General features: G+C 39.6%; 9 protein-coding genes across 23 annotated transcripts in view; 6 read left to right on the forward strand and 3 right to left on the reverse strand.

The window, feature by feature from the left end:
- xkrx (XK related X-linked) overlaps nt 1-4,546 on the forward strand; it is a 10,785-nt gene extending 6,239 nt beyond the window's left edge. For all 5 annotated transcript variants that reach the window (NM_001006125.1, XM_012968204.3, XM_031890344.1 and 2 more), the window contains exons 3-4: nt 705-967; nt 2,242-4,546. In NM_001006125.1, the coding sequence (NP_001006125.1) occupies nt 705-967; nt 2,242-2,960 (982 nt within the window). In that variant the 3' untranslated portion in view covers nt 2,961-4,546. The remainder of the gene's footprint in view (nt 1-704; nt 968-2,241) is intronic.
- A 4,427-nt stretch (nt 4,547-8,973) lies between these two features.
- On the forward strand, nt 8,974-24,504 carry nox1 (NADPH oxidase 1). Its single transcript, XM_002939203.5, has 13 exons — nt 8,974-9,288; nt 11,949-12,044; nt 12,800-12,910; nt 13,305-13,389; nt 14,885-15,024; nt 15,423-15,604; nt 18,503-18,668; nt 19,917-20,009; nt 21,274-21,509; nt 21,594-21,756; nt 22,036-22,182; nt 22,756-22,880; nt 23,217-24,504. Exons 1-13 carry the CDS (start codon nt 9,244-9,246, stop codon nt 23,341-23,343), a joined length of 1,716 nt encoding a protein of 571 aa, XP_002939249.2. The 5' UTR covers nt 8,974-9,243; the 3' UTR covers nt 23,344-24,504.
- A 7,667-nt stretch (nt 24,505-32,171) lies between these two features.
- cstf2 (cleavage stimulation factor, 3' pre-RNA, subunit 2) lies at nt 32,172-51,647 on the reverse strand. 4 transcript variants are annotated; one of them, XM_012968080.2, is made up of 16 exons: nt 51,514-51,647; nt 50,130-50,208; nt 49,583-49,752; nt 49,228-49,364; nt 47,989-48,108; nt 47,749-47,868; nt 46,579-46,687; nt 42,240-42,302; nt 41,568-41,627; nt 40,620-40,761; nt 39,941-40,113; nt 39,666-39,787; nt 35,356-35,367; nt 34,631-34,711; nt 33,887-34,012; nt 32,172-32,330 (listed from the first exon to the last, which is right to left on the reverse strand). In XM_012968080.2, exons 1-15 carry the CDS (start codon nt 51,569-51,571, stop codon nt 33,890-33,892), a joined length of 1,569 nt encoding a protein of 522 aa, XP_012823534.1. In that variant the 5' UTR covers nt 51,572-51,647; the 3' UTR covers nt 32,172-32,330; nt 33,887-33,889.
- On the forward strand, nt 51,620-61,099 carry trmt12 (tRNA methyltransferase 12 homolog). 6 transcript variants are annotated; one of them, XM_004916763.4, is made up of 8 exons: nt 51,620-51,701; nt 52,581-52,709; nt 54,114-54,282; nt 54,674-54,872; nt 54,966-55,116; nt 55,196-55,305; nt 58,434-58,591; nt 60,290-60,744. In XM_004916763.4, the coding sequence occupies exons 2-8, from the start codon at nt 52,636-52,638 to the stop codon at nt 60,653-60,655; spliced, it is 1,227 nt and encodes a 408-aa protein (XP_004916820.1). In that variant the 5' UTR covers nt 51,620-51,701; nt 52,581-52,635; the 3' UTR covers nt 60,656-60,744. The 6 variants fall into 6 exon arrangements, with proteins under 6 accessions (XP_004916820.1, XP_004916821.1, XP_004916819.1 ...); XM_004916764.4 differs by having other exon boundaries at nt 51,653-51,737; XM_004916762.4 differs by lacking the exon at nt 51,620-51,701 and adding an exon at nt 51,708-51,813 and having other exon boundaries at nt 60,290-61,099.
- Nucleotides 61,100-71,286: 10,187 nt separating this feature from the next.
- On the forward strand, nt 71,287-75,589 carry prrg3 (proline rich Gla (G-carboxyglutamic acid) 3 (transmembrane)). Its single transcript, XM_031892364.1, has 4 exons — nt 71,287-71,504; nt 71,888-71,926; nt 73,113-73,273; nt 74,559-75,589. The coding sequence occupies exons 2-4, from the start codon at nt 71,920-71,922 to the stop codon at nt 75,033-75,035; spliced, it is 645 nt and encodes a 214-aa protein (XP_031748224.1). The 5' UTR covers nt 71,287-71,504; nt 71,888-71,919; the 3' UTR covers nt 75,036-75,589.
- A 3,579-nt stretch (nt 75,590-79,168) lies between these two features.
- cnga2 (cyclic nucleotide gated channel alpha 2) lies at nt 79,169-92,571 on the forward strand. 2 transcript variants are annotated; one of them, XM_004916767.4, is made up of 9 exons: nt 79,169-79,528; nt 80,520-80,677; nt 81,897-82,034; nt 82,138-82,248; nt 87,398-87,577; nt 88,885-88,995; nt 89,674-89,780; nt 90,019-90,782; nt 91,007-92,571. In XM_004916767.4, the coding sequence occupies exons 3-9, from the start codon at nt 81,916-81,918 to the stop codon at nt 91,640-91,642; spliced, it is 2,028 nt and encodes a 675-aa protein (XP_004916824.1). In that variant the 5' UTR covers nt 79,169-79,528; nt 80,520-80,677; nt 81,897-81,915; the 3' UTR covers nt 91,643-92,571. The 2 variants fall into 2 exon arrangements, with proteins under 2 accessions (XP_004916824.1, XP_004916827.1); XM_004916770.4 differs by having other exon boundaries at nt 88,888-88,995.
- A 2,293-nt stretch (nt 92,572-94,864) lies between these two features.
- pih1d3 (PIH1 domain containing 3) lies at nt 94,865-102,436 on the reverse strand. The gene is made up of 7 exons (XM_018096801.2): nt 102,335-102,436; nt 101,874-101,979; nt 100,328-100,388; nt 99,431-99,530; nt 99,011-99,107; nt 96,854-96,939; nt 94,865-96,263 (listed from the first exon to the last, which is right to left on the reverse strand). Exons 2-7 carry the CDS (start codon nt 101,970-101,972, stop codon nt 96,134-96,136), a joined length of 573 nt encoding a protein of 190 aa, XP_017952290.1. The 5' UTR covers nt 101,973-101,979; nt 102,335-102,436; the 3' UTR covers nt 94,865-96,133.
- On the forward strand, nt 102,428-121,054 carry nup62 (nucleoporin 62kDa). 2 transcript variants are annotated; one of them, XM_012968168.1, is made up of 13 exons: nt 102,428-102,579; nt 103,960-104,263; nt 104,515-104,813; nt 104,982-105,128; nt 106,236-106,388; nt 106,874-106,957; nt 107,628-107,712; nt 107,825-107,969; nt 108,086-108,135; nt 109,242-109,376; nt 110,641-110,752; nt 111,196-111,262; nt 120,847-121,054. In XM_012968168.1, the coding sequence occupies exons 2-13, from the start codon at nt 103,971-103,973 to the stop codon at nt 120,936-120,938; spliced, it is 1,662 nt and encodes a 553-aa protein (XP_012823622.1). In that variant the 5' UTR covers nt 102,428-102,579; nt 103,960-103,970; the 3' UTR covers nt 120,939-121,054.
- A 19,005-nt stretch (nt 121,055-140,059) lies between these two features.
- On the reverse strand, nt 140,060-210,713 carry LOC100496398 (gamma-aminobutyric acid type A receptor subunit theta). Its single transcript, XM_002939210.4, has 9 exons — nt 209,968-210,713; nt 170,990-171,078; nt 163,396-163,463; nt 153,241-153,461; nt 149,852-149,934; nt 148,131-148,271; nt 146,614-146,766; nt 145,737-145,993; nt 140,060-143,100 (listed from the first exon to the last, which is right to left on the reverse strand). The coding sequence occupies exons 1-9, from the start codon at nt 210,063-210,065 to the stop codon at nt 142,732-142,734; spliced, it is 1,479 nt and encodes a 492-aa protein (XP_002939256.1). The 5' UTR covers nt 210,066-210,713; the 3' UTR covers nt 140,060-142,731.
- Nucleotides 210,714-233,745: the final 23,032 nt, after the last annotated feature.

The raw sequence follows: 233,745 nt of genomic DNA on the forward strand, positions 1-233,745 counted from the left end.
CATTCAATCTGTTCTTCTTTCCATTCCATCCCTAGTTGCCAGAGCATGTCAATCTGAGTACTAGCTATAGGAAAAATGAGGGCCTCCTTGTGCCCAATATACATATATATTGGTTTGCATGGCTGTAGTGCAGGGATCCCCAACCTTTATTAATCATGAGCCACAGTCAAATGTAAAAAGACTTGGAGAGCAACACAAGCATCATAAAAGTTCACAGAGGAGCCAAATAAGGGCTAAGATTGGCTATTAGGCAGCCTCTATGCACACTATCAGCTTACAGGGGGCTTTATTTGGTAGCAAATCTTGTTTTTATTCAACCAAAACTTGCCCCCAAGTCAGGAATTCAAAAATAACTACCTGGTTTGGGGGCACTGAGAGCAACACCCAAGGGGTTGGTGAGCAACCTGTTGCCCCCGAGCCACTGGTTGGGGATCACTGCTGTAGTGGAATTCATTAAATAGAAAAAACTTTACTTTGGCTGGTATAGGTTACAACATGAATCAAAAATTAGCTCTGTTTGGTAAACTGCATTGAAAACAAATATATGATTAGTGGCAATGGGTTACTTCTGTGAAATAAAAACTAGTCCAGTATAGTGATTTTACGCCCTGTATACTTTTTTCCTCCTGTATACTTTTTTCCTCCGTAGCTAATGCTGCTGCTTCTGTAATGGAAAATATTAACCAGTATTCATTGTTTGACAGATGTGTGGAAGCTCTCACAGTTTACTGTACGATGGGTCGTGAGGAGGAACCATATGTTAGTATCTCTCGGAAGAAGAAGTTACAGGGATGGGGGGAAGCAGAAGAAGAAGAACGTGAGGTGGGGCATTCCCTGAGAAGACTGGCCACTCATCGTAATGCCTTCAAACGTACGGCTGTTGTGCAGGCTTTCCTGGGCTCTACCCCACAGCTCACCCTTCAACTGTATGTCAGTGTCTTGGAGAGAAATGTTCCCCCGGCACGAGGTAAGCCAATCTGGGACTTGGGAGTGAGATCTCCAATGTCATTCAAAGAAATCAGCAGAGCCCCAGTATAAGTAGGGGAAAAACTTTTAAAGCCCAGACCCAGACCCAGAGTCAGCCAGTTGTACTTGAGTATTTTAACTTGAGTATGGAAGCCTATTTAAAATAGGAATGCATTAATTAAAGTTTAAAAATGAAAATCTGACCTTGGCTAACACAAGACATGGCATTTTACCATTTAGAGAAAATGAATGTAAAGAAGGCATCAAGTCCTGACAGAATGCACTAATAAAGCTTAGTAATAATGAGGTTGATATTTTATTGTTATACCTTATATAGGGGTGACATATTGCTCAGGCTAAACAGAGATTGTTCATCATTCACATCAGCTCCTGCCCAATTGGAGCTTACAATCTAAGGTTATTAGCACATTCACAGACATTTGGATTTGTTTCATCAGGAGAATGATGTTTTTGGAGTGTTAAAAGGAAACTGGAGTATTTAAAGGAAACCCTCATTTATCAAGTGTTGTTCGAGCACACAGTTTAACAGGCCTGATGCATCAATCTACAGAGGCAAACCGAAAGCCTGGTACCACAAACTTTCAACAGATGAGGAGAGCACCAAATGCAGTGAAGCTTTGAAGCAGTTTCACTGCATTTGGTGCTCTCTTCATCTGTTGAAAGTTTAGGAAAACCTAATTTGTTGTCTTCCCAGACTGACACGTCAGGTTTGTAGTAATTGAGGCTCTCAAAGAAAGGGTAACTGACACAGCCTGTGTTGTATGAAATGAGTCCTCTGACTCAGAGTGTCCCTGAAAGTGTGGGTCCTATGGAACCTTTCCAAGGTACCTAGGTAAACTGTGCTCTGTTATCCCCCCACCTTCCTGACAAAATAGCAGTTTTTACCCTGACATGTTTGATCCACCTACAAAGCAACGTCACTTTCAGTCACACAGTGATTTCACTTTTAGTTTTGCTGTTACTGGGCCAGAAGGTAAATTAAACTACCTATTGCAGGTAGGAAGGTACCTGTGCCAGTACCCTAACAGCTATGATACCTCCTATTGCCCAAAATCTTACTATTATCCAAAGAAGACTAGTGCCCAGTTCCAGTGTCCTATTCCAGTGTAATGTTATATGTAAATATGGCAAATGTATACAATAAGTTTTATTACTGATTATAAAAGAAAATGTATGAAACATTTAAGGCTGTAATAGGGATAACCAAATCGCATTTACTTGTCATGAATTTTATGTTTGTTTTTCATCCCTCAGCTGTCCTCATGGCTATGTGTCTTGCCTCAACTACATATGGTGCCTTAATCCTAAATGTCCTGGCCATACAAATTAAGTATGATGACTATAAAGTTCGTCTAAGTGTGCCAGCGTTCCTGTGCATCGTGATGTGGAGATGTCTGGAGATTGCTACCCGTGTTACAGTTCTGGTTCTTTTTTGTTCAGCTCTTAAAGCCTGGGTGGCTGCAGTGGCCTTAGCAAACTTACTGGCGCTCTTCCTTTTGCCTTGGGTTAAATTCTGGAGCAGTGGGGACAGCCTGCCCCAAAACATAGAAAAGAACTTTAGCTGGTTTGGTACTGTGACAGTCCTTGGGTCAGTAACCTTGCTTTATTCAGCCATCAATATGTTTTGCTGGTCTGCTGTTCAGCTAAACCTATCAGATCGGGACTTAATTGACCAGTCACAAAACTGGGGGAGGTTAAGTCTTCATTATACCATTCGGTTGCTCGAGAATGCAGCCCTCATTCTGCTCTGGTACTTCTACAAGGAGGATGTGTTTGAGTATTTCTGTTCCCCACTGCTGGTGGTTCAACTCTTAGTAGGATATGCCACCGCCATCTTCTTCATGCTGCTTTTTTACCAGTACCTTCACCCTTGCCGCTTCCTTTTCAGCCACAACGTTGAAGACTGTTTGGCTTGTGTTTGCTGTAGGTTGTGTATAAAACAGAGAGATAAGGGAAGGGAGACTGCGGTGTGATAGAAAATATTGACTTCAAGTTTTTTACCTCCGTGACACACTGCATGCCCACCAACAAATGGGAAGTGCAGCTGTCCTTTTTTTACACTGTCACACTGGATTCATCCACAGTCAGGTAATGTGTGAGCACCAGTGCAGAGACTTTTGTCACATATTGCCTTATGCTTGAGTTGAATAGAAGTAATATCCTACCCCCAAAATATTCTGAAGAACTGAGAGAGAGGAGCTATTTTATAACTTGAAACACCAATAGTCTTCTATAAAAACAACATAATAAGGAGAGGGCACACACCACCAAAACAAAAGATGCCTAAGGTAGCCACCATGTAGTCAAAGATTGATTTTGTTAGTGGCAGCTGTCAAATTGTTTGATTTACAGAAAAAGAGTATTATCAGTTCATAACCGCTAGCAGGTGATGTTATTATTCAAGGAGCCATACTGTAGGTCCATAATACAAACATGCAGATAAAGCATATCCTATATTTAGAAAAAAAAATGGATGCTAAACACTACTTGGAAATCGTGTTTATTTTCCCTTTTAAAAACAAGCATTCATCTTCTGACAGTTTTATGTGTTTATTTTATACTCTTTCCTTTTACAAACGAACAATTTGCTTTTACAGTTCTTCATTCTTCTCTTTAGTGTCATTGATCATTCCATTGTTCTCGCATTTTATATTTTGTCCCCATCTCTCTCCCCCCTTCCGTAACACAATAGGCTTCTGTTACCTATCTTCTTTAAAACCTGGATCCAGGCCAGCCCTACACTCATGACCTATACAAAAGGCTCAAAGTTGCCATCCCCTCTGATTCAAAATATAAAGTAGGTTTGTAGTGATTTGTTTTGTAAAATTATATACAGAAGGAAGGTGGATACTTTAGGCCCCATATGCAGGGCACTATAGGAAGTTGCATGGGCCAACTTAATAGCCAGCCATTTTCTGCTAGTCACAAATCCATGGCACATGCATGGCTCTGGCACACACAGTTTTCATTGCTGCCGCTGGTGGTGATTAAAAGGCCTCTGTCTGCTGCAGGTTACTGTATCCACTTGAATGGGAAGCAGCGTGAGTGTACATGCATTTTCAGGCAATAAGTAAGGGCCTTGGGCAACCTGCAACGCTTCTCATTTATGTGAATAGGATTTGACCAACAGAGGACAGTTAACCTTTGATAATCTCTACAAACACTCCCAGCCTCTCTTAACTGACAGAAGGAGAAGCACATTCTTCCCAATGTACACGTCCATGATTCAAGCAATCCGAGAATGCAAATTTCACATCTATTTTTATTCCTCCTACCAACCCAAGAATTTCCCAGAACTCACTGTGATTAAGAACCTAAAATAGAATGGGAATTTGGAAACTAAATAAATAAATAAATGAAGTGTTTCCTATTCCTTTATTGCCAAACATTGGTTCCTGTATGTCTCTTCTGTGAAGAATGAACAAGGTTCTCAAAGGAATGGGAAATGTTCCAAACCCTCTTCTCCCAAAGTGTGTACTTGTTACTATTTTATTGTGTTAGCCATTGTACGGTGCTGCACACTTTGCTTCCTCTATATAAATAAAAGCATTTTTATTAAGCGTGTGGATGTATATTCTAACAGGTTGCTCATAAATAAAACATTTATGATAATAGGTTTATTATTGCCAGGAAGATGTCTTCTACCTGTTGTCTCCCATATTAGTTGTCACATAAACTGTTATAAATGGGTGATTCACACAGGGACAGTGGAGATTTGCCACAGGACTGCACCTTGTTCCTGGCTTCTTCAGGTAATTTACCAGTAGGCAAAGTCAAAACCAGCAGGTTTATATATGACGTATGATAGGTATATGATTAACTAGGTGTTAAGGTAATGCCAGGTCTTATAAACCTTTTGTAGGAAATGAATTTTACAATAATACCAATAGTTTTGTAACTGGGGTGTTGTTAAAGTAGAATGTTTAAATAACAAGACAGTGTTACAGTACACATAATATTCCTGTTAGTCACTGGGGTCTAGGTTCAACTCCTGTATTAGTTCCTTTGAAACTTCTAATTTTCCTGTACTTATGATACTGGCATTTATCAGTTAATTAACAGTATAATTAAATTTAAATGGTTTGCTCCAGGTCTAGTAAGGGCTGTGACACATGGGAGATTAGTCAAGGCAGCTTCTGCGACTTCAGCAAATCGCGGTGCCGCGTATGACATCCCGCTGGCGATTTATATTCTAGCCGGTGGGATGCCATTTTGGGGAGATTAGTCGCCCGCGACAAGGGTGATTTGTCACGCAGCGACTAATCTCCCCGTGTGTCACAGCCCTAACCCATAGCAAATAATTGCTGTTTGCTTTTAAACAAGTTACCAGTAAATGGTACTTGCTAGTTCCTATGGCTACTCCATCTACTGCAAACTTTGCAGCTTTTAATACATTAACATTACCCCATTAGTGTTTGTGGTGTAAAGAAATTTTGATCAACCGATACAGAGATGCATTATACAGCCAGCAGAACGGCATGCAAATAATGCAGAAGACAGAAAAGCTGCAGAACCTGCCATCAGTGCTTTCAGGCAGGCAGCTGGAAAGCAAATTAGACCCTTAAGAAGCAAGAAAAAAATAATTCCCATTGACAGAATAAAACTATGGAGATGGCTTATGGCACGTGCAGTTTTCTCCGCTGGTGAATACCGGAAGCCTTTTCTGTCTGTCCTTAATGTTTGTTCTGACTATTAAACCATCATAACAGGCAGATTTCAGTTCTGTCAATGTCCTGCCCAGTGTTCTGGCAATTGAAATGTCCTTATAACATTGCCAATTTACTAAAATAAAAATGAGAAGTTTTTGGCAGGTTTAAAGGGATTCAGTCTAAATTACTTTACAAATAATACATTCTACCATTTAAAATGTTATTCTTTAATCAATAAATTTATTTTTAGCTGTAATATCGGTATGTAGGCACCATCTCAATGCATTGTGCCTGATTTTGAGCTTTAGAAGGATCCAGCACTACACAGTGCAACAGCTTTCAGATAAGCAATTATTCTATTTAGTGTAACTGGAAGAATCATGACTTGGGTGAGCCAGACTTGGATTTTCGAGTGTTATTCTTAAATCTACCACTAGGTGCGGCATGGATGCATTTTTAGCAATGCAGGTGTAAGGGAACTGTTATCTTGTTATCTGCTCTCTGTTCTGCTGATCAGCTGCTGGGAGGGGCTGATATCACTCAAACGTGCAGCTCAGCAGTAAGGGGTTACTGAAGATAATAAAAGCACATGGCTTAGGGAACCTGGAACATTAAAAATATGTCTAGCCCAACAACAAATTTCAACAATAAAAAAAAAAAAAAAAATCTGTTCTTTTGAAAAAAGGATTTCAATGCAGGATTCTGTTTGAGGAGAGCTATTAACTGATGCATATTGTAAAAAACATGTTTTCCTTTGACAGAATCCCTTTAACTTTGCAAAAAGCAAAATAATAGGCTGTTATAGCAGCAAAATAAGCACTGACATCATAGTAATACCCTGGACAGGCAAGTATCCATATCATTTTGGCCATATAGCATATTTAGAAATACCTTTTCCTGGTGACTGGTCCAGTTGACTTCTTGGGAGTCAGGAAGGAAGTTTTTGGGGGTTCCCTCTGGATGAGCTAGCAGGTAGGCAGGTTTCATTTAGACTGAAAGGTTTAACTTAATGGAAGTGTGCCTTGTGCTGTGTTTCTATATTATATGACTATGGCATCAGTGTTCGAGGGGCAGGTGCCACCCAATTCTGGCATCCCAGATAAGTTCAAGGAAATGAAACAAGGTATATTTTTTTATGAGTTGTGCAAGCTAACCTTTGTAATTAATATTACTGTGTTGAAACGTATTAGGAAATAGCTAGGTATATGTGGATGAAACAGTGGAGATTCATACAGTGCTGCCAGATAGTAATAATGGGAATTTATCTGCATTTTAAAATGACACACATTGAGCAGAAGCTGATGTAGTCCTACGTGTGCAACCAGTTCCCCAGCTTTCCTGTGCATCTTTCTCTTTAGATAATATTAAATAATAAGCAGTTAGGGAATATTGCTTACTGCATGATCCATTTCTCTATAGTACATGCCAGCACAGCATATCCAGCATATGATTATAAATATATTCAAGAAAGGAAATCTAGTATATTTACCATACAAAAGCAAAATACCCAAATCACCTTGATTAGCTTATATTTCAAAGAGCGGATCAGCAGAGGCAGAAATAAACAACCAGGCCCTCCTGTGCTATATCTCATTTACACAACAGCCACCATTCTCTTGGCTCCACTGCTGCTACTGCAAAAGTGCAATTGTATGTGTGTGTAGTGTAGCCCTCAAGTCGTGCAGCTATGAGAATCACCATTGGGACTAGCAGAAAAGACATAAAAGATTTCTTTAATAAGGGCAAAACCAATCAGTATTTGGGAATCTGATCAGCAAACTCCCATGGCTGTGCTTAAAGAACCCAGTGAGTGAGCTTTTTGTCTCTAGTCATGTAAACAGACATTTTAGTGATCCTGGTGTTCCTTCCCAGAATTCCTACTGCATCACTTTGTTTTGGTCACAGAAGAACAAACAGGGAAATTAGGGTTGTAATTTGAATGTTGAATGTGGTGGGCCAGTGGCATTAAAGGAACACTAACACCAAAAAATGAAAGAGCTTTAAAGTAATTAAAATAAAATGCACTGTTGCCCTGCACTGGTAAAACTGGTGTGTTTGCTACAGTAACACTACTATAATTTATATAATACCCTGCTGTGTAGCCCCGGGGTTACATAGCAGATAACAGATAAGTTCTGTAGAATACAATAGTGTTTTATCTGTTATCTGCTATGTGTCTGTGCCTTTTCTCCTTTGAATGGCTGCCTCCATGGCTACATAGCAGCTTATTTATATCAATTATAGTACAGTTTCTGAAGTAAACACACAACTTTTACCAGTGCAGGGCAGCAGCACATTATACTTTAGTTACTTTTATACACTTTCATTTTTTGGTGTTACTGTTCCTTTAAATTCCTCCTCTACTACACAGCCCCCCCACCCCCCGATAAAACATTTTTGGGCCCACCTGTGTCCTCCACTGGCAGGGGTATCAGGTACGTGATTATAATCTCCGGGGGGGAAATTCTTACCATTTGACATTCCCCCAGTAATTTAAAGCAATACTGTCATGGGAAAACAGTTCTCCAGCAGAATCCTGCATTGAAATCCATTTTTTAAAAGTGCAAACAGATTTTTTTTTATATTTCATTTTGAAATTTTACATGGGGTTACCTATATTCTTCATTTCCCAGGGTTCCACAGCCATGTGACTTGTTCTCTGATAATTTTCAGTCACACTTACTGCTACACTGCAAGTTGGAGTAATATCACCCTCCTCCCTTTCCCCCTAGCAGCCTGTCAGCAGAACAATGGGAAGGTAGCAAGATAGCAGCTCCCAGTAGATATCAGATTAGCACTTAATAGTAAGAAATCCAAGTCTGGCTTCGGACTCCTCCAGAAGTAGGAGAAACAAAACCAAAGATTACCTGAAAGCAGTTCTAATGTGTAGCGCTGGCTCCTTCTGAAAGCTCAGACTCAGGCACAATGCACTGAGATGGCGCCTACACACCAATATTACAGCTAGAAAAAAAACATTTGTTGGTTTAACAATAAATGATTAAATGGTAGAGTGAATTGTTTGCTATGTAAACAGTGTAATTTAGAAATAAAAGTACACCAAAAAAATCATGAATCCCTTTTACGTTTTCTTCTCCCTTAATGATTGTTTATTAAAAGTGCCATAATACCACACAAAGATTGCTCATGTATTATAAGAACTTTGTGAAATTGGTTATAATAATAAAGGTTAATAAACAAGCCCTAACGGAAATTCCAAAAGCCAGCAGTGTAAAGCTGAAGCTCAGTTACAAGGTGCTGCTACAGTACTGTTACATACCTCTCCCATGTTGCACACATTCTAGAGGTGTCCTTAAGTAATATCACTGCTGTCGGATCCCATGTCTCAGAACCTGTTTTCCAGCTGTGGAACCTGTCTTTTGGAACTGAAGGGTTGGGCCGATGGAAGGAAGAATCAACCTGATGCAATGAATCATGAGGAAAAAGAGAGAGCTAAAAGTCTGATTATTTCCTGTAAGAAAAAAATGCAGGGAATTCACCTGTGAAAGGGGAGGGAGCAGTTAATACAGAGAGGTGTATAGAGGGAACCACTGACAGAACACACACAGTCAGAACACAGCTATAGAAGGGGAACGAGAAGAAGAGCAACATGGGAAACTGGATTGCAAATAATTGGTTTTCTGTTGTGGTCCTGGTAAGATTTTTTAATATTCTCTAATTGAGTCCTAAAAACACAGGGAGGACAACTTTTAATTACAATGGCTCCAAAGAGAGGACAGTAACTTTCACTGGGTCACTAAAATGAACTGAACATCTGCTAAAGCGAGAAACTCCTGAACCACGGGAACCAGTTCCTGTGCAGCTTAGTCCACTGGACACAGGTGGCACTTTCTTGGCTTAAAGCTCCCAGCTGTCTGGGTTTGTGGGAAGCAAACCAATAAAATGCCATCATGGCAAGGAGCTAATTAAATGTCACTGGAAGAGTAATCTGAAAAAATATGGGAACAGAGTACATGTAAAAGAGAGAATATCAGCTGGAACTAAGGCAAATGTGGGTACAACCAAAAGTACCTATACATGCATAGATCTGATCATTCTTGGCAACGGTTTTTATTGGGATTAAACACTATTTTTTTACTGTGTGTTTACAATCACAGAAAAAAAGCAAGAAAGATCCATGCAGATTAGTTAAGATTAATTTTAGTGTTGTAATAAAATTGCTGAATCTGTAGATACAGAAACAGTTGGTAAATGTGGGCACAACCAAACTACCTATACATGTATAGATCTGATCATTCTGGGCAAAGGTTTTTATTGGGATTAAGCACAATTTTTTACTGTGTGTTTACAATGACAGAAAAAAGCAAGAAAGATCCATGCAGATCAGTTAAGATGCGTTTCCTCTATCTCAGAGAATTTTAGTGTAGTAATAAAATTGCTGAATCTGTAGATACAGAAACAATTGCCACCACTTTGCCTATTTAATGTGCTTTACAGAATGAGCAGGTTCATTGGAAAGCAGTAGAAGCTATTATAGTGCTTATTTTTAATCAATTTCAAAGCAAATCGGCAAATCTTATTTTAAACCTTAGATAGGATCTCCGTGTGTAAAGCTAGCTTAGCCGACCTGTTGAAATAAGAGAGACAGATAATGTGTCTGCTATTGTGAAAGTATATGTTTATAGGTGTTTGGGGAATGCTATTTAAAGACATTTTCTACAGACAACATTTTTCTGTATGATATATATGGCAGAATAATTGTATATTGCATCTAAAATATCTCTGTCCTGGAAATTCATTGCTGTTTAGGGGGGCTTAGCTCCCCAAGCTTTCATTAAAGTCCTACTATATCTAGAGGTACATATACAGTACATATGTATTCCTTGACTATGATATTTGTGGATACATTTCTGGGTTTGAAAATCATAGTCTCCAAGCATTCAGTGAAAGTCGGATATGAAGATGAAGTCAGATTCAGAGAAGGGAATGTGAAGACCGTAGGTGCCAGTAGGTTGTAGGTTACTAGCGTTACACATTGTTTCTGAATTCTTTATGAATATTTTCCTCACTAGCCAGAGATTCCGCTAATTATAAGGCATGCCTGTTTAAGGGAGTCTCTAATTTTTTCCCTTTACGCTGCTTATAGGAGGACACCAATACAAATAAATTGTGGAGCAGAATATTTTCTTTGCACATATATAGTTCAGTAATTGATCCAATTTCAGATGCTGCTTTTCCTCAGAAACAATAATTCACATATGGTGGACATGCCCATAAGTCAATCAGTTTTGGATCATTAGCTCCTCGTTACTTAACTGTATGTAGGCCGATGAAGAACGAATTTGAAGAAGACCATCTCTATGATGATTGGGCAGAAGTAGGCTGTTGCAGCTTTCTGCTTACAGGAGAAATGGCTCAGGGTATCGGATAAGTTATTATAATTGTGGAGGGAGGGGGCTTAACAATTTCCTTTCCTTTTCCTTTAATGGTATCTGATTTAATGTGCTAGAATACTATGCAGAGATTTTCCTCTCAAGGCAACTTCCGCGATTTCGGGAATGTGCGTCGCCGCATATGCCATCCCTACATTCAAGCCGGTGGGATAGCATATCGGGGAGATTAGTTGCCCGCAACAAGAGAGATTTGTCGCGGGTGACTAACCGCCCCATCTACCACGGCCCTTAGGGTGAAGACACACAGAGCTAGTAGTAGCAGCTACTTGTTGTGGCTACTAAAATAAACAATGCTGATCATTTACTGATAATTGTCTCTACATGTGTTTTAGCAGAGGCAATTCTCAGTATTGTCTATGGCAGGGTATTTTCTGGGGTCTAGTAGCCATGAAAAAGTAGCTGCTACTAGTAGCTCAGTATGTCTTCACCCTTATATAAGAACACTGATAATTGTAAAGATAAAAAAACTCAATAAATATGTATTGAAACAAAAAAAGTGCACTTGCATATTAATGAAGAAATTGTGCTGACAAAGCTTTCAAGAAATGAAACTTCTAGCTAGTTGCATCAGTCTTTTGACTTAGTAGAGAGCCTTGCCTAGCTAAATCAATCAGGCTTTGCTTTTAATGCCTATGTTCATGGAACACATTTCACATTTCCATTCTTCATTGGTGCCCTATATAATCACCCATTCACTGAATAGTATGGCATTACCTAAATATATTATTGTGCTATATCAATAGCAAAGGTCGCATATTTCAGCTTTGCTAAGGCCAGGCATTCTCGGAACTTTCTTTATGCCTTTGCTCTTTTAGCCATCATATTTGCCATGTGTAGTCTAATGTTATTCTGCAATCTCTGTAACTAAAGCTGTACATACACATCTTTTTTTTCTTTACAGGCTACCTGGCTGGGGCTCAATATCTTCATATTTATAAATTTTTTCATGATTTTTGAAAAAGGAGATTCATATTCATATACCAGAGAGCTACTGGGGGTAAGTTTTGTAGTTTAGGGCTTTATTGAACCACTATGAGAGATAATAGGGGACAAAGAAGAATATGTTTGAGATTGCTTAGTGACATAGGCATGGAAATCCACAGTGCTATTCTGTTGGAGGTTACAGTAATTTAACCACAGGGACAAGGGTGTGTGTGTGTGGCACAAATCAGAGATGGGTAATCCAGCTGCTGGAGTTTAGTAGCTGTGAAAAAGTAGCTGCTACTAGTAGCTCTGCGTGTCTTCACCCTAAGAAAGGGCCTGATCCATCACAGTTTGTAAAAGTATTTAAGGTGCAATTTTTGACAACAAATCAGCATATTTGTTACCCACAACGCAGAATTATTTCCAAGAATTCCAGTGTCATTGCTGATGCCCGCTAGGTTGTGGTCTGTGACACTTGCCACACTTGGCACTGATTCAGATGCATCTTAGCAAATCAGAAGCAAACGACTGTTCAAGCAGTGTGGATTGTGTCATTGATATCATGAATAGTTAATAATACCATTGGCATCATATTCACTAAACAAAATCAGTTGCAACCATGAATGCACCAACAAGTGAAAACCTGCACTAATGCAGCACAGACTAGAAGGGTGAAACAGCGCTTCCCTCAAGTATCTGCATGTATGGGTGCAAGTACTTTGAAAATGGCATCAATGTCATTTTGTGTCCATTTTAGTGTTTGCATTTGTATTTGTGCTCATCAGGTCTAGGCCAGGTAATAAAAAAAATCTTTTTTATTTTTTTTAGTCTGCCTTAGCCTGGGCTCGTGGTTCCGCAGCATGCCTTAACTTTAACTGCTTGCTCATTCTACTTCCTGTTTGTCGGAACCTCCTGTCATTCCTGCGGGGCACCTGCACAGTAAGTGCACCTTTCTTTTGTATGCTTAAATAATTGTAATAGAAAATATATATACATCAATTCATTATACAAGATACCAAATTCTCCTCTTTAATGCTGGACTTAAGGTGGCTGTACATGTTGTGATGCGCTTATTTGGCGAGGTCGCCCATACATAGGCACATAAACTGCTGAATTAGTCCGAACGACCCAAATAAGCAGCAAAAATCTGCCTGTGTATGGCCACCTTTAGGGAAAAAATACCTGCCTTTTTTGCAACCCTGGATTATAAACAGGTGATCAGTCCCCGATAACTGAGCTGATGATAAGTAGGCTGGATGAGCTCTCACATCATGTCCACCACTATCCAGCCTCTAATATATACACACGTGAGTAACGACAGTTTTTTTCCTAGTGTGTTCAACGTTCAATGAGGAAACAACTTGATAATAATCTGGCTTTCCATAAACTCGTTGGATATACAATTGCTTTGATGACAGGTAACTAAAACTCACTCTGCAGGTTTTACTATTGAATATGGAGGTTATTATTCCCAATGCTACTATAGGCACCATCTCTCCCTACTATACCTGCTATGCCACAGCCACAGTCCCTTCCCAGAGGCTATTATCCCCACTGCTACTATAGGTACCATCTCTCCCTACTATACCTGCTATCCCACAGCCACAGTCCCTTCCCAGAGGCTATTATCCCCCCACTGCTACTATAGGCACCATCTCTCCCTACTATACCTGCTATCCCACAGCCACAGTCCCTTCCCAGAGGCTATTATCCCACTGCTACTATAGGCACCATCTCTCCCTACTATACCTGCTATGCCACAGCCACAGTTCCTTCCCAGAGGCTATTATCCCCACTGCTACTATAGGTACCATCTCTCCCTACTATAGCTGCTATGCCACAGCCACAGTCCCTTCCCAGAGGCTGTTATCCCCACTGCTACTATAGGTACCATCTCTCCCTACTATACCTGCTATCCCACAGCCACAGTCCCTTCCCAGAGGCTATTATCCCACTGCTACTATAGGCACCATCTCTCCCTACTATACCTGCTATCCCACAGTCATAGTCCCTTCCCAGAGGTTATTATCCCCCACTGCTACTATAGGCACCATCTCTCCCTACTATACCTGCTATTCCACGAGCCACAGTCCCTTCCCAGAGGCTATTATCCCCCCACTGCTACTTTAGGCACCATCTCTCCCTACTATACCTGCTATCCCACAGCCACAGTCCCTTCCCAGAGGCTATTATCCCACTGCTACTATAGGCACCATCTCTCCCTACTATACCTGCTATCCCACAGCCACAGTCCCTTCCCAGAGGTTATTATCCCCCACTGCTACTATAGGCACCATCTCTCCCTACTATACCTGCTATCCCACAGCCACAGTCCCTTCCCAGAGGCTATTATCCCCCCAGTGCTACTATAGGCACCATCTCTCCCTACTATACCTGCTATCCCACAGCCACAGTCCCTTCCCAGAGGCTATTGTCCCCCCACTGCTACTTTAGGCACCATCTCTCCCTACTATACCTGCTATCCCACAGCCACAGTCCCTTCCCAGAGGCTATTATCCCACTGCTACTATAGGCACCATCTCTCCCTACTATACCTGCTATCCCACAGCCACAGTCCCTTCCCAGAGGCTATTATCCCCCCACTGCTACTATAGGCACCATCTCTCCCTACTATACCTGCTATCCCACAGCCCCAGTCCCTTCCCAGAGGCTATTATCCCCACTGCTACTATAGGCACCATCTCTCCCTACTATACCTGCTATCCCACAGCCACAGTCCCTTCCCAGAGGCTATTATCCCACTGCTACTATAGGCACCATCTCTCCCTACTATACCTGCTATCCCACAGCCACAGTCCCTTCCCAGAGGTAAGTTTGTAGCTGGGGCAGACATTCTTAATTACATTCCCTCTCAATTAGTTTAATTATCTGTTTGTGTTTCTCTGTTTTAAGCTATTCACACTATTGCCCACCTATTCAACGTTGAACGATACTGCGACGCAGCACAAAAAAAAACAGATACTCTTCCAGGAGAGCTGTCAAGCATTGGAGAGGATGGAACTTGGCTGAATCCAGTGCGATCACCGACAGTGGTAAAATATCTCAGAAGTGCACAAGCTTTAATATGTGTTACAGTTATAGTGGTTACTGCAAACAGAAGCTGCTGCTGAAATACATCTATCATCCCCAGGAAGCCATATATTTAATAATGCCACAACTTGAGTGCCAAATATTTTGTACTTTTAATATGAAAAATTAATAGCAAATGTCACTCTTTAGCATAAGGAAATATATTCTGGAAACCTACGTCTAAAACAAACTCACCTTTATGATTTCAAATTATTATTTTTTATGTTTTTTAGGGTCTCTATTAGACATATATATGTTCTTCAAAGGGCGCTGCCCATTGATAGTGTCTGAGGGGATATATGTTAGCAAGGTGTTACATGTGGATTTGATGCTGAAACACAATTCTGTTCTTCCTTCTCAGACACCACCCTATTTTGCATTCACAACTATTGCTGGCTTAACAGGAGTAGTGATCACTCTGGCATTGATCCTCATGATCACCTCTTCCACTGAGTTTATTCGCAGATGTTACTTTGAGGTTTTCTGGTATACCCACCACCTCTTCGTCATCTTCTTCATAGGCCTTGTGTTTCATGGAGCGGGGTAAGGACTATCTCAGTGACTTAGGGTAAAATAAGATTAATCTCCTCTACCACCGGCAGCTAATCTGCAAATGCTTTCCCACCAACTAACATTGCAATCGCTGGCAGGCCCGGATTTGTGGAGAGGCCACAAAGGCCGGGCCTAGGGCGGCAGAAGTTTAGGGGCGGCATGCCGCCCCGCCGCAAAAATTTTTTTAAATTTGGCTCCCATACGGAGCAGTCGGGACCTCTCCCCAAAAAATGGGAGTTTAAAGGAGCGCATGCGCACTGGTGGGGTCGCGTTCGCGCATGCACATGGGGGGGGTGCTTTCGGCATTGCGCACTGGGGGGGCGCTTTCGCGCATGCGCACGGGTGGGGAGGGGGCGACAGACAGGGGCGGCCTCGGGGTGCCCAAAACAGAAATCCGTCCCTGATCGCTGGTGGGGAAATATACATGTCACTGCGGCTTTCCAAAGTAACTCTTAATTAGGGGAAGACCATCTCCCAAAGACTTTGACATTTTTGAAAATTATTTCTTTTTACTCTGTAATAATGAAACAGTACATTTTACTTGATGGGAACTAAGTTGCATGAATCCATATTGGCAGCAAAACAATCCTATTGGGTTTATTCAATGTGTAGGGGCAGATTTATCAAATACGATTTTTTTGTATCGTGCTTTTTAATTTACGAAAAAAACGTATCTTAGCACATAATGGCCGAAAAGTAAGATTTTTTAATATGTAAACGATCGTAAAATGCGGGAAAACCTTTCTGACTTTGAACCTTCTGTGCATGATTTTGGAAGCCTCCCAGAGGGCTCAATGGCACTCTGCAGCTCCAACCCGGCCCAAGGAAAGTCTCCCATAGGGCTCAATGGCACTCTGCAGCTCCAACCTGGCCCAAGGAAAGTCTCCCATAGGGCTCAATGGCACTCTGCAGCTCCAACCTGGCCCAAGGAAAGTCTCCCATAGGGCTCAATGGCACTCTGCAGCTCCAACCCTGCCCAAGGAAAGTCTCCCATAGGGCTCAATGGCACTCTGCAGCTCCAACCTGGCCCAAGGAAAGCCTCCCATAGGGCTCAATGGCACTCTGCAGCTCCAACCCGGCCCAAGGAAAGTCTCCCATAGGGCTCAATGGCACTCTGCACTCCAACCCGGCCCAAGGAAAGTCTCCCATAGGGCTCAATGGCACTCTGCAGCTCCAACCTGGCCCAAGGAAAGTCTCCCATAGGGCTCAATGGCACTCTGCAGCTCCAACCCGGCCCAAGGAAAGTCTCCCATAGGGCTCAATGGCACTCTGCAGCTCCAACCTGGCCCAAGGAAAGCCTCCCATAGGGCTCAATGGCACTCTGCAGCTCCAACCCGGCCCAAGGAAAGTCTCCCATAGGGCTCAATGGCACTCTGCAGCTCCAACCCGGCCCAAGGAAAGTCTCCCATAGGGCCCAATGGCACTCTGCAGCTCCAACCCGGCCCAAGGAAAGTCTCCCATAGGGCCCAATGGCACTCTGCAGCTCCAACCCGGCCCAAGGAAAGTCTCCCATAGGGCTCAATGGCACCCTGCAGCTCCAACCCGGCCCAAGGAAAGTCTCCCATAGGGCTCAATGGCACTCTGCAGCTCCAACCTGGCCCAAGGAAAGCCTCCCATAGGACTCAATGGCACTCTGCAGCTCCAACCTGACCCAAGGAAAGTCTCCCATAGGGCTCAATGGCACTCTGCAGCTCCAACCTGGCCCAAGGAAAGTCTCCCATAGGGCTCAATGGCACTCTGCAGCTCCAACCCGGCCCAAGGAAAGTCTCCCATAGGGCTCAATGGCACTCTGCAGCTCCAACCCGGCCCAAGGAAAGTCTCCCATAGGGCTCAATGGCACTCTGCAGCTCCAACCCGGCCCAAGGAAAGTCTCCCATAGGGCTCAATGGCACTCTGCAGCTCCAACCCGGCCCAAGGAAAGTCTCCCATAGGGCTCAATGGCACTCTGCAGCTCCAACCCGGCCCAAGGAAAGTCTCCCATAGGGCTCAATGGCACTCTGCAGCTCCAACCTGGCCAAAGGAAATTCTCGATACCAAAGCTTGAATGAATCCGAAACTTTTGTACTTGGCGCGACAATACGATTTTGTCTCGCTTTTTTGTCGCAAAGTATGAAAAAGTCGTGCTAATGTACGAAAAAGTTGCAGAAAATAAGCAAAAGTTGAAACCTTTTAAAAACAATATGAATTTTTTTGTATTCGGACCTGTCGTACTTTGATGAATGTGTCCCTAAGTGTGGCCATTAATACTTATCCTGGGCCCCTCAGAGGGAGCCCCGACAGAAGCAGTCCCTTCTCCCCTGCCCCCCCAGCCCTCTTGCACCACAGCTTCTGGCCCTGACTGCACCACTATTTTAAAGGTAGGAGAGGGGCTGGGGAGGGAGGACTACAGTACAGCAGACCCTGAAATGTGGGCCCTTCTGTTGCCTGGACCCCACTGGGGGGTGCGCTGTATAGATAGTTATGCCCTGATACTGAAATAAAGTTAAATATCCTCTTACATACAGCTGAAGTGGGTCCTAAACAATACTTCTGAGCTTAGCATCTTTCACCTCCCCAGTTCCCTCTCAACTTGCCATTCAATTAATGTAAAAGTTATTGCATCATCCCAGGGCCAATGACCAGATCGTTCTGACCCAGCATGTAGGCAAATTGGGCCCAGATCTGACAGCGTAGTGCCAGCTTTAGAATGTGGAGTAAAATTAAACATTTTTTTTAATCTTATGTATAGAGACATTTTCTGTTTTTGTCATTCTATGTGAAGCTATATAAATATAGAAAATATACATGAGCCATGTATAACCTGTAAACTATACACTGATGTCACTTGTGTTACATCTTCTATTATAAGTAAATAATATTTTAATAATATTAGAAATGTTTCTCTTACAGCCGTATCGTACGAGGTCAGACATCAGACAGTATGGAAACCAACAATTATGAAAAATGCCACAACTCCTTTACTCAGTGGCAGAATAGCAAAAGCAGTAATCGGGATGACGACGACCACCACAATGATAAATGTACAGTGCCTGCTTTCCAGGGCAATGAACCTGGGGTGAGATATAAACTAAAAATGTACTTTTGAGACTAGACAAAAGAGAAAAACGCATGCCATCAAACCGAATCACACAACTATGGGGTATATATGGAATGCATGAAATTCATAAATTTAAAATCAGATGAACCAAAAATCTTATCTGAGCCTTTACTTGCATATTCAAATTTGAGAAAAACTGTGGGCAAACAATGTTTTCTAATATATAAAAGTAACTACAGAAATGAGGGCTTTTATTTGAACCCTAGATGTATTATTTAGAGCAGTGATCCCCAACCAGTGGCTCGTGAGCAACATGTTGCTCCCCATCCCCTTGGATGTTGCTCCCAGTGGCCTCAAAGCAGGTGCTTATTTTTGAATTTCTAGTTAGGAGGCAAATTTTGGTTGAACAAAAACCAAAGTATAATGCCAAACAGAGCCTTCTGTAGGCTGCCAGTCCCCATAGGGGCCATTAAGTATCCAATTATAGCTGGTATTGGCACCCCAAGGAACCTTTTTCATGCTTGTGTTGCTCCCCAACACTTTTTCAATTTAATTGTGGCTCACGGGTATAAAAGGTTGGGGATCCCTGATTTAGAGTATTTAGGAGCCCTAAATATAGTTATTCTTCAGTTTAGCATATTACCCCTTGAATAAAAAATGAAACATAAGATTCATGGGGGTTTGAAATGTTTTAGAAAACAGGAGCCATTTGCAAAGAGGATAAAAGAGCAATAATTGTCCATTTATTTGCACATTGCACATTACCTTCCTCTCTCCCAGAACTAAAGCAATTCTGAGACGGAGCGCAGGTACCTGCAAGGACTGGCAATTTGTGGGTTCTTTGAGGGGCTGCTGTAAGATGCCATGGACACTCACTATTTAGAGAGCTTGTAGGGGCCTTAGCCTACTTAAAATACAAGAGCCTATTTTAAATCCCAGTCCGGACCTGCATTCTGAAGGGATTCATGCCCCATGCTGTATTTCTATGCCCTTGACGCTTGTTTAGAAGACAATAGAATAAAGGGTTGCATTTGGAACTGACAAACCTGCACGTAGGTCATCCAGAGCCACTATCTGGACTGTCACATAAAATTGAAATTAATATGATATTAAGAAATACCCATGTTTGTTTTAATCTCTCAAAATTGGTCTAAAATATGTAATATTACTGGGAACTTCATTCAATATTTTTTTTACTCTGTAATAAGCTTAAACAGGTTTCTTGTTGGACTACAATTAACTCGTTTTATTCTTATTTTTTTGTAGACATGGAAGTGGGTCTTGGCACCAATGATCTTGTATATATTTGAAAGGACACTGAGATTTTACCGATCCCGGCAAACAGTTGTTATAACAAAGGTAAGTTACATAGTATTTATTTATGACCTCATTTTTTTTAAATGTCTCCTCTATGTTGATCAATAGGACATTGCTCTCTTTACACTGAAAAAGGGTTATTAGGTTTAACAAACCATTACAGCACTTTATAGAAAATGTTTAATCAACTGCCTCAGTTTCTGCCCTGGTAGAGCTCACAATATCATTACAGTCTGCATATCACTTGGATAAGTTTTATCACAAGGCAATTTATCCAGCAGTTTATTATTGTAATGTAGGAGGAAAATGGAGCAGTCGTACAAATCTGACTGAAAAGTATTTCAGCTACACACAATGCACTTGCTAAATATACACACAGGGCCCCCTATCTCTACAAGGCATTATGCCACCATGCAGCTCTCCATTGTCATTCTGTTTGACTTAAATGTAGTTACTCATCCCCTAGAAATGATAACTCCTCCAAACTCTGATTCTTTAGCACTCTAAGGGCTCTGGCACACGGGGAGATTAGTCGCCCGCGATAAATCTCCCTGTTTGCGGGCAACTAATCTCCCGTGTTGCCATCAGTTGCCATCCCACCGGCGAACATGTAAGTTGCCGGTGGGCAACTTCGGCGATTTGCCGAAATCGCCTGCGCAGCGTGTACCATCCCACCGGCGACTTACATGTTCGCTGGTGGGATGGAAGTTCGGGGAGATAAGTCGCCCGTGACAAGGGAGATTTGTCGCGGGCGACTAATCTCCCCGTGTGCCAGAGCCCTAAAGCCATCGCTTTTATTCTAAAATGAAAATTGTTTATCTAATTACTTCAAACTAATCTTTATGCTTCTTAAAAGATGACTTGAATTTGTGGTGAAGACACACGGAGCTACTAGTAGCAGCTACTTGTTGTGGCTACTAAAATAGACAATGCTGATAATTTACCGCCAATTGTCTCTATGTGTGTTTTAGCAGAGGCAATTCTCAGTATTGTCTATGGCAGGGTATTTTCTGGCGTTTAGTAGCCATGAAAAAGTAGCTGCTACTAGTAGTTTCATGTGTCTTCACCCTTATGTGGGATGGATTATCTAGGTAGGTTGTCACACTATGTTAGAAGTGTGGTGGTCAGGTGGTGTGTAAGATTATTTCACAGGATAGGTAACTCATAGGTTGAATGAGTGAACAATGGTGTCCACTCATTTGCAGCGTTGATTAAGGCACTGTGTGATCTTTCAGCCATCAGGCAGTAAATATTATTTTAACAAAGTCCAGCCTACCGTAATTGAATATTATCCTGCTTCTACTAGGCTGTCAGCCATCCTTCTAAGGTCTTAGAGATTCAGATGCAAAAACGAGGGTTCAAAATGGAGGTTGGACAATACATCTTCATCAACTGCCCCTCTGTGTCAGCCTTGGAGTGGCATCCCTTCACACTAACATCTGCTCCAGAAGAGGACTGCTTTTCTGTACACATCCGGTCTGCTGGGGACTGGACTGACAATCTTATTAAGGTCTTTCAGGAACAAGCAGAAAACCCACCAAGGTATTCTATTTTCTTCTCTTTTTATATGGCATCCTGGCAATATAAGACAAAAACTGACTGATAAATATATTTAATCTTTATTAGACTTGAGGTGGATGGTCCCTTTGGAACAGCCAGTGAAGATGTCTTCCAGTATGAAGTTAGCATGTTGGTCGGAGCTGGCATTGGGGTCACTCCTTTTGCATCCATCTTGAAATCCATTTGGTACAAATTTCAGAGAGATGACCAAAGGCTCAAGACTAAAAAGGTATTTAAACAGATAAATAGCAAGAGGGGACAAGCTTATGATTTTTACAACTGAGGAAACAAAACTTAGGAAGAATAAGAAAAGGATTACTGGAAATGGTGGGGTTCTGCAGGATACAATTTTAGGAAAATATCATATCATTTATTGGTAGTTTATTTGTTGGCGTTTATTCAGGAAAAAAATGTAAAAATACTAAATATTAATGTTTTCAATCTCACATAGTATCTAGTCTTAAACCCTGAATAGAAATGCTCTATCTTTCTCCAATTTTCTTTTTAGATTTATTTCTACTGGATTTGCCGGGAGACAGGGTCCTTTGCCTGGTTTGCCGACCTTCTGCGTTCCCTGGAACAGGAAATGATTTGCTCGGGGAAAGATGGATTCCTTAACTACCGTCTCTTCCTCACCAGCTGGGACAGCAAAATTGTAGGTGACCTCTACTTATGTACTCTAGTAATAATATTGAAAATGTGATCATTTTGTCCTTATATGTCAAACATGCCTATTACACAAATGAGTATAATCTTCTTTTCTCCTAATGTAAAGTGTAGGTTACATATCATACATAAGTAGCATATTCAGTTTGCATGTGTGTGTTGAATAGTGTCCAGCTAATGCCTACAGGGTCGGACTGGGCCGCCGGTATACTGGGAAAAACCCGGTGGGCCCAGGCAGCCCAGACATGATCCCTGTTACTTCTCCCCCAGCCACTGGTGTCCTCCCCTGACGCGTTTCACTTGTGTGTTCAGGGGAGGATGTCCGGCAGGTGGTGGGGGCCCCTGCGGGGGGTGCGGAGGACATGGCCGGCAGAGGCACCTTGGGGGCTGAATGCCTATACTGGCTGCCTCTTCTTAATCCTGGTTATACTGATTCTACAGTTTTTATTTCTTACTCTGCTTATTACAATTTATCTGTGTCTGTTTTGTTTTAATATTCTTTTTGCAAATCCTCCAGAGCCAGTTCTTAATCGTGTATACTAATAATCTTTCTGCTTCCCAGGCTGGACATGTTGTCATTGACTTTGATCATGCCACGGATACAGTGACTGGACTGAGGCAGAAAACTAGCTATGGACGTCCGATTTGGGAGAATGAATTTTCAAAGGTGGCAGAATGGCACCCTAAGTAAGTTTTTGAGTTTAACCCTCTCAGAAACCTATGATTAAGTGTCTGTGAACACAAAACGCGTAAGGCAGTAGTCCAATAAAGTTACTTTTTAATTTAGAATTCTGCCTGAAGATTTGCTCTTCAAAAAATATGACATGCTATATTTTACAAACAAATAAGGAAAAAGTGACACTTACTCATATGGCAGAGATAATTGTTGTTTCATTGATTAGAGGATTCAGTTACAGGAATTAGCTGCAGCTGAGTATAATCCCTTTTCTGTTAATATGTATGTCTAAAATGACACAAAAATACACATATACAATGTTCTGACCAATAACTGTGTGCTTTCAGATCAACAGTTGGTGTGTTCTTGTGTGGCCCTCAAGCTCTTGGCAAAACCCTAAAGCAGTGTTGCCATCAGTACTCCAGCCTTGACCCAAGGAAAGTTCAGTTCTATTTCAACAAGGAAAACTTCTGAGCAGACCTGGGGCACTTTTAAGGAATGACTCTGTGCAGGACCGAATGCAGTGGATATACTCATATTAAGATGAGCCACCAACAAGCCAACCAACAAGGTATCAAGAACAGAGAGAGGATGGCAATGTCTGTACAAGATACTTTGAACTATATATAAAAGGTTGAACTTGATGGACATGTTTCTTTTTTCAACCTAACTTACTATGTTACTATGTAAACTCGGCCTGCCAAGCACATGTACATAAATACATAAATATTCTAGAACATTCCTACGGAGATGATTTCACCCTGTTGCAAAGTCTCTCAGTACTTTGCCCGTATAAGTGAAGTTCTGGAGATATGGATAAGAAGGCCCCATTCATCGGGCATTTTCAATGGCCATGATGAGGATCACATGATGCTCTTAAAGAGTGCAACTGCCCATAGAAAAAATCTTTTTGGTCAGTCACCCAACTCATCTCTGAACACTTTTATGGTCAATGAGAATTAAGTTAAGTTTGGATCAGCTAGCCAAGTTAGCCACCCACATTGGCAGCTGGTATAAACAGCAACCCATGAATGGAACACTCAGTATGGGAATTATTGGGTTTGTATTTACTTCACCTGCCACCTAAAAGGAATACCCTTAACTAGGTGGCTTGTACCAGAGGTATGGGTAAAGGAAAACCCTTAGTAGCATACCCGGAGCGCTCAGCCCCATGTACCAGGGGCTAACAATCTGCAGTTATGAAATCCTGAAATACCAACCCATTCGTACCATCTAAAGTTGCCTTGGTGCACCCTGATTTCTGCTGATTGCACAAATGCCATAGGATGAATTAAGTGAATGAGCCAGATTTATTTGTGTAAATATTGCCATTTCACGTGTCTGCTCTATCTTTTTTTCTCTGTGCATTTTTTTATATCCTCTGGGAGGAATAAGATGCCAAAATTAAACCCCAGCTTGTTCAGTCATCTGCTGGCTGACAATTGGAGTCTCTCTTGTGAATGTTCATAGGTTTGTGTGTCCCCCTATGTCTAGGTTCCATTATGGTGTGAGGTGCTGGTTTTATAATATTAAAATAATAATAATAATAATAACTGTCAGTGTGATGTCTTTGAGAAGGTTAAAACATGTTACACATTTTGTTTGTGAATAATAAATATTTTTGTAACCATTTCATTACCTTGGCGTCATTTGGCAATGTGTATATTCTGTAGGAGCAAAGTTCAATATCACCAAACCTACATGCGGGTTCTGTTAAATCAGATGCAACAGGAGGGCACAAAGAAGAGTATGTTGCTACCGTAGTAGGGACATCAGTGAAACAGTGTTATTGTGCTACTACTAGGAAGATTAGTGCTAATATTAGTGGATTAGTGTGAGTATGTTGCTAGTAAGGAGAGGAGGTAGTAGCAGAATAATGCAAATATTAGTGTAGAATTAGAAAGAAATATTATGTAGACTGCAGTGTAAGCAGAGAAGAAAGAAGAGAGGTGACTTCATGCCTTAAAGAGAGGAAATGTTCAGTGAAAAAATACGTAAACCTGGAGTTCTGTCCATTTGCATACCACACCTACTCTTTGTGCCAGAAATACCCTCGTCAGAGCCTGGGTCACCAAATGAATGTTACTCTGTACCTTAGACATTTATGGCATTGTGACTCACTAAGAAGGACTTGAGGCATTTCCTGGTTTTACACAATAAGAAAAGGTAAATAAGAAATAAGGGAAAATCCAAAACTTAATTGCGTTCCAGTCCATTAAGGATCAAGTTTGTTCTGGCCTGTTCTGTCACGTGTTTTTTAATGAGACGAGGCAATCTGTAGATTCTAGTAAATGCCAGAGGGGCTACTGTTATTATATTATATGATATTATATTATATACAGTCACCATTTATTGGGCCTTTTTGGACCTTTGCTTATGTGAAATGCCAGGGTTACTATCAGAGTTGGACTGGGCCGCCGGGACACTGGGAAAAATCCCATGGGCCCTGGCCCTAGTGGGCCCCACTGGCCCAGACCCGACCCTTGCCGGCCCTCCCTCTGCCTGACCGTTCTTCCCCTGACACGTTAAATTTATGCGCTCAGGGGAGGACGTCAGGTGGGAGACCCTGCGGGGGTTGGGGGCTAGGGGACGCGGCCAGCGGGGGCACTTGCAGGGCCCCTGGGGCGGGAGCCCCGGTGGGCCCTGCACCTCCAGTCCGACCCTGGCTACTATCATTTTATGAACACCTGTGCCTGCACTTGTTGTCTTCATGTTCTTTTGTGCCAATTTCTGGAATGCACCCCTGTCACGTATGTATGGTGGGTGGTACAGTAGAACAGATGGTTTATTTGTGAACAAAGTGCACCGCTTGTGGGCAAATTACCAGTGTACCAATGATCAGGGCCGGATTTGTTTTCTGGGCGCCCCTAGGCCACCCCCGTTGATCGGCCCGGCCCCCCCGCCCCGCCCCAACCCCCCCCCCCAATGCGCATGCGCGAACGAGCGAACAAGCGCGCAAGCGCATACATTTAAAGCCCCATATGGAGCAGTGGGGAGAAGTTCCCACTGCTCCGTATTGAAAAAAACGTTAAAAATTACATTGCGGCGGGGCGGCATGCCACCCCTACATTTCTGCCGCCCTAGGCCCGGGCATTTGTGTCCACAAATCCGGGCCTGCCAATGATATGCACCCACGTTGATGTGTATGTGAGGTTGGTAAATAAAATATGTGCTTTTAAGGCATTCAGCTTTTATCAGGTACAAGGAAGCAAATAAAACATGCAAAAAAACTACCACACAGGCTCAAATAGAGGTGAAGTGTATTGTCTCGAAGAGTATAATGAATTCAAAATTATTTTTTAAATATGTAAAAACTAGTAAAAAAAAAATGAAGCAAGAAGAGTGGGACCCTTATTATCACAGGGGGGTCAGTTGGTTGCTGAGAGCAGGGATTCTGAATTATTGTTTTTTGCTAATGATACAGGTATGGGACCCGTTATCCAGAATGCTCGGGACCTGGGGTTTTCTGCATAAGGGATCTTTCCATAATTCAGATTTTCTACCTTCTACCTGCTAAAAAAATGATTTAAACAGTAATTAAACCCAATAGGATTGTTTTGCTTCCAATAAGGATTAATTATATCTTAGTTGGGATCAAGTACAAGGTTCTGTTTTATTATTACAGAGAAAAAGGGAAATCAGTTTTAAAAATGTGAATTATTTGATGAAAATGGAGTCTATGGGAGATGGCCTTTCCGTAATTCGGAACTTTCTGGATAATGGGTTTCTAGATAAGGGGTCCGATACCTGTAATACAAACAGTAGGCAGTCTCACACATGGGACATTTATTTGGTGCACAAAACAATCATAGATTTTTCAAAATTTCAAAAAAAAAAAAATTCCAATGAAGCAAAATGCATTAGGAGCAACTTTTGTCCACTCCCCATTTTCCAGAACTGGGAACAGCTGTGTTCAGATCACAGATTTGGTATTGGATTAAGGTTTGGGCTCTGGCTGGGCCATTCCAGAACACTGATTCTCCTTTGGTGAAGCCATTGCTTTGTGGATTTACATGTATGCTTTGGGCCGCTGTCATGCTGAAAGGTGCAGTTCCTCTTCATCTTCTTACCAGATGCTTGAAGGTTTGAACACAACAGACTGATACTTGCAGCTATTCATGATACCATAAACCTTGACTAAAGCACCAGATCCAGCTGATGAAAAGCAGCCCCAAAGCGTGATGCTGCCCCCACCATGCCTCACTGTGGGTATGATGTTCTTGTGATGATGTGCTGTGTAATTTTGCAGCAAACATACCTTTTGGAATTTCTAGTATAAATAAATTTAAAGCAACTGGACTTGTTAAGTAATCATTGAAAACCTTTTACTACTCATCCGAGCAGCTTCTTCAGTTCAACTGACCCCCCTCTCGGATGGATATCCAAGTTTTTGGACTGTTTTATATCCATCCAAGCGGGAGTTGACTTGAAAACAGAAGTATACAGGAAACCCACTCATATGGATCACGATCTGTTGTTCGATTCCCACCATCCACTGGAACACAAACTGGGTGTCATTAGAACTCTTCCACTAATCCAATCACAATGGCACTTTGTAACTCTTCAGAGAGGTGACACCTGAAGCTCACAGAGGTGTGAATGCTGTGGAGTTACTTTGAAAGCATTACCAAAGTATCATACAACTTATCGAGACAGGTGTTACTTGTTAGAGTTGCATGAAGAGTTCTGAAACTGCCGGGGTACAGATGTTAGAACAGCATTGTACGTAGCAGACAGATGGTGCCGAAGGCCCCCGCCTCTGTTTCCACTTTAACATGAATAGCCTCTTTTACACCTCTTTCAAACCTTCTTTGTCCAAAATGTGAACGTTGCTATTCTCAAAGGAGTGTCTCTTGTCTTTTAGGTGTAGAAATACAGCAGAGTCTTGGCCTGTAGAGTTCACCCTCCTATGCTGAGCCATTCGCTTGGAGAGCAGTCGTTGAGTCTCCCAAATGTAAAGGTCTGTGCACTTCTCGCTACACTGGACTGCGTATACAACATTGCTTTGTTTTTCCTTTGGTGTTTGATCCTTTTTGTGTACAAGTTATTGTCTCAGTGTGTTGCTAGGTTTGAAAAACACAGGGATGTCTCTGACACTCCTGCAACATATGGCTATAGATGACTATATTGCGCCTACTTTGTGTCTCAGGATGGTTATTCCTTTTGGTGCTCTTGTTAGGCTTAGTTGCTGTTGTTTTGCCAAAGGCCCAGTCTGGGTAGCCACAAGCTTTCAGTGCTCCTCTGAGATGTTTGCGTTCCTTGTCCTTGGACTCTGTATCGGTTGTCACACTTTTCGCCCTGTGGTGTTCTAATGACACCCAGTTTGTGTTCCAGTGGATGGTGGGAATCGAACAACAGATATTGATCCATATGAGCGGGTTTCCTGTATACTTCTGTTTTCAAGTTACCCCTCTCTTGGATGCATATCAAACAGTCCAAAAACATGTCCATCCAAGAGCGGGGCCCGTTGAACTGAAGAAGCTGCTCAGATGATTAGTGAAACATCTTCAATGATTACTTAACAAGTCCAGTTGCTTTAGATTTATTTATACTATATATACCATGACCTGGATGAATAAAAATCTTCATAGTCACCTTTTGGAAATATGGTTAAATAGTTCAACCGTGGCCTTATCAGACCATAATACATTTTTCCACGTGGTTCTGGGAGACTGGGACCTTTATGCATAGTTTAGCCAGGCTTGGATGTTTTCTTTGCAAGTAAAGGCTTTCGTCTTGCTACCCTACCTCATAACCCAGACATATGAAGAAGAAGACTGATTATTGTCACATGTGGGGAACAACCAACACTTGCCAAGAAATCCTGCAGCTCCTTCAATGTTGCTAGAGATATCTTGGTGGCTTCCCTGACCAGTTTTATCCATGTCTCCTTATCAGACTTGGAGGGACATCCAGTACAGCATGATTTCTGGTTAGGCCCTCAACAACCTTTCAAATAACTGGGGTGGGGGGGTCAATAACATGCAGCATTTATTGATCACCCAATACAACTCATATTCAGAGCTTTCCACTCACTGTGATGCCTGAAGTCTTTTCTTATGTGGGTATTCAGTATCAACCAGTCTTCATACACACTTGGGGTCCCTGTTTGGGTGGATCGAGTTCCCTCAGCCCCATTACACCTTGGGTTGGGGGCGTTAACTAAGTTGATCCAAAGGGACCACTAATAAACATACTCTGTGCAGAATAAGAGGTTATAACAACTTTTGAAGGGGTAAATCCTAGGCCCTCATGTCTCATAATAGGCAGGGTGGGGAGGCAAGCGGTATTTAGGAGGCTTTTGTTTACTTTCTAACAAGGAAGTTTTTAAATAACAGTTTCGATTATTTTCAATGCTATTCTGGTGTAGAGAGAATTCTACTTCCTGCTGCTCCCAATGTGAGCCCATTGTGCCATACCCCTGTTCCTCTGCACGTACAACTCTTCAAAATCATTTCTTCTTTAGTATTCCTATTATAATGTTGCAGGCCAGTTGTTTGTGTTGCCATGTTTTTCTGTAGAGAATGTTAAAGATTGCATGACCCTGTATGAAGACGCCTGTAATACAATATTTTTTTGGTAGATGTTTCCACTGGGTGGGGTTTAATGAAAACGAGCACTTGAGAGCCAGAGATGCAGAAAGTGCAAATATTATGTTTGCCTTCAGTTCTATTTTACTGAATGTTTTTAACTATGGGCAGCAGTGGGGAGGTGGGGTCCTAGACACATACCTCTGCTCCCTTGAGCTTTGACCCTGCTCTTAGTTACTGATCTGGCAGCATAGGGGGGCAGCAGTGGTGGTTGGGGGGAAATAGAGCTTGCATGCTTTGATGCGGCTGACATGGGGCTTGCTCAGCCACCCTTACTCATTGGCCCAACTCTGGTTTCTTACTCAGTGTACTAAACTACCACCTTACTTCCCTCTAGCCCCTATGGTACTTACCTGCATCAGCCAGGTATAACTCTTCAGCCATGTTCTAGGTGGGTTGGGTCAAAAAGGCTGGAGCAGCCACACACACTGTTTTGTTAATGTAGGGACCCATAAGGTTACTGGTTGGGGAGTTCCATTACAATTCTGGAAATCCCCCTTTAGCTAAGGAAGTCCTGGTCCAGTAGCATAGGTGACATAGCTTTACCTATAGCCCAAGGAGGGCAGTGACCATTTTCTGTTAATGTTTAACATAGTAGATGGGTGTACATGGCTCTTCCTCATGGGCCTCCACTTGCTGAAATGGTTGGATGCTGCTGGGGAGTCTGGATTACAAGACCCCAGTAAGAAGAATGCCTTAAAGGATGTTGGGGAGCAGGGACCCTGTGCCTAATAGTAAGGCATTTACATGGTTTTACTCAGTTCCTTAGCCAGCAGGTCCTGGTGCAGTTAGGCTTATGGTTCAAGTAGTGCTTTCCAAAGGGAAAATATATAGATATGTCTTTGCAGCCTGCCATTGACTCTGATGGATTTGGTGCTCAAACCCAGTTGTGTGGATGTACTTCAATAACAGCTGAAACCAAGACTCAAATATCTGTCACCTAGCAATCTCCAGCTGGATGAACTTAGGCCACCTTGAGCTGAACTGATTCTCCTTCTGCTTAAGCCTGGTCCTACTCCAACCTTTCCTATCTGTATTGATGGCACGTTGTCTGGGGTGATTGCCTCCTCTCTCTCCTTCTCTGACCATATTAAAGCCACACCATATTGCCAAAATCTGTCCATTTCTTTCACCTGCAACTAAGATGATCATGCATGCTGTCATCGTATCCTGACTAGACTACTGTAACTTGCTAATAACTGGCCTTCCTCCCTAATCTCCATCTATCCCCCTACAGTCTGTATTAAATACTGTTGCTAGAATTCTCCTCCTCTCATCCAAAAGCATACAGGCCCCTCCCTTCTGAAGTCCTTAATGTGGCTTCCCATAAAGCTATAGCTTAGAAACTTCTTCTCATAACATCAAAGCCCTTCATACCTCTGCGCCTCACTAGATCTTTTCTCGTGTCCCCAAATTCACACATATAATCCTCACTCAGTCTTTTCAGAACTAAACTTAAAGACTTAGATTGCACTGTCACCCACTGTAACCTACAGCACTTAATACTCTACAATCTAATGTACCCTCCCATTTAGACTGTAAGCTCTACAGAGCAGGGACCTCCACCCTATTGTCCCTTTGACACTTTGCTCTGTGGAATCTTTAATGCAACTGTACTTTGTATTTATTATACTTTGTAATTATGTTATTGTAAAGACGCCCTGTCCTGCTGTACAGCGCTGTGTAGATTAGTGCTATATAAATATATACATAGTTAGATTATATTTAAAATATATATTTAGCCCATGCACTGCTTGACTGTGCTTGTGAGGCTGAGATCCCGTTATTGTTATCCCGCTAAACCAGCGATGTGGCTAAGGCCTACAGCACACCTTAGTTGTTTTGTACAGGTGATTCAAAGCCCCACGGGCTGATGGCAGTACCACTGGAATTGTGCGTTTCTTACCTGGGCAGGTGCATTTTTCTTTAAAGGAACACAGGGATGTTGGTGGGGGGAGAAAGCTTAATGATTGAATGTACTTGGTTATGCCTAACAAAGTGCCACCTGCACGGTGAACCTACATTTCCTTGTTCCTTGTCTATTGAAATAGTCCTATTAATGTCAAATAACATACAATAAAGTCTGACGGAGAACTAATCAGTGCAATAAAATGTCTGCTTTTATCAGAGACGTAGAGAGTCAACACCTCACTGCACTGACAAGCTTTCTAATATACTTTACTTTAACACTGCAGGAGGCTCAGACAATAGTATTCTTGCCAAAATGCAAAATAAGTATTTCAGAAATTACAAACACAGGTGAGTGAATGCTAAATGATGGTGCACAAAGATTGGCTGCACTCTATCTGCAAGAGCTGGAGGCAAAGCAAGTGGTCCATTACCCAGCGAAGTGATGCACATATGTGCGGCAAGTATAGTCTTACTAACTCAAGCCATGTATATAGCATTTACATTTATTCTGTACCTGTGCTTCACTTTATGCTGACAGTTCTTGCAGTTAGTGACATTTTTACTACTGAAAAGAATTTTGGCAGATAAACATTTTAGTGAACCGTATTGCTGGCCAAATTGTACTTTGTACTGGTTAATGTGGGGTCATGCATCCTGGCACAGATTAAGCACCTTCTGGTAGCACATATCTGTGATTGCAAGTTTTTCATACAATTCTGAAAGTCACAGCCAAGGAGACCTGCAGGGAATGGCTGTTGGTTTACCCCCCCCCCCCCCAAGCCAAAAAGGATGAGCCTGACAGAGAAAAAAAAGACACATTTATTTCTAGCATACAGTACATTTAAAGAAAACACAAATAATACAGGTTTGGAAGAGGAGCTCCTCGTGTGTCTGTGTAGCCCTTTCAAAACAAACATATATCCAAGCATTCCGGGTGTTACGGCAGCGCTGTGCAAATTCCTGTTCAGAAACGAGAAAGAGGGATGCAAGCCATTTAGTTTTATATTATACTCCTCCTATTTAGGACAGTTACTCGAACAACGTAAGTCCCACCCCTCAGCCAAACTTCAAAGCCACTCTGAAGTATCACTTTAACTATAAAGTAACACATTTATAGAAAAAATCCCAGATAAGTGAGCAGAACAGAAGCAATAAATGTGAGCTTTCATGTTAAGCCGGCCATGCACGGGCAGATTTCAGCATTGGGATAAAATAGTCTAATTATTGTTACATTGATGGGGTGCAAACACTTGTAAAATTTAGGATTGTTCTGAACACGAACAGCTGGACAGGTTTAAATAATTTTCATTGTGGTGACAAAATCTGTCCATACATAGCCTGGATCTGGACTGAATACCCCAAAGGGCATGCAGAGAACTTAGTTTAGTTCTAAATGGCCGCTTTGTATGGCTTTCCCAGACTAGCTTTAACCCAACCTGTGAATTGGAGGACATCTGATGTAATTCCAATATTAAAAGAGGGATTATGATCTCAGCCTGGCAATTATAGGCCAGTAAGTTTGATATCTGTGGTGGGCAAGGTATTTGCAGGCTTGTTATGGGAACACATTCAAAATGTTAGGCCCCCCCAGTGAAACCTCTGGCCGGTGCTCCTGTTAGGAGAAAACGGCACAGGTCTGGTGCAGGTAAGTGATCCTTTTCTTTCCTTCTGACAAGATCCTGGGGCCAGCCCATTCAAAGTTGAGCAAAAAGCCGGCTTTTTTTTTTTTTTTTTTTGTTAAAGTTCAACTTTTCACTCTACTGCACAAAGACTGAAAAAGGAAAAGGATCACTTCATCCCATATACCCTGCCCAGTAAAATTTTTACAGGAGCACTGGCACCCTCCCAGTGATAGTAACTTTACTTCTCCTTTAAAGGGGTATTATATTGATGGGAGGAGGGGGGGGGGGGTCTTCCTTCTTCTTTAAAAGCCCCATCTAGAATACACAAAGCAATTTTGGTCTCCAGTCCTCAACTGGGGCATTACTCAAGGAAAAGTGATAAAGGGTATGTTAAGTCTTAGTTTAGAGAAAAGGTTGGCCAAGTACCGTAGGTAAAAAGGTTAAACTTGATGTCTTTTATATCCACCTCATCAATGATGTCACACTATGACTATGTATTTCTATTGTGTACATTTCAAAATGTTGTTTTCTTTGAAGCAGACTTTTTTTTATTGCACTATATTTGCTAACAGGTCTGCTGTGTTCAGCCATACGTGCTGTCTAATACATGTCCCACACAGACTATTGTGCTCAGAGGAGTCTTTGATAATAATTCATACCTGCTCCCAAAAGCCCTGCAAAAACAAAACATGGTTATACTGAAATAAAAATAAACAGCTTTCTAGAAAGTATGCAAAATATGTTATTCTAAAGTTTTGGTATCCCTGGAGGGTGAATTGGCGAGACGTGACTCATTACTTGGGTTCAAAAATGGACTTTGGTGCCTATGTAACAGGAAAAAAATGACAGCGGTGTCCTAATTGCCAACTGTGAGGTCAGGAGGGGGCCTCTTACCTTTCAGGGAGCACCTGTGGATTTCTGGATTTGCTCTTTCAGGATAAGGATGCTCTGTCTTTGTTCAGGGGGGAGCATAGCGATTTGGTCCGGTGTCAACTGCAGAACCTGCATGATGAGGGCAGCCTAGGGCAAGAGAAAAGGGATATCGTTTTGAGATAACCTCTCATACCGAATCAATTACAATTCATTAATCATTATGCTCCTGTAAAAGAAAGAACTTTAGGTTTCACTAGTAATGAGGCAGTATGGGTCTTGGGGGGGGGGGAAGCACGACTTTAAACAGATCAATAGATAATCTTGCTGACTGTATAAAGGCACCCTTGTGCATTTATAGAGTTAGCAAGATCATCTATTGATCTGTTTAAAATCACGTTTTTTGTTTTAAAAAAAAAAAAAAAAAAAAAAAATAAATTATATGTGTGTGTATATATATATATATATATATATATATATATATATATATATATATATATATTATATATATATATATATATATATTATATATATATATATAGCATTTATAATATAATAATGATATCCATGAGTGACGTAGTTTGTATTGCTGAATATTAGTGCATGACTCCTATTTTGAGAGATTAGTTTGGGCATTCATAACCTCTAATTCCCCCACACAAAGACCAATGGTTATTCAAGGCCAGTGAAAACATTTAAGCAGAGGCTTGCATGCATGGTATCAGACCTCAGATACGTCATGTTGCTGCCTGACCACAGTACACTTACCTTTTCATGGTCCTGTGGCGTTACCTGGCTTTGTCCTGGGCTGAAACCTCCCTGTGTTGATGCTCCCTGGATACCAGGAACCTAAACACACAATGAGTCATTATCAGAAAAGAGCTGCTGAATACACTTCCTAAATGATAGGCAAGAGCCACAAAACCAGAGCCAACCAAGATGGGAAGCCACAACAATGTTAAAAGCTCATTAAAGGTTATTTTTTTCAACTTTTGCTCAAAATACTACAATTTAGATTTAAGTGATTTTATTATCTGTTACAGGAACCTATTCATATCAGCAAGAAAAAAAGAGCAATCCTTGTATTGTAATCCATGCATATGAATTTGTTTTGTCAAAATGAAAAGAATTATAAAAAACTATATTACGTTGGACGTGCCTAAAGGTGCACTCTGCAGGGCACAAAGGGAAATAATCTGCTCCTCCTGCCCTCTCTCATTGAGTCTGCAAACTTACTGGGAAAGAAAGATCTGAAGACAGGAGGCTGAAATGCCATAGTTGTACCTCTAGCCAGAAACTACTTGGCCTTCATTTTTATAGTTTTTGATTTATTTAACATCTGGTTCTGCAGCTCTCCAGTTGCGAATTTGCAAGCTTACCTGGTTGCTAGGGCCCCATTCAACCTAGCAACCAGACAGTGGTTTAAATAACAGACTGGAAGATAAATAGCAAAGGATGCAACAAAAAAGCATAATAAAAAATAAAATTCTAACCTCAGAATGAAGCTGTTTTCAGAGAGGCAGAACATAGAGGCATATAGTTAAAAATAGACAAGAAAAACCATCAACTGCAAATTGTGTCAAAATACCACAGTCTTCATTAGACTAAAACACAGTGCTAATCACATTAACAGGATAGGTGCAGGTAAGTACAGGTATGGGGTCTGTTATCCAGAAAGCTCTGATTTATGGGAAGGCCATCTTCCATAGACTCCATTTTATCAAATAATTTATAAACATTTTAATGATAAATTCCTTTTTTCTGTAATAAAATAGTACCTTGTACTTGATTACAACTAAGGTATCATGAATCCTAATTGGAGGAAAAACAAGACAAAGTATGTGATATCGAAATTCAGAAAACCCCTAGAGCCAAGCATTCTGGATAACAGATCCCATACCTGTACAAATAGGAGGTACATACACTTAATAGATGCACGTGTTTAACCTATATTTCTTTTTAATTGTGCTTTTTATTAGTTTTTAAACTAAACATTTTATAACATGACCAAAATATATCTAAAGACATAAGTATCAATCATCAAGTTTAACATTTAGCGTTTAGAATATTTAAATAAATGTTGGTACAGGTATGGAACCTGTTATCCAGAATGCTCGGGACCTGGGGTTTTTCCGTATAAGGGGTGTTTCTGTAATTTGGATCTCCATAACTTAAGTCTGCTAAAAATCATTGAAATATTGAATAAACCCAATAGGATTGTTTTGCCTCCAATAAGGATTTATTATATCTTAGTTGGGATCAAGTACAAGGTACTGTTTTATTATTACAGAGAAAAGGGAATCATTTTTAATAATTAGAATTATTTGCTTATAATGGAGTCTATAGGAGATTGCCTTTCCGTAATTCGGAACTTTCTGGATAACGGGTTTCCCATACCTGTACAAGTGGATGAGAATATTGACAACACAAAATATTTACTAAATTATGCTCTGTTTAAAATAGTAACCAATAAACCATCTAAATATGCAGCCACCCTTACTCTTATGATATTTGGCTTATTTACTTTCCTCTTGTGTAATACCCACTTATGTATAAAATATACTGACTCCCTAGTCATTAATTACATCTAGGTATAATGATCAATTTCTAATGAAATTACTACAGGTATGGGATCCCTTATCCAGAAAGTTCAAATTAAGGAAAGGCCATCTTCCATAGACTCCATTATAAGAAAATAATTGTAATTTTTAAATATGATTTCCTTTTTCTCTGTAATAATAAAACAGTATCTTGTACTTGATCCCATGTAATGAATCCTTATTAGAGCCAAAACAATTCTATTGGGTTTAATTACTGTTTAAATAATTTTTTTAGCAGACTAAATTACGGAAAGACCCCTTATCCGGAAAACCCCAGGTCCTGAGCATTCTGGATAACAGGTCCCATACCTGTATTATAAATTACTATTATAAACTGTCTAATATTCTGATTACCAGGCTGTTATTACCTCCTGTAAGCCTATGTTATTTAAATAAGCACAAATAGTATCTAAACAAGGCACTCCTTCCTTTATCCAATATAAATATACTGATTTATGGGCTACTGTCATCACTAAACAGAAATAATTCTCAAGTTTAGTATTAAGTCTATTTTTTACAAAACTTATCTTTATGTTCAAATAGCTGAAATGGCAAAATGACAATTTAAAACAATGTTTAGCTTTGTTTCCTCATTTAAAAAAATATTCTGTTTTTCCCCTATCAGAAATCTCTTTTGGGCAGGACCAAAGATAATGGAAAATGTAAATATTGTGCCTATTATATCTGGGACATGTGGCTTAGTGTTCAACCCATTTATTTAGTCCTTTAATGGGGAAAAAGAAAACCCTTCCCCTCAGTGAAACAAGTAGGTTTTTGGTCTCTGGGAATGCTGAAGAAGTGCAACATGGAAAAACACATAACATTTTGTAATTAATTAACAAAGCATACCACATCTGATCTGCCTGGAAGAGCAGGAGTCCATTCATTTTCCCAACAATCATTCTTTCTGTTTGCTTATTTTGCACATGAATGTTAAACACTTATTTGCAAAATCATTCATTTTAATTAAAATAAGGCACAAAAACAGATATTTAATCCAGCCGCAAACACCAATACATGGGAACCTTAAAGGGGACCTGTCACCTTAAGAAATAATTTCAAATTGTTTTCTATTGTGTTTGGCAAGCAAAATAAACTTTACTTACACTATATAAATTATTTTAATCTTATTTTCTTCAGCCTTGGAATTCACAATTGCAGCAAGCAGGCAGGGGCCATTTTGTGGACACTGTTATCAAAGCAGGCATTGCATTATGCCAAAATCTTGTTTCTGTGCCAGTATGGGGGGACCCGAGGCCCATGTCCATGCACTGGTTACACAATTAGATGGTGAGGAGGGAGGGGGAATGTGAGCAGTGCAGCAACATCTAAGAAGTTCTGAATTGAAAGTGAAAGTAACTATCTGCCCCACCTCTATGCCTATGGCATAGAGGCGGGGCAGGCAATATATGATTGACAGCTGGGATTTTAAAATGCTTTTATAATGGGTATGGATATGGTAATAAAAAAAATATTTTGGGTTTCATGTTTAATTTCATAAGGACTTTTATTATACAGCTTTTTATGTCTGGGTGACAGGTCCACTTTAAAAGACAAATCAATTCTTTGCCTACATTACCCCCAACCCCAGTCACTTGAAATGGTATATTTATATTGCTGAACCCTTCATTGCCTTTGAAACAGATGCCAGCCATCTTGGAGGAGAATGTGATTTCTGGTGACTGACCCTCCAGTCTCAGTGGGCCTTTAAGGTTCAGTAATAAGGGGGTTAGCTGTGCATAATCATGGAAGCTGAAAAAGGAAAGGAAATCTGAGCAGTGGGGGTAGAGTAGTGTGCATGCTCCATGCCCAGGGCAGGGGTGAGAGAATTACAGGCATGGGATCCGTTATCCGGAAACCCATTACCCAGAAAGCTCCGAATTACGGAAAGCCTGTGTCCCGTAGACTCCATTTTAATCAAATAATTTAGATTTTTTAAATGTATTTCCTTTTTCTCTGTAATAATAAAACAGTAGCTTGTACTTGATCCCAACTAAGATAAAATCCTTATTGGATGCAAAATAATCCTATTGAGTTTAATTAATGTTTTATTGATTTTTCAGTAGAGTTAAGGTATGGAGATCCAAATTACAGAAAGACCCTTTATCCGGAATACCCTTGGTTCCAAGCATTCTGGATAACGGGTCCTATACCTGTATAACCAGAAGTGTGCCGATAACCCTGCATGATAAAAATGAGAAAAAAAAACTCCACTGCAATTTCTGTGCCATTCTACTAAATTGCTAAGGGCTCCATAAGTTTTTTTTTATCTCTCTCTTGATAAATGGACTTGTCAAATATACATTTTGTTTGTCGTACAGACAGATCAGGAAGTGCAGCCAGTAAAACGCAGAAGTTTCCTAATAACCCTATTTCCAAAAAAGCTAGGGCACCGTGTAGACTTAATACTAATTTTACTCAAATGTAAATAAAAACAGAATGCAGAGAAGTCGGGGAAGGGATACACCACTCATCTCTCTCATCTGATTCCTACTTACCATAAAATAATCTCATCTTATTCTGATGGATACAGAACAACCTCGATTAAAGGAACAGTAACACCAAAAAATTAAAGTGTTTTAAAGTAATTAAAATATAATGTACAATTGCCCTGCGCTGGTAAAACTGGTAAGTTTGCAACAGAAACGCTACTAAAGTTTATATAAATGAGCTGCTATGTCAGCACAAGGGCAGCCATTGAAGCTGGGAAAAAGGAGAAAAGGCACAGGCACATAGCAGATAACAGATAAGCTTTGTAGAATATAATGTGGTTTTATCTGTTATCTGTCAAGTAACCTGTGCCTTTTCTCCTGTAAATGGCTGCCCCCATGGCTACACAGAAGCTTTATTATATAAACTATAGTAGTCTTTCTAAGGAAAACACACCAGTTGTACCAGTACAGGGCAGCATTACATTATATAGTAATTACTTTTATACACTTTCATTTTTTGGTGTTACTGTCCCTTTAAGTAATTTTTCCTCCTAATTATTTAATAAATATGCTTTTTGAATGTGAATTGTTACTGACTGTTGTCCTAGTTGAGCAGGTAGGAGGAGCCAGCTTCTATTTTTTATGACATTGCTGAACAGAACCTCGCCCTATATACCCATCCCTGTATCCTCATTTGATCTGAGAGAATAGGTTTTATACAAACATCACATGTTTCTTAGAGGAAGGATATTATATACAAAGTCTACATACCTGTCTGGGAGGCTGGGGTCCCATGGGACCTGGACCCTGCATTCCAGCAACTGGTACTCTGGGAGCAGAGCCAGGAACAGGTCCAGGGCCTCTGGGCTCCAATGCTCTAGGATCCCTACCACCTTAAAAAAAAATAAATACATGTAATTTGTACACAATTAACATATGTAGTTTGCATTCATATATTTCTCTCATATGAGGTGTGTGTCTGAAAGGTTCTGCAACTTAGAATATCATTTTTCTTTGAAAGGAGATACATTTAAACTTGCTCTCACCTCGTGCATCCATTGGGGGTCCTCGTGGATCCATTATAGGTGCACCCCTTGCATCTGCCAGCATGGCTCGGGGTGCATCACCCATTGGTACCCCTCTAATATCGTGAGGTGCAGGACCCCTCTCATGGTGCATTGGGGGAACACCCTGCATGGGTGCAGCCATGTATCCACGGCTAAAATGTGCAAACAATAATAGAAAAGAGAAAAGGTTTTTATTATCTCAAGCAACACAAATCACATGTATTTAACCAAAAGTCTTAGTCATGGAACATAATCTAATCTGTACAGGAAATTCTCCCACATTTAAACCATTTCTGCTATTAGATAAGATAAGCCTTTTTGTGTACAGTGCAGCATTAAGTATTCCCGTTTTTTACTTGTGACTTCACCTGATTGTTATTCTAGACATAGTTTGGGTAGCCTGAAAACAATGATAAACTGGATTATAGCTTGGATCCAAACACACGCTTTTCTTTCAGTGTACACTACTTGGTAACACTTACTGTGCCCCACAAAGCCATATTTATTTATGACTGAAAGAGTTCACAGTGGGCAAATATATGGTTTAAGCATAACACATTTTTAACTAAAGCTTTTGCCTATAACTTATTGCCCATGACTATCAAATTAAAAGTTCATTTTTAAACCCAATTACTAAAGACTACATAAATTGCAATACCTGGGGGGCTGCTCATCACTTGTCACTGTCAGCAAAGTACCTCCACGTGGGTCATTGGGGCCATCTCCCAGAAGTCCACGAGGAGGGACATTGGCGGCTGTGGGACCACGTTGTACAGGGGCTCGGGCATCATTGATAGGAACTGAAAAGTCACAATGATATAGCTGATTAGTAGCAGAGAATGTACAATTTGGAGGGTTTAATAACACACCAGTACTACATGTTTGTAACATATACAAATTCTCTCTTGAAATCAGTTTTACAGGAAGATACATTAGCTTCAAGAAGGGGTTGGGTGACTTTTTAGCAAATGATGAACTACAGGGCTACTAAAAATAGCTTTCAGTACAAGTTGATCCAGGGACTGATTTGATTGTCATCTTGTACTAAGGAAGGATTTTTTCCCTCTCTGAGGCAAACTGGAGATGCTTCAGTTGGGCTTTTTGTCTTCCTCTAAATCAGGGGTGGGCCCCTGAGCCAAAAAGTTTGCCCACCCCTGCTCTAAATCTACTAGCAGGTTTCACTTATACGTAAAAGATTGAACTCGATAGACAAGTGCCTTTATTTCAACCTATGTTACAATATAAGCAGCAAATTGCCCTTTACTTTAACAGTTCCTTTTAACATTATTAGATACATATTTAAATGTCCCTGTGTGCACATACCAATAACTTGAGAACTGTGTATGCCTGTATAAGCAGGGGACCTCTCACAATCTATATAAATCTCAAATCATGTATCGAATGTTCACACACTGTGCTACTATGTTGCAGTAAACCATGAGAGAGCATTAGCTTTTAAGGTATTCTATGAAATGACACAAAACATGATTTCTTTCCCAGATCTTTGTTTTGCATCAGACAAAACAGAAACCATTACATACATCTAATGTAAGAGGTATATAAAGTCTGTTGAAATGCTAAGCACATCCTCATGCATAGTGGGTACCTGGTACTCTCTCTATAGTAGCTGGCCCTGCGGGGGCCACAGGTGAGTGCTGTAGGCTCCCTTCAAAAAGCAGCATGAAAAGAAAGAGAATGCTGATTAGTCAGAAGAGATTAGGATGAATCAATGTATTTTTCTAGCTGAGGGGTGGAATAAATCCCTTTTTATCCTAATTCTGGGAAAAATGGCATCAAACCAGTGATGTGTAGTAAGTGGCCTAACCTAGGTGCTAGAAGCCACAATCTGGGGAATTACAGATAGCCCAGCATTGTGCTGAGCAAATTTAGCTACAAGCACCATTATGTCATTATTAAACATAGGTGAATATTGTATGTAATCTGTTTGTATACAAGTCAGAAACACCACCAGACAGTAGCTGGAACATTTTAGCAAATAAACACAAAACCTGATCTTCTGCACCTGCCCATGCCATTTATAATCATTCAGTCAGACTAGATTCCTGAAGGTTTCCCTTCAGTTCAGGGACCTTATGTCAGAAGTGTCTACAACTTACACTGTAAGTTCCACTAGGGCCGAGAATGAAGTAAATTACATATAATTTCTGCAAGGGGTTGGGGAAATGTGTTGGCACTAAATAAATATCACTGAATTAAATCAGTAACTGGTGGATAACTTTGGCCACTAGTAACTTGTTATTTTCTCCTTGGATCTTACCTTGGCCTCTTTCCATTGGCATGGCTGCGCCAGGTGGTATTCCAACCTGGGGTGGTAAAGCTCCTGTTAATGAAATAAACATTTACTTTCATGTTACCAACATATAGTCTTCATATAAGATAAAAAAATTAACATAAGTCTCCATGTGATTACCTTTGGTTTAATGGGGATTTTTGTATGAAAACTAGATTGCAAAGCACAATGTACCACAAGAGTGTACATGAACTATGGGGAAAACCAAGTATTCATTTTTCTGTGACTCATAGTCACTATAATGGGATGGTTACTTTCCCCCTCTACCTCGAACATCCTTTTGATTTCCTGACACTGATGTAAATTACAATAGAAATACATGAGTAGAAAAGCAAAGATTGCGAGCAAAACTATGCAAACAAAAGATTGTACAGGACAGGTGGGAAACTAATATTTGTTGAACTGCACACAAGTTTGGTTTTAGAAAGACAGTATGTATTCCCTTGCTCCATGTTTTTAGTCATTTATACTGTGCATCCATCTTTAAAAACAGAGGGTTTCAGTTTATGACCATAAAGGTGCCAAGCCAGCACACCCCTGTATAGTGGCTCTAACTATTTACCTTTGGTCTTATTTTTTACGCAGGCACCTCCCTTCGTGTTTGAATTGACCTAGGGAAAGTGTCTCCTGGTCTTAAAGGGTCCTTGCTGTAGGACAATTCCAAGACCAACATCCATTTATAAAGGCATAATCATGCCACCCTGTCTGTTCATTATTCAATAGGGTTTTCCCATCAGTCTATGCCTCAGTATTGAATGTAAGTCAACTGCAGCCATGTTAGGGAAAGGGGCATTTTGCATTTCTCACTGTTACATTTTTTTCTTAGCATGTCTGTGAGACACAGGGACCATGGGGTATAGCATCCACCACCAGGAGGCAGGACTCTGAAGAAAAACATGGCTCCTCTTTCCTGCTGCTACACCACATAATACTTGAACTCTTCAGACTTGTATAACAGAGAGGTAAATTACAGCAACATAATGGACAGAACTATTTATTTATAGCAAAATAACCATAACACGAATAAAACAATCCAAAGTAGACTACTGGGAGGGTGGTCCTGTGTCCCACGGCGTACTAAGAGAAAAAGATTTAACAATAAACAGCATAAAAAACCCTTTCTCTTACAGGTGTCAATGGGATACAGGGACCATGAGGACATAGCTGTCTCCTAAATATTGGAGGAAGGAAGTGAGGCATACCAATTAAACAATTATCAGTCTGTACTAATCTCAACCCTAACAATCTCAACCACCCAAGTCAATTCTATCCACAGGAATAATTGGCAATTTCATACACCAGACAATTTATTAGTGTAATTTAAAAGATTTATTGGTGTATCCCAATCTATATTTACATAAAAAACTGGCTGAGCAGTCTACCGTAGTTCATAAAGCCACATTTATTAAATTGCAATGACATTTCCACTGTGAAACGCAAATTGATTTAGGAAGGAAGTGCCATATTGAGGAGGAGGGAGGCTAAGAAGCAATACCAGTAAAATGCACCGTGTTGCTCTGCTCTAAATGTATATGGGTATAGTGGAATAAATACGCTTCCCTTTATTTTAAATAAGACTCTGCTATATATTATATATATATATATAATATACACACATGACAAATCTATTCATGCTCAGTATACACACACACACGACAAATCTGTTCATGCTCACTACCAATAAGATTCTACCTCCTTTTATAAACTGTTAAGGAAACTCTTCTGTGAATACAATTTTAAAAATGGTGGTATATTGTTTTATAGTGGTATATTGCCTGACATTTTGGAACCCCCCAGTGAAATAGACTTCACGTGCTCATTAAAGTAAATAAAGACTGCAATAAATCTTAACACTCCTAAATTATCTGGTGCATACCATCTGCATATGCTAAGTTCAAAAGGGCCAAGGAAGTGCTGATGCCCAGAGTAGAGTGAGCTGTAACAAGGATAGATATAAGCACTGGAAGCAGCAAATAGGTACCTTAAATGTAAAAAATAGGTATAACTTAGCTACTGTGCTGTGCAGCTTCTGACTTTCTAAGACATAAGGGTCAGAGGACCTCTGCATGGATTGCTCCATAACAGACTTAAAAGTTACATAGTTACATAGGGTTGAAAAAAGACCAGTGTCCATCAAGTTCAACCCATCCAAGTAAACCCAGCACACTTAACCCACACCTACCAATCTATACACTCACATACATACACTATATATACAACCACTAGTACTAACTGTAGATATTAGTATCACAATAGCCTTGGATATTCTGATTGATCAAGAACTCATCCAGGCCCCTCTTAAAGGCATTAACAGAATCTGCCATTACCACATCACTAGGAAGGGCATTCCATAACCTCACTGCCCTCACCGTGAAAAACCACCTACGCTGCTTCAAATGGAAGCTCCTTTCCTCTAATCTAAAGGGGTGACCTCTGGTGCGCTGATTGTTTTTATGGGAAAAAAGAACATCACCCAACTGCCTATAATCCCCTCTAATGTACTTGTACAGAGTAATCATGTCCCCTCGCAAGCGCCTCTTTTCCAGAGAAAACAACCCCAACCTTGACAGTCTCACCTCATAGTTTAAATCTTCCATCCCCTTTACCAGTTTAGTTGCACGTCTCTGCACTTTCTCCAGCTCATTAATATCCTTCTTAAGGACTGGAGCCCAAAACTGCACTGCATACTCAAGGTGAGGCCTTACCAGGGACCTATAAAGGGGCAAAATTATGTTCTCATCCCTTGAGTCAATGCCCTTTTTTATACAAGACAGCACTTTATTTGCTTTAGTAGCCACAGAATGACACTGCCTGGCATTAGACAACTTGTTATCAACAAAAACCCCTAGATCCTTCTCCATTAAGGAAACCCCCAACACACTCCCATTCAGTAGATAGTTTGCGTTTATATTATTTCTACCAAAGTGCATAACTTTGCACTTATCAACATTGAACCTCATTTTCCAGTTTGCTGCCCAGTTATCTAATTTTGTCAAATCGCTCTGCAAAGCGGCAGCATCCTGCATGGAACTTATAGTTTTGCACAATTTAGTGTCATCAGCAAAAATAGAAACAGTACTGTCTATGCCCACCTCCAGGTCATTAATAAACAAGTTAAAAAGCAAAGGCCCAAGGACTGACCCCTGCGGTACTCCACTAACCACACTGGTCCAATTAGAAAATGTTCCATTTACAACCACTCTTTGTACTCTATCCTTCAGCCAGTTCTCTATCCAATTACAAATATTATGTTCTAGGCCAATATTCCTTAATTTGATCATTAACCTTCTGTGAGGTACTGTATCAAACGCTTTAGCAAAGTCCAAGTAGATGACATCAACTGCCATTCCAGCATCAAGGTTCCTGCTCACCTCCTCATAAAAGGCAACTAAATTAGTCTGGCAAGATCTGTTACGCATAAAACCATGCTGGCACAAACTAATAGTATTGTGAACTGCAATGTATTCAAGTACCCTATCCCTTATTACCCCTTCCAAAAGTTTTCCTACTACTGATGTCAGACTAACAGGCCTATCACTAGCAATTCCAAGAAGGAAGTCACTATACAGAGACTCCTATAGGGAGTTCTGTAGGCAAGCCCCTGGTGCTGGCTAAAGAAAAACTAAGTGAGTGTGTTTGTCCTATCTCCTCAAGGACAATAAAAAAAACTGAAAGGTTCAGGAAGCGTGAGTGAATGGTATAGCAACAGAGGAGAGTTTTTGTCGTCTTCTTCTTTCAGAGTCCTGCCTTCTGGTGGAGGATGCTATACCCCATGTTTCCTGTGTTGCACATATACCGGTTAAAGGAACAGTAACACTAAAAAATGAAAGAGCTTTAAAGTAATAAAAATATAATGCACTGTTGCCCTGCACTGGTAAAACTGGTGTGTTTGCTACAGTAACACTACTATAATTTATATAATAAGCTGCTGTGTAGCCATGGGGGCAGCCATTCAAGCTGGAAAAATGGAGAAAAGGCACAGGTTACATAGCAGATAACAGATAAGCTCTGTAGAATACAATAGTGTTTTATCTGTTATCTGCTATGTGCCTATGCCTTTTCTCCTTCGAATGGCTGCCTCCATGGCTACATAGCACCTTATTTATATAAATTATAGTAGACTTTCTGAAGTAAACACACAACTTTTACCAGTGCAGGGCAGCAGCACATTAAATTTTAGTTACTTTTATACACTTTCATTTTTTGGTGTTACTGTTCCTTTAAGAGAAAATGCTTTTTGAACAGTTAGTTACAACTTTAAGCCATCAAATGAAATTAATGATAAATTATCATTCTTTATACTTACCTCCCTGTAAAACAGGTCCTGGGGCAGGATTTCCCATTGGTGCTGGGACTCCACCCTGCATAGGTAGTGTCTGCATCATAGGAGGAGCTCCATTCACATGCATTGCACCCTAAAACAGAGAAAAGAAGAACTCATAAAAAAAAGATGTTCCATACAGTGGGTTTTAGTTTTACAATAATAATTATGTAAGTAAAGGACCAAGTTTTACCCTTTTCTCCAACAATAACAATAAACAATAGTCAGTAATATAAAAACCTGAATTTAACTGTGGCAGGCTGTAATAAATGCAGTTAAGGCTGCATCCTGGGCCCAGATCTGCGACTGACTTACCCAACTGCTGGCTTTAAGGCTTGGGCCTTTTTCCTTTCTACCCCAAAACTTTTCCCATAACCAGTTATACTAGGTACCAAGGTCAGCTGAAACCACTTTCCCTACCAGGAAATGGTTTGAATGTGATAGTAAATGTTGAGAAAAAGATAAGTAACTATTATAATAAGGCTACATTCTGACAACAGAATATATTAAGATAGTGACATCTAGTGGCTATTGTTAGTTATAACAGTTTCAAGGCCCATTTTTAAAGGATATGTAAAACTTTAAAAAATGAAATAATAGCAGTCAGGGTGCTTTTCGAAGCACTTTTGCAATTTACAATAAATAGTGTCCCAGTTTCAAATCTATTATAAAACGGTTGTTAAAATAATGAAATGTAATGAAATAATAATTTTGTAATTTTGTATTCCAACTGTACAGTCAGGTAGAACATATTAAAAGAATAACATAACTGATTTGCTCTGTTTAGGAAAGACAAGAAAGGTCATTTGAGGTTTCTGATCTCAGAACATCTCTCGGCCATATTCTCCTTGACTGTATAGTTGGAAAACTGATCAGCAGGTGGCTGTATTGTTACAAAATGGGAAAACAAATGTAATGTAAACTGCAAAGGTGCTTAGAAGATTGTTCTGAGCAATGTTTCCTTTAATAATAGATATCAATATTCTATTCCCTTTAGAGGCTTATGATAGTTTATTTACTTTACTTGTAAATTACTTTTATGAAAGAAATTTTTTGAAAAAGTAAAAACACATTGCACACTGATAAAGGATACAATGACAAAATTAAATGCATTTCTGATCTGTGTGATCACAGGGTGGTGAGTATGGTACTTACCATAGGTTGTGGTTGACCTACAGGTACATTTGGCTGGTTAAGGGGCATGTTAGGTCCTTGACCTGGCTGCTGATTATTGGACATCATAGGAGGAACAACTGCTGGGCGATGAAGGATTTTCTGTGGTACAAAATAGATCATTACAGTTCAGATTAAATTAGCCTTTTTGTTTTCATTTTAATAAAGAATAGTTCAGACAAAAGTGACCTAACAGGAAATAGTTCAAATCAGGAATCTTACTAAAGCAATTTCAGGATCCACAATCCTCATTACAACTTGTGCTTGTAGCAGGGCATACGCCAGTTGAGGATTCTGCAGCAACATATTCCGCGCCTCCTGGGGACTGTTTTGTACACATAACTGTGAGAGAAGGAAATACATTATAAATAAATGGCAGGGGAGAAGGCATATTATGGGGGATGTTCACCTTTGCACAAATGCAAGATGCAAAAAGCAAAATATGAGGCAGTAGCATCACTGTTTGGATAAAACTCTGCTACAGCTTCTTTAATGGTAAAACTTGTCTAAAGGAGAAGGAAAGGCTAAGTCACTTGGGGGTGCCAAAATATTAAGCGAGTGACTTAAATCGCTTACCTTTTACCCCGGGCTGGTGCCCCTGTTAAGAGAGAACAGCACCAACCTGGGGTAGCAGAGATCGCTTCCTTCTTCCACGTTGGCGCACTGCGCATGCTCATTAGAGTGAACTTTAACAAGAAAGTCGGCTTTTCACTCTACTGCGCATGCGCCGGCGCAGGGATTTCGCCGGCAAAAGGAAGAAGGAAGCGCTCGCTGCAAGTACCCCGGGCTGGTGCGGTTTTCTTCTAACAGGGGCACCAGAATGGGGTACATTAAAGTCACTTAAGGGTGCCTAACATTTTAGCACCCCCAAGTGACTTAGCCTTTCCTTCTCCTTTAAAGGAGAACTACATTTAAACCACTGGGGATGCTGAAATGTTAGGCACCCCCAGTACAAAAAAATCACATACCCAATACCCTGGGCTGGTGCTCCTGTTTTCTAACAACTGCACCAGCCCAGGGTATTTCTGTAGAAGATCCTCATTGCTATGCAATCCAGATTCTCCCATCTTCTTTTGGTCCAAGTCCGAGCAGGTGCATGTACAGTAGAGTAAAAGCTTAACTTAAAAAAGAAAAGCTGTCGTTTTCACTCTAGTGTGCATGCTCGTGTCTGGCAAAAAGAAGAGAGAAGATCGAGCCGAAGAACTTCAGCAGAAATACCCCGGATTGATACAGTTTTCTGTACTACTGGCCTGGGGTATCTGGTAAGCTATTACAATAAGGGGAATGGGGCTAACATTTGGCACCGCCAGTTACTGAGACTTTAGTTTTCCTTTAATGCCTTTTTCTTGTCCTTTAAATATTATTACATTTCCTCATTAGAACATGGGTTCCTTAGTTACTATAAAGCCTACTTTATTTAAGCACTGGGTAGTTTGTATATAATAATTCAGCAGCGCTTACCTTCATCTGCTTCATGAGCTCAAACATTTGTTCGGGGGGCAGACTGGCAACAGCTCGACTGATGGATTCTGGGGCATCCTCAGGAGAAACTGGATCACCATATGGGGACTCTATAATAGGGGCTCCTGTTCCCAAACCTGCAAAATGAGCAGCATACACTTTCAGAGAGGGAAGTGCTTATTTGAGTTTTAGTTTGTTACTCATCTAAAAGACAAACAAGATTTGGTGCATATTGTTAATGAACTTTTTTTCAAACAACTGTATATCTAAGGATGGCATTTAAAGCTAAGGAATTAACACAGCATTCAACAGAAAGAAAACAGAACATAAACGTTATTATTGGGGAAATACAAACTTTTGAGTTCTTCTTTATTCTTCTCGCTGGCTGCATTGTCAACCCTCAGGGCTCGTCCACTAAACTCCCTTCCGTTTAGGTTTCTCATGGCACTAAGGGCCGTCTCCTGATCTTGATATTCACAAAAGCCATAACCCTTTGGTTTCCCAGTTTCTCTGTCATAGACTAACCTGGTAAAATAAAAAGACAGTTACACACATATTGTCTCTGCTCTAGAAGTTTCCAGCTTCACTTCTTATACAGCTATATAACTATATGGGACAGTTTTTTTCATATGTCTCATCTGAGAGAAATGTCACCACTACCCTGGGCACTGACACACAGACAGGGAGACAATCTTTGCTGCTACAGCTTTGCTACCTATTACATATTCCTTAAACTGTATCGTTTGTATTGCTTATCTGGCTGCATCAAAACCCACACTACTAGGATGTATCCGATTCCTCTGTACAGACAGACACACACATGTGCAAACCTACTACAGAATGAGTAAATCTGCATTATTGGTGCCTTCTAACATCACTTTTGAAGAGAAACAAGCACTTACCTAAAACTGACGACCGGCCCCACCTCGGAGAAGATATCCTTTAGCTGTTCCTCTGTAGCCTCATAAGGAATGTTCCCAACTGCAATGTGACAAGAGGCACAGGATGAGCATGGGTACACCAAAGAGGAAACCATGTTCTGCTCAAACGCGGAGGTTCATTATCCAATAAGGTTAGTAACTAAGATTACCCCATATGGAGTCCTCAAGAAAGACACTGCCTGTTAAAGGAGAACTAAACCCTAAAAATTAATATGAATAGGAATGCCATATTTTATATACTAAACTGACTGCACTAGCCAAAATATTCAGCATCTCTATAGTAGTAATCATATAGGTCTTTACAGTTGTCACAGGAGCTTCCCGTCTTGGATTTTGTTAGAACTGTCCAGGACAGTGCATACGCTCAGTGGGCCCTGAGCAGCTGTTGAGAAGCTGAGCTTAGGGGTTGTAGCAAATTATCAAAATTGTCATATAAACTGATGCTACAGGTCTGATTATTACATTCTGATACTAATTGCATTGGTTTCAGAGCTGCCGTGTTATGTGAATCCAAATGAATCACTAATCAGCCTTATACTGTTACATTTATATTCTATATACAGTATACTGTAAGGGTGTCCCTAAGCTCAGTCACCGACAGCAGCACAGAGCAAGTGCAGGGAATCAGCAGAAAAGATGGGGAGCTACTGGGGCATATTTGGGGGCACAGATCTTCCCTGCTAAAGGGCTGTTGGTGCCTTGGGTTGGTACAGAAGCCAAAAATATCATGTACAACATTTCTAACCTATTTCTTTAGTTAGGCTTTAGTTCTCCTTTAACTGTGGTTGATCTACAACATGTGAAAATTCAGTGACTGGAAGAGCACAATGTGGGCGCCATTATCCCAGTCACCATTGGCTGTTTGGGAAGCATGGAGATGCTGATGATCTTGCTGGCTAGCTCAAGGCACTGAATGGGTGACTGACAGAGTAAGACACAATACCTGTCAATGCAGACTATCACAGTAGTCTTCCCATGTTTTCCCAAAATATAACCAGCAACATCATCATGGTTCCACTGTCAACATGACCTGATGTCAGGTGTCCAACATAACCGAGCCCTTTAGTGGAGTTAGTTACATTTAATAGGGGCCATCAGATGACATAAGTGGCCTAGCTGAAAGGGAATTGTCATTTGAATAAAAAGTTTGTGTTTCTGCCAATAAAGTGTTTGTGTAATATATATATTTCCGGAAATGTCAGTGATGCAAAGGTTATATTTTCTATTAACAGCATGAGGTGGAAGTCCGGAGCATATATCTATCATTATTCCTATAATGCCATACTAACACAGACTTGTAGCCACACAGTTCCCTCACGATAGAAACAGCCGAGTTGCTACTTACCGAACACAGACCGTAGGGACCGATCTACCGCTGGATCTCTCACGTTCAACCCCGCCATCCCGATACAGTGGAACCGCTGAAGTCCGTCACAAAATCAATTCCCCGCAGAAACAAAGGCAACTTCCTGCTCTCAGCCCGTCTTTTCCGGCCTGTTCCGGTCCGTTCGCTGAAGCACTAGGTGCACCAGAGTAAGCCTTCCCTCCGCAGCGTCTTCTGCCTTTAATGTATGACTTTTTGGGACAGCAGCCCAAGTTGTTCGCCAGTTCGCCCCTCTGATATTTTTTTTCCCCTCTGGTTCATGTGAGGCAATTGATTTGTGTATTAGGGAATACGGGTGTGTTTTAACTAGTTAGGATTAAAAGGACTGGGTTAGTATAAATGTTAGCATTTCATAATCATCATTAATTGATGTATAATCAAATTCTTTTTTTTGTTTGTCAGTTTAAATTGGAAGTTCAGCTTTATATTAATTAATTCATTCATTCATTGTTCTCCATTTTTGTCATAATTTTGCCTTTACTTTCTGTATGTTTTCCTAACTGTAGCTAAATGCTGTAGCTCCCTGATTCCTGCAACCAAAAAGGCTATGGTCTGTGTGTTTACATTTGTATTGTTATTGTTACTTCTTAATGCTTTACTTTTTATATAAGCCTCTCTTATTCTAACTCAGATTTCAAAACCATTGCCTGGTTGCTAGGGTGAGCGGGACCCTAGCAACCAGATAGATATTGAAATTCCAAACTGGAATGCTTAAGAAATAAAAGTAAAATTGAAAAACAAAAAAAGATCAATTGCTGATTGGAATTCCGTTTTCTGCAGCATACATACCCCTATAAAAATGTTTAGGGTCAGAGTCATAATTAGAAGACTTTGCTGAAAATTTAGGCAAGTATGAATTACCTATAGAAACAGTAGCTCCTTAGGTGTATGCCTAGGGGCTCATTTCCTAAAATAGCCTCTAAATTGCCAGTGTAGTTGCCAATAACAGCCAATCAGCATGTTGATTAAATAATGAAATTAAGATGCTAGTTTTGTAAACATGTTACCCCCCCCTTGTCACTTGGCAGAAACACACCTGACAGGCCAAAGTGCAGTGATTTGAAGACTTGCCATCTGCTGGGCATGGAGCTTAGCGAAGACAGAAACATTGACGTCCCAGCCGTCCTTACAGAGTCCTGCTTCTCGCAAAGATATAGGTAACTGCTGAAACATTTTTTTTACGAAATATACATGGGACTTGCTACCCTTAGGGCAAAATTATCCAAAAAGCTAAACATGTTATTATATTCAGGTAAACAATAGAAACCCTTTTTCATATCTGATGTTCTCAGTTTAGCTACCGACTGAAACACTGTAAAATTCTTTTAAGCAAGGACTACATCAGGCTGTAAATGCATTGGTTATATACTGATTGCATGGTCATTATGGACCCCATATGATCTGATTGTTTGCTCAAGGATCAGTAAAATAAGCCAGACAAGTAAATCTTCCAGTGTATTGTCAGATTAAAACAAAACTAAACCCAACCACAAAGTGGTCCCACTGCGCCCCCTAATTCCCTATAGAAGCTGACAAAAAACTTGGAAATTTATACATGGAAAACAATTCACCAAGAACTTAATTATAGCTGCAGGTTAATTCACAAATGAGAATGCTGCTTCACCAGTGATGTTGCCCATGGCAACCAACCAGCAGTTAGATTTGATCAGTCACCTACAAGTTAGAACATAAAAGCAAAAATCTGATTTGTTGCTATGAGCAACTTCACCTGTAATGATGGCTTACACACTATAATAAATATGCCCAACAGTGTTGATATAGAATCAACAAAAAACACAGAGCCAGATTAATGCAGATCAGCTGGGATTCCCATTGGAGGATTATGTTTCATTTTAATACAGCCACTTGCCACGTCTGATGTTGCTGGACTACAGCTCCCAACATGCCTTATCCATGATAATATGCATGTTGCAAGTATGCTGGGAAAATGTGTTGTTGAGCAGTGTTTTGTGTCTGCTGCTGTTTGCACATTTAAACAATCCAGATGTATGAATTATTTTCATGTAGAGTTCCTTTTAAATCCAGTTCAGTTCTCTCACTTTTGTTGCCTGACAGTCTCAGCCCAATATAAATGTTCTAAGGCTCTGGCTAGGCACACGTTAGTCTTTTCATATTCATATCAAAGCTGCTTATGCATAGAAAAAAATGACATAAAACCTTCAGATTTCTGCAAAATATAACTACTAAATTACATTTGGTTACTGCAATAGAAAGGCCAACCCCCTACTTGAAATGTCTTGGAGTGTTGGTTCCTTTTTTAACACATAACATTTGCTCTTTGATTAAAAGCTTTTTTTAATAGACACAATGTCCATTATCCCTTGCAGTTTCACAGCCTGTTGTACTAGTAGAACACATTAACAGTCAATAATAAATGATTTATAAATCCCTTTAGTTGAGGGGCTATGTTAGGACAGTGTGTGTTGAAAAGAATAGATTCTGTGGTTTGGTCCGGGAACAATGAGCTAGCAGAACTAGGACTGTCACTTACTCCACCATGACTCCATGCAGATTCCTTCTCACCTTCCATGTTTCCTAAGAGAGCACCTGGAGAAGGTTGGCATTTTGGATGGACGATATAGAGCACAGAAACTACCTGGGGGCACCGTGGCTCTTCCAGTGTTGGAAAACAAACTAAGCGTATCACTTGTGGTAGATCTTATGGAAATTGTTGCTCCAGGAAGCTCCTGCCGGGAAATGCTGATTAGGGTGAGTAATTTTTAGGTGTCTGCTTGAAAGGTTCTTACATTGTGCTATACATACAGGTACTCTAAAAAGGTTATTTTCATTTTAGCAAGGTTGTGGAAAAGTTAGATTTCATACAGATATCTTGTAAATAAATAGTACTAGATATTTTAACAGACCCCTTAAGGGTGAAGACACACGGTGCTACTTAGTAGCAGCTTCTTGTCACGGTTACTAAACGCCAGAAAATACCCTGCCACAGGCAATACTGATGCCTCTGCTAAAACACACATAGAGATAATTATTAGTAAATGATCAGCATTGTCTGTTTTTGAAGCTGTGACAATTAGCTGCTACTAGTAGCTCCATGTGTCTTCAACCTAAGTTTTTTTTTTTTTTTTATTTTATTTCTTAGAACCCTGTTCTCTCTAAGCGTGCTGCGGTCAAGTCTCCTGCTCAGACGTTACGGAACAATGTCTATAAGCTGTTGGAAAGTCATGGCCTTACATGGGGAAGGGATTTAGAGTGTGACCTTCCTCGCTCTTGGCAGCGGCATGGAGACCTGGTTGTTTTGAGTGAGGATTGCTTCAGGGATCCAGTATGGGGGCAGTTAGGTGTGTCAGTTTAGCACTCATAAACATGAAGAAATACAAATAGAAATATATAGACTTCCTTATACCATTTATTTTTTTCCTAATCTCTCTTAGGCAATGAGTTGTGGGTGAGTGTGGCCTCTTCCCTTGGTGCAGGACGCTTAGCTAAGCAAGGCAGAGTGATGGATGATGGGGTGAGATCTCCCAATGTAACTCTTCTGCTTGGTGAAAATGGATGGGTAGAGCATGTTGACAATGGCATCAGGTATGATATATACTATCACTTTACTTACTACATTTATGCCATTGTACCTTTAAATAATGCCCATTGTCACTTTTTATAGGTATACCTTTGACATCACCAAATGCATGTTTTCAGCAGGAAACATAACAGAGAAGCAGAGAGTGGCTTCACTATCCTGCCATGGAGAGGTGGTGGTAGACCTCTATTCGGGTAACATAAATCTTTATTCTGATTTTGTTTTGCATATGTATTCTACCCCCCAGACCACGGACTCAGGGGCCCATTCATTAACCACAATTATTTTATTTTTTTTGAGAAAAATTTGTTTATTTTTTAACTAATAGAACTTTTTGTAATGTCCACGATAATTTAGTTAAAATTTTGCAACTTTTTTGTGGTTTTCTTTAACTTCCACAAAAAAGTCATATTTTTCGCAAAGAAAATTCGAAAAAGTAGCAGTTGTGCAACATACTTTATGAAAGGAATTGACATTGGAAAAAGTTGTGCATCAAAGTGAAATTTCATTGTATCTGAGTTTAGTTCCCTGTGAGACCATTCTCATAGTACAACAGCATGAAGAATTGTTATAGTACAATGCACCAGTTGCTCGGAAATATCATGTTTATCTTTCTATTTTTTCTGCCTCTCCAGACATCCCTGTTTCAGGTTGCTAAAGGAAACACAATGGGGCACATTTATCAAAGTACGATTATTTCTAAATACAAAAAATTCATATTTTTTCCAAGTTTTCGTACTGTGCGTATTTTTTGCAACTTTTTGCTACAATTTGTGCAACAAAATACTATTTGTCGCAATGAGTAAGAAAGTTTCGGATTCATTCAAGCTTTGCTATCGTGACTTTCCCTGGGCCAGGTTGGAGCTGCAGAGTGCCATTGAGTCCTATGGGAGACTTTCCTTGGGCCGGGTTGGAGCTGCAGAGTGCCATTGAGCCCTATGGGAGACTTTCCTTGGGCCGGGTTGGAGCTGCAGAGTGCCATTGAGCCCTATGGGAGGCTTTCCTTGGGCCGGGTTGGAGCTGCAGAGTGCCATTGAGCCCTATGGGAGACTTTCCTTGGGCCGGGTTGGAGCTGCAGAGTGCCATTGAGCCCTATGGGAGACTTTCCTTGGGCCGGGTTGGAGCTGCAGAGTGCCATTGAGCCCTATGGGAGACTTTCCTTGGGCCAGGTTGGAGCTGCAGAGTGCCATTGAGCCCTATGGGAGACTTTCCTTGGGCCAGGTTGGAGCTGCAGGGTGCCATTGAGCCCTATGGGAGACTTTCCTTGGGCCAGGTTGGAGCTGCAGAGTGCCATTGAGCCCTATGGGAGACTTTCCTTGGGCCAGGTTGGAGCTAAAGAGTGCCATTGAGCCCTATGGGAGACTTTCCTTGGGCCGGGTTGGAGCTGCAGAGTGCCATTGAGCCCTATGGGAGACTTTCCTTGGGCCAGGTTGGAGCTAAAGAGTGCCATTGAGCCCTATGGGAGACTTTCCTTGGGCCGGGTTGGAGCTGCAGAGTGCCATTGAGCCCTATGGGAGACTTTCCTTGGGCTGGGTTGGAGCTGCAGAGTGCAATTGAGCCCTATGGGAGACTTTCCTTGGGCTGGGTTGGAGCTGCAGAGTGCAATTGAGCCCTATGGGAGACTTTCCTTGGGCTGGGTTGGAGCTGCAGAGTGCCATTGAGCCCTATGGGAGACTTTCCTTGGGCCAGGTTGGAGCTGCAGAGTGCCATTGAGCCCTATGGGAGACTTTCCTTGGGCCGGGTTGGAGCTGCAGAGTGCAATTGAGCCCTATGGGAGACTTTCCTTGGGCCAGGTTGGAGCTGCAGAGTGCCATTGAGCCCTATGGGAGACTTTCCTTGGGCTGGGTTGGAGCTGCAGAGTGCCATTGAGCCCTATGGGAGACTTTCCTTGGGCCAGGTTGGAGCTGCAGAGTGCCATTGAGCCCTATGGGAGACTTTCCTTGGGCCAGGTTGGAGCTGCAGAGTGCCATTGAGCCCTATGGGAGACTTTCCTTGGGCCAGGTTGGAGCTGCAGAGTGCCATTGAGCCCTATGGGAGACTTTCCTTGGGCCGGGTTGGAGCTGCAGAGTGCCATTGAGCCCTATGGGAGACTTTCCTTGGGCCAGGTTGGAGCTGCAGAGTGCCATTGAGCCCTATGGGAGACTTTCCTTGGGCCAGGTTGGAGCTGCAGAGTGCCATTGAGCCCTATGGGAGACTTTCCTTGGGCCAGGTTGGAGCTGCAGAGTGCCATTGAGTCCTATGGACTCAAAAACATGCACAGAAGGATCAAAGTCAGAAACGGTTTCCTGCCGTTTACAATAGTTCAGATACAAAAATGTTGTGACTTTCAGATCGCCATTACGATATTATTGTGACTATTAGGATTTTTTCGCAAGCATTTTCGTGACATTTCTGACCATCAGAAATTATCGTATCTAATCCGAATTTTACTCATTTCAGGATTCGAACTTGTACTTTGATGAATCTTCCCCTAAATCTTTCATTTAGAAAAATGTCAATGTGTCAGAGATTTTTAGACTTTTAAAGGTAAAGTCACCACTGCTACTTATGGTCTTTAGAGTCACTGCACAAAAAAGGCATTCTATAACACCAGTGCTAATTTTTATGTTCATTTTTTAACTGTGGGATGGTGACATTTTGAATCCTTTTACGCTTAATGGGGTAAAATCTGTGTTGACATTCTTGTTCCGTTAGTAAGGTGATATTTCCAGTAATATATGTTTGTTATTCAGGGAAAGCCTTAGGCCTATGGCACATGTATTGTTTTTTCAATAACCTGTTTCAGTTGGCAGAAAATACCTCTCAATCCCTTCTGACAGTAATATGAATGGATGTTTTTTGGACATAAAAATTACATTTAGGTGATTTCAGGCTGTCAACAGTTTCCACTCATGTAAATGAGTAAATGTAAATATATATATATATTATTCCGAAAAGTCCGCACTCCCTTTTGCAGTTCACACCCACTAAATCAACGGCTGCCGCATATGGTGGTTTCTTGTATATATTTCCAAAAATTATGCGCACTCCTGTCTCCGTTAATTCACTTTATTGTAAATAACTACATGAATAGCACATCAACGCTTCGGTCCTGGTCTAGGACATCGTAAACAAGGTCCTAGACCAGGACCGAAACGTTGATGTGCTAATCATGTACTGTAGTTATATACAATAAAGTGAATTAACGGAGACAGGAGTGCGCATCATTTTTGGAAATATATATATATATATATTTATAAAATATGCTTCAGGGGACATGCCACATGTTCCATAAGCCTAAGCTACTAGAGATCCATAGTAACATACATTTTGTTTGTTTTAGGGATTGGCTACTTTACTCTGCCGTACTTGGTTCATGCAGGCGCCTCCTTTGTTCATGCTTGTGAGTGGAACCCCCATGCCGTGAGTGCTCTCAAGAAAAATCTGGTTATTAACAGGGTTTCTGACAAATGCCATATCCATGAGGGAGATAACAGGCAGGTAAAATATCAATGCGATTTGTGCTTGTGTATTCAGTGCAAAGATGCAGAACTGTTGTGTCATCAGTTATGTTAGCAGTTACCTTTAAGCTCATTAGTAGTAGTTGTCCAAACCACATTGCTTTAATCAGGGGTACTGAAATAATAAATCATATTCTTTGCTTTGTACATTGAATACATGCATTTCCAGCTAACAGCAATAAAAGATTATAAAACAGTTACAAATATTAACTTTTTAAATGATGAATTTAAGTTGCATTCAGTTTTCAACTATTCAGTTTACTAATGAAAAAGTTTAAGCTACTGAAAAACACACACAGTTTAGCACTGCCAAAGCATATGAAGGTTTTGGTGTGTTTAGAACAGTAGAAAATAGGGGTCATTTATGTTGCCTATTGTGTACACAGCGTCCTGCATTGTAAATGACCCCTATATAAGGCAAGCAACATTGCACTTTAGTATACACAATGTACAGTCAGTATACAGGGCAATGACCAGCTCCTTCTTGTAGATCCCCATTTTTTTAAATTTTCAATCAGTATAGAGAAGTAGTGGTCAGTTTTTTCCTGTAGCGCCGCTTATTTTCAGCTCTGGGCAAAATAGAAAAACTTTGACCATCTTTTGTTTCCCCTGCATTTCTATTTTCTATCAGCATAATGGAGTAGGGGGGGGGCTTATTCTTGTAGCCCCACCCTTTCCAGTTTTCATCTGTATACAGGAATGGCCGTCTTATTGTTGTATCCCCCCCTCCTCCCACGTAACATCAAATAGGAAAAGGTTTTTGCATACCCTTTCTGAACATATATGGCATTTATATTTACCAGTTATAAGACTTTTCGAGACATGTCTCCTCCATGAACACCCCATCATACCATTACTCTGCCACAACACTGTTAGAATGTTGAAAGCATTAGTAATGAACCCTACACCACAGTGGAAGACATAAAAATGAGCAAATGCTAATTTTTTTCAGTATCAATTGATAGAAAAGAAGTTACATGTTGTGTCTAAATCAAGTCTTTGTAAATAAAATTGTTAATTTTTTAAATAAAATGAAGCACATAACCTGGAAAGTGTACAAGACAAATATTTATATAACTAATGTATTATTAATTGGGTTATTATCTTGTAGCATTAAGCCACATTGGACCAATACCTCAGGAGCTATAAATCACTATTACAAAAATTATTAATCAAATGTTTTTTAATTGTAAATATAAATAATATTGAATCAGTTGCGCCCCAGACTGGCAATGATTGGTGCATAATAAACTATATGCTGTAACATTTCTACATCTATTATAAGTGCTGAGAGAAGCAGCCCACCCTGTGTACATATACTTGTGGATGTGGATACAAGCTCAATGTCATAAAGAAATTTAGCCCAATGCTTCCACCAGAAAAACAGGTTAAGCAGTAATTACCCCACACCATAGCTATTATCCAGTCTCCGTGACTATACATTTGATTGATCGCTGTAGCTAGTTTCATATAATGCCATATAATCATAGTAATCATGGTAATCAAACCCACATTTTGTTGATCACTGCATACAAATAGCAATGTGCTATTTCAACTGCTGTGATGCCTTGTTTGCTGCAAACTCCAGTTATTGCCATTACAGATTAACACTTTGCATATGATCAGCATTATATATGATAGTTTTAATATCATATGCAATATTTTTGTCTCTTCCCAGCTGACTCTGAGTGATGTGGCCGACAGAGTGAACCTGGGTCTCATTCCCACATCTGAGCCAGGTTATCCAGTGGCATGTAGAGTTTTGAAGAAGGATACAGGTGGAGTCCTGCACATACACCACAATGTGGACTGCTACGGCAAAAGTCAAGGAGAAACTGATAAAGACGTTTCTCAGACATGGCGGAAAATAGCATGGAGGAATTGGGCAGAGCTGGTAGAGAAGGAGATCAGTGCTATGTTGGAGCAGGTTGATGGGAAAAAATGGCAGACTAGGACATTGCGATTGGAAAAGATTAAGTCCTATGCACCACATGTGGATCATGTTGTATTGGACCTGGACTGCCGCCCACTACCTAGTATTTAAAGAACATTTTTTTTATTTTTTTAACTTACTTTTTAGGTAAAAATGTCCTGCACTTTTAAATAAAATCATATACCTGCAAGTTTTAAAAATGGCTTTAGTATGTAATGGACAGTGTAAGTGTAACTTTATCATTTTACCCTTGAGCCCCCAAATTGAAACCACTCTTTGAAAACAAATACAAATAACCATAGGCTGAGGGTGATTTTTTTTTATTTGGGGAGGCTAAAGATGGGCCATACATAGACTGACCTAAGCTAATGTGAGACTTAGTGGATTTGCTGCTGGCGTAATCAGGAACCCCCCCCAAATACCTCTTGCGGTTCCCACTGACTTCCAGTTATCTGTGCCCCTTCTCTGACTAACAGTAAACCAAGCAGCATAGTCTGCATAGATATTTGTCAGATACATGGTGATGGTTTTATTTTGTGGTCCCCTTATATATTTATACATAGTTATCATATCCCCCCTTAAGTGCCTCTTCTCCAGTGTAAACAACCCCAATTTGGCCAGTCTTTCTTCATAACTGCGACTTTCCTTACCCTGTACCAGCTTAGTTGCCCTTCTCTGGACCTTCTCTAATATTATCCCGTTTGAGCGCTGGAGACTAAAACTGCTCAGCATATTCTAGATGGGGCCTTACAATATTTTTGTAAAGGGACGAGTTACCCTTTCTTCCCACATGTCTATGCTTAAATATAAACAATTAAACTAGCATTGCTGTACATCTATTTTGCTTTGCTTAAAAACTTGAATATTATCAAAGCACCAGATATTTACACTGGATACTTACACAGTTTCAGTGTTCACTCATTTTAGTTCTGGTGTTTGGCATGCAACTGACATCTGTGCTGGATTGATACATGGTGCTGAGTAAACTCCAGGGTTCGCACAGTGCTGTGTGTCAATAGACGCAGCAGCACTTAATTTGGAACAGAAGGCAGGATTGCCACTAAGCATAACTATATGAGTGCATGTTAATGCAAGTACCTTTAATGAAAGATATTTTTTAAAAGGAACAATAGGTTCCCTGAAAGCAGTTCTAATGTGTAGCGCTGGCTCCTTCTGAAAGCTCAGACTCAGGCGCAATGCACTGAGATGGCGCCTACACACCAATATTACAGCTAAAAAATACATTTGTTCAAGAATAACATTTTAAATAGTGGAAAGAATTGATTGCAATGTGAACTGTGTAATATAGTAATAAAAACTACATCATAACAATCATGACAGCATCCCTTTAAGGTATTTTATTTGAAGGAATAAGACAATATTAGAATATTAAATTAGAATCTGACAATATTTTATGCATTTAATAGTTATATCTGTCTACTGAGCATATGTAAGTAGATGAGCTCTTGGAAGCAAAAGTCCCACCAAAAAGTAAATGTGTGCAAGGAGAAATGGATTCCCTCTGTTTATCAGCATTTACTAAACTATTTAAACTAAAAACATCTGTGTCTTAAACAGTTTTTACACTACACACAGAGATTACATTGCATTATCTTTAAATATATTTATATACTGTGTTATGTTCACATGCAATTGGGAAATGAGGGACAGCATCAGTACTGGTGTTATTTTGTCCCATTTGCCATTGGGGAAAACTAGATATTGGTGTTTTAGATTTTTGCTATAAACACATATTTTAGTAATTATTAAAGAACAAAGATTTAGAGCAGGACAGGATGATTTTAGACATCAAGACCAGAGGCCGTTCTATTTGCTTGGGTCTTAGAATGTTTATACAGAATAATGAATGTATCAGATGTCTCCGGGCACAGGTATTCCTAGTGACTTCATGGGTATAGGCCATTCTATTTGCTTGGGTCTTAGAATGTTTATACAGAATAAGGAATGTATCAGATGTCTCCGGGCACAGGTATTCCTAGTGACTTCATGGGGATAGGCCATTCTATTCAGAATCACCAACTACACAAATACCATTCAGGTCATTGTGCTGAGACAGTGAGACACTTAAAGAAGGACCACTAGCCAACAAATTTACTCAACCAGGTCAGAGAAGGCAAACAAACATAGCCAACGTGGTCAATGCCTTCAGTGGCCTAGGGGTTAAGGTTATTGCCTTGGTAGCAGAAAACTCAAATCTCACCCCTGACTCAGTGAGGTGGGACCAGGCTGCTCTTGCAGGGGTCTCTTGTTGCACTGGTAAGAATTGAACCCAGGACTTTGTGCTATGTGGGTGGTTGCATTACCCACTACGCTATTTGGCAGGGCCATTTTTATTGAAAAGAATTGTGCCCTTTCTGCCTTATTTGCCCAATGACTGTACGGCTTGAGTGGTGTAGTGGGAAGAGCAGCTGTGTTATAAGATGAAGGTTGGAAGTTCAATACCTTCTTCATGTCTTGTTATTATATGCTTTTGGTACATTGACTTTGATTCATCATCATCATCATCATGATCATGAAGAACCACCAGCCAACAATTATTTAAGGTTTGCTGCGTGTCTCCAATAGCCTTGGGTTTTAGGCGGCTGTCTTAAGGTGGTTTCTATTTTTTTTCCTCTTTTGGGATCCTTTTTTTTAGGGTGAATTGACTTTATCTTCATGAAGGACCACTAGCTAACAAATATACCCAACCTGGTCAAAGAAGGAACACTAGCCAACAAACATACCCAACCTGGTTAAAGAAGGACCACTAGCAAACAAATTTACTCAACCAGGTCAGAGAAGGCAAACAAACATAGCCAACCTGGTCAATGCCTTCAGTGGCCTAGGGGTTAAGGTTGTTGCTTTGGTAGCAGAAAACTCAAATCTCACCTTTGACTCAGTGATGTGGGACCAGGCTGCTCTTGCAGGGGTCTCTTGTTGCACTGGTAGGAATTGAACCCAGGACTTTCTGCTATGTGGGTGGTTGTTTTACCCACTATGCTATTTGGCAGGGCCGTTTTTATTGAAAAGAATTGTGCCCTTTCTGCCTAATTTGCCCAAAGACTGTTTGGCTTGAGTGGTGTAGTGGGAAGAGCAGCTGTGTTATAAGATGAAGGTTGGAAGTTCAATACCTTCTTCATGTCTTGTTATTATATGCTTTTGGTACATTGACTTTGATTCATCATCATGATCAAGAAGAACCACCAGCCAACAATTATTTAAGGTTTGCTGCGTGTCTCCAATGGCCTTGGGTTTTAGGCGGCTGTCTTAAGGTGGTTTCCGTTTTTTTTCCTCTTTTGGGATCCTTTTTTTTTAGGGTGAATTGACTTTATCTTCATGAAGGACCACTAGCTAACAAATATACCCAACCTGGTCAAAGAAGGAACACTAGCCAACAAACATACCCAACCTGGTTAAAGAAGGACCACTAGCCAACATATTTACTCAACCAGGTCAGAGAAGGCAAACAAACATAGCCAACCTGGTCAATGCCTTCAGTGGCCTAGGGGTTAAGGTTGTTGCCTTGGTAGCAGAAAACTCAAATTTCATCCATGACTCAGTGAGGTGGGACGAGGCTGCTCTTGCAGGGGTCTCTTGTTGCCCTGGTAGGAATTGAACCCAGGACTTTGTGCTATGTGGGTGGTTGTTTTATCCACTATGCTATTTGGCAGTGCCATTTTTTTTTAAAAGAATTGTGCCCTTTCTGCCTAATTTGCCCAAAGACTGTTTGGCTTGAGTGGTGTAGTGGGAAGAGCAGCTGTGTTTTAAGATGAAGGTTGGAAGTTCAATACCTTCTTCATCTCTTGTTATTATATGCTTTTGGTACATTGACTTTGATTCATCATCATCATCATCATCATGATCATGAAGAACCACCAGCCAACAATTATTTAAGGTTTGCTGCGTGTCTCCAATGGCCTTGGGTTTAGGGCGGCTGTCTTAAGGTGGTTTCTGTTTTTTTTCCTCTTTTGGGATCCTTTTTTTTAGGGTGAATTGACTTTATCTTCATGAAGGACCACTAGCTAACAAATATACCCAACCTGGTCAAAGAAGGAACACTAGCCAACAAACATACCCAACCTGGTTAAAGAAGGACCACTAGCCAACAAATTTACTCAACCAGGTCAGAGAAGGCAAACAAACATAGCCAACCTGGTCAATGCCTTCAGTGGCCTAGGGGTTAAGGTTGTTGCTTTGGTAGCAGAAAACTCAAATCTCACCTTTGACTCAGTGATGTGGGACCAGGCTGCTCTTGCAGGGGTCTCTTGTTGCACTGGTAGGAATTGAACCCAGGACTTTCTGCTATGTGGGTGGTTGTTTTATCCACTACGCTATTTGGCAGTGCCATTTTTATTGAAAAGAATTGTGCCCTTTCTGCCTAATTTGCCCAATGACTGTATGGCTTGAGTGGTGTAGTGGGAAGAGCAGCTGTGTTATAAGATGAAGGTTGGAAGTTCAATACCTTCTTCATGTCTTGTTATTATATGCTTTTGGTACATTGACTTTGATTCATCATCATGATCAAGAAGAACCACCAGCCAACAATTATTTAAGGTTTGCTGCGTGTCTCCAATGGCCTTGGGTTTTAGGCGGCTGTCTTAAGGTGGTTTCCGTTTTTTTTCCTCTTTTGGGATCCTTTTTTTTTAGGGTGAATTGACTTTATCTTCATGAAGGACCACTAGCTAACAAATATACCCAACCTGGTCAAAGAAGGAACACTAGCCAACAAACATACCCAACCTGGTTAAAGAAGGACCACTAGCCAACAAATTTACTCAACCAGGTCAGAGAAGGCAAACAAACATAGCCAACCTGGTCAATGCCTTCAGTGGCCTAGGGGTTAAGGTTGTTGCCTTGGTAGCAGAAAACTCAAATCTCACCCCTGACTCAGTGAGGTGGGACCAGGCTGTTCTTGCAGGGGTTTCTTGTTGCCCTGGGAGGAATTGAACCCAGGACTTTGTGCGTGGCTGCCTTACCCACTACGCTATTTGGCAGGGCCATTTTTAGTGAAAGGAATTGTGCCCTTTCTGCCTAATTTGCCCAATGACTGTATGGCTTTAGTGGTGTATTGGGAAGAGCAGCTGTGTTATAAGATGAAGGTTGGAAGTTCAATACCTTCTTCATGTCTTGTTATTATATGCTTTTGGTACATTGACTTTGCTTCATCATCATCATCATCATCATCATGATCATGAAGAACCACCAGCCAACAATTATTTAAGGTTTGCTGCATGTCACCAGTGGCCTTGGGTTTTAGGCGGCTGTCTTAAGGTGGTTTCTGTTTTTTTTCCTCTTTTGGGATCCTTTTTTTTAGGGTGAATTGACTTTATCTTCATGAAGGACCACTAGCTAACAAATTTACTCAACCAGGTCAGAGAAGGCAAACAAACATAGCCAACCTGGTCAATGCCTTCAGTGGCCTAGGGGGTTAAGGTTGTTGCCTTGGTAGCAGAAAACTCAAATATCACCCCTGACTCATTAAGGTGGGAGCAGGCTGTTCTTGCAGGGGTCTCTTGTTGCACTGGTAGGAATTGAACCCAGGACTTTGTGCTATGTGGGTGGTTGCCTTTCACACTACACTATTTGGCAGGGCCATTTTTATTGAAAAGAATTGTGCCCTTTCTGCCTAATTTGCCCAATGACTGTATGGCTTGAGTGGTGTAGTGGGAAGAGCAGCTGTGTTATAAGATGAAGGTTGGAAGATCAATACCTTCTTCATCTCTTGTTATTATATGCTTTTGGTACTTTGACTTTGCTGCTTTATCATCATCATCATGATCATGAAGAACCACCAGCCAACAATTATTTAAGGTTTGCTGCGTGTCTCCAATGGCCTTGGGTTTTAGGCGGCTGTCTTAAGGTGGTTTCTGTTTTTTTTTCCTCTTTTGGGATCCTTTTTTTTAGGGTGAAATGACTTTATCTTCATGAAGGACCACTAGCTAACAAATATACCCAACCTGGTAAAAGAAGGAACACTAGCCAACAAACATACCCACCCTGGTTAAAGAAGGACCACTAGCCAACAAATTTACTCAACCAGGTCAGAGAAGGCAAACAAACATAGCCAACCTGGTCAATGCCTTCAGTGGCCTAGGGGTTAAAGTTGTTGCCTTGGTAGCAGAAAATTCAAATCTCACCCCTGACTCAGTGAGGTGGGACCAGGCTGCTCTTGCCCAGGGGGAACTTTGGGGCCAGGCTCGATTCGAGTAAGTATTTATTTAAATCCAAAGGTGAGTTACACACTGTGACCAAGAATCATATATCATTAGTGGAGAATCATATGGGAAGACGAGTACATATGAACCCAGTATTCCGAGCAATGAATACCGACAAAAACATCCTCTCATTTGGCAACCATGTCAAATGAGTGGACCTTTAAATATGTAGCCAACTTTGGTCATGCAACATTATGTACTGTTTCTGGGGGGAGGGGGGTTCAGTCAGTTCTTTATTCCACCTTTCAACTTCTCCACCTGCTGTTGATTTGGATCAGGCCAAACTACTGGATCAGTGCACTTTATCAACATGTGTGCAGGGGCGCTGATGCCATGAGGGAAGTTGAGAAAGTCACTTCGGGTGGCAGCACCTTGCAAGCCCTGCAATAGCGATACAGCCCCTCTAGACCCCCTACAGTGTTGTAAAGGTAATCAGAAAGGGAGGGGGGCAGCATCGGTAAAGCTGCCTCAGGCAGCATTTGGCCTAGAATTTCTGCTGCATGTGTGTGGCCAAATATCTGACATTAAAATCTGGCCAATTTACTCCAGGGTTAGCCCCAGAAATCGACTGACAGCAGTATCTCAGCATGAATGTATTTTGAATTTGTTTTTCATTTGGCGTGAAAATAATATCTAAGGCATGTATATGTCATTTCAGATATGAGTAGTAATATAAAAATCTGTGTAATGTATCATCATTGATTTATATAACACATGCAAGTTACCGTATATACTCGAGTATAAGCCGATCCGAATATAAGCCGAGGTACCTAATTTTACCTAAGAAAACTGGAAAAACCTATTGACTCGAGTATAAGCCTAGGGTGGGAAATGCAGCAGCTACTGCCAAGTTTCAATAATCAAATAAATAACAGATAAATAAATTATAGATAACTAAATACTTCAGTTCCTGTTTGATACCTTGTTTGGGTCACCTTGGGTCATCTTGAAAAGCTGGGGAAATTGTGTCATAGTTTGCTGGTGCCATTATATCACATAATGCTGGGGTCAATGTGACGTGTTTCTGGGCCACTGAGTAAAGGAGAGTTATATTGCTGGTCTGTGCAGTGAGTGACAGTGCTTTCCAATGTGGGGCATGCTTAACTAAAAGTTAACTAAAAGGTGGCCTTTCTCTTTAATTCCCAGTCCAATCCTGTGCACTGTGGTTAAAGGAGAACTAAATGCAGCAGGGATGTTCAAGAAATGCTCAAAAGCACAAGCTTTAAGGGTGTATGAGCCTATGTCAAACTGCTTATTCTTTGATACTCACTTTAATTATTGTTGTTTGATAAATTACTTCTGTGGTTAAGAACAACTGATGCCTAAACAAGTAATATATTACATCATTTGGGTTACAAAATCTTTGCACTTTGCAAAGGCCTGACTTAGGAAGGGGTGTTGAAATGTAATGACCCCCCCTATAAAGTTACAGTACTGTACTGCCTTGAACAAGTTGTAATTTCATGGTTCCCTTTGTATGTGGTGCAACTAGGCACTTCTTTCACCCATTAAATAGCCTGCATACACCAATATTGGAGCTGCATACTCTGGTTCCAATATTAATGCCACCACAACTAGCATCAGGTTTAGCATATGGGCATATGCATGGCTTTCTGCTTGCCTTGCTTATGAGTAAGTTTGCGGGATACATTCACAGGATACTGCTTATTTATATGAACTAATTATCTTATCCTCGTGGCACAGTCCCATAAATAGATTGTTTGTCTGATGTATAACCTACATGCACAAACTAATTAATATTACTTCCAGTTTAGTTAGTAAACTGATATATTTTGTTCTCTCCCTGACACTGTCATTGAGCAAAGTTATCAGAGTATTTATCTGAGTATTTTCTCTACACAAATATATGAAATAACAATGGCAGCTCAAATGTTTAATTTGTACTCACTCTGAAAGCCTGAGGTAAGGCACACTAGTACTGGAACACCCGCGCACACGCGTATGCACGCGCACAAACGTGGCCGCGCACGCACGCGACCGTGACCACGCGCGCACAGTTACACACAGGCACGGGAGCAGCGTCTGGGGACAAATGCACACTAAGTACCAGGTGCCGTATATATTCGAAAAGCGTGCGCACAGTTACACACGGTGTCCGTCGGGGGGGGGCTTGCGAGCGAGGAGCAGCGACTTTGGACAAAAGCACATATATATACTCGAGTATAAGCCGAGGGTTACTTTTTGAGCCCATTTTTAGTGCTGAAAAACTCGGCTTATACTCGAGTATATACGGTACATGGTGCTTTACACAAATGGGTCTTTCAATCAAGTAACAAACAGGGTTATTAGTATATATATAATATATATATATATATATTTAAACAAAAGAAGCCGGCACTCACGTGTAAAACAAAATATCTTGCCTGGGTGCAGTCCTGAAGTCCCCTTAAGTCCTGTGTGAGCGGTACCTAACCTCTGGATTATATATATATATATATACATACAAAAACAGAAAGGAGCACACCCTTCAAACAAAAAACAAATGCCCTCGGTGCTGGTCAAACAATTCAATAGACAAGCAGAGTACCGCACACATAGGGACTTTATGAAAACAAAAAAGGTTTATTGAAAAAAATCCGACGTTTCGAGCACCAAACTGTGCTCTTCCTCAGGGACAAACCATATATATATAGCAAGACAATGAGCCGCACACACAGGGACTTTGTTAGAAAACAAAAATTTTTTTTAATGAAAACGATCCAACGTTTCGAGCACCAACTGTGCTCTTCCTCAGGGACAAACCCTGGTTGCACCTGGGGCATTTGATTACTATTAGGGTGTGCTCTGTTCTTTTCTGTGTGTATATATATATATATATATATACTATACACATTACCCCAGCACTCCATTAAAAAGCTTCAAGAGAAAAGTAAAAACCAATTTTGCACACACTGAAGGAAAAATGTCTGCATTTTAGTAAAAAGAGACACGTTTAGTTATACGGTTTGTACAAAGTATGCATAAGCTGACGCGCCCCGTCAAGGCATGTCCTTGCGTCAGTCCTCCTACTGGCCAGGAGTAGGAGGGCCCACATACACCTGGGCTCGCAGGAGTTTTCCTGGTATCCTTCGGCCAGTCTGACACTGCATCAATCCAACTTGCTATGTCGATTAGTGGAGACTCTTTGTAGCAGTATTTCACTTTGATCAAGCTGGATCCCCAAATAAATAATAATTATACTTTACATAGCATCGACTTATTGCAGAGCTTTCACACATCCTACAAATGAGCTGATTGAGTTTTTTGGATCTTGTGTCTTAAAGGGGTAGTTCACCTTTAAGTTAACTTTTAGTATGGCCTATTCCTAGCAATTTTACAATTGGTTTTCATTCTGAATTATTTGCTTTTCTCTTCTGCCTCTTTCCAGCTTTCAAATGGGGGCCACTGACTCCAGCAGCCAAAACCGATTGCTCTGTGAGGCTAAAGTTTTTATCATTATTGTTACTTCTTATTACTTATCTTTCAATGCAGGCCCTCTCCTATACATATTCACATTTCTCGTTTTAAACCACTGCCTGGTTGCTAGAGTAAATAATACCCTAGCAACCAGATAACGGCTAAATTACCAAATGGAGAGCTGCTGAAGAAAAAGCTAAATTACTGAAAAATCATAAAAAAATGTTAAAAAAAAGACCAATTGCAAAATTTCTCAGAATATCAATGTCTACATCCTATTAAAAGTTAATTCAAAGGTGAACTACCCCTTTAACAAACTCGCATGGGAGAATGTATGTGGGCAGGGTGTTAATTTGAAGCATGGTATATCCTGAATGCCTGCTGCTGATGCACAAAGACAACTGTTATGTAAGAAAAACACTTAGTTTGCCCAGGAGCAGTAACCCATAGCAACCAAGATGTTTGCATTTAAACAGCTGACCTGTAAATTCTACCTGCTGAATGGCTGCTATGGGTTACTGCTCCTGGGCAAACTTGGTGCCTTTGGCATCTGTGTTCACCATGTTTGTGACTTACGTGTGATATGCATTTCGGAGCTCTAGATTGCAATGGGTAAACACCCTTATTCTCTAATCGCATTTAATACTAACTTTAAGTACATTTTTTTAAATCGTTTTTATAAAAATACGAATTGTAATAATAATTTATTGCATATTTTCCATTATCTTTACTTACTACTGCCTTGCATACTACAGTGTCTGTTTCTATAGAAGAAGACCACACAAGCCATTTCACATATGTATTTCATTACAGCAAAAAGCCAATACAGAAGATCCCATAAGCAATGGATGGATGCTGTATATGCTGTAGGATGACACAACTTTTCTTCTCAGCCTTACAGGCCACAGCTGGGGGGGGGGGGGGGGGGGGGGGGGGGGGGGGCACAGAGGGCTATTAAATAAGCACATATTGTGATTAACCACATTAAATTACTATTTGTGCCAAGCCTTTTTTTTTTTTTTAAATAGGCATATGCTGAGCTGCTCTGGAGGCCATTTAGGAAACTGCTGTATAGAGGAAGAAGAATGTGTAGCCCTCCCTATACAAGCCCTCAATATTTCCTGCAAACAGAGGCAGGGGTACAAAAAAAAAAAAAAAGACCAAACCGACCCCTTAATGCAGAGCAGCATTTTCCGGGCTTTCCCTTTCATACTGGGTTCTCCACCACGTCACTGGATTTTCATCCTCTTGATCTCTGTCTCCATGGCAACGGACCAAATGAATCATTCATATCAATGGGAAGACAGAAGGGGTGGAGGTCTCAAAAGGTGCAATCTGGGGTGAGCGGGGGGGAGACAGACTCAATTGTATCTATGGGGTTTTTGTTTAAATTCATAGGAATGATATAAATATCATATTTCCAGCTGCTGTATGTGACAGAACCTCCCATATATTTAACACTTACATAAAAGTCTGGTCAGTGCAGTGTACTGAGCATTCTATGTTACCGAGTTACTGTGGCACCTCTGCTGCTATCACTTATATATATTATATCTTTTTGTTATGGCAAGGGATTCTTGTACAGTATGTGTCCATTTTATGTTGGACTTCCTGCATTTTCTGCTTTGCTTTACAAAGTACCACCCTCACAATGTCTATGGGAGGAAGTTGCATACTTACCTTTTTTTCTGTGTGCCTTTGTGTTTTGCAGGTGAGCAGGTCTCAGCTTAGAAACTACAGGGCATGGCGTGTAAGTGCTGATTGCTCCCTTTTTCTTACTCTATTCACATATATTTCCATCATTGTATTGCTGTATTATCATTATTTGCACGTTATTTGTTGCTGCTGGACATGTTAGTGCTCTGCTCTTTGTATGATCAACTCTCGTTCCATTGCATGATGTATCTCCGGGGGGTTCTTTTTGTATATATTTAGAAAAGCCTGCTGTGTGTGTACTGAGGTCTATGCAGATTGCTCTGTGCCAGATATATAACACAGAAAAAGTGGAATCTTTTTCAAAATGAATTTGTGCTGCCATGATAATAAATGCATTGCAAGCTTAACACGATTTGGCTGTTCAGTGCCACGTATGTTACCGTATTGTTCTGCAGGTTAGACATATTTTGTGCTATTCATAAGCATGCAATATTCAATGTTCTAAACAATACACATTATATATATATATATGCCACAATATTATTATTCTGCATTAAGTAGTTCCAACATATATGCCTCCAGATGTGTTTGAGCTACACTGTCCAGCAGCCTATTGTCAGCTGAAGCTTGTAAAGGGAGGCTGGGAGTTGTAGTCCAGCATAACTGCCTATCCTATTTTATACTTACAAAGAGCAGTTTAGGCTGTCAAGAGACTGAGGCCCATACTGACAGAGATTCTAATTAGAACCAAATCATTAATAATGTATAATGGAGAATTAGACATCAGTTTGGGGGTGGCTATCCCCTTTAAATCAGTATTGCACATTTGTTTCAGTTGTTTCATTTGCGGGTCATGGGCGAGCTGGGGATACCTGTGGGTCAGGCGCATCATTTGCGTTCATGGGCTCTTCTGCCTGCTCTCCCCACCCCGGACCTTACACTGTCAGCTTCCAGATTTATAGGTGTGCACCCGTTCTGCCCCATCCTATTTGTGATGTCATTGGTTGGTTGGCCGCGGGACAAAATAGATAATAAATAGATAAATAGAGGGGAGAAGCCAGTTGAGGTACGGTTTGGCTAGGGAGCAGGTAGGTTAGGGTCGGGTGTGGGTCGAGTTGTTCTCAACCCACACATCAGTAGTTGGAACACTGTTGAGGGATATGCTTCCAATTAGCCACTATAGCATTAGTGAGGTTGGCACTGATATTAGAAATCGAACCTGGCTCGAATGTGTATAATTAAGAGTCTAATGTATATGTCTGTGTGCAATTACATTTTAGTGTTCCTGGGGCCTCAGGATGCACATAATGTTCTTAGACGTTACCCCCGTGCCAATGGATTACTAGAGGAACTTCGACAAGGTACAATAGAACGAGAGTGTATGGAGGAGATATGCAGCTATGAGGAAGTTAAAGAAGTCTATGAAAGCAAGGAGAAAACGGTGAGAGGGTATATGTATCTCACTGTATATTGTCTCTGATCTTTTATCTTCTGAATTAAAACTGCAACTTTAGTGAATGATAAATTGCTACTCTGCAATATGTCCACTCATTAACATATTATTCATCAAAATAAGCAAGTATACAGGTATATGCACAGTAACCAATCAAGGTAAGTATCACACGCAAAATTAGGGGACAGAGTTAATTCCATATCAATAAAAAGGACATATATATATATCTATATATATATATATATATATATATATATATATATATATATATATAAGATAAATAGATGCCGCACTCTCAGGTCTTAGTAAAAAATAAAGAAGAATTTTATTGTGTCAAACTAACGTTTCGGCTGTCTCCACAGCCTTTGTCAAAGTGAACAAACATTACAGCAAACCCACTCATAAACCCAAAATGGCGCCAAAATTCTGCTAATGACGTCATGTACTGTGCAATTAGTGATTCCCCACCCACTATGTGCAAAACAACCATAAGAAACTACTAAACAAAATTTTTTATAATTTTTTTTTTATATATATATCTAGATATAGATATATATCATAGCCATGTGTGTGGTCATGCTAAAATGGCTGAAATTGTTGCGCATATTGGTACCAAAGCCAATGTGCCCGCCCAGTCTGATGAACTTTGTCCAAGTGCACCTATTGATCAGCGAAACCCTGGAGCTACAGCACCCTTGAAAAGGCTGGTATTTATCACTGCAGGCTGCATATGTTCAAACTTCATGTACACAACAAACCCCAGGAATTATACCACATATAGATCTAATTATAGATCGGAAATAGATCTAATTTCTGTTTTTAGTGTAGGGCAATCTTAGTCATAAAAGTCCAGATGAATCCAGATGAGTTGGAAAAAAGCCTGTATTACTTAGGAAAGGGGACATAGAGATGAGGAAGCAATACAAAAAAAGGTTGTGATATGGAGAATATTGATTGATGGTACCAGAAATGGTCTACCATAATAATAAACACATAAGAGCACACAAGAGAGTACCATAATATATTTATGCTTATTGGGTATGTATTCTGAATTAAAATGCAGAAAAATTAGGGCTGCACCGAATCCACTATTTTCAGATTTGGTCGAACCCTGAATCCTTTGTGAATACGGACTGAATACTGAACCAAATCCTAATTTGCAAATAGATCCCTAGAAAAAATATAGTTAATATAACCATGTTTAAAAAATAGACTCATTTAATATGAAATTTTGTGAAATTTATTATCATTTCTTCTTTTAATTCTTCTGCAGATGGAGTTCTGGAGAAGCTATATGAGCTCTTTGTATTCAGTTCGGGACCCTTCTCAGTGGCCGCAGCGCACCGATTCAGTGTTTGTGGTTCTTCCTCTTTTGGGATTAGCATTTCTCATCATCATTGTCCTTTTTGTTATCTGGAGGTGTCAATTACACAAAATTGCAGGCCACCCTCCATCCTACACGTCTCAGAACTGCTACCTACAGAACCGTTCTACCAGATCAATTCCAAGAGTCATCATATACCGCGAGACTGCGCCAACATTGCACCAACAGGAGCCACCAAACAGTAGGACAACAACATATTCTGAAGGCATTGCACTTCCACCTCAGCATCCTCTACCGAGACTGTCCACCTGTGCTCCTCCTCCCTCCTATGAAGAAGTGACAGGAGCTCAAGGAGAAGAAGAGAGGTCTGGAGTTCACTACTGTGATCCACCACCGAAATATGAGGAGATTGTTGAAGGCTTGTAAATTAAAGGGCAGTTAAACTACTGAAAGGGGGTCTTGCCTTATTCCTGTTATATTAACTATGTTTGTTTCTAAAGTCTATGATTGGAAACTGAAAACTGCATTTATGTAACAAAGACACTACAAAATAATAATAAACACCCTCTATGTATTCACCATCCACACTTTTTTTGAAGTGACCGTAAGAATTTTTTGTGTTGGACTATTTGAACCGTATCTTATTTAGTGGCCAGCTCAAGAGATACGGATTGAAAAATGGTTAGATTTTGGCCAAACAGATGATAATGAGAGCTGAATTTACTGTAACAGGAGAGACAAAATGTAAGTTGTAAATATTCCATTTACTGTAAATATTGCAGCCCAATTAGTACAAACCTTGTATTCCATCTATAGGCAGTTTCTTGGATACATCCAACTCATTCATGCAAAAAAAGTCTTGTGATTTTATTCTTACAGTTTATTCATGAGGCACAAATGCTCTTTTATTATTGCATTTTCTAATGTTGTAAACTATGGTAAAGCGAAAGGGCTAATAAAGTACCATTCTATCCACTGTATGATGATATTATGTGCAGGACATCAGTGTCAACTTAATAACATTCCTTGTGCTTATTTCTCCTGTATTATATACACATGCTTTAGATATGAAATGACAGAATGCATTTTGAATACAACATTCTCAATAATAGGGCTGTTATGAGTTATATTTACATGCCTGTTCTTTAAGGTAAATGCAACCTCAGATGATATGTATAAAGATATGGCAGAAATTTTCAACTTGTAGAATGCAAGATTATCGAACCATGACTCCCATCTTTATCCAACAAACAGAATTATAGCTGAGATATTCCCAGGGCCGGGCCAAACTATTTTGGCACCCTAGGCTTTAATTGGTGGCTCCCCTCCCCTCGCAGTCACACTATCAAAGCACACCTTACCCCACCAAACATTCCCAGCACAGCAGCCCCCCAACCCCAGTCATACTGCATGCCTCCCAACTGTCCCGATTTTCGTGGGGCAGTCCCGATTTTAACAGCTCAACCCAAAGTCCTAGATTCTTATTGAAATATTAACACATAAAACAAGACCCCAAAACCTCTAGAAATTTGTTTAACATAAAACTTTACATAACCTGCTAGAGCAGAGCCTCAGCCTTAATTCTGGTGCAAATCTAAATGCGAGTGTGGCTGCTCCGAAAACCAGCACTGTTCATGATTAAAAGTGGTCTGGACACCCAAAGAAACCTCGTATCACTGGGTGGGTGTATACCTGACCCAGGGTACCCCCCCTGGTGGATAAAAGATATCTATATGGAGAGTTAATAGCACTTCAAATAGCACAGTACATTGAGCAGTCCATGCCTTATGCTCCCTCTGGGATAAGTGTCCAAATGCCACATTAGTAAGAAGGGCGTGCTTGGGCTCTGTGGCATTAACCCATTGTGCATTCAATATCCTGGCCTTTCTACACCAGCTTAGCTATCCAGTGAAAGGGACCTGCAGTTAACTATGGGCAGCAAAAGTGGAATAAGCACTTGAATCCTTCGCAAAACATGGATCAGTTTGTCCGCTGGCGCACCTAAAATGACCTGGCTTCTCCACTGTTGCCTCCACCAGAAAGTTCCTCGGATGACACATTGTTGCAGGTACTTGCAGCTATCACTAACTGAAAAGTTAGTTTGACTTGGCAAAAAAATGACTATGTACCCTACTGCCCACAGCACGCTTTACTTTTCACTTGTCAGTGGAAAGTGCACACTGAGTCCCTGCAGCAGAAGACCTTCTGGAGCATTGCCACAACCCTTCCTAATCTGCTTGCTGCATTACAGGCATATCACCCTGCAGGAAGCCCACAAAGCCGGCCTCCTGGAACAAAACAACATTGCAGTGTCATTGTCTCCTTGTATCTGGATTTCTCTACTTATCTACAGAAAATTCCTTCCCAATTGGAAACTGATAGATCTTAACCTTACTTAAGGTCCCCATACATGGGCCGATTCTAGCTGCCGATATCGGTCCCTTAGACTGATTCGGCAGCTAGTCGGCCGTGTATGGGCACTACCGACGGGACTGACTGACCAATATCTGGCCTAAAATTGGCCAGATCTCGATCGGCCAGGTTAAAAAATCTAGTTGGATCGGGGACTGCATCGGCTCGTTGATGCCTTTTCGTTGACCGACTTTTCCTATACCCGGCGTTATAATTCAATCGTTTGGCCCCATCGCCAAGCAAGCGGATTGTATGGGGATTATGCAATGCTTTATCTTGCAAAACTATAAAAAGGTAATTGATGCTAACAAGCCTAATTTCTTTATGTCATCTGAAGGCCACATAGAGTGGATAGAGGCCAGGCTCAGACAGGGCCCCCAAGCCTAAGAAGTCTGCACTTTGCCATGTAGGTTAGTGGCCTTGAACTGGGTCATAGCACTCACATTTGACAATTATCTGACACCTGGAACAGATTCATCCCTATGAGTAGGGAGCAGGCACTAATAAGCAGTCTTTCAAACAGGCGTGTAAAAGAACAGAGTAGAATTTATTTATATACAAACAGAGGTAGATCTATTTTTACTTGGCCACTTTGTCCTTCCTGCCTTCCATTCAGAATTAGGGACCCTGTAGCAGTGGTGTGGTAGGGACAGCACAATTGCATCAAGAGAATTGCCTGTTTGCATTGTGGAAAAAAACATATAACATTTGCACTCAAAATTGCACTCTGTACACTGTATCTAGGTTAGTGAACGCACCCTATGGACTGTATTAATCCCCGATCTTTGGCAGCAAAACATGTTTAGAATAAGGTAATATAAACAATTGCAGATATGAGAAATTTGGGATGTCTGAATTGTTCAGTGCACACTGGAAGGTACCATGGAAACAGGAACACATAATGAAAGACAGTGTTGTTCAAAGCACAAGTTATTTAGCTAGTCATGAAGCCAATAACAGAATAGATTTTGCTGCCTCTATATCTCTACTGAATCCATAATTTTTAACTTGGACCAATACCTAATCCTCTACAAAAGATTTTTTTTCTAAATAGTAAGCCAAATCCTAACCCTGAATTGTGTATCCAATTGAGGAAAAAAAAAATAAATTCCCATCATTCAAAAAGGAAACTTGAACCAAATCCTTGGTTTGGTGCATCACTAATACTGTAATTTTTATGTTCAAATTTGTTTCAAATCATTTATCTACAAAAATAACTCATGTTCAATTGTAACTTTAATATCACAGTGTTCTGCTGAGCATGATCCAAAATCTAAGGGCTCAGCCAAATCCAAATTCTGCAAAATGTGCTTAGATTCATCTGAATTATACATCCCTAATGTCTATTCAGGCATTGTAAAACCCTCTTTCCATGGTTCCATTCATTCGGGTACAGGCACATGTAGGAGGCGTAGGGCGGTATTTTTGGCAAGCTTTTTTCAGCTTGCCGAAAATATACGCCATACGCCTGGTCTGACATTAGCCTAAGTAGTTGGGATTGGGGATGCCTATGTGCCTCAGCTGGGGCGAATTAATTCGCAGGCTAACCTAGTCCATTAGCTTTTATTAAAATTATTATTTCTCTTTCTTTCCGAGTCTTTAGATATTTATTTTTGCTTGCACTGTGTGACACTTGCAGCTGGGAGAAGGCAGGCAAGGTGTGCGTATGCGTCTGGACGGCGGCAGAAGATCCAGACAAGGGTGCAGGCAGCACACAAGTTCTTTACGTTGGGTTGGGTTTGCTGCAAGCCAGCTTGTAAGCTGCACCCAACCAGCCCCACACAGCACAAATAAAAATAAATATTTAAAGACTTGGAAATAAAGAAATTAATCATTAATCTGCCACTGCTCATGAATACAGCAGCAAATTTCCTGTTGGCTGATTTAAACTTTCTTTGATTAAGTTTTGGAATATATTAAATAAAGAAGCCCATCTTTGCATGTAGTGTAGAACTAGTTACTGAGGTGCCACTGTGTGCATCTGCCCCTGTGATGTTCTGTTTGTACAGTGTGTGTGTGTGTGTGACTGTGTGATTACAGACCACAGGGAATAATTAGTCTGTTCCATTAACATAACAACAAACAGGAGCAGGGGAAGGGGAGGGAGACAGTAGAAAGGATAAAACTCAGAGGATGGAACTGATGATGAAAGGTGAGAGAGCAGCCTACTGGCACTGCCATGGAGATTGAACTTAGCGAAACTCCCGGTTACCAGAGTCTCTGCCTTTTCTTACAATCAGCCTTTTCTTACTGCATGCTTCCTATGGATAAATCAACATATCCACTTCTGAAAACTGGCTAATTTGCTGCCTGTTTAATCCATATATTGTGTGCACTGCTTGAACCCTCTGCACTGCTGCAACCTTTTATAATTTACCTGCATCACTGATCCTTTTAAAAGAGCAGAAGGTTCTTTTGGTTGTTCCTGCTGAGTAAACACCCTAAGGATCTGTCCATCTGACGACTACCCGAGGATCACAGACCTTATCAAAAGACACCAGGAAGAGGTAAACATTATCAGGAGTAGCACTGCCAGTGGAATGCATTGGTGCAGAGTTTGCCAGTGGGCTTTGATTCCTAGGGGAGTTTAAGGCAGTGGTCGGGGGTCTAGGCTGAAGTAGACATATGGGATTCATGATGGTTTGTTATTCTAATAAATACTTCAGGAAGTATAGTCGATTGACCAATACAGTAAGACAATGTACTACTTACCTTACATTTTCCTAAGATAAGAAATACTAACCCCCCAAATTATAGACAAAATTAACTTATTGGGGGCAAAGCCCTTTTGTTTTCTGCATATTGTTACAGTCTAGTGAATTGAACAGAGGCAGTGCTAGAATAGCCTTTGTTTCCCCAGCTACTGCCTAGTAAATGTGACATCTTCATGATAAATCATGCTCCGTCTACTTATGTATCAACAAATATATGTGGGAAAACATTGGGTGAGTATGTACAGGGTAGAAGAAGAAAAGAAAACAGGAAGAAGAAGAAGAAGAAGAAAACAGGATTGTTACCTTAGCTAGGGCAGTGGTGTATAAACTGGGTTTATTTTCTAGTCATTTTATACTCACCATGAAAAAATACAAAATCTTACTTTAATATACAGGTGTGGGATCCCTTATCTGAAAACCCATTATCCAGAAAACTCTCCTATCTCCCATAGACTCAGTTTTAATTAAAATAATTAGTTTTTTGTTTTTCTTTAAATGTTTCTTTTTTTAAATAATAAAACAATATTGTGTAATTGATCTGAAGATATAATTATCCTTATTGATAACAAAACAATCCTGTTGAGTTTAATTAATGTTTTAAAGCTTTTTTAGTACATTTATAGTATAGAGATTTAAATTAGTTAAAGACCCCGTATCTGGAAAACTAGGTCCCAAGCATTCTGGATAACAGATTGCATACCTTTATAAGCTAGAGCCCCCAGGCTAAGGATTACTAAATGCCATCCCTTTGTAACACCCCAATGTGGGGGATGGTTTGTTGCAGATTCACAGGAAGCAAGGTGTTACCCCATACTCATAATCCTGAAACCACTGGGGAGCAGAGATGTGCTCACAACTGGAAACTGCCGCCCCTGGGATACAAATTGAATGCAGCATACAAGCATCTAACAAAGGGTATAGCTCCACCAGCTCTCAATACTGGTAACGTCATCTGGTTTCTACAACATTTATTTTTGTGCTAGCAATGCATGGTTCTATGTCACTTTTCTGATGTCATGTTTTTTTTCCCACGACTGAATTGCCAGAATTTAGTTTATTTATTCATTTCATGTTCAGGGTCGGACTGGGCCGTTGGGACACTGGGAAAATACCCAGTGGGCCCCAGCAGCCCAGACCCGACCCTATTGCTGTTTCCTTTGGCCTCCAATGTCCTCTCCTAACATGTTTCACATACGCGTTCAGCCAGGTGCCTGTTTGTTCTTGGAGTGTGGGAGGAAACCAGAGTACCCGAAGTAAACCCACGCAGATATAGGGAGAACATACAAACTCCATGTAGTTAGTATCCTGGCTGGGACTGAAATCAGGGCCCAGAGTTTGTTGGGAGAATTCAGTTAGCAGAAACCACTTGAGGTTAAAGACAAAGCTTATTTGACACAAGCTCCGTGGATTCTGCACTCAAATCAGAACCCTGAACAAAGGAAGCACAGGATTTTTATAGACTTTCTAACATGGGAATATTATGGGAGTAAAAGGGAGTTACTGGTGGGAGAGCATAGAGATATCACTCCGCAGGAAAACAAAGAACTACTCTTACAGCCAGACAGGTGGCTCTTCCCTCAAAGGACAAGTAAATCCCCCACACAAAAATGTAATCAAACAGCTACTTTGAAATCTTTGAATACCTGCCTAAGAAAATGTAATGAATACCTAAGAAAATGTGATGGTGCTGGTGAATGGAGGGAATATAAGCAATACAATTGGTGTGGTTTGGGTTGGGAAGATGTGCCCAACTTACAGTATATAGGCACAGGTTACATAGCAAATAACGGATAAACTCTGTATAATATAATGATGTTTTATCTGTTTTCTGCTAAGTAACCTGTGCCTTTTCTACTTTCAATAGCTGCCCCCATGGCTACACAGCAGCTTTGTTTATATGAAATATAGTAGTGTTTCTGAGGCAAACACAGCTTGTACCAATGCTGGGCAAAAACACATTATATTGCAATGGCATGTGGTATTTGCAGTTGTTCTGACTGATCCATATAAAATTAAATATGCATTATATCATTGTGCATTACATTCTTAGAGTGGCCTTTAAAATATGAAAGCATAAATCAACTGTATGTATGTATATCTTCATTTACATGGCACTCTGTGAATGTGAATTCTGATTTTCTAACCCAGAAACCTTTTTTAGGTGAGTGGTCTAATGGAGAATGACCGGTCAGATAAACACTCAGAAGAGCTCAACTCCCTCCCCTGTATCCCACCCACGTTTAGCGATCAAAACTCCAAGTGAAACAGAGCTAGAATCTGCAGAGAACTGCGGCAGCAGGTGATTATACACAGGGGAGCGGCTAGCTGTCTTTCATAACAGGCTAACAGGCATAGCTAATATGTTTCTAAATCACTGTCACTTTTTGATCTTTGTCCATTAGAGCACTGTCTGTGTGTGATGACACGTCCTCTGAGCTGCAAAGAGTTATATCCCAGGATAATGGGGATGTTGTGTCCCATTCATCCTTTAGAGGAAGAGGAGCTTTGTCCAGGTAAGAGGAATGCACCATATGAGACACTGATATTGTCTATACGGGAGGATTCTTTACTGGATCCCCTTTTATATCATCTTTTCTTAATGATGTGTTAGGGGGCATTGAGCACAAAGTATGTGCTTCATTGCAGGGTGGTTTGACTTAAGGATCCTCTACCAAAAAATTCTTTTTTTATAATGAAATTCAAGCTAATGTCAATAATAAGACATTTTTTACGGCTTTAACGTTATTTGTAAAATGTAATTGCAGTCAAGAGCAGTGTTTAGGTGGCCATACACCGGCCGATTCTAGCTACTGATATTGGTCCCTTAGACCGATTCGGCAGCTTATTGGGCCATGTAGGGGCAGCAACGACAGGCCTGGGGCAGGTTAAAAAATTCAGTCGGATTGGGGACCACATTGGCTCGTTGATATAACCGACTGGGCCCATTACTGTTGTTATAATTTGATCGTTTGACCGAATTAGCCTAAATTCCCCCAATATCCCCCACCCATAGGTGGGGGATATGGGGAGAAAATCCCCTCACTTGGCGACCTCGCCAAGTGAGCGGATCTTGACGTGTATGGCCACCTTTTGTAAATCCCTTTCTGTGTGTCTTTAAACAATGTAGCAGGAGTCAGGTTTACTTCAGGTCATTTATTCAGCTTTTACTAGTCGGCAGGTAACATTTACAGGAGTCAGAAACAGGAGTGCAGAGAATATTCACTTCAGATAAAAGTAATTGTGATAGTCAGTCAGCGATTTGAAGGGGGGCCACAAGGGACATAACTGTTCAGTTAGTTTGCTGAGCGCACAGGTCAGATTTAAAAGCAAAATACAGCAGGTGAACTGTACAGTTGGTTTCATCATGCACTTAGTACGAATTACTTACAGATACGTGCCTACACAGTCGGTCCTATTGAGGAAGCACTGATATAAGAAGGAAGAATCAGATATCGAAAAAGAAAAGAAGAGAGGAAGAAATAAATGGAAGAAAGAAGAGAGTAGATCTTTAGTTTGTCACTGTGTTGTTATTATCTATAAGTGTGTCATTCACCCACAAAAGGGTGTTTGATTAAAGGAGAAGGAAAGGTAAAAACTAAGTAAGCTTTATCAGAAAGGGCTATGTAAATACAGCCATAAGCACCCACAGAAAAGCTGTACTTAGTCCTCTATCAAAAGCAACACAGGATTTCTTGTCTTCTTTTTTGTAAACATGTTCTTCATATCAGACTTCCTCTCTCAGAAAAATCCTTAATTCCAGGATCCTGCGCAGCTCTCTCCTCTCTCCCTTCTCCAGCTCCCCCCTCCCATAAGAATTCATAAAACTCCCTCCCCCCTCCCTTAGGAATCAATCTGAGCTACCAGCCTCTAAAGCTTAAGCAGGAAGCTAGGATTGCTGTTGCAATCTTAAACAAACAGAGGGAGATTCTAAAGCTGTTTACTCAGGTATAGTAATGCTTTCTGCAAAATATATATAGTGTTCTAGGTGGCACTAATGTGGCAAATCTAATGGCAGTAAAATGCCAAAATGACTTTCCTTCTTCTTTAAGAGGCCTCATCATTTTGGTTATATTAGGGCGTTTTAGCTGAGGTGGCCTAAGAGATGCAGCCCCCCATCGACCCTCCACGCTTAGTTTTTTTTTTATGGGGGCAATAGCACTCTGTGCACTAGTGGAGCTGAGATTTGGGCAGCAAATTCATTATGTTGTTTAAGTGTCTGGGAGGGGTCTGCCCAATATTGCTGTCCATTGATCTGGCTCAATACGCTTGTGCAATAGCTCAAGAGGTGAAATGTGTGAGTCCAAACCTGTAGCACTACCAGTGTCGGACTGGCCCAACAGGATACCAGGAAAACTCCCGGTGGGCCCCTGCTCACCCAACCATTTGCCTTGTATGCCTATACCATGGCCATTACTCAATTCTATATGAGAAGAAACAGAAGACATGGAGGAAAGGATAGATGTAAAAAGAATTAAATAAGAAATTAAAGAAAGTAAGTGAACAGAGAAGGTTAGTGTGGGCCTAAGGTCTAAGGGTTTTCTGGTGGGCACTTGGCACCTCAGTCCGACACTGTGCACTACTCAATGTGTGAGTCAACGCCATGTGCACCACCTGTGCTAGTCTGGCTGCTAAATAGTAGTTTTTATGTTGGGTGAATTTCCATCTACCCCTAAGTTTGGACCTTGCTAAAATATTCCTTAATATTTTAGTCCTTTTGTTGTGCCTTATAAAGGAGGAGTTATGAGATTGGAGGGCTGAGAGTTATTTGCAGCAATCCAGATCAGGAATGCTCTGAATACATAAAAGATGTACAGGTCCTTTTCAAAAAATTAGCATATTGTGATAAAGTTCATTATTTTCTGTAATGTACTGATAAACATTAGACTTTCATATATTTTAGATTCATTACACACAACTGAAGTAGTTCAAGCCTTTTCTTGTTTTAATATTGATGATTGTGGCATACAGCTCATGAAAACCCAAAATTCCTATCTCAAAAAATTAGCATATCATGAAAAGGTTCTCTAAACGAGCTATTAACCTAATCATCTGAATCAACAAATTAACTCTAAAAACCTGCAAAAGATTCCTGAGGCTTTTAAAAACTCCCAGCCTGGTTCATTACTCAAAACCGCAATCATGGGTAAGACTGCCGACCTGACTGCTGTCCAGAAGGCCATCATTGACACCCTCAAGCAAGAGGGTAAGACACAGAAAGAAATTTCTGAACAAATAGGCTGTTCCCAGAGTGCTGTATCAAGGCACCTCAGTGGGAAGTCTGTGGGAAGGAAAAAGTGTGGCAGAAAACGCTGCACAACGAGAAGAGGTGACTGGGCCCTGAGGAAGATTGTGGAGAAGGACCGATTCCTGACCTTGGGGGACCTGCGGAAGCAGTGGACTGAGTCTGGAGTAGAAACATTCAGAGCCACCGTGTACAGGCGCGTGCAGGAAATGGGCTACAGGTGCTGCATTCCCCAGGTCAAGCCACTTTTGAACCAGAAACAGCGGCAGAAGCGCCTGACCTGGGCTACAGAGAAGTAGCACTGGACTGTTGCTCAGTGGTCCAAAGTATGTCATTCGGAAATCAAGGTGCCAGAGTCTGGAGGAAGACTGGGGAGAGGGAAATGCCAAAATGCCTGAAGTCCAGTGTCAAGTACCCACAGTCAGTGATGGTCTGGGGTGCCATGTCAGCTGCTGGTGTTGGTCCACTGTGTTTTATCAAGGGCAGGGTCAATGCAGCTAGCTATCAGGAGATTTTGGAGCACTTCATGCTTCCATCTGCTGAAAAGCTTTATGGAGATGAAGATTTCATTTTTCAGCATGACCTGGCACCTGCTCACAGTGCCAAAACCACTGGTAAATGGTTTACTGACCATGGTATTACTGTGCTCAATTGGCCTGCCAACTCTCCTGACCTGAACCCCATAGAGAATCTGTGGGATATTGTGAAGAGAAAGTTGAGAGACACAAGACCCAACACTCTGGATGAGCTTAAGGCCGCTATTGAAGCATCCTGGGCCTCCATAACACCTGAGCAGTGCCACAGGCTGATTGCCTCCATGCCACGCCACATTGAAGCAGTCATTTCTGCAAAAGGATTCCCGACCAAGTATTGAGTGCATAACTGAACATAATTATTTGAAGGTTGACTTTTTTTGTATTAAAAACACTTTTCTTTTATTGGGCGGATGAAATATGCTAATTTTTTGAGATAGGAATTTTGGGTTTTCATGAGCTGTATGCCACAATCATCAATATTAAAACAAGAAAAGGCTTGAACTACTTCAGTTGTGTGTAATGAATCTAAAATATATGAAAGTCTAATGTTTATCAGTACATTACAGAAAATAATGAACTTTATCACAATATGCTAATTTTTTGAAAAGGACCTGTATTTTGGTAGAATGACCATTTTGACTGCTTTGAACCACCCTTATAAATAATTAACATTAGTATTTATGCACTGACAACTTAAAGGAACAGTAACACCAAAAAATTCAAGTGTATAAAAGAAATTCCAATATAATGTACTGCTGCTCTGCACTGGTACAACTGGTGTGTTTGCCTCAGAAACACTACTATGCTTTATATAAAGAATGCAGCTGTGTAGCCATGGGGGCAGCCATTCAAAGGAGAAAAGGCACAGGCACTTAGCAGATAACAGATAAAACACGATTGTATTCTACAGAGGTTATCCATTATCTGCTATGTAACCTGTGCCTTTTCTCCTTTTTTCCAGCTTGAATGGCTGCCCCCTGGGCTACACAGCAGCTTATTTATATAAACTATAGTAGAGTTACTGTAGCAAACACACAACTTTTACCAGTGCAGGGCAACAGTACATAATATTTCTTTTACTTTAAAACTCTTTAATTTTTTGGTGTTACTGTTCCTTTAAGATGGGTATATATAGGTGAGAAGTTACATTTGTGTGTCTGTTAACTTAACTCCCAAGTATTTCATACCTGTCTTTAAGCAGCATAAAATTAAATAAGTAATTTAATAATAGTATTGGGGTCTGTTTTTAAGTTTTGTTACATTTCCACAGAAGTAGCATTTTTTTATCTTCAGCTATATTATATTGAGCTATATTATATTGAGCTTTTTGTCCTTAGCACTGCTTCAGTAATCAGTAACAATGAATAAAACACATTCTATTATTCCAGTGTTGGATTGGCCCATGGGATACCAGGTAAAATGCTGATGGGCCCAGGTGTCACTGGAACCTTCTGCTCCAAACTATTTGGCATATTTCATATTCCAGTCCTTATTTCTGTATGAAAACAAAGAGGCAACATAGGTGGAAGGAAACATTATAGTATGTAAAGAAAAGACACTAATATAATAAAGAGGTCGAGTAAAGAGAGGAGTGCAAATACTTTGGAAAGTGGGTCTATGCTCAGGTTCTGGTGGGTCCCTAGCATCTCAGTTCAACACTGTATTATTCTCTAGCTTCAGAGAAACTGGTGTGGAATTTTGCTTGTGTCGGTGTGTCTCCCTGTGGGAAAGGGAACTTTCCATGTGTACTAACTTCTGCTTGTGTATAGCTAAGGCTGTCATCAGAGACTATCCCTATCCTCTGGATCATTTCATTCACTTTCTTATCCCCTAGGAAAACAGACATATCAAATTGCCAATGCTTACTCTTGGATTCACTTTTAGGATTGTACGTTTTGTGGTGGTTCTTCGGGACTGGGCCCACAGAAGCTTACGTGACCAGGATCAAAGACCAGACTCATTTCTTGACAGATTCCGAGGACCTGAAGTACAAGCCAATGACAAACAGCCTGCAAAGGATGAAAAAGAGCAAGACAAAGTAGAGCAGGACAAGAAAAAGAATGAGTAAGAGCAAGAGACAAATATAATTAGGGATTAATAACCATGAGCAGTTATCTGTAAGCCTCTGTACTAGTTTTTAGAACTTAAGTGTAACAATATCCTATGTAATAAGATACTAAGGCAACTTATAAGAGAGCCTAAAGCTGAACTAAATATTTGTCTCTATACTTAAATTAGTGCACATATGCATCACGCTGTCTGATTGTCAACATACAGCAACCCTTTGCAGACTTTGTACTAACCATCCACTCCCCTGTCATATTTGCTGGTTCTTACAGCGATTGTTTCATATCCCCTACCATATATACACGAGTATAAGCCGATCCGAATATAAGCCAAGGTACCTAATTTTACCTAAGAAAACTGGAAAAACTTATTGACTTGAGTATAAGCCTAGGGTGGGAAATGCAGCCGCTACTGCTAAGTTTCATCAAAATAAATACCAATAAAATTACATTAAATGAGGCATCAGTGGGGTATATGTTTTTAAATATTTATTTCAAATAAAAACTGTAAACTAGCTCTGTAAGTGGAGGGTCAACAAAAACAATTGTTTTATCAACAATGATACCTTAAGAGTACTCAGCAACCAAGCTAAAACACAAAGAGTTAAAATCCTTCAAAACTATATATAGTTTACATAGAATATAAAGTGAAATGTCTAGTGCAGAATGGGACAGGTGAGGATGGTAGATGAAGATACATTTGGGAGCGGGCCAGGGCACTGGAGGGTCTGGTTGCGGGTGGCCTAATTTGCACACAAAGGACAGAGGGTGCTAGTTTGGAGGGACCCATGGCACCCGACTCGAGTATAAGCCGAGGGTGACTTTTTGAGCACATTTTGGGTGCTGAAAAACTAGGCTTATACACGAGTATACACAGTAATTTGCACAGTCAGTGTTGTGTTCAACCTTTTTTATTTGTAAACCAGATGTAAAAAACTTTGGTGAGCCACACAAGCATGAAAAAAGTTATTCGGGGATGTTAAATAAGGGCTGTGATTGGCTATTTGGTAGCCCCATTTGAACTTCTAGCCTGCAGGAGGCTCTGTTTGGAGTAAAACTGTGTCTCGGTGCTTCATAAACTTGCCTCTCAGCCAGAAATGTAAAATGAGCACTTACTTTGAGGTCATTGGGGCCAACATCAAAGTGGTTAGTGAAGAACATATTGCTCACGAGCCGCTGGCTGGGTAACAAATTTTTGTTGACAGACAATGCAATTATTGCCAGTGGTGCTTGAACCTGCATTAGGGTTTGGGTTCACATTGGTATTGATTCATCCACTTTTGTGGACCTTCTCTTTGGTTCTAGCAGGAAAGTCTGTGAACTGTTTGTAGTGGATCCATCAGGGAAGTGGTACTATCGTTGGTTACTTGTCATTACACTTCCTGTGCTGTACAACTGGTTCCTGCTGGTCGTCAGGTGAGTCTATATCATAATGGCATTGATTGATGTCTATCTATCTATCTATCTATCATCTATCTATCTATCTATCATCTATCTATATCATCTATCTATCTATCTATCTATCTATCTATCTATTTATCTATCTATATCATCTATATCTATCTATCATCTATCTATCTATCTATCATCTATCTATCTATCTATCTATCTATCTATCTTATCTATATCTATCTATCTATCTATCTATCTATCTATCATCTATCTATCTATCTATCTATCTATCTATCTATCTATCTATCTATCGATTTACTAAATCAATATACAGTATGTATATCCTAAATGGACTAAATGGAGTGGAGCACTTACCATTACTGTCATAGACAGGGAGGCCCACTTATCAACATTCTTATTTTCAGGTTTTTTTGAAACCATGAAAATACTCATTTTCTCTAAAGCCATGAATACCAAGTGATTTATTAAAACAGCCTTTCAAAAAAAAAAAAAAAGCATGAACAAAAAAAAGGAGAAAACGCAATAAATGCAAATTTTTCATTTTGTTACACAAATGAAAGCATCAAAAACCCCTAAAAACCTCTAAAAGCCTATTTTAGATGGCTTATTTTGAATCTGTTCACCTGTCTGATTTTCAGTCACATCGATATGTTAACTCACACCTTTCAACCATTTTATCAGGGCTTGCTTCGATGATCTACAAACAAGTTATGTTGCTCTCTGGTTTACATTGGACTACATCTGTGATGTCATATACATTGCTGACATCGTTATCCGTTTCCGTACAGGTAACTTAATCATATCATCATGTAAAAGAGGCATGTACTAATGGTGGAATTCAAAACAAAATCTTAAAACTTTTTAACTTTTTAAACAGAGTAAGAGTTAGAATATGGCTAGACAGGCCTTAGTGCAATCTAATATAAACACATATGCTATATTTCTAATAACATTATACATTACCATATTTGTGTGTATATACTACTGGTTTAATTGGTTACATTATATCTTTGTCATTTTTGTTAGGTTTCCTGGAGCAGGGTCTCCTAGTTAGAGACCCCAAGACTCTAAGCAATAATTATATTCGCACCTTGCAGTTCAAATTGGATATTATCTCCATACTACCAACTGACTTAGGTTACTTTGCTGTTGGCATCCATCGACCAGAGCTACGATTCAACCGTCTGCTGCACTTCCCACGAATGTTTGAGTGCTTTGATCAGACAGAGACCAGAACCAGCTACCCTAACATCTTCCGAATCTTCAACCTAGTCCTCTATATTCTTCTTATCATACACTGGAATGGCTGCATTTACTATGCATTCTCAAAGGCAATTGGATTCGGAGCTGACTCCTGGGTTTACCCCAATCTAACCGATCCAAAACATGGTTATCTTGCTCGTGAGTATGTCTACTGCCTGTACTGGTCCACACTGACTCTTACCACAATTGGGGACACCCCACAACCTATGACAGACACTGAATACCTTTTTGTTATCTTTGATTTTCTTGTGGGTGTTCTTATTTTTGCCACTATTGTAGGAAACGTTGGGTCCATGATCTCTAATATGAATGCTACAAGGACTGAGTTTCAATCTAAAATCGATGCTATTAAGCACTACATGCAGTTCCGTCGTGTCAGTAAAGATTTAGAGGCTAAGGTTATCCTTTGGTTCGATTACTTGTGGACAAACAAAAAGACAGTGGATGAAAGGGAGGTTCTAAAGAACCTTCCAGACAAGCTGAGAGCAGAAATTGCAATAAATGTCCATCTGGATACACTAAAGAAGGTAAGGACTTTTCTTTTACACTTTTTTTTGTTAATTTTCCGGAATAATTTCTTGTGATTCCTCTTATTTCTAATAGATATTTAGACAGTAGTTTCCATATTTGGTTAATGTTTATAAAATACCAGTATGAAGAAACGTAACCTGTATTAGGAACTTGTTCATTATCATCACCTCTAATTTTCTTCCATATTCTCTCTCCCTGGATGATTATGTGTGATTTTTAGGTGCGGATATTTCAGAACTGTGAAGCTGGTCTTTTGGTGGAGTTAGTTTTAAAGCTACGACCTCAAGTCTTTAGCCCTGGAGACTATATCTGTCGGAAAGGGGACATTGGCCGGGAGATGTACATCATTAAGGAAGGAAAGCTGGCTGTAGTGGGAGAGGATGGCATTACTCATTATGCTGTTTTGACTTCGGGAAGTTGTTTTGGAGAGATCAGTATCCTCAATATTGAAGGAAGTAAAATGGGAAACAGAAGAACAGCCAGTATCCGTAGCATTGGCTATTCTGATCTATTTTGCCTTTCCAAGGACGATCTGATGGAGGCATTGGTGGAATACCCTGATGCCAAAAAAATCCTGGAGGAAAGAGGCAGGGAAATCCTCATTAAAGAGGGTCTACTGGATGAGACGAAGGAGAAAATTTCAGTCAAAGGAAAATCATCTGAGGAGAGGCTGGAACTTGTAGAGTCCAACCTAGATATTTTACACACCCGCTTTGCTCGATTGCTAAGAGAGTACAGTAATGCACAACAGACTCTCAAACAGAGGGTCACTCTGTTAGAATTAAAGCTTAGAGATATTCATGGAGGCGAGGTCTCCTCAGATGGTCAGGAAAGTGCAGATGAGGGGAAATGTTAGAGATGTCAATTTAAACAGACACATGCATCTTTCAATTCCAACATAGAAATTGTCTTAAACATTCAACAATAACTCTTTAATATTCTAAAAATCCACCAAACCTTCTGAAGAACTTATATATTTAGTCCACTTATAACAAAGAAAGACAGATATATAGCCAGAACTAATATAATGTGTAAATCTATTCAACATAAATATTTACAAACCCACTACTGGGGGCTAAAGGGTCAAACACACTACCTCTATTTGAGCCTTGATTCCTTTTTTACAGTGCTAACCATCAAACCCTACTATTTTTTTCTCTTAATTTAGCATAAAATATCAGTCATTAATGGGAACACTAACTGGTCACCTTAGCAGATCCCTGTGCAAGCTTATGTAACCGCATCTCCCGATCCAGTGTTTAAGTTGTTAATTTAGCAGCTTCAGAAGATACAGTATATGAGAGGATATGTGGTGTGGACCACACTGCAAACCTGGCTGGTTAAAATTTTCATAGTTGCATAAAGCACACATATGATTGCCCTAACTTATTAGTTAGCTTAACCTATTTAAGCATTTCCTCCTGAACAGGCTAATTGCTCACTGGTTGCTTTTGGCCAGTCAAATTTTTTAGTGAAAAGAACCCCAACTTGGACATGAAAATGCATTCTTATAACTTGGTTGCCCATCCTGAATATAACTGTTTCTTGAAAGTGGTAACTGTAGTGTTGCTTTACTGCACTACATACTGATATTATGTACAGGAAAGACATTATGTACAGAAGTAGTAGAAGCCGACAAGATGCCAAAGACTTTAGTGCCTGGTGCACTTGGCAAGAACTCTAAGAAGATGATAATGCCCATCACAGCAGCAGATATTACTGGGGAATGCAAGAATTTACAGGTAAATAAATATTAGAATCAATAAAGATTATAACCCATGCCAACAAACCATCAATGTGTGCAAAGTATTTTGGTTTGCATGCTACCTGCTGTGTTCATAACAAATGCAAAGGTTCTCTAATCACTTTGGGCTTCACCTGCTATCATTCTGCAAAATAATTCTAAAAATAATTTGGGGTCCTATCACTCATGGACTGATCAGGAGCAGGCTATGCCATACACTGAACTGCTCAGAAATTAAAGCAACTCTGCATGGTGTTACAGCTAGCTAAATGTGATATACTTCCGATCAATGCTGACATAGTGGGGCTCATAAAATAAAACTGGGAAAATGTGCCTCAGTGGAGCAAACCCTGGTGAGCGTATGTGCATTGGGTCTGTGGGGCCCAGGCCCCTGAAGTTATGCCACTGATGCACATTTTATGCACATGTATATATATAAAAGTTAGGAACCACTGGCACTCACGTGTAGATCACTAAAATTGCCTGGGTGCAGTCATCAAAACAGAAAACAGAAGTTGAACACGAAGAAGCCGCTCTCACAGGTCTTATGTGCAAAATAAAAGGTTCTATTTATTTAAATGGTGAACTATATATATATATATATATATATATATATATATATATATATATATATAAAACCACTTTTCACATTGTAATGAATCTTGCCTGGCAATTTCAGAAATAGTGATGGATGGTGTAAAAAATAAATAATAGGATACAAGTTGGCAACTGGCAAAATAAGTTTATAAAACTATTTTTCTTGGTACTTCCAAGGATATTCCTGATGGGAAATATTAATCCATGAATGATAGCATGGCTCCCTAAATTGCATGCGCAAGTCAAACAGGAGACCACAACAGGACTCTGTCCTAAGGAAACGGCTCATCTGTGCCATCTGGTGCTCTGCTCTTTGCTCTCATTAAACAAGCACCTTGTCTTTAAAGGAGCAACATACCCCCTGAGTGCAATGCATAGGGCTTGTACCGAATATACTTTTTCTATTTTTCATTTTATTTTAATCATGAAAAATCTGTGTTTTTTATTTATTGAGCTAAACAGAGCAAGCAGGGAATCTGAAGCTACTCCATGTTTGGTTTTTGTGAGGTATATAATTACAAGCACACACACAGATAATAGTCCTGAATAAGGACTTAGGAAACAGTCACCAAAAAGGGTAAATTTTGGGGCCTTAATAAAAGCTATTTAATTATCTACCATACAACAATCAAACACAGGGTTGCTTCATTTTCTCTGTTTAAGAAGAGCTGAACAGGAAGAGGGGGCGGGGCTTCATGCTGTACCAGGAAGAAGAGGAAAGGAGCTGGAGATTACAATTTATAAATTAGAAAACAGATCAGACTGAATGCAGGGACTAAGGTATGTTATTCTGGGGGTTGTTTAGAGTAAGTTTAAAGATAGGGAAAAAAAGGTTTACTTTTCTTTAAGGCTGCAAATCAGTTCTGCACATTTTATCTGAGGTTTTGAACGTCACATGTCTGTACCTGCTTTGTAATTGCTCTCGCAGGTATCAGGGGACCAAACTAATTGCTAATTAAGAGAGTTTTGGAGGCTACACTGTTTTAGCAAAGTCTCATTACCCTGGATACTGACTTAAGAACTGTGCATGCATATATTGTGGCACAGCAACAAAGCACCTGACTCCACACAAAGGCATACTCCGACACAAGGAGAATTCTCATACCTCATTCAGGAACACTGTAAAATATCAAAAAGTACATGGGGTTATGTAATAAAAGGCACTACGTTTGCCCAAGAGCAGTAACCCACAGCGACCAATCAGTAGGTAGACTTTACTGGTCACCTGTTTAAAGGAGAAGGAAAGGCAAAGTCACTTGGGGGTGCCAAAATGTTAGGCACCCCCAAGTGACTTTAACTGCTTACCTTGTACCCCGGGCTGGTGCCCCTGTTCGCAGAAAACAGCACCAGCCCGGGTACCTGGAGCGGATTGCTTCCTCCTTCCTGCTTCCGTTGGCTGAAATGCCAGCGGTTGGCGCATGTGCGGTAGAGTGAAAAGCCGACTTTGATGTTTAAGTTCGGCTTTTCACTCTACTGTGCATGCGCGCACAGCGAATAACAAAGGAGGAAGCGATCGATGCTACCCCGGGCTGGTGCTGTTTTCTGCGAACAGGAGCACCAGCCCGGGGTAAAAGGTAGGCGGCTAAAGTCACTTGGGGGTGCCTAACATTTTGGCGCCCCCAAGTGACTTTTACTTTATTTCTCCTTTAAAAGCAAACATTTTATTGGTTGCTATAGGAAACTGCTACTGGACAAAGTGCCTTTTATTACATGTTGGCAGGCACTCCAAACATAATATTGCTTGAAAATCAAAGTTTATTGAAGATATGGCATCATCACTGAAGACATGGCATCAGCTGCACATATGAAGTTTCTATATTGCTCCCATTTTTCCACATTTCTTTCAACTATGTGTTATACTCCTGCAGTATTGTAATTTAATGTTAAAAGCATACAGATTACCATATCTGATAATTAAGCACTTCTTGTAAACTCCACAGGGACCAGGCTTTTTGTAAATGATGAATAATCTCTTCAAAGCTCTGCATAATAAGCCTGAAATCTATAAAGAATAATAAAATATATTGTAATTGCAATATGAATTACTTGCATAGGTATTGTATTTTCCTTAACAATCTGCACACCATTGTGCACCTACTAATGTAGCTGGATCCGCAATAGAATTGTGGGAATATTATTCCTAGAAGCACAAAATGCAGACCCTTAGCTCTGGTAAGGGTTTCAGATGCACTTACTGATTAATTATAAATTTGCAATTATGGGATCAATTATCTGGATCTGATAAACACAGACCCGTCATACAGTATGTAGGTGCATATAGCCTTGATTTGATAATGCTCCTGGTGGTTGTAGTTTAGAAACCAGAAATGCCTTAAATAAAATGCCTTTCCTAAAACTTGATTGCAGTACTTAATACAGCAAGTGTAAATCCTTGTCATATAAATAATAAAATGAAATCTCTAAACAAGTGCAATTTACATTTTGTTGCAGCCAAGTGGAGTTCAACACCAAGTCCCACCCAATCCACAGAACAAAAGTATACTATGTTAGTTAATAATTCATCCTTACAAAAGAGTACAGTGGCAAAGTTGATGCCAGGGCCTTTTGACTATCCTGCTACATACTGCCAGTAAATAAGCGCAGAAGCAGAATTTTTGTTGGCATTACAGAGTCTACGTTTGACAGTATGTAAAAGTTTAAAAAAGTCACTTAATAAATGTTTGCATCTGAAAAGTGTAATAGGACTTTTCCCCTCATATATGCTATTTTTTAAAGTCAGCAATACTGGGAATTATTTCCATATTCTTTCCAGAAGAAAAGGAATATTCGATGCTAAAACTATATTTGCATTCCTTTTAAACACAGCATAGTAAAAAGTGCACCCTAAAGATTAGTATCAGTAAGAACAAACTACATGAAACTATCAAACCAAGTTGCATTTAATAAATAATTTATATGTATTTTTAGAAAAACAGAGCTTAATATGGGTCATGTATTTTGCAACACAGACTCTTCAGTTTCCCAAATGTGCATTTCTGTCCATTTCTAACGGAAGTTGATGAAATCCAGTTCTCGAGTCATAGTGAGAGTCACTTCCAGCGATTCTGTATCTGACACAAACTTGGCTTTTCCATTGTCAGAATCGACAGGATATGGAAGATGAAGTGCAAGTTTGCTGGGGAGAAAGAAAAGACAGAAAGAATCAAGAGTAACCCAACATATCATGGCCCACTGGTTGGGTCCTTCAGTTCCTGGCACAGTAAAGAAAAGCAGCAATGCTTAAGGACATTAATGCATGATAGTTAAGTATTTGGAACATTCACTGACACACGCATATCACGTTTATGGTAATGACAGAGGGCTTGTGAAAGGTTGCCCCCCCAAGCATTTTGGCCTTTACCTATGAAATTACAAGTACTTAATGCTGGAAAATGAATGGTACTAAATTTTAGAGCAATATGCACTTGTCACTTGACAGTACTGGTTGCTCGGTGGCAATTGCTATTAACTCTGAATGGAGGACAGTTTAAATAAAATAATAAAGAAATTAAAGGTACTATGTTTGCCCAGGAGCAGTAACCCATAGCAACCAATAAGATCTTTGCTTTTAAACAGGTGACCAGTAAATGCTGCTGATTGGCTGCTATGGGTTACTGCTCCTGGGTTAACCTAGTGCCTTTAATTACATAACCCCATAAGAATCTTATTTTCAAATGTGAACTTGTGCATAATTTTTCTAATTTCTCTATAATCTGAAAAACCTACTGTTTGGGAGTGCGCAGATTTAGAAATGTTTTCTTAACATCAAGCGACACCTCAGAAGCCTTTATTTCAGGCAGCTGGATTCGAATCTAGAATAAAATAATAAGTTAGTGCAGGCCTGTCACATGCAATGGTTTTTAATTTGAAAATACAATTTGCCATTTGCATAGACTTTTATAACATAACTATAGCCTATTTGGCAAGTGTAATGCAGCAGGGTTGTACCAAGGAAGTCGGCCCACTTTACTCTGGCACTTTAGCAGCACTATGCACTTTACTCTAGCCTTCTTGCAACATGACATGAGAATTTAAATCTGGCTGATAGACTGGGGCTGCACACAGCCACTTTTTAATGATGTTTGTTTATTTTAATCTCCACCTGTGTGCCTGCACCTTTTTTGTCTTTTTATTTTGGTCTGGTGCAATAATTCTAGTAGGATTCTGCATGGATTTGGGAGAGGGGAATGTGCAGCTATCAGGCTTCTTCGCCTGCAAAATCTGGCTCCCGCTGTGGGCACCAGTTGGTGGGACTTCTGGCTGGAGGGTGGGGGATAAAAGGACCCCCTAAGCCTTGCAGTGAAGACCCTTGCCCCCTGCAGGCCACCCTCTTCCTCTGACAAAGATGCATCCAAAGGCTCTGTTCATTGTGGGCCTTTTGGCAGAGAGACAAGGAGAGTTCTCGTGACCGAGCTGCACCCTTACTTGCACTTTGTGTGTTTTTTTTATTGAATCATTTTTCAGTACAGGAGTACATGAACAGCAGTAATATATAAAAGAGGTTAGACAACAAGTCAGAGCCAATTCGCATATATTTTCATATACAATTGTAGGGAAGAGTACTGGTACAAGCTATATCGCCATGCGGTAGCCTCAGTATTTGTGTAGATGCTGCAAACACATGTTTATGTTTGAGTGCCATTAACAAATAGTGGTTAACAAGATAACAATAACTAATAAAGTCATAAAACAATTACACAAAAAAGCAAGAAGAAAAAAAGTAAGAGTGCATCTGGGGAAAGAAGAAAGTGGGTGTAAATGTAATGGAGATTTGAAGCATCATCACAGCAGTAGAGTAACAAAACTCATCTGCTTCTAAACAGAGAGATATTTGGCCAGCCATTCGCTAGGTATCAAAACTGCAACACTTTGTCCCATACACTTATTAGTGAGCCACAAACTGCTTCTAGCACATCCACCCATATATCTGAAGTTACAAAGGGATATCAGATGACCGTTTCACATATAGTTTGGAGATTTAAGGGGGTGCTGAGAAGTCTGTAGAATTGTAAAAGAGGGGTTTTAGTAACCCAAGGGTATGCACATAGTCTTCCAAATGATTGGATGTTCTCTGAATGTGGCAATTGTGTGCTATACACCATATAAATATATGAATGAATTGACCTAGTTTAGGGTGGTGAGCATTAGAGATTGATCTGTGGTAAACATATCATATTATGGCTTTGTACCAATTAAGCCTAAGGCCTGAAAATGTTGTGTAACCATTGATTGTTTCTAAAGCATTGGTTAAGGATGGATATGGGTTTCTGAAAAATAGTAGTGTATCATCCGCATACATAGCAAATATTTCCATTATTTCCTTATTACTGATTTACAAAAGTTGCTAGAGGTTCCTTTGCATGATCAAACAAAAGGGGGCAGCCCTGCAGTGTGCCCATGGAGAGATGAAAAGGTACAGATACAATTGAAGTTTAAATTTAACACCCAACAAAACACAAATGTAAAGTAACAACAAACCATAGTTGTCATTTTTGGCAATGTCGGGGAGAGCACCAATACAATGTAATTAATTTAGCTGTACATCAAGTTCCAGTGAGATCATGTACCTTCACATTATCTTCATAGGATGACAACCTTTTCAAATAAACTAATAAACCAACTTTCCCTTATTTTAGTGTCTACTGTTGTTTTTCCTTTAGGGGGAGAAGAAGGGGGAGGGTTAAGGATTTGGTGGGGGGGGCTTTGGTGTAGTCGGCACAGTTTTAGTTGGTAGGGAGGGGAGGTGTTCATCTATCCAGAGGGGCCAGACCCGTTCACATATGTGCATGTGCTTTTTATATGCTAAAGACAGTGAAGTTTAGAAACTCCTGCACAGAGTTTAATTGCACAGAATACATGGAAATAACTATTTTTCCTTCTTACCACCATTTGCTCACAACAGGCTGTTGATGTATCCTTTCCCGACATTCCCAAAAACATATCCTCTGTTCCAACTTGCTGCTTAAATAATATTTCATACCTGCAAAGGAGTAAACAAAGGAGTAAACTAGGACTTGTGGAGGTTCAATATAATTACACAATGGGGACAGGAACTCAATTCTGGTCAGGACCTTTGCACTCAAAAGTTGCAGAAACATAGTTGCTTTTCATAGTTCATGTCAGTTTTTATATTCGCTTATGAAGTATAGTGCTTGTAGCCAATTTGTTCACCACTGAAGGGAAAAAATAAGGCTTCAAATGGTTGAGGGGATATGGTCAGTTACAGAAGTGGAATCACACTAGGCATTAAACGGAGATACAATAATCCTAACAATTTTAGAAACCTTTAGCAATAGAACTTACTCTGGCTGTTCTCTCAGATCCAGTGTGTCTTCAAATTCTGCACCCTCTGTGACTTCTGATTCATCCCAGATATTCCTCCTGTCTCTGCCCATTTCTGAAACTGACAGTGAAAGAACTTTCTTAGTATCCCATTTTTTGTTTCATAGAGGACCTAGCATATGAATAGTTAGCTTTAGGGTGAGGAATTAAATATCTCACAAACTGTAATGAGATAACTTAATGGAGTATTTAACCTTTAGTATGTTATAGAATGTCCTTTTCCACAACAACTTTGCAATTAGTCTTCATTATTTATTTTTTTATAGTTTTCAAATTATTTAGTGCCCACTTCACCTTTTTAGTTTTCCAGCAGTTAAAAAATATGTCCTTTGTGAGGTTACAATGTTATTGGTATTGTTACTTCTTATTCTTTATCTTTCTATTCAGTCCTTCTCTTATTCATATTCTAGTCTCTCATTTAAACCACTGCCTGGTTGCTCAGGTAAATAAAACCCTAGCAACCAGATAGCTGCTTAAATTCTAAGCTGGAGAGCTGCTGATCAAAAATCTAAATAACTGAAAAACCACAAAAATTAAAAAATGTAAACCAGTCACAAATTGTCTCAGAATATCACTGTCTACATCATACTAAAAGTTAATTTAAAGCTGAACAAGTTTAAGTTTTATCCTACTTAGGTCAAGCCAGAACATTCCAAATAAAATGTAATAATCAATATATATGGGAGTAAATGCAATGTGAAGCGCCTGTTTGTAAAAAGACTCTCCATCTTCAAAATGAAAGGGTGGAGGTTTCCAACAATTTGGTTTATATTTCCATTTGTTTGACTTCCCAAATGACTATATAGTAATGAATTGCATTCATGTAATATGCCATTTTTAGGCAATTACTATCCCCACCTGGCTCATGGCTCCTTGCAGGTCCAATATCTCCTGGCCCAACACATGCTGCTAATGGACCCTGTAAAGAACATGTAAGGTGAGACTGTGAAAAATCCCAAGTGTCCCAGTTTTAGCGTGGTTTTGTCCAGTGGTGAGGAGGGTTGGTATGTCCTACCATCGGTTTCCCCTCTTGGGCAGCTGAGACCTGAAAAGTTAGCTGGTTCTGCCCTTTGTTAAGAAGCGGATCCACCATGTTGTTTGGGGCATATAAACAATGAAGAGAGGTTATTTAAAACCCCTTCCCAGAAATATATGGTTTACCAAGTTTGGGACTTCCCCAAGGATGCTGCAGAAATAGCAATTAAATTACTGGGTTTTATTCACTTGGGAGTACACTTTGGCATCTGTATTTTACAAAAATATATAGGCAATGTGGGAGACCAGATATGAAATTCCTGGATGCTGACACCCTGATCAGAAGTCTATCTTTCCATACTTTTTTAAGTGCAATAATATGATTTATCACAAGAGAGTGCCCTATATAAGTTAATATTTTCATATTTACCTCATGCACACTCCTACAATGTTCATCTGCTGATAATGGCACAGTGCTAATTTCAAAGGAAAGAAGCCACAGTTCATGCCATTTGTCAGATGCTTTCTCCATTTCTAGTCAATATGAACACATTGTTAATGATCTGAAATCTATTAGACAAAATGACGAAGGGGAAGAGTGCATGGAAAACAGGATGAGAAAATTAGCAAATGTACCCAATTCACAATTACACTAAAATTAGATTTTTAGATTTTTGGAGCTATTTAGGGCTTTTTCAATACAAAGCAAATGCCTTAAATTTCCATGAGCCATATTAGATAAGTGGTCCACTACATGGAAAAAGACAAGACTGCTCAGTGCAGTCTACTAACTTACAACACAGTGGTGCAATGGTTTGCACTGCTGTCTTGCAGCACTTGGATTCTAGGCTCAATTTCTGCCCCTGGGCAATCTGCATGGGTTTTTTCCAGGCACTTCAGTTTCCTTAGACATTCCAAAAACATACAATCAGAAAAAGTGGATCCTGATTAAACTTTCCATAGTTTATGTGAATGTGATAAGTACCTTAGACTATAAACTCGACTGGGGCAAGGACTGATGTGAATGATGTATAGGTATCGGACCCCTTATCCGGAAACCCATTATCCAGAAAGTTCCAAATTACGGAAAGGCCATCTCCCTTAGACTCCATTTTAATCAAATAATTCACATTTTTAAAAATGATTTCCTTTTTCTCTCTAATAATAAAACAGAACCTTGTACTTGATCCCAACTAAGATATAATTAATACTTATTGGAGGCAAAACAATTCTACTGGGTTTAATTACTGTTTAAATAATTTTATTAGCACACTAGCAGGTAGCAGATCCGAATTTCGGAAAGATCCTTTATCAGGAAAACTCCAGGTCCCGAGCATTCTGGATAACGGGTCCCATACCTGTATAATCTCTGTAAAGATTTGCAGAATAGAATATGTTGACACTATATAAAGAATAATGAATAACTTACCCTACAGTCACCTTCATCCTCTTCTACGGAAGGGTTGAGCAGGGAACACAAGGCATCCAATGACCCAGCAGATGTAAACTCACCCAGTGAGAGTTCCATATTCAAACTACGGCCAGAAAACAAACTAACATATTACCGCAATGATGCACTTTAATGATAAAACAATCCATGATCATGCTTTGGCATTAGTTTTATAAGCACTTTTTCAGTTCTATTTATCCTCCCATATAACTTTTGTAAACTATATACATTTTTTGCCTCTTTCTTTAATGAACATAATACTGACCCACCCCAAACCCAATATTTAAGTCCCAAACTACTGATTAAGAAGCTCTTCATGCTCCCACATTGTTGCCCAGAATTAGGCACACAACAACATTATAAAGATATAATCTGTATTAACAGAATAAATAAACGAAAACCCCTTCAAATTGCTATTTATAAGTCAGAAAGACGCATACTTGCTTAGTTTGTAGTTGTACTCCAGTTCTTTTTAGAATTGATACTTCGGTTTCCATGGAAACACAGTCGCTCCGCCTCTAGGTTTAGTTGTTCGCACAAGTCGCCTGAGTAAAAGCCCCTCGGAAATACGTCATGACAGTGCGCCTGCGCCATGCGTGCGTTCCAGCTTGTCAGTGGGCTCTGTATGATTTGGTTTCCCGCTCCCCCGGAAGTGCCAAGCAGGAGTGCTGAGAGAAGAGTAAAGGTATGATTGCAGTTGTTTTCATTCACTTTCTCATAGTAAGACAGGTTTTAGGCATGGGGTATTTATATGTAACACTTGGTTCTAAAAAATAACTTGTGTTATCATTAGTAGCTGTGTATACGGCTGAGGAGTGCTTAGCAGCATGGCTTTCGTGTTTTGATAGTGAACAACGCAGTTGTCACCAGTCAGACTTAGTAGCCTCAGATTGCCCAACCCTAGACTGGTTATTTTAGCGTGACTGATTAAACATCTGTATTTCCCAATAGAGACGGTTTATAAAGCAATATTACAAATGTTAGGGAATCAGATTATCACTCCCTTACGCATTTCTGCTGTTAGAATGCCATCTTGAGAATGGCAAACCAGTAGCCAGATCTTGTAATGTTTGCCACACATATTGTAATATCACCCACTGTGACCTGCAGTACTAAATACCTTCCTATTTGTGCCTGTCAGTTACCCTTCCATTTAGATTGTAAGCTCAAGGGGACAGGAACCTCCACCCTCTTGTCTCTTTGACACTTAACTCTGTGGAGTCTTTAATGCAACTGTACTTAGTTTTTTATTTGTATTTATGATCGTACTTAGTATTTATTATTGTAATGACCCCTTGTTTGTTCTGTTAATGCATTGTTCCACTGTACAGCGCTGTGTTCATTATAAATAAAGACATACATACAAAGCTATGGAATTTTGTACTGTAGTCAAACTTTCCAAGTTTAATTGAATCCTATGGGGATTTAATACTCAAAATCTTGTTGTTTTACTGAGACCAGTTTGCCAGTCTGGATGGGAATGAGTAAAATCATCACCAGCAAGTTATTTCCTATAGGTTCAAGCAATGGAAATTCTGCCTATATTATTTTTATTATTATTATTATTATTATTAACAACACCACATAATTATAAAATGCCAATATGTTCCACAGGTGACCATACACTGGGCAGATTTCTGCTGCAGATACGGGACCTTCAGACAGATTCAGCAGCATATCTGCCCGTGCATGGGCACCCCCGATGGCCCTGCCCGACCAACATCTGCTCCGAAATTGGCTAGATCCCAATTGGGCATGTTTCATTTTCCGTTGGATCAGGTACCACAGTGCCTTGTAGATATGGTCCTCAGTCCGATGTCACTTTTGCCCACCGTTTAAGTTTAGTTGTTTGGCTTTAGGTTGGATCTTCTCCAAATATGCAAACTATTTTACAGTGTATGGCCACCTTTACTAAAGCTTAATTTTTTAACTAGGTTCTTTTTTTTCCTGCTTTAGAAAAGTACTGTCTAGCCCCCAGAGCTTTAGAACAGGATTTAAATGTCACTTTAGTGTCTCTTTTATCCACAAAAAGTTTAAATAAATCTGCACTTATTTTCTTCCACAGAATTGACCACTATGAGTGGCTTAAACTTTGGTGCTGCCTCTGCTGGAGGATTTAGCTTTGGGACACCAAAAACCAATACTACAACTGCTACAACTGGCTTTTCCTTTGGTGCAACAACTGCAGCCCCTTCTGGTGGTTTCAATTTCGGCACAGCCACACAGACTCCTGCTTCCACCACAGGCCAAGCAACTGGACTTTTTTCTTTCTCCACTCCAGCCTCTTCTGCAGCACCAACATCTGGGTTCAGCTTTGGTGCACAAGTAACATCTACTCCAGCACCTGCCTCAGGTGGTCTTACCTTTGGGTAAGAAAAGAAGACATTTTTTCAAAACTGTATTAAAGTAAACATAATATTGGTATATAAAGTTTGTCTTTAATCAGTTTTATATGTGAAATCATTATCTGTTTACATGTAGGCAGCAACACATTGTTTGTTTGTTTTTCAAGTGGTATCACCTTTCTTAGCTTTCATGATGATTTCTGATGTCAGAGGTATTAAGTACTTCATATCTATTAATCTGACTCTGTTAAAGGGATGATTCTTTATCTCTACAGTGCAAACACGCCCAAACTGAATTTAGGATTAGGAAATCAGCCTGCTGCTGCCACCGCTCAAACATCCCAACCCTTGGGAGGTTTCTCATTTGGAAATGCACCAGTACAGACACAACCATCTACCACCAGTGTTGGGGGCTTCGCATTTGCTGGTGGAGTTGGTTCTACAGCTACAAATGCCTTTGCACAACCTGCAGCTCCCACGGGCATCACCTTTGCAGCAGCAGTTTCAACAGCTGCAGCACCAATAACCACATCTCAGCCTGCCAGTACCTTTAGCTTTGGAACCCAGCCACAAGGTGAGAACTCACCTTTCTCTTATATGTCTTACACATTGAAAGTAATCGGGTTTAGGTACAATGGTTTACCTATTTTTTATTGTCGCCTTTCTCTTCTTCCCAATCTTTGTACCCTATTAATTCATTTCTTTGAGGATCACCATTTTCCCTATGTGTTCTTCTCAATAGCAGCCCCTGGTTTGAACTTTGGTTTATTGTCATCGACTCAGTCTGCTGTTCCTTCCACTGCTTCTACTCCAGCTGCCTCGCAGTCGGTAGCACCAACACCTGGGCTTAGCCTTACATCATTGGGCAAACCAGCAGACCCATCTGCAGGTAACTACTGCCCACTGGCAGTTTCACATTGACCTTTTAGCTCTGTCTTAATTCAAAAAGGTTATTTTACACATAGGTCTTATCTTCAGGTATATGCATATTTGTGTTTATTTATTTTCTGTAACTATTAAAATACTTACAAAAAATAAAACCCAAGTAACCTTATATTCTTGAGTTTTGTAAACAAAATGGCAGTTAAGTTACCCTTATAGGTAAAGCCCCAAACTATCAGGTAAGGCTATACAGAATTCAAATCCTAGTGTGCTTAAAACGTCCTCCCTAAATTCCTCATCTCTGCTGAGATCAACTCCCCAAAGATAGTAAAATAGGTCACTGTGTAAACCATGTTCCAATGTTGCAGCAATATAGAATGAGACTGTTTATACAGTAAAGATATCTTTAAAAGAGGTGGGGTGGGGTTAAGCACACCAGAATGACAATTGTGTATCACTAACTGTCTTTCCTTGTTGTCTTGAAAATGTGTTTAATTGAAAATGAAGACTAACTTCATAGTGTCTTAGAATTCCATTATCTACACCATACTAAAAGTTATTTTTTAGGTAAACTAACTGTTAAAGTGAGTGTTAAGTAAGTTTTGTCCGAAAGGGCTATGTAAATACAGCCATAACCACTTACAGAACTGGTGCTTTGGGTCTTCAGTGAAACGAAACACCACATTTCTTTTTTTATATATATATATATATATTATATATATATATAATATATGGTCTTCTGTGTCAGACTTCCTGCTCTCAGAAAAATCAGTTTGTTCCTCCCTCCCTTCTCCTTCTCCCCCTCCTTTCTTTGCTGTGTAATCTGAGCTTAGAGCTGTTCCAGGAGCAGTGTGCAGGTACAGAAGTGAAGTCAGACCAAGTTAAAATGGCTGCTGCTGTCTTAAACAAGCAGAGAGAGCTTTTATAGCTGTTTACTTAGGTATGGTAAAGCATTCTGCAGAATAAATATAGCATTCTGACTAATCTATTGGCAATAAAATGCCTTTTCTTCTCTTTTGAAGTTTTACATTTATTTTTTTTCTGTAAAATGTACTTTCTTCTAAGTTTTGCCTTTTATATAACAGTTGTAACTCTTATGTTTAAATTGATACAGCAATGGTATCCACAGGAACCGCCACAACAGCCACACCTTCCCTTTCTTCCCTTCTGGGGACATCTGGGCCCTCTCTCTTCTCTTCTTTGGCTACTTCAACTGCTGCAGCTGTTGTGACGACAACAACAACAGCAGCAGCAAGTGGACTGTCATGTAAGTTCTCATTTTCATTTTTAAACATAGTACTGTTCAATATAAATAATCAGTACTGAGTTACCAACGTGATTCACCAGTTTTTTTGTGAGCTGCTGGTTAAAATACAACAGAAGTTGTTTTTTATGTTATTTTTGTGTGGTCTATTAAAGTGTGGTAAGTGTTAAAAAAGAGACAAATTAGGGCTACTTCATAAGCACTTTCTCATTATGAGTTATGGTTAAAAAGTAGGCAGTTTCTCCCTACTCATGTCTGTTTTTTGTGTTTTACACTATCTTCTGTGTGGATAGTTATTTGAAAAAGAGCTTTCCCATAAACTATTTTACTTATTTTTGTTAAGAGATGCCCTAATCTGCTAGCTATATAGTTTATTTTTTGTCATACTTGTGATCCTTTGTGTTTCTTTTAATCTGATTCCTGCTTATGCCAAGGGCCTCAGTGCATAGCTTTGTATTCAGTAAAGTGAGATGCATATCTCTTATTAGTGAGTTCGACTACAGCAGGCACGGGTTTTGGAATGAAGATTTTGCCAAGCAGTGCTGCACCAACAGGAACATTGCCTACCAGCAGTAAGTATAAAGTGGGAAGTTTAGCATAGCAATAATTTCTGTAGTTCTGTGTTAAACACTTTTTTCACGGGATCATAATGTAATTTTAAGTTTACTCTTATATGAGTGAACAACAGAGCCTTGAGAACAGATGTTTTTGGTGATTGTAATGCAGGGTTTTGCAATATTGCAATTTTCTGCCTTACTATGCTCTTTTCCACCTTATTGTAATTGTGTGTAAATAATGGAAATTGTGCACTATTACATCCTTTTTCCTTGCTTTGCACTTTCTTGCCCTACAATACACTGTTTTGCCATATTGAGCATTTTGAGCAATAATTAAGATAAGCAGTGTGGGTCATGTGTATTGTATACGCAGTATACTGAGGAAGCGCACTGGCACAATACTCATTAGGAGCTCAGTGACCATGGAGCACTGTGGTACCTCTCTCCTTTGCATGAAGTTATGGTTGTTTTATGTGCAAAATAAAAGTTTGCATGTGTGATACTGCCTATGTTTGTAGGCACTTGTTCGCAATAAATTATTAGACTGATCAGCCGAATAAACCAAATCTTTAGTCCAATGCTATGGCTTTTCTTTAGGAAAATAGATTATAGTATAGTTGAAGTCTTTCTTCATGCATAAAATAGTTGCTGGTTCTCATCTAGAGACTTCTGTCCTTATTTTCAGCAGCCTCTCTTGGTATGAGAACTCCACTTTCTGGAACCACAGTTCAGGCTAATGTTGTCAGTTCTGCTGCAGCTGCAGGAGTCGGGTAAGAGGTGTCACAAATGATACCATTATCAGCATAGCAGTCATTAATTTTATTTCTCTGGTTGACTGATATTTTGATTTGTGTTTTTCCACATAATGGTTTGTCTTTTTAGTACTGCTGCAACAATGACTTATGCTCAGCTAGAAAATCTGATTAATAAGTGGAGTTTGGAATTGGAAGATCAAGAAAAACACTTTCTGCAACAAGCAACTCAGGTCAACGCATGGGACAGAACTCTTATGCAGAATGGAGAACGGGTGAGAAATCTGAGAAAAAAACACTTGTGTGGCTTAGTGTAAACAGTTTTTGTGTGTGTGCAATAATGTTTTCACAGGCAGAATTTATTTTTATTTATTTTTTTGTCTGATTTCAGATCACCACTTTACACAGAGAAATGGAAAAAGTTAAACTGGACCAGAAAAGGTATGAGTAGGAAGTAAAACGGCAAAAACATAGAAAATTTGACCAAGATGAATGATGTTTGGTTGATTGATTGAATATATGTAAGAAAGGCACACCTGAGCTGAAAATCAAATGTTTTAAATGTACAATATTGCATAAACCTATTAAATAATAGTTGGTTCTATTTTTAATGTTCTCATTTATAGAAATAGATTGAGTTTTTCATAGCAAAAAAAAAAAAGTAGGAAATATAAAACATGAGTAGTTGGGAATCACAATCCATGCAATTCAAAGTGAAAAGGGGACAGGGGGTGGGATGTTAGGAAAGGAGAGGGAGGATCAGTAACAACACTTGCATCAATGCTGGAGCCCTGTCAATCTTTGAACGCATATGCAAACTTGGTGTAACTAGATAGGGGACTTCTGGTGCCTCATCTTAAGAAGCAGTGCTGAAAGTTTGGGTTTTGTAAAGATAAAAATCCCAAAGTTGTAGTGGGCAAAAGTAGTTTCCTGTTCCTTCCACGTGGCAGTGGGTACCAAAGGTTTAATCTCCCCTGCCATGAAGAAGGTACAGGAAATTAAAACATATTAAAAGTACTTCCCCTTTCCAATGCACCTATTTATTTTTTCCTATCAAGACACCCTTTAAATACCAGCAGAGTAGCTCTCCTCTTGCTGAAGCTCCTGGGGCTGATTCATCTAAAAAGATTTATGCCTTTGCTGATCAAGATGTCCATCATTGGGTATTGGTATTGTCCTTAGTCAGTTGACATGGTTGCATAGGGAAGGGGAAGTCCTTTTTATATGTTGTCATTTTCTGTATATTTCATAGTAACATAGTAAGTTAGATTGAAAAAAAGATGTATGTCCATCACGTTCAATCATCTTCCTCACAGCAGGCACAAGAACAAGTATGTGAACAGATTGAAAAAGCAATGTTTAAAGTAATGTAAAATCCACAAACAAAAACAATTCAATAGAAAGTAAAATCTTGTTTTTGCTGTGTGTATTTTCATTTTCTGTCTGGCTGTGTAGAAATATATGGTGATTAAACAGGTACACCTGCATGCTAAGCTTGCTCTTTGGAAGCTATTGGGTCTGTTTCACCCTCTCTACTCTTCTATCAGGTTGGATCAGGAACTGGACTTCATCTTGTCACAGCAAAAAGAACTGGAGGACCTTCTGACTCCTCTGGAGGAATCTGTGAAAGAGCAGAGCGGAACCATTTACCTCCAGCATGCAGATGAAGAGAGAGAGAAAACGTGAGCCAGTATTATAATGTAATAACTAAGAAGTATAAGATACAAGGAGATCTGGGTTTGTGATTATACTCAAGTAGGCTTTGGTTATGAGAAAGGGAAGGCATGGTTAGGGCCAAATAATTGTGAATATCTTCCTGAAATAAGAATAATACATATTCAGAATGTTTCCCTCAAGAATAAAAATTGCATATCATTCATGTTACCCTTTACTACTCACTCCATGCAGGGTTGTGTCATTGAGTTGGTTATTTATAAATACACTTTGGTCTAATATATTGTTTAAGCAAAGGAAGGACACCCCAATTTATTTCACCTAACTGTCGGTTCTGCATGAAATCATATATATATATATATATATGAACCTGGAGTGTGCTGCCAACGTTTAAATCCTCTGCATGAAGAAAGGCTGCTCAGAGGGGGATAGTGAAGTGTAGCTTAATCATTTTAAAACAAGTTCTCGGTTCTGAAATAATGTTTGTGTATGTGATGTGCCTTAGGTAAGACCTTTTTGATGAAATTATGCTTTTACATTCCTGTTATATACTCGAGGAAGGGATAGGAAGTTCTGAAAAAAATGAATATTAACCGAAAAATAATGGTTTGCATAATGAAATAAAAAAAATAATTGTATGTAACTTTCCAGTACAGGTATGGGATCTGTTATCCGGAAACCCATAAGCCAGAAAGCTCTGAATTACAGGAACGCCATCTGTTACCAACATTATTAGCAAATCTAATTTTTAAAATTGATTTTCTTTTTCTCTGTAATAATAAAACAGTACCTTGTATTTGATCCCAACTTAGATATAATTAATTGGAGGCAAAGCAATCCTAATGGTTTTAATGTTTAAATAATTTTTAAATAGACTTAAGGTATGGAGATGCCTTATCCGGAAAGCCCTAGGTCCCAAGCATTTTAGATAATGGGTACCATACCTGTATAACCTGTATAAATTCTTTAAATTCACTTGCAGCATAAATCAGAACACTAGCTGTAAATTAACTCTGTATTCTTTAGATTTTGTTCACTTTTTCTATAGGTATTTTTTTTTTATGCTGTGCAGTCACAGAATTCACATCATCAGTACTGATGTTCTGTGAAACTAGATATATTTAGTGTGTTTTCTGTTTTTTATTCTTTTTCTTTTTGTCAAGCTTTAGCAAGCAGGTACATTTTTACATTGCTGCACACATTTTGCTATCTTTGGGTTTATGTAACCTGTAGAGTAATCCTGAAATTACGAAACATTTGGTGTGTTTTCAGGTACAAGCTGGCAGAAAACATTGATGCCCAGCTGAAGCGCATGGCCCAGGATCTAAAGGAGGTTATAGAGCATCTGAACACATCAGCTGGGCCAGGGGATGCTGGAAACCCGGTTAGTACTCTTTCTTCTCTGGAAGAGATTTCATGTTTCTTATTTATCTCTTATTACATTTTCTTGGATCATACTTTATCACTCTAATCAAAGGGGTCCTCAAACTTCTTAAGCAAGGGGCCAGTTCATGGTCCCTCAGACTGTTGATCGGCCAGACCACCACCCCCCGACAAACTATGGCCGACTCCTGCATTCTCTCCCCTGCCAGGGGTGAGGACACAGTGGTGGCCGGGTAAATTAACCTGGGGGTCAGGATCCGGCCCGCGGGTCATAGTTTGAGAATCCCTGCTCTAATGCTTCTATCTTTTTACAGTGGTTACTCACATCTTTGCCAATTACTAACTCTGCATTGCTGGCTGCTTTTACTTTATAACTGTCAGGCCTCTCTTAGCATTATCACCTTTTAACTTTTGGAGTGTTCATTTGTATTTGTATTTCTTCAGCTCCAGCAGATATGCAAGATTCTCAATGCCCACATGGACTCTTTACAGTGGATTGATCAGAACAGTGGTGAGTTGAAGAATGAGGCTTTGCGCAAAGTTTGTATTGGAAACTAGCATACCATAAAATAATAGCATTTTTGTTTATTTTAAATCGGATCTGTTCTGTGCAGAATAGTAATGATGCTGTTCTGGGTCAAAGCTGAAAATGCTGTGTGGAAACTGTTCTTCATAGATTGCTCAGGAAAGAAAGGCTGTAGCTTTCTTTTATATTGAATAGCGCTATGCTTTACACTATTTATCAAAAAGTAAAAGGAAGTAGAAGGACTACATCTGGCATTTAATAGAACACTTTGTTCTTTGAAACATGTAGTTTATTGGCTTGCTTTTATGCAATTTTGTGTGTGGGTATCCGTGCACAGCTTGTTTACAGTTGTACTTGAGGTGCATGGAATACTTGTTTGCTCTTGTGGAGAAATCTTTGTCACCCCTTGGGTCGCCTGCCATTGAAGTGAATTGCAGTCACCTATAACCAAGCATGGATTTTGTTTCATAGTTTTAATAAACAGGTATAAATAAGGAAGGACAATATTTATAGTTAAAATGGTCTGGACACTGAAGGTGGCAGCTTGTCGTCCCATTATCCCAGACGATAATCAGCCAGATCTTGATAGCATTGGTGCATTGATGTGGTCCTTATCCCTATGGCCCATATCATGTCAGTGTCATCCAATCGTTTGATCCTTGGGCCAGATGATCAAGGTGATTAAAGTGAGCTTATCAGCGAAAGATCCACTCATTTTGTGATCTTAAAGCATATGGGCAACTAAAAAAAAAAAAAGTAAATGGACCTTTGCATGAGCCACTTGCATTTCACAGACGGTACGGTGTTGGCCTAAGAATTTCACGACAGGCACAGCATGGCCCACAGAATTTCACTATTGGTGCAGTTAGTGCTGGGCGGTATGACCAAAAATTTATATCACGGTATTTTTTTTATTATATCGGTATCACGGTATTTGACGGTATTTTTTTTTCCCCATGCATGATTACGTGACCACCCCAAACACCCCCCCCCCAACCCCAAACACCCCCCCATCCAACCCCCCATCCAACCCCAAACACCCCCCCATCCCCTTCACATAAATAAACCTTACGGACCAGGCAGCCGCAGGCACCCCCGACAGCTCACAGAGCCTCCTGGCAATTTTTCTTACTATTTCCGGGTTGCGCGCGTGACGTCAGCGTGCGCGTGACGTCAGCGCGCACGTAACGTCAGCGCGCACAACCCGGAAATAGTAAGAAAAATTGCCAGGAGGCGCCCACACCGGTATGCCGGTAAGTTAAAATTTTTTATCATCTTTTTTAAAAAAACCGGTGTTCGGTATATACCGGTATACCGCCCAGCACTAGGTGCAGTGTGTCATGACAGGCACAATGTGACTCACCCAGCAATTCATAATAAGAACTTGTAGTCCAAAGCATTACCTTACAGTGCAAAGCAGGTTACATTTGGTAAATAATGTGTCTGCCAGCAAAGAAATTTTGAAAAAGAGTGTGAAACAACAGCAAGTCACTCAGCCATGCCATTACTAGCTTTTTCTACAGGGACTGCAGCAATAGCAGAATGTTGAGTAACCTAATGTTTAAATACTATACAGATAGCGCAGGCACTTGTGTATAGGAGAGAGAGGTTGTCTGGGTGTAGTTCAAGCATAGACTTTCATCAGGAAAAAGGAGCCCACACAACTCATGGCTTAATCGGTTCTCAATGTAACTCTTTATTGTGGAGACTGTGGGCTGAAGAGTTAGTCTCCCCAAGAAAGAATTGCGCTAAGAATTGATTAAACCCTGAGTCTTGCAGGATCCTTTTTTTTTTTATATAAAAAAAATCTGGAATTCATGTTTGTTGGGCAGCTTCTCTGTTACAGGAGGGGGAGAAGTAACAGGAAGGAAAGGTGTGAATTTTCATAAAAAGGGATTCAGTTATTAGAAATGTGAATACACTAATCAATCGCAAGGACCCTACATGCTGAACTGTCTGTTGTTTGCCTGGTGCTTGGGTTCAGAGGGGCTGGGGAAAAACAGTGAAAAACAAAGTGAAAAACAATGTTAAAGGAACAGTAACACCAAAAAATTCAAGTGTATAAATAAATTCTAATATAATGTACTGTTGCCCTGCACTGGTACAACTGGTGTGTTTGCCTCAGAAACACTACTATGGTTTATATAACAAATGCCGCTGTGTAGCCATGGGGGCAGCCATTCAAAGGAGAAAAGGCACAGGCACTTAGCAGATAACAGAAAAAAACACTATTGTATTCTACAGAGCTTATCCGTTATCTGCTATGTAACCTGTGCCTTTTTTTCCTGCTTGAATGGCTGCCCCTGGGGCTACACAGCAGCTTATTTATATAAACTATAGTAGAGTTACTGTAGCAAACACACAACTTTTACCAGTGCAGGGCAACAGTACATTATATTTAATTTCCTTTAAAACTGTTTAATTTTTTGGTGTTACTGTTCCTTTAATCCTTGGGCTGGTCCAATTAGCTTCTCAGAGGAGGGAATACTTTTCCCTTCTGAGGAGGCTTCAGATGGGGTTTTTCACTGTCTTTTTGGAGTAGCTAGCAGAGTTCGCATGAAAAAAATAGGTTGAACTTGATGGATGTGTTTTTTTTGCACCTTAAATTACTAGGTTACTAGGAAAGCAGTGGGAGTGGTAGGCTTGGTAACCTGCACGCCAAACACTGGCTTTTTTGCAAAGCTAAAATTGAACGGATAAGAAACATTTGAATGTTGGGCTATCGCCAATTGAAATTGATCATTGGCAGAAAGTTGGCTACAGTGCTTATTGATACCCAGTTTTCTTGCTCAATAGGAGGTTTGGCTTAGTTAGCAATTTAATCATTGTTAGTGTGAGTTTTAAAGAACAAAACCTGTTCTGTCCAGAGCAAATAACTTCAACAAAATATCACATTCCCTTGTATAACAACCAATTAAATGCACTTTTATTTCAGGTACAGGTATGGGATTCCTTATTCAGAAACCTATTATCCAAAAAGTCCGAATTACGGAAAGGCCATCGCCCATAGACTCCATTAAAAGCAAATAATCCTTATTTTTAAAACTGATTTCCTTTTTCTCTGTAATAATAAAACAGAACCTTGTACTTGATCCCAACTAAGATATAATTACCCCTTATTGGGGGCAGAACAGCCCTATTGGGTTTATTTCATGGTTAAATGATTCCCTTTTCTCTGTAATAATAAAACAGTACCTGTACTTGATCCCAACTAAGATATAATTACCCCTTATTGGGGGCAGAACAGCCCTATTGGGTTTATTTAATGGTTAAATGATTCCCTTTTCTCTGTAATAATAAAACAGTACCTGTACTTGATCCCAACTAAGATATAATTACCCCTTATTGGGGCAGAACAGCCCTATTGGGTTTATTTAATGGTTAAATGATTCCCTTTTCTCTGTAATAATAAAACAGTACCTGTACTTGATCCCAACTAAGATATAATTACCCCTTATTGGGGGCAGAACAGCCCTATTGGGTTTATTTAATGGTTAAATGATTCAATTTTCTCTGTAATAATAAAACAGTACCTGTACTTGATCCCAACTAAGATATAATTACCCCTTATTGGGGGCAGAACAGCCCTATTGGGTTTATTTAATGGTTAAATGATTCCCTTTTCTCTGTAATAATAAAACAGTACCTTGTACTTGATCCCAACTAAGATATAATGAATCCTTATTGGAAGCCAAACAATCCTATTGGGTTTCTTCGATAGTTAAATGATTTTTAGCAGACTTAAGGTATGGAGATCCAAATTTTCCTTATCCGGAAAACCCCAGGTCCCGAGCATTCTGGATAACGGGTCCCATACCTGTAGTTAATAACAGGGCTTGCACAATGCTGTGGGTAAACTCTGTGTCGGTGCTGCTGTGATGGAACAGGAGTTGCCATGTTCATGTGCCGCTGGCTCCATCTGGATGATATCAATCATTCATTTACTTAACCTCTCTTCATTTTAATAAAAAAGTAAATGCTCCTGCGGCATCAGCAGTAATGTAGCTGCTTCTGCTTTTTGAAACGCGTCTAATTAAGATGACCCATTTTTTAACATCTCCTCTAATTATTGCAATGCATCATCCATGAAATACAACCAAGTAAGATGGATTCATTTAAAATGAACATGTTAGACCAAAGACCTTTGGGATTAGCCTGATAAACTATGTGATGTGAATATTTAGTACCAACAGCCTGCAGCTGTAGCACAGCCGTGTCTGGTAGATTATTCTGCTCAACATACGCATTCTATATTTGGGAATGATTATTATAGCCAATACAAATAAATGGGCAGTTTAACCCCGTATCCAACGTGATTGTGATGAATAGAGATTGCAGTGAACATGCTTTTTGCCTATTGTCTTAATCACAAAAAATTCTAATTGTTATTTCTTGAACTAAATAGGGAAACTCTATGTTTAGTCGTAAACAAACCCCTCTCTTCCGGGGGAGATTATCTACCATACATACATAGTGACATGAAGCTATCTAATACAGTATATTTAAAAAGGGATCCCGTTCTCAGCCTGAAAACTATAGGCCTGTTAGTCTGACATCAGTAGTAGGAAAACTTTTGGAAGGGGTAATAAGGGATAGGGTACTTGAATACATTGCAGTTCACAATACTATTAGTTTGTGCCAGCATGGTTTTATGCGTAACAGATCTTGCCAGACTAATTTAGTCGCCTTTTATGAGGAGGTGAGCAGGAACCTTGATGCTGGAATGGCAGTTGATGTCATCTACTTGGACTTTGCTAAAGCGTTTGATACAGTACCTCACAGAAGGATAATGATCAAATTAAGGAATATTGGCCTAGAACATAATATTTGTAATTGGATAGAGAACTGGCTGAAGGATAGAGTACAAAGAGTGGTGGTAAATGGAATATTTTCTAATTGGACCAGTGTGGTTAGTGGAGTACCTCAGGGGTCAGTCCTTGGGCCTTTGCTTTTTAACTTGTTTATTAATGACCTGGAGGTGGGCATAGACAGTACTGTTTCTATTTTTGCTGATGACACTAAATTGTGCAAAACTATAAGTTCCATGCAGGATGCTGCTGCTTTGCAGAGCGATTTGACAAAATTAGATAACTGGGCAGCAAACTGGAAAATGAGGTTCAATGTTGATAAGTGCAAAGTTATGCACTTTGGTAGAAATAATATAAACGCAAACTATCTACTGAATGGGAGTGTGTTGGGGGTTTCCTTAATGGAGAAGGATCTAGGGGTTTTTGTTGATAACAAGTTGTCTAATTCCAGGCAGTGTCATTCTGTGGCTACTAAAGCAAATAAAGTGCTGTCTTGTATAAAAAAGGGCATTGACTCAAGGGATGAGAACATAATTTTGCCCCTTTATAGGTCCCTGGTAAGGCCTCACCTTGAGTATGCAGTGCAGTTTTGGGCTCCAGTCCTTAAGAAGGATATTAATGAGCTGGAGAGAGTGCAGAGACGTGCAACTAAACTGGTTAAGGGGATGGAAGATTTAAGCTATGAGGTTAGACTGTCGAGGTTGGAGTTGTTTTCTCTGGAAAAGAGGCGCTTGCGAGGGGACATGATTACTCTGTACAAGTACATTAGAGGGGATTATAGGCAGTTGGGGGATGTTCTTTTTTCCCATAAAAACAATCAGCGCACCAGAGGTCACCCCTTTAGATTAGAGGAAAGGAGCTTCCATTTGAAGCAGCGTAGGGGGTTTTTCACGGTGAGGGCAGTGAGGTTGGGGAATGCCCTTCCTAGTGATGTGGTAATGGCAGATTCTGTTAATGCCTTTAAGAGGGGCCTGGATGAGTTCTTGATCAATCAGAATATCCAAGGCTATTGTGATACTAATATCTACAGTTAGTACTAGTGGTTGTATATATAGTGTATGTATGTGAGTGTATAGATTGGTAGGTGTGGGTTAAGTGTGCTGGGTTTACTTGGATGGGTTGAACTTGATGGACACTGGTCTTTTTTCAACCCTATGTAACTATGTAACTATCTGCCACTACATCCGATTCAGGGAGAGGATTTCATATCTCAATGTAAAAAAGAAAAAAAAAAAAACCATTTGGAATATTAAGATGAATAATTAACAAGCCTCCTTACCACATTAAAGAAAAAGTAAACCTTTTTTTTTTCTATCAGTAAAATTACTCTAAACAGCCTCCAGAATTACCTTTGTTCCCAGCATTCTGTCTGACCTGGTTCCTCAGTTAGAAGTTAATCCTTTCCTTTGCTTCCTTGTGCAGAGTGAAGCCCCGCCCCCACTTCCTGTTCAGTTCTCTCTTCAATTGGACAACCTGTTGTTGGAGTGGAGAGCCTTCTGCACATGCCTGGAGGCAGCAGGAGCCAGTCTGTGCATTAGCAGGGTTTTTTTTTTTTTTTTGATGAGAGACATGAACAGGAGACATGAACAGGAAGTGGGGGCGGGGCTTCACTCTGCACAAGGAAGCAAAGGAAAGGATTAACATCTAACTGAGGAACCAGGTCAGACAGAATGCCGGGACAAAGGTAGGTAATTCTTGAGGCTGTTTAGAGTAATTTTACTAATAGAAAAAAAAAAGGTTCTTCACCTTTAAATTAACTTTTAGTATGAGAGTGCTATTCTTGCAATTGGTCTTCCTTTCTTATTATTTGCAGTTTTTTAATTATTTAGCTTTTTATTCAGCAGCTCTCCAGTTTGGAATTTTAGCAGCTGCCTGGTTGCTATTGTCCAATTTATTCTTGGAGTCAGGCAATGGTTTGAGGAGAGACCGGAATATGAATAGAGGATAGCCTTTGGTCAGAGAGACACATTCGAAAGCTGTAAAGAGTCAGTATTGGAAGGCAATTAAGACATTTAAAAATGAAGACTGATTGGAAAGTTAGGCCATTCTATACGTAAGGGCTCTGGCACACGGGGAGATTAGTCGCCTGCGAACAGGGAGATTTGTCGCGGGCTACTAATCTCCCCGAGTTGCCATCCCCCCGGCGAACATGTAAGTCGCCGGTGGGATGGCACATGCGGCGGCGCGTTTTCAGCAAATCGCCGAAAATGCCTCGCGAGGCAACTGCGCAGCGTGTACCATCCCACCGGAGACTTACATGTTCGCCGGTGGGATGGTAGTTCGGGGAGATTAGTGGCCCGTGACAAGGGAGATTTGTCGCGACTAATCTCCCCGTGTGCCAGAGCCCTAAAGGAACAGTAACACCAAAAAATGAAAGTGTATAAAAGTAATTACAAAATAATGTACTCTTGCCATGCACTGGTACAACTTGGTTTGCCTCAGACTACTATAGTTTATACAAACAAAGGTGCTGTGTAGCCATGGGGGCAGCCATTCAAAGGAGAAAAGGCACAGGTCACTTAGCAGATAACAGATAAAGCCCATTATATTCTACAGAGCTTATCGGTTATCTGCTATGTAACCTGTGTCTTTTCTTTTTTTTTTTTTTTTAGCTTGAATGGCTGCCCCGATGGCTACACAGCAGCTTTGTTTATATAAACTACAGTAGCGTTTCTGGAGAAAATACACTAATGTTACCAGGGAAGGGCAACAGTACATTTTGTTTTATTAATTTCAAACACTATAACTTTTTAGTGTTACTATTCCTTAACTCCTTAAAGGTAAACCCAATAGGATGTGTCTAATTATTTACCTTTGCTCATATTTTGCACAGACTGGCACCTACACAAAAGATTACAGTGCTGATAGCAATACAGTTAAATTATGTGACGTTTCCTTCATGGAAACATTTGTTTTTTAATATTCCATTTCCATAAATGTGTATGTTAGCCATGCATCAGGGCTTTGCACTTCAGGGACAGAGGGAGATTGCTGACATTTGTTGCTATTCTCCCATTGTACAACCAGTACTAGTTTATTAATAAGTCATATTTGGAATGTTTGCAAGGAAATGTTCACTTGCAAAGAGTCTCATTTTGTACTTGTGAAAGACCCGAAGCTTCTATATATAGCTGCAGAAGGCTGAATGTGCGCACCTACTCCATTGGTTGCATTGGAGCTGAATGTCAGGGGGAATGTGTGGGGTGAGCGGCAGCTGTGCGTGTGAAAGGCAGACTGCATGCTTCTGGCACTGATGAATGTACAAACAAGCCTCGTACTGCAGGGGGCAGTTTTCAACCTTTCAAGCATCTGTAAGTGCCGGTACACAAGCATCCTGATACACATGAAAAATAGATGGAAATAGAAGCACTGCTATTCTCTGAGTGAAAGGCCACAAATGTTTGAGGCGGCAGGTTTTTTTTTCAAGCTGTAAAAGGTAAATAAGAAATGAATGTTTTATTTATATTCTCTGAATTGCCTGCACTCGGTTTCCAGAGTATTTTTATATTAATAGAGATTGTAGGAAGAAAAAAAGGCAGGTACAACAGCTATTTACATACCACAACTGAGCAGCACTGAAGGGAATGCCTACAGGCTTTATTATTTAGATAAGGAGAGTCGGCTTAATGACCGCTATTTATATACTTCCGCCAATTTCCTACTAAAGTATATGTGATATAAGTGTTCCATTGCCGGATGGTTTGGCTTATAAAACTGTGATCCGTGATCAGAATGCTCCACTGCGCAAAGAAATACCGGGCAGATCCGTGACTATATTCAGCATGCATGTGTTAGCATCGCTATCTGAGAACTGAAGGGCAGAGCAGCCTGATTGGCGCACAAGCTGACAGTTAGAGATCAGTCAGTACGGCCATATTATTTATAAGTATCTGTTCATTGGCATGAGGAGTATTTGCTTAGATATAGAAGCTACTCATGCTCTGCCAGTATAAGTGGGAGAAGCCATAAAATGAAGGATAATTATTAAAGTATGATATGCCATTTTAAGTTTTATATGTTTAAAAATGAAAATGTAACTAAAGGATCCAAAATGGAAATAAAGTCATTTTACCATGTGAAAGCAAATCTACACACGCTCTTTATAAAATAAAAAAATCTCATGTTCTAGCAGTGCGCTTCCTTGTGTCCTGCTGCATGATAATGCATGTACAGGTATGGGATCCCTTATTTGGAAACCCATTATCCAGAAAGTTCCAAATTATGGAAAGGCCACCTCCCACAGACTCCATTATAAGTAAATAATTCTAATTTTTAAAATTGATTTCCTTTTTCTCTGTAATAATAAAACAGTACCTTGTACTTGATCCCAACTAAGATATAATTAATCCTTATTGGAGCCAAAACAGGCCTATTGGGTTTATTTCATGTTTAAATGATTTTAAGCAGACTTGGAGATCCAAGTTACAGAAAGACCCCTTATCCGGAAAATCCCAGGTCCCAAGCATTCTGGATAACAGGTCCCATACCTGTACTCTTTGGTTCTCATGGCACTGCATGTATTCATTGGTCTTAGTCATTCTATGGGTCTGTGCGTACAGGAAAGGAAAGGACACTGAACAAATAGCTTTAGATTGCACTTACCACACGGTACCTGTAAGACAAATGCTTATGGGTACTAATGCTCGCAAGTAATACATTGGGTTTTACTGTCAGGATTTATTGGCAGGATCATATTTAAGCATAGTAATTGATATTTAGCTGACATATCTGTGACTCTGGTTTTGTTTTTTTCCCCCGCAGCTCTTCTTCAGAGGAAGGTTGAGCAGGTAACAAAAGAGTGTGAAAGCCGAAGGAAGGAACAGGAGCGTGGATTTTCCATAGCATTTGATTAAAGCAAATGGATGTTCCATACAAATTGAGAATTCTGTTTTGTTGACTTTTTTTTGTATTCTACCCATCTTCGATTCATTGTTTAAATAAAATATAATTTTTGTTGTTTTCAATCTAATAATGCTTGAGTTTTATTCATTCCTACCTAGCCATTTACAGGCTTGGGCTTATGGCCCATGGGAAGAATAATCATCTGCAGGTAAAAATCAGCTACTGCGGGCGACTAATCTCCCCAAGATGCCTTTCCGCCAGCAATAAAGTTAATCACCAGTGGAAAGGCATACACCTTGCTCCGTTTTCTAAAGTCGCCCAAGTGTCTCATATGCCTTTCCACTGACAATTCAGTCATCTGCAGTTAAATCTCTACTACAACTAATCTCCCCGTCAGCCATCAGCTTTAAACCCTTTGCATATCTCAGATCAATAGTGCTGACACTCAAGCAGCAGAATGGTTTCTGGGTTATCCCTGGGGGATCACAAGTGGTTAATAGAGCTTTGCAGCAATTGCAAGTATCTAATAAATATCTATAAATATTTTAGGATAAACATTTAATTTAAGATTGAAAGAATCAAGTGTTGGTCACTTTATTAAGTCTTTAATCAGTACATTGTAGTATTTTGGTATCGTAATAGGAAAAAAGTATTTTTAAGAAGGTTTTAGCCTTGAAAAAAAAAAATCAAAGCAGGAGACACATTTTTCCCACTTCCTTTGACAAACTGTGTAGTTACTGTAAATGAATAATGTAATACAGGTATAGGACCTGTTATCCAGACTGCACGGGACCTGGGGTTTTCCGGATAAGGGATCTTTCTGTAATTTGGATGTTAATACCTTAAAGCTACTAAAAAGTCTTTTAAAGATTTAATAAACCCAATACTGTCGGATTGTTTTGGCTCCAATAAAAATTAACTATATCTTAGTTGGGATCAAGTACAAGGTACTGTTTTATTATAAGAAGGAAAAAGGAAATATTTTTTTTAAAATGTGAATTATTTCCTTAAAACAGAGTCTATGGAAGATGGACTTGTAATTTGGAACTTTCTGGATAACGGGTTTCCGGATAATGGATCAAGTACCTGTATAGAGAATTACATTCGCATAATGTCCTAATTGTTCACTAGTTGTTTTTGCTATATTGTTCCATAATTTATATTCCTTAAATCCACTAAAAAATAATTTATCATTTAATCATTAATTGTTTTTCCACTCTAAGGATTATATACATTTTATATATATATATATATATATATATATATATATATATATATATATATATATATATATATATATATATATATATATATATATATATATATATATATAATATCTAGGGAGTACATGGACAGTTATGGCCACTAACACTCTGGATGTACAAATAGAGCTGCTGAGCTGAAGCCTGTATAACACAAAAAATGTAAAATTGCGCAAAGAAGTGCCCTGTGTTAGTTCACGTGAATTTATATTTTTAGACCCCCTTTAAGAAAAAAATATTTGCTTAAAATTGTCCCTATGAGAGATGGGATGCCAGTAATTTGGAGCTTTCTGGATATTGTCTTTTAAATCTAGATCCTATGCCTGTAATGGCATACATTCGTATACACTAGAGTAGGCATCCCCATTGGTGAACCACACAGTCGTGAAAGAATGTCTTTGGGGATGCCAAATAAAGAGTGTGGTAGCCCCACATGGCCTGCAGGAGGCTCTGCTTGAAGTGAAACTGTGTTTCTCTGCTTCCAAATGTTCCCAAGCCAGAAATGTAAAAAGATAAACCTACCATGAAGCCAATGGAAGCAACGTCAAAAGCAACATGTTACTCATGAGCTACTGGTTGGTGATCACTGCACTAAAGTAGGCCTCTCTGCTCCAACTCTCCTGCTATGCCTCCTTATCTGTGGCTTTGATCTTCCTTAATGTGAACACAACTTACTTTCTCAGTTTGCCGTTTGCTTATATGTGCTGGCCAAGTATGTTGCTGGGAAGCACTGTCTTGTTCTTTATAAGCAAAGAGCACTACACTGCTTTTTGTCTGCTATTGAGGTGGGCACACATCAAGGGTTGTTAGCTGATTCTTGAAGACTTAAGAGATAAAAGAGCCTGTCCTTGCCATTGGTTCTAGGTTGTATTACTCTCATTTTGTTAACTTTTACACTCTGCTCAGTGGCTGACAAAGTGCAATAGGATGCAGTCTCAGCCCTCATCCCTTCCTCTCCATGGGCATTTTTTTAATTAAAAGATTGATATTTCCCTAGGCTTTCACCATATCCATTTTGAGGAAATGTTACACGTGCCCACAATCTAATTTACTAGATAGGAGCTTGTCTCTGTCACTCCAGACATAGTGCTTCCTCAGTGCTTGGCAACCTGGGGTAGCACCATTATGACCTCAGCATGGTCTGTAAAGTTTACCCAATGGCTACCCAACACAACATTTTTCACTTCGCTGTTAACTTTAAATGGTTCCTGGATGAATCAAGGTAGGAATCTGGAAACTCCTAAATTTAACCCAAATACCCCCAGTATTTCTTTTCCAATTGTCAAATCTTAGAAACCACTTGCAGTTCGCTAAAAGTCTACGGGGAGTATTTATGAACATTGGAGATGGACATCGCTGGTGATGTTGCTCATTGCAACCAATCAGCAATTAGGTCTGAACAGTCACCTAAGGGTTAAGGTTAAAGTACATTTGGGGAGGTAGTAAAGCGAGTGGATCTTCTCCCAATATGCCCACCTAAGGTGGGTGATATCAGGCTAAACCTAGGGACAAACAATCAAATTAAGCCGGCAGGCGGCCGCATCTATGATACAATATGGTCCCCAATCTGATGGAAAATCTAACCTGCTCGATCAACATCTCAGGTAGGCCCGTTGGGGGTGTCCATACATGGGCAGATAATCTGCTGAATCGGTCTAAAGGATTCAGCTAAAATCTGCTGTGTATGGCCACCTTTAGAAAATAAAGGCAAAGATCTGATTGATTAGTATGGGCAACATTACTGTTGATGTTTGTCTTCAGTGTTAATAAATACACCCCCAAGTGTAGAGTTACTGATTGAAAGTGAGAAGGTTGAAGCGGATGAAGCCGGGGCAGTAAAGTAACTAGCAAGAAACAGACTGTGTGGTCTGTGGTTTTGAACTGCTCCTGCCCCTCTCATGTAGGGGCCCAACCCCCAAACTATACACTACTTGCTGGGGGTCTACTTTGAGTTCTCTGCAGTGAGAGTTGAACAGCTATAGAAGTGCATAGAATCTGCATGAAAAATGTTCCTCCTCTATTCTACCTAAAGGGAGAAAAATGGTTATATGGTTTTATGTATTCACTCAGACACAAAAGTTTCCTGCAGATCATTATGTACAGGAATTACAGTATATATAATTAGTATGTTACTATGTAATTTTGTAACTGAGTGACTGTGTGACAATAGTGGATCTACCGATATTAGTTCTTCAGACTAGTAAAACTGTTCAACATAGAGTTCATTTACTTTGTAGGAATAGATTCGTAGACTAGCACAATAAACTTGTAATTAGTTTAAAGGTTGCTTTCATTCTGTGCCATACAGTACAATGACTTCTGATGAAGGCTAAAAAAGTAGCACCATTATAGGACATGTCAATCCAAAAAAATGTTTTGCCTAATAAAATAAAGCATAATTCTAAGCAACTTTCCAGTATGAATATATTACAATTTTGTTTTAGAGATTTAAAAGTTATTGGTAAAATTAAATTGCTATTGAAAGAAGCATTTGCTAAACTCCTGGTTGTTACTTTTTAAACAATGTTGTAAAGGCCAGTCTCCTACAGCAAGGCAGTAATCAAGGGGTGGGGCCAATACTACTAAGTTAACAGGGCCCCCATTTATTAGCCCATCAGTCACCAGAGTCTCCTGTTGTGGTGTGTTGTGGTGGCCCTGCTTTACAGTATTATGGGGTGGAGTGGGACCTGAACTAAAATGGGGTCCATCATGTCAATAAATACAATTTGCAGCTAGTTCTGCTTGCGTCCTGTTCTCCCAGTTTCTAGATTTGTAAAAAGAATTACCTGTGCATTCATGGCCACACCTCTAACCTGCCTGGCCTCACCTCTCTATGCCAATATCCTGCCCATGATCTGCACAATCCCCACCCTTCATCACACTTTTGCTTCTTTTAAGGGAGTAGGAAAGGCATTTTGGCATTTTATTGCTATATTTATTCTGCAGAAAGCTTTACCATACCTGAGTAAAGAGCCCTAGAAGCTCCCTCTTTTTGCTTAAGACAGCAGCTGCCATTTTAGCTTGGTCTCAGTATCTTCCTGCTGCAGCTCTAGCCTCTGGTAGCTCAGATTACTGCACATGTGGGAGGGGGAGAGAACAGAGAGGAGCAAACTGAGCAGAATTGTGCCATGCCCTGAGCCACTGGTTGGGGATCACTGTTTAAGGCATACCCTCTGTAGGACTCTTAAGGTGGCCCTGAAAAAAATCAGTAACACAAAAAAAGGGGAAAGTTGTGCTCAACCACTAAATTGTAAACCATTAGGCGGGGGTGCAATGAGGTTGTGACCACAAAATACATATAAAAAAAAGATCCTTTGCACTCACCCATTATCAATATGTAGAAATAGGACATTAAGACATTCTGTGCATTCAGCTACTAAGAAATGCCCTCCCCCCCCCCAGACCTAAAAGAGGGATTGTTTGTCCATAAAAAAATCAGGGTTGGAACTAGGGGTAGGCAGAAGGCAGAAGAGGCAGCTGCTTAGGGTGCAATGATCTCTCCTGCCTACCCCTAGCACACGCTCCCTAATTTTGCAACAACTGACCCCCCTGCTTGATGGAACAAGGGGGGTTGGTGCAGGGGCGCCCGGTCAGCTTGGCCCACCCCTGAAAAAAATTGAAATAAAAAATTTGAAAAAAATACCCTGTTCCTTTGTGTTTTGTAGAATTCTTCAGTTGGGATATACATTTAGGCAGCTGGCTTAGCAATTATTTGCTTCTGTGTTAGGGAAGCTTTCCTGGAGGAGGTGAATGATGGGAATAGAAAAATGCAATAAAAATGCCTATATATAGTTCAATAGCTTGTAGGACTCACCCGATAAGTTTAAATACATGAAATGGGTAATGTTTTTGAGCAGGCTGATATATTTAAGGTAAAACAATGTACTGACAGTCCAGGGTGTGAAGCCCAGGATTAAAATAACATTTCTGCATGTGCATCTGCAAAATCATTGAAATGAGTGCAATGTGTGGGGGGTTGTGTATTTATTTATGGCAGATAAACTAAAATGGCTACATTTTCTAGTTGGGAACAGTAAGAGGTACTGTGTGCATCAGGGTGTCCCTTTCTGCTTGAATAGAAGCTTTGGGAAGTTGTTTTCTACTCTCTTTCCAGTGCTCATTACTGAAAAAGGTTGGTTCACATTTATATTTTACAAAATGTTGGATTTACATATCGTTCATCACTTATAATAAAATTTTTTGCAGTTTTTGCTAAAAAATAAAGCACTTTTCTAAAATGTAGTTTTTAAAACTTATTACAGGTATGAGATCTGTTATCCAGAATGCTCAGGACCTGGGGTCTTCTGGATAAGGGATCTTTCAGAGTTTGGATCGCCATGCTTTAAGTTTACTAAGAAATCATGTAAACATATCTTAGTTTGGATCAAGTACAAGGTATTGTTTTAATACTACGGAGAAAAGGAAATCATTTCTAAAAATTAGAATCAATTCTTTAAAATGCAGTCTATGGGAGATGGCCTTTCCGTAATTCGGAACTTTCTGGATAACGTGTTTCTGGATAACCCATACCTGTATGTAAACTCTGTAAGCACAGTTTCCCACCCTCTACACTGTTAAGGTTTAATCATTACTTGGTATTGACTGGCAGCATCGGAGAACTCCCAGTGGATAATGTATTGCTTGTAACACTTGTTCTGTAATAGAATTGGGTAAAGCTCCAAGTAAAGCTCGTTGAAGATCCTGCTGCTAAGCAATATATCAACTAATGTATCAAATTGTAACAGCTTAGAAAATCACAAGAATGGTTTGCTAAGCTGCCACCAGGAAACCTAAAGTGATAGTGACCTTTAGTTTTGTGATTAGGTTGTTTGTTTGAGCGCAGTAATAACTATTAATTAAAAACTTACTGACATAAACCCACAAGGTTTGCGGAAAAAAAGCACTCATTTGATTGTAAGCTCTACTGGGCAGGGACCTCCTTCCTACTGTGTCTCATACCACATGGCACTTATTCCCTGTGCATTTATATATATTTATTTATTATGACACTTGTCCTCCCTGTGTGTAATTTTGTATTTTGTAAGATTGTACAGTGCTGTGTACCCTTGTGGCACTTTATAAATTAAGTTATACATACATACATACATACTCCACTTCCTTATATGGAGGAGGATGCTATTTCCTGTAGGGGGGTGAGTACTACTGTTTAATTCTTCCCTTTTTTCCTTCAGCCTCTCTTATCTTACACCCTCTCCTGCAAAAAAAAAAACACTCCTATTTTTGGAAAACTCAGCTTTGCACTGCTCTTTTTCATGGTGTTTTTAACTCATTCCCCCTTACTTGATGATATAGGCCTGCCTGCTTGCATTTCCTGGACAAATGATCCACATCAGCACTGGGGGTTAAAAGGTGAAACCTGCAAGCAGTCCTTGTTACATTGGTCCAGGAAAAGCTAGCAGATAGACAGGCATGCAAGGGACACACAGAAATAAGTGAGCATGAGGTAAAATAATTATTATTTACAAAATAAATAAAAATACAGCAGCACAGAGAAGTGAAGGAGATAAGTTATGTAATGCAGTGGAGGATCCTTATTGTATAGTCACATACCAGAACGTGAAAGGAATCAGCAGCATTGTGATAAGAAAGCTGTGAACTCTGACCCTGTGCAGAACAGGGATATTACAAGCCGACAACACCATTTTACTGCGCTGTCAGATTCTTCATGTCAGTCAAGCATTTAAGTTCTGCCTTGCACTCTCTGATTGACAAGCCCCTTGGGACCATGATAGCATGTCGGAGTGCAACACTCACTTAAGGGAGAAGCCAGCAATGTCCAATTTACATGGAAATGGTCTAAAGGACATATAGGCACATGTTCATGCAGAATACAATTCTAGTAAGACCTGAGAAGTATCACTATCCCTTTAAAAGGGAAAAAGCACATTTTAAAACTTAAATATTAGAAAAACTGTAAAAAAAAAATACAACTGAGAAAAAATATTATTTGTAATGTACTCATTGCAAATAAGTGTTTTTTATTTTTTTTAAGGTGTACTTCACCTTTAATCTCACTCCAGTAGCCATTATTTCGAGCGTCTAGTAAGAAGATATATTTTACGTTTGCAAGAGAAAGAGGACATGGGGGATTGAAGCTATTATATTTACTCAAGGTCCCTATAGCTATTAAAAATTGGGAACGCCGTCCCTTTGCTAAAAAGGTTCAGTTAAAGAGTTTTGAGTGTTGAAAAATTTAATTAGACATGAAACTTTGGTGCTGTTGGGCCCATCCACGTCAGTCTTCTTTGAATAAAGATGCACATGAAGTCACTTCACAGCCAGTCCATCCATCAACCCAATCAAAACACCTTTGGACACGTTATACTGGGGAAAATACATTTGTTAGAAATTAACTATAATACATCATGTCAGAATGTTTGGCCTCCCAATCATTATGGCCTGTGGATCTAAGGTCAGTGTCCCACGGGGAGATTAGTTTCCCCATGATTAATCTCTGCTACTGCGCGCAACTCCCCGAAAAGCCTTCCCACTGGCAATATGTGTAAAGGCATTGCTTTGCTTTCCCTAAGTCGTAATAAGTTGCCTGCAGGAGGAAACTTTGCACAACTTCAGAAAAACAAAGCGATAAGTAAGCCTTTCCACCGGAGATTCCTTTTATTGCCGGGGGAAAGGCTTTTCGTGGAGACAGGGCCAGAACTAGAGGTAGGCAGAAGAGGCAGCTGCCTAGGGCACAACGATTGGGGGGTGCCAGGCAGGAGCCTCTCCTGCCTTCCCCTAGTGCTACTTTGTCATTGCCTCCGCCGCTTGTCATTAGCGGTGGAGGCAATGACCGTTTTAATCGCACGGGGCAGGGAGGTGGGCGGAGTTGGACGACCGGGTTGCCTAGGGCGCCCGGTCGGCTTGGCCCAGATATTTGACCCAGATATTTATTCCTCTGGGACATGAGCCTAATGCACATAGGTGTATGCTTTCTTGCTGTTACACACTGGTGGTAGGGGGTAAGATATTTGGTAGACTGTTTTGAAGCAACTTTTTCCCAGTTTGGAATTATTCTAGTGAGAACTTTTCAATTCATTAGTGAACTGTACAGAGAAATTATATAACTAGATTTTTTATACTAGTTACAGGGACAGGTCCTTTCCAACTTTCAGGTCAAACTATGACTTAAACCCATCATTCATTGTGACATAATTTAATTGCTTAATCCATGTTTTAGCTCAGAAAACCACAACTTGCAATCCATACACTTATGGTATTTTAGATATACTGTTTGGCGCCATAAGCTAAAATGAAAATGCAAACAGTGGTCAATACCCCCTCCCCTCTTGACCCAGAAACCCAGTGTGAGAAAATGCAATGGAGCCTTTGAAGCACTATAAAAAAAAGTTAAATCCCTTTGAAAATTCAAGGAACAATTCCCATCTGATTGATACCTTCCACCATGTTTGGAGCAATCATTTTGCATCATATTTACTCCAGCTCACCTGTTAGGGTTATGGCACACAAATATTTTTTTATTTATCATGTTTATTTATTTTTTTTATCATGTTTCTCTCTGGAAAAGCCCTTCTTCACAGGCAAGTACCTTCCATCATGAGAAACGTGCAATGGCTACCCTGTGGCAAAGTCCATTGCTTTCAAGTGGGAAAATGGCAGTACAGGTATGGGGCCTGTTATCCAGAATGCTTGGGACCTGGGGTATTCCGGATAAGGGGTCTTTCTGTATTTCGGATCTCCTACCTTAAGTCTGCTAAAAAAAATATTTAAACAGTAATTAAACCTCCAATAAGGGGTAATTATATCTTAGTTGGGATCAAGTACAGGTACTGTTTTATTATTACAGAGAAAAGGGAATCATTTAACCATTAAATAAACCCAATAGGGCTGTTCTGCCCCCAATAAGGGGTAATTATATCTTAGTTGGGATCAAGTACAGGTACTGTTTTATTATTACTGAGAAAAAGGAAATCATTTTTAAAAATGTGAATTTTTTGATTCTAATGGAGTCTATGGGAGATTGCCTTTCCGTAATTTGGAACTTTCTGGATAATGGGTTTGTGAATAAGCGGTCCGATACCTGTAAATGAAATCAACAGATAAGATGAAATGTTTCAATAATACTCATAACCTTTGTTTCCAGACTCTGATTTCACACCAGGACTCAGAGAGAAAATCAAACATTTATTTTCCCTTAAATTAATATAATTTTGATTCTGATGTTCAGGGCAAAAATAAATAAATCAAAATGAAAAAAAAAACAAAAAAACATTTATAACCGATTTACAGTTAGCAAATACGTTAATACCGAACATACAGCATAAAAATAATATGTCATTAAAAAAAACCAAAAAAGTCCTATACCATTAGCGTTACCCTTTCCATCCCTTAAATAAAATGTCCCTACTTTCTTTCTCAAAATGAACATGACATTGTAATTAAAAACACAGTGAGGGAAAATGCTTCTCACAATAATTACAAGCTTGGAGCCAGCATGAAACGTAGGCAATTTTTTTTTTTTTTCTGTTTTAAAAAGATTTTTTTTTTTACTCATGAATTTTTCTTTAAATATGCAGGACGGCTTGTACAAAACTGTAAACTATTTTCAAGTTTATTTGTTCGATCTTTTTTTTTTTATTATTTTTTTCTCTTATCAACGTTAGTTTCTTTTTTATGTTTTTTTTTGTTTTTTTTGTTTTAAACAGTGTTTGTGGTTTTTTCGTTTGTCTCTTTATCAAGGGGGGAAAATTGTAGGGTGCGCGTTCAGAAGGCAGCTGACGGAAGTTAGCGTTGTGTGGCGTACGGGATGGCTTCTAGGGTAGAAGGAGGGAGGAGCTGGTTGGAGGTTACATTGAATTCATGGGGGGGTGTCAGGTGCGTTTACCCATTTGCAGTTGTATTTATAGAGCCACGGTTACTGTTTTTCAGATGACAAAAACCTGTTTATACATGTATGGGACCCGTTATCCAGAATGCTCGGGACCAAGAGTATTCCAGATAAGGGGTCTATCAGTAACTTGGATCTCCATACCTTAAGTCTACTACAAAATTAATAAAACATTAATTAAACCCAATAGGATTTTTCATCCAATAAGGATTAATTATATCTTAGTTGGGATCAAGTACAAGGTACAGTTTTATTATTACAGAGAAAAAGGAAAGCAGTTTTCTAATTCTGAATTAGTTGATTAAAATGGAGTCAATGGGAGACGGGCTTTCTGTAATTCGGAGCTTTCTGGATAATGGGTTTCCGGATAAGGGATCCCATACCTGTAGTAACCTTAAGAGGGTGTGTCATTGTTGTGTTTTATATATATATATATATATATATATATATATATATATATATATATATATATATATATATATATATATATATAAATAAAGTCTATATTTCCATTTCTAATGTGATCCTAGACAAGGGCACCTCTTGTGCAAACACCCATGAAAATATAAACAAAATGCATAGGTGCCATACACACAAGTGTGTGCCCTAATATGAACGCAAATCATAACTCGGTTGCAACTCACCTTCTGAACTGTTACAGGTATGGTGTCACTTATCCAGGATGCTCGGAACGTGGGGTTTTCCGGATAAAGGATCGTTCCTTAATTTGGATCTCCATACTTGAAATCTATTAACAATTTATGTTAGACATTAAATAAACCCAATGGGATTGTTTTGCCACCAACTACAAAGTAATGATTTATTATTACAGAGAGAAGGAAATATGTTTCAACGTTGAATTATTTGATTACAGTCGAGTCTAAGGGACTCTGTAATTCAGAGCTTTCTAGATAATGGGTTTACAGATATTAGATTCCACACCTGTAGTTTTAGAAATATTTGTCCCCACTGTCCTTGTTTATGGCCACCTAACAGGTTGTTTGGAATGGTCTTCCCCAGTGTGGGACTGGCCCATTAGGATACCAGGAAAACTCCCGGTGGGCCAAGGGGTCAGTGGGCCCTCCTGCTCCTGACCATTTGGGATGTTTTATGTTCATTCCCTATTTCTGAATGGGAATAAAGAGGCGAAATAGATGGAAAAATAGATGTTAGCATGTAAATAAGAGGTAAATCGAAAAGGACCTTGTTTACACAATGACTTATGGGTGAACGCACCTTTGTAACCTTATCCGACACTTAAAGCCTCTAACCTCCTCCCTCCATTGACCCATGGCATCCTGGGAAACGCAGCCGTAACTTCCCTGAGAAAAGCATGACTTCAACTTCCCGAATCCTGCCCCTTCACAACAACAGACCCCAGAACAAAGAGAGTCTGCTGAGACAATTCATTGCACTTTGCACTTCAGTCCCTGGCTTGCGAGTTAGCAGGTTAGAGGCCACTCTGCCATATGCAGTTCTACACCCACACGACTTCCCGCCAGTGTTTAGCAGTTACTCAAAGATGGCTCTTTGAAAAATATATTTTTTTATTTTTATTTTAGTTTTTTAGTTTTTTTTGGGTTTTTATTTTTTTTCTTACAAAATGTGTTTACATCTAAACTTTTCCTAAAAATGCAGCGGGGGGGGGGGAGGGGGGCTTTTTGGATGATTTCTTTCTTATCTTATGTTTTTACATTTAACATGTGGGACGGGCTTGCTGTAAAAAGTTGCAATCCTAGGGAATTGCTGAGGGGACAAATTCATGCAGATAAGCTTAAATGAAGAAAATGAAGTAAAAATAAAACAAATCTGGAATATTCTGCTACTTTCTTTGTCTTGTTTTCTGGCTGGACCTAGAGGGCATTGCCATTACGCCCCCAACATGAGAGGGGACCTCTTGGGCAGAGGATATGATTTAATTACAAATGACATAATATGAGTCAACTTTAGCATTTATGTCTTGAACGATCAACAACTGTCCTTGATTTATAGAGTTTTGTGGGTGACCTACCATTCTTTATTCACTAAGACCCCTTCTTTCCTAATGCTGTCTTTTCTTGGGACATAATCTGACTCCTAAAGAGTATTATTAATAACTGATAATCTAAACTTACTTGTGGCAAGTGACTTACAAATTCATTTTTGCTTCTTTCCTCTTACCATACCTTGTGTTTGTCATGTCAACATAATTATAAAATCCCACAATGCCCCTGTATATGACAGAAAACACAGCTCATTTATACCGGGGCCTCTTTCTGATTCTGATTTTATGACGTATATAATCAAGTAACTTATACAATTTGCAGTTGAGAGGTTATGATTAATAAGATGTGCTTATTCCTACAGCAAATTCTATTTGTAGTACTGGGAGAGGAATTTATTTTTTAACTACATTACACAACATATAGTGCCTATATATCATTCCATTTGTGAATGATCTTTTCTGTGACATTGGCACTACAAGACTTTTTGAGATAAGTCTTTTTTTTGTCACTTATTTAATAAAATAATTGCTGTGTGCATTGTTACGCTTTTCATTTATAAGTAACTTATACTGGCCCCTTGGACCTTATTTATCTTTCTGGACTATCTAATATTATGAAACTGTCGGCATTACCAACGTCAAAAGAAGAACTGCCATTATATCTTCTTTTATGTTTTGCACCATCAGATCTAATAGAGTTCAAGTTAGCCATTGCCTTTTGGTTTTATGAGAAAATGCAGGCTGTACGGCAAAGGGTGTATTAATAGTTTCTAATTTAAGAAAACTTTTACTGTAATTGGAATTAGTGAGGGGGTTGCTTATTTTACACTACCGTAATACAACCTTACTTGTTGCTTTTGTATGGATTATATGGTTAAATTAAACCAATGAATATTTGTACCAGTATTAAAGTAACAGTAAATTCAACATTCTGCACACAACTATGATCTATGGGTATGATGATCCTATACTGATATACTGAGCTTTGGGTGTACTTTTGTATAGTTTTTTTAGTTGGTAGGAGCACTCTAATGATCCTAGAAAGAAACTGCATATTACAGAACAGTTTCACGTGCCGCATCTCATGCTATGGTTAAACAACATCTAATTCCAAATTAGGGCCCCTGAATTAATAGGCCAATAGACTTTTAGTTATCTTGCTTGCTTACATATACATGTAATTAGGGTGTCTAAACTATATCCTATGCTTATTGGTCATATTACAGTTGTAGGATCCTTATGTTATTGTGGTGTCAGCTACAATTGCATTTCTTGATTACAGTTTGGGTATTTCAAAAGACATTATGATTTTTTTTGCCTACAGACTATTCATAAAATATTGTGGGGTTGTAATAAAGCATATATGCAATTTATCTTATTATATCTTTATCCTTAAGCAAGAGGAAGTTACAGTAGCCGCACTTTTTTCAAACATTCTGATCAACGTAATGGGTTGGCTTGCAGATTATGCTTAGTGCAGGAGAAGAGCTGGACTATCATAGTCTTATGGTAAGTTGCTTGCTCCTCTCTGCAAACCTAAGGTAACAAAATAGAAACTGCCAGCATAGCTCGTATCCTGTACTAAACACATTTCAGGAGATTTTCTCCATTATCATTTTCTTGTTTTAAACATTTTCTTGCATAAAACTGGTAGGTTTTGTATAACCGCACCCCCAGTCATATCAGTTTATACCCCCTTGGACCAGTATAAAACTGGAACTGCAGTCAATAACTCGGCCAAATGCAAAGGGGAAAATGGAAAGCTGTCTCTCACCATATTAGTAGAGTTAAAATACAAATATGAAGGTAATTAAGAATCTCTTTCCTGCAGCCATATTGGTGGACAATTACAGACAAATAAAGTAAAAAGTATTATTTTCTTATATCTACTATATTTTTCTATTTGAAATAAAAACATTTATGGGGATAATCACGTTTATTAAGGAAAATGGTCTAAAATGATAATGTAAGATCAGGGTTTGACTGTATATTGCACATAAGCTTTTCACATTCCCCACAGCTAAATATCATTTTCTTGATTTCCGTTTAATGTTTTTTATTTATTATTAAACATTGCAAAGTATTACTGAAAATGTAATGGACAAATGGATCATTCTTATCTTTTGGAGGTGGTTCAAATAAAATGAATCGAAATGCTTTCATACAAAATAATGTGCTTTTTTACATTTGTGTAAAAGCATTTTTAACACTTTGTGGTATTTGCTGCTATTTTGGGAACCTTACCTTTGCAATGCTTCAGAAATAAATAAATTAGATTTAATAGTTAAAAATTCCCTACTTCATTCTCTGTATGCTGAAATAGTGTATTCTAGTCTGGTACTCTGTCTTCTACTGTCTGTATTTAGTACTCCGTCTTTTACTATCTTTGTTTAGTACTCTGTCTTCTACTATCTGTGTTTAGTACTCCGTCTTTTACTATCTTTGTTTAGTACTCTGTCTTCTACTATCTGTGTTTAGTACTCCGTCTTTTACTATCTTTGTTTAGTACTCTGTCTTCTACTATCTGTGTTTAGTACTCCGTCTTTTACTATCTTTGTTTAGTACTTTGTCTTCTACTTATCTGTGTTTAGTACTCTGTGTTCTACTATCTGTGTTTAGTACTCTGTCTTCTACTATCTGTGTTTAGTACTCTGTCTTTTACTATCTGGGTTTAGTACTTTGTCTTCTACTATCTGTGTTTAGTACTCTGTCTTCTACTATCTGTGTTTAGTACTCTGTCTTCTACTATCTGTGTTTAGTACTCTGTCTTTTACTATCTGTGTTTAGTACTCTGTCTTCTACTATCTGTGTTTAGTACTCTGTCTTCTACTATCTGTGTTTAGTACTCTGTCTTCTACTATCTGTGTTTAGTACTCTGTCTTCTACTATCTGTGTTTAGTACTCTGTCTTCTACTATCTGTATTTAGTACTCTGTCTTCTACTATCTGTATTTAGTACTCTGTCTTCTACTATCTGTGTTTAGGGTTGCCACCTTTTTCTGTCAATAATACAGGCCTTTGGGCTGAGGGGGGACCGTGATGTCATTTTGGGGCAGTGCTATGTTGTAAGGGGTGGGTTGATTGGAGGGCTGGGTTGGGAGATGGGTGGGCTGGGCGGCGGAAAGGGTGGGGTTACAAGTGGAGCAGAGGGTGGCCTGTAGTTATACAGGGTGATTGGCATTAAAAAAGGTCAGGGAAGGGAGGGATTTATAGGGTATTACAAATTTGCCGGCAAGTACATTGCTGGTAAATATGTAATACTGGTGGCGGCCCTAGCTGGTGATTTGCCAGGTGGTAACTCTATCTGTGTTTGGATGCAAGTTTTGTAATCAAATCCAGCTCCTTACAATGGCACCTAGGAATCAAATCCACACAGAGATGCTCATGTCTAGGCAGAGTAAATATGAAGTTAAACTCTCAGCCAGCGGGATAGAGGATGCTATATGGATGGCAACTTACAGTGGGAAGCATGCCTTTAAAACAGGGGGTGTGGGGAGATTATTGAAATTATTTTTTAGCAGTAAAACTTGTCATTGTACTGTTCTCTATCAAATGTAAAGACACGATAATGGAGATCACTTCTTCTTTGAGATACCTAATCTCTGAAGGGGAAAGAAAGTATATCATCTTACAATACCACAGCATTTCAGAAAGGTTTGGGCAATACTCTCCATAACATTTAGTTACATTGGTTGTTGAGTGGCCCTGCTTTACTGATTCACCATTTGAATATAAGCGCCCTACATGAATGCTATGATTTCCTATGAAGCAAGGTTTGGAAAATGTAATGTATGCTGTCCATGGTATAAAAACAAGTATTTAAGGACATTTGATTTCATACACATGCAGGGGCTTGCAGTCCAGCCTCCTCTGTCCATTCTGCTGGATTTTTTTTGTTTGTTTTTTTGTTTTGAGGCATAAAATGGATTTTTTTGTGGTGTCCAAAATTCAACTGAAGGGTTACAAACAAATTACAAAATATATTTTCTGCAGATGCAGCAGAACGTTTAGATGTCATTGTGTAAACTCCATCTTTTAAGGTCTTCTTCTTGCAAGAAATGCATTGGGGCTGGGTGTGTTCGAGAGGATGAAGCCAGGACTTTTGTAAGCATTCCACTCCAAATGGACATACTGTATTAAGACTTACCCTACTTAAGAAACCAACAGTTGGACTTCTACAAGTTAAAGCATATCCTAAGGCAAATAGATGTCTCTTCAAACTGGATGAAAGGGTATATTTTCAGAAAAAAAGAAAAAATAGTTGAAGAGCTTCTCCATCCCCAGGTAGCCTACAGATATTTGTAAGCCTCCATATTAATCACTTGGACCAGTTGCTACCAAATCTGTAGAAGCCACATGATAATGGCTTTATATCAATGAATTTGAAGTGATTATTTGATTTGAAGGCTGAGGTCAATGCCAGTATGCAGCTCAGAACAAGGCAATCCCTAGTAACTGAAAATATTCCAACACTTTACATTATACAATTCTAATGAAATTGTATTCAGACATGAGTTTTTGAAAATGTAACAATCTTCAGAATAGCCAGAAATGAGTAAAAGTTTGACATTTTGCATTAAATAATGTGTCTATGGGACCCTGGCCCTACAAATTGAAACATAAGTCACTGGTCTCTCTTTGGTGCAAACTGACTAAATTAGCCTTAAAAATCATTGACAATAGTAGGCTATTAGTAGGATAATACAAACAACAGCTTGAAAACTGCTTATTTGGGTGCCAATTAGTCATCTGAATTCTAAAACTGGTTAAGAACAACATAAATGAATAGTATTAATAAGTTAATATAGGAAATTCTAGCCCACATTCCACCATGCTTGCTTTCTATTTAATATGATAAAAAACTTGTTTCTGTACATCCGTGCTGCCCCCTATGGGCCAAGTCTGGGCAACAAGGCAAGATATCTATTAAAACTCTGAAGCATTAATAATATTAAGAAGATATTAAGCCACATCAGCATAGGGGATCTAAGATGTTTTGGTCATCCTGAAAAAGATGGAATGCGCTGTCCTACAGGTTACCCTCCGATGCTAAAGGATTCTATTAAAAAAATGCTTTGCCTCAACCCTAGTTCATATAAACAGAATATAGGATTGCCCATTCCCACTGTAGTTCCTGCACATGTGTTTTTATGTCCTGAGTGATGTAATTTGGCACTAGTTTTGGCAAAGTTAACTCTGCTGAATATTTAGAAATGGATACTTGTTATTTCTGCTCTCATAAGAAAATCTAGAACTAAATGCATGAGTAGTGTATTGATATAATTAGCGCATTAAGGCAAAGAAGAGGACACTGACATCTTTTGTCTGTAAGAATCAGGGTACTGAGGGTGACAATGATTTTCTGACAGAAGCAGGAGTAAGCATCTATTACATTAGCAAGGATGGGGTGACTGTTATTGATACAGTCCAATAATGTAATGGGCATACTTATGACAATGTGCTTCACATAGAAGCGGAATGAAGCAACCAATTTGTGTAATAAGCATATGTGTGATACATAATTACTATCATAGATGCAACTTTACACCAGGGCAAAAACCTATCACAACAATTATTAGCATTCTTTGTTTAATGACTGCTGACATTTTATGCAAAGCTTAAATTTCAAATTTTCAAATTCAAATTTTAAAAGTTCAGTCATTCCCATTAATCAATGTCTCAGCAAAGCTTACAATCTAATTTTAAAGAGACCAAGAGCAAATCTATCCATCCATAGGGAAAACATGAAAACTCCATCTACCCAGAAGGATAGCACAGCAGTGCCAAACAATGAGATACAATGCCTCCCCCCCCAATGTGCAATTAGCTTTAATCAGACTAGTGGGGCTAAACTAATGAATGCAACTGTATGAGTGGTTGCTGTGGGTTACTGTACTGGTGTAAATATTCACCTATAATGGTAATAAATTGTTTTTTAGGCTTAAATCGGCAGTTTAGGGCAGTTTGGGTTTACGAAATGACAATGACAGTTTAAGTAATGTTAAATAGCAAAGCAAGACTGATTGCAAGAGTAAATTGTAGGGAAGATGAATAATGCTGAGTAACGTTGAAGATGGCATAATGATAGATGGGGTTTGGTTAGAGCTCCCAGATATGCTCCACCCAGACCAGAGAAGAATAGTAATGTCTAACAATGTAGGTGACTCCATGTAGAGGAGTATGATTATTAAACTTGATTTGTTGGATAAATGGGTGAATGTGCTCACAATATACAAGCTGTGTTAAAATTTAATAGCAGAATCCTTCCTGTGAAAATCCTGTGCTTGTCGTAATAGCTAACAATAATTACATCTGGTTAGTTATAACAGGTCTTATTGATATTGTGGTTTTTAGTGGTTTTTAGGGCACATGTTCTTGAGATACAATGACATGACTTCTACAGCAAAAGGGGTCATGTTTCTGCCTTAATGCAGATCTAGGAGAATGTCTACAGCACAGGGGTCTATCTCACTACATGCTAAATGTATTTAATCATATATAGCATATGTATAACAATAGATTCCCTGATTTAAGAAGTTTTGAGATCAGTGTGTAGGGTGTCCCTACATAGCATTAATGCAAATAACGGACTCTTCTTCTATTGACATGGTTTTGAAACTGACAAACTACATGTTGACACAAAAGTATCAGTTATTCAGAGAATGCTACGTATTAATGAGCGCGACACTTCAAAGCAAAGTGCTACTAACCACAATGTATTCAAGAGACAGACTTAAATCTACCCTGTCCAGCAGGATGTAATAGGTGAAAGGGTTGTAAGAAATTCTGAATATAAACGGAGAATAATTTTTCCATCTTGGAATCCTTACAAGTAATGAGGAGGGGTATCATTTAGCCTCTCAGGTACTGTAACTGAACTAAAGTTAACTCTGCTCCCCTGGAGTTAGTAACAACTGTTGTAAACAAACATGGGTATCCTTCAATTATGGCCTTTTGGAGCAAGACTGTGGGTACCATTTGGTGAACCATAGTTATTCCATTCTGCTTCCTTTGTGTTTCCTTTTAGCCACATTTCCTGACCTGCAAGCCTGGTAAAACATCTTCTGCTGTGCATTTTTTTTTAGCTGCCAGTTCATTAAATGCAACAATCTATATATAGTACCTGATTTTATCTGTTTCCACATTGATTTCAACTTATCTGCACTATGCTTAAATGGATAGTTTTTACTTCTGGCTGGAATTTGGCACAGAAACAACCCTTATTTGCCTGTTTATAGTAACCTGGGCTGTTCTGCCCCAGCCAACATTTGCACTATGCTTATCTGAAATCATAAAATCATTTCTGCTTTAAATTGTGTTTAATTGCCAACCTGCTCTGACAACTGAACTGACTATACTGTCTGCCACTTTGAATGCTGCCTACAAAATTCCACCCTTTATATATAATGTATATCTTGCCCCTCACAGTTCATTACAATTAATTGCTAGTTTATCGGGGCTCTTGTAGGACATTTACCAAAATAAAGGGCTCTGGACGATATGACATTATAAAATGAATTGACAGATTCTGTTTTATATGTTTTCTATAGTATAAGTCAAAATGTGTGCGGGGGGGTTATGTCGTAGGTCATTTTGCACCTACGGAAATTGTATTTTTGAAAATAAAGGTACAATGGATTTACATAGCAATTTAAAACTGATCAATTCTTCACACTGCAAATTTCCCAGTGGCATACAGATAAAATAGATAAGATGATACCATCATTTTGCAGAATGTGAAACAGTTATTAGCCTATAAATTGTTCGAAGTATGTAGGAAAGAAGAAATACCCAGTAAGTGAAAAAGGTATGTCAGTTCTAATATGCAAAAAATGAATCCAATATAAGGTATCACAGCTATTTCATCTCCCAGTAAATGTACTTTAGCATTAGGAATAATTAGAAATAATTTGCCTGCTGAATAATAGCAGGATTGTATATTTTGTTGTCTTTTTCTACCTATAACAGTTCCATTCTATATCTGGTATATACAGGTTTGGGACCTGGGGTTTTCCGGAAAAGGGTAATTTGGATCTCTATTCCTTAAGTCTACTAAAAAATCATGTGACTATTAAATAAATATAATATTTTACCTTCAATAAAGATTATATTTTAGTTGGGATCAAATTCAGGGTACGGTTTTATTATTACAGAGAAAATAGGAAATCCTTTTTTAAAATTGTGAATTATTTGATTCAAATGAAGTCCATGGGAGACGGCCTTCCAGTAATTCAGAGCTGTCTGGATAATGGGTTTCCAGATAATAGATCCCATGCCTGCATATATTTTTGACTATAACAATAACATTCAAGTTTTTTTTTGGACATGGCTCCATATTTTAGTTTCTCAGACAATGCTAGATCCAGAACTAATTTCACATTTGGTTGCATGTTTTCAGAAACTGTTCTAGCTCTGTTGTAGATTTGGCACCTCTCGTTTCCCTGAGCCAGTGTGGTTTAATCTTGGCACTTTATGTAGTTGTCCTCATATATACGGTCTTACACTACTTTAGGTTCTACAAACACTGTGGATCAGGACTAGTATTTTTCTAGGACGAGAGTAAAAATGTCATCTTCAGTCAGTTTACTGTCAAGTAATAGAGCGTTTCTTTCATTAAGTGCAGAAATGAATTCCAACAGTTCAAGTTAAGCATGTTTTTCAAATTCCTTATGCTGTATTAACTATTGCTTTCAAATTTGGCAACTGTTTTGCATTTTTTAGTAAGAATACCTACGACAGAAAATGTCTTAATATAAGTTCTCTTGATTCCTCCTTGGGGGTCTCATTGAGCACCTATATATCCTGTATATATTTAATGAGTGCTCTTGTAACTTGGCACTGCCCTTGGATCTCAGAATTACTTCAAAACTGTTTTAAAAGAAAATTTCTTATTTTTTTTACCTATTAATGTAATTTTAATTTAACATTGGCACATCTGTTTTCAGAGCCTACTCTTAGGCCAGCTCCTATATCTTTTCTCATTGTTTTAATACGATTTGGCACACCATAGCTTAAGTGACAATTCAAGATTCAGTTCATTTTTATATTCTCTGTTTGAACAAATCTGATGTTAGCATTTCCAAAAGTAATATGTAGCAGACACAAATTCCTCCGAGAAGGTGTGCACACTGATATAGATTGTGCTGCAGAGAGATGTATTGCTTTGCAGTGCTTTCATCTGCATGCAAGTACAAACTGCTCTGCATCAGACACACACATATATATAGCTCTGCAGCAAATTTAGCAATGAAAGTGTAAAGGTTTCTAACCGGCATTTATAAAACATCATCTTTCCATTTCCCCATTTCCCACAATCACCTTTCCCTCTTTCCTGTATTTACTCCCTGAATGATCTTTCCTACATATAAGCTTGTTTTTATCCTGCTAATTGTAAAGTCTCCAGAAAGAAGTTTCCTCAAACCAATATCCAGAATGATTACAAAATAAAACAAAAATGAAAAAAAGATTGCTCTCTCCATTTGCAGGCAAAAAAGTGGGAATTTGGTGAAAAAATATGGCAAAAAAGTGCAATTCTCCTGCCCCCTCCCTCTAGGATATAGTAAATCCATCTCTCCTCGGTACAAAAAATCAAACCGTGAAGCAGGAGGGGGTGAGAGACTCCAGCAAAGCTTGTGTCCTGTGGCAGGATTGTGGGTGCGCGGTTCAGGGGGAAGGTGGGGCAATGGAAAAGCCTCAGTTGACGTAGTACATCCAGTACACCAGATTAAAAAATCCAAAGGTGATGGGGAAAATGATCCTGGACCATTTGTCGATGGTACTGACATCTGTCAGGTCTGGGATCTTTAGCTTTAATTTGGAGGAACGTCGCCGAAGGCGGCAGTTGGCACGTCCACGGGCGGCTGTCATGGGCACGTGGCGCTCCAAGGGTGTGTGGCCGAAGCCATCTCCCCTTGAGGTTAGCTGCTTACGGAACTGGATCCCTGAGGTGTCATACGACAGGACTGAGTTCCGGGAATCACCCACACTGCTTCCCATTTCAGCTGACATTAACTCACTGCTCATATCAAGGGTGCTCAGAAGGATATTCCCGTAAGGGTCAACCTAAGTAAGAGAGAGACAGTTGTCAGTTTTCCATAATATTCTTAAATGCACAGACAAAAGCTTAGGTTACATTCTTTCTTTCTGCCCCATAACCCTTGGCCTAACTTGGAAGGTGCAAGTTTAGTTGCATTGTATAGGCAAGTATGTGGCTCCCAAATGCACCAATAGGGCGTCTATGTGGATGCCCATGGGTTGCCCCTCTTGCGACTGGGGCAGGCAGCGCCGGATTTCTAAACGACGCGCCCCGAGGCCGCCCCAATTCGGCGCCCCCTACCGCCCCCACCCGCCGTGCGAGCGCGCATGCGCAAACCACCTCCTCCTTCCCTGCCGCCGCGCTAACGCGCATGCGCATGCGCCAAAGTTAAAACTCATATACGGAGCAGTGGGGAGAGGTCCCCATTGCTCCGTATGGGAGCAAAATTTTAAAAATTTGCGTGCGGCGGGGCGGCATGCCGCCCCTATGTTTATGCCGCCCTAGGCCCGGGCCTTTGTGGCCTCGCCACAAATCCGGGCCTGGGGGCAGGCTAGGCTCACTTGCATAGTAGATACATTTAGATAGCTTCAAGAAAGTGGATTATTTTTAGCAAGGGAGAACATACAAAGTTACTCAAATTAGCTTTTAGCACAGACCCAGTGACTGGTCTGAGGGTTGTTATGTTATTTATTCACCAACTGTGAGGGAAAACTTATGTGATGATGCCCCATACAGGTGGTGACTCCAAATATGGCTAAACAATGTGCATATATGGAAATTAATGCTACTCCATGTCCTCAGTTCTTATGCAATACAGTATATCAGACCAGTATTGGATAGAGTCTGTTCATTCATAACATAAACTATGACAAGTTAGCTCCCCTCACAAAAAGTGCAGTCAGCACTTCTCCATATAGCTGTCCTCTTGTAGCTCCTCATTCTTGTGCTCTTGTAGTTCCTTAAACATTCATGTACACAACTTCTTTCTGGGATCACATTTTCTCATGAATGTCTACAAGCAAACCTAACCTTTTCTGGCCAAGGCCTAATGAGCTCATCACTGTCAACACCCAAGGCCTCACAAACTTAAAATATAACTACCACAATTACAATTGTAGTCTCAGGTATATGAAATCACTATAATTATACAATTCTTTACTATTGCTCTGTAGGAAGCAATAATCCAGTGTTTGGTCTTCCAAATATAAAAGGAAAAGTGAATAATTTATATATATATCTTTTTTCTCTTTATCTCTTAGTGCTTCACCGCAAGCAAGGCAGCCATTATAGGTTCACTAAACATGCTGGGACACCAGAAGATTAAGTGACTTGTCCAGGGTCACACAGAGTTGCCCTGGAATTGCACCAGGATCTTTAGCATGAGATCTCACATCAAAGGCTGATGACTTAACTGCTAGTCCTGAACAACATTTAAGCTTACATTGACACTTTTCTAGGGGCTTAATGTAGAAGCAGCTACTGCCATGTATTGGCAGTATAGAGTTCATTCAGTAAATACTAGATTTGCAAAATACATGCCTTATAGGAGAAGGAAAAGCATTTTGGCATTTTATTGCCAATAGATTAGCCACAATAGTGCGAGCTAGAATGCTATATTAATTCTGCAGACAGCTTTACCATACCTGAGTAAACAGCCCTAGAAACTTCCTCTGTTTGTTTAATATTGCAGCTGCCATTTTAGCTTGGTCTCACTAAAGGTGGGCATACACATTCAGACTTTAGTCTTCTTCTGACTAATGTTTGGATATCGATAGTACATTTAAAGGAGAAGGAAAGGCAAAGTCACTTGGTGGTGCCAAAATATTAGGCACCCCCCAGTGACTTTAATCGCTTACCTTTTACCCCGGGCTGGTGCCCCTGTTAGGAGAAAACAGCACCAGCCCGGGGCACCTGTAGCGGAGCGCTTCCTTCCTTCCTGCTTCCTTTTCCTAAAATGCCTACAAGGTAGGCGATTAAAGTCACTTGGGGGTGCCTAACATTTTGGCACCCCCAAGTGACTTTGCCTTTCTTTCTCCTTTAAATGCAACAATCTAAAACTAACATTCAGACTGAAATGTAGGATAAAGCCCTAAAAATAACAAATCAGAGGAAGTTCTGAACATGAAATAGTTGGCAGACGAAAGTGGAGGCACCTTGGTGGATAGCAATAAATGGGTACAATAATGCATTCATTTAGCACCTAGCACTGTAATTGTAAATAAGACTTAAGCTGTCTTAAGGTGTTCAATAAAGTGTTGAGAAGATAAAGAAAACCCCCAAACAATGTAGGTCTTTATAAAAATACATTGCATAAAGCAGCTTATATGTAAAACCCTGCTTCATCTAAATAAACCATTTTCATAAAAATATACTTTTTAGTAGTATGTGCTATTGGGTAATCCCAGATAGAAAATTGCCAGAAGATTTCACTGTCAATCATACCAGTCTTATTTTGTAAGAGATACAATATCGGATGCTAAATGATGTAATTACCCATAGTAGCCAAATATATTTTTTACTTTCCCTTTCTATCTTGTAGTAAACTGGCTAGTTGCTATTGGCAACCACACGTGTGCAGTTTTGCACCTCTATACGCAAATAATCCCTAAAGGGCAAATACAATTTTGGAGATGCCTTTAAGTCATGTACAAGGAACACTGACCTGCTCGCGTACTCTTCTCTCTTCATAGCGATGGCGTTCATTATTCGCTTTGTTTGTTCGTTCATTGAGCTTTTTTTGCTGCTGGGGACCACGTCCAAAGAATACATAGTTAACAAAGGCATATTCCAGTAGTGCCAGGAATACAAAGACGAAGCATCCCATCAGATAGACATCAATAGCCTTCACATACGGAATCTTAGGAAGTGTCTCCCGCAGATGGGTGTTAATGGTTGTCATAGTAAGCACCGTCGTCACCCCTAAAATACAATGGAATAAAAATATAAAGACTCCAATGAACTCCTATATAGTAGGATGCAGAAAGAAGGGTGCTCATTTTTTATCATAACTAGGATACAAGGAGGCTGGTTTTCAAAAATTGCTTATTAACCAACCCAGAATGGCTTTAAAACACAGCTAGGGCATATAATGTACATATCAGTAACCCCCCACAGAACAATTTCTCTCTATTAGAGCCAGACACCAGTACTTGTTACAATGGATAAGCAGTGTCAGCCTAACCAGGGAACTTTAAAACCCTAGCTGGTCAGTTTTATTATAGACTCTGAGAGAAAGAGAGACATAGACTAAGGTCTGTATACTGAACATACATATCTATGGTCTATGTACCTGTTTCCTGTCCAGAGGTTGATAATATTGCTGCAGCTGTGATGTTGCTGAACTATTTCTGCTCAATAAAGATGTTTTGTGTTTTTGAACTGGCTGCTAAGAAAAACTTGCCTTTATTCTGCTGAAATAAAGGCCATTTTAACAGGCTTTATGACAACCTGCTACAAAGCCTATAAATGTAGCCTATATATAAAATAAAACAATAAAAATATATATATGTATATACACCATCACATATCACATTACAAACCTAGTGCCACTCTAGCAGCTGATGCATCATAATTGATCCAAAAGGACACCCAGGAAAGAATGGTAATCAAGATTGATGGCATGTAGGTTTGAAGAATGAAGTATCCAATGTTCCTCTTAATCCGGAAACTTAGTGACAGTCGAGGGTAGGAACCTGTAAAGACAGGATATTAGAGTAGACATCTGTGCGTGTAATCCTCAGGTAGTAAGCTAATATGTCTGTTCCTTCTATGCATGTAAAGATATGGGATCTGTTATCCTGAACACTTGGCACATGGGCTTTTCCTGGTGGTCTATCTATAATGTGGAACACCATGATTCACGTCTGGTGAAAAGATTCAAACATTAAAAAACCCCATGGATTTTTTTTGCTATCAGTATGGATTTATTCTAATTTAGCTACTACCAAGAACAAACTAATGGCCTCTTTTTAAAGGAAAGCAAGTCTAAGAAAGAATAATTTGATTAAAGGGGAAGGAAATCTAGACTGGTGCACCTAGTCTATAAAAAAAAACTGGGTTCTTTGGTGCAGTGTGGCATTATTGCTCTCTCTGTATGAGCTTGGGCACTACATTCTGACTCACAAATTGCTCTACTGCATGTTCAGCCCAGGTCTATACAAGCAACACCTGGCAGCTGAAAAAATGTCAGTTGCTTATTGGCCCAAAGCAAAAGTTTAGTGTGCTGACCAAACTGGTACTTGAACTAATCTTGTCTTGGCTTTTAAAATAGGACACATAAGGGTTGATTCACTAAGGTGCGATAACGCTTATCGCATGCTTTTTTGCGTTAAAATTGATTCGCTAAAGTATTATCGCATGCGTTAAGTCGCATATCGCATGCTTTAAATAGCGTGCAACCGAATGCGTTCATTTTACCGCATTACGTTAATTCTCGCACAGAAATAATACTAACGCATGATTCACAAACACTTAGACGCACTAAATATCGCATTAGTCTATGCGAAAATTAACACCTACTTGGGGCAGGCGGTAATTATAGAAAAGTACAGTTAATGAGCTTTTGGCAACACAATATGGACTTTGCAGTGTTATTTATTCAAGTCTGTGTTGGCCCTAGAGTGATGCAGCCTCCAGTTTGCAGGGAAATGGGCATTTTCAAAAAAAGTAGTTTTACGAATGTAATGGTGTGTATGGTTAATATGGCGTGCGCGCGATAAGTAGCGCGCTGCGTTAATTAGCGCCCTTTGCGTCAAAATAGTCTTCGTGACTTAACGCAAACAGCATTGCGTCTAAATTAACGCAAGTATCTTTTTAGTGAATCATGCATTAAGACGCGAAAAATAAGACGCAATAAAATTTTTAATGTATGCTATAAATAGCGCTCGTTTTATCGCACTTTAGTGAATCAACCCTATAGTTGTGTGTGTGTGCCAGAGAGTTACCCTGAAATGGAACTCAAGATTTTTGACACTTTTTCACTGGTTATTTTTTATGTCCCGTATACACCCCTTCTCGGTTTATAACAGTTTAACCTTGCAGTGCTAATGTTTCTCACCAGTGGTAAATACGACGTTTTTGGATACCAGTCTCGTCTCAATAATGGTGAATTGTGGCAGCTCCAGAGCAGATACCCCTGTGACAGCTGCTTCTTCTCCTCCCTGCCAGAAAAACTTAATATCATCTATTGTGTATCCATCTGCAAAATACAGAAAAATAAGTGTTTATTACCTCAGAGCCATCTGTTTGCCTTTGTTCTCAAGTGCATTGTTACTCCTGTAACATTTTATAACATTGACCTTGATTCTGCTTATTTCATTGCAAATGAACAGCTCCTTGCACTATAATCATTACTGAGAAATGTGCATTTCTCTGACTCCACAGGGCACACTTTCTACGTAGTCTTATTACCTTTGTAACTTCTCGAATCTGAAACCCCTCACTTCTTATAATTCAGAGTCACCCTTAGAATAATACAACATCCTGAGTGAAACAGTACATTATTAAAGGGGCGGTTCACTATCAGGTTAACTTTCAGTATGTTTACACTTCAATTGATATCCATTTTTTTTATTAGCCTTCATCTTCTGCCTCTTTCTAGCTTTCGCATGCGGGTGACTGACTCCAGCATTCAAAAATGTGAGTCTTTTAGGCTACAATTTTATTGTAATTGTTACATTTTATTACTTATCTTTTTATTCAGGCAGTGGCCCAACTAGATATTACTTGGCCCCACAGCAAATTAATTTTTAGGTCCCCCCAAATATCCTGTCCTATTTAAAAATGTTCATTAACTTGGGGCCCCTCTATACCTCCCTACAACTGCAGGGTCTGCTTCCTCTGTACTTATACCCCTGTATTCAGGCCCTTTCCATCCATACTGCCTTGTTGCTAGGGTATATTGGACCATAGCAACCAGGTAGCTGCTAAAATTCCAAACTTAAGAACTTCTGAACAAAAAGCTAAACAATTTACAATATAGTGATGTAGCTTGAAAAATGATAAACGTTCATGGAATGCAACAATTTCTGTCTATTTAAAACCTCTCCCTCTGCCATTGGCATACAGATAGGGCAGCCAATTACTTTCACTTTCAATTCTGCACCACCTAGATATCACTGCACTCCTCTTATTCTCCCTCCCACCTCACCGCCTATAATTGTATAGCCAGTGCTTGAGCATGGACATCAGCTCCCCCGTTCTGGCACATAAACCACATTTTGGCATGGTGATGCAAAGCTTGCCTTGCTGTTATTGTGAATTCCAAAACTGAAGAAGCTAGCGCCATCTCAGGGGTCCTTGTCACCCTAAACTGGCTAAGTTGATGACCCCCCCCATCCCGTGCAATAGTGCTTTCTGCACTAGAAGAGATTAAATTCTGATTAAAAAAATCAGAATTTTGGCTCTTTTAGTTACAAACAACAGCTTTTTGTTGCCCCTGCAGTTTCTCAACTTGCCTCATGGCAGCAGCATCCTATGGAACAAGATAAAAATATTTATATAGTGTAAGTAACATTTTTTTGTGCCTTACTAATATGATAGAAAAGGATTTGGAACTATTTCTTAAGATAACAGGTCCCCTTTAACAACATACCGACATACCTTTTCTATTTCCCCTGTCCCTCCAATCCACCCCAAAAACCACATGAAATAAAAGATGAAGACCAAATGCAAAGTGTCTCAGAATTTCACTGTTTGTATCATGATACTTTCATCACACGCTGTATCACTGTGTCACCCATGTTAGCAACACACTGCCTCTCAGTCCGCAATACTCACAGCTCTCTATTTCCAATGTACAGTTTTGCTGGTCCAAGGGATATCTACGTAAATCCATCATACAGGCAGCTGTGGTTGTGATTCTGTGGGGGTAATAAGAGTGTGTTAAACACAGTTTGCTTTTCATGGGGATAGTCTTCATTATTTTTTTGATATTGATAATCTAATGATATTCTAACAAAATAGCAATTATTTTTGAGCCAATAATTCCTAAAAATCTATCTATCTAGTCTCTCTTATAACTACTCTTTTTTTTATATAATTTTGGAATAGTCTTTCTTAATGCACGATGGCCTGAAAAAGCTGATTCACTGTGACATTTCTCACCAACAGTTGGCATCTAAACAGACTGTATTCTAATGTACAGGAGACTCTTTTACTAAAGAGCATTAATTGCAGGCCTCATACTGTCACCCTTTTGCCCAAACTGGTTTATGTTAAGATAGAGCACAATCGGTTTCCAGCAGCATGAGCAGAATAAGAACCGCTTACCAAGCCCAGACTGGCAAGTTATATAGATTGGCAAATGCTAGATAGGCTGCTGTAAGATTCCATAGACAGTCACTATAGTAAGGTTGCCACCTATCTGGCATTTCAGTGGCCTAGCCAATAAAATACCAGCAATGTACTTGACGGTAAAATAATTAGTCAATCCAACCAGTCCGCCTTGGATCCAGCCCATTCGCTTCTTCCTAGCTCACCAAATCTCTTCCTTCCCAATTTAATGCGTGATGGCCAAATCTGCCCTGTGACATCACAGATTCACCTATTTACATCACTTCCTACTTCCTGTAGGTTCCCTGTCAAGAATTAGCAGCTCTAGCTGGCATTGAATTGTTTGGGCCCAGTGTACTTAAAAATGCCAGGACCTATTTTAAATCTCAGTCTGGACCTGACACAGTTATCCTAATGATTATTCAATGTGCCCAGCACAGTTTACTACATATACTTTGATTCTACATACAATTGGCCTTACATATGGCGGCTTATAACCTTTTCTGCAGCACCTAGCTCTAAATAGCCCTAACCATAATTTTAATACAATTTATGGCTGAAGCTCCTGGGCTGAATTTATGTAAATTGAATAAAAATATCTGAAATCACCAAAATGGCAACAAAAACACACCAAATGATGACTGCCAAATCTGTACGCTTGTTTCTGTGCCTGTTTTAAGCTGTCCATTAGTCCATAGAGTTTCTGTGAAAATATGATATGGCTCTCTCTCTCATAATATTGCTCACTAAATGGAGGTCATTCTTTTCTAACAATACATCAGTCTCCCAACAGAGGGCATCCTTTCATTTTATCTTCTCCCTCTCTCTGTCTTTTGCTATGATTTGAATGATCTGTTTCATTTTGAGTGAATGCGGTTTCCATGGAAACAAGAAGAAAAAGAGTGAGGGACCAAGGGGAAGAGACTGAGAGCGGATGGAAGGGAGGGGGAGAAACGAGAGTATGAGATCAGGTAGAAGACATAGGAACTGAAAATGAAAAGCAATCAGAGAAGGAATGGTTATCTGCAGGAGCCATTTTTGGCTGACATTTAACTGCTTTCATCGGTGTTCAGCGTAAATTTCTGTATCTTAGACATACAGTATAGTGACAAAATGGAGTATGATATATCCACAACTATATCTGCATCTATTCCACAGGTTTTAGAACCTGCATTGTTGCTATACTCCACAGCTAATCCTTCTGCGTTACCCAGAAACCTGCTGCATCTGGGGATTAGGGGGAAATATACAGAACAGCACCATATCAGGGCAGCAAGGTTTTTTTTTTCTTGTTGCACTATATGCACTATACAAATGAATTTCTCAGGCATATGCCTCTCTTTTTGTACAGCACTGGAATAATTACAGATAAATGGCACAACCATGATAATACTGTATCAGAATGGAAATATAAATAACATAGAAAGGAATTTGGATAGCATGCTTTTTAGAAAGATGTAGGTATCCAAATGTTTTCTGATCGATGCTGCTGAATAGTGATAATAAAAACACCAGCAACTGCCATGGATTGTTTCCCACTTAATAGGTGTCGTGAGAACACAGCCTACAACTGTTGATCCAAAATGGAATATTTCTAGGTAACATTTGTTACTGGCTACTGGCTGAATATTCTGTTGTAGTCAGTGGATAAGCATCTGCATTGATTTTGGTCTCCATAGCGGCAATCCAAAAGTTCTGAATGGCACATCTCTTAATAGATATAAGGAATTATACACACTCTTCTGTATATTAGAAGCCACTGAAGACATAGGTGACTTTTATTATTCTCATATTTCACAGAATGGGTGCATTATTTCTCAAATTAAGTATTTAAGAAGTAAGTACAGTAAGTACTAAATGAAAAGATGCCAAATTGTTTTTGATATGAAAGGTAAAATTTGAAGAAAGGGGAGAAAGAACAAGGCAAGAACAGGCAGAATCTGGGGAGCAAAGGGGGGAAATGTCAGAATCTAGTGATAAGGTAGAAAATAATGGGAGAGAAGCTCAAAAGATAGAAAATAAAAGAACTGCAAAAAGGGATCCAATATCAAATGATGAGACAAAGAAACAAATCTGGCAATACAAACGAGAGAGGTGAAGTGGAAGATTAAAGCTTAAAATAGAGAACAGAAATAATGAAGTGAATGAGTCAAGCAGATGGTGAATTTGGTTTAGGGCACCAATCACATATCAGTACTATTTAGCATTTTAGTGAATGTAGTGAATTTACGGCATATTCCAAGGTTGGATTATATGAAGTTTAAAATGTCACACAAATAAGTATTTGGAGCTCTTTAACGCACTGGAGGCCACTAAAATACCTTGGAGGGAACATCTGGCCAGAAAGGCCTCCAGTTGGACAGGTCTGACCTAAATGTTCATTAAATAAGTGGTACGGCAGTAACTTGTTTCTATCCAATTGTATTGTATCACACATTTACAATCCCCCCTCCTGTAATCCTGAAGTACTGTAAATACTATATTTCAGCTCCACCTGTTCATGTTGCTTTGCTGTCACCCTCACCCCATCTTTGAATCAGATAGTTTGTTAGCATTACTTGTCATATTTGTGCAACAGTGGCCTCAATATCACTTGTAACCCTTTAGTCTAAAATTTGGTGTAAACGTTTTTTTATTGTGCCTGGAACTATGCAATACTATCTAAGGGTATACTATCTTGAAAAGGGTTCCTGTTCCTGAAAAAAATCTAAAGGTGGAAAAGAAACCTTAGCGGTTATTGTATGTTCCTTTTTATATAAATGATCATATTTCTTTAATCATCGGTTTTTTGTAAATTATGGCTGGCTCTTTCATTTTCATTACATAATGTAGAATGAGAGGATGAGAGCTTTCATAGAATTTAGGGAAAATAGTGAAATAAACCATAGTCTGACCTTAGTCCATAGAGGACTGTGCCATCTGGGTGCAGTCGGATCATCCGGTTCTTGACAGTGACTCCATGCAGGAAGGACTTTTTATCATTCAGGAAGTAAGTGTCTGGGAGCCAGAGCTGATCAGCCACACGATTATCCAATGTGAGATTAAGAGGGAGAGCAGTATAGGCCAGGCGCTTATCACGCCAACTTTGCTGGAAATACATGGTGATGGTGTAGTCCTGTACAAGTACAAAGAGAAGCGGTGGTTACATATGGAGCATGTTTGGCAGCAGTAAGGAAAATAGAGAAATAGACTAATAGGAATGAGTAGATAGAGAAGGGAGTCAGTAGAATGAGTGACAGCCAATCCAGTTGAAAAGAATGGAAAAGAGGAGTGTGACAGAACAAGGTAGTAAGAGGGGATACGTGGCTCTCTTGATTCTTTTGACTTTGTTTTTACTCTCTAGATAGAATATCCTTTGAAATTGTATTTTTTTTTTGGTTGTGATACACTAGCGATGACAGCTTGTCTTTTAGGGTAAAGACACACAGAGCTACTAGTAGAGGCTACTTGTCACGGCTACTAAAATAGACAATGCTGATCTTTTATTGATAATTGTCTCTAATTGTTTTAGCAGAGGCAATTCTCAGTATTGTCTATGGCAGGGTATTTTCTGATGTTTAGTAGCTGGGACAAGTAGCTGCTACTAGTAGCTCCATGTGTCTTCACCCTTAAGGTGGGCAAGGCTTATTAGTTCTTAGTATAATTATCAGGGCTCAAACAAGGGGTAGGCAGGAGAGGTACCTGTCTGGCACCCCCATTGCTGCACTTCAGGCAGGTGCCTTTATTACCTACCCTCTCATTTTGTGGGTAAGAAATAATTTTTTTTTTGATACATAGTAATTATGAGGAAATGATGGCAAGCTCTTACATCTACAACTTAAGCTATTCGAAAGAATCAGACATATTCCATATGCTGAGAGATTTTTTATACAAGACAGGGCCTGCTGATAATAACTTGCAACATAGATAGGAATAACTGAGAATCTTTCTCCCCCTTGGCTTGTGCACTGAATCCCCCGGACTTACAGACAGGCCAACACTAGGGTAAGGCAGGACCTAGTTCTGGCCCTGGACTCTAGTCTCAATCAATAGGGCTTATTGCTCCAGTCCATAACAACCAGATATTTGCTTGCAGCACAGATTAAAACATTGCTAAAAGATTTGCATTAGGACAAATCTGTTCAGTGTTAGTTATCCGGTTCATTTACTTCCCATAGATGCAGAATGCTGGTTGCTATGGCCTTGTTTCTTACCCACAACACAACATTTCCCCAGGAGCAGTGGCATAATTAGGAAGGAAGCAGACGCTGTTTAGGTACAGGGGGTATGTGGGGCTTGTCTGTGACCAGCATACAAGCAAAATCACAGGTGACCCATAATTTCACCTGCCTTGTGAATAATCTGCAATTTTGTGTGGGGAGAACCCGGGCACCATAGTAACGCCCCTGGAGCTAAAGCTGGTGGTGGTATCTCCAAGGTTCCCCTGTATGCACAGATATACAGGGGCAAGTGCAAGGGCTTCATGTTGCTCAAGTACATTCTAATGCAGCTGACTACAGGGAAATATAAAATGGAAATTTGCAAGTGAGACATTCACTTAATGCTGGAGGAGAAATGGTTTATACTAATAATATGTTGGATAGTAATAATTCTTAATATTCTTCTTGACCTACAGAACAAAATGCAACTAAATATCAAAAGCTAGACAACCAATGTAGCCCTGCTCACAGTTTGCCCAAGAAGGAAAGAAGTTTATTTCCTGACTCCATCATGATCACCATCCAACAGGGCAGTTCCTTGATAAGCACATTGCAGTGTTTATTAATCTCCGTGACCTTGTATTTTCCCATGTTCTTACACATCCATCTCAGTAATAGACATGGTGACTTTTTCAGGGTGAGCATTCTACAACTGTAATACTATTAGCTATCTCATTCTTTTAATATTCTTTACACTTACTCATCATTTTGTTCCCTACTCTTCGCTGTCTAGAGCAGAGGTACAGGGCGAGAGGAAAGAACTATTGAGGTTTAGAAACTAGTTACACACTGTAGGCCAAATGTGGGAGCTGCTTAGTGTTGCATGGGATTTAGGTGTTGCATGCAAATGAAGTGTTTAGCAGGCGTTAGAAACCAAAAGGCGTTAGAAATTAAAAATGTGCGAACACAAGGAATTGATTGGGAGACTGCACCCTGTGTAAGAGTTACTGCGGGTTTGCCATTGTGTTGGATAAGCAGTTCCATGAAACATTTACTTTGGGGAGATGCAGGTAGGTTTTCTTCTTGAAATCTGAATAGCAGAATCTAAGGGGGGGAACTTTCAGCATTAAAAGGGGCTGCAGATAGGGGGAGGATAGGAGGCTCACAGAGCAACCATTGGCAGGGTCCAGTAAAGCAGGGTGGGGGGGGGGGTTGGAGAAAGGATAATGAGTGAGATAATTTGTTACAGTCAAGAGGGGAAGTAGGGGATGGAAAGGTAGGGGGGCTGATCCACAGCTTGTCCAAAGCAACATATTTGTTATTTTGGGTGAAGATGTTGGGAAGGACAGCTCTGAACTGGCTGGTATGGAGCAGGCTGACCCTCAGAGCACCCTGGGCAGGGTTCTAATATAGTGGGGGGAGGAGTGTTAGGAAGGAAAGGCAGGTTATGGGGATTCAGTAATTAGGAAGGTGTATAGGTTAATCTGTTGCAGGAACCCTACATGCTGAACTGTCTGCTGCTTGCCTGGTGCTGAGGTTCGGCATGTAGTGGAACACGTAGACAGATTATTGGGAGGGATTTTGGAAGACACGGCAGTCTTGGTACACATAAGTACCAATTACAAAGTTAGAGGAGGGGGAACCCTCTAACCCCTGGTAATAGTGTCTATAAATGTATTTTATTTTATGTTTGTTGCATAAAGCAAAATTACAGAAAAGCTAATTCTAGTTAAGGACAGTACTTCAGAGCATAGACTGGGCCTTATGTTTTCCACTAAAAACATAGAACAAAAATCTTTAAGTTAATGGTAAAAAAGAGGAAAACATTTAAAAACTTAAGTCAAAATTATGTTCTGGCGAATGGCATTATCAGCAATAATTAGTATGGAAGGACAGGTCATGCCATACACATTACATTGCTTTTTATATTGAGGTGAGTAAGAAGTTGAATAGCTAAGTTGCAGTTGATGTGATCTATTTGGATTTTGCCAAAGTGTTTATACAGTGCCCCAGAAACGACTGCTTCTAAGCTAAGGTTCATTAATGACTTTGAGTAGGGTATTAGTCAGCCACATCACATTGGGCACGCTGGTTCCGGTTGTCCATGCATACACGTTAATTTGCGCCCTTATGCGCGTTTTTGCATACATGCTTCACTGCATTCTTGTGCACGTTCTGATGCACGCGCACAGCACATAAATAGACACCAAGGCCCCTAGTCCAGTGCAAGGTGATAGTTTTCTGATTGAATTAATTCCATACAGCATAGGGCATCCTTGCCGCAGGATCTTGACCAACTGGCAATCTGAGTGGCTATGTGGCAAATTAGATTCAGTGGTGATAAATGGTAGGTCATGCACATAGGATGTATAAATATGCAAACCACTATACTATAGGACTACATTAGGCAAATCCATAATGGAGAAGGGCCTTGTAGATAATAAACTTGGCTGTAGCAAGCAATGCCAGGCAGCAGTGGCAAGGGCAAACAAGGTTTTAAGCTGTATTAAAAGGGGTGTGAATTTGTGTGAGGAGAGGGTCATTCTTCCACTTCACAGAGCTCTGGTACTGCCCCATCTAGATATGCCATGCAGTTTTGGCCTCCACCTCTCAACCGGGCTATTATTGAATAAGAGTGAGTCCAAAGAAGGGCTACAAGGTTGTTAAAGGGTATAGAAAGTCTCTGTTATAAAGAAAGACTGGCCAAATTGAGGTTGTTTACAAGGAATATAATTATTATGTATAAATAAATAAATAAATAAATAAGGGGGGCCATATAATAAACTCTTGAATACTTTATTTATTGGTAGGCCCATCCAATAGACACACGGACACCCAAAAGTTATTTAAGAACAAATTTTATAAAAGTGGACCCAATACAGAACCCTGTGAATGTACCACTGACAACTACCCTCTGGCCACAACCTTTTAGCTGGTTTCCTATCCACGTAGAAACAAAACTATAAATAGTAATGCAGTTTTCATGCAGCACTATATTTAAAACGCTTTAGCAAAATCCAGATAGATCACTAGATCATCTGCTGCAACCCCACTGACCACTGAGGTTCAACCTTGATAATTGCAAGGGTATGCACAGAATAATAGCAATGCGAGTAATACGCTAAATGGTAGTGTGTTTGGGCATCCCTAATTGAGAAGGATTTGGGGATTTTTGTGTATAACAAGCTGTGTAAATCTAGGTAGTGTCTTACATAAAAAAGGGATTAATTTGCAGGTTGAAAACATAATTTTGCCTCTTTGAGTATGCAGTGTAGTTTTAGGCTCTTTAAGAAAAATATTAAAGAGCTGGAAAGAGTGTAGAGATAAGCAAAAAGACTGGTGAAATGAATGGAGGAATAAAACTATGGGGAAAGACTGTCAAGGTTGGGCTTGTTTCCTCTGGAGAAAAAGCACTTGCGAGGGGACACGGTTATACTTTACAAATACGTTAAACGACATTATAGACAAAAAGTGGGGGCTCTTTTGTCCCTTAGAAAAAATGATAGGACAAGAGGCCACCCCCTTGAGAAAATGTAACTTTCATTTATAGCAGTGTAGGTGGTACATAATGGTGAGGATGTGAGGTTGTGATATAAAATTCTATTGAGGTTCATATTCAAGTTAACTTTTAGTATGTTATAGAATGACTAATCCTAAGCAACTTTTCAACTGGTCATCTTCTTTTTTCCTCCAACATCCAAAAAACAAATGCTTTATAAGGCTACAATGTTATTGTTATTGCTACTTTTTAGTACTCATCTTAATATTAAAGCCTTTTCCTATTCATAATCCAGCCTCTCATTTTATTCAGTGCATGGCTGCTAAGGTAATTTGGACCCTAACAACCAGATAGCTGGAGAGCTGCTAAATATAAAACTAAATAAAAACCACAAATAATGAAAAATGAAAACCAATTGCAAATTGTCACAGAATAGCACTCTTCATCATGCTAAAACTTAATCTAAAGGTAAAGCATAATATCCAAGGCTATAGTGATCTTGAGATCTACAGATCTTTGTATAGGGATTGGTATTTATAATTAATATATGTGAATGTATAGATAGGTCAATTTGGGTGTGTCATGCATGTGTGCCGGGGTTCATTTGAAGGGGTTGATGGACTTGATGGACTTTTTCAGGCCAACTTAACTGTGTAACTATGTCACTTCTTACTTACTTTGTAAAGTACTAAATATAAGTTTGTGAAGGACTAAATATTTTTCATGTTTAAGTATAGCATAAAGGTCGGAAAGCACTGGGTTACAGTTTAAAGGAAAATAAGATTCTCACCTTTGATAATAAATAATTGGGAGGCAGTTCAGTAAATTAGGAAACAACTGAAAGTTAGCATTTATAGGAGAAAACAAAAGGAATGGGCAATTGTTCTTCGTTGGCTTGGGCTTCATTTTTTATATGGGAATTCCCAATGCTGTAAATGACTGATGATATCATTTCATGGTGTTATCAATAATTTGATATCATACATAACATTTAAACTAGCCTGCTACATTATTATACACCAGTGACCCCAACCAGTGGCTCAGGGGCAACATGTTGCTCCCCAACCCCTTTGGATGTTGCTCTCAGTGCCCCCAAACCTGGTAGTTATTTGTGAATTCCTGACTTGGTAGCAAGTTTGGGTTGAATAAAAACAAGATTTACTACCAAATAAAGCCCCCTGTAAGCTGATAGTGTGCATAAAGGCTGCCTAATAGCCAATCTTAGCCCTTATTTGGCTCCTCCATGAACTTTTATGGTGCTTGTGTTGCTCTCCAAGTCTTTTTATAGTTGACTGTGGCTCACGAGTAAGAAAGGTTGGGGATCCCTGCCATATACAATGTCTGTAATGGAGTCAGATTACTAAGTTGAAATAAGTAAATAAGTAAATAAGTTGTTTGAGTTCCTTGTGTCGATGCTGCCCTTCATAACTGAAATTATTTCAGGAAGCTGTTTAAAAACACCTGATAAGGAGATCTGCTGCTTTCTGCTTCCTCCCTCGGCACAGAGTAGGAACAATAGTGCAGTGTGACCGTAATCCTGAGGTGGGCGCTGTGCTGCCGACATACAGTTCTCCATACATGAAAAAGTAGCCCTGCCAGTGGCTGTCGACACGCTTGCTTGTGGGATACTGGGACAGCAGAGCTGCAGAGACCAACAGGGATGAGCCCCTGCCATTTTTCTTTTACTTATATCCCTGTACACAAAGTGATATAATGACATGCAGTGAGATAAAATGACATGCATTGAAATAATGAGAACATGCAGAGATATTACAAGTTAAATATCAAATACATCAACATTAACATGCTGTATGAAGCAAAATGAAGATACGTTGCATGTGTTCTCTGAACTATAGCTCCCATAATTCTCATCACTGGGAACTGCAGTGCAGCAACAGCAGGCAGGTCATGAGTTGTTCACACAGTATTATAACTCAGATTGTGGTGTGTTACAATACACAAAGAAGTTAAACAACACAGATGATTAACATGACATATAGAACAATGACATGGAGTAGTTTTGATTTTTTGTGGTATTGGTTTAACCATAAATTAAAAGTTGAGGGTTTTCTTTCAATATAATAGTATTCTTTGCTTTCTTAAAAATCCCAGTGGTGTAACTACCGGGGGTGCAGGAGGTGAGGGGGACACGAGTCTGAAGGGAACCCGAAGGACACAAATTACACCAAAAAGTCCTTCAATTTATCTTTCTAAATAAAATCTTCTCATAGAGTGAGATAAAAACAGCAAATATAGTAAATAATTTACCTCCTATTGGACTTATTAGAAGTCACTGTGGAGTTCCATGACCATAGAAAGTCATGAGGCTTCAGGCTGAATGCTTTCTATACTGGTCAGGGAACTCAGAGGTGACTTCTAATATGCTCATATTTTACAGAGGATATATGATTTGTTATACTTTAGTTAATACTAAGCTTTAGTAGACCTCAACTTTTATACAGGTTATAGAACTATGGACAAATAATATCCTCATAATTTACAATGATATGTTTAAAAAAAATGCAACTTTCAGTGAGTCATGTGACATAATTGGTGATGAAATTATTATACACAGATTTATTCTAAAGGCTATAGATGGCCTTTGTACAATAACCTAACCGAGCCTGTTTTGGGGGAAGCTAAACCTCTTTATTTCCTAAAACCTCTTCGTTTCCTAAACCACCTAATCTGGCTGTCAAGGACATAAAGCAAATATTCTAATATAGACATAGGTGGGAGCCATATTTGGAGACATCTTTGAATTGTATTTATATATTTGGCTTTCTAGTACTGTATATAGAAATAGCAATGCCTTATATATATTATTGAAATATTCATTCTGCACTGACAACAGATGCAGCAGCCACCTCTATCCTCTATTTATATGGTAACAGACAGTAAATAGGTTAAGTAAAAATCAATAATACAAGATAAAAATAGAAGATAATTTATGACCACTTTCCACTGCCCCAACTCTTTACCAATCTGAACCCCTTCTCCTGAGCCTCCCTACTGCAGCTCTGGCACAGATAATCCACCTCTACAACATATTGGTTCCTCACTTCATTTTCTAATGCTGTCTACCCAGCTCCATAGTATTAATGTGTAGACAGTACATTCATACCTAATCCATTATCCTGTTATCCAGAAACTTCAGAATTATGGGAAGATGTTCTTCCATAGACTATTCAAAATTTTAAAAATCAAGTACAGTGCCGTGTAATCCTTACTGGAGGCAAAACAATCCAATTGGGTTCATTTAACATTTAAATTATTTTTTTAGCAGACTTAACAAATGGAGATCCAAATTATGGAAACATAACAGGTCCAGAAACTGTACTATCATTAGTTGGTTTTCTAAAGTAGATTTTACTAGAGACCAAACACAGGGAGAGTTTATTTTGATTGTGTAATTGGTTGCTTTGAGCTTTATAATAACTAGAAACCCTTTCTGTAGTGGGTTTAATTTTATCCTAGTAGTCAATGGTTTTCTCCAGGTACTCCCTTTTCCCCCCACACTTTAAAACTGATTTAAAGGAACAGTAACACCAAAAAATGAAAGTGTATAAAAATAATTAATATATTATGCACTATTGCCCTGCACTGGTAAAAGTTGTGTGTTTGCTTCATAAACACTACTACAGTTTATATAAATACCCTGCTGTGTAGCCATGGGGGCAGCCATTTAAATTGAAAAAAGGAGAAAAGGCACAGGTTACTAAGCAGATAACAGATAAGTAGCATAGATTCCCATTGTATTCTACACAGTTTATCTGTTATCTTCTTATGTAACCTGTGCCTTTTCTCCTTTTTTCAATTTAAATGGCTGCCCCCATGGCTACACAACAGCTATTTCTATTAACTACAGTAGTCTTTCTGAAGCAAACACACAACTTTTACCAGTGCAGGGCAACAGTACATTATATTTTAATTATTTTAAAACATTTTTATTTTTTAGTGTTACTGTTCCTTTAATCGCTGATGTAATTGATCCTAGTATGTTGTGGCAATATGATAATGAACTTAGATGCTAAGCTTCAGTGAGTCAAGGAGTGATGTAAATTATGAGCACTCTGTATAAAGTGCTGTGTTAATATATACATAAGTAATGATTATCAATTTTCAGAGTGTCAGGCACTGGTATGTATTCTATCACCTAGTTAGCTAGAAGTGCATGGGATGTAGCTGCTGCTTTTACATTTGGACTCCCACCACCAGTTGCTACCAAGACGCCTATATCCCTATACACCTAATGGTATAGTCTTGCCTATTCTATGCATACTTCCTGCACTGCTTTTACTGCAGTGTTCTTTTGCTTCTATGCCATGCAGTTATAACCATTCTATCCACAGCACTTACAACCCTTAAACTAGCACAGGACCTTACTATTTACCAGTGTCATAAAACAACAGAACAATATTGTTGCACCCCCACACCACACTTAACCTAACAGCGTAAAAGCCTAAAAGCTAAATCAACTTTTTATTCTATGTCTACCTTCTAGGCTGGTGACTAGAAGAGAGTGGGTAATCCTAGTACAGGCAATAGAAATATTTTTAGTTTTTTGTAACAATCCATACCCCCTGTCAGATATCACCTGCAGGGTAATTAAAACCCAATCCCTCAGTTGGGGTTCTGTAGTAAATAATACCTCCATGGCTTACCTTTTCCCAATATTAAGGAGGTATAATAAGGGTCAGAAACACTTTTTCACTGCACAAACCAGGGACTGTAATTTCAAGGTATTTCTTTAATGTATCTAGCACTGGAGGATGTATAAAAAGGGGTGAATTTACTAATGATGAAAAAGGCTGTAATTTAAAAATCACAGATTTTTCTGAATGTATAGTCAGCCAAATTACTTTCATTGAGTAAAATTGTATTTAGTGCTTGCTATTTTCCAGGGGATGTTTAATTTAGTGCTTAGTGCTCAAAATCGTCAACCACATTTGCTTTGATAAAGGCAGGTCATCTAATGGTATTTCCAACATTTATTCCTTGCCATAAGTAGTTTGTCCATACCAAATGCCCCCTCCTCTACCTACCTCTAAATGTGCTGGCAGAGGATGAGGGACTCCCCTATTTGTAGGTGTGTATATATGGGCTATTTCATACAAATTCTATTCAGGGTTAATGGTTTAAAGTTACACTGCTAGCTTTTTTATGATTCAAAGGGGGAACATATGAAAAATAAAATCTTAAAATCAATTTTTCAAATAGTAGTTGGGATTTTTCAATAAAAATGCCCTAGTGAGTACATTGGGTTATTTACTTATACTAAAGTAGCTACAAAGAAGCTACCAAGCCTAAAACACCATTAGATGCAAACATGTAACAGTTCATATATACCTGATTTCAGTATTTCACAATGATATTCACAAACTTCAATACTGTACCTTATAATTACTTACCATGTTGACCTCAGATATTTGGTCAATACTTGAGATGTGTATACTCATCCCCACAGAGACTGGATCACCTGAAAGACAGCCAAACATAATTCATTAGGAAGCTGTGAAGAGGCTAGGCTATACTGGCTTTTGATAAACCAAAGTGGCCTTTAGGCTGGTCCCTAAAGGCCACTGGAGCTGATATTTAAGGGTGGCTGTATAATCTCTCTCTGCTTAGGGAAGGCATTAAAGGAACAGTAACACCAAAAAATTTATATATTTCAAAGAAATTAAACTATAATGTACTGCTGCCCTGCACTGGTAAAAGTTTTGTGTTTGCTTCAGAAACATTACTAGAGTTTATATAAACCCTGGTGTGTAGCCATGGGGGCAGCCATTCAAAAGAAGAAAAGGCACAGTTTATATAGCAGCTAACAGATAAACCCTGTATAATACAATGGTGTCTTATCTGTTATCTGCTATGTAACCTGTGCCTTTTCTCCTTTTTTCCAGCTTGAATGGTTGCCCCCATGGCTACACAACAACGTATTTATATAAACTATAGTAGTGTTCCTGAAGCAAACACCCCAGTTTTACCATTGCAGGGCAACAGTGCATTATATTTCAATTACTTTAAAACACTTTCATTTTTTGGTGTTACTGTTCCTTTAAATCCAAGGCTTAAATGTAGATGCAAGTGCCAGACTCTAAACCTTGCAATGGACACACTATCCAATCTGGCACTATCACAATTTCAGTGCCTTTATAAGGGGAATGCCACCCAAACACAGTAAGTATAATTTCAAGCAACTTTGCAATATACATAAATTAAAAAATATGCAATTTGTAATGTAATAATATGGTTTGGGACAGTTAAGGTCCCCATACACTATAAGATCCGCTCGCTTGGCGATGTCGCCAAGCGAGCGGATCTTCACCTGATATCCCCACCTACGGGTGGGCGATATCGGGTAGCAAGAAACTTAAAAAAAAAATAATCGGATTACATTTGAGCTTATGGGGCAGTCGGTTCGGGGACCGCATCAACGAGCCCATGCGGTCCCCGATCCGACTGGATTTTCTAACCTGGCCGATCGAGATCTGGCCAATTTCAGGCCAGATATCGGTCGGCCAGGCTGCTCTGTTCTGCCCATACGCGGGCCGATTAGCTGCCGAATCGGTCCAAGCGACCGATATCGGCAGCTATAGTCGGCCCGTGTATGGGGACCTTTATGTAAGCCTTGACCCCTGTTTTCCTGCTGATCTGCATGGCTACTTTGGGATTTAAAAAGGTATTTGACAAGTCTTCAGCCTGCCTTCAGCCTGCCTTCAGCCTGCCTTCAGCCTGCATCCTCTAAATCCCACAATTCCCTGCACACTTGATGCAATAAGGAAAGGAACATTATAGTGGAATGCATTGTGAGTTATGTAGTTCCTACATGCTGTCTGTAAGCTGTGAAGAATTTTAGTCCCTCCTCCCCTGCCAGGATTTTAAATGATGCAGAAAAAGAAGAACTGGATTTCAGCATATAAAATGGTATTTATTCATACTTTTTGAAGGAACAGACTACACCAATATGCATATTAGGGGTTTCTGTGTTGTGTGGGGCTCTTTAACAAATTTTGGTTTAGAACCACGAATTTCCCTTTAAGGGAGAGGCTTAGCCTTCTCTAAAAAAGAGACCACGTATTATGTATTCATATATAATTATATGAAACTCCTTCTGTTTGTAGCATTTGCAAAAATCTTTTTCAAAAAATCACGCTCTTTTCTTGGTGCGGAGCCCAGTACCAGGTGGTGGTGCTACATGTGTCATGTTGATAGACAATTTTGCACCTATTAGCACATCTAGTACTTTTCAAAGCTTAGCTCTAAGATGTAGTTTTAAGAAATATATAAAGCAAGATACTTTTTTGTGTACAATCTTGCGTCTAAATATGTATCATTTTTTCCCTGGAACTTCTCGTGAGGTTTGGCCTTGGTGTACATTTTATTAATGGGTGGGAATGTTGTATGAAGCACCAACAGCAAGAGTTAATGTAAATAGACATTTATCCCCAGAACTCTATCCAGAGGTACATGACAAGGTTGCCGTTGTCACCTCTCCTATTTGCCCTAGCAATAGAGCCCCTTTCCATTCTGATCCAACACTCTCCAGCCATAACAGGTCTCAAATTGAGGGCTGTGGAGGAATGTATGTCTTTATATGCTGATGATGTCTTACTGTATTTGGACTCCCCTGGTGCCTCACTACAGACAGTCCTACACATAGTGAAACATTTTGGGTACTTTTGGGTCCGGTTTGAGAATCAGTTGGGACAAATCTAGCGTATTCCCCATAGACCCAAATATAGATCCCAATATGTTCACTCCTACTCCCCTGCAATGGGTTGATGCATTTATATACCTGGGCATCCAAATACGAAAGGAGTTGAGCGACTTTATTCCCAACAATTTAGACCCTAATATCAAAGCTATGAAAGAGAAACTGCTGGTATGGGCCAATCCCCCTCTATCTATCTGGGGTAGAAACAATCTGCTAAAGATGATATTCCTTCCTAAATTTCTCTACATTTTCTCACCTATTTTCATTCTACCCAAATTTTTCACCTCTCTAGATAAAACACAGACTGCCTTCCTGTGGGCCAATAAACCTACCAGATTCTCCAGAGCCAAGCTTAGAGCATCAATTATGCAGGGCAGCCTAGGCCTTCCACACTGACAATTTTACTTCCTATCTGCACAGGGCAAAGGTTTACTATGTCCAATAGTGGTTCTCTCTTGATCTCACCAACCCCAATGTTCCACTACAGACAACCCTAGCTAGCTCAATGGAGTCACTGAAATATATCCTATTTCGTAAATTATCAGATATCCAAACAAATCACCCAGTCATAGTGACACCCTACAGAGCATGGCAAAATATACTACAATTATACAAACTGAAGCCTCCAATCCTATCCCCAGGCCTCCCATTCTGGGTAAACTCGTACTTACCCAATTTCAAACAAATTGCCCCATACCGAGTATGGCCTCACTGGGGCATACATACACTGGGAGATATGACCAGTGCCGGGGCCCTGTTACCTAGAAACCAGATCAGACACACAGGCACAGTAGAGCTGTTACCCTGGTTCTCATACCTACAACTCCAACAAGCCTTCCGACACCAATTCCAAAGAACCATAGTCCCCTTTGTGCTCACTAAGCTTGAAACCACCCTCCAAAACCCCTCCTCCAAAAAGCTGATCACCACACTATACTCCCTGCTTCTCTCTACCCTCCAATCTCCCTTTCTCACAGCTCAAAAAGCTTGGCATCAAGACATACCGGAGCTAGACACTGAAGATTGGGGAAGCCTATGACTATCTGATCTCTACAAGAGACAGGTTAATCCAGTTCAAAATCATACACAGGCTCCATTTGACCCCTTTACATTATATCGTATGGAAATCCGCGACTCATCCCATTGCCCTAAATGTGGTGCCCCCAAGGCCAAATACTTTCATTTAATGTGGTTATGCCCACAAATACACCACTTTTGGAACCAGGTCCTAGACCACATCCAAAACACAAAATCCCTACCTAAAATACTTACTCCTAAGGTTTGCTTATTGGGCATTGTGGATGACATTATTCCCAAATCAGCATTGTGCATCTTTTATAGAACATTACTGTTTTATGCCAGAAAAGTATCCTCTTTCAATGGATGGCACACCCTCCCCCGACAATTGCCAGCTGGCTCAATTTACTTAAAGCCCTTCTGCCACTAATACAACTCACCTACATAGCAAGGGGATGCCCTCAAAAGTATGACATGGTATGGGGAAGATGGGTTGAAGCTATGGAATAACGCCACGCAATCCTTCCTGGGAATTTGAACCTCCACTGGGAATCCCAAAATCCTCCCCTTCTTTAACAGAAGTCTGAACATTATCTCAAATAGGATATTACCAATTATCTAAACCAATGGACCGTATATATCCTGACATGAAAAGAAAGACGCTTGTAGAACCAATGTCAAAATGTTTTATGTTGTTTTATGTTACAAATGCATAAATAAATATATGTATCATTTTAGAAATGGCTTTTTAAGGCAATGTGTTTTTCTTACAGAATCCAGATTAAAAGTTCTGCAATTTAACAACTGCCTTGAAATGATTCATGTTTTTGTGGCTAAAGGAGAAGGAAAGGCTAAGTCACTTGGGGGTGCCAAAATGTTAGGCACCCGAAGTGACTTTAATTGCTTACCTTTTACCCTGGGCTGGTGTTCCTGTTAGGAGAAAACTGCACCAGCCCGGGGTAGCAGTGAGCGTCTACTGCATGTCTTTTTCACTCTGCGCATACGCCGGCCCAGGAATTCCGAAGACAGAAGAAATAAGGAAGTGGAAACGCTCGCTGCAGATACCCCGGGCTGGTGCGGTTTTCTCCTAACAGGGGCACCAGCCCGGGGTAAAACCCGGGGTCTTATTAACTCTTTTCTTGCCAATGATGTATTTATTATGTGCTGGCAGGCAAAGGCTTAGCAGCGTAACTTAACATAGCTGGGCCCGCTGCAAAAAATGTTCCTTGGTTTGCATTGTTTGTTTTCATTATATATTATATTTTATTTTATTATATCACTGTGTTTGCTATTTGCTTTTAACAATGCAATATAGTTGTTTGGAGTAAAAAGAAGTTTACCCATTTTGGATTTGGCAGAATGTGAAATTTCTAAAAATATATGGTATTCTGTGGTCTTCATTTTGTTAGGGCTTCCTATGACACATAAAGCAAGGGAAGTGTGCTTTGTTCTCAGAAGCTGACTTGGCAAGATAATTCATATGCATTATTTTCATTTAATATGCTAGATATTTTAGTAAATCTATCCATATTTGCATCAAACTGTTCAAATATCCCCCTGCCATTCATATTTAGTATGTTTTATTATTAAGTGTAAAAATTGTGCAGGATAAAATGCAGACTTCTAACTTAAAGGGCAAGGAAAGGCAAAGTCACTTGGGGGTGCCAAAATGTTAGGCACCCCCAAGTGACTTTAACCGCTTACCTCGTACCCCGGGCTGGTGCCCCTGTTCGGAGAAAACAGCACCAGCCCGGGGTACCTGGAGCGAGCGCTTCCTCCTTCCTGCTTCCACTTTCTAAAATGCCGGTGGCCGGGCATGCACAGTAGAGCGAAAAAGCCGACTTTAATGTTTAAGTTCGGCTTTTCACTCTACAGCGCATGCGCGCGCAGCGAATCACAAAGGAGGAAGCGCAGGCAGCTACCCCGGGCTGGTGCTGTTCTCTACGAACAGGGGCACCAGCCCGGGGTAAAAGGTAGGCGGTTAAAGTCACTTGGGGGTGCCTAACATTTTGGCACCCCCAAGTGACTTTGACTTTCTTTTTCCTTTAAGTATAAATTTGCAGTTTAGTAGTTTGGAATAGAAAGACATACAGTAGTTACCTATTTTGAATTGTCAGAATGTGTTCTTTCCAAAAATGTGTGGTTTTCAGGGGTCTGCATACTCTAAGCGCACTGACACATGGGCGCTACTTCGCCTAGCAGGAAATCTTTTCTACCTTGGGTGGTAAAGTGCCCGACAATACCTGTGCTTTCATATTTGTTGGAATCACTGCATGTAAAACACATTACGTGCCATGATCCTGGATAATCTCATGAAAATGCAGAAGGAGGCAAGTTTGACCGACTGCTAGGGATTGCTGCATTCATGTAGTGTGTTTACATGCAGCAATTCCATTGAATGTAAAAGGCCCGCAGGAGAGATAATTTCCTGCCGGGCGATTAAGTGCAGGGCTGAATTTGTGACAAGGCCACAAAGGCCCGGGCCTAGGGTGGCATAAATTTAGGGTAAAATTTGATCACATACGGAGCACTGGGAATGGGACGTGCAAAAATCTTCAGCGGGCCTATAACATTGGAGAAGCAGGACTATAGTAAAGTGATGGAGTGTTGATGAAGGTGCAGTTCGTAAAGGCAGATTGTGAACAATTACGATGGAGCAGGTAAATCTGAACAGGAATTTGGACGAATAAAGCATGGAATAAGTAGTTATTACACATTTACCATTGCCTGTAAATTTGTAATACCAGCTCTGGCCTTGGCGGGTATTTTACCTGCTTGGTTAGTAAAATACTGGTTGGGTACCAGACCTAGGTGCTTCTTTTGCAGTCATTAAAATATTAACCATGAAAATGCGTTTGCATTATATTTATTAGGTAAATATTCGGCATCAAAATGTTCAGTAGACCCCCTGGCATTCATTTTGGATTAAGAAGCATGTGTATTTTCCAAAGATATATGGTATTTAGGTATCCACATTCTCTCAGGGGCTCTCATGACACATGAAATGCATACAGGGTATGCAAAATATGAACCATGCAAATATGCATACATCATTTTCATTTTTGGGCCTTTACATGCCATATACTTGGGTAGATTATACAATAGGCATTAAGTTGCTCAGCAGACCGCTTTGATCTTAGTACATAGGGGTTTGTGGTAGATGATGCTGTATAACATAATCTTTGAAGCAATTTTTAGTTAATACAAAATGCTAACATTAGCAAAGCTATGGGGTTTGATAGTTTGAAGTAGTAAGACATATGTACAATTTTGGATTTGAGAGAATGTGTACTTATATAAATATATATTAAATATAGTGTATGTGGCTCTCAGGGTGAGTCTCTTGTGGTTTATCCAACATAAAATGCAGTAAATGTGTTGATTTTGCGGTAATTGAAATGTCAGCTATGATGTACTATGTACTATTTATTTTGGAGCTGTTTTTAAAAATCTAAAGCAGGCAGATTTCTTTAGCAGTGCTTTGGAAATTTGGTAGTGTATTGCTGGAAATATTTGTCCTATAAAAGTCAAAAATCTCCTTTTTACATATTTGGCACTGGTGCGTTGGCGACACATGGGACTTTCCAAATCAATTACACATATAAAATAAAATCTGTTTCTGTTGTATATATATATATATATCTCCATGATATGAAAAATGTACATTTTTCACCCTTATATAGGAATTTAGAAGCCAGTATTTTGCTACACAAGTGGAATTAAGTTGCCCTGGGAAAAAAAGTATATATATTGTTCCTATTTGTCCAGCAGTACATTTACCAGAAGTGTGACATTCTTCTGGCAGTAAAAGGTTTAATATATAAATTATGTCACTGGTTATATCCAGCTTGAGTATATGACTGAAGAGTGTCCCTCATTGGAATCTGCCTCACTCCTATATCCGCATTTGCATGCACCGTTGGTAGGACTAAATTGAATAGATGTGATGATTTTGCAATGCATGTATAAAGGGAACTTGTACAACTCATGTGTTATTCAGTTTGAACTAATACAGTCCCCCATAGTGACAGGTAGTTATTAGCTGTGAAGGCCCAGAAAAATGAACATTATGATACCTTTGTAGATCAGTCTTATACTTATACAATAATGTCTTCATTTATATAGATCTCAGGATTAGACACATATTAAATTATATTATAGATTCGATACTGATAAAAAGTAAAGGATACACATTTAAAAGTATTTCTTATTGTATAAAAGTAAAATGTTAAACTATGGTGTGACACGGCTGAACATTACATTTTTTTTACCTCCAAAGTCAGGCCGCAGACGGATGTCATATCCCTTCAACAACTTGTCCACTGTTTTCTTCACCACTGAGATATTCCCAGAAGGTAGGCTAATATAAAAGAAAGAAAAGGAAAATATAAGACTTTTTGCTATGTTCTTAACATAAAACTTTATAAATACAAAATATAATTAAACTTCATATTAACTGGTGCCATATATTCTATACATCATGCCTACTGTACTTTATATCTGCGTGCTAGGCATTCTGCAGTAAGGTTTTGATTATTTGTGCATGCCATATTCACTGCACATATTCCCTTAAGTGAGCAATAAAAATCTCCAATTTTTTAACCCACATATGTAGGATTTTAGACATTGCCTGTTAGATACTTGGCAGATGGGACACTAGATTTTGTGATTTGTGGCAGGGCCATTGATACCAGGAAATCCAGCTGTAAGGACTATGTTGTGTAGCAGATGACAGTTAATTTATATTTAGATGGTTTTGGTATTTAAGTGGGTTAACAATAGTTTTCTACACATCTAGGATGTGTAACTTTCTAGGAAAATAGTACATGGGGCAGGCAACAAATATCAAGTACCACCTCTAGCATTTGCAGCTGTTTACTATGCAAGCTAATGGGGCAGTTCCTGGTACTTTGGTGCCGCATCTCCGAGCTACTTTAAAATGGAGCTCTAGTGCCTATAATCGTCCTCATTCACTTTTCAGGTGGTTAAACGGAGAAGTTTAAAAGCACCAATATAGACAAGGGCTGTTTCACGTAAAAAAATTTAAAAAAAAATAATTTTTCATATTGTCGCACGAATGAAAACAAAAGACCCCCCTGAAAAACTCTAAAACCACTAAGCAAAGAAAAGCTCTCTCAGTTGTAAAACGGACAGCTGCCACTGATTTCTACTTGACCTCAACAACTTTTAGAGTATTTTTTCTTTCAGATTGCTGCAGTTTTGTTGCATAATAACAAAATAGTATTTTTGCGCAAATAATTACCAATCATGAAAAACAATACGACCTTTTGTAAATACCCCCCCCCCCCCCAGTAAGGTTTTCCTTTCGTATTCTCTAACACACACTTTTTTAGCCAAGGTTATGTCAACTGTGTCCACAAATAAACTGCATATCCCATGTGCAAGTGCAAGCTACAGTGAGGCCATACTGGGCCTGACCCATGTCTGACTCCCTTGTTGGCAGAAAAGCATAGACTCTTCATTAGACTGAGACTGCTTTTGTCCATAAGTCATGTTCTTCATTGGGACATTTGGCCAGTGGACTGGGGGGGGTGAATTTTGGTTGTAAATTGTAATTATTAGCCGGCATGTCGGTCTGAGTTATGTTAATTCTTTCTTGTGAAGTTTTTAATAAAAACACATAAAAACCCTTGTCTGCAGAAAAGATCCCAGACCTCTGCACATTCCTAAAAGCGCAGCCACAATACAAAAGCAGATTCAAAGCAGAAGAGCAAAACACACTTGTGTTAATATTTACAAACCAGAAAAGGTGATTACGACTTCTATCTTACACAAAATTACATTCTGCTGTGGTCACAAAACCTTTAGCATTTTTATGTCTGGATCCCCACCTCTAAAGAAACTGTTTTTGTCATGAACAGCCTGTTTAAATCCTGAGACAACAAAAAAAGACTTTTCTAGACCTCCTAGATATTTGCATTCCTTGATAGTTAGCATGTCCAGAATCATTTACCCCAAAAGGAGATGGCTTAGTGGGATGAATTATTTTGATATGTTATATAAAGAAAATGTTAGAGGCAGATTTATCAAACTGTGAGTTTAGAAAAAACTCACCCACATTCTATTCGTTCTTATGGGATTTGCAGTGTATTTATCAATGGGTGAAAGTTAGAACTCACTATTTGATAAATACACTTCTAAAAATCCCATAGGAATGAATAGAATATGGGTGAGTAATATGTATTAAACTCCAAACTCACATTTTGATAAATCTGCCCCTTAGGGGCTGATTTACTTACCCACGAACGGGTCGAAATGAGTCCGATTGCGTTTTTTTCGTAATGATCGGTATTTTGCGATTTTTTTGTATTTTTTGCGATTTTTTCGGATACTTTACGAATTTTTCGTTACCAATACGATTTTTGCGTAAAAACGTGAGTTTTTCGTAGCCATTACGAAAGTTGCGTAAAATCTGGCAATTTTTCGTAGCGTTAAAACTTGCGCAAAAAGTTGCGCTTTTTTCGTAGCATTAAAACTTACGCGAAACTTTGCACCTTTTAAGTTTTAACGCTACGAAAAATGCGCAACTTTTCGCGTAAGTTTTAACGCTACGAAAAAAGCGCAACTTTTTACGCAACTTTCGTAATGGATACGAAAAACTCGCGTTTTTACGCAAAAATCGTATTGGTAACGAAAAATTCGTAAAGAATCCGAAAAAATCGCAAAACATACGAAAAAGTCGCAAAATGTTCGTTTTCAAGTCGGAACTTTTCCAATTCGGGTCGGATTCGTGGGTTAGTAAATCAGCCCCTTAGTGTGTGCTCTCCCCTAGTGTTTATGAGGCTTCAGAAATAGTGTTTGATGTACAAACTATAGTTGAGAGATACCACAGAACAAACTTCATTCAGCTCTTACAATGGCCAGATTTGAATTTCGATGGCACTAAATGTTGCAAATTAACATAGCACATACTGTTTTATGTATTTACCTATTCCCAGCATATTTATATCATCCTATTTTATATGCCTGTTGTGGGCCAAAAATTATTTATAATGTTTCCCACAACAGGAATATAAAAATAGGTTCATATAAATATAGTGTAGTACAGCATGTGTAGATAGCATACCAAGTAAGTGTCTATGTTCTGTATGTCTAGAGCAGTGCTGTCCAACTGGCCGCATGCGGCCCTCGACCCCCCTCTGTGTGGCCCCCCACCTGTCTGGCTGCTTTGATGGCTTAAAATGGTATCAGTACTAACCTTAACTGGCCCCCTGCATAGTTATCACCTCAGATTCAGGCTGTAATCCCTCTGTATTGTTTAAAAATGTAATCCCCTGTGTTGTTCACACCTTTTAATCTCTGTATTGTTCACCCCCTGCAGTGTTCACACCTCAGGCTCAGGCTGTAATCACTCACATTGTTCACCTATTCACACCTCAGACATTGTATGTACTGCCTGGCCTATGCTGCCTGTGTATAGGCAGCATAGGGTAGGCAGAGTATGGCACATAGGCAGCATAAGGCAGGCAGAGTATGGCACACACAGGCAGCATAGGAAAGGCAGAATGCTGCCTGTGTGTGCCATATTCTGCCTACCCTATGCTGCCTGTGGGAGATGAACCTGGCAGGGGTTTGTTCTGGGAGTTTGTTAGCAGTTGGAAATAACCATTAAATGGTCCCTAAGGTGTGTAATTATATGCTGGGGGTTGCTGTGCTATCCATAGGGGAGGAGGCGGCATATGGATTTAAGGGTGTGTCTTAATATGACATAATATCATTCTTTAACATATGAATGATGGTTGATATCCCTGCAGCGACCATTGTGATAAAATGGGTGTGGTTTGAAATGGGTGTGGTTTAAAATGGGGGAGTGGCCAAAACTGGCTTCCATTAGCGGCCCTCCACCATGTATTCGAGAGAAATTCCGGCCCTCGGCACCACAGAAGTTGGACAGCACTGGTCTAGAGGATAATTTATATATATATATATATACATATATATATATATATATATTCTTTATTTTATTTCTTTATTCTCTATTCCAGCATAGGGTCAGAGAATCCTTCATCTAAGCAGGGCAATTTATGAATGGGGAAGTTGGAGCTGCAGCTTGAGAAACCTTTGCCCAAACAAGCCCTTCAGATCTCGGGCCTAAGGACCTGAAGGTCAGGAAAAGAAAGGAAAGGTGTCAGGCCCTTCCCTTTAAATCCCCAGCAGTGTTCTTGTAAATCAGCATGAGTGTATAGGTCTTCCTAATTATTCCCTTCTATGGAGTTTAGATCCCAATCTACTAAGGTCAGTTTTATAAATGTGACTATGAGCTTTATACAGATTTTATTCATTACAATAACTCTGTTTCTCACTCGGTAGTGTTCCATTGCTGACTGCCCACATAATTAGAGTAGAAGGAAATCAAGAGAAGCTGGATCTTTGATCCATGGACATTTTCCATAAAGACTGATAATCCTGGACCACCATGATACCAGGGTTATTATTCTCAACTGGGGATGCACCAAGTCCACTACTTTAGGCCAAACAACAATTTCTTTGCAAAGATTCAGCCAAAACTGCACCAAATTAGGATAAGGAAGGGCTAAAGGAACCATGAGATTTTTTTGGTAGTACAAAATTTTTAGTTTTGCTCTTAAACAGACACATTACAATTTGTTACTATTACAAAATGCTAGTATTTAGCAGCATTATCCCTGTTTGACAAAACATTACCAGTAAATTTGTTCATTTTGCTTCTGCATATGAGCTATAGAAGTAGAAGACTCATTTCCATAGAACATAATAGACACTGTTCATATTTTTATGAGTAGAAAAGCCTTAATTTAATGACCCATATTAGATCTTACATGCAGATCCGTGCTAGATCCTTTTTACACAGTTAGGAATGCAACCGCTTGTCATGAACAGGGTGTCTGACATTAGTGACCACTAGTGAGTGGGGAATAGCCTACACTGCTGCAACAAATCAGCCCCCTTGAGTAACAACAGACATAGCTTTGAGTGTTGAATAACAGAAGATGAGTAGAACTTGCAGCTGCCAGCACTTTATAGTGCAGGATAGAACACATACATATGATTGGTCCTACAACTTGATCAATACAGCCCACAATCAGCAAAGATGTCAAGCTAGAGTGACATTGTCCTAAGTGCTAGAGTATATATTCCATACAGGCTCATTTGACCAGCAGTCTAGCAAAAATCCAGATAACAATCAATGTATCTCTCTCTCCACGTGCAGCAGCAACAATGCCACAGGGCTGTTCAGTCCCAGAATTTAATGCAGCAATTCACAGCAAACTCCTCACAATCCACTTCAACCTTATATGATCTTCTATTTTCCCAACAATCCCCAAACTTTAGAATGCACCCCCTCACAAAGCAATGCCCACTGCTATTTCAGGCCCTGCCATGCATAGAACCATGGGTCTTCTAGTGACAGGTCTGTTCCCTTCTGGCTGAACCACAGGAGCCTTTGGGAGTGCTATGTTAATTAATCATTTTTTATATTCTCCTCCCCTATGTTTCCTGCCTGTCTTTGCTCTTAGCAGTAATTGCATTAGTTGCAGCTGCAGGCAATTGTCCAATTAAATGGCTATATAAGCCTGCCTCCAAATCCTGCTTAATGCTGGATCACTGATGGTGTGATGGTGATGATGTTCCTGATTTACTATGTCCTTGCCTTGTTATTTGCCTTCTGAATTCCTGGTTTGACTCTTGAGCTGCTATTCGGACTCGCTTTGGATTACCTGCCTGCCTTGTGGACTAGTTGTTGATTGCCGCCTGCCTTGACTACTGGCCTGGATTAAGGACTTGCCTCCTCATTGCATGCTATATGCTGTTTGCATCAGTCTCCTACCAGACATACCCATGCGCCTTCCTAGGTGGGATTTTACTGTGTGGCTGGCCAGGAGCAGTGGGCAGTTACTTGTTTTTGCTCCCTTCATTCCCAACACCTGTCAGATAACCCCTGTGCCGTCCAAGAAAAATTGGCAACCTTTTAGCCTTGGAAAAGCAAGTTACAAGTAAAACCTATTGCCTATTATAATGCATTATTACTGTAAATGCTGTATATATAATGAATCAGATGAAAATGAGTTTAGGCACTACAAATTACACAGTTAAAATATATTTCAATATATGGGCAAGCAATCCTTTTCTGTCTGGATTAGCTGATGGGTTTTGGTACAACTGACTTTACAATAGGTTTTTCATAACTTTGTGCTGAAGTCATTCATATATAAGCCTGACGATTGTAACGCTGGCCATACAACTAACTGCTATATCAACCAACCAAGTTATGAGCTGTGGGCCTTCCCTTCTGCTTCTTCAAAAACGAATGGAATTTCCCAGAGCCCCCTGACAGTCTCTGTCCCCGTGCTGATTTCAGAAATATTATATCTATCTGTATTTAAATGCAAAGTGAAAACTTGAGCATGCACCATTTCACAGAAACCTGGGTTGAAGTATTATGCTATTTCATATGCAGTCGGTGATAGAAATGCAGGCATTGGGGGGATCAACCACAGGAGATGAGCCGTGGACATAGATACCTCAAAGCTGTGTATCTGCAAATGGGTTTGCCAGCCTCAGACCATCAAAATCTGCATCGTTTTTAAACAATTTTTGCAGAAATCTCAAGTTATCATTGCACCTACAGCACCATTATTTATTAAACACACATAAATTAGACTCATATCTATCTGGTGTAATAAACTGATTCCTCTCATCAAGGAAATTTAACATTAATATCTGTATTTAAAAACAAACGTGAATACCATTTTTGCTACTATTTAATCACCTTTGCATCTAATTAAGAGATATGACCTTGTGTCCCTTGTATAGACCTGGGCGTTCCCTTGACAATTCCATGAATTGATTATCAGTGTATTTATCACCCTGAAGGTGACTCCCTTCTAATGAAAATTTATTATCGCAGTAACATCAATAGAAGCTGAGGTTGAAAAAAACACCAAATTCTACCCTTTTCTCACACAGTTTCTAAAAGCAAGGCAACACCAAAACAACAAAAATATCATGTCCCATAAGCAACAGATCTAGGAGAATACTGCCTGATTCCAAAATGGCAATCTGACCAGTGGATAAGCAATAGACCATTATACATGATATACATGACATGAATACCAGCAGCCTTGCATTTATGTCTTGCTTAATCCCCTAAATGCCACACAACAAACATCTTAAGCCCAATGTAGGGCCCTATCACATTCCTATTGGTCTCTGCCCCAGTGAGTTTACAATCTAAGGGCCCTATCACATTCCTATTAGTCCCTGCCCCAGTGAGCTTACAATCTAAGGGCCCTATCACATTCCTATTAGTCCCTGCCCCAGTGAGCTTACAATCTAAGGCCCCTTATGTAGCGGTAAACAGGATTCTTTATTTCACAAAAGGCCTGAAGAGAAGTTTTGTGTTTCGCAAGAGAAACCTCTTAACCTCTTACATATAATTGGTTACTATGGGTTACTGCTCCTGGGTAAACTTAATGTATTTTATTACATAACCCCATTTGAATCTTAATAAAAACATAATACAAACTACCATGTGAATTGATACTGCAGACAAAGCAGATTACATCCCATTTTACATTTAATCCCTTTGGTTGATGAGGGTCTAAAAGATAAATCCATTTTACCTCTGTTTGTAATAGTACATTTAATAGATACCCTCCTCGAATCTTAAGCATCACCTTATCAGTTCCTTGTATTTGTAAAAACAAGGTATTACATACACATACACACACACACACACACACACACACACACACACACATATACACAGTACACATATATATATATATAATCTGAAAACATCAGTGCATTCCTGACATTTAGTTAAAATGAACTTTTATCTATTACTTCCATTAAAAACACATATAGGTCAACATTGCGGCCCCTGTATATTGTTAAAAGAGTGTATAAATAGATTCTGTGTGATTTGATACCTCTTGGCTATGGGGGCAGGCTCTGTTGGTTTCACTTCCATTGAAGGCTGCACGCTGTAGGGTTGTTCTTGTACCTATTTATAAGCTGTTTTAACAATATACATTCAGGTGGGGGCCGGAATGTCTACCTATATGGGGTTTTTTTTATTTATTTATTTTATACTATTCTATTCTGAGACTGGTAGTTGATTGCAACTGGTTAACTATATTGTGAATGATGGCTGAGGAGTGCTAAAACATAACAAGATTCATTATATCATTATATATTCAGTATGTGTGTGTATATATAAAACTGAAATGTTGGTCTAATAAATCTTCACTTTATTCATTTGCTAAATTCCTGAATGTGCCGCATATGACACTATCTATTATACATACATATATATGTATATAATATACATGCATTTCCTGTAAAATATATCCTTATAAATGGTGCATGGTGATGTCGTCAGTTATAATTAGTGCTTAGTGATGTAATGAAACTTGCGTATTATAGTAAATAATGTAACTTCTGTGCTGCAGCCTTGAGCCTTGTGCCTTTATATTATCATGGAACTCCTCGGTGACTTATAATAGCCTTATATTTTACAAAAGGGGGTACATTTTTTCCTATAAAATAGTAGTTGTGACATCCCCCCAACACACAAATACTGTCATAGCAGAGGTACTATGGGTAATTACTCACTCGGTATTTGCCTTTCCTGGGCATGTGTTTTCTTTACCCTTTTCATTTACCTGAATATTATTCCATCAGCTGAAACTGATATATTTCATGAAAATGAGATGAAATTTAAGAGTATACTTATTATATATTACAGGTATGGGATCCCTTATCCGGAAACCCATTATCCAGAAAGCTCCGAATTACGGAAAGCCTGTCTCCCATAGACTCCATTTTAATTTTGAAATAATTCAGAATTTTAAAACCGATTTCCTTTTTCTCTGTAATAATAAAACCAAACCTTTTACTTGATCCCAACTAAGATAAAATTACCCTTTATTGGATGCAAAACAATCCTATTCGGTTTAATTAATGTTTTATTGTTTTTTTAGCAGACTTAAGGTATAAAGACCCAAATTATGGAAAGACCCCTTATCCGGAATACCCTTGGTCCCGTGCATTCTGGATAACGGGTCCTATACCTGTATTAATTATATGTTTTCACTTTTAAGTTTTTATCTCATACTCATTTTGTGCTGTTTTAAAATGGCAAATTTATTTCAATACTGGACTGTTTATGTTATATAAACCCACAGCCGCTTGCCGCAAGGCATGATCATTCAAGTGTAGGCCTATTGCAAAATGGGAACAGAAAACCTCTTTGGCCATTAGAAGGCTGCCTAAATGGGTTCCCTGTGAGTATGTCTCTGCTAGTTGTGCTGTAGTTTGTAATGATGCACATTGAACAACTAGGAGCCAGAGGCTTTATCAAAAGCAAAGAGTGCTAACCCACAAAAAGGAGGTAAAGATACATACTGTAGCCACATCTATACTGCCTTAACAGAGGCAGTTTAATTAATTGCCCTTGTAAAAGTAGTTTGTTGGCTAAAAACAATAAAGTCGTATTATGATCATTCTTGACTAGCCTCAGAGATAAATGCACTAGCATTTTTGGAAACAAACTGACTAATGTAATAACATGTACAGAGTTTGACCTGTGATATGTAACGTCTAGCAACCAATTCTCTTAGAAACTGCAGACTGCAGCTTTGCACGTGTTACAGGGACATATTACGTGTCCTTCTGGGCTTTCTTCTTATTCCCCTACCAAAGGAATAGAAACATATACCCATTATGGGAGGAAACTAAAGAACCCTCACTCAAGAACATCAACGCCAAGCAGATAGTGTTCACATGCAGAGTCAGACTGGGGGGTGCAGGGCCCTGCAGGTGCCAATGCCGGTCGAGTCCCCGCACCAACTAACCCCCTGCTGAGCTCCCTTTCCCCCTGCAGGGGCCCCCGCTGAGCCTCCCTAACCCCCCACAGGGTCCTCCACCCAATGTCCTCCCCTGAGCCTGCATAAGTTAAACGTGTCAGGGGCTGGGGGATAGCACCGGCAAGGGTCAGGTCAGTACGACCCTTTACAAATGTAAAAAAGAAAAATGAACTTTGAGTAGCATGCTGGCTCAGTGTTTAGCACTTCTGCCTTGAAGGACTGGAGTTCTGATTTTGATTTTAGATTGTAAGCTCCACTGTGGCAAGGACTGATGTAAATGATGTATAATCTCTGTAAAGCCCTGTGTATAAGTGTCAGTGCTCCATGAATACCAGATAATAATGGCAATTGTCTTAGAACACAACTAAAAGTATATTTTAGGGTTAATTGTGCTAGTAAAGGCATCCCTAAGTTATTATAATTCCAGCGATTTCACGCTAATGGCTCATTGCTACTGGCCTCTGGATATAGTAGCCACATCTGGCCAAGTTGGTTGCTCACTGTGAGTCTCTATACTACTCTTTTTCTCTTGAATTGTAATTATAATAATAATTTACTCACTTCCCCTCCTGCCATCTCACTATTTTCTCTCATTAAACAGCAAATCCTTTTTATTATGTTGCTACTATGATTGTCTGTTCAGACTGGACCCTAACAAAAGCGTCCCCTTTATAGATGAGCCAATAGCTTGTGATTCATTTACTGAAGCACTGGTTTAGAAATCAGCATTTCAAATAACATTTCTACTTTTTTAATGCCCACTTTGCCTATGTTTTTTTTACATCATTTACTTATAACGGGTGCATGGCTCAATGAAACTTCTGTGCTAGAAGAAATAATTTGCTCCCTATTTTAAAATATAAAGATACAGGTATGGGACCTGTTATCCAGAATGCTCGAGACCTGGGGTTTTCCAGATAAGTGATCTTTTCATAATTTGTATATATATATATATATATATATATATATATATATATATATATATATATATATATATATATATATATAATTTAGGGCGAAGACACATGGAGCTACTTGGAGTGGCAGTTACTTGTCAAGGCTACTAAACGCCAGAAAATACACTGCTATAGACAATACTGAGAATTATTAAATCAGTTAAGGATCATCAATGTCTAATTCTGTAGCAATGACAAGTAGCTGCTACTAGCTCTGTGTGTCTTCACACTTAGGGGCTGATTTACTAACCCACGAATCCGACCCGAATTGGAAAAGTTCCGACTTGAAAACGAACATTTTGCGACTTTTTCGTATGTTTTGCGATTTTTTCGGATTCTGTACGAATTTTTCGTTACCAATACGATTTTTGCGTAAAAACGCGAGTTTTTCGTATCCATTACGAAAGTTGCGTAAAAAGTTGCGCATTTTTCGTAGCGTTAAAACTTACGCGAAAAATGCGCAACTTTTCGCGTAAGTTTTACCGCTACGCAAAATGCGCAACTTTTTACGCAACTTTCGTAATGGATAGGAAAACTCGCGTTTTTACGCAAAAATCGTATTGGTAACGAAAAATTCGTAAAGAATCCGAAAAAATCGCAAAACATACGAAAAAATCGCAAAATACCGATCATTACGAAAAAAACGCAATCGGACTCCATTCGACCCGTTCGTGGGTAAGTAAATCAGCCCCTATGACATGAATTAAACCCAATAGGATTGTTTTGCCTCCAATAAGGATTCATTATATCTTTGTTGGGGTCAAGTACAAGGTACTGTTTTATTATTACAGAGAAAGGGGAATTATTTGATTAAAATGGAGTCTATGGGAGATGGTCTTCCCATAATTCTGATCTTATTAGATAATGGATCCCATACCTGTATTAGAAATCACTTCTGAAAGACATGTCCTGCTTATAAAGCAGGTCCATAGCCTCCTGGCTCTGTATGCTCCTATTTGACATCTAATAGACTTTTTATCATCTAATTACATTACAGTTTAATCATATAACTTTATCAACAATAATTAAGTCTCTTCTATGGTATATAAAAATAACACAAACTATTTTTGAATGTACAGGTATGGGACCTGGGGTTTCCCAGATAAGGGATCTTTCTGTAATCTGGATCTCTAAAGTCTATTAATAGTCTATTAAAAGTCTACTAAAAATGATATAAACTTTAAATAAACCCAATAGGATTGTTCTGCATCCAACAAGGATAAAGTAAATCTTAGTTGGGATCAAGTAAAAGGTACTGTTTTAGAATTACAAAGAAAAAGAGAATATGTGTATGTTACTAGGTTATGCAGAGCTGTACAATTTTACAATATAGAATAGTACATACAGGGATGCCATTATAATAAACAATAAATATAAAGTATTAATATACAGAGATTAAGGGGCCCATTTACGAACCATCGTACTTTTTTTTAAGCTTAAATTGAATTTTTAGTGCAAAAAGTTGCAGAGAAAAAACACTGTGACTTTTCCAAGATTTACTATGCGTCTAAACGGGTAAAAATCCAAATTCGACAAGTCACCAGGTTAAACTTGTCGAGTTTATGTAGAAGGCAATGGCAAAGGCCCCCTTCCCTTTCCTTGAAGTTCTTTCTTTTGTTCCAAAAATTTAGAGATTACGCTGGGTTTTGTCCAAAAACTTGCTGCAGCAACAATTTGATAAAGTTGCCATTTATGTGGTGACAATTTTGAAAAAGTCAAGTGTTTTTTACTATTTTTCTCGCAGCGACTTTTTTTTTAGTAAATATTAGACATTATCATGAATTTGTTTATTATTGTGCCTTTGTTTACTTATGTTTAAATGTTGCATTTGCAATACTGTATGGCTCCCACAAATTATAACTATCATCAATATGTTTGGTTTCATCTTCACCAATTTACAGTGACCTGTGCATAAATGTAAACATTTTTATCCAAGATATGTGTTTATTTGGCAATGCTTTTAGCATGATTATACATGACCTAAACTCCCCATCATTGAACATATGAACTATGACAGTCTTTATGAGATTTACTTAATTAAATGTCCCTGTGCTCTCTGTCGTATTCGGTAGACAAGTACCAGACTGAGGAAATGGATCAATAACCATCGATCAACCATTCACCAAGCTTTTAAAGGACATTTACTCAGGAAACAATGTTGTCAGCAATGCTGTTAGCATCATAAATTTCATTAGTAATGGAAGGAGACAATCTACCTGACTGTCAATACTAGTCACTGCCCAAGAAATGTTAAAAAAGGTTTTATTACCACATCTGCTTTTCAAAAGTTATTTTATCATTATATATAGGCATGTGTGTTTATATAGATTTATACACATATATACAATTATCATAAGAAGGAATTTGGGAAGAGCACATAATTCAACGTTTTTACTCATTAAGCAATATTGATAGTCAGGAACAGAATTGTGCTAGTTTATCTGTACTGGATATGTTTGCTTATTTTGTGCAAAATCTACTACTGCCTGTGTAGGAAGGTACATAAACTAACCCTATAACCAGTGTAGAACCAGTATTGAGTTAGCAGGAAGTTCCATGAATGGTTGTTGCATAAGTAAGGGTGACGAGCTTAGGGCAGCCCCTCTACCAATGACATGTTCTGTTGGGGAATGTACCGTGTGACAGACAGTACTGTCCTTTCAGGTAGTGTCCCATGTGAAAGACATATGATTCTCCCTATGTTGTATATAAGGAATGGAAGCAGGCTGTTGGCTCTTTTAGAGCTTGGAGGGGGATGTGTGTTTTTGGCTTGATGGAGGATGTGTCCCAGGGGTAGGTATCCCTCAGCATCAGTATAAGACGTGAATGAGCCAGTGTAGAACTAGATCCCTATGCTGGATTACTCTAGGAGCAAGTAAGGAAATTAATTAGTTTGGTAGATTTATCTCCAACAAAGATTATAGTAGTGTTAGAACACCAGTAACAGAGCCACCAGTACAGGGAACCAAGTGACAGGAAGAGACATAGTCACCTTGAAGTACTCTAGGAATTCCACAAGAGTGTTGAGTGTCATTACTTCAAGTATTGTTTGAGCCAGGTTCAGTGTCTGAATACAGGTCTTATTAAGTTCCTGCATGTGTTCTTCTGGTTCCTGCCCATGCTATTCAATTCTGACTATTCAGATACCACATTTTATACTCATTTTGCCTGAATTCTGCTTCCTCATTGTTCCAGGCTTAGTTGGCCTTGACAGTATATTTGGGCCATGGACCCTACTGAGGACGCACCCTCCAACACGCATGAAGGCTTATAAAGTTCAGCAAATTCATATAAGACAAGTCCCCCCACTGCAGTAGTTTTTGTTTTTTTTCATTTTCCACTGTAACAGCCAAAGAACCCCTCATGCTACATACTTCCATGCTATAATGGGGATCCTCCATCCTGTAGGGGCTTTGTAGACTAGTGCCTCATATACTTCTAACTGCAACCTACTCACTATGTTTCTGAATAAGCTAAGGTGGGATATGTGATATTCATGCTTAAGCACTGGAATGGGCATCTCCTTTCTGGTACAACAATTCTCCCCTAAGTAACAATGCCAAATCTTTCCTTTAGACCTTTCTTTAGTGCTCCTGACTGAGTAGCTGCTGCCTCTTCTAGTCTGATGCAGATTTGCCAAGAGAATCCTAGTGCTAGTGAGTATCTAATTCCACACATTAGCTGTAGAGAATGCCTGGAACAATACGTGGCAGCCTATTGGCAGGGGTTGTCAAGCTAAAAGATGATCTAGTCTCCAGAAAGCTCCCTGAACAACTGCAGGATGTCATTGCTCTCACTATCAAGGTTGACAGTCACCTTAGGGAATCCCAAGCAGATATAGATCATGGCAAAAGATTTGTCCTATCCTGGCACCAGGATTTCAAAGACCTTCTCTTCAGTGTTCCACTTCTCAGTCCTCTTCTACTTTCTCTGAGAAAACTTTGCAGATTGAAAGGGAACATCTGTCTGAACAAGAGGAACTGAAGATATTTTTTGCTGGCCTGTACTTTTACTGTGGTGGCAAGGCTCATTTCAATAACTGTCCTCTGAAGCAGCAAAATGCCAACGCCTAGGTAAGATTGTGGAGTCTTATCTCTGTGACATTTAACCTTCTCCTCCTATCTATTCTCATAGATTCCTGCTTCCTGTACAATTACAACTGGCTTTAAAATCTGTCAACTTGCAAACCTTTCTTTATTCTGGAGCTGCAGGGTTTTTTCGGAACATCTTGATATTGCTCTTTTTCATGTCTGCCCCTTTGCAGGTTTTGGCAATTTATGATAGACCACTGACATCGGGAATAATCTCTCAAACAATGGGGCGCTGATCTGTTTATAATCCCCTCTAATGTACTTGTACAGAGTAATCATGTCCCCACACAAGCAAAATAACCCCAACCTCGACAGTCTAACCTCATAGTTTAAATCTCCCATTCCCTTTACCAGTTTAGTTGCAGTCTCTGCACTCTCTCCAGCTCATTAATATCCTTCTTAAGGACTGGAGCCCAAAACTGCACTGCATACTCAAGGTGAGGCCTTACCAGGGACCTATAAAGGGGCAAAATTATGTTTTCATCCCTTTCATCCCTTTTTTATGCATTGACTCAAGTACATAACTTTGCACTTTTTAACAGTGAACCTCATTTTCCATTTTGCTGCCCAGTTTTTCAATTTTGTCAAATCGCTCTGCAAAGCAGCAGCATCCTGCATGGAACTTATAGTTTTGCACAATTTAGTGTCATCAGCAAAAATGTAAACAGTACTCTCTATGCCCACCTCCAGGTCATTAATAAACAAGTTAAAAAGCAAAGGACCAAGGACTGACCCCTGCGGTACTCCACTAACCACACTGGTCCAATTAGAAAATGTTCCATTTACAACCACTCTTTGTAATTTATTCTTCAGCCAGTTTTTTATCCAAGTACAAATATTATGTTCTAGGCCAATATTCCTCAATTTTATCATTAACTTATTCTGAGGTACTGTATCAAACGCTTTAGCAAAGTACAAGTAGATGACATCCACTGCCAGTCCAGCATCGAGGTTCCTGCTCACCTCCTCATGCAATCTGGAGTTCAACTAAAGCATATTTAGAGAAGATCTCTTTGGCACACAAAATTTATGTGGGTAGGAAGCCTAAATCTTCTTCTCAGCATTCTGTAGAGGAAAAAGTTTGGTTATCCACCAAGAATATTCACCTTAAAATTCCTTCTCCTAAATTGGGTCCTAAGTTTATTGGTTCCTTCTCTATTTTGGAAATTATCAATCAAGTGGCTGTTCGACTCCAACAGTGGATATACTCTCTTAAAGACCTCTAGATTATACAGAGTGGGAACTTATTCAGGAGGTGTTTGTTTTAATCACTCAAAAGTAGATACTCCAGTCATAGACCTCATGGCCACTCCCCAGAATTCCAAGGTATCCAGATTCTATTCATGGTATCATTTTTTTCCAGTCAAAAATAGTAGATGCCTTAGCCCAGAACTAGAATGGGAGTCTGGCTTACATTTTTCTGCCTCTTTCCATGATCTTCTTGGTCCTTTGGAAGATACTGATTTCCCAGGCCATCCTTCCAGATTGGCCACGACAGCCATGGTACCCTATTCTTAGGAGATTGGCAAGAGAGGAACCTATCCATCTGAAGAACAATGAAGATGTTCTCATATAAGCTCCAATAGTCCATCCCTTTCCACAACACCTGAACTTCAAGGCATGAAAGTTGAGAGGGAAAGTTAAGCAGATTTGTGCTGTTCAGATGAAGAAATCTGGACTCTCCTTAAAGCTAAGAAAGCTTCTACATTCTCCCAGTACTACAAGATTTGGCATTGATTTCATTGGGATTTGGCATTGATTTAATGCTTTATCCAAAAAGAACAATCATAATTATCTCAATATTTCTACTAACCCAATGTTAGATTTTGTTACAGGCTGGGTTAAGTAGAGGCTTATTTTGGAACTCACTTAGTGTTTGGATTTCATTTTCATCTGCAATCACAAGTACCAGGTGGGCTAAAGTCTCTTAAGTGATTAGTTTTTTGGAGACAGTTAAGAGAATTAGACTTTCTATCATGGCTCATACTCTGCCTTGGGATATCTTGCTTGTGCTGTTTCTCAGATGAAAGGTATAGCATCTGACTTTGAAGACTGTCCTGTTGTATCCATCACCGCTGCAAGCCTCAATATTCAGGCGGATACACAGAAAAAGGTAGTTTTAAGAACAATGTCAGATGCCTTGCCAAAAGTAGTGTCTATTTATTATCTTAGGAGGGGTAAATAAAGGCAAAGAACAAGGACATCTATTACCAGGTGGAGTAAAGGCACACTTGACCAGAGGCATGGCAGCTTCCTGAGTGGTAAGCACATGCAGCACCTGAATCTATCTGCAGGGCAGCTACATGGGGCTCCATCAACACATTCCTCAAACAACCTAGAACAACCTTAATGTAAGAGATTATCTTGAGAATTAAATTGTTAGGGTGAAGACTCTCAGCTACTTAGTAGCAGCTACTTGTCACAGCTACAAAATGCCAGAAAATACATTGCCATAGACAATACTTGGGAATTGCCTCTGCTAAAACACATATGGAGACAATTGTAAGTAAATTATCAGCATTGTCTATTTTTGTAGCCATGGAAAGTAGCTCCTTATGTCTTTGCCCTTAAAACTTCTTCCATCAGGAAGACAAAAAATCTCTGTTCTCTTAAAGGGGGCAAATAAAGGCAAAGAACAAGGACATCCATTGCCACTTGACCAGAGACATGGCAGCTCCTGAGCAGTAGAAGAACAGGCAGTACCAGAATCTATCTGCAGAGCAGCTACATGGAGCTCCACCAACACATTCCTCAAACTGTTTAAGTTAGATGTTTATTTCTGATAATGATTCTTCTTTTGGTCTGAAGGTGTTGCACACTGCCTTTTTAAAGGACCAGTGACACCAAAAAATGAAAGAGCTTTAAAGTAATAAAAATATAATGCACTGTTGCCCTGCACTGGTAAAACTGGTGTGTTTGCTACAGTAACACTACTATAATTTATATAATAAGCTGCTGTGTAGCCATGGGGGCAGCCATTCAAGCTGGAAAAAAGGAGAAAAGGCACAGGTTACATAGCAGATAACAGATAAGCTCTGTAGAATACAATAGTGTTTTATCTGTTATCTGCTATGTGCCTATGCCTTTTCTCCTTTGAATGGCTGCCCCCATGGCTACATAGCAGCTTATTTATATAAATTATAGTAGACTTTCTGAAGTAAACACACAACTTTTACCAGTGCAGGGCAGCAGTACATTATATTTTAGTTACTTTTATACACTTTCATTTTTTGGTGTTACTGTTCCTTTAAATGATTTAACTTTTTAATCAGCATATTTTATGTCATTTCTTCCTTCTCTTTTATAAATTGCTTAGGTACTTACCCAGATGTTAGGATGAGAGGATGGCCAGGGAAAAAATAATTCCATACTGATCGTTATTTTCTTTTCTCCCGTAGTAGCATCTTTCTACCCTGCTAATTGTTAAGTTGTATTGTTTCAGAAGCTTGTTACAGAGACATGGAACAGAAAGAGGCAGGGGGCTCTGTACCTGTCTTCTTTTCCTACTGTCACTTTTGATTATGAGGGAAGATATGTTTAAATTGTGGCACTTTGCTATAAGATGGGGAAAAAGGAAAATCTAACAATAGTAAACCAAAAGTATACTCTTAGGGGCACATTCATCAAAGTACGAATGAGTCGGAATACAAAAAAATCGTATCGTAAGTTTTAGAACTGTGTGTATTTTTTGTGATTTTTTTCTTTAATTTACGTGACTTTTCCGTACTTTGCGACAATTTGCACGACAAAATCGTATTTGTTTGAACAACTAAGAAAGTTTCAGAATTCATTCAAGCTTTGGTATCGTGACTTTCCTTGGGCCAGGTTGGAGCTGCAGAGTGCCATTGAGCCCTATGGGAGGCTTTCCTTGGGCCAGGTTGGAGCTGCAGAGTGCCATTGACCCCTATGGGAGACTTTCCTTGGGCCGGGTTGGAGCTGCAGAGTGCCATTGAGTCCTATGGGAGGCTTTCCTTGGGCCGGGTTGGAGCTGCAGAGTGCCATTGACCCCTATGGGAGACTTTCCTTGGGCCGGGTTGGAGCTGCAGAGTGCCATTGAGCCCTATGGGAGACTTTCCTTGGGCCGGGTTGGAGCTGCAGAGTGCCATTGAGCCCTATGGGAGACTTTCCTTGGGCCAGGTTGGAGCTGCAGAGTGCCATTGACCCCTATGGGAGACTTTCCTTGGGCCGGGTTTGAGCTGCAGAGTGCCATTGACCCCTATGGGAGACTTTCCTTGGGCCGGGTTTGAGCTGCAGAGTGCCATTGACCCCTATGGGAGACTTTCCTTGGGCCGGGTTGGAGTTGCAGAGTGCCATTGAGCCCTATGGGAGACTTTCCTTGGGCCGGGTTGGAGCTGCAGAGTGCCATTGAGTCCTATGGGAGACTTTCCTTGGGCCGGGTTGGAGCTGCAGAGTGCCATTGAGTCCTATGGGAGGACTTTCCTTGGGCCAGGTTGGAGCTGCAGAGTGCCATTGAGTCCTATGGGAGGACTTTCCTTGGGCTGGGTTGGAGCTGCAGAGCGCCATTGAGCCCTATGGGAGACTTTCCTTGGGCCAGGTTGGAGTTGCAGAGTGCCATTCAGCCCTATGGGAGACTTTCCTTGGGCCGGGTTGGAGCTGCAGAGTGCCATTGAGCCCTATGGGAGACTTTCCTTGGGCCCGGGTTGGAGCTGCAGAGTGCCATTGAGCCCTATGTGAGACTTTCCTTGGGCCAGGTTGGAGCTGCAGAGTGCCATTGAGTCCTATGGGAGGACTTTCCTTGGGCCAGGTTGGAGCTGCAGAGTGCCATTGAGTCCTATGGGAGACTTTCCTTGGGCCGGGTTGGAGCTGCAGAGTGCCATTGAGCCCTATGGGAGACTTTCCTTGGGCCAGGTTGGAGCTGCAGAGTGCCATTGAGCCCTATGGGAGACTTTCCTTGGGCCGGGTTGGAGCTGCAGAGTGCCATTGAGCCCTATGGGAGGCTTCCCTTGGGCCAGGTTGGAGCTGCAGAGTGCCATTGAGTCAGAAAGATTTTTGCGCTGTTTATGATTGTTCGGATACGAAAATTTCGGATTGTACGTACGAAATTTTCATATTGAAATGGAAAGAATTTTCATGACATTTGTGATCAGATTTCGTGATTTGGATTCATACCTTAGTGAATCTGCCCGTAAGGGTCACAGTTATTGGATCATGAGTGGCAGATAAATGAACTCAACTTTCTCTTTCACTAATAGCCCCCAGAAAAAACATCATTTATATTTACTCGCAATAACTCGTTTTGTCTGTGTTGACACTTTACCATAAAGACAGCAGTAGAACAGCGCCACCAACTTTGATCTGCTGTTTGATCAAGTTTTAAACAGAGCTCCAGAAAATAACTTTTTCACCCATGTTTTCAGCAAATTTAAATCAGGCTAATACTTTTAATCACATTTATACTAACACTTCTTTGCTAAGTAAATGTGTGATGCAAGTCATATGCAGAAGTGAGAAAGACAATTATAGTTTAAAAAAAACAACTTACTTTTATTGCTTTACTGGTGCATGGAATGGATGGCATTTATTTCTCAGATCTTATTGTGTAGGTCTAGGGGGTGGGGAAAGAATTATCCTTTACAATAGGTGTTAAATGCTTTAATTTCTAGTTGACACAGATACATATGACATTTGCTTATATACATGGCCATGGTGGTACTTTGGTTTGGTATGATAAAGTACCTTGGAAATTATAAGAAATTTTAAAGAACTAAAGCCTAAACATGAATATGACAAGAAATACCTAAGCTGCCTTTGTCTGGAGGGCTAAGGTGTAACTGAGTGGATCTTAGAGTGTATGGCCTACTTCTAAAACTCCAGCAATTATTTGTAAAACCCCTTTCTGCATGCACCCAGTCCTCATCCCTATAGTCTATTCAACTTACTACTATACATAAAGAACTCTCGTTCTTATTAATATAATAACTTGGTTTCAATGTGCCCACTTGTCTCTCGGGATCTGAGCAACGGGCTATATGTATGCTATATTATAGTGGCACCCAATCATTGCTACTTATATTCTGCCACCGAAATCAGCAATATCAACAAAGATAATCTATAAGCACACCAATACAAATAGCTGCATCATAAAGTCCATGGAGATTCATTTGTCCTCAGAGGGCCACTTAAACCCTGCAGTAAACATAATTTGCAATATGCTGCCGACATGATCAATGACATTCGCAGGTACACAGAAAACTGATTGACACTTATGAATGGATAGCTGGGATCTACATGTAGCCCAGTAGATGATGGGCATGCAATGGGGTGCTTATATTGAGGCTACAGACATATATATACTGTATATAAGGGCATGTGTGAGTGGGCAACATCTGTAGTATCATTGTTTTGCCATACATTCAAACGTGTACAGCAACCCGATGACAATGATAATTACAGGTATGCGACCTTTTATCTGGAAACCCGTAATCCAGATAATTCCAAATTACGGAAAGGATATCTCCCAAAGACTCCATCTTAATCAAATAATTAACATTTAAAAAATTTTTTTTCCTCTGTTATAATAAGAAAGTAGCTTGTGCTTGATCCTAACTAAGATATAATGAATGCTTATTGGAGCAAAAACAATTGTATTGGCTTTAATTATTGTTGAAATAATTTTTTAGTAGATTTATGGTATGAAATCAGATATATGGAAGACCCCTTATCTGGAATACCCCAGGTCCCAAACATTCTGGTAAGCAGGTCCCATACCTGTTTATGAATATTTCTTTTGGGATTTAGTTGCCGTTAAATTTACAATAAATATGAAACTGAACTTCCTATAAAACCTTAATGATGGTTTCCCTGGATACCAAGAAGGAAATGAAAGGCTTCTGTTGCATGCCAAGACAATCAGATTTCAGAGATATAACTCAATTAGTTGAACTAGTCTCTAGGGTCAGTTATGTTATAGTGACATTGTATTGCCAGGATAATTGTCTGGGATAAAAACACCTGATCATCCTACATATGTTTAATATATGTATGTCCATTTAAAATATGTATACATTTAAATAACAAATTAGATGTAGTGGAATTTTATTTGAACAGTTATATTAAAGGTTTATAAAAGGAGAGGGGGGCTCCAAAAACCCAAACAACGAGTATAGGTACAACCACTGGCATTGCTGAACCAAAGACAAGCATCATATTGGAGCTTGGTAAATAATCACCTAATAAAACTTATACTTAGACAATTCCTGAGGGTCTGTTATACAACAACAGTACCCATTGTCCCCTGTAAATCAGCTGCTGTCAGTAGGGGTTTGAAAATGTAACAGTACAGCAATTTAAGACGCATGTAGCAAAGATTTAACTACTCATTGCATAGAAGATATAAGGAACTACTTATGAAATATAATATTTAATATATATATATATAATATAACTGAAATATAAAAAAGTAAGTGCACACACCAACCAACAATGTAGCACCCCAATAATCCGAGTGTAATAGCAGCTGTCAGTAAGTTAGTATGTACTGCAACTTGTGCATGATTTACCAATACAGGTGCAAATTAGCATCTGCCAGGTGTGGATGTAGGGGTAGGCAGAGGTATGTGATGCTACAGTGGAGGGGTGCAAGCAGGGGAAGCAGCAGAGTGTGGCAGTGTTGGGGTGCAGAAGGGGAGTGGATAAGTGGCATATGGACTGAGTAGGAGGTGGCATGTAGACCGGGGGTGGGGGGAGTAAAGGGTGGGATGTTGGTGTGCATAAATAAACTGGGCTGCTGCTCCATGTCATGGCCACAAATAGTACTTGGTAGAGAAGAACAGGAGATCCTGCTCGCACACCCTTAGCTCTCCAAGAAAAATTATTAGCGCTCGGTGCACACTGCTTGGAGGGATCGGCACCCTCCCAAAACACAATAGCAACAAAAACGCACTGGCATTCAGATAAAGGGGTTATTTTGCCCCGAAACGTTGCACCTCCGCAATAAAGGTTTTTAAAGGGCTTGTCCCATTTTGCAGCTCTGAGTGCCAGTGCTTTTTTTTTGCCACAAATAGTACTTGGCCCAGCTCTGGCATTCGGTTTGGTCAATCATGCAAATTGTAGCAATGGTTTTCTTTAATTAGTGTGTATGTGAATGGTGTCAGTTCTGACACTGTGATGTGTAACAGCCAAAACAATGCACAGTTCACTAGTAACACCTCCTCAAAGCCTCAAAGCGGGTGTTAATGTCAGAGATTCCTTGTGTCCATGTTCCCTGTACATTGCCAACAGCAAAATCAGCTTAGAAAACAAGCAACTGGCAAGAAAAGAAGAAAATCAATTGTGATGGAAAGTATTTCATTCCCTTCCCAATGGCTATATGTACCTACACTTTGGTATTTGTACCTACACTTTACATTTTATTGAAAAGATTATAAATTATTGTTAATTTATATTTTTATTTTATCAATATCTTTTTAATTAGCATTTGCTATTCATTTTATACTATTTCATGTAGGCCAGTTATTTCCATGAAGGTAAGCTGCAAAGTAAACATTTTCTTGCACAGCCATCAACAATCCTTCATTACTTGCCTCTATTAATATTTGTGTTAGCAGTACACGAGGATAGTTCCTGGGTACTAATATGTTTGTGTTTCCTTTATAGATAAATAGTTGACTCTTAAAGACAAAGAAAAAGAAAGCTAGAATATAGGACATTTTCAAGTATACAGCTAAATGGTAAGATGGAACCTTCCTCTCCACACCGGAATTCGAATGACAGCGCCCAGAATGAGCCCCAATAAATACATTTCATTAGCCAATGGCCGTATTCCATTTTCCATTTGAGTTAGTCAAAAGCTCTACTTTGGAGAAGCAGGGTTTGATCCAAAAGGTTATGAGACATATTAAGGTAAAAAAAAATCCTACTCTTTATGGTTAAATTGACCACTGGCTTGTTGGGGGACAATGAATTGTTTGGTCTTCTTCTTAATCACACAAGCATTTGATTGGTTGCCATGGGTTACTGCTTAGGTGCAGATTTGCCCAGTTTTAAAATGACCCTTGTATAGTAGCCTGTTTAATCAAGCTTTAGTTTTTCTTTATTCCAAACCCAAAATGGAATATGATCTAAAATTGCAGAAGTAGATTTTTTTAACTTTATAATATGAAGCTAGTTGGTATATCTGCATTAAGACCTAGCAGATAACCTGCCCATACACTGTAAAGGTAATACCACTCCATTGTACAAAATACATTATTTCCCACATAGCAGTAACCAAAGGAGAAGCTTCTTTCAATCGCTACTGCCGCTGAACTGTCACTATATATATATTTCCATTACTTTACAATGGTGCCTGCTTTTAGGTTAATTAAGTCCTTGCATTTACAGCCTTTGGTCTATTTTTGGAGTCTAAGACAAAGAGAGATACATTGACTTGCCTAAGGTCAAAAGAATGTTACACGGGATCTTCCCAGGCTTTCCTGCTTCTGTCTCCATATTTGCAGCTAATGAAGCACTTCTCTTTCCATGCAGTGGGAAAGACATCTGCGTTTTTACAGCAAAAATGTTAATCATAATAAAACCCATTATATATTTTATTGGAAATGAAATAACTCAAGTACTATATAATATGGAATATTCTCTGGGCACTTTTACTTATTTTTTTTTATCAGTTTCACTTTAGTAATGATAATAAGTTCAGCATTTGTTAAATCGCCTTCAAATGTGGTAAAGAAGAAGACCAAACAATTCATTGTCCCCCAACAGGCCAGTGGTCAATTTAACCATGAAGAGTAGGATTCTTTTCTACCATAAAATGTCTCATAACTTCTTGGATCAAACCCAAAGTAGAGTTTTCAACTTACTCAACATGGGAAATGACATACGGCCATTGGCTGATGAAATGTATTTATAGGGGCTCATTTACAAACAACTACTGGCTATACTCGTAATTTTTGCCAATCTTTGATGCTGTTCCCTATTAACTTTTGCTATTTTACTAGTGACCAAGGACATTTTAAATTAAAGAGGTTCTACCTGATATTTGAATACAAAAATGATTCTACTTAATGGCAGCTAAAAGCTGGTTGTAAATGTGCTCCCTCTAGGCCATTGTGAGATCCTTTTACTTTAACTCTATTTTATCTACTCATTTGCTTTACAATTCCATTATCAGGATTAATGTCTAGGCATAAGATCTGCTTTATGATGTATATAATTGCAAACCATGGGGGGAAAAGAAAAAAGTCAGATTACAGTATATACTGCATGAAGCATTGCCCTCAGGAGAGCAAACACAGCTATTAATCAGGAAGTGCAGCACTGATGGGACCTAACTGAGAGCACAATTCAAAAGACACTCAGGGAAAAGAACTATAACTCTGTAATATTTCAGATTTTTATGTTACTTGGATTAGGGTCCCTTCTATAACTGATTATGATGGTGATGATGATGATGGTGATGATCATCAGGTTTGTATTCCTGCAGCTATTTTCAGTTGCCATGACATCTGATCTTGGAATGTCTGACTACTGTAATTGGCTACTGGTATTTAAATGTGACCATTTGACCTTCTTCGCTGAGGGCTTGGAAAGAATTAGCATAGCCATATCATTGGACGTTTATGGGTCATTTGGCTTCCATGGCAACATTTGAAAAAGTCACCCCTAAAATACAAACTCCACCACTTGCCATTATGAATTACATATGTACGGACTGACTGCATTATCATTTATATGATATGACACTATTATATATAGCAAACATAGTGTATTTTACTTAGTGCTTAACAGAATTTGTTTAATTAATATTATTCCTGCCCCAATAGACCTTACAGTCTAATTTCCCATCCAGTCACATAAAACCAGTACAACAAAACTAGTATAAACCATTATCCAGAAATTTCTGAATTACGGAAAGACCATCTCCCATAGACTCCTTTTTAAGCAAATAATTCTAATTTTTAAAAATGATTTCCTTTTTCTCTGTAATAATAAAACAGTACCTTGTATCCTTTGATCCCAACTAAGATATAATTAATCCTTATTGGAGCCAAAACAATCCTATTGGGTTTATAAAATATTTAAATGATTTTTAGCAGACTTATGGTATGAAGATCCAAATTACGGAGAGATCCCTTAACTGGAAAACCCCAGGTCCCGAGCATTCTGGATAACAGGTCCCATACCATTTTAGTTTCAGTTTTTATGACCCTGCTTATCTCTGTATAAGTTCATTGTCGTGATACTATTATTTCTTTGCATTTCTAATAGTTTGAAGGCCTAGATAGAATCTGTTCCCTCCCTCCAGCACCTGGAGCTAATGAGATGAGACAGATATTTCTACTCTTTCCAGCCTAATTATCTGATCAAGTATACTCCATGCCAGCTCTTTCAGCCCCTGATGCAGAATAAACCCACAGCATGCTCACAAGTCCACACTTGCCTAAGCAATATTAATTTTCAAAATATCCAGTACAAAAATAGAGCCGCAGCTGCTAAACATCTTACAAAAAAGCCTTTATATTTCCAAATGTAGTAATTAAAAAAAAACTTAGACATGACTTTTCTGCAGATCAGTAGATGGGAGTTCAGGCTTTGCAATACAGTCAAAGGAATCAAAGTGGCATCACCAACATGTAGGAAGCATTTGCCCATTTGCTCAGTTGAAAGAAATATTTCTACAGAATTGCTATTAAAATGGAAATCGTGATTTGTACATGTACCTGCAACAGTATTTATACCACCACTTCTAATGATAACCAGCCCTGAAAACCATTATAAATCAAGCCATGCCAAACTGCATTGCTAACTCAGTCAATCTTCTGGTAGAGGCTAAAACACATCACCAAATAGGCTTCATTGAACTGAACCTTTTGCATGTTAGGTGAGCATCAAGATGCTAGATATGGTTAGAAGATCTAGGCTCACTCTAGCTAGGTAAAAATAGCTTTTTTTTTGGTGCTTGTAGCAAGTCACAGGGGGTAAATATGAGCTACATAGTAAGCACCACAAGAAATATTCTAACCTACATGTTGCTTATAAAAGTACACATGTTGCTTATAAAAGTACACATGTTGCTTATAAAAGTACACATGTTAAGTTCATCTCTTTCCCCACCAGCTAAAATGTAAATTGCAAGTGTGGAAACACATGGCACGTGCAGAGGCAAGACATGGGCTAGCACTGTGTATGTTTTCCCATACTGCTTGTGATAGAGGTGATTTATTGCAGATGACTAATCTCCCCGTCTCAGTACCCTAATGTTCCACAGTCTGCAGTTAATTTAAACTCCTGCGATTCAGTACCTGGAACCTAGTTCCTGACTTTTCTTGTCCTTGTATCTGTGTTAATGTTCCTTCTCCTCTGCCAGATTCCTGTGGATCTCCTGGTTTTGGCCTAATTCTTATCTGTGCTTGCCTGCTGCCTGCTCCGACCCATGCCTGTCTTTTTTAGACTCTGCCTGTCTTCTGCCAGCCCTGACCTCCAGCCTGTTACTGAAATGCAGCTGGCCTCAACCACTGGCAAGTGTTGGACGTATTTCTTAGTTTTACACCTTATACAATTTCTGTTATTTTCCTTTTCATTTATATAATCATTACTTTCACCATATCATGGCATTCATTCTCAATCTAGCCAATAATGGGTATACACCAGGTTACTTAACACATGAACACCCACCATTTATGCCTCTGTGGCTAAACCTTACTGGAGACACTTTTAGGAAGGGGTTAGGCACATTTTACGTTACTGTTGTAGCCCATAGCAAACAGTCTGGCGTTTGCATATACAGTACTTGCAACTGCTCAAAATAAGTTCAATTTAAATTGCTGTTTGGTTGCTATTGGCTACTGTGCAGGTTGCACCTGCTCTAGTAAATTAGCCAAAATGTGAAAAATAGACAGATGGAAACAGACAAAAGCATTATAAATCATAAGGGTCAAAAGTTCTAAACTGAAAATCAGGTTTGCTTAACCCAATAGTATTGTAAATTAAAATGAGCAGATTTTGGTTACAAGGTATAAGAAGGCACAGAAGGCTTACCAACAGCAAAATTTCCTTGGCAAAGGATATTGTCCAAACTGTCCACATTGCCCACACCCTCTAGCTCACTGAAATGTAATACAGTGATAGCCAGGCTTTTACTGTGAATATCCCACACACACACTTTGTCTATTGTAATCCCAATGGAGTAAAAAGTGTGTTACTATGATATTAAAAAGAATACTACCATCTCTCTAGAAACTATACATCTGAATGATATCTAGATTAGGGAAATTTAGGTTTTACCTTTTATACTTAAAGATTCCGCTGTAACTGGATGCAGTGGTCAGAATGGTTTTATGGGAAACAGATTTGTCAAAAAATGTGCTTCTTTCTTATCAGTGGAAATGCAGTGACCCATCATCCCACCTCATCCCCATCCAGTTAATAATTAACAGAGCAGAGTAATGCAGGTCTATATTTATGGAAAGGCCCAAGGGGCGAAGAGCTTTCTGCAGAACACTGCATCCATATATTTGTTCTGCACTTTTACTACCAAAGGCTTTAGATTACAGTGTTAAGAAGTGTGTTAATAAATCATTTATTTCAACCAGACCGGGTGAGTTGAGGTCATGGGTCACCAAGTTGCCTTATGGGAAGAGTGTACCAGTGCCATTAGTGGCATACAATAAAATAAGCCCACAGTGGAAAGCCTCAAGACAGAAGATAATGTGAAATTTTTTTCTTCAAGATTAGAATTATTTGAATAAACAAAGTCATTTTTTAAATACAAATACTTATTGCAGGATTCAGCTTTGTTGGCCAAACCATTCTGAACCCTATAGCCCTAATTCATTTACTTTTGAGATCAGTTTTTCCACGAATCATGATCATGTTTTTTTCTCAACCAATTTTTTTGTGCCACTATCATCTTTCTTTGTGCCATTGCAGTTTTTTTCCCCCTAACTTGCACCTTGGCAGATTTTTGTTTTTTACAATAGGGTCAAAGGACTGTATATAGGACTGTACTGTATATACACATTATAAAATAAAAGCATTAGGGAGGCTTGAAGAGTAGAAGGTCTAAGATACCATTTCTTTTTAAAAGTAGAAGGCAGACTTTCGGTATCTAAAGTAGTTTGTGTTTATTTTGCTTCACACGAAAGGGAATGGTATATACACACAGCTAAACTAACACCAGACAACAATTGAGTATTGTAGAATAATACAGAAATGTGGCAAAAGCAGAAAGCCTTGTTTTTGAAGAATGAACAATGAAAAGTACCAAGATTAACAAGTAACCACATTAACAAATGAACTAGATAATGAATGTACCATGCATCTTTGCCCAAGAGTAAAGTTGCCATACATGGGCAGATTTAAACTACTGATTCTGCCCCTTCAAACCTAGTGGGCGGCTTATCTGCTCCTGTATAAGCCATTCCCTACTTCCTTCCTGACAGATATGTGGCCAAAAATTGGCTATACTGTATATCTATTTGGCAGGTTTAATAATGGGTGAGGACCACATTGGCAAGTTAATGGAGTCCTCCAATACGTAGAGCAGTAATTACATTGAGAGTGAATAACCTAGAGTTGAATTAAGGAATATGGAAAGTCATCATCAAATCAAATAAAACCCTAAAGGTTGATAGCAATTAGTTAAGTTATCATTTCTACTGTAATGTTCCTTGACAAACACATGTGCAAAGAAACCTGAAAACTATCTTATTTCGGCTGCTAAATGTAGATGCAGTAGCTATAGTTGTGCTTGGCTATTTTTGGGCAGGCCATCAGCTCTACAGCTGGGGTGCTTTGCAATTTACAATTTACACAAACTCACTTATTTGACTTATTTTCTTTCCCCCTGTTCTCTGTTAAGTTCCCTCACATTTGATTTTTAATTTGTGTATAGTTGTGCTCTTTCCTACCTGTATGAGTAAAAATCAATACTATTCTCCCAATCCACATACCATATAGCACAAAAACACACCATGCAGTCAGAATGTGCAACTCATAGAATAGAACGGGTCAGACATATACAGCTGTCAGTATCAGTACCATTTACATATAACTTTCAAATCTTTCAGTGATTTTAAAGGAACAGTTCAGTGTAAAAATGAAACTGGGTAAACTAGATAGACTGCGCAAAATAAAAAATATTTGTAATATAGTTAGTTAGGCAAAAATTTAATCTATAAAAGCTGGATTGAGCAGATGTCTAACATAATAGCCAGAGCACTATTTCCTGTTTTCGGCTCTCTAACCTCTTAGTTAGTCGGTGACTTTAGGGGGGGCCACATGGGACACATGTTCAGTTATGTCCCATATGGCCCCTCTCAAGTCACTTATTGGTTATTGACTGGTGATTGACTGTAAAGGAGGAAGTAGTGTTCTGGCTATTACGTTAGACATCTGCCCGCTCCAGCCTTTATAGCAGGGATCCCCAACCTTTTATACACATGAGCCACATTCAAATGAAAAAAGTGTTGGGGAGCAACACAAGTATGAAAAAGGTGGGGTGCTAATAAGAGATATAATTGGCTATTTGGTAGCCCCTATGTGGACTGGCAGCCAACAGAAGGGTGCCATTATAATTGGTTTTTATGCAACCAAAACTTGTCTCCTTACCAGAAATTCAAAAATGAGCACTTGCTCTGAGGCCACAGGGAGCAACATCCAAAGGGTTGGGGAGCAACATGTTGCTCACGAGCCACTGGTTGGGGATCACTGCTTTATAGATTACATTTTTGCCTAACTAACTATATTGAAAACATTTTTTATTTGGCACAGTCTGTCTATTTTACCCAGTTTCATTTTTACACTAAACTGCTCTTTTAAAGTTGCTTAGAATTAAATTTTTTTTCATTAGGCACTTTTTTATTTCTTCATGTGGTACGACAATCCCTTTTTAAGCACAAGTAGCACTCCTCTCCCAGTAACGTCTAAAGCTTTGTTAGGAGATTTCTGGGGCAATCTGAATTTAAACCCAAGGCTATTGTTTGTACCATTAGTTCCACCATCTACTTTAAACATTTTCAGAGATGACACCAAGACCAGATTATAAAAAAGTATAGACACAATTGCCAATAAAAAGTGGGTTATCCTGGTGATTTCTTTGACTTCTTTATTGGACTTTTTATTATCTAAAAAAAACCCGATATAATATAAATTTATGTAGCATTTTGGCAGTTGAGATGATAACATGATATTATTGGATCTATGACTCTAAACAAGGGTTTGCAAGGGAACTAATAAAAAAGAAATTTTACAAAAGATAACTCAGGACAGCTTTGAGCAATGGCAGTGTCCCCAAAATCCAGAGGACAAGCAGATCTTGATTATATTACTAAATATTTCTGGGAAGTTGTAGCACAAAATGCATGTATTTAAATGAAACCAATATGACAGAATTAGAAGAAATAAGCAAAAAAGAAAGAGCTACTAATGATCCATGTCACAGCCTTGAAAAAGCTAATTCTTCCCCTACATTTGTTATCCTGTGCTGGTGGGTGAGAGGGAAAGATGCTTCTTTCAGAATAGTTTATGGGAACAGGGTAAATAGTAGCAACAAAGCAGGGGGATGAGGGATAGGTACCTAATACAGTATATACACTATATTGTACCTAGTATTGTGTATAATGGTTTCACATAACATAATCCATACTGTGGGTGTTTCATTGTCATTGCTATTTATGGGGTTGGGTGCTTGGGCCAGTTTCAGACCAAGCTCCAGTGCCACATCATGCCAAACAGCCTCCAGAAGGACTAATTTCATTTTTTCTTGTCAAAAAAAGTATTTTTTTGTTGTTGGAATTACTACGTTTAATTAGGGGCAACCCCATGATTACACTTTTTACAAGCACCCCAGTCTTTAAACCAAATGTCTCAATTGCAAGACTGTATTGATAGTTGCCGGAAAATCAAGTGTAGTTTTATGGGAGGTTATGTGATTTGTCAGCTACATGAACTATAAATTGGGGCTGAAGTAGTTAGGGATCTTGAATCCCTATCCACAGCAGTCATAAGCCAGTGTCTTTATTTAAACTTGCTCATGGAGTTGCAGTCATATTGGGCCTGCAAAACATTTTTATTCACTTATTTTTGATGAAAAATATCAGATTATGGCCTATTCACATATCTCCACTGGCCTAGACATGCAGACAACCTTTATAAGACATGAGATCTGCCCTTTTTTAAAGTCTATTGGGGAGATTTATTAAGACATGAACGCTCCAAGCGTATTTTCGCAGATTTTCTCACGGTTGCACGACTTTTTCGTACACTTGCACAAAAAATTCTGGTTCTGCCGCTGTTTACAATTGTTCGGTACAAAAATTTTGTGACTTTCGGATCGCCAATATGATATTATCGTGACTAATATGATTTTTTCATAAGCATTTTCGTGAAATTTGCGATCTTCAGAAATTTCATATCCAATCCGAATTTTTCCCATTGGGGATTCGAACTCGTGTTTTAATGAATCAGCCCCTATATGTGGCATTCATATGTAGGTACTGCAGGGCCAAAATGTTGGAAAGCTGCAAATGTAATAAAGAAAAGTGAGGGGATAGTAAATCAGTGGTTGTGTACTCGCTCAATGTGGACTACTAATCTGCTCTCTGATTGGCCGTGCATGTGTTTCCCTCTCTCTAGCTGGAGGAATTTCTTAGTTTACCAGGGCAGGAAGACACTTCGAAGATGACAGGCCACTAGCACAAACACCATGTTTTTTTTCACAATGGAATCCATATTGTCCCAGAATTCAAGCATTGTTGCAGTTGCAAGCAGACACTGTCCCTGATCCAGTTGAGGCTGATGCACCAATATTAATGTTTTTACGAGTAACTGACTGCAGGGAAATTAGTGCAAATGCAACTGCAGTAGCAGATGTAGGTGAGTCCTCAGGTTTCTATTACATGAATACTACCAAGTGCCTCCCTTGGTTTAGAGTTTGGAAAAAACTGCATGGAATAGATATTTCCCTGTCCAACTCCATGTCATACCTACTGGTTATAGACTCCCCACTGCACCCATTAGAAGGCTGCTCCCCAAAGCTTTAAAAGCCCAACCCCACCTCCTATCCAATTCTTTTGATGTCATTCTGCTTCAGGTTTTGCTCCCTAGGAACTGGTGTTATGGTCCTTAAAATCTTTTTTGATCCATGTGCCCTCCCTGCCTGCTTACAGCATGTCCAGTGGCAAATGCTGGTTCCCCCATCCGTGTGGTCTGCCTGCAAAGTGTCCCCAGGATTTGTGTACTCTCTATACTTTACCTCTATAGTTTCCCTGGTTTTATGTTTACATACTATAATCTATTCATCTATCTTTGTCTATTTGGTCCCTTAGAGAAATAGGGAATGACCATTAATTATATGGAGTACTCCCTTTGTCCTGTTTGTCCAATATCTCTACTATGTTATTCCCAGTTAGTTCCTTTCTTTCTGTTTCTACCCTGGCTTTTAGAGGTCCCACAAGGGTATTTCTGTGTGGTTGCTGGATTACCCTGAGGGATTCTTGATTAGAATCCTTGGTATATGGCATAGCTGAATTCTGTACATGGGTTTCCTTCTCAGCTAGGGGCTTATTCCAACTGATTTCTTCCATTGTGCTTATGGTCTGGGACAGTGATTCCCAACCAGTGGTTCAGGGGCAACATGTTGCTCCCCAACCCCTTTGGATGTTGCTCTCAGTGCCCCCAAACCAGGGAGTTATTTTTGAATTCCTGACTTGGGGGCAAGTTTTGGTTGAATAAAAACAAGATTTACTACCAAATAAAGCCCCCTGTAAGCTGATAATGTACATAGAGGCCCCTAATAGCCAGTCTTAGCCCTTATTTGGCACCTCCATGACCTTTTATGGTGTTTGTGTTGCTCCCCAAGTCTTTTTACATTTGACTGTGGCTCATGAGTAAGAAAGGTTGGGGGCCGCTGGTCTAAGATAAGTGCAACTTTCTTTGTGTGCTCTGTATACAGATTTGTCCATCTATGCAGCTGCATATGTATTTGCATGTTGGAATAAGATTCTATCTGGTTTTTCCTGATCTAGTAAATTTAGGGGCAGATTTACCAATGGTCGTACTTTTTTCTGCAATTTTGGGTTTTATGCACTATTTAATTAGGTTTCAAAACCACAAATGTAAAAATAAGCCATGTAAAAGCTGTTGAGGTCAGGTAGACGTCAATGGGAGTTGTCCTAGGTAAATTGTAGCAGTCTTTCATTTGACGTTTTAGAGGTTTTCCTGGATTTCAATTGAAAGCTTATGAAAATTCTTATGAAAACAAAAAATTCAAGTTTTTCGTGTTCTTTTTAATTTGGTTCTGCATTTTATTTTGTTCATGCTTTTTATATTTAGGTCTTTTAATAAATGACTAGACCTTCGTGGTTTTAGTGGAAATTAATTTTATTTGTGGTTTCTCAAAAAGCACTGGGCAGCGTATCAATCACTGTAAATTTAATTTTCCCTGCTAAGGGGATTATGTAATAAAAGGCACTAAGTTTTCCCAGGAGCAGTAACCCACAGCGACCAATCAGTAAGTATAATTTACTGATCACCTGTTTAAAAGCAAATATCTCATTGGTTGCCGTGGGTTACTGCTACTGGGCAAACTTAGTGCTGCTTATTACATATGGGAGTAACAAGTCTTCTCTTGCAGGTGCCTCACTACCTGAGCTATTTAGGGCTCTTTCTGTACTTTTATTACAAAGCTTGCTGGTTAGTAGTGGGAGTAATAAGTTTATACTGTCTTGCTATGCCTGTTTCTATCAGTGGAGTTATAAATTCTCTCCCTTCAGGTGAGATTATCAGGCTGGTTTCATACTCAGTATCATTACTTGGGTGTTAGCTTTGCCTTTAAAAACACTTTATTTATGTTATTTTTCTTTCTCTAGCTACTTGCAATTATCTGTTATTTTCTTCTATTTCAGTCTATGTTACCTATGAGAGATGGTTAGGGGAGTTCACAGGTTTTGCACAGGGTGTTTCATTCTACCTTGTATGCTCAACTGGAGAGGTTTCTTTCTTATTGGAATTTATCTGGAATGATGTTACATTTTGTGATCCAGATTTCCATTTTAGTAACTGTTACCCTCCAATTTGGAGATGTTAGCTTGCTATGTCTCAGTAGGTATGGAGTTGGGAAAATTATATCAAACTTGATGTGATTTTCCTTTCATGTACAACTTAATGTCATCAGATTTTCATCTGTGATTGGGTGGTTTCTAGAAGCTTGTTACTAGATGCTAGGGTTGGGTTTTGAAGCTTTGGGGAGGGTCCTTCTGATTGGAGCAGTGGGACTAGGCTGTACCTCATAGTTATGAAATGGAAAGGAGAATCACAGCAAGTATGATATTATTTTCCTTTTTTACTTTTGAAATATTATTTTACTGTATATATATAACACTCTATAATAACTTCTATAGTAACTTTTAAGGTCCACATTTTCTGCCAGCAAAAACCAAAGTGTATCATAAAAGTGAATCTAGCATGAAGGCTTGGGCTAAATACTCAACTGAATCCAAAAATGTATTTGCTTATAAATGAGAACATGTGAGTAACGACATCATCTGTAAACAAAATGGTATCACTTTTGCTATTGTATGTTACTTCAAATTGCCTTTTATTGATTTGGTGTAACAACAACTGGTCCACATGTCCATTGTCCTTTCATCTGTTTTTATCCCAAGGGGGCCCCTTTGATTCTGGTGGCTCAGGGCAATATCAGTGCTGAATTCACTGCCTTATTTACCATTGTAAATTGTGCTTTCTTTCAGAAAATTGACTTTTCAGATATACCACAACTAACATATATGGAAATGAAGGGTGCTCTGCTACAGCTCCCAGCAATCTCTGCCAATATTGTCACAATAATCGGTTTATAAAAGAAACAATTGAGACAAGTGCACAGCTTAGCAACAACATTGTGGATAGAATGTAAGCTAACCAGCTAACTTCCACTTTCCTTTGGCAGCTGAAGGTACAACTGTGCTGTTTATGTATTTAAAAATAATAATTACCAACCCAACAAAATCTATAAATCTATTAGACAGGGAAGTTTGAGGATGCAGAAAGTTAATAGTGTAGCCTTCTCAGGATTTTGACCACTGCCGCTTCTGGCTAAGGAAAAGAACAGGGTCACCTGAAACCTCACAGTTCTACCAACACCCTCCGACCATGTTGCCTGGCGCAGAGAAGGAGGTGAGGGATGTAATAAGAGAATCAGAGCTTGCACCAGTAACGGTGACCAAACATGTGTTTGAACATTAGACCAGAAACCCCTACCTGCTGATTGGCTGCTTTTGTTTACTAGAACAGCAGCTAGTGGCATAACTAGATATTACTTGTTTCCTCTCTCCACAGAAAAATACCAGCTCCCAAACTTTCATCAGTATTGAAAACTTATATTAAACTTTCACATCATGCTGGTCCTAAGTGGATCTTCTAGGCCTCATACTGTCTAGTGGGTCTGCCTCCTCTGACTACAGTATCTGCTATTACATTCCCATTGTACTCTCATTGCTTATTTCTCATTAGATTGTCATATGGTAGTTTTGGAAGTTATGGAAGTTTCCTATATGTGTTTCTGTTTAAGTGTTGTGACTGTCCCAAAACCACTAACATTTAATAAGGCAGTCATTTCCCTTTGGAGAAATCAAAGCATACGGGATGTCATGCAACCACCTTAATCTAAAACCCCACATAACTGGTACCACAATTTTGTTTCCAACCACTTCTTTGGGAGCATCAGCTTACAAAATCAGCATAAAATGAACTTTACTCAGTCAGTATTATTATCCTTCCTATAACTTACTGTGTTTTTACATATGCAATTACAGAACTACTTTAAACCCCACCCCGTGCATTCACACTATTAATTAAGCCCCGACTCCTTAAGTCTACTCCTACCTTTATTCTACTAAAATGATTTAAAAAAATATAAACCCAGTAGGAATGTTTTGCCACATATATTGATTCATGGTTAGGTACAAAGTACTGTTTAAACAGCTAATATTTTTTTAAAGGAGATGGCCTTCCTGTACTTTCTGTATGTTGGATTTCCAAACAGTAGATTCCGTACCGTACCTACTGCCTGCACATAATAAGTCCAATTTCATTTCCTACAAGCACAAATCCTCTTATGTTACCTAATAGGCACCAGGGGTGTGCAAAGTTTGCCTTTGTTTCTAGTAACTCATAGCAAGCAGGCAGTGTCGGGCTGAGATTACAGGGGCCCACCAGAAAACCCTGGACCATGGGCCCACTCTCAAAACCTTAATTCCTCCTCTTCTCCCTTAAACTCCTTATTACCCTGGTCTCTTTTTTCTACATAATATACTTTATTCTTTCACTGACACCTGGGCCCCCGGGAGTTTTCCTGGTATCCTGGTGGGCCAGTCCGACACTGCAAGCAGTCAGTCAGTATGTGGCATTAAAAGGGGTTGTTCACCTTTAAGTTAACTTTTAATATGTTATAACATGCCCCATACTTTGCAATTGGCCTTCATTAATTCTTTCTGATTCTTTCTGAGTTTTTAAATGATTTGTGTTATTCTTCTACATCTTTCCAGCTTTCAGAGGGGGTCAGTGACCCTGGCAGCCAAAAAACCATTTCTCTGTGAGGCTACAGTTTTATTTCTGTTACCTTTTTATTCCTTATCTTGCTACTCATGCCCCTTCTTATTCATACGCCAGTTTCTCAATACAACCAATGCTTGGTTTATAAGGTAAATAAGACCCTAGCAACCAGATTGCTGCTTAAATGCCAAACTGGAGAGCTGATAAACAAAAGCTAAATAGCTTAAAAACCATAAATAATAAAAAAAATGGAAACCAATTGAGAACTGTCTCAGAATATTAATGTCTACATCATAAAGTCAATTTAACTTTTAGAGTTAATTTAAGGTGAACTACCGTTTTATTGGTCAGTTATTTAGGGCGAAGATATGCGGTTGTAGCAGTTATTTGTTGCAGCAAAAAAAATAGACAATGCTGATCATTTACTGCTAATTAGCAGAGGCGATTCTCAGTATTGTCTATGGCAGGGGATTTACTGGCATTTTGTAGCCATAATAAGTAGCTGCTACTAAGTAGCTCCGTGTGTCCTTAGCCTTTTAAACACAAATATCTGAGGGTTCATTTACAAAGTGCAGGATAGGGTGCTAAGTGTCAAATGCCATTTTTTGCCCTTTTGCTTCCTGAGCACAGGTCTATTTGCAACAGAATGGAGCACAAAGGTTGAGCTTCTCTATGAATACAGCCCGGTCTAAGCTCTGATAAATTCTCATGGGACATTTTTCACCCTATTTCTACCATAAATGCTTTTGCCTGGGCTGAAAAACATGACTTTGGCAAATGTGTCTTTCAGAAGTATTCATTTTGAAATTTCAAGTATCACAGTGACAGTTCCCCCTCACAGATACTGTAGAAACTGGGTTCCAAATTTTCTTAGTAAACTGTGCAATCAGGGCAGTGAAATATTGCTAGACTTATTCGGCCAAGGCAATTTTTTTGGCTCAGGCAAGAAATTTAGTAACACATTGGCCTTGTATGCGGTTTGACCATCGATAAATCTAACCATTATAGTGCTCCCATTGCAGCATTTCATTTCCTCGCTATATAAATTCTACCTTATTCTCTTCTCCTATATTAATTCTACCTTATTTCAATCTACCTTCCTTCTACTCCTTATATATCCCAGCATCCCCCAGGCCCTTCTAACAGAACATCTTGTTAATGTCAAAAGGCCTAAGAGGCTGAGGCTTTTTTCTCACAAGAGAGCGATGCTCTGCACTGCTTGCAGCACAGTTAAGAGAAAAAGCTTTTCCACCTCTATAAATGGAATATATCTGCTTCCGTGCTGCATATATCTCTGCACAAGCAACTGCAGTGGCAGCCATGCTTGGGAAAAAATGGAGTTGTCACTATCATATGCTCGTCTATTTTAAACAATGATACCTTAACCCTTCCAAAGAAAAAGCCTAATTACTACCTATTACAGTCAACATTCGTCACCACTATCCCCTTTCCACTGTATTCCCGTGGCTTAAGTATTTATCCTCAAAACTACACATCTACCTTGCCTACCACAGTACTGATCTTCCTCTAGTACAATGAGCCTTTTCTCCAGACCCCCAGTCACCCCAATGTTCATCTCCATCACATCTATAGAAGTACATTCATAGCAGAGCATTATTTTTGTTTCAAACCTCCTATACCATATCTTTCTCCTACTCACCTTATTTGTCATAACAATGTAAAAATACCTTGTGTGCAGATTATCATAAACATTTTTTTCCTTTTTTCGGAAAATCGTACTTCAGTTCTTACGATACCACCTGCATCAAATCTATGTATACCTCTTACACCCTCCCACTTGCTTCTCCCCCATCCATCTTACCTTTGTGCAGAGCAGACTATCAGAAGGGTAGCCAAATATGAAAGACTTGCTCCAATCCAGCTCTCTCTCCCCAGACTCAACATTTCCACCTGGACCATGGAGGGGAGGGGGGTGAGGATGGAGGGGGAGAGGGACAGGGGATGGGGGGATGGCTTCAAAATTCTGCAACCCCCTTAAAGGAAAATGAAAAATCCAGCTATCAAAAATACGATGGGTGATTCTTCCTGCATGTAAAACAAAGAAAAAGGATGTCCCCCCCAAAACAGGAGAGAGGAGCTGAGGGAATTGGGTATGAGGAAGCAGAGAGGCTAATCCTCTCTCTTTTCTGTAACATCAATCCAGAAAATGGGGATCCGATCCAGAATTCAAATCCAGGAGCCAGTCGGATTTTCTTTCTCTTCTAGCTTTCCCTTCTTTTTCTTCCTTGGTTATTCATCCATCTGCATTTTCTTCATGGCTCTTACAAGCCAGGCTGAGGGGGGAGAGGGAGATTGATCTAGGTAGCAAAATGGGATCTCCCCCCTCTCCACCTTGCTACCCCTGTCTTTGTAGTTTCTACTGTTGGGGGTTCTATGCTTTGCCTCCCTCTCTCCCCCTCCTCCTCCTCTGTTAGCCTTCTTTGCTGAAGGGGATGAAAGAAAATAGAATTGGGGAAAATTAAAGGAGAAAAAGGTTTGCTTCAGCAAGAGGAGGAGGGATGCTCCATTATATCTGCTGCAGCAGGATCTGAGTACTGCACATTGTGAAGAGGGAGGGAAGAGAGCTAAGGAGGGAGGGGAGAGAGAAAGGAGGGGGTGAGTGAAGGAGGGGGTAGGGAGAAGTAGTGAGCAGAGAGAAAACGGAGGGAGGAGGGGGTGAAAAAAGGAACAGATAGAGAGAGGGGGAAAGGAAAGATGGAGAAAAATCTCTGGGCAAATTGAAATTCTGACGTTATATGTGACAGCATTAACTCTTTCTTGGAGGGCACCTTCTTCCTTTCACACTCTACCTCCTTCCAGGGAGTGAGGGGAGTGTGTGCAGAGTACAGATGAGTGGGGGAGGGCTGAGTGCTGCTGCAGTGAGAGGAGCTGTCCCAGGTGCTGAACTGGATTGGGAGAGATACTGGGGCTCACACATACAAGGATGAGAGGCGGCCTGGGGTAATGCTGCTCAGCTTGCAGGGAATACACTCACATGAGATTCCTTTCAATTCCGTAACAGTAGCATAGCAACAATTCTCGTTGGCAAATAGGGATTTTTTTTTCTTCTGTAGTCTTTCATCTCGAAATGGAGCTCCCCCCTTTAATAAAAAAAAAAAGCAGCATTGGGTTGATTAGTATGTGATCTCCCAGCAACTGTACCAAAAACCATTAGAGTTTTGTGCAAACTCGGATTCTTCTCTGAGCCCCGTGGATTCGCTTATTAAAATAACCTGCCTTTCCTTACACTCAGTTTAGTCGTCTGATCTGCACGTCGGGGATAAATGCACACATCTAATGCCAAGTGAAAAATGTATGCGCCCCCTTCTGATATTACAAATCTATTCAAAATGTGCCTGATTTTGCTAAAGCCCTTTACAAGTGATATACAGCAATAGGCCACTTTTTGAAGCAGCTAAGCCCCCATGCTTTATTATTCTTATCCTATATACATATGTTTTGGACTAAAATCTAGAGTCTAGACAAAAGTCTTAGCTTAATTACTCCATGTGTTTTTTTCTAGTAGATTTATCTAAAAGAGTGATGGGAATAGGTTGCGGCTCTCATCTTTCCCATTGTTTCACAAACCAGTTGGAAGTATAGATTCCACATGTACAGTCTGAGGCTCCGGTATGCCTTTCCCACACTGCGGCTGGAGGGAGAGACTCCATGTCCCACAGTATCTTTCTGCCTGTGTCTCTGTGTCATCTTGCAGTGGGAGGGCTCCTTACTCCATATCTAATAGCTCCCTATTCCCCTTGTCACTCTACAGTGAGATGAACACAATCCATATCCCATAGCTTCTGCCTTTCACTGATTGTTGTAACAGATGCTTCTCCCTATACAGTATCTTGTTATTTTCTGTGCTACTACCTCTAAAATAATGCTATACCATACAGACTAAAAGCATACAGTTTATGTATGTACATATATACTTTTATTTATGTATCAGAATGCATTGCACTTTTATTTAGACTTAACATATGAACGAATAGGATAGTAGTAAATAAGCCAGGCATGGTCTTCAATGGGATGCTGGCCATTCTGGGCAGAGCATAAGAGATTTAAATGAACAGAAACAGAAAGAACGCATGCCAGTTCTTAAGTACAATCTAACTATAATGTATTATAGGAATGTATTTTGGGTTCCATGCTGTATCTAATACAAGGGTGTCTAATCTGCATCAGCTTTCCACCTGGTGTTGGACTACAGTTTTCATACTGTCAAAGGCTACTGGTCGGTTTAGTTAACAAATCAAATTGTACAGGCTGGTTATGCTTGATCTGTCAGATCCATTTATGATATTTGTCAGATCAAATGTTGCAGGGCAACTTTTGCATTGGTTTTACACTTTCTGTCCATATTACTATCTCAGTGTACAACCACTAAGACTGGGTAATTTCCCATGATTTCCCTTTGTTTCTATCAGTGCCTTATAGATTGCCTGTGTTGCATTGGTGCAAACTCCATGAATGACAGGATTAGTTACTGGGTTATTCTGGCAATATGCCTATAGGAGCCCACCCCCACCATTATTCAGTCTCTGTGACACCCCCTCCCTGTCATTTGTCCATTTGCTTATGTCCTTATGTATAATATCTCTATCCATTTCTCTCACTGCTCCCCCTCTGTTTCTCCCTTGATTTGTCTCTCTCCCACACACCTTTGCATTCCTCCTCCACCCTCTTCCCACACCTTTTTGCACTCCCACATCCACCACCACATTTACCTATATACATCTCACACATTTAAAATGTATTTCTTATATTCTCTTTTGCTCTGCCTGCTTCTTTCTCCCTTCACATTCTAAATTCTTCTTTTTAACCCACTCCCTGACCTAGTGTTTTTTTATCATGCATCTCTCTCTCCACCCCCTCCCTTTCTCTTCCTTTCTCTGCATCTCTTTTTCTCTTGCTTTCTCTACCCCTGCTTTCATATAACACAGGAGCATCCCCTCATGATGCCTGGGGAAGGACCAAGCTGGTTGTCATGGTGATGACGGATGCTGCAGCCGTGACGATTTGAGTTGATGTTGCTATTGGACAGGAATGGAGAGAGTTCCCTGATTTACATTAATGTGTGCATGCGTGTGTGTGTGTGCGTGTGTGTGTGTGTGTGTGTACGTACGTGTGTGTGCGTGTGTGAAAATCTGTTATTATAAATGTTAGTGTGTCATATACATATTTATCAATAGGTCCAAATATGATATACGTCTTACTTTTGCTATACAGATTTATAGTTCAGGTTGTACATTAGCAGGTAGACAGAAAGATAGTGAAAAAGATGGATAAATAGACAGAAAGCAAGATATATAGAATGATAGGCACACAGGGAGATAGATGGAAAGTCGAATGCTCCATGCAGTTGTGTTAATGAGTTCTAGCCATATACATTTCACTATATATGAGCACAGAAATACATGCCAGTATATATTTCAGCAGCACACTATTCTATAACAGATGAAGCTTTGACTGTTGTACTTCCTATATGTGTAAATGTACATGTAAGAGTTATTTCCTACGTGAAAGGTGTGTACTCGGGTAGGAACAAAGCAAAAATATTGTCAAATCATACTGGTGCAGGATACCAAATTCTTCCCAGCATTTACCCAAAATGCCTTTGGAGTTGCCAGTCCCTTTAAAAGATCCACAAGTGTAAACATACCATTACTGTGTATTGAGATGGAGCCAAAAGTCCTTCAGAAGCATTGTATTACCAGAATTCTAGGTCCTTTGGCACAACACCTTCTGCTCAATGTACAAGACACGGCGTGGAGCTACCCCATTTATAAACTGGACCCCTATCTACCTATTAATGTTTGTAAAATGTAGTGCCTCTATGTACTGTAAACTAGACTATTTAGTAAGGTTTTTAGAAAGTTTTAGTAAGTTGTTTCCGCAACCAAGGCCTGTGCTCCCTTAAATATTGGAAATGTTGGGATGGCAACAAGGTCAAAGCATACAATATGAATCAACATATATTGTGGTCTAATACCTGCAACATGCATCTCTGTCAGTTGCTCCTTGAATTATTTAATGTAAACTAGCTATTGTATATACAGCAGTTGTCTAGTGCCAAGTAGATTTACATTCTTATGGGAAGTCCCATAAAGATTTACTGACATTAGCCCCATACCACCTGGTTACTGGCTCTAGCAGTTGTTTGATAGGTACTGTAGATACTGGTACATTCTGAATTCCTGGAATGCACCCAAGCAATATGTTGCCACGTACTTGCAAGTTACGTGAAGCTGCTAATCTGCACATTTATGGTTTGTAAGAATTTTGATTTCTTAAATTTCAAACTGGAGAGTTTTCAATAAGTTACACACTGCACAGTGAGTGTTGCATGTGATCTAAGTGTTGCATATTAATTATTTAATAGGTGTTAGAAACCAAAAGGCATTTGGTGTTTGCTGTGCATTTTGGGAGTGCTGGGTAACCCTGGCTGACTGAGGTAAACTGCAATTGTTCTTTGCCCCAGGCTTTATAAATGAGCTCTCACCATGTGAACACCACTCTATTGCTGTATAAGAAGAGCCCTACAACCTGGGTGGTGTTTCATTATTAGTTATGGTGATGTTGCAAATATATCCCATGATACGCTATATCCTCAATCATTCTATGAATAATTATAACTTTGAATGAATTCGTTTGAATTTTGCAGTCTTCTCCCCAGACTGGCTGTGCCACAGTGCAGGACATTTCCAAGTGTCTACAATCATGCCAGTTCATTTATTATAAAGACAAATCCACTGCTGTGTAAGCACCTGCACCGTGATTACAGCAGCTCTGCAGCTCTCCTTTGAGACTGTGGATGATATATTAAAGAGGATTCTCGCCTTCAGACAAAATGCAGCATTTTGTTTACACCAGAAAATAAACTGTTTGCATTGTTCATATTTAACATTACTGTACATGAGTGCAGGGCTCAGACGTACCTCGGACTAACAGGCGTGACTTACCCGAACCATATCAATGTGCACTCCTATTGGCACAATCTTTGATTGCTAGCTCTGTTGACCCCAAAATACTGATGACATTTTCAGTGGAAGCCTTCAGAGCAATAACAGGAGTTTATAAATGAAATGGAGCAAAACTATGGTTTATACCATTTGCAACTTAATTTAATAGGATCAGATCATTTGGATTCTATAAAGCAAGTGCCCTGACCCTAGGGGGAGTGTAAAGATGCTTTGTAATCCATTTGTGTGGATGAAGATGAATTGCAGAGAGCAAGGTCCTTTTCCGGAGTTCTTCTGCAGTCTTATCAACAACTTGTGCTGTTTTCTCACAAAATTGGCAAAGTAGAGGTAGTCTAGAAAAATCAAATGTTTATTGGTTGTTATGCAATTTACAAGATAATACATTATACATCAGTGGAGACAGAGACCTTATAGGCAACAACCTAGTAATGTCATTTTGAATGCAAAGATACTAATGGTTGGATTTACATTTCTTTCACCACTCATTTTATATTACAGGTATGGGACCTGTTATCCAGAATGCTCGGGACAAGGGATTTTTATGGATAATTGATCTTTCCATAATTTGGATCTCCATAGCTTAAATCTGCTAAAAATCATTTACATATTGAATAAACACTATAAGATTGTTTTGCCTCCAATAAGGATTAACGATATCTTAGTTGGGATCAAGTACAGGTACTGTTTTATTATTACAGAGAAAAGGGAATCATTTAACCATGAAATAAACCCAATAGGGCTGTTCTGCCCCCAATAAGGGGTAATTATATCTTAGTTGGGATCAAGTACAGGTACTGTTTTATTATTACAGAGAAAAGGGAATCATTTAACCATTAAATAAACCCAATAGGGCTGTTCTGCCCCCAATAAGGGGTAATTATATCTTAGTTGGGATCAATTACAAGGTACTGTTTTATTATTACAGAGAAAAGGGAAATAATTTTTAAAAATTAGAATTATTTGCTTATAATGGAGTCTATGGGAGATGGCCTTTCCGTAACTCGGAACTTTCTGCATAACAGGTTTCTGGATAAGAGATCCCATACCTGTACAATAAATTCCCAGCAAATACAGATTGTCCAGATGTCTGTCTGCAGATGAATAGGTCATTTGTTCTTTCAGCCACCCTTGGCTCTGTACTTTATGCACAATCCTATGGCTCTTGTTTGCAAAAAATGTAGAGAAGCCATACTGTATTTATTAAAATTATATGCATTTTGAGCCTAGTGAATCTTGAGTTCCGCCTTCCACCCAAACCTTATGGCACACTGGGACACATCCAAGAATTCATTTTATCTACACATTTTTCCATTTACTATTTTTTTTTTTTAGCTGCACATTTATTAAGAGTAAATGATCTATCCATACATTCTGTTCTATTTTTGTTTTTATAAAAAAGAAAAGACTACGCAAGAATAATGTTAAACATACCTTTATGGCACGTGTACTGACAATCATTTTCATGTTCTGTATTGAGAATATTTGGGTTGATTTATTAGAAATTTCTCCAAAAAAACTGCTAGGCCCGCCTATCTGTTATGCTGGGAACACTATAGGAACCAATCAGCAGCTAGGCTGACCTGATAGGGAACTGAGGTCTGTATGTTTATGTGAATGCAGGACTATGATTGGTTATCCCTTCCTACTGTGCTTCTGGCAGTTCATTAGGACACGCCCTTCCCCTCATTTGATACATGGACAGGGGCCATAGCAGATCTATGGGGAGAGCCAATAAAGGGGCCATTTTTAAAGACAATATCATTTTTAGCCGAGAGTGAAATCAGCACTATAAATTGTTCATTATTGCATACAAGATTAAAGAGGATTTACCAGTAATTCACTAATTATTTTCCAGAAAAGGGCCTCTAGTTAATCCTCCATGCCCATGTCTTACTTGGGACCTGGGGTTTTCTGGATAAGGGGTCTGTTCTTTTGGATCACTGGCAAAAATGATTTAATGATTAAATAAACCCAATAGGATTGTTTTGCAATGACTATGGATCCATGAAGCTTACAAGGTACTGTTTTATTATTACAGATAAAAATGAAATTAATAAATAATTTTTAATAAATAGAATTACTTGCTTAATATTGACTCTATGGAAAATGCGTATTGAGATAAGGGTTCCCATACCTGTATATAGGCACGATTCTCTACTTGCTTGCATTATGTTGGGATCCTGACCAAGGCATAGGTCACTGGATAATTCTACCCCACTTTGCTTTTTAATGGGATAGAGATCTCCGAACAAATGACAGATTTCAAAGCCATAAGACCCCCATTAAAGGGGAAGGTGGGGTGCTACAAGGAGGTGTGGCCTGCCTTCCTGCACAGTAACTGCTAAATTGCAAAAATACAATGAGGTTTGTGGGGACAATGGGAATCCAACTAAAGTTTAACAGAAGAACAAAAATTGATCCGGGCAAAATTGTTACAAACACAGAATTGATCAATGCACACGCTCTGGCCCGTATTTTACCAGTAATTAATCCCTCGCGAGAGCTACATTTTCAGAAACGGATTTTAAGTGCACATTTAAAAAATCAACACAACTCTCACTCTTCTTGATTCTTACATGTTAGAAACTACACAGAAGTTTTTGTAACTTTTCATGTGATTATCCATATAAAACATTTATTATTTCTTGTGTTTATTTTATTGAGCGGGACATTATTATAGCCTTGCATGGCATTTTTGTATTCTTCTGCTGAATGTTTTTACTAACCCAGCTGAAGAATTATTGAGTAAATCCAGAGATAGATTCTTTCCAAAAAATAAATACTGCTGTGTTCCGCTGGATAGAATTGATCCTAGCATTGCTGAGCCCTGAGGGATGAACATTTTTGATGAATAAAAATTAAAAGCATTAGATTTCTCATTCTCTGTGCTTGGCTATTAATATATTGTCTCCTTAGTCACAAGTTTATGATCATAACAGTAATAAGCCACAATGCCCATGCTAAGTTTAACCCCTTATTTTGGTTCTAATTGTTTACCTCGTGGCATTTCTTTCTAGGCTGGAATTGCAGTTTTGTGACCCCCTTACCCAACAAATGCTTCATCCATCCTCCAGATTCACTCATTGCTACAACCAGGTTTGTGAATTACAAGAGCCTGCATCAAGCACTGTATGTACCAAAAAGTTACATGTAAGAGACGGCATCAAGCAATATATGTACCAAAAAGTTACATGTAAGAGATGGCATCAAGCAATATATGTACCAAAAAGTTACATGTAGGAGCTCAGTGCTAAGTTAAGTGCTAAGTGCTACGTTACTCTGCTCACAAAATAGGATAAATGCATAAAAATATAAAAGGACTCATTTATGAGCGCAAGAGAAGTGGGGAAAGTGCAATTTCAGGTGCAACTCACCATGTTTTTTTGCCCACAATTCCAGCACAATAGTGGCTATGTGGTGACAATGCAGTTGTATGCAAATATGGCCAATGCATTTGCACTGAAAATCTTAGCTGTCTCGATAACATCATTTTGTGGCAGGATATAATGATTATATATGTGTCCAGGCACAAGTGTGCTGCGGTGGTAGCTCCACAATCAGTGTCGGACCGAGATGCCAGGGGCCCACCAGAAACTCTTGGACCATAGGCCCACTCTCTAAACTATTATTCCTCCTCTCCTCCCTTAACTTCTTTATTATCCAAGTCTCTGTTCTCTATCCTTCCATCTCTTGGCATGGGAATGACCATGCAGTGGCCAAATAGTTAGAAGCAAGAGGGCCCACTGGCACCTGGGCCCACCGGGAGTTTTCCTGGTATCCTGGTGGGCCAGTCCGACACTGGGCACAATTCCCGTGTCAGTAGGCACACAGCATGTGATTCTTTGGAATAGACTGGCAGGGTGCATTGACAACTTTAGATGATCTCACTGATTCCCACAGTAACCATGGCAATAATGCATAACTCATGCTTAAAGAATGGGCCCTGTAGGATCAAACCTGCACTTTACACTAACCTGTCCCTTCCCAACATGCCTGATCTCTTTGGGTGATGTCATGTTTTTAACCCATTCATCATTAGCTTACTCTACCAAACCGATTTCCATGCATATCTATCTTGATATTAAAGGGGAACCCCTAATATACCTATCAGTGTAATCTCTTCCTTCAAAAAGTATAAATAAATAAAACATTGTATATGCTAAAATCCAGCTGCAAACAGCTACTCTATGTCTGCATCATTTCAAATCCTGGTAGGGGAGGAGGCACTAAAACACTGATGTTACTAATTGTAACAACTTACACAGCTTACAGACAGTATGCAGGAACCACCTTACCCACAATGCATTGCCCTGTGATGTTCCTTTCCTTATTTACATCATGCGTGCAGGGAATTGTGGGATTGGGAGGATGCAGGCTGAAGGCAGGAGAACGGGGGGTGGGGCTAAGGTAACTGCTCCAAACCATATTATTACATTAAAAATTATAAAAAGCCCTCATATTTTTTAATTGAAGCAAAGTTGCTTGAAATGAAGTTACTGTAACGCTTTTCTGACCCAATTTGGAATAAACCCAGGCTAGTAGTGAATAGAGAGCATGGGTTACATTTGCGACACTTAATACAAAGGGGTGAGCCTCCGCTATATGGGAGAATCAGGATGGAGCGAGGGTGTAGTGGAACTACAACTAACTGAGGTGTGGTGTGCAGATGGTAAAAGATGGACGCCAGAGGATTCTTGCTGATCAACTATAGTACAAGTTTATTAAAGGCACAACTGAATAGTGCAGCAGGGTTATACTCACAGGCACAGCAGTGTATGATGGTCACAGATAGTACAGCAGATGTGACCCTTTAGGCACAGAATAACCCACTTGGAGGATGCACAGAGGATTAGTTGACACCTGAGATATAGACCTTTCAGAAGGGAGTGTTCCGGCCGACTGTGGTCCAGGGGAGAGCTCCTAACACTGGTACCTGGCGTCTAATAAAACCGGTCCCTAAAGAACGACTACAGAGCCGGGGTGGACTAAACCCTTTTACAACTCCTGGTTGGGGCTATTGACTGCCCTTACTAAATAGGCTGACTACAATCACCTCTCCTAGAGGGTGCTATTAACAAATCTGACTGTGCTGGCTTTACCTCGTTCACGGGGCCCTGTCCCCGACTTAGCACTAGGGTAGATGGTCCCCTAGGGTACAAATGGCTTCTGGGCCTGTGTTCTGGTCCAGGCTCAGTTGGGATCTGTCCAGAACACAGCATGCAGCCAAAAGAGGAAGACACTCCCTTGTGCAAGACACTATATAGTCTGCCAAGGGGAGTGGTCAACCTGGGCTAAACCTATAGGGGGTAGCCTAATAACTGTAATAGGAGTGCAGAGGGCTCTGCCCTATAACAGCACATATTAGATAAAGATAAGGGATAACACCATAGGGAGCTTAACCCTATGGGTCCCTACATTACTTTTCAAAAAGCTTGTCTGTGAAGGTTATTACAGTCGCATACAGAGGCTACCAGTGTCGGACTGGCCTATCAGGATACCAGGAAAACTCCCGGTGGGCCCAGGGGTCAATGGGCCCTCCTGCTTCTGATCATTTGGCTGGTTTCATGGTCATTCCCTATTTCTGTATGGGAACAAAATAGATTAGTTTAATTAAGAGTGCACCAAACTGTAACATGGCCAGGTCAGACACAAACTAAAATCAATGTCTATTAATTGAAAGTCAGCCCCTGCTGGGATGGTAATGGGGTGCACCATCTTATTGAATATGAATTATGGTGTATGTGAAAACTGGACCCATTTTCCCTTTGAGAAATAAATGAAAAAATATGCTTTAAGAACATTAAATCTTCCATGTTAATGGTGCACACTGAAAGGCATGATGTACAAGAAGCCAGCGATCCCTGTGTCTGATGATGTTTAAATGGAATGGTATATCTTCATGGCCATATTACTGATAATAATATAATTTCCATAAAACACCACAACTCTGTAAAATGGATCAACCATTAATCTTGCAGGGGGGATACCCAGGAATTGAACTCCGATGAACTACATGTAAATCAGGAGTCAAACAGAGGAACCCATACATTCTTACAAATAGGTCAGATATACAGCACCCAAATGATTTGGGATTGCTATCTCTGGAAAGAAAAATTGACTTACCTTAAAGGCAATAGCCTTTAGCATGTTTGGCATGACCATAAATATTTATTGGGTGCAGAGAAGCCTGACTGATTGCAGGACATTATCTCATTAGTGGGGATAATGGTTAACCGCACCATATGTGTCTCTTGCGCTTGCGGACAAGTGTATCTGTAACAACCTAAGGATTCCAGGAGCCAATTAAGAGCTTACATTGAAATGCTCTGTGCGAGTTGGATTATCTCTTATTTATATTAAGAGGCAAATGTCTCCTGAGATGGATCTCGGACCATACAAAAGTTACCTTTTCTATGGTCAGATTAATGTTATTAGTGTGCCTTATTTTAATCCCAGTATCTAACCAAGTTTGATTCCTTTTTATAACCATGTGGTGTAAACTTATTGGTTTTTATAATAATATAAAGAAAATCCAATAGCGCTCTGCAATTGTGAAGCAGAACAGGAGACTTTAATTAGCTCTTAGGAAAAGATTGACCCTGTTAAGCCTAGGGTTTAACATAATATATGTAAAACATTGATTGGAAGCTCTATGGGACAGGAACCTCCTTCCTCCTGTGTCTATCCACATTAATGTAATGCTATCTCTCTGTGTAATAAATTCATTTTTATTGACTGCATTGTTCCCCATGCATGTACAATTGATGTCTTGCCCTGCATTAACACTGGTTTATGCATATTGAAAGAAAATGTTAGCAACTTTTCCAAATATTACAATGCAATCGGGTCATAAAATTGATTGCAACTGAAAGCAGTATTTGTTTAGCCCTTTCTGTTCCCTGGACCTCTAGACTCTTGAAACAATGCAGCAAAAGTCAGTTCTCATTCAGGCTTGTTAATCAGTTAGCTTCTGCTGCATTGTTTCAGGAGTCGGAGATCCTGAGAACTGTTTTGGGGTGGCCTTCCTCTTTAGCTGTTTATGAGGATATATTTTATAGGTTATTTGTGGTTCTTTGGTATTATATAGTGAATAACACACCCACTGGTTTACAACTTAAAATATATGCATTAAAATCCATTTTATAAAACTAGCAAACAGAATTATATCTTTTTTACATTCAAATTTCACATGGGGTTAGCCATATTCTTCATTTCCCAGGGTGCCACAGCCATGTGACTTGTCAGTCACACTTTACTGCTGCGCTGCAAGTTAGAGTGATATCACCCCCTTCCTTTCCCTCCCAGCAGCCAATCAGCAGGACAATGGGAAGGGAGCAAGGTAGCAGCTCCCTGACACCTGTATTGCTAAAAGTGGTAGATATCAGAATAGCACTCAGTAGTTAAAAATCCAAGTCCAGCTCATGACTCCTCCAGTTACATGGGAGTAGGAGAAACAATAGGTTAGCTGAAAGCAGTTCTAATGTGTAGCGCTGGCTCCTTCTGAAAGCTCAGACTCAGACACACAGTGTCTGGCCCACCAGGACAGGGCTGGAACTAGGGGTAGGCAAAAGAGGCAGCTGCCTAGGGCGCAACGACTAGGGGGTGCCAGGCAGAAGCCTCTCTTGCCTACCCCTAGTCTGTGCGCTCCATTTTCATTGCCCCCGCCGCTTGTGATTACTGGGCGGGGGCAATGAACTATCGCTTCGTGTTGCGTTAGCACTGGTGCAGGGGCGAGGTGGCCGACCGGGTTGCCTAGGGCGCTTGGTCGGCTCGGCCCGCCCCTGCACCAGGATACCAGGAAAACTCCCGGTGGGCCCCAGGTGTCAGTGGGCCCTCCTGCTCCTGGCCATCTTGGTCATTACCTATTTGAATAAAAACAAAGAGGAGAAATAGATGGAAGAATAGATGCTAGCATGTAAATAAAAGAAACTAGTAGAATAAAGAGGTTGGTTGAGGAAAGGAGGAAAAATAGTTTGGAGAGTGGGCCTAGGGTCTAAGGTTTTTGTGGTGGGCCCCTGGGGACCCAAACTGAGTCTTTAACTTGAAAGGTGGGACCAAGTTGGTGATAGTTTTGAAATCTCGGACCATGGCATAAGCTGCAGGAATTTCCATCATAAGCAAGCTGTAAGGAAGAACAGAAGGGTTATAACAAAAAACAGAGAACAGCCCAGAGTATCATATTTGGATATTGAGCTAATTCAACCCATGGAAGAAGTTTATCATGGTCCTGGAAATGTAACAATGTAAAAACTGCTCCAGGGACTGATTGGTTCTCTCTGTCTGACCATTTCTCTGGGGATGATAAGCAGAAAAACGATTCAGTTTGATTCCCAAAAGTTTACAGAAGGCACCTTGATGAATAAGGACTGGAGCTGAATTGAAAAGCTGCTTCAGTAACAAAGGCCTCTTAACCTTCAACAGTCCAAGAAGCTTTGGAATTCTCCCTTTTGAGGGCAGTAATGGGAGCCACAGTCTGAGAAAAGTTATTTATGAACCTATGATAAAAACTGTCAAAACCCAAAAAAACACTGAATAGCTTTTAAAGGACATGTAAAGCCTACATTTGCCTACAATGTATATCAGTTGGGCACTTCTCCCCCACCCAAATGGCATAATGTGTACTGCATATATCCCCTCTGCTGGCCAGCACCATCACATTTTACTAAAGCAAATAGCAGCTTTCACCCTGTGGCCATTTTCCTCTGATACATAATCATTTATGTATAAATGTATAAAACATTTAAATCAGCAAACAGCATACACACACACAGAGACCCTTATTCAGCATACATTTCATTAACAATACAGGCTCACACAGGCACAACTGTCTCTGATAAAGGTTCTGCTTTGTTTGAGCACTGTAATGGTAAAGCTGAGCTCAGGAGAAAAAAAAAACTGACTGCTAGACTGGGGGGCGTGTTTAGTAATCTGAGCTGAGAACAACTGAGCATGCCCACAAGCCAACAGCCAAAGCTAATTCCTGAGGGAGGGGCCGAGTGGGTTACAGGAGGAGAAGGAAACCTAAGTAATTAAGGGGGCGCTGCAGCCTTGCTATTAACCTCTGGACAACCAGAGTGGCAGGTATTGAAAGATTTCAAAGAGGCTGTTCACTGATTACATTTTTGTGTGTGGGGTTTACATGTCCTTTAAGCCTATGGGAGTTGGCCAGCTTAAGACAGCAGAGACTTTGGTAGAATCCATCTTATATCGTGAGAAAGAAATGATGTATCCCAAGAAAGGAATCCTAGATTTGTGGAATTCACATTTCTTGACCTTGGCATAGAGGAAATTCTTTCTTTAATAAGTAGAACTTGTTTTTCCTGGGTAATATGGTCAGTACGTGAGGTAGAGTAAATCAAAATGCCATCCAGATAAACTATGACACATATGATCATCATTTATAAAGTCTTGGAAAACTGTGAGAGCATTACAGAGACCAAAACGCATGGCTAAATATTCATCCCGAGTGTTGAAGGCAGTATACCAATCATTCCCTTGATGACTATGAATCAGATCCAGCTTTGTAAAAAATCTTAACCCCATTCATTTTATCAAAATGTTCTGGTATAAGAGGAAAATGATTATGAACTGTTATTTTATTCAAAGCACGATAGTGAATACAAGGTCTTAAACGGCCATCTTACTTCTGAACAAAGAAAAATCCGACTCCAGCAGGTGATGTAGATTTCCTAATGAAACCTTTGGATAGGTTTTTCTGGATGTGCTGTTTCATGGCTTGGGTCTCAGGTACCAACAAAGGATAGGTTCTTCTCCTCTAGGTGGTACCAGTTATCAAATTCATTGGACAATCGTAAAGTCTGGGGGGAGGAAGAATCTCTGATTTTTTTTTCTCAAAGACATTGGCAAATACTTTATAACAGGCAGGAGGTTGGAGTCTGGAACCAAAGAAGAGGTGCAAACTGGGACAATTGATGCCGTTAGAATGGCAGAAAGGACCAAAGCAGTTCTCCAGAGGCCCAGTTAATAGCTGGGTTATGATATCGGAGACAAAGAAGTCCCAAAATGATAAGAGTCTTAGGGAACCAAATAATTAACAAAGATTTATTTTACATGTATACTACCAACACACATGAGAACTGGAGACATAGCAGAGGTAAGAACACCGGAGAAACTGGTCTGCTGGGACACAAGCCACAAGTTTTAGCAAAGGATTTGTCGATAAATCTGCAGCTCCAGAACCCAGCAAAGCTTGTAGATGGTTCCAGACGGGCTCGAGAGGGAAACAGGCAACAAGATGTGGGTACAAATTTTGACTGGGAGTGTAAAAACTTTGCCTAGAAGAGACTCCTCCATCAAATCTAGGCGGGGGCATTTCCCTGATGCTGGGGTCTATTTCGACATGATTTGACAAGATGCACACTGAGACAATATATATAAAGAGGCCAGCAGGCCATCCTCTGCAAATCGGGGGTTTAAAGAAGTATCCCGATTTACATAGGCTCCTCTCTTATTGGAGATGGAAGAGAAGAAGAAGCAGAGAATTTAGCAATAGCAAGAGGACTGAAAACAGTTCTGCGAACATGAGATTTCAGAGGTGATCTCTCTGTCTCATGCTTAAGTAAGTTTTGATGACAAAAAACACTAAGGGGGGTATCAAATAAAAGGTACTAGGTTTTCCCAGGGCAGTAACCCATAGCAACCAATCAGCAAGTAGCATGTACTGGTCATCTGTTTAAAAGCAAACATCTTATTGGTTGCTATTGGTTTTTCAAGTCCACAGTCAAATTCCTCCAGAAGGCTGCTACTAAGACCTTATTACAGACACCTCTGGAGCCAAGGTATGAAAATCAATAGCATATTCAGAAGCAGAAAGGGACCCCTGGAGGATATTCATAATGCAATCAGAGGCATTCAGTCTATGACCAGGACTGTCAAAAATCTTTAGAGAAAAAGTTGAAGAGTTGAGAGAAAAGTGTCATGGACTGGAGGGTCATCTATCTCCAGTAAAGGAGAAGCCCAGGCTAAGGCCTTCCCATGAAGAAGAGCAATAATGTAAGCAACTTTCACTCTTGAACTGTTCAGGTGTTCCAACAACAGGGACCTGGTCATCACTGTAATGGATAGGAACTGGAATCTTGGGAACAGAGCACTGACCAACTCAAGTGCTTCCCTATTCTCAAGACACTTAACCAGGGCTTTGAGAACAATCCCCAGAGAGGAGGAACCAGCAGCCTCAATTGGTTCTATATTGGCCCAAGGTAACTGTATTGACTTGTTATACAGGAACCTTGAAGGCAGCTGGAAAATCATCTCTTTCAGACAGGTAGCCCTGCAGGTACCTGTCTTAACCAATGCCCTTTTGGGGTCCAGGAACTTTCCGCTGCGGAAACCTACAAGGAACCTGAACACTCCAGAGAGATAATACAAAGTGAAATACAGGCAGGGATCAGGCAAAAACCATAGTCTAGAACAGGGGTCCCCAAATTTCTAACCTGTGAGCCACTATCAAATATACAAACAGTTAGGGAGCAATACAAGCATGAGAAAAGTTCCTGGGGGTGCAAAATATGGGCTGTGATTGGTTATTTGTTAGCCCCTTTGTGGACTGGCAGCCTACAGAAGGCTCTGTTTGCATTACACATGGTCTTTATGCAGCCAAAACTTGCCTCTAAGTCAGAAACTCAAAAACAAGCACCTGCTTTGGGGCCACTAAGAGCAACATCCAAGGGGTTTATGAGCAACATGTTGCCCCTGAGCCACTGGTTGGCAATTACTGGTGAAATCAGGAACAGGCAAATGGTCAAAACCAGGTAAAGAGGCAATACAAAAGGCTTGAGCAGGTTCTGAGCACAGAAGCCAGCTTGGGCACTGACACCCAGGGAAAAGGAGCCTTTTAACACTAATTGGCACAAAGTATTTATAACTTGGCGTATAAAAATGATGTCACTGTTTGGCAGCATGATGCAAATCTCTGACATTCAACTACATGCTGCCATAAGGAGCAAAGTGTGCACCGACTGCATGCACGGTGACAACCAGGGGCCGGCGTGATGACAATTAAGGAAGAGTGCTGGTCTCCTGGGAGGTTGGCTAACATCTATGCAAGCCAATTAATCAGTTCTCTCCAGGACAAGGCATCCTTGCAGCAAATCTTAACAAACTGGCACTCTTGGGAGCTAAGGGGCGTGTAAGATTCAATGTTGATAAATGTAAAGTTATGCCCATGGAGACATGTACAAACATGCAAGGCACTTATACACTTAATGATATTAGTTTAGGCAAATTCTTGATGGAGAAGGACCTACCTAAGTATGGGTTACTAGTCTTTGCATTTTTAATAACAATACCCTATTTGTTTTATCCTATAAAGTAATAGCTCCATAACATAGAGGTGTGGGACCAGAGCTAAGAGTCAAAAAGGCATGAGGAAGATGGAGGGGATACATGTACACATACGTGTCAATAAGGAGCTATGATTGCAAGAAGAATGAGAGGGGGCATTAGTATGTATGCAGGGAGGCGGCCATTGGGCAAAGCTGTAGGCAGGGGTAGGAAAGAAAGCAGCAGCCTGTGAGTGTAAAGCAAATAAAGTGATCTCTATGCTGGGGATGTTTGTCCCATATTCATGACCCAAAGAGCCTGTATAGTGTTGTGCGCTATGCTGAGGTAACAGGCTTTATGTTAGGGGAGTGGTTGATGGGAAGCAAGGAATTTCTGGGAAAGGCTTCTCTACTGCAAGTGCAGGCTATAAATAATCATATAAAATAATGATGACTGTGTGTTGTATATTATTTTAAACACAGACTTAGTGCTTGGAAAAGCAAAAGGCATGACAGTTCAGATCTGTGCAGATTATATTGTGTACCACTATAGAGATCAGATTTGTAGTGATGTTTGTCATGTGTGAAACCAATTATGTGTTACAGATTACCACAATCATCTGTCTGTATAGTTGCAACGCATGTTGCTAGGCTTCTTACAATAGACCGCTACCCAGCGTGCTGCAAATCTGCAATGCTGTTCACGTTGCACATGCTCATTGCTGTTGCTTAAGGTGTGATCGCCCTCTAGTGGCTTCCAGAATAACTGCATAGGAAAAATGCAAAAATATTTAATCACCATAATATGCACTCACCATGTTCAGTTCTAAAATTTACAAATGTAAAGTATTAAAGTGTATGTTATATCCACAACATAAATAGTATTACATTTCAGTAAAAAGTTTCCACATTCCACAATGTGCCAAGCTTATAGGGCACACCTGAAACTCTGCAGGGTAGGGGGAATGTATGTTATTGTGGTATATTATAGGGAGCTGCTCTGGTGAAGTTGTTTAAGTGCACATGTGAGGAGGAGGAAGAAAAGCTGAAGTCACTGGAAGTATAAAGTGGTCAGTTTGGAGAGAACCTGGAGATAAGGTTTCTGATGTGATAGCATTTTTAAAGATAAACTCATGTCCCTCACCTGCAAAGTGAAGTCAGATATGATAATGTATAGGTAGTCAGTGTAGGGATTTACAGAGATGTACAGCAGAAGTGGTTTGTCAGGTTATGTATATGAAGCTGTATGTGGCATATTGGATCAACTGCATAAGGGAATGGGGCAGGCCAGATAGGAGGAGGCTGCAGTAGTCCAGGGAGAGGATATTAAGGAGTGGACTACATAAATGCAATATTTTTAGGATGCAGTCAACAAGGTACTGGATATGACTACTACAGAAGCGTGCAGAATCAAATATGACTCCAAGGTAGAGGAGCTGTCTATGGCAGATAATGATTGTGTTGTTGGGTGTAGGGCCTGAATATGTGGGAATATGATCATTTCTGTATTGTCTAAGTTGAGTTTTAAAAGGCAAAATTACATAACATCCAAGGTAGTTGGATACATGTGGTATGATGAAGCATAGAAAAATTAGGACAAGATAGATATATTTACATAAATATGGTGCTGGAAGAAATAGTGCTGAAAAGTGTTTGCAGAGAGATGTAGTGTATAGTAAAAAGAAGGGTCCAAGATCAGAACCTTGAGGGACCCCCAACAGATAGTTCAGGTGGGGGGTGGGTTATCAAGTAAAGAGACAGAGAAAGAGCTTTTAGGCAGGCACAACTGCAGTCAGGAGAGTCCTGTACCCTTTATGCTAAGGGAGAGTAGCATGCCAGAAAGGAGTTGATAATCCACTGTATCAAAAGCATCAGAGAGGCAGTGATGGATTAATATGGAATATTGCTCATTAGATTTGGCAGACAAATGGTCACTGGAGGCTTTGATCAGTATAGTTGTAATTGAATGTTACATAGTTGAAAAAAGACCAGAGTCCATCAAGTTCAACCCTTCCAAGTAAACCCAGCACCCACAAACCTATACTGACCTATCTATACACTCACATACAGACCTGTACTGACCTATCTATACACTTGCATACAGACCCCATACTGACCTATCTATCCACTCACATACAGACCCATACTGACCTATCTATCCACTCACATACAGACCCATACTGACCTATCTATCCACTCACATACAGACCCATACTGACCTATCTATACACTCACATACAGACCCATACTGACCTATCTATACACTCACATACAGACCATACTGACTATCTATCCACTACATACAGACCTCAATACTGACTATCTATCACTCATCACATATACAACCTATGACACAATACTGACCTATCTATACACTCACATACAGACCCATACTGACCTATCTATACACTCACATACAGACCATACTGACCTATCTATACACTCACATACAGACCCATACTGACTATCTATCACTCACATACAGACCCATTACTAGACATCTATCCATCACATCAGACCATACTGACCTATCTATCACTCACATACGACCCATACTGACTATCTACACCTATCACATCATATACAGACCATACTGACCTATCTATTCACATCAGACATACAGACCCATACTGACCTATATATCACACTACATACAGACCATACTGACCTATCATCCATCATACAGACCCATACTGACCTATCTATCCACTCACAGACCATATGACCTATCTATCACTCACATACAGACCCATACTGATCTATCTATACATCACATACAGACCCATACTGACCTATCTATATCTATACATCAATACAGACCCATGACCTATCTTCTTATAACACTCACCTACAAGGCCATAGTCAATACAGACCCATACTGACCTATCTATACACTCACATACAGCCCATCGGACCCACATGACGTGCTATTTCACTCACATAAGCCATACTGACTATCTATCACTCACATACAGACCCATACTGACCTATTATACATCACATAGACCCATACTGACTATCTATACCTCAATAAGACCTACTGACTATTTCCACTCCATACAGACCCATACGACCTATATATACACTCACATACGACCCATCTGACCTATCTATACACTCAATACAGACCCATACTGACCTATCTATCCACTCACATACAGACCCATACTGACCTATCTATACACTCACATACAGACCCATACTGACCTATCTATACACTCACATACATAATCTATATATACAAACATCAATACTAGCTGTAGGTGTTAGTGGAGTAAAACCAGAATAAAGTGGGGCAAGCAAAGGTAGAGAAAACTGGATGAAATGGTTATATACAACACATTCAAAAAGTTATAGGAAAGGTAAGGAGTAGGGTGGTGGCAGAAGGAGAAAAATGATCAGGTGAGGGGGTTTTAGAGCAGGTGTGAGGCATGTTTAAAGTTAGAAGGGAATGCCCCAGTACAGACAGAGAGAGAATAATGAAAGATATCAGTTAGTGCTGGCAAGTGGGTGGGGGTAGTGAACATGTGAAATAATTGGATCGGGGGGAGGCTGGTGGTTGTGATGCAGAGGGAAGGAAAGTTACCGTCTCTTTAGTGACAGGGGGAAGCTCTTATTTTCATAATTCTAAAATGTTAAGCCAAGAACCACTTCTGTAGAGAACAACAAGCATCAGGAAGGGTCATGTTGTACTGGATTGGGCTCACTTAGCTGGTATTTTAATAGTCTGGCCTTTTGTTTATAGGTAATATGAGGCATGTAAAGCATTAAAATGCAGCCAAGGGTTCTGTGCTTAGTAACTTCATGTGCTTTATGCAAGGTTTAATAAGGAAACCCTGAAACATTAAATCAAAGGCTTTGGCACAATGGTACTGTTGTGGTCTCACTCTGCTACCACAGAAAAGCACAGATGCAGAAAACTAAAACAAGTACAAAAAACTTAAAAGGGGCTGGAGTTAGGCAGTAAGGAAATAATATCCACTTCTAGTTTGGCTTCATGCAGACTTAGCCAGATCTTAGCACCGAATGGTGTGCAAGTTAGGGACTATAGGGATCCCTGCCATGGCTCCCAGCCTGCCCCTCAAAAATATAGTACTGCAAATTCAGGCAGCAATGTATTCACTGGGAAATTCTGCACAATGTAGGGCAAAGATCTGCACCCACAGGTGCCTACCAGGGGTCAGGGTGCTTTTTTTTGCAACTTCTACCCTGCCTGCTAATTGTAAATAACCCTCTTGTGCCAAGCAACAGAAGGCAAATTATCTGATTAACTATGTATATAGTCATATTACAATGTCATGTTATATCTTTCTACTAACCCTTTCCCTATAATTATTTTACCTCACTGTGTGCTTATCACTACCCTGTCATTTTATGTCTTTTTATTTTTCTATATTTCTGTCATTCTCTTTCAGTTTTTGCCCTCTCCTGAACTAGGACCCTGCATTGCAACAATATATATATATATATATATATATATAGACCTATAGAAAAACACATATATTGCACTCACATTGATGTATTTAAATACACACACAAATGAATGTAAATCAGGGAATTCTTTGGGTTTCTGTCCAATAGCAACATCAGCTCAAATTGTCATGGCTGCAGCATCCGTCAGCACCATGACAACCAGGCATCATGAGGGGTTGCTCCTGTGTTATATGAAAGGAGAGGTAGAGAACGCAAGATAGAAAAAGAGAGGGAGAGAAAGCGTGAGGAGAGAAAAGCTGGGGGGGATAAGAGCAAACTGCATGACAGAAAAGCTGAGGTCAGGAGGAGGATAAATGGAGAATTTGAAGTGGGAAGTGATAATAAATTGCTTGAGCAAAAAAGGACAAAACCAACACATAATAAAAGTGAGATGAATATACTGTAGGTGAGGAAATGTGGGGGTGAAAAAAGGTGTGGGAAGAGGATGAGGGGAAGAATTAAAGGTTTTAGGAGAGAGAAAAACCAATCAAGCAAAGAGAAATGAATAGAAATATAATACAAAAGGACATAAGAAAATGAAGCGTTACAAGAACAGAGGTATGGCGAGGAGAGAACAAAATACCATTTTGGGCAAAGTTACCATAATCAGCACAAAAATGGCACAAATAGAAGGACAGTTGGGAAGCCGTAACCGCTGAAGACAGATAATCACAATAACCTAGTAACTCAGCCTGCACTTTATGGGGTTTGCACCAGTGTAATAAAGGCAGTCTATGGGGCATGCAGTGACAGAATGGGGAATCATGGGAAACTAACCAATCATATTTGTTGTAGACTGACAAACTAATTGATGCAGAAGAAGCCCTGTAGCATTTGACAGATGAACTACAGCCCTTGTTATACAGTATCAAATCACTGCATCTGATAGATTATGAATGTTCAACCTGTGCCTCTTTTTGCAGTTACTGCAAAACAACAGCGCCCCCTATGGTTGTAAAATTGTAGTATAACAACAGCTGGATAGCTGCAGGGAGATTGGATACTCCTGGGTCAGATACTCTGTATGGGTAGCATTCATACACAGGTTCAACCTAAATTACAGTTCAAATGAATCTATGTCACATGTCAATTCAAATCTAAGCACTTTCATGCAGGGATGCTTCTGTTTGTTTTTTACAGTTCTTATTTCTATCTATTATTACATTTGTAATTATCCCATCATTGATCCCAACATGATATTTATAAATGTATATGCATCCATGCTCTTCTCTTACAAGGGATCCCAAACTATGGAGTTGGTCCCTGGGGCTGGTGCTTGGAGAAGTGGGGTGGGTGGGTCTCGGGTCTCAGCCTGAAGGCTTGTTAGGGTGAAAATCACAGCTAAAGACAAATAATAACTTAACTTTTCTTGTTCATGAATATTTTTCTATATCGACAAATGTTTTATGAGTTATGGGTAACCCTGATCAAATGTTGAACTAGAACTGAACTTAAACCATTGGGCTAATATCACTTGTGCACAGAACATAAAGAATGGAACCTTGGGCCTTGGCCTTTTTTTAAAAATAATAACAGAATATCCACAATGGAAAAACTGACCGCACTCATCCACCACAAAATGGACATGTATGAAAAATATGGACACCCTGGACTATATAGACCGAAAACCAAAACAACCAACCAACTAACCAGATCTAAAAAACGGACAATACCAAGGAAAAATCCCAGACGCCAACTTGAGAACTAAATGAGGAGAAAAAAAAAAAAGAGAGAAAAAAGACTACCCAGATGAAAACGGCTAGGCGAGAGTCCAACTACTCTACTTTCTTTAACCCCCCTTGTTTCACATATCTTATATGCATACTACTTTGTTGTAAAACAACCAATAAAAACAAAGTG

Source organism: Xenopus tropicalis, chromosome 8, assembly GCF_000004195.4.
Source record: "Xenopus tropicalis strain Nigerian chromosome 8, UCB_Xtro_10.0, whole genome shotgun sequence".
Lineage (NCBI taxonomy): Eukaryota > Metazoa > Chordata > Amphibia > Anura > Pipidae > Xenopus > Xenopus tropicalis.

Excerpts from the sequence above, each read along its gene's own strand:
- nox1 (XM_002939203.5), top strand. The coding sequence starts at position 9,244 with ATGGGAAACTGGATTGCAAATAATTGGTTTTCTGTTGTGGTCCTG. Across the intron at positions 15,025-15,422 it reads CAGTGCGATCACCGACAGTG|ACACCACCCTATTTTGCATT; the intron begins GTAAAATATCTC and ends CTTCCTTCTCAG. Across the intron at positions 22,881-23,216 it reads GTGGCAGAATGGCACCCTAA|ATCAACAGTTGGTGTGTTCT; the intron begins GTAAGTTTTTGA and ends GTGTGCTTTCAG.
- cstf2 (XM_012968080.2), bottom strand. The coding sequence starts at position 51,571 with ATGGCGGGGTTGAACGTGAGAGATCCAGCGGTAGATCGGTCCCTACGG. Across the intron at positions 46,688-47,748 it reads TAGGTCAACCACAACCTATG|GGTGCAATGCATGTGAATGG; the intron begins GTAAGTACCATA and ends TCTCTGTTTTAG. Across the intron at positions 40,762-41,567 it reads TACTATAGAGAGAGTACCAG|TTCCTATCAATGATGCCCGA; the intron begins GTACCCACTATG and ends GTGACTTTTCAG.
- trmt12 (XM_004916762.4), top strand. The coding sequence starts at position 51,740 with ATGACTTTTTGGGACAGCAGCCCAAGTTGTTCGCCAGTTCGCCCCTCT. Across the intron at positions 54,283-54,673 it reads GCCGGGAAATGCTGATTAGG|AACCCTGTTCTCTCTAAGCG; the intron begins GTGAGTAATTTT and ends TTTATTTCTTAG. Across the intron at positions 55,306-58,433 it reads GGTGGTAGACCTCTATTCGG|GGATTGGCTACTTTACTCTG; the intron begins GTAACATAAATC and ends TGTTTGTTTTAG.
- prrg3 (XM_031892364.1), top strand. Across the intron at positions 73,274-74,558 it reads ATGAAAGCAAGGAGAAAACG|ATGGAGTTCTGGAGAAGCTA; the intron begins GTGAGAGGGTAT and ends ATTCTTCTGCAG.
- cnga2 (XM_004916767.4), top strand. The coding sequence starts at position 81,916 with ATGACCGGTCAGATAAACACTCAGAAGAGCTCAACTCCCTCCCCTGTA. Across the intron at positions 89,781-90,018 it reads CGTTATCCGTTTCCGTACAG|GTTTCCTGGAGCAGGGTCTC; the intron begins GTAACTTAATCA and ends CATTTTTGTTAG. Across the intron at positions 90,783-91,006 it reads ATCTGGATACACTAAAGAAG|GTGCGGATATTTCAGAACTG; the intron begins GTAAGGACTTTT and ends TGTGATTTTTAG.
- pih1d3 (XM_018096801.2), bottom strand. The coding sequence starts at position 101,972 with ATGGAACTCTCACTGGGTGAGTTTACATCTGCTGGGTCATTGGATGCC. Across the intron at positions 99,108-99,430 it reads GATCTGAGAGAACAGCCAGA|GTATGAAATATTATTTAAGC; the intron begins GTAAGTTCTATT and ends ACTCCTTTGCAG. Across the intron at positions 96,940-99,010 it reads CCTGTTGTGAGCAAATGGTG|ATTCGAATCCAGCTGCCTGA; the intron begins GTAAGAAGGAAA and ends ATTTTATTCTAG.
- nup62 (XM_012968168.1), top strand. The coding sequence starts at position 103,971 with ATGAGTGGCTTAAACTTTGGTGCTGCCTCTGCTGGAGGATTTAGCTTT. Across the intron at positions 107,970-108,085 it reads TTATGCAGAATGGAGAACGG|ATCACCACTTTACACAGAGA; the intron begins GTGAGAAATCTG and ends GTCTGATTTCAG. Across the intron at positions 109,377-110,640 it reads GATGAAGAGAGAGAGAAAAC|GTACAAGCTGGCAGAAAACA; the intron begins GTGAGCCAGTAT and ends GTGTGTTTTCAG.
- LOC100496398 (XM_002939210.4), bottom strand. The coding sequence starts at position 210,065 with ATGGTCCAGGTGGAAATGTTGAGTCTGGGGAGAGAGAGCTGGATTGGA. Across the intron at positions 149,935-153,240 it reads ACAGTCCTCTATGGACTAAG|AATCACAACCACAGCTGCCT; the intron begins GTCAGACTATGG and ends TTACCCCCACAG. Across the intron at positions 148,272-149,851 it reads TACATTGGAAATAGAGAGCT|ATGGATACACAATAGATGAT; the intron begins GTGAGTATTGCG and ends TGTATTTTGCAG.